General features: G+C 36.5%; 1 long non-coding RNA gene and 1 pseudogene across 2 annotated transcripts; one reads left to right on the plus strand and one right to left on the minus strand.

Moving 5' to 3' along the window:
- The first annotated feature begins 42,971 nt into the window (after positions 1-42,971).
- Positions 42,972-207,745, plus strand: LOC110196710 (uncharacterized). 2 transcript variants are annotated; one of them, XR_013483310.1, is made up of 5 exons: positions 42,972-43,118; positions 63,213-63,339; positions 98,387-98,552; positions 128,441-128,599; positions 206,284-207,745. It is a non-coding gene; the product is annotated as an uncharacterized LOC110196710 (long non-coding RNA). The 2 variants fall into 2 exon arrangements; XR_002321292.2 differs by lacking the exon at positions 206,284-207,745 and having other exon boundaries at positions 42,975-43,118; positions 128,441-128,803.
- On the minus strand, positions 163,468-164,407 carry LOC110196709 (large ribosomal subunit protein uL10 pseudogene; annotated as a pseudogene).
- Positions 207,746-288,358: the final 80,613 nt, after the last annotated feature.

Raw genomic sequence — 288,358 nt, forward strand, 5'->3', positions numbered from 1 at the left:
AAATATCACAGTAATTATGAAACACAGGATGCTGGATAGAAGAACTTTAGGAATGGCTGAGGCAAATTGTTTCCATTTTTCAGCTCATAGTGAGAAGGCAGGGAACAGAGTGAGAGGAAGGGAAAAGCAAATGAGCCTGGTGCATACAAAGTATTACATTCTCTGTGTATACATATATAAATATATTACACTCTGCCTTTTGTGCCTGAGTGAGGGAAAGGCAGCCATCAGCAATTCAGGGAAGATCAGATAGATTAAAGAGAACATCATATAAGTCTCTGGAGAACCTCTACTAACATCTTTATTCCTGCTTAGTTACCATCTACTCCACACTGTATGGGGGGGGATATATTTTATTAAAAGCTATTTTTTACCTGAATGCCCTGTCATCTAACTAATGGAATAAGAAGAAAAAGAAAAAAAAGATTGCTCTTTTTACAGCAAAAAGGAACTATTGGGGTGAGGACAGGAGTGAAATGGGGGAGAGGAAAGGGGAATACTTTTCACTTCTTTTCTCCCTATGTGCATTTGAACTGTTGTTCAGTCATTTCAGTCATGTCAAAATCTTCTTGCCCCCATTTGGAGTTTTCTTGGCAAATATACTGGAGTGGTTTGCCATTTCCCCCTCCAGATTATTTTATGGATGAGGAAACTGAGGCAACAGGGTGAAGTGACTTGCCCAGGGTCATACAACTAGTAACAATCTGAGGCCAGATTTGAACCCAGGAAGATGAGTCTTCCTGATTCCAAGCTCAGAGCCCTATCCACATTTGTACTGTGGAGACATCATATAACAAATGTTTATATACATACACACATACATACATACATACATACATACATACATACATACATACATATGTATATACACACATGCATGTAAACTAAAATGTCTCTTCTTGCTTTAATTATCTATTGTATATAGTGGTACTTTTTAGTAGCCCTTCTCTCAAGTTCAAAATTAATCTGCTTTAAAAATTAGTAGATAGACCCACTTTGGTATAGTGAATGTATTTAAAAAAACAAAACAAAACAAAAACTACTGAAAACAGCAAGAGCTGTTGATCTGAATGCTTGCTTGTCTACTTTGAACAAGGGTAGCTTGATCTCTTTAAGCAGACAGTATGATATTATGCATGCATTCTGTTATGGTAGAAGTTTATGACATGTTGCAATGTATAATGTAGAATAATCCAATTTGAACCAATAAATTGTGATGTGTGCACTACAACCAACATCAGCTACCATATGTCAAAAGTTGAAAGTATTCTCTGAAAATTCTTTGGAGTGCATTTTTAGAAAATGAATAAACCTCTATCTCTATGAACTAAAAACTAGTTTAAATAGCTTCTTCCAGATTGGAATATATTTGTTAGGAATTAGGGAAAACTACTTTTATTTAGACTTTTTTTTTGAATGAAGTATTTCTTGAGGCCACTATGCATTAGAGTACAGAAATGAACCAGAATTGGGAATTTGTACACTGACCCTTGCTTTTGACCCTCATTTTTCAATAGAATCAGAATAAATATAGATGTGGGAATCTATCCTCTGAAGACTTTAAGTGTTTGCAAAAGGAAAGTTTAATTTCATGGTTTTTGTATCCTTTTTAAAGAAGTTTGTCCTTCACAATTACAATGAAAATTCAAACCTATGTCAAAATATTGAAAACAAAATGATATCATAAACTTCACCTTCAAAGGAGTTTTGATGTCATTAGTATGTTTATTCTTTCTGTCAGCAGGGATTGCAACTCATTAATACTTCCTATTCTCATATAATTGTTGTAAATATCTTTCTGTAAGATTTCCATAAAAGGCTGTACGTAATTCATTGGAGTCCTTTAAAAATGTGTGTGTATATATATATATATATATATTATATATATATATATATATATATATATATATATATAATATGTATATACATACATTCATACATACATACACACACACACACACACACACACACACATATATATATATATATATATACACACACATGTATATAGTGGCTATATATGCAGAGGTCAGGATGAAGTGAGGACCTTTTCAATGCTTCAGAGTATAGTTAAAGATTAATTAAAGAAAATTTTGTTCAATAAATATGTTTTGAACTTGATCTGTTAGATCAAGACTTATGAAACATAATGTTCACTTTTGCCAGCTAAGGATACAGGTTGAGATACAGGTTGAGATATGTCACTGAAGCACATAGAGATTAGATTAAGATTGAACACAGATTATTGATAATTTCCTGCTAAGAGACACCAAAGCAGCTATTTGTTGATCTGATATTAAAAATAAAGAGATAAATATGACCTGAGGCAAAGTGAAGTAGGAAAACAATATGCACACTTATTACAATAATATAAACAGAAAGAATAATAAAATAATAATTTTAAAAATTGAGACTATGTCAAATTATAATGATTAATCTTAGCACCAAAGAAAGGATATGACAACATACCTTACTCTACTTTTTTACAGAAGTGAGGCATATGGTGTAGAAATCTGCTTTCATTGTCAGACTTTTTCAATATGTTGGTCAATTTTGCTGAAACATTTTTCACTCTTTTTTATTCTTTGTTATAAGGGAGTGTTCTTTGTTATAAGTGTCTCCCTACGATGGGGAAGAGGAGAACAATAGCAAATGTAGGTGATGTAAAAAGAAATGACTCCTTTCTTTAAAAAAATTAATAATAAAACTTTAATTTTATTTTAATTAAGCTTTTAAAAAATTATTTATTGTTTATCTGAATTGTATTTAAAATGAAATGAAACAACAAAGAGGTCAGCTACTTTCCTACAGCCCATTTTGGACATGTGAGCAAGAATCTCCTAAGACCTACTTTTGGTAATTCACATTGAGACAAATAAGAAGTGGAATGGATGGATTTTTCAGGAGGTAATGGGTTCCTGCATTCTGAAGATCTTTAAACCACCAGTGATTTGCTACAGAAGTATATGCCTGCATGGAACCTGCTATTCTGAAACCCCAATATCCTGTATAGAAGAGGAGAAATTCTTGGGCAAAAAAGGGTGCTTTCCAAGGCAGCAACAATTTTGGGAGTTACCTCTTGGTAATCCCCAAGAAACTGAAGACCTTCTTGTTGGTATTAACCGTTTTTTATGTCATGGACCCTTTTGGCAGTCTGGTTAGACCTAACTATTCTTCAGAATAATATTTTTTAAATTTGTAATTGAAGGAAATTAAATGTTTCAGTTAAATATTAGTGAAAAGAAAGATCTATTTTTTTCCCATCCAAGTTTATGGATCCCCTGAAATCCATCAATTGACTCCTTGGTTAAGAAACTTTGCTGTAGTGGCACAGGTTTTTCATCACTGATGTTTATTGAAGAAGGGACAGCAACAGTTTGTTAGGGAGTTGTAATAATAAAATAAGATAATATACATAAAGTCTTTTGCAAGCCTTAAAGCTCTATCTTCATACCAGCTATTATTATTACCTGCTGGACAGCTCTATAAAAAGCGGAGCAGCTAACAAATCTTCACCTTGCCTTAATGATAATTTCATTCTCCAAAATGTGAATGAAGAAACTAATGAATGAAATTAATTATTATGATACAGCTAAATATTCTGAGAATAAAATAAAAGATTGGGGATACAAACTATTTAAAACAACAACAACAACAACAATGGAGATGGCCCCATTATCAAGGAGCTTACATTTCATAGGGGAATGGAAAGATATGGAGTCAATTTCATAACTAGCTAAATGAATAGATTCTAATAATTATTATTAGGGTCAACATTTGTATCAATAAGTTAGATTAAAGCATAGATGACATGTTTAACAAATTTGCAGAGCATGTGAATCTGTGAGGGAAAACTAATACCTTTGATGGGATGGTCTGGATCCAAGAAGAGGATAAAGCAATAGGCTTTATTCCAATACAATGAAATTCAAGAAATAAATTTAAGGCACCACGTCTAAGTTTTAAAAAATCAACTTCACAAGTATAAGATTGGGGAAATTTGGCTATATAACAATTCATGTGAAAAAAAATCTTAATGGACTGCAAGATCAATGTGAGTCAGCATTGTGGTGTGGCAGCCAAGAAGGCTAATTCAATCAAACTCTACTAAGAGTCTTATTATTCAGAAAAAGGGAGGAGATAGTTAATCAATCTCTCAGTATTCATTAAGCACCCATTATTTGCCATGTCCTCGGCTGTGCACTCAAAGCCAAAACCCCCCAACAAAACAAAGCTCCTAAACTCCAAAACAAACAAACAAAAAATCAACCAGTCTCTATCTTAAAGATGCTTACATTGCATTGTGGAAGATAACATTTACATATATAAGAATATACAAAACACGTGTGTGTATGCAAATATGTATATGTGTGCATGTGTGTATATGTATATGTGTATATGTATTTATATATACATATGCACACACATATATATGTATATATAGACATGAAACTATACAGACTGCATCTGAAGTACTGTGTGAAATTCGAGGGAGTCACATTTTAGAAAATGTATTGGCAATTGAGGGAGTTCCCAGGAAAGGATGATAAGGTCAGTGAAAAGCCTCAAGGTCATGCAACATAGGAGGACTGGTTGAAAGAACTAGAGATGTTTGCCCTGGAGAAGAGGAGAATGGTGTGATAGCTGTCTTCAATAATTGAAGGGCTATTACATGAAAGAGAGATTAGACTTTATACTTAGTGCAGGGGGAAGAACTAGGAGCACAGGATGGAAGTCTCAGGAAGGCAGACAGGCTCAATGCAAAGAGAAATTTCATAATAATTAGAGGTATCCAAGAAGTGCAATAGATGGACTTCTTAGGAGGTAGTGGGTTCCTGCATACTGAAGATCTTTAAACCACCACCTAAGAATAGTAATGGTGATTTGCAACAGAAGTATATGCCAATGGAAAATGTGTGCCTGCATGGAACCTGCTATTCTGAAACCCCAATATCCTGTATAGAAGAGGAGAAATTCTTGGGCAAAAAAGGGTGCTTTCCAAGGCAGCAATAATTTTGGGCGTTACCTGTTGGTAATCCCCAAGTTTGAGAATTTCTGAACCCAAGCTAAAGCACTTGAGCATCTAGAGAGACATTTCCTGATGCAACATTATCCTTAGGGAAGGAAGATGACAGAGGCTGTGGGAGGGAAACTCTGGTACAGTTATAAGTCAATAAGATGGTGCAGGTATGAGGTAATTGGGAAGTTTTTGTGCTACAGGCTCCCAAAAGTGTTTTTTGACTTTCCAAGGGGGGGTCTAATGGGTTATTTAACTGTTTTACATTTCCACATTGGCTCATAGACTCCTGTCTTATGTATTTTCTGTGATAACTAAAATAAAGTTTGTCACATACTCTGATACCTATCTTTTACAGTTAGTCTGGGATGTGGGAAATCCTATTACTTACATTCAGAGAAACCTATACGTGGGTCACTCTTAAATTTTGTTTTAGCGATTTTCCTAGATTAATTCCTGGTGGAGACAAAGAAACTAATAGAGTCTTTGGGTCATTATCCTTTAGCTCCTTGTATTTCTATTGACTAGTTTATGACTAGAGTCATAAATTATAATTTATAATTATAATGTGTATATAATTATACATTATATAATAATATATCCAGCATTTATATAGTGCTTTAAAATTTGTAAAGAGCTTTACAAATATTATCTCCGCTTACCTTCAACAGCTCTGGGAGACAAATTATTCCCATTTTATAGATGACTTGCCCAAGATCACACAGTTATTGAATGTCTAAGACTGAGTTTGCACTCAAATATTCCTAATTCCCTATCTAACATTCTCTCTGATGCTCTGCTTAGATGCCTGTGTGGACCAAAAGAATTTGGGGGAACTCAGGACCATAGTCCAGCTAAGAAATTAAGATTCACAGCAACCAGATAAGAGGGGTATCTCACTCATGGTTATACATGTTGTGAGTAGTAGTTTGATAATTCATGAATCTGTGATCTTATCAGTGGTAGTATTCTCTCTATTGGTATGTGTAAACCATGTAGAATACCTTAAGTTGTTTTTCCCATTCCTCCCCAACGAATCATCTGTAGAAGATCTACTCAAAGAATTAGATCTTTCTAACACTTAATAGTTTGCTAATATTAGTACAGATTTTAGACTTTCCATCTGTCATCCCTCATTCTCATTATGTTAGCTGCCATTCTTCCCTCCTTTCATGGCATATATGTACTTGATCATGCTTTTATGTGGCTTGGACAAATAAATGAATAAAAAAGCATTTGTTAATGTCCTTTGACTATATACTCAGTGCTGGGTATAAAATATAAAAACAGAGACAATCCTTGCTTTAAGAAACTTACGTTCTGGGACAGCTAGGTGGTGCAGTGGATAGAGCACTGGCCCTGAAGTCAGGAGGACCTGAGTTCAAATGTGACCTTAAACCAAACACTTGACACTTACTAGCTGTGTGACCCTGGGCAAGTCACTTAACCCCAATTGCCTGAAAGAAAGAAACTTATATTCTAAAGAGGGTAGATATGGGAGTTTAGGGGCCAGGATTGTATGCTTTGTTCTAGAAAGTTACAGGGCTGTTAAGTGTGGCCATAGGGGAACATGTTGACTTATTCCTTCTAGGAACAATGACAGAGTTGATTAGGTCATAGTTCTAGGTCTGTGGGGTCAATACTGGTTAGGTTATTGAGAAGATGCTGGGAAAATAGGGCGAAGAGAATCATTTCTAGAGCCAGTCTAAAACAGTGAGTCAGCTAAGGTAGGACATTGTGTCCTGAGCACAAGGGTTTCTGAAATAAAAGAGTTAAAACCTCCAGGGCGTGACCTCTGATCTGGCCAACAAAGTGGTTGGTAAGATTGATGGCCTGGGAATAAGAAATATACTTTTTGTATGTAATCTATTGATGTTGACATGCTCTGGCCATATTGAGGTAACGTTAAATGACATGAATTTCATATCCTTATATCAACAATTCTAGATAGGCAAGACTTTTTTTTCCTTAAGTTTTGGGGGAGCATTTTATTTTTATAAATTGCTTTTCATAGAAACAAAATCAGTCCCTGCCTTCAAGGAGCTTACATTCTAGTGGGAGATGGGAAAATGATACATGAATAAACAAATACAAAATAGATATATAGTAAAAAAAAAAGTAGCATTTCAACTCTAATTTTTCCCTAAATGTTTCAATACTCTGAGTAATAGGTATTTTTTTCAATGTTCTCTTCCTTTGTCTCTCCACTAGCAGAGGTCACTGGTTACCTTTCTTTGGGGAGCACTGCTCCAGAGACAGGCTGTGCCCTAATGATCCTACTGTAATGGACTGTTATGATCCATAGAAAGGTTTTCCTAATTGGACCAAAGTGTTAGTACTCTCTCTTTGCTTGAACCATCTTTTCTTTATTTATCTCTGTGCCTGTTGAATACATTTCCTCCTCTTTAATCACCTCCTCCATAGCTTCCTGACCAACTACCCGACCCTGGGGGCCCCATCTCCTGTGATGAGAGGCAAGACTTTTCAACTGAAACAATCTGTCTGAGATATGATCTAAATGTGAACAAAGTCCATACCCTTCTATTAAATCAATCAACGAAGGTCATTTTTTATTTATCTATATTATAACTACTTGAAAGCTATTGGATTAAGTGAAATGTTGCAACACAAGTAATGGTTTCTGGGTTTTGTATAAAATAACAAGCTAATTCAGAATCTAAGGATTTAAGTATCTGGCAGCAAAGGAAAGAAGTGATGACCTTAGAAACTGAACCAAAAAGAATTGATGGCCCACCAGCAACTGGTGAAAGGAGAAACAAAAAGATGAACTGAACTATGGCAAAAAAAAAAAAAGGAATAGATATAGAAAGATAATCAACCCTATAGGAGTCCTGAAGTAGAGAACTCTGGATGAAGCCATCAGTTATACCTATATCTTCAAGGACTGAGAGAGGTTCAAAGAAAAGGTCTATTTCTTCCCTAGCTATCTCTCCTGGTATCTTATCTACTAACAAATGCTGTTACATACTTGGATTGCTTTTTCACCCAAATGTTTTCAGTAACTTAAATTTTGTCTCAACCACAAAGAGGCCAGGGCTTATCTGGAAATCAATATAAATTTAAATTAAGGCAGAGAAACAGCCTTTGCCTAAATGTTAGGAATTTTCTTAACTGGGGGCTTTGGATGATTGTGGTTATATTCCTTAATATAAACTCCCTAAAACAGCATAGGTGGTAACCACATGGACCCGAGGGGTCATTATATTCCCCCTAGGCTTTAAAAAGAACTAATTATTGTAACAGAATATGATTGATTACAGCTTTAGAAACAAAAGGAGTAGAGAGGAAAGGCCAATGACCATTATCACTGGTCACCTGCATCCTTCAAAGATACACTCCCATCCGTTGGTGTTGCATGAGCACACACATATGCATGCACATTATGTAGGATACATGTTCTTATAGCATAGTGAATAAAGACTTGGTCTTGAAGCCAGTAAGTCTTATATTCAAATGTGACCCTGGGTAAGTCACTTAAGTTCTCAGAACTCTAAGTAACTAAGTCTAGAAATTTCAGAGATGGTACAGATCTGTATTTATTTGGTAGAGGGAATTTCCTCACCCAGGAGTTCTCTATACTAATAAAATTACTGGTCCGATATATTATGCATACACACAAAAGCATACATACTGATGGAAGATTTCAGTGTGTTATATATATGAAATTACCTGGCATAATCTGGGATTTTTTTTTCATCTGCTTGATTTTACCAGTGAAGATACTCAGCAGATCTTGATGGAAAAAACAAACACACAAACAAAAAAAACCCAACTGTATGTCAAAGGCATGCTTATCTTGAGAGTATCTTATAAAGACTTTTATTTCCTTTTACAGAAATACATCTTGGTGTTTGTTTTTAGGTTATTCCTCTCACCTCTCTGGATGTGGGTTTCTTAACCTCTAGAATCAGGGTTTTAGACTAGGAAAAAACAAAACAAAAGCAAAACTAAGGTACTTTCCAACTCTAAAATTTTATTATTATCAACTCTTTTTTTTTTTGTATTGAGATGAACTCAAATATTAAGAATTTAAATAAATAATATCTATATAGCACATTTTTAAAAAAAATGGTAAATGCGATTTAGTGCCTCCTTTAATTACTTTTAACTGTAAATTACAACCTAATCTAAACCTACTCTCATTAAGAAATTTATTCTAATTTTTAAAAAAATCATCCTGAATACATTTTTGTTATATCTTCTTGGGCTAGTGAATAATTTTGGACGTAAGGACAGCTTAAAATCTAAAACACTTGTTTAGTGATTCGTTATTGTTCTTCCAGCTCTGTGGCATCAATGTGCCCTTGTAGCTTCTAAATGGTTGCTGGCCACTGGTTTTTCAACTTGAGGAGTAATCCTTGTGACTTTCTACTCTCATAGTTTACAATTCAATTAATCTACTATTCCCCTTCCTTTCCCTTTCATGAAGTAGAAAATTGAGAATTTGAGAAACTGAGAGAATAAGAGAGACCAAAAGAAAAAAAAGCCTGTGACTATTTTTTAGCCAATCAGGATGCATTAACTATGTTCTACTCAAAGAAAAAATATTCCCCTCCTCAACAGCTTTTCAGCCATAAATACTTGTATAAGGTATTAATTCAAATTTAAATAAAATGTCATACTCATAATGCCCACATAATGACTGTGCAGGCATACCTCAGAAATATTGTGGGTTCCATTCTAGACCACCTCAATAAAGCGAGTATCATAATAAAGCAAGTTACACTTTTTTTTTGTTTCCCTGTGCATATAAAAGTTGTGTTTCCACTCTGCTATAGCCTATTAAGTGTTCAATAGTATTATGCCTAAAAAATAATGTATATACCTTAATTAAAAAATACTTTATTGCAAAAAAATGATAACCATCATCCGAGTCTTTGGGGAGTCATTGATGGTACCTCAGAATTGTTTTAATTTGCATCTCTCTAATCAATAGTGATTTAGAACATTTTTTCATATGACTGTAGATAGCTTTATTTCTTCATCTGAAAACTGCTTGTTTATGTTCTGTGATCATTTATCAACTGGGGAATGACTTGCATTTTTATAAATTTGGCTTAGTTCTTTATATATCATAGAAATGAGGCCTTTATGAGAGACACTGGCTATTTCCCAGCTTTCTGCTTCCCTTCTAATCTTGTTTGTGTTGGCTTTGTTTGTGCAAAGACTTTTTAATTTAATGTAATCAAAATTATCCATTTTGCATTTAGTAATGTTCTCTATCTCTTGTTTGGTCATAAATTCTTCCAATCTCCATAGATCTGACAGGTAAGCTCTTCTTTATTCTCTTAATTTGCTTATCATTTTACCCTTTATGCCTAAATCATGCACCCATTTTGATGTTACCTTCGTATACGTACACCAACATATTCTTTAAAAATTTGTTCATTAACCTTCTTTGTTTCTCAAAGAGACGCAGACTACTCTATTTTAGTATCCTGTTAAGTCGTATCAACAAGCATTTATGTCTGTTTTGTGCTGGGTACTGTGCTAGTACGTGCAAAGTACTAAATATCTTTAAAATATTTCTTTATTAAATATTAGAAAACTTCAGGAGAGAAAAAAGTGAATAGGAAACCTGTAAGTATTCAATACGATGTATTATTTATCAAGAATGCTATTATATATGTAATATGTTATGGTCTATTATATATAAAATGATTTATTATGCAATAATATATTGATAGTATATTATATACATATACATATATTATATTTTAGAATTTAAGGTGGTTAAAGACAATAATTTTCTGTTTGAACTCATAGGGTATAGTTCTGCTGTTACTAGGCTAAGGTACAATGTGAGCTCTTCCTGAATCCAAATAAAGCTTGGTAAACAATTTATGTTGTGGCAGCAGGTAAGATTTAGGTTTCTGAATTAAGCAACAAAGAACCATGTTCCTTACCTGAAAGCTTGCATTAACCTTCTAACAGAGAACATTTAATTTGGGAAGGAGGATGGGAGAAAAGGCAAAGAACAGTCTTCTCTCCATTTGTGATAGTGTACAATTCCAAAGGAGTCCCAAGGTATTACATTTTGTTTTCTATTCTTTCCCCAAACTGTATCACCAAAATGATTTGATGTAGCAATAGAAAAATTTTACCTTTTATTTAATATAGATAGATAGATAGATATAGATATATTAGGTATATAGATAGATAAAGATTTTTTTTTACATACTCTCCACATACCTCTCTCCACAGCCAAAACATGAACATTTGGTATCCTGATCATAAATGATGTGTGAAACTGTTTCTAATAGCATAGCAGCTGGATATTTGGTCAGGTTTGGTTTCTCTGGCTATAATGCATCATGTTGAAAATTTCTGAGGGAATGAAGGTTGTGAAACAGAGGTGCTGGCATCTAAAAGTCAGGTCAACAGGAATTTATTAAGAACCTAGTATGTGTAGTAAGCAGTAAAAAGGTGGAATCAGAAAGGAACACAATTTTAAAATTCCAATGGTACCCACCATTTCTAAGTCTAAATCTACTTTTAGTCTTGTAGCTGTACCTTTTACCTCTCAATCATTTGATTTCTTTGTAAGAGGAGATCTAAATCATTCTGAAATGTTTATGGTTTCAGACTATATTTCTAGTGTATTTAAAAGTCTGAACTGTTGACTCAAAAACGTTAGTTGGCCTTGAGCATAACATTTATTAATTTGCCTTCTTCCAAACCAACTAACTCCTTGAGCTCTTGCTACATGTAGTTTATTAGCCTTGCACAACTTAGAAAACGCTCTAGTTGAGGTCTTTCTACATATGCCCAGCCCTGTTTGCAACAATGGTTAGGAACAGGCTGGTCACCAAGTAATGAGCAAAAATATGGAAATGAGTACAAAGAACAGTTTATTCAGGAATGAGGAATGATATTAAAATGCAGGTGGCTGCTTTCCCAGTATGTATCAGATACCCCATGAGCCCTTTCACATGGCTACTTTACTAAGGTAACTTTTTTTTTTTAAATTTGGCAGCCTCACAAGAATGGATAATCCTTGCACAGTTTTTTGCATTTGTGTATATTGGCACAAGTGTCATATCTGTCAACAAAAGACATTCCTTACATTTTTTCCCATCTATATTTCGCTTTTTTTGGGGGGTAGTAGGAAATCATGCTATTATTCCAATGCACAAAAAGTGTTCTCTTCTGTATCTTCAGTTAAAATAATAACTTGTTTATACTATTGAGATCAATTGGTATTATACAATTACATTAATAACTAATTATTAATTTGTGATCTATCCTTTTCCTACTATTTTTGTTAAGAACTCAGTCCTAAAAAGGCCAGTCAATCTCAGAAGGGAATGACTGAGTGATATAATTATTCCTAGTCCCCAAGGGCACCTGCTCCTTATTAACTAGGTTGGGCTGGTGTGCAAACGGGAGCCTGGCTTTTGTTTATTCCAAAGGCAAAAGTTAGACTGGGTTGGTTCTTGCTAACAAGAGTTACCAAGAGCCACTCATGTGACCTTGGTCTCTTTATTAGAGTTTAGGAGTAACTTGGCTCATGAAGAAGAAAACTAGCCACAGAGGTCTGTGTGGAAAAGGCTTCCTTTGCCCAGATTTCTGGAGGTTGCTGAGCCTCGTGATCAAGCCATGTTCTCAGCAATTAGGGTGGCCTTCTCCTGGTCTGGAGAAGGCCCTATAATGTGCTGTCAGGAAGATAAGGGGACATTTAAGATGATGCAGGACCCTTCATTTTTGTCTTTGCTTACTGGGAGAAACTACTGACCATCAATTTATTGATTATTGACTAGCCTAGATAATAAATTGATTATTAATACCCAGAAACTTTATCTCTCATAATTTTATTTGTACCGTTGTGCTATCCTCACTGCGCACATGTAGATGGTATAAGTTTTATTAGCACCATTTTCAGATTAGAAAACTATGCCACAGTTACCTATTTTTATAATCTCTTATACTAGGCAACTAGGTGGTTCAGTGGATAAAGTGCTGGGCTTGGAATCAGTATGATTTGAGTCCAAATCCAGTCTGAGGCACTCAGCTGTGTAAACCTGAGCAAGTCACTTAACTTCAGTTTGCCTCAGTTTCCTCAACTGTAAAATGAGGATAATAATAGTACCTACCTCACAGAATAAAATGAGATGATATTCATAAATCACTTGGCACAAAGTAGCTGCTATATAAATGCTTATTCTCTTCCCCTTCCCTTCCCCCACATTACTGTAACACCGTGATATCTCCAGGTGCTTTATTTATACTAATCTTAAAATAGGTAAGTCTCTGTGGACTAATGGGTAGACGACACCTAACTTGGATTCCTTGAACAGAATAGCAGTTTAATAAATGTCTATTGAACTGTATTTAATGACTATTTATTACTTAAATAAAATTACCTCCTTTCATTTCTGACATTATGATTTCTCTAGCCTATTTCCTAAATAGGCAGATACAATATCAAGAATTTTGATCAGTCTAATTATTCTCACTTGGTGTAAACTCTTATTAAAAAGGGTATTTTTTTTTATTCATTGGGCCAGATATTATAGATTGGGAAGAGACCTTAGACACCATCAAGTCCCATGCCTCCCACCTTTTTTTTTTTCATGGAGGGAACTGAGTCTGAGAAAGGATGGGTGACTTACTCATCTTCGAACAACTACCAAGTATTATCAGTGATTGTTGTTCAATCATTTTTTATTGATGTCCAATTCTTCATGACCCATTTGGGGTTTTCTTGGCACTGGAATGATTTGTCATTTCCTTCTCCAGCTTATTTTATAGATGAGGAAACTGAGGCAAACAAGGTTAAGAGACTTGTCACACAGCTAGTAAGTGTCTGAGATCAGATTTCGACTCAGGAGGATGAATCTTCCTGACTCCAGGCTCAGGACTCTATCCACTGTGCTACCTAGATTCCCATTATTGGTGGTATATGAACTTAAGTTTTCTTGACTCCGTCATCACTCTATCCACTATATGATGTTGGAAAATGTAGCTCTACTAAAAGTGATGAAAACTTGATCATACAATTCCCCAAGTGGCTGTGGTAAAAAAAAAAAAGTCAGTATAAGATGATAAGATCACAGATCTAGAGGTGGCCACAAAGTCCAGTCCTAACATTTTGCAGAGGAGAAAACTGAGGCCCAGAGAGATTAAGTAACTAGACTTGGTCACACAAATAGTAAGTGATAGTAGTATTGCACGTAGAGCCAGTGACAGGAGACTAGAAATTTTACTGGTTCATTCATACTGTAAGGCAATGTGATACACCTGTGTTCAAATACTTAATTACTTGTTAGGGGCCATCTCCAGTTGTCTTGATCTACATCTTGCCCTGGACCCAGATGGTTCCAGAGGGGAAAGTGAAGACTTTACATAGCCCTCCCTCCCTTAAATCCAATTCACTTGCAAGTCATGGCATCACCTTCCTAATGTCATGGTCCTCTTCGAGAATGAAAGACAAACAACAGCAAAGACAGCTACTTGTTTGATCTAGGCCACAGTACTGAACTCCTCTGGGCCTTGGTTTCTTCAACTATAAAATGAGGAAATTGGTCTAGATGACCTTGAAGGCCCCTTCAAGCTCCAGATCTAGGATAATAGGATGCCTCTGGCTGGGTTTTTTTTTTTTTGGTGGAGGAGTTAATTTTAGAAATCTTAAAAGCTCATTTTTGGTGGCCATAGACACCACCATTCAAGAGAGTCCCAATTTGAATCAGGTGTTAGGATTCAGAATTGGGATGGAAGGGTAATTTTTATCCTTTCATGCTCAGGCAACTACTTTGCATAGAAATCAAGTTCATCCCTTCCTAAGGCCCATGCTGAAGACTTGAAACAGGCACTCTTTTTAGTTAATGCTACTGACAATCAGGAGTGGATGTGTCGATACCAGCAAATCGACGTAAAAAAGTCTGAAAATCTTGTGGGCCAATCATGTCAATTATTTAGGAGGCATAGCTAGTTTTTGTTTTTGTTAATTTTTTGAGCCATGCTTTGGAGTATAATTTACTAACATAAAGAACAAATTCAGTGGATTGCTGCTCAACCCTCTGTATTGCTTCATATGGAACCAAGAGGACACCTACTCCACGAGTGAGGTTCAAAATATCATCCCCATTGCCTAATGTGGTGGTTAGCTAGCCTATGATCTCTCCCTTCTTGTACATTAAAGACACATTCTATTCAAATGCTGCTACACAAATTCATACACATTAGCTTCTGGACCCTGCCATAATTAAGACACCATCTGTCTCTGCCTGAACACTCTGCAGTTTATACACATAAACTCCTCATATAGTCAGAGGCTTTCTTTTAAATAAGATAGAGGGTAGGGCATCCATGCCAAAGCAAAACAGTCTCTGCATTCAAAGTGAACAAGCAGATTAGATAAAATGAGAAACAACCTAAGCTCCAATTTCATTTGAACACATACCAAGAGTACTTCTCTAAGGTTGGGGGAAAAAAGTGGGATATATTTCATCTTGCAGTCCTCTAAGCTTCAGGTTTCTGGCAGATACACAGGCAGTGAAATGTTCAGTGGAAGCGGAGAAATGTGAGGGAAAAGAGTTCTGCTTGTCAGCAATTTTTTTTAGCCAAGGGTCTCAAGCCAATATTGAAATCCTGATAGAAAAAAACACCTGCTCAAGTGGAAGGTTTGGAATGTTTTACTCCAAGAAAAACCTCTGTCACAAAAGCAATCTATCCAAGGAAGAATTTTTATTCCCTTTCACATCCCCCTCTCTCAACCCCTACCATAGCTCTGGAAATCAGTCTACCCAAAAAGCTTTCCACTAGAAGGCTTGGGTGAGACCCGAAAAGCTAGGAGAAATTGGTTATTTTAGTCTGTGCTCTTTTGAATAGGGTCTCCAGCCCAATTCTGTTGCCTTGAGAGAGCTGGAGCACTTGGAGAGGGCCCCTGGAAACATCTAAACCTCAGATCACTTATTCTGCACCCCCCCATACCCCTTCCCACCTCCAATTTCCCAGCCACTAAAGGTTCTACCCATCCCTAATCAGAGCAAGGGTTCCTTTTTGTCTCACAATCTCTCCATTGCAGACTAACCAATTAAAAGTGAAAAATTGTACTTCCACTGCGAAAAGGTTCCAGCTTCTAAAAGAAGATAAACTGGAACGAAAGGGCCCTTTTGTTCCTTTCTCTTTTCTATGGGAATGCTACCTTTTAGTGTTGAAAGAATACAGCATGCAATTATTCTAAAAGGATATGCTTTGAGATTTTAAATTCATTTTAATCTTCCTTGCATTATGAAAACTACACTTCTTTTTAGGGCTTTCAGACAACTAGCTTAATTTTCATATTGATTCATTCAGGGACAAAACAAAACTTTGTATAAACTGAATGGAAAATGACTCTTTTGTGAGGAAGAATCTGTGCTTGCATTTAATTATAATGAGTGGAAGTGTTCTTTCCTAATTAAACATTTAAATGAAGAGGGGGTATAAATAGAAACTTAAGAGATGGGTGAGGATGAAATAGTTCATCTCTCCTTGGATGAAGGTCTTGGTGCCTTCTTTATCACTATCACAGGAACTGATGGTGTTTTCACAGTGTTTTGGAGGGTGCCTCTGTATTTCAACAATTAAAAAAGTGCAGTTAAGGAAATTATCAGGGTCTATGATTCTAAATCCTCCTTCACAATGTTCTAATTTACATAGATTATCATGGAGAGGCCTCAGATTGCCACCTAAGAGAATCTTACAAAACGTGGTAACACACAAATTGAAGTTGGAACAGATTTAAGTGATTGGCTCCATTTTTGAAAATGAAAGGAGAAAGAGATGTCCAGAGCTGGAAGAGATCTCAGAGCACATCTAGAAGAGTGGTAGCAATTCAACTAGGAACTGGACTAGTAAACCATACTTAAGGGATCATTATTGACTTAGAAAACTACAAATTAATGTTACTTATGTTATAACAGCTAAGTGGCATAATGCGTAGAGCCCAGGGCCTTCCTGAGTTCAGATCTAGCCTCTGACACTTACTCGCTGTGCGACCCTGAGAAATTCACTTAACCCTGTTTGCCTCAGTTTCCTTATCTGTAAAATGAGCTAGAGAAGGAAATGGCAAACCACTGAAGTATCTTTGCCAAGAAAATTCCAAATGGCATCACAAAGAGTTGGACATGACTGAAAATGACTGAATAACAACAGTGTGATAACACATATTTTATTTATTTTATCAAATATTTCCCAATTACATTTTAATCTTTAATACTGTAAGCACTGTATTTGACACTGCCAATCTAAATCATTACTGTGGTTTGTGAGATTCTCTTAGTAATTGTTCTCAAAGAATTTTTGGCCTTAGAACCCCTTTACACTATCAAAATTGAGGACCCCATGAAGAATTTTTGTTTAAGTGGGCTACATCTAATGATATTTGCCATATTTTCAACTAAAATATCAGTGTTATTATGAAAATAGGTTTGATCTCAACAGATCCCTTGAAAGGGTCCTAGCAGTCCCCAGACCACACTCTAAGAATTGCTGCCTTAGACCAAGCCTCTCATTTTACATATGAGCAAACAGAAGTTGTCAATGTCACATAGGTAGCTTTTTACTCTAACTCCGCCATGCTGTCCATTTTATTATATTGCAAGTTGGACTGCAGGAGTGATTCCTAAACATAAAACTGTAGACCTATTACAAAAAGAAACTTAAAAAAAACCCAAGATTCCTAATTATTTGATTCTGACAAATTGAGAAAACCCCTTTCCCTACAAAGAGGCTTAGATTTCCCATAAATAAAATGTGAATAATTGGGCTATTTTTCAAATAAACACAATTATCAACTTTGGTTCTTCATTGTCGTGTTCTCTTCTCTCATTTACTTTCCTTTCCCTCCTATTATCAGATTCAAAGAGAGTAATATGTAGAGCTTGGCTATCACTGTATTTTCCCCCTTGACCCCAGGCCCGAGCAATTCAATATGCAAGGTTTCTTCTGCAGAGTGAAGGAAACTTTAAACCCTCTTGTCAAGTGGCAAGTTCCTACCTATTGGAAGCATTGACTAGTGCCTTGTGCCATCCCACTCAAATAATCAACAAGCATTCATTAATTCCCCATCATTTCTCAGGCACTATTTTAGGTACACTGATTACCAAGACAAATGGAAGATAGTGCCTGCCTTTGAATTTATATTTTCTTGATGAGACTCATGCATACACACATGCATAAAAAAGATATACAAAATAAATACAGGTAATTGGGGGGGGACTAAGAATAGGAGAAGATCAGGGTAAACTTCATCTGGAAAGTGTCCAATGGAAAAGGGTTTTTTTCAGAAGGGGGCCCAGGAAACTTACATAAATGGCCCTTGTATATGCCTATCCTAAAGGAGTTCTCTTCAAATAGACAAGGGTGGGGCTTAACCAGGAATAACATCAAATCATTTGACACGCTACCATAGTCATCTGGCTTAAGTCAAAGTTAGAATTCAAACCAGTAGAACATCCCAAGAAAAAAAAAACCCAAAACTTTGGGGGATTGGTCTAGAAGTGATCTCCAAATCCTAGGGGAAGTGATCAACTTGGTAGCATCCTGGACCATACCCTCACAAAACTAAAGAATATGTCTGGTGGTTTGCCAATTATTATTACTTATAAACAGTGTCATTAGACCCACCACCATGGAAAAGATCTTATGAACCGTAAAATTCTTAGTAGTGTTTCTTTCTTTCTTTTGCTTTTAAACTAATATGTTGAATTTACTTACTTAAAAAAACAAACTGTGCATAATAGAAATTTGTGGTTTCATATGTAATTTGTTTTTTGTTTTTCACTATGGAAAATTTCAAATTTGTTGGCATTTATCAAATTCAGAATACCAAACAGAAGTATTTTTTAAAAACACTCAATGTATCAAAACTTTGTGGGGTATGCGGTAACTCTTTCAAACCACTAAGGTATCATTTAATGAAAAAGAATATTTGAAATGTGTATTTTCTGAGGAAAAATTACTATTCCCCCCTACACATACTAAAAATGCCGAGAGAAAATATTTACTCACCTCACATAATCTGGTTTATAGTGATTTTATTTAGTCTTACAAAAGATTACTAGCCACTTTGAACAGAGATGCACCATAGCTTAAAAATTAGCTTAAAAATATCAATCTGATACTAATGCATCATTTTGGCATTCAGATCTTTGTTATCATTTGTGTTAGTGAGATATATTCAGTGAGAAAACTCTATCAATCAGTGTATATTGACAACTGTTTTTCAGTGATTTTAGAGAAGTGTGTGGAGGACTGAGTGATTAAGACTCTCATCCATGTTCACATAGCCTATGGGGTCTGAAGGAAGATGCATTTTCAATCCCATGTCTAACTCTCCATCATACTTATGTGTCTATATCTCTGAAAGGTCCTCTTATTCTGATCTCTTCGTTTGTCATCTAAAATAAAGTCAATCACTTGACTTTAATCTACTTCATTTTCTATATTACTGTGGTTTGTCAGATGAAAAGATTGTTAGGTGGGAAAATACTCTTAGGTCTTACCATATCAGGATCTATGTAAATTAAACCATTATATGCTTTATGTATGTTAAATACATCGTAATGGCCTTACTTAATACTAAAGCTTTAATATACCACCTCATTGTGGTGTGGAGGTGATTTTTCAAAAACTGTGCTAAGAAGGATAAATTTTAAGCTTTCAAGGCTTTGATACTTATCACGTATGTTGCTTGAGAGCCAGCCACGTTAGAATTTTGAGAACTTATCACCAGAAGTTTGGCCACCAAGTGATGAATTCTCTTGGCCGCAGCTATTCATGAAGACCATCTCCTACAGTGGGACTTGGTTTTGGTGAGGCAATCAGTCAGACAACAAACATTTTTAAGTGCCTACTGTACATCAGGAAATTTAAGCACAGATTCTAAACAATTTTTTTTCCCTTTTGACCCTTTTGACCAGGATTTGATTTCAATGGTGTGCCCATTGAGGAACTTCCTCTGAGGAACAAAGTTCAGCATCTTCTCTGTAATTTATAATTATGTAATAATTGTGTAATTATAATATAATAATGTAATATAGAATGTAATAATGTGATATATAATGTAATGATTATGTAATAATAATGTAAAATATAATTTAGAAATTTAGAAAATTGCCTGAGAACATTGAGAGGTTACAGAGTCACACTGCCAATGTGAATCAAAGTGAGACTTGAATTTTGGCCTACTTGACTCAAAGGCCAGCTCTTTTTCTTTTGCTATATCATGCTGCCTTTCACTGAAAAAAAAAAGTAATTTTTTTCTTTTAAATTAAATAAACACAAAGAATAAAATGATGCTTTAGGGATTTAGAGATAATATTTGGTGTTCCAAATAACTCTTAAAGAATATGCATTGTAGACTAGGTGCAGGAAGTTTCTTCATTGGGAGTTCACACCTCCTGTTAAAAAGCAGAAATACAGCTGAATTTTAATATACATAATTCTATATAATATTAACATATTAATATTATATTAACATATAATATTAATATTACTCCATAATTTTGGCTAGTGAAAATTCTATAAAGTATTAGACAGCAGATAGAGGCAGTTTGGCTGCCTAGTGAACAGTGCAGTGGCCTGGAAACAAGGGACATCTAGGTCTTCCTCTGACACATAGTTGCTGTGTGACCCTGAGCAAATCATTTAACTTCTCAGTTCTCTAGACAACTCTCTAAAACTATAAATTGCAGAGAAACAGCCCACCAGTATTGGTAGAGGGAATTCTTTACCATGTACCGATGAAATCACATGCCCAATCCCAATGCTTATTAGGTGAGAAAAAAGTGCAATCTGATTTTGAAGAATACCAATTAACAGGGGTTCAAATCCCAAGGTTTATCAGGGTCATTTTGCTAGAATAAAATGCAGAAATAATTTTTTAAATTATCATTCAGATATTCGAATAACAAAATGATGTGAAACTATGCTCCTTAAAATACAGAATGACTTCGATTATTTCTTATCAAATTAAGGAAAGATATTTTTCTTGATAAAGGCTAAGTGTGAAACTATTACAAGTTTATCACTTCAGTGCTAGTATTGTTGAAGAGAACATAATAGCTTTCCCTGGTTCTTTCCTCTCCTTTTTATTCTATTTCTATCATCACATCCACCAAGTCAGTGTCATGAACTCTTTAGAAGATATATCTTATGATGCCAAAACACTTTCTCTTTGACACAAATTACTTGAGGAGCTCTCTCCTGTTAACATTGCAAGTAAATAATAGATGACTTCTATGAATAAATAGCTTTTTGCATTTGTAGCTTCTCTTCCTTTGGAGCTGTAGTCAAAGAACCTTCATGACTTTTCTCATTGTAAAATAAATTGAATATTTTTGGTCTTTGTAACTGTTTTAAAAAATAGAGATTTAGCTTCATATCTTTGTTTAAATGAATGTGTGATTGCCATTGAAGACTGCTGTTCAGTCACAATCATAGATAACATGATTATTTTTTCAAAGCTCAGTGTTGTATGAATATCAGGCTAGCCTGGATCTTAATCACCCAAACAAATATCCTTCCATAGACTTAGAGACAGGGAACATTGAAACATTTTCATTAGGAGGAGGGGATTCATTCATCCATAAATCTGTTTCTAGGTAGTGAAAAAAAATTGAGGAATTTGCATAAGAAAATAAGCACTAAAGAAATGTAAATGGAGGAAGTAGGATTTCATTATCATAAACCTCTCTGACTACATGAAGCACCTCAGTATGCAGGCAGCAGATCAGATTTCAAGTACCTTCTTACCTTTTTAGAGACAATTATCTACGGCATTTATGGAGAGGAAAAGAATACTGCCATGTTTCTTGGCAACGGCCTTACATTTTAACTAGCTAGTTCTTCGAAATAAAATGCATTTGAGTGACTCCTCCTGACTATTTGTATATTAAATAACTAGCTGCAAAATCCTCCTGTGTTTCTTTGTGGAAAGGGAGATTATGTGGGGCTGAGAACATTTCCTGAATGACTCCTGGAAAACCAATGATTATAACAGGAGCATTCCAATCAGGAGGTCCTCTATGCAAAAGAAAGTGTTTTGTAATCACCAACACAACAAAATTTAATTTGTTCACATCATGAGAGGGGAAACTGGATGTGGATTTAAAAAGAAGTCTGATCAGTCATGCTGGTGGCTGACTGATACAGAACACACTCCCCTAATAATTAAAATCCTTGAGTCATTCTCTTTCAGAAGTCCACACAGGCAGATGATGTTTAGCAAACACAGAATTTGCAATGGGTCGGCTTGTGAGGCTGATTAACATGCTAGCATTTCATCCATGGGGCTCTGAGATTAGGTCTGCTCATGTTTCAGGTAGTGGGGCCCAGAGCTCTCAGAGAGCTTGCTTGAGGAGATTAGTCTATTTTACAAAGAACTGGAAATACTCAGCCTATGTATGTGTGTATGAGAATGCTTAATACTGTACATATGTTATTGTATTTACCTCCTAAATTAAGCTCCTCTTGGATCAAATTTCTCAGGTTGGTTTTTTTCCCCCTCTACTTTGTTTTTTTTTTCTTCATCAATTACTTTCTCCTTCCTTCCTTCCTTCATTACCATGTTAAGGTCTGAAATAGTTCCCCAAACTTCAGTTGTTGATTTGATTACATTCTCATCTCTAAAGCTCCCTCTCCACAATAAATAGCACCAGGAAATGTGGAAAAAAATTAATAATGCAAACCAGTTAAAGTCAGGCCACAGAAGACAGCTCTACTTTGTGTCTCTCTTAAAAATTAAAAAAGGGATAGAGACTAGACCTGGGATTTCACTGGTGTAGAGCACTTCTAAGTGAATTAACTACCTTTACCAATGCAGATCTTAAACTGCCTATAACACTGAGACATTAAGTACCTTGCCCAAGGTTATATATGAGTGTGCATCAAAGATGGGACTTGAACCCCAGTCTTCCTGGCTTCAAGGTCAAACTTCTATCCAATAAACTACATTGCCTCTGAAAAGAAGATTGTGAAAGTAAATGCAAAAGCTGAAAATGTCCAATTCCCTTACATCATAAAATTCTTCAACTATCTTCAACTAAGAGTCCAATGAAAATAGTAATTCAAATATAGCTAATATTTTACAGTCTTCTTTGTATAATTTTCCCCTGATAAAATATCTACCTTTAAATGCTTTCAGAGTGGTGCATAAGAGGTTAAAAAAAGCATTTTTTTCCAATAATAATTCCATTTATCTCCAACAATCCAATGCCTCATCTCTTCATGGCCTAAATTCAGGTCATATGTGGAAGCTAGGTGGCTGAGTAGAGTAGACAGAATATTTGACTGGGAATCATGAAGGCCTGTGCTCAAATTCCCCTTCAGCACTTATAACTGGGAAAATCATCCAACCTGTCTGCCTCAGTTTCCTTGTCTGTAAAATGAGATTGTTGGACTCAGTAGCCTCTAAAGTCTTTTCTGACTTTAAATCAGTTATCCTAAGAGCATGAAAAGGGAGGATTGTATAAAACTTATACTTTAATACTTAAAGAATCCATGATTTTGTGAGTATTACCTCATCATAGGTGATACAATGGATAGATCATTGGAGCTGTAGTTAGGAAGACCTGAGTTTAAATCCAGCCTCTGACATTTACTAGCTGTATGACCTTGGATCAATCACTTAATTTTTCTCAGCCTTAGTCCCTTCTCCATAAAATGGAGGGTAATAAAACACCTACTTAATAGGGTTGTTGCAAGAATCAAATGGGATAACATATATAAAGTACTTTGGAAACCTTCAAGTGCCATATAAATGCTGCTACTATGTGGTAGTTGGTCTGTAAGAGTTGATGTGACTGAAAAATTCAATATCCTGCAGCTAAGCTAATAATAAGTCTGGATTAATAGGAAAGAGCAAAAGCCCATGGACACTCCCTTTCTGGTCATTTTCTTCAGCAAAGAAGCATTCATCTATTCAGGACTGGTTGAATAATGGTACCCTAACAGTAGTCATTAATGAGTTGACATGAACTAGAGGGAAGTTTCCAGTAGAGTGTCACACAGATACCTCCTTGACCATATGCTGTTCAACGTTAATTTTTATCAATAACGTACATGAAAGCATAGGCAGCAAGCCTGTCCAATTTGCAGGTGAAATGAAGCTGGAAGGGTTACCTAACTCACTAGAGGACAAAGATTGGATCCAAAAAGGTCTCAGTAGGCTGGAACAATGGGATGAATCTAATAAGATAAACTTGAATTAGGAAGAATGTAAAATTCTATATGTGGTTTAACAAAATCAACTTCACAGATCTAGGATAGAGAATGTAGTTCAGGTGCTAAAGACAGGCTTTAATAGACTATAATAAGCTCAGAATTAGTCAATGTGACATTGCAGGTAAAATAGTTGGTGCCATCTCAGGCTTCATAAGTAGAGGGATAGTAGAGGGAGAAGACAATCCTGTTGTACTCTGTGCCCCTGAGATGACCTAAGGAAGAACCTCCTTTAAGGAAGGAACTTGAATGAGTATATTCAGAGGAAGGCAAGTAGGATAGTAAAAGGAGTATAGAACACGTCATAGAACGTACAGTCCCCAGGAATAGATATTATTTCCTTCATTGTATTTGTATGTGTAGTACATAGTAGGTCCTTAAAAAATGTGTTGATTGATCAGTGGAAAAAATTGAGAATGTTTAGCTTAGAGAAAACCTCTACGTAGGACAAATTAGGTATCTCAAAGTATTTGAAAGGCTGTGAAGTGGAAGAGAGATTCAACTTGTATTACTTGCCAGTAAAGGCAATAAATAGATGGAGAACACATAGATGCAAATTTTCACTCAGTGTAAGGAAAAATGTTGTAGCAACCAGAGCTCCCCAAACATAGAATTCTCAGCCTATAGAGGTTCCCTTTCACTAGAGGTTTTCAAGTGGAGACTTGGTTAACACTTGTCCAGGATACTGTACGGAGGATTCCACTTCACATATGCATCAGACTTGATCTCATTTCCCTCCCAACTTTAAGTCTCTGTGATTCTTGGGACTACATCATCCAAGGCAAAACTTCCCTAGGGCTGGTCAGGAAGATTGAGTTTCCTCATGCCTAAGGATCAGTTATCCTTGCCAAAGATTCCACTTGTTTATTTGCCCCAGCTGTCTTTGGCTTCATTCCAAGCCTCAAAAGCCTAATGGTAATTCCCAAAGGCTATCACCTCTGCTACTGTTGTTGACTAATAGAGTGGTAGGACTTACCTTCCCCCACTCTCCAATTGCTTGTAACCACTGTGAGGGATTAACAGGTACATGTGAAATAGGAAGTCGTTCATGATTGTATATGTATGTTTCTGGTTGTGTGTTTAGGTATATGGTTTGTGGAATATGTAATTAGCATGTATAAAGTTGATTTCTGGGGTACATAAGTGAAACATTTAGCTAAACATCTTAGTGGAAAAAACCCCTGGCATTGCACAGGTTGATACCTGTATTTTTCAATTCAACAATAGAGATGTATGCATGGGAATGATTACCATTTTGGTTAGAGGCTTACGTTTCACTCATATTGTCACAGGAATGGGGAAAATAGAATCTTGAGGCAGGATCAGACCGTAGCTTCTAAGGATCCTTATTCGGCACTATTATGTGGCAAAATAAACTACTGATAATTCTGGTCAAAATCACTGGAGAAGCTTCTCTGAATGAGCGACAGTGATTCCTTTTGAATGAGAAAAAGAGAGAGAGTGATGATGTCAGTCCAAAAGAAAAGTCTGTCTTTCCATTGCCTCCTTGACACAAGCAAGTACCACAGAGCAAATTCAAAACTAACTTGATCTAACTGAAGTCATAAGGTGTTAAGCAACAGAGAAGCATTGCTACAAAGCAAATATAGTTGTGATTGAATTGGAACATGTGGATTCTAGTAGATTAGAAAGCTCCCTTAAGGGAAGGGCAGTTTCTCATTCCTGTATTTTTATCCCCAGACCCTAACATAGTCCCTTGAACACAGTAGGGCTTAGTAAATGTTTATTGCAAATGAATTGAATGTGCTACTCAAGATTAAGTAAAATAATGGGAAAAAGTGCAGTACCAAAAACAGCATATATGTGATACAAGCTTAACATTTATGCAAATGAGTAGAAGGGCCATGTAGCACACCAGAAAGTGCCTAATGCAGTTCTGTGGACAACAATTATCTATGTTGAAGCACACTCAGAACATATGTTTGTGGACACGCAAATCACCCTCTTATGTGCAGATGATGATGGGCTTCTGTTCCCTACGGAAGTTTGGATGAATCCCTAAAAAACTTGTAAGTAGAAATGGATAAATTTCACAAAACTTTAACACATGGCTTCAGGAAGAGTTTCACTTGAATCCCCCACCACCTGCCAACATGACAAATGTGAAGCCCAGCTGTAGTAGGGATAATTAGAGCAGTCGTCCATGAGCCAGGAGAAAGAAGTGGGAAATAGGCAGAGAGAAAAGGAGGTTAAAAACAGAGTGAGAAAAGTGACAAAGAGGGGAAAAAATTCAAGTTGACAAGAGGCAGAAGGGAGATGCTGAAAAAAGAAAGGAAAGACTAATGAAAAGAAGACATGGAAGTTTAAGTAGAAGTAAAAATGGAAAGAAAGAGACCTGGGAATCCTTCAAGGGACCAAGAGTTCCTTTGAAGCCTTCCAGCAGCCAAGAGAGAATATCCTAAATTATGTTTGTGTGATATCAGGAGGTGCCAAATTGTATTTCCAATCCCCAATGTGCTTAGGACTGGGTACCTTAATGGGACATGTCTGGCCAATTTTGTTTGCCACAGCTGCAGCAACATCACAGTCTTACACAATATGCTTTGAAAGGGTGCTATTGTTTCTCAGGTAACCTTTGTTTTAGTAAATTAGATTGTCTGAGAGGAGTGCATGAGGAAACATTCCCTGCTGTCTTGTTCTTGATGGGGATAGGGGGTCAATGGCAATGGGGAAACAGGGAGGAGCTGGAAAGGAGAGGCCCAAAGTTGTTAATTTTAAAAAGTTACAGTGGAACAACCACCCATAATTTCTGTATCTGCAAGCACACATAGCAAATTATCTCCCTCCTGAGTCTGCTAAAGAGGAAGCAAAAAAAAAGTTTACCAAACACAAATCCCTTCCATGAGGAAATACATTCTGCTAGTCACTTTTTAGAATGCTGAAGAGGACAAAAATTCCCTTAAGATTTCATATGGCTGGTGGAAGGCTACCATAATGGACTCCAATTAGACAAATCTATATCTGCCAAGTGCATTTTATTTTAGCACCATTTGGAATATATGAGAAGAAGATTACAAATTATTTATGTACATCTCATAATAGAATATTTACTGTTATTGAACATGACTCTTAGATGGTCTTGGAAAAGCTAACCCTTCTTGTCCCTGGCAGCATGAGTACAGTATTGTTCAAATCACCCTTTTAGTGCTTAGAGGATCCAGGGAAAGATAGGTCTCATCTAAACCTCATGGAAAAGGCATTTCTAAGTTGGTGGGATAAAGCAGACCAATAGAATCAGATAATATTGAAGCTGGAAGGGATCTTGAAATCAGCTACTCCATTGTCCTGTTCCATGAATGAATGGTCTTTATGACATTCTAACAGGTAATTAAGACTATCCCACTTTTAGTGATGGAGAATGAATTGGGGAACCAAGTTACCCATTTCATATTTTGTACAACTCTTAATTGTTAGAAAGCTATTGCATAAACTGAAGGTGAATCTATGTTCATTGTTCTAATCTGTTGAGATGTCTTTTGGGGATCAAATAATATTAGCTTTGTGTAATTCACAAAGTTGATAAACATGACTCTTCTTTTTTCATATAGATCACTGATAAAAATATTGAAAAGGAATAGACTGCTAAGACACATGACTTCTCCTGAGAGTGATAGCAGTGCCTTAATTAATTCTCTTGGAGTACAATCATTCAAAGAGTTCTGAACCTATCTAACTGAACTATTATATGACTGCCATTTTCCATCTAGTTTATGAGAATGTAATGAGAAACTTTCTAACATGTCATGATGAAATGTAGATATATTATGGCTACAGCATTTTGATCTCCTTTTTTCACTTCCCCACTTTCCTTCAGGTTCCAGCAATCTTTTTTGCCCTGAAGATAATTTCACTGTTGAAGTCTCCTCCTCCAATTGGTGAATTCCTTCCTAGAACTACCATTTAAGGTAATGGCCAGACCATCCGTACTCGCTTCTCTCCTGGCTCTGCTCCATACACTGCAGATTTTTCCACTTCCACTTCGAACATTCTTTTCACTGTGGAGATATTTTCATCTCTACTGTCCCCTCCTCCAGTCACTGAATCCATTTAAGTAGAATATTTAAGAACATTTAAAAACACCATTTAAGAACATGGCCAGGTCACCGATGGTCAATTCTTTCCTAGCTTTACTCCTAACTGTCTGGGCTTTTCCAATTTACTCTGCCTTGATTTCCAGTTCCTTTTAATATATTTTCTTCTCTCATTGGGATGAAACTCCTTAAGGATAAGGAGTGTTATTTTCCCCTCTTTTTGCTTGGATTTGTATTCTCAGCCCTTAGCAAAGTGCCTGGCCTATATAGCAGGTTGATAGAAATACCTTAGTTCAATTTCTTGGGTATGTTCATTCAAATAGTTCTGAACTCATCTAACTGAATTATTATCCAGTGCGCATTTTTTCATCGAGTTTATGAGGATATAATGAAAGAATCTTTCTGTCTCTTTCTCCAACTAGTAACCCTATCAAAAAAGGAAATGAGATGTTTGACATGACATTTCTGAATGAACTTATACTGGTCTACCTGTCTATTTTGGCATCCATCCCATCCCATCTCCCCATTTAGAAAAGTGGAACAATCTTTTCCCATTTCCAGGCTGCCAGTACTTCCGTCATTCTTTATTTTCCACAAAGATTATTGAGAATGGGTTTGGCAATTTTATCTCTAAATTCTCTGAATAACCTAAAATGTCATGTATCCAGGCCAGGATACTTGAACTCATTTACAGTAAAGAAATGCCTTCTTATTATCATCTCACCTGTTTTGTCCTTTAACATTTTCCCGACCATGCTTGTTCTACTCGTTAGAGGATCCAGGGTTTGGAGACCATTCTCCTTGTTAAACAAAATGGAAGTAAAATAAATGGGAAGTTCTGCTTTCTCACAATTATCTGTTAATACCACATCACCATCTTCCTCCAATCACATGCTCTTAGCCTAAATATACTTTTAAAATTAAGTTCCTTCATGAAGCCTTCCTTTATTCCTATCACTAACCTCACAACCCCTCACCATCCAAGTGGAGTGATGAGAGAAAAGAAGTGGAAATGCTTTTCTTTTCCTCTTGTAATTCTCATAAAAAAATTGGCATTCTGATATAGCATACTGTAAGAGAAAATATAATGAACTTGGAGCTGAAAAACTGGAATTTTGGAATCAGACTTGACCTTCCTGAATCTCTGGATTTTCATATCTATAAAATGGAAATAATTCTTTCACTAAGCACTTTAAAGGGCTATTGTGAATACATTTCTTATGAATTCATCATATTCTACTTTACATCATAGTAATTGATTATTCTAATTTTTCCTCTTAGAGTCTAAGCTACATGAGGACAGATACCATTGACTGGACTGTGTTTTATTTTAAAACTTCCCTTCTTTACTGGTTTCTTTGACACTGTAATATCATGGCTCTTCTCTTTATAAGATGCTCTCTGTCTTTGTCTCTGTCTCTGCCCCTCCCTGTCTCTGTCTTTTCTCTCTGTCTGCCTGTCTCTCTCACTCACCTCCTCATTTTCTTTGCTCTCCCAAATGTTTCTCGTTCTGTTCTACATTCTCTTTTCTTTACTCTCTCTGCTTCCTCCTTTGGTGATCTTATGTAGGCTCATGACTCCAGTTATCACCTTTAAGCAGATGACCCCCAAGTCTACATATCTATCATAATTTTTCCAAAGAACCTTTTAAAAAAAACCCCATGTTTCCAGCTTCACTGAAAGTTTGTATTATAGCATTTAAATATCTGTCCTCTGCTTTCAACTTGTAAGTCCTTTTGAAAAGGGCCTACGGAGCATTTATACTTGCATCTTCATCCCCTAGAGCAGGTTGTTACATATAGCAGTTGGTAGTTATTTAGTAAATGATCAATTGAACTATTTTCCTATATATCTTCCTCAGGACCAGAACTGATGCTGTGCATATATTAAGTGATTAATAAATTTTTGTTGACTGACTGGAGGAATGCATGAGTGAATGAATAGATTTCCACCATCTGGCCTGACAGTCTGTAATATACTCCTACAACATAGTAAACTCTGTTTCTCTTTCCTTTTTTATTCAACCAAATGAATTCTATTTATTTCTACCCTAGATTTTCATGCACTTACAAATTTCCTTGACACATGGTTCTATTCTATCGTGCAATCAATTAATTCTATTTCTTTTTAATCAAGTTCAACTGTCCATTGCTTCACTCACTCATCATGAGTCTCATCTCATCAAGTTTGTGTTTTCTATAAGATTATATGACTATCTCTGTGTTAAAACTTCAAGTTTACTTTTTATTACTACTATGCTTTACAACAGTACAAACACATGAAGTCATGTATTGTTCCCAGGATCTTCTTCATCATTCTGAGCTTTAGAATTCCTGACCCTGTTTCTATAAGACCATGTCAATCTCTTCATCTGATGTTACCTTGTCTTTCTTCCATCTTATGTACATCTATTTTAGAAGTTGAAGTTGACTGGTGAGTCCCTTCAGAACCTAAAGTGTTCTATTAGGAAGTATAAATGATACTTAAGAAAATGAATTGGGAAGCATGGCTAGGCTTACCTCACCAAATTCTTCCAGAAGTCTGTATTGGTAATGAAGCAACCTGGAATATATTTAGGTATTTCTTTTTCCTTGTGTATACTCTTGGTCTCTTCAGACAAATTCCATTTTCTTCCTCATTGAAACTGTTTCCCTATGTGTCTTTAGGATTTTATCTTCCCATCCTTCCAGGGCTGTTTTGTCCTGTAGCATTTTTGGCTATGGATATTACTTATATTTCTCTGAACCCTTTGTAATTTGCTTTCCCCAAATCGAGGATGTATGTCAGACTATGCCTAGATTTCCTGTTTTCTAACACAAACTTTAATATGCAGTGGTTTCTTCAGCTCTTCCCCATAAATTTCACATCATTTCCACCCCAGCTACCAGTTCTTCCCAGTTCATGAGAACCACTAACAATAAATTTTTCCTTAAGGAAAATCAAGAAGTTGGCGTAGAGAGAGAACTCCAGAAAATATCTGGATAATTGAAATCCCCAATTGTTCCTCTATCAGTTCTCTGTATGAGGCTTGTGATGTTTCCTAAAGTCCTCATCTATTTCCCCTTTCTGTCTAGATGATCTGTAGTATAGTTCAATGACAAAATTACTTGTTTCTCCCTTCTTTGATCTTCACCCAAATATACCCAAAGAGAAAGTTTTCTCCTTCCCTGATCCTTCTAAGTTGATTGCCCTTTTGCAAGACACCTGTCAAACATGCTATTACCATTATTCGTTAGGTGTGCTCCATCTATGGACAGAAATCCATCAACTTTATATTGTAAATATGATTGAAAAATCCAAATCTCACTCTCAGACATCATCTTCTTATCTAGCTATTTATTCCCCAAATTAATTTTCCTCTTCTGAATCTCCTTCAACAGGCAGTAGTGAGAAAAATACAACTTGTGCCTCTGTTATTTTCCATGATGATAGTGGTTGTGTGGTGGAAATGTGAGATTGGATGCTAAAAATGACAATGTTTGTGCCATCTGCAAACATTCATTTCACTTTACTGCATCCATATAGGTATTTTCCTTATAAATAAAGGCAGAAACAAATTGGATAAATGATTCCCCAGTTCTCCCTAGAGAAGTGAATAAAGGAGTTGGCAGAATTGGTTTCATTGTGTACTCAAAGATAAAGAAAGGTAAGTTCACAGGCTGCTTGGCAACCTTGCATCTTGAAATTCAGGATGACTGTAACCAAATGATCCACCAAGAAGATAATTGCAACTTGCAATATTTGTTTCAGAAGATGAAAGAGCAGAGGAATTCTGTGAAGCAAATGACAATATCCTTCAAAGCAAGTCAAACAAAATCTTAGGGCTCAGTGAACTCAGCACTAAGACAGAATAGAATGGTGGAAAGTGTTGAAAAAAATGGTATGGAATTAAGAAAGGAAAGAAGACAAAGGCATTCCCTTTGGCGTACCTTCTACTTATCTTAGATTCTCAGCTTTGTCTATGATGCTCTTCTCTGTCCATTGTTGACTCTTCCAGTCTATCATAAAGGATAAATAAACTAGAATCCTAGGTGTGGAGAGGGAATTAGTTGTTAACTAATTTAATCTCTCACTACATGTAGTACGCGTTGCTGTGAGAGTCTTAAACTCTCCCTCCCCAGGAATGCTAAGGCCAGTTTAGTTCCTGATACCCTGAGACGAGCAGTGAAAGGCAGGGAGACAAGATGGTGAAGCTCCGTTTATTCAAGGCACAGGACAGCGTTTTATATCTTTGACTCATGGGAACATACCCCAATATAACAGCGGACAAAGCAACAAAGTTTACATATCTTTACCAATAGGCAACACCGAGAATTTTTCTCATGCAAATACCAATCAAAGTATCAACAAGTACATTTCTTTGCAACATTATCCTGACTGTGTCCTTCTCCTGGGCTGTTCCCGTAAAAACACCATGCACTTCTTGTTCCCGGAATGTCCCAATACTTGATACGTGAGCTAGCAATACTTGATACATATTTGTGCTGGAGCTGACTGTGCTTGAGCTAGCAACATCGTTTACGGTTGAGTTTGTCTAGTATCAGAGTTCTGCTGATTGGGGGGTGCAGGGTCCATGGATGGAGAACCGAGCCAGGATATTCTGCTCATGTACTAACACCCGAGAGGGGCCTTCAACCATCAGTGAAGTCTCATGAACAGCCTGTGGTCCTCAACGTCCTACAGATCCCTAACAACGTAGGAATCCCTGTTCAACATTTCTGACAAATGATTAGGTAGTCTTGTGCCTACTATGCTCCCCCCACCACTTCCAACCCTCTCAAATGATCTTTTTGATTTTGTTCAGTTGTTTCAGTGGTGACTGATTCTTTGTGACTACATTTGGGGTTTTCTTGGCATAGATACTGGAGTGGTTTGCCATTTCGTTTTCCCGTGGATCCGTTTTGTCAGGCAATCAGAGAGTAAGTGATTTGCCCAGGGTCACACAGCTGGGAAGTGTCTGAGGCTGGATTTGAACTCAGGTCTTCCTGACTCCAGGCCCAGGGCTCTTTATCTGCTGAGCCACTGGATGCCTATATGAGGTATAAGTTACCTTGCATTATACTTAACTGTACATGTTGTATCTCCCTATATTGATTAGGATTTATCCTTTTTTGTCTTTGTATCTATTGCACCTTGTATAGTGAGGCATCTGGTAATGCAATGGATAGAGCACAAGACCTAGAATCATGAAGATCTGAGTTCAAATCTGACCTCAGACACTTAATAGCTGTGTGACCCTGGGCAAATCACTTAACCTTTGTTTGCTTCAGTTTTTTCAACTGTAAAATGGGAATAATAATAACACCTACCTCACAAGGGCTGTTGTGAGAATGAAATATATAATACTTGTAAAAAGCATTTAGCACAGTGCATGGCATACAGTAAGTGCTAATAAACACTCCCCTTATATAGTAGCATTTAATAAATGTTTTAATTGAATTGTAGATGAATAAGAAGCCTGACTTATTTATGTCATAAATACTCTGTTCAAGAAGAAACTCAAAAGGTTTTGGGTATGACAAGCACTGAGTACATCAGTCTGACCACTCAACCACCCAACCCCTCTCTTCCCTTTCCCCAAAACAGACATTGACTATATCTTAACAAGCAGGAAATACTTAGTCTGATCATTGGTTCATTATCACAAAGATCATAATCAATATCCAATTAGGAAAAAATGATAAAGATTATAAGACACTGATTGCCATTACAACAGCTCCTATCCAACCTATTTAAAGCGTTTTCTCTGAAAAATGGAAAATGTATTAAAAACATGATTCTCATTATAGACATTTCTTAGAGAGTATGTAAAACAATAACCACAATGTGCAAATCCAAAAAAACAGTCTCACTGAGCAAAGACGATCTCCTTGTTAAGTGAAGAGACATGACAGACAAGGGCAACTCTGACTTAGACTACAAACTCATTTGCAAAACATTACTGGGAAAGATAACAGAAGATTTACATCAATAACCACTCACGAAACACAAAAAAATTGTACAAAGAGAAAAAAAATAAAACTGAACCTGCAGAAAGCTGTGCAGTGAAGCCAAGTTAGATCATGCCAAGAGATTTATATAGGAGAAACTATTAGGAAGACAATAAGTAAATATGAAATGGAACAGATTTCCTAGGATTTTTGTTTGATTTTTTTTCATAGATGACAGTAGAGACACCACATTTGTACTCCAACACTTCAGAACCTAAAGTGTTCTTTGAGGAAGCATAAATGATAAGTAAGAAGATGAATTGGAAGGCATGGCTAGACCTACTTCACCAAAATCTTCCAGAAGTCTGTGTTGGAGATGATGCAATTTTTAATATACTTAGGGATTTCTTTTCAAGATATCTTAAAAAAGAGAACATTCAAAAAGAATGGTTAAGATCACAAGTGATCTAACAAGAAAAAAAGCTGGAAAATTACTAACTACTGGCTTTGCCTACTTTTACATTGTTTTGTATTTTTCACAAAAATGGTTTGTTCATATATTGAGGGCATCCTTGATGAAAACATGAAAAGGGAATAAACTGGCTTTTGTGAATAATTTTCTATAGCATATCACATTTTTAAAAAATTTTTATGTTATAACTATGCAACCTGTTTAGAGGTATGGAGAATACGAGATCTCATTGTGGCCATTGTAGGTTAGTTACAAAAGAAGCATTTGACTCCATAAAGCATAATGTAATATCAAAAGATTTCCTTCAACAAAATGCCTCCCATACATTTCTTTTTAATAAGTGCATTTCTTTATTTTTCTCTTTAGTTCCTGTAGCATTTTGATCGTACATATACATTTATGCAATGGTCAATTTTATGCTTAGTATTTTCCTTTACCTGTTCAATTTTCCAGGTTGCTGAGTACTTACATGTTTTGACTCCAGAATTGAACAGATAATTAGATGGTCTCAACTTTCAAAAGAACACAATGGGATACTTTTATTTGATTTTATATGTGTGTGTATATATATGTATATATGTATAAACCAAATGAGCAGAAATAAATGAATGGTGTAGAAATCCCGAGTCCTGTTCCTGTCTCTGGACCTGTTATTTTCAGTGGCCTTAGGCAAATACTCTACCCTCTCTGACTTGGTTGTTAGTTTGAGATTGTTAGCATTTGGTAGGTGCCAACATGTTCTTACAAAGAAATTCCTTATAAGTAAAATGGAAATAATGATACTCACAAAAGTGGAGGTCACAGGCATTAATTATATAATGTTCTAGGCTGGGGTGGAGCAAGTTGTTTGACATCCAGGACAGGATGTCATTTTGATGAAATGCTTTATTCTCTTACATAATTATACACCATTTTAAAAGAATATTTAAAACATGACTTTATCCTTTTAGTTATTCATCATGAGTTTTTAAATAATATTCAAAGAGATACTACAATTTAATCTAATAGACATGCTTTCCTTTATTTAGCATGGTCTTATAAAGTCTGGTTTAGGGGTTAACTTATCTTAATTCATTCAAACTTTATTTTTGAATTGACCTTGTGATATTTATGTAATGAGATTTAATTAGAAAGGCACAGCCTCTAGAAACATTTGTTTATCTTTTTTAAAATTATTTTTTTCAGTTAACAAAAGTCAATTTTCCTTGTCTTCTACCTCCTCCCCACCTATTCGGGGGTGGTGGTGGAAGAAAAACAAAACACTTGTAACAAACATGTGGTCAAGTAAAACAACAAGTTTCTGCATTGGCCATATTTTTAAAAAATCTCATTCTGCAACCTGGATTCATCACCTTTCTGTCAGGAAGCTGGAAGCATTATTTATATTCAGGCCTCTAGGATTATGGCTGATCATTGCATTGATTAAAGTTCGTCTTTCATAGCTGTTTGTTTTCACAATGTTGTTATTATTTTGTTTTCCTGATTCTAATTACTTCACTCTGCATCAGTTTATATGTCTTTCTAAGTTTCTCTGAAATCATCTCTTTCATCATTTCTGATGTACAATGTGCAATTGCATTGTATTACATTTCCATGCCATAATTGGTTCAGTCATTTCACAATTCATGGGCATCCCGTTAGTTTCCAGTTCTTTGTCAATACAAAAAGAAAGCCTTATTTCTGTAAATGTGGCTCTTTTTTCCTCTCTCATGTCTTTGGGGAATAGGTATAGTAGTGGTATACTGGTTCAAAAAGAATACACAGTTTATTGATATTTGAAGCATAATTCCAAATTGATTTCCCGAATGACTGAACCAATCCAAACCTTTGGAAAGCATGCATTAATGAGTCTATTTTCCAGAGCTACTTCAACATTTGTCATTTTCCTTTTTTGATGATTTTTCCAATCTCATGGGTGTGAAATACAAGCTCAGAGCTGATTTAGTTTTCATTTCTCTAATTATTAGTTATTCAGAACATTCCCTCTCTCTCCTCCCTCCCCCATTTCTTCCTTAGAAAACTAGTTGTTCGTTTGGCTATTTTTCAATTAGGGAATGGCTCTTATTCTTATAAATTGGAATCAGTTCCTTTTATAGTTTAGAAATGAGATCCTTATCACGAGGCAAAACAAAAATAAAAACAACAACAAAACTTGTTGCAAAGATATTCCCCCAGTAACCAGTTTCCTTTCTATTTATCCATATTGATCTTGTTTGTCCAAAAGTTTTACATTTCATGTAACCAGAATTGTTCATTTTATATTCTGTGATCCTTTATCATTTGTTGTATTACAAGCTTTTATCTTACCCATAGATTTGAAAAAATTATTTATTCCTTGTTCATCTAATCTGTTTAAGTTATGCTGTATATCTGTCATTTATATACTTGGCGCAGATCTTGATATACAGTGTGATATGTTCATCTGTACCTTATTTGTGCTGTTTAACTTACCTAGTATTTTTTGTCAAACAGTGAGATTTTGTCCCAGGGTCTTGAGGTTTGTCAAACATTAAAAACTGAGATTTTTTTTTTGATATTTGGTACTCCCTCTCCCCACTCTTTCTATTATTTCTTCTGAGATTCTTGACCTTTTGTTCTTTCAGATGAATTCATTATTTTTTTTCTTGCTCTACAAAGTAATCCTTTAGTAGCTTCATTGATATGGCATGAATTAAGTAAGTTAGTATTGTTGTTTTTATTGTATTGACTTGGCCTAACCATGAAAAATGAATACTTCTCAAGCTATTTATGTTTGTCTTTATTTACATAATGAGCTTTTTGTAGTTGTTTTTAGATTGTTCCTGTGTGTATCTTAGTTGGTGTACTTCCAAGTATTTTGTACTTTCTCTAATTATTTAAAATAAAATTGCCCTTTCTGTTTCTTTCTACTAAGAGTTTGTTGGTAAATACAGAAATACTTATTTTTTTTGTCTTCACAACACTCAGTATTCAAAACAGTAAAAATGATTAACAGATTTTTGCCCAATTGAATTGTGGCACATGTCCTGTTTAGATGCTCTGTGACTGAGGGTATCTGAGGCATGCTACTTTGCTTGTGAGATCGCTTTAATTGGCTACCTTAATTACGCCATGTAGAACTTTAGCAACAAAAGCTTACATTTATTTGACATTTTAAGTTTTGCCAAGCATATCTTTCTCTGAGAGATATTAAATGATTTGTCCCAGTTAATCTACACAACTAGTTTGATAGATCTAATACTTGAAATCAGGCCTTAGGACTCCAAACCCAATGCTCTATCCACTATACACATCACTTCTCTACTGGTCTCTGGGCTCAAACTAACTTTTTGTAGGGAGCGTCTCTTTTCTTCTCCATGCTTCCTTATGTAACTTATCAAATACACAGCAATTGTTCCACTTTTGAAGTTTGGTATTTACTGATGCTTAATTTTTGTTGCTGTTGTTAAAACACTTATTTTTTAAGCCTTGGAGTTTTCAGCCAACTTTCTGTTCACAGAAACTGCCTTTTGCACATTAAAAAACAATTAAAAAAAAGTCTTACTTAGAGTGTAAGGTCCAATTTCCTTGTTCCACCCACTTTCTGGAGATAAGAAGAGATCCTTCAGTTATTTTGTAAATGTGAGGTTTGATTAACTTGGGTGAAGATCAGAATGCTTTTGTCCTAAAAGCAGTATATGGAGAAAAAATATACCCATACTTTAGGAAAAGGGAGGCAATCATGCTAGGAAAAGATGACCAGTGCTTCTTTTCATGTACTATGCTGTGGGGTCTAAGAAAATTTAGCTTCAGGGAAACAGGGCTGTCACAGCTGTTGCTAGTTTCTGAATAACTAAAGGAGTAATTGTAAACATCCTGGGTCCATGACCCACGTCTGTGGCAATGCTTCAATAATGACCTTTCATTCATTCATTTGTTCGTTCATTGAAAAAACATTAATTAAGCACCCACGATGTACCAGACATTTTTCTAGATCTTGCCAACAGTGTTTAATCAGCTTTAAAACTGAACTTAAAACACCCTTCTGTGCTGGTTCTAGAATCTGGCCACTTTTCAAACTACTGGAGAGTCACATGCAGAACTGTATTCCTGAGTGATAAAGTGTTACAGATCTCATGTTTGGTTCTTTTAAAATAGGAAGCTGGACCCTCCCTCCTAATGTTTTGTGGCCAGCCCCTCTTCTGCATTGTGAGTTTGTGTGCTTCCTATGACTCACCATCTTGGGCTCTGATCCAGGGAAGATGAATCTCATCTTTCATATGTCAAAGGAGGAGAGGTTCTTTTACAGGTCAATATTTGTCTGTGAGGATCTGTGTGAGGCCAGGGAGATCTGGTGCCAGATACTTCATAGTTCAAGTTACCGGGGATTGGCAGTGATTCATGACAGGTGCTACTCCATAGATTTAATAGGTTTCAAGTTGGAAGAAAACTTAGATATCATCTCGTTCAAAACCCTCAGTTTTGTTGAGAAAGCTGATATCCAGAAAGCTTATGTGACTTGTCCAAAATCTTATAAGGAGTAAATGGAAGAGTCAGGATTTGAACTTAGGTCTTCTGATAGCAAATTCAATACTTTCTCTACTTGAGATCCCACTTGTGGAGAGAATAAATTGGGCAAGGGAGATCAAATAGTCTCACAGGTAGGAAGACTTCCTCTGTCTTACTCAGAGAGAAGGCTAAACTGGTAGTTTTGTTTAAAGAATAATAAAAAAAAAATCCAGAATTATGCCTCTATTCAAAACATTGTAGAAAAAACTTTTAGTTACAAAGCTTTAATTCCACAGAGTTTTTAATATTCACTAGGACTAGAATTCCCCTTTGGGCTATTTTCCTATCTGGCTCAAGGATTTTTCTTTTAGTGATTTTTTTTCTTTTTTCCTTTCTTATCAGCTTGGCCACCCTTACAGCTATTGTAACTAAAATGTAAAAAAAAACCCCAAAACTCAAAAACAAATAAAAAAAGCTTTTTTTTGGCATGTTGCCTTCAAAGGGGTGCAACTCAGTTTAACAAAGAGTATCACAATTCTCAAGAGTATAAGCTGCAGCAAAAATTGAAGGAGCTGTATTTATCCTTTCTGGAAAAAAACTCATAATTTTAAGATGACCTAAAACATTTTTAGTGTTATCAAAGAAAATAAATAAATTCCCTATCTTGCATATCCAGGCTTACTATGCCAATTACTTCTGTAAGTTCTATTTGAAATGTTTGCCTCAAGAGTTTTTGGGAAGGCTCCCAACTTTCCTGATCACTGAGCCTATCCACCTTTGCCTCAGTATGTCCTGCTGTTGTCATACTTCAGACAGCAGTGCTTAGTGGAAAAAGAGCTAGACTTCTAGTCAGGAGACCTGGGTTCAAATTCTAGTTACTTTATTTCCTAGTTATGTAGCCAGAGACACATGTCTCATCCTCTAAGTCTCAGTTTTGTGCTCTGCCAAATGGGTATGTTAAAATTTTTATTACCTACCCCACAATTGGGTTGTGATGAAGTTACTATGGGAACCTTAAGGTACTTTATAGATGGCAGTTAGGTGATATAGTGGATAGAGTGCTAAACATAGACAATGGAAGACCTGAGTTCAAATTCGACCACACATGCTTGCAATCTGTGTGACAGCATCCAAGTCATTAAACCTCCCTCAGCATGTTTCTGAAAAAGGAGGATGGTAAAAGCACCTATCCCACAGGGTTGTTGTGAGAATTAGATGAGAAAGTGTTTGTCAAGCAGTTTCTTCAACTTAAAGTCAAGTCAACAAATTATTATTCAACACTTATTGTGTTCCAGGCACTGTGTGAAGCTCTGACGGTTGCAAAGAAAGGCAGAAATACTGGTTCTTGCATTTAAAGAGCTCACATTATAATGAGAGAAACAAGTGTTGTATAAATGTTAGTTGTTATTTGTAATATTAATCGTACCTCATTCATAGCACCATATACACTGTTAAAAGACCAGGGGCTTAGAAATATATGAAACGCTACTACAGCTTTACACTAGGACAGAGGAATTTAGAGGGAATAAGTAGCACTGTCTCAGGGTACATTTCCTCTATCCAGTGGCTAAAACTTGGGCCCCTTGCCCTTCTGTGCTCAGGCCCTCACCCTCCAATCTATCTCTCCCTTACCTTAGACACAAATCCATAGCTATTGCTCGTTAGAATGGATGTAGCAATGTATCTGAGACTATATTGCATATTATTGCTTGTTGCCTGGACATCTGACAATGTGTTGGCTAAATGCCAGTATAAGTAGACCTCATAGCGAAATCTTTTCCAGCTATGACTGAATGTTGTTTTGAGGGTACCTCTTCCTAAATGAGTAGTAAGCCTTGTCCACACCTTGATTCGTTGGCAGTGTTTTCCCTGGAGCAAATTGTTAGAGCTGCTGTTCCCTAGGCATAGGCTTTTGTTTTTTATTTTTATTTTTTTAGACCCCACCTATAATTCTATTGGGAATTCTCAGTGGGGAAATTCTCTTTAACAATGCACACCAGTACTTCTTACATAACATACAGTCTCAGAGAATTTTCTAGGACACTAGGAGGTTAAGGGACTTAACCAGGATCACATAGCGAGAATATGTGTATGGGGGTGTGTTCTTCTTGAACCTGAGGCCAGCTGTCTATCCACTCCCATAATTACATATTAAAATAAGAGCATTATCTATCTAGAAAATTATGCCATGATATAGAACAGTGGAAACCAGAGTGAGAGCCGTGATGTGATCAACCAGTGGGAGAGGGTCACATTTGAACTTGCTGGAGATAGAATTATAAGCACATATCTGACACAACCACATCCATTCATCCCCTAAACTTCTGCAATCTGCCCATTATCCTTTACTAAGACAACACCATATATTCCTCCTTCTGAGCTAAGTGCAAGTCTCTGAGTGTAATTCTAACTTACTCTCCAAGAATCCGCAACGGCAGTTGTGCAGAAACATTTTGGGAAAATTCTTTTGCCTGAGCATTTCCTCTGGATCACTTCATAGCTTTAAAGTGGGCAGGCTTTGACCTTCAACACAGAGACTGATAAAAGACCTTCCCCCTCTACTTTTAATTATGGGTGGGACAAAGTGAAATACACAGAATGAGCATGCAAAAGTAAGTTATAATGTATATAGCAGAACTCTTTACATTATCTTTTCCTGAAAACATATCCCTTTCCCAAACTTCTGTGTTACTAGAGAGGGGGGCCCTTATCTTTGTAGTCACCATAGTTCTCAACTTCAGTATTATTTTCACCACCTTCTTCTCCCTCACCCCACACATACTGTCAATCGCCAATTCTTGTAATTTCTCTCTCCGTAATACCTCTTGCATCTGTCTTCTTTCTATTCATAGAACCACCACCCTAGTTCAGAATCTTATCACCTATCTCCTAGACTATTGGAACAGCCCCGTAGTCTTTCCTCAAGTCTTTGCTCTCTCCAACCTATTCTCCGTACAGCTCCCACTGTGATTTTTATGAAGTGCAGGTCTGACCATGTCACTTCCCTACTCAGTCAACTCTGGTGGATCCCTGCTGATCCCAGGATCATGTGTTATTTCATCCTTTTCCCATCCTTTTTTGTCATTTTTATTTTTTTGTGTTTTATGTTGTACATAATTATTATAATAGTATGTGCATATTTATATGTTTACAATAATAATTTTTATTATTCTAAAAGTAAATATAAATATATTAGGGTACATGCACCCCAAATTTTACTAATAGGGTGAAAATAAAAGAATTTTAATAACACTGATATGGGATATAGGGAATGTTTTGCAGCTTATGATCTATATTTCTGACATAGCTTATAATTATAGTTTGTAGAAAATAAGGTATTTTTCTACATTACATGGATATGAACTCACACACTAGCATCCATTGCTTTCTCACGTTGTGACTACCTTTGCAAATTTAAATATGGAAAAGAAGCAGACAATTCAGGGTCATTAAAAAGCCATTTGAAATATTTCAAGTAAAAGGATTTCTTTTTTGTGTGTTAAATTATCTTTTCAAGTGTTTTGATTTACCCTATCACTCTGTGTGTGTGTGTGTGTGTGTGTGTGTGTGCAGTTTAACTATTTTGGACAGGGTATAGCCATTTTATAAAACATGCATCCTACAAAGGACACTCAAATTATACACATGCAAATTTGTTCCAAAATATAATTGATTTTTTTCCCCTAAAAGTTAAAGTAAGTTCCCCCACCCACCCAAGAAAATGGCATATCAAGTCAGTTGAAAAAAAAATTAGATATCTTGAGTTGCTGTTTCCTCCTCCTTTTGAAATATCACGTTATCACTAAGGCAAATAAAGAAGCTGGCAGACACCTCGGCTTCCTAGAATCCTTAGTTCATTCAGAGCTTGGCTCAAATACCTTTGAGACTCAGGAAAAGCTCAACGGAATTTCCCGCTTCTTCCAGCTGCTAGTATCTGGCCTCCAAATTATCAGGTATTTCTTTTGTAGATATCTTGTAAACACACAAACATATATACAAGGTTGTATATATGCATGCGTATTTGTGTGTATATACACATAGGTTGTTTCTCCTGATAGAGTATATGTTTTCTAAGATCAGGGGCTATTTCATTTTCATTTTTGCATCCAAGATATCCAAATTACCTGACGTATAATGGATGCTTAAGAATTGTTTGTCGATTGATTGCTCTAGACCAGAAGTTTTCAAAGTTTTTGTTCTCAGGACTCTTTTACGCTCTTAAAAATTATTAAGGATTCTCCCTCCCCTCCCCCACCCCCAAGAACTTTTGTTTATCTAAGTTATGTCTATTGATATTTATTTCATTAGCTACAATGAGAGCATTTTAGTATTATTATGAAAATAGTTTTGACCTTGTGGACCCCTAGGGGTCTCCCAGTTGGAGGTGGGAACTGCTTTGAAGACTTTGAAAAAGGCTGCTCTGGGCTGTTTGTTGCTGTGTCTATGCAATGCCAAAACAACTCATCAGCAAATTAAAAATGAAATTTTAAAAAAAAACATTTAAAAAATCAAAATGCTTATTTGACACAACATAGTGAAAAATAAAGAAAGGTTGAATTCCATCTCTCTAACCTTCTTTCCTTTGCCTCTGTCTTTGGACAAACACATACACACAACCATCACCAAACTTCTTTTGGTATATGTAGACATGGGATGGCATTTATAAATGAAGAGGGAGAATCTTAGGTTTCAAATTTGCTTGGAAACTTTTGAAAATCACAAGGAAAAAGTTCAAACCCAAGCTCACAGAGAAAGTCTGTTTCCACTTTTTCAGTGCTGGAGAAAACTGATACAAACAGAATAAGATTGCCACGGTATAGATGTTAGTTAAATATCTTGACTGGTACTTTGTCCATATTCCTTCAGAGTATCATTTCATTCCTAATAATCATCATGATACTGATTGACTAGTAGTTCCTGATGGCCTACTATGTGGTAAGAGCTTTACAGTAGCTAATAAGAATGACTGCTTAACAGATATTAATCAAATTTCTTTAAACCCTCTGAGATATAATTTCTTTAACTCATATTTCTATAATCCTTTAAAGTTTCAAAATATTTTCTTCACAACAACTCTGTGTGCTAGGTAAGTCAGGTTTATTATCCCCATTTCACTGATGAAGAAACTGAGGCATAGAAAGGGTAAGTGAATTGCCCGTGGTCACACAGCTGATAAGTGCCAGTCAGGATTTAAATGGTGGCCTCTACTAGTAGTATTCATTTAAACAAAAGGAAATATAAGCTTTTCATTACAGCATGACCAAGCATACACAAGAAATAAATCAATGGCAGGTTTGGAATTGTGACGCATAGCTCCTGGCAAGCCATTTTCCCTAAAAGTCTTTAGTTAGTTTTATTCTCCCGAACTTTCAGAGTACAGGACTGCAAAACTGGTGCATGCATTTTATTTAACCCATACCAGTACTTCCTGATTTGTCTGTACTTTGTCCCCAAACCAACATAGCAATTCCAAGCAGCCCATTTGACTGAATCCTGCCAGACTTACATCAAGATAAGGGTGCCTCCTATAGCCCCACCAAGGTGCTCTCATATTGATCAGACAGAGAAACTTTGCTATGAATAGACCTGTGTTGGGTGCATCAAGCAGCTCATTGCATATTATAATGACTGCTATATAATTTCACCACACTCTATCTAGCATTCATTGAGAAATCAGTAAGGGAGCAATGATGAAATACTTCAGGGGATAGAGTCAATGTTCTGGCTGAAGGCTTTGTTCTGGCTGAAGGAAAAGTTGCAGTCAGATTTTAATGACCTAATTCAGATTTTTTTTTCTGCTTGCAAAAAGCCCGTGATGCTTGAAATGCTATCCCTTTCTTTTCCTCTTTCTAGAATTCATTTTATTAACCTTTCTTACCTATTTCATAGCCTAAGCATAGATACCTCACTGTCTTTTGTTTTACACATCTGATTGTAATTTTATAGGGAAAGGCACAACTTTGGGTTGGTGCATGAGGTTAACAGCTTGTTATCCCACAAGGGTAAATTTCATCTTTGTCTGTATCATTGAATTACATTTAGCACAGTACAATCTCTTTTGGTTGCTAAGTAGGTTAACACACATACTCACACACACACACACACACACACACACATATTGCCTTTTTCTAATGTAATGATACTTATATTAATAGTGTGGACTTCACAACAGGTGAAATTTCATAGATTGAAAGCTGGAAAGAACACCTTGCCCAACCCCATCATTTTGGGGATGAAGAAATTGAAGCTAGAGAGGTTAAGTAAGTTGCTCATGGTTACACAGGTAGTAAGTAAGGTGGGATTTGTACCTAAGTCCACTTACTCCAAATGCCATCTTTATACCAGTATAGCATGCTCAATTCCTTTTTGGTGTTGTTTTCCATTCTATTATGATGCAATTTCTCCCAAGTTCAGATGGGATTAAAATACAGAGAAGTAAGCCCAAAAATCAATTGTCTGTCTTTATTACTATTATTATTACTATTATTTTTGATGGAGCATGGAGATGTGATTATCACCAAGGCCAACTTATAGATTTCAGGTTTGCCAAGGATTTCAGAGACTTGTTAAGTATATTAGCTACTCTATGTTCATACTCTTTGAAAGTCCTTCTAGAAAAAAAAAGATTCTTTTGGATCATGACTGTCATATGAAAACTGTACTAAGTATTCCATAGAGTATTTTAAGACTATGTAAATAATCCTAAGCTTGGGAGCTGCCCAACATTACCAGCTATTTTAGGCCTTGTCCATCAGGATATCTCTATTTCTAACCCCAATGTATGCTATTTTACCTTTCAAAATGGGATAGCATTATTCTTTTGTGGGCATGGGAAGATAAAGTGCTATTTTTATAAGGCTTATCTCTTTGTGAAGGAAGGTAATGCTGTGATTACTGACAGACCAAAGACAATGTGGTCTAAATTGGGCTCACGTAAAAACCCTGGCCCAAATCCTGAGGGCCATTTGCAAACACAGCAAACCACAGCTTATGTGTATCTGCAGACTATCTAATGCGGGCTGTCTGTTTACAAAACATACTTGGTTCCTTCTTAAGACTTCCTGAAGTCTTTGCATGGGTGTTGGGTTTCCTAGCCAGTGCAGACAATGCCTAGGAATTTTAAAAGTACCAGATTATCTGTCCAGTTAAGCAAAAGGATATTGGTTACAACATAAGTAGAAGGAAAAAAATAATTTCAGGAGGTATCACTTGGGTTATCTGTATCCACTACTTCTAGGAGGGAGAGGCTCCTAGCTTTCATTTATTTTCATGGGAATGTCTATTCCAAATAGGTTCTTTAAAAAAAGATATTGAACTGAATTACCTGGAGAGGCTAAAGGTCACAGCTTCCCCTAACAAGTGCAGTTCTAAGACTAGTCATTGATAGCAATTGATCTCTTGAGAAAGTCCCTTGCTACCAGTTTCAAAACATTTTGACTTTTATTTTCAGTTTATTTGGGGTGACTAGATCACTTAGTATAGATACTACGCTGCCTAAAGTGAAATTGGTTTCATTCGAACTTTTAAAATTTATTGTTCTTAACAGGATGGTTTTATTTGATAAAACTTAAGATTTCCTTTTATAAAACTTTCTTATTTGAAATATTTGGGTTTTAGCTCTAGTATAAATATTCATAATGTTTTAATTTTTACCTAAGATTTTTCCTCATTAAGAAATTTTTAATATATGGTCTCTAGGAAAAAAAACATTTGAGATAGTGTTTTGTTGAAAAAAAGGTTTTGCTCAGAAAACAGACACATTCATGGCAACTAATTGAAAAATGAAAAGAAATAAGGAGGCAACAGAAATCAATTAAAAACTCTTACCAACTATATTCTTTCACTTGTCCCTCTTCACCAACATAGAAAGGAAATTGAAGGAAGAAAGGCTTAAAATGAGCATTTTTTTCTTTTATCAAAATCTTATTAAAGTCTTTATCACAAATCTCTTTCTGAGTCTACAAATTGCCAAATGTGCATAGAAAAAGTGAACAATTCAACATCCATCCACCCACCCATCTTAAGGGCAAGATCTATTTTCATGTTTTTGCCTTTGTATTTCCTGGGCTTTGCACAATGCCTAGCACATAGAAAGTGCTGATGGTTTATTGATTGATTCTACTAGTATTCAGTAAAATTGCCCTATGGACAAGATACTGGTCTAGGTACTGAGAATACAAACACAGATAAAATAGTACTTGCTTTCAAGGAGCTTATATTGTATTGGAGAGGAAGAACTCACAGATAAGTAAGTATAATTCTCTCTCTCTCAAGTATATACACACATATACGATATAATCTATATCATCAATCAGTATATACATATATGTAAATAACATCAATATGTCTTTTTGAACTATTGAAGTGACTACATATGATTTACCTGGAAATCGCTTTGTGTATAATACATGCATATATATTAAATTTCATGTTTATATGTGCATATATTACACACAAGATGATTTCAGGTAAGTCATATGTAGTTACTTCAAAAGTTCAAGGATCTGTCAATTTCTCAGCAATTTCATCAGTTTTTTCTATCAATATAACCTCTCCATAACATAGTAGGTGGTCTTGCAATAATACTGTGGTTAAAAAATTCGTTACCCTGTGACCAATATAGAGATGAAATTGTCCAGACTTAGCATGACTGGTCCTCAGCTAGTGGGCCTATAGTTTATCCCAAAGCCTACACTCCAAGCCTTCACAGCTCACTAGGACATGCCAGGGCAGATGCTCAGCTGGCAGAGTATTTGTGCACCTACTATTTCCTTTTGCTTTACCAGAGCTCAATCCTTCAGATGTCCTCCTTTGGTGGAGGAAACAACGTGCATGTTTTAAAATGCCTGAATTCTTTGGCAGCATATAGCTAAAACACTTGGCTCATTGATGGAATTTCTCAAACAATGCCCGAATATGTGGATGCTGTATGGGCACAGCTTAAATGCACATAGTGGAATGATACAGTAGCAGAAGCAATTTCTAGGAAGCACACATAAAAATGACCTTTATAGCAGTAACTATTTTACCAGCTTCAGAGTTTAGGCGACACTCTAGAATTAGATTCTGTGATCAAGACTGATGTATTATTAAAAACAAAATGTTATAATGAGAAATGCCAGTTTCTATAAAAAATAATAAAATCAAAAAGAGGTTTCCTACTGTCTTACAGTCTGACAAGTGGTTTTATTCACTTAAGTAGGCACATCTGGTATTTGTCCAAAAGAGATGCCCATTATTAGATTTCAAATGTAGTGCCTGAGGGTACCCTTAACTAATGGGGTAGGTCTCCCACAGAATTGCTGCCCCAGTTTCAAGGTATTCTGTGTGTCTCCATTTCCTAAAACCATAGCTCACAAGTTTCTACCAATATGTTTATGTTTAATGGTCAGAGAATGTAATTAGCTCAAAGTTAATGCATTTAATGAAATGGCATAATAAGAAAAATAACAACAAAATATTTCCCCCATAAACTTGGGGAGAGAGAAGGGAAGTGCCCACAATTACAAACAACATCAGTGGGGAGAATGGCTGCCCATGGAGAACACACATGAAGAGGCACACACAGGGAACATATGAGGCCATGGCCCACACACAGAAGAGCACATTGAATGAAAACATGTGGCTTGGGCACATATGTAGAGGGGTGTGCATGCAGGGAACACGTATGGCCAAGGCACATGCATGGAGGTAATGTTTACTCCTCTGATCCTTCAGAGGCCTTGATGTCTTCTAGTGATAACATCAAGCTGCTCCCATTAGTCTCATGGTACCAACTGAACTGACTTCACAGTCTTCATGGGATGCTGCAGGTACTGATACTCTTAAACAGGAATCTTCTGGATGCTGTACCACCAGAGTTTCTGTTGGGCCTTGCTTGGCTACAGTCTACAGAATACAATTTCTGGCCCAGTGAAAATTCATGACTATGTCTTCCTTAGGAAAGAGGGAGGTTCTGCCATGTTTAATTTTTTTTTTTAAGATTACATGCCATAGGTAGACTTTTTCTTGTTCTTCCATTAAAGGGAAAAGATCTTTGCCAGTAAATAAACAAAAACAGCTTTTCCTGAGTTCCCTAAGAGTTTCTCTGAAGAGCAAGGTCCTCCCACCTAGATAATGCCCTCAGGCTAAGTCTTTTCTTTGGATTCTTCTTCCTAGTTTGGGGGTTTGGCTTCCCAACATTAATCTCTTTAGGCTAGACTATAAACTGGGTAATGGTTATTTGCTCAGTAATTACCAAATAGTCCTGCAGTTTGGGGCTCCTCAATTTTTTAACCATAAGTCTCATTCTTCTATGGAGTTTAGTGGGCAAAGAAAAGGCACAGAGACAATGCCAACTTCAGGGATAAGTTCATTGTTTCTTCTACAGCTCCACAGTACTGGCCATTTGATATGCAGTTACATCCAGCCCTCAAAAGTTAGTTGGGCTTTGAGACACACAACCTTATGCTAATATTCTAAATTTCATATTTCAAATAGCTAGAAAAAAGATAGTATGGCATAATGGCTACAGAAGGCAGATCTTGGAGTCAGAAAGACTTGGTCCTGAATTCGATGCATAGTAGCTTTGTGATCACGGGTAAGTCACTTAACTTAGTGTTCCAGATAATTTGTAAAGCTATAAGTTGCAGGCAGATTGTCAGTATGTTTGATAGAGTGAGTTTCCATGTTGAGAATGTGGAATATAGGTCTAGGTCAAAAAAAAAAATGAAGAAGAAAAGAAAAGAAAAGAAACCCCCCCCCCAACAAATTTCAAATTTGAAGGCCTAAAATATAATCAAGTTCTCCCTCCCCTTATTCAGTTCTTCCATATCAATTCCACAGGTGGAAAAAATATTATCCCTGCAATTACAAAAAAAAAAAGATTGAGGAGAATGTAGGGAGAAAGAGAGAAGTTCTTTTTCCATGTCCTCCTCCACCAATTTTATTCAATTGGACTTATGACTCTCTCTACTTTTTCCCTGCCTGAGGTAAACCCACAGAAGAATGCTCTCCACAAAATTTATGTGAACATGTCTTCCATCTCATGGGTCAGAAAATTGGGCTCAGTATGTTATATAAAGCTTCAGTAGTATTTTTGATTACATATATATGGCTATAAAACTAAAGTATATACATGTGGTGAGGCAAAATTACAACAAGTTCAATTTTAGTATTTCCTGACTTTGGTTGTTCAGATTTACAATCTCACCACAAGTTTTCAATTAAATTTTATGCTTTTTTTTTTTAAATAGAAAACAAAGGGGACAAGAAAAATCAGGGGGAAAATCTATGAGTACTTACTAGAGGAATTATGAATCATCAGTACAAGTCTTATGCCTTCTTTAAGTACATAAAGGTACATAAGCAACATACATGAATTGCAAGAAATACATAGAAAAATAGTCGGGGACAATACATCTACAAGTGTGTCTAAAGTATTTTTAATAAACTGAATATATTTACTAAACAGTGAGACAGGTAAGACCTTACAATTTATTAAAATCACTCTAGGGGCAGATAGGTGGTACAGTGGATAGAGCATCGGCCCTGGAGTCAGGAGGACCTGAGTTCAAATCTGGCCTCATACACATAGCTGTGTGACCCTGGGCAAGTCACTTAACCCCATCGCCTAGCTTAAAAAAACCAAGAACACTGTACATGACAAAAAACATTTTCAAATCAGTCCTCATCCCCTTTTCATGTGATCACCCCCTAAAGAGTAGAAGACCACTCTAATGTATTCCCTTGGTCTTCTTTTCTCCAGTTCTTTGACACGACATGAATTCCAGACAGGGTATAATGGACCAAGCTCAAACTGGCTCAGAAGAGCAGACTGTTAAAATTTCAGTGTATTTATACTTCAGAAATTGGCAAGAGCTTCAAATCAGGGCTTGATGTATTGTTTTGTTGGTCATCCAGACTTGAGAAAATGATGGAGAAAAAGTTAATAATGGAGTTTAAACTTAAAAGTATGTTGTACACACATCTCCCCCTTCTCCCTCAAGAATTAATTGTTAAACATTTACAAGTACGACACTTTTAGACCTCTCAGCAACCTGGTTATTTGACTTCCTAGTTTGACCATCCTCCTCTCAAAATATGATGTTTAGAATATAGCACCAAGATCACATATATCTGTGTACAGTGGGTCTATTGCCTCCTATCATAGGATGCTATGCTGCCTATGATTGGATTAGCTTTTTAGGCCACTGCCCTCCCTCAAACCCTTTGCCACAGTGTTGACTCACATTGACCTCCCAGTCCAGCCCTCCCCCCCCACCTCTTTTCTCACATCAATCAGTGTCAAGCCAGATATTAGCACAACAGAGAAGTGGGAAAGTGAACTGTGGAAATTGGCAAATGGAAAAGAGCCGGATTGCTGTTGTGAGGAAGGTGTCAAGTGCTCCCCCTATAGCAGGGCAATAATCACCCTGCCTATTTAGGATGTAGGCAGAAACTTGCAATGTAGGTAAGTCTCTGTTCAGGAAATTAGCTTCCTCTCCATCTGGCAGGGCACCAGCAGGAATGACAGAAGCACATTGTTAGGGCCTGGGTGCAATGTGAGGCCTTTTTTTTTTTTTTTAGGAGGAAAGGTGACAAGGTTGATGCAGAAATTCAAGTTTCTTCTTTTTTGACTATGAAGTACCCTCCCTAGGTGTCTCTGAGAGAGTTTCTGTTTCTTCTGTTTTACTCTCTTATAGCTGCATTCCTGTTGAGAGGTAACTTTGGACCACGGGCATGAAACATGCTTTATAGACCTGACTAGAGTGAAACTTTTCAATTAGATCAGCCAAAGCCATGTCCTTTATACTTCATTCTATCGCTTTCTTTTTTATTGTTTATCCATTCATTAATTCATTATTCACTCTCCTTTGTAATGTGCTTTGTCAAATATGATAACAGCTCTCTCTCTCAACCTATATTTGTATGCATTATTTTTAATAGAAATGAAGGACTTTACATTGATCTTTTTTTTAAGATAAAAAGTTTAATTAGCAGCAGCTGACTGGCAGGTTGCCAGAAGGCTAGCAACTCCCCCACTGACCTTTATTAAATTTCACCTTGTTGGTTTTAGCCCAGGATTCTACCCTACTGAGATCATTTGGAATCTTTAGTCTCTCATTTACTTTACTAGCAATCTTTCCCAGTTTTTGGTCATCTTCAAATTGAAAAAGCATGCCTTCTAGGTCTTTAACAAAGTCACTGCTAAAAATGTGTAGAGTGACAGAAGTAAGGTGAGAACCTTGTTAGAGACCACCATAGTCTTCCCTAGAAGCTATCATTAAATTAACACACAGTCCTTGGATAGTCTTTCAACTCTCCACCTAACTGTACTGTCATCTGGTCAACACTTCTCCAACTTGTCAAACGACAAAATCTAGATAATGTTATATTTGTGACATTTCTTTGATTTACTTACCGACTCTATCGAAAACGGAAATTTGGTTAGTTCTTCACGACTTGTTCTTAGGGAACACGTACTGGTTCCTCATAATCATACAATTCTTTTCTAGATGGTCACAAATCAAGTTTTTCCACACCCTTCCCCCCTAATTTCTTAAAATTTAGTCAGTGAAACCAATCTCTCAAAAGACAACTTGGAATTCCTTGTTGCTGAGTCCAAAGGCCTTTCTGCCATCATTTTTTTTTTTTTTAGGATCTTGGGTCACCAAGCTATACTTACTTTAGAATATTAAGATGAGTAGGACTATTATTCTGACAAGCCTTGTTGAAAGGATTCCAGCCATAGATTGACTTTATCACTTGACAATTCATCTCATCAGTGACCACCTATCATTTCCTACATAGTTTCACAGTGATCTTCACCTGACTGCTTTCAGTTCTGGCTTTTTCTTTTGTCCTTTGAAATTCATCTGGTTGATTCCTTTTTCTCTGATTTGCCTTATCATGGATTCATATCTGTCTATACTGAAAATACCTTCTCTAGTTACTTCTTATCTTCCCCTCCATACATACACATATTCATACATAACATACATACATACATACATACACACACACACACACACACACACACACACACTCATCTACCTGTTTGGTCCATATTTTCCTTCAAAACCCAAATTCCAGTTCCAGATCCCTTACTGAATATTTTCCACTTGGATATGTCACTATCAACTGAAATTCAACAAGACTAGCATAGAATTTATTGCCTCCTCCTCCCCCCAAAAAAGGATTGAATCAATTACACCACTATTGGATCAATGATACCATGGTCTCCAATACTTGTTTCAAATCATCTTTGAATCTTCATCCTTTTAGATCCAGTCTGGCAGGAAATGTTGTCAATTTTCCTTGCACACACTCAACCTGAGATCTCATATCTAGGTTTCTCTTTATTCTCATTGCCACCATCCTAGATGATGTTCTTCCCTTCTCATTCCTAAATTAGTGCATCAGCCTATTCAATCCAATCTCTCCCTCCTCCAATTTATCTCGCATTTCATTGCCAAGTTAATTTTTCTTAAGTATCCCTTTTATCCAGTTACCCCTCTGTTGAAAAAAAAATTGATCACCCCTTTCCTACCACATCAAGTAGAAATTCTTCCTAGTTTTCAAAGTCTGTCATGCATATTTGTTTGGCTCTCTGTAAATCTACAATTCTAAAACCTGATGATTCTATGACACTCATCCAACTTTATATCTCATAATACTCTAATACACACTTTCTGTTTTTCAGTGATTGTTACATCTTTTGTCTGAGATGTTCTTCCCTCTCCTCTCTGCCTTATACCCATAACTTGAGAACCAGCTACAATTTCATTTCCAGAATTCCCTGATTAGTCTCCTTCATCATATGATTAGTATCCTTTTTTTAAAAAAAAAATAATTCCTATAACATTTCCAGTCTGTTTCATACAATTTGGTAATTAATTATATATTTTCTTGTAATGGCTATTATTTCATGTGTGTTTCATGTGTCTTCAATGGAATTATACATTCCCAAAGGGCAGACAGCATCTCCTATGTCTCCTGTATTTTCCACAATATCTAACACAGTATTGTATGTAGATTCTGAATAAATATTTATGAATTGTTTGATAACATGATATGCTAGCTTTTGATCATTTCAGACAGCATGAGAAAGCTTTATCATGCATTACCTTATCTCCAAATCCCACAAACAACCAGGCAACTACAATGTGACCAGCACTGAGCTGGAAACTATGGGGGATATTTAAAGAAAAACGGTAAGTCAGAGTGTCCATTCTTGCAGTATTGGCAATCTAATTGGGAAAACTAGACATGTATATGCAACTCTCTTTGTTGGGGGTGAACTCATGTATTTGTTTTGAGGAACTATGGCAGTACTGTATTTTATTATGAGTCTCCATTTGGATATAAAATTCTGGTTTAATGGGAGCCTATAATTAGGGATATCTGAGGTTGGTTCTGTGTCTCTTGGGTACCTATGTTCAAACCCCACTGAAAGTGATGGGTTTTACCCCGGAACACAGTATGAAGGAAGGCTGGTTTGGGATGTACGAAAACAAATCCTGAGACAAGAGTCAGTGAAACCTGTAGGCTTTGTCTTATTGAGGAGATAAGAGGTGTCAAGAAGCCTATAAGAACAGGTGTTAGACTAAGATATCAGCAGCAGACAATGGACTGTTTGCAGAGGTTAGAGCACAGAGAAATGACCTACTTGTACATGGAGCCAGTCCATTAGGGGCTATTCAAGAAGGGAAGAGGTGTCTAAATACCAGAAGCAATTTCATGAACCATCAGGCAGAACACAGGGTTAAGAAAAATCCAACTCTGAGGAGGCCACGTCCCACCACAATGAGTTTCCTTAGGAAGAAGTTGGTGAAGCATTTCAAATTTTCCACATGCTCATTGAAAAGTTCTCATAGATTTGATTTATAGATTTAAAAACTATTTTCAATAATATCTCTTCTTTTCCCAGTATTCATTATTTCAATGTTGTAGTAAGGAAGGGAAGAAGAGAGATATGTCTTTTTATCAGAATTATCAGTAATATGTAGAAACCACATTTAAGAAATTTCATCTCCAAAATTTTTTTTAAAAGAAATTGTTTTAAGAAAAAAAAAACCAAAGCTGTAAATGACAGAAAACAAGGACGGATCACGCAAAGCATTTTTTAAAACTCTGTACGTGTAGTATTTGATGCCACAAACACTATAATACATACTGCTCCCGGGCAGGCTGAGTCTGAGCATAGTGTTGTGGAAACACTTATCACTCAATTTTATTCTTGGTTATAGTCTTTTTTTCTTTTCTTTTCTTCTTTTTTTTTTTTTTTAAAGCATTTGAATTCAAGCTAAGCTTAGGAAAATAGAATAGTTATTTTTTTTTACAAATGCTTTCTGTAATGGTTTCTTTCTTTCTTTCCCCCCTCCCCAAGTATCTGTAGGAGGCAAATTAACTAATATATAAAAATGCTAAATTTAATGTGGAAAATTACTTTTCACTGAACAGGCATCTCTAGTCTATTTTTTAAAAACCGGCTGATTCTTCTTATCATCCCCATGAGATGGGAAATCCTTACTTGACCCCAAGTAAAGTGGAACACAGAGAGATTGCTTTAAGAATTGTACCTTGAAGGTCAGTGGCAAAAATACCAAACTTGTGTCTGGTCCCACCACAGAAATTATTTTGTATTTTAAAAATAATTATTTATGCTCAGCTGCAGGGTACAAGAGAGCAGTCCTCCTTACTTTTCAACTGGTTCTCCAAATGGTTAACTGCTCCAGCTGATAAGTCTATATCTGTTTAGATCTCACAACTACTGTGAATGAATATCAACATTTTTCTGATCCTGTACATCAAGCAAATTAAGAGAACTAAATGCAACCTGTGGTCTTAAATATTTCCCAGCTGAGAAAATGAGTGACGCAGCATGGGGCTAATGGAGTGATATGTGAACTGATGATCTGGACCAGTCAGTTCACTCCATTTATCTAAACAATCATTAGTGAGTATACATAGCAGATAATTTCACAGCAACAAAATATATCCCTCCATTTCCCCCTGTGTCATCTCTTTGTAATGTCATCCTGTATTACTTAGAGATGTGTCCACAGTAGTCTTTTCCTATGGATTTATGCTCTTATTAGTTACCTGTAATCAGTTTAGAGATTATTTACCTACTTCTTTTCTGAAGGTTCGTTTTAATATACATTATCAACAGCAACTATTATTGATATATAATGAATACTTACAGGAAATCCACTTAATTTCTAGTAAACAGTGTAAGAGAAGAAAAAGATATTCACAATATTATGACTTAATTGAAGGAACAGTTAGTCACTAAGAAAAATGCATGCATATCTTTAGGGCATTGGAATTGGGAGATCCAGATTCTAATTCCACTTCAGCCACTCATGAGCTATGTGACCTTGGGCAAATAATTTCACCTATCTGGACCTCAGCCTCCTACTCTGTAAAATGAAAGGATTAGATTAAATGATTTCATTCCTTCTAAATCAGAGTCCCCAAACCACCAAAAAACCAGAAATCCCATAACAAGAGCATCTTACCATCTGCTCTGCTGGCGGCCCTCTTCTCCTCACTAGGTACAGTTGTCCTGTGATGCTGGACCCATAATACCATTCCTTGAACTTCCAGAAAAAAGCCCACTAAGTGTGTTGATTGGTGAGTAAGAACTCATCCATCTAGTATATCTAGTTGGCTCCAAACTACACTTCACACCCTAGCTATCTAGCTACCAGAAAACTAAGCTTTTCTAAAGTAGGCATCTCTCCATCTACTCATTCCTATATGTAGCACCATCCCAAGTCCTTTTCACTTCTTGCTCTAGGAATATTAATCAAATAAATGCTATCAATCCTACTGTTCAGAATGTGATAATTGAGTGTCCTATATGGCATCACTCACAATCCCTGACACCCTAGACCAAAACTTCCTGGCCCCCAAATGCTTATATTTATTGTATTTCCATATTAAAATATCACTGCCTTGAAGACAAAGATTTTAGTATCCTCAGTGCTTAATACATTACATGAAACTTAGGAAAGACTTAATTAATGCTTGTTCATTCATTCAGTGACTAAATGGTTTCTAAGTTTAACATTTAACACTTATGATTCTAGCTATGTGTATGTTGTAATGCAAACACATAGGTAAATACTTTATGGATAATGAAGATCAAAACCCCTTCACATCCTAAACAGAAAGTCTTTGTGATTGTGAGATGCTGTGGCTGGAAAAAAAAATCATGTGGTTGCTGACATTCTGGAAATAAATCTTTCTAAATGTAGCTAGGCTACTTCTTATAAGTGTCTTATGAGAGTTGATCCATCTTGAGAGATGATGGGTCTCCCCTTCCTAGAGAACTCCAGTTTGGTCCATCTTGAAAATGGTGGGTTCCCCCTCATGGGAAGTCTTCAAGCAGAGACTGGGTGATCATTTGTCAGGTATGGTATGAAGGAAATACCTTTTGGGTTAGCCACCAAAGTTCCTTTCAACTCCCAAATTCTATGGTTCTGGTCTCCAGATCCAATCAAAGCTCTTTTAGCTTTGGTAGAACTTGACAGTGAGTGTGGTCTATGGAATATTTGCTCCCTACCAGGTCATACTTGTTACATAGTCTAGATGCAAACTTTCCCTGGTTCAGAGAGGTGGGGTTGCTAAATCTCTTAGAGAATGATATTGATTTAATGATGCTTCATGAAAGCACTGCCTTCCAACCTCCAAATGCCAACCCTGAAGCTTTTCTTGTACATTAAGCATATGATCATCAGCTTTGAAAATAGTTTTAAATATAATTAAGCTCATAAAAATTCCATCTGTTCTAAAATTTTGGCATTAGCCAACTCACATTTATTAATGCTACTCTCTTATATGGGAACCAGACCCCTTAAGTCTGCTTATTGGAACTAGTAAGATATAAGGGCCGGTAGGATGCTAAAATAACTAATTTAGTTGTGGTTTGAATTAAGCTAGTGTCTAAGTGATTCCCTTCTTTGCAGAGTATAACAACTCAATCTACTTTTATTACTCTCTGTATTATCAGGCTAAATGAGCATATGTAACTCTTTTGCAAAGACAATTAGAATTCTCTTACAAATGCAAGTTCTCAGGAAAGCCAAACAAAGTAACATAGAAAGACAAAGATTCAGTGTGTTATAGTGGAAAACACACTTGCTTATGAATCAGAAATCTTGGGACCTAAGTTCTACTGTCACCACTAACTAGCTAGATAAAGCTCTCTACGCCTCTTCATCTGTATGTGTGTGTGTGTGTATATATATATATATACACACACACACACACACACACACACATATATATACACACACACATATATGTATATATGTGTATATATATAGTTTTTTTGTTTATAAAGCACAATGCTTTGCGTGTCATCAACACTTAACAAATATATTAAAATATTTTTTCTTTTCTTTTTAATATTTTGTTGATTTTTATGTTTTAGAACCAAATACATTTTTAAGAAGATGAGTCATCTCTTAAAACAAAGAAGAAAATATAGATATCAATAAAATAGTTCAGCAAAACTAACCAAAAGCATAATCTAAGTCTGACAATATATGCAGGGTTTAATACCCATATTTCTCCAAGAATGGAATATGTATTGGCGTACTTTATTTTTTCATGGCTGTGCTTGGTTATTATAATTACACGCTGTTCAGCTTCTGTTTTTTGTTGTTTTATTTGCATTGTACTCGTAACACTTTATATTGTTTTCCTGGCCCTGCTTAATGAACTCTGAATTAGGTTATACATCCTCCTACACTTCCTTGTATTCGTCATATTCATCCTTTCTCACAGTACAGTAATATTCAATTATACTTGCATAAAACAATTTGTTTAACCGTTCTTCCATGATGGGTATCTGTTTTGTTTGCATTTCTTTGTGACCATGGAAAAGGGCTGATAATTTTTGTTGTTGTCATTCTACATGGCTCCTTTATATATTTGATCTTCTGGGGATTATGTGCAAAGGTGGGATCTCTGGGTCAAAGCTTATAAATGTTTTAGGCACTTTCTTAGCATAATTCCACAGTGCTTTTCAGAGGAGTTGGACCATGTTAAAGTTTCACCAACAGTATTGGTATGTCTGTCTTTCTAAAACCCCTCTAACACTGACTATTCTTATTTTTTTTTTTTGGTTATCATTGTCAATTTGCTAGATGTGTGGTAAAATCCAAAGTTGTTTGGATTTGCATTTCTCTTACAAGTGATTTGAAGTCATCTTTTGTGTTATTGTTTTTTATTCTTTTGAGAGCTATTTGTATTTAACACATGGTAGGCACTAAATAAGTGCTTTGTTTCCTTCCTTTCATTTAGGAATGACTTTTAGTCATATATGTGTGTATATATATATATACACATATATATACACACATATATACACATATATATACACACACACACATACACACACACACGCACACACACACACACACACACACACACACACATATATATATATATATATATATATATATATATATATATATATATATATATATCCCCCTATGTATCTCATATAGGGATAGGTATTAAACCTGTGATTTCATTGCTCTAGGGTATTCCTGGTGAGAAACTTCCTCTTTGGTAGGTCTGTAGCTTAGAGAATTGAGCATTTAGAGATTAAGTGATTTGCCTTATGTCACAGAGACAGTACAGATAAGACGCAGGGCTTGAACCTAGGGTTTTCTGTTTTCTAGGTCAGTTCTCTATCTACTATTCTCTGTTGTAGCTCTGGTATGTAGATCCTTAACAGAGATTTTTGATGCAATGTTTTTTCCCCAGTCAACTACTTTCTTTCTTAGTCTAGTTGTTTTTTTTTTCCTTGAGGTTTTAAAAAATCATGTAATTTAAATTAATTTATTTTTTGATATTACCTATATGCCTTGTTTAGTTAAGAATTCTTTCCTTAGTGATAACTGTTTGAGATGCCTAAACTGATTATATTCTATTTTTTTAAAAAATGATATGAACTTTAATAATCAGATAATGCATCCCCTTTGAATTGTAGCATATCATATAAGATGCTGTTCTAAATCTAATATTTGCAAAAACCATTTTCTAGTTTTCCTTATAATTAGGGAATTATTTACTAAGTAGTTTATATTTTGTGGTTTACTGAACACTGGGTTACTGAATTCAATTACTTCTGATTCTTCCTTATCAAGTCTGTTTCACAAGTTAACTTTTCTGTTTTTAATCAGTACTAAATAATGTTGATGATTACTGTTTTATAGTATAATTTGAAGTTTAGAAGTGCTATTCCCTGTTCAGTCTTACTTTTTTCCCATAGTGTGACTTAAGATTCTAAATCTGTTCTTCCAGATCAATTTTGTCATTATTTTATTTAACTCTATAATGGAATCTCTTGGCAGTTGGATTGATAGAACACTAAATTTGTACATTGATTTAAGTAATAACATCAACTTTTATATTGTATTGGTGAAATCCAGCCGTGAGCATTGAACATCTTGCCAGATATTCAAGTTGTTCTCTACTTTTTAAAAAAGCATTTTAAAAAATTCAGCTACACAAGCCTTGAGAGTGCCTTGTTAGATTGACTCCCAGAGATTCTGTGTATTTTAAACTTGTTTTAAATCTGACTTTATTTTTTGTAGAATTTCCTCCTGTGTTCTTCTATTGATATATGGAAATTTTTTTTTTTTACTTTTGTGGGTTTATTTTGCATCCTCCTGCTTTACTGAAGACATTGTCTCATTTTTTCCCCCTCAGACTTCTAGGATTTTCAAAGTAAAGCATTATGTTGTCAGCAAATATGGATAGTTTCGTCACCTCTTTGCCTTTAATTTCTTTCTCTTTGCATTGCTGTTGCTAGCATTCCTAGAACTATGCCAAATAACTGCAGGAAGAGTGGCCATCCTTATTTTACTCTTGTAATTACTGAGAGACTTTCTAGTGTTTTCCACTACATATATTTTTAGCTTTTAGTTTTAGATATATACTTTTTAATAATTGAAAAATATAGATTTTTCTGTGTTCTGGAAGAGTTTTAGAATAAATATACTTTTCCTACATCAATCATCATAATTATGAGGTTTAGGTGTTTTTGTTTTTAATATGACTAATTATGCTAATTATTTTCCTAATAATTCTAATATCTTTGCCATAAAGCCAACTCATATCCGTGATTTTTTTGTTGCTATAGTTTTCTTTTTTTTTTTTTGCCAGGCATTCATTTAAAATGTTTGTATCAATATTCATTACTTATATTGATCTATAGTTCTCTTCTGCTTTATTATTCCCTGGTTAGCTATATTTGTCTCATTAAAGGAGCTTGATAGTATATTTTCTTTCTTAATTTTTGCAGAAATTTATGATCTTGAAAGGTCCCCTCTAGCTATAAAAACATATGATTAAATATTTCTTTGATTCTCTTACCTGATTTCATAGAAATAAAGATCTAGAGTTAGAAAGGACCTCAGAAGCATTGGCTAACCCCTTTATTTTGCATCTGAGGAAACCCAGGAAGGTGAATTAATTTGCCCAAATTCACACTGGTAGTAAATGTCAGAAGCAGAATTAGCACTTAGATTCTCTAACTCTAGAGCTAATATGGTATGCCACTGCCTCTAGTGTTTTCCTCATAACAATCCTATGAAGTGGGTAATGCAAGTATTATCCTCTCAGTTTTATAGATGTGGAAAGTAAGGTACAGGGACTTGTCAGCAATGGGCAAAACTGACACTTTACCTTGTCTTTAACTTTAGTTCCTCATATAAAATCACCTAGATTTAGTCCCCTGGAAGGGACTTTGGAGATCATCTAAACCAGAAGAAGAAAAGAAAAGAAAAATAAAAAGACTGAGGGATTTACTCAAAGGTAGGAAATTTGTGGATTGTCACAAAGGTAGGATATGGTAGACCAAGATTTGAACCAAATTTGATTCCAAGTTTTGTGCCCTCTACTTCAAGCACTTTCTGAATTTCATAATAATACTGTGAGGTAGATACTTCTCACAGAAAGTGTTGTTATATCCCTGTTTTCCAGATGAGGAAATGAAGGCTATAAGAGATTAAATGATTTGTCCTTAGTCTTGGTTCATAGATTTAGAGCTGTAAGGGCCCCAAGAGGTCTTCTAGTCTATTTTTTTTTAAACAGATGAAGAAACTGAGGCCTAAATAACTGATGTGACTTGCTTAAGGTCACATGTAAATGGCAGACTCAAAAGCCATTCTTCTTACTCCAAATCTAGCAAGGCTTTGAATGTGTAAGCTAACACAAATATACAAAAGCTGATTTAAACTAAAGTCACATAAATTCTGAGAGATTTTACATTTCGCTGTTACTAACTCTGCTCTTCCAGGCTTCAAAGTTCCTCAGCCTATTTATTTCTTTGAGGTTGAACCAATCACATACATTTCTTAAAAAGTTGGTCAGGTCACAGTTTACATGTTAGTAAAAATATATATCTTCTTTTCAGGTAACTCAATGTGTGTGTGTGTGTGTGTGTGTGTGTGTGTGTGTGTGTGTGTGTGTGTAAGATGAGAATTCTTCTCCATCATGATGGGCTGTAATGGCTCTCCACAGAGTTACTGTTCTCTACTTCCCATACACATTTCCCATATATGCATCTATTTCTCTGACATGGAGGCATTTGCTCATCCAAATCCATGGATGATAAGGGCTCACCAAATTATTTTTTTCTGCATATTTCTGAGAGACAAATTGAGAAGTGTCAGAGATTGTAACATTATAAACAGCAAGCACCAACAGGGCAGTTCTGTCCTGAAGCTGAAAATATCTTTCATTAGTTCTCCATCAGAATATGACTGCAATCAAAGTCACCATTGGAGAACACAGCCTGGAAAAGAAAGTAAACATTATCTCTTTATAAATGACTTGGCCTGGCATTAATGTTTCACAATTTTATTTGGAAATAATCCTCATTTTGAAGCTTTTTTTCTACACTGTGTTTCTGAGCCTGAAGATGTTGAGGTAATTTTGAAAATGGAGAGCTTAACATTTAGCCTCCAAGTTCCATTTTAACTACATGCTGTAAAAAAGGTGGTTCAGTTTTTGTTTTGTTTTGTTTTGTTTTGTTTTAGAGAGAAGCTGTGGAAAAAAAGACTCATGGCAACTGAATGAGAGAACTGGTAAATGTAGTGAGAAGAATACTGAAATAAAAACATCTGTTCAGAGAACACTATGGATAATTCAATCACAAGAGCAAAGGTGAGTCTGAGGCATCCAAGACAGAATGTCAAATTTATACTAGATTTTTGGAAAAATAATAGCACAATAGTGACTTTCTTTCTTAAATACTCTATGTTCACACCTAATTTTTCTGCAATACCAAGGCTTTAGGCTAAATTTATATTTCTTTTATGGGCTTCATTCCCCACTCCCCGCCCCCCACCACAGTCAAAGCCCATGAAAAAATATAAAGCAAAGTGAGGAAAAAAAATTGTTTTTCACACAGGCTACATACAATCACCTTGATACTAGGATAGGGAAATCAAAAGAAATTTCTACCTGACTCTAGAATGCACATGTTATTAAAAAACCAGATTTACCTGCATAATTAAGGTTTTTTTTAGGCAAGTAGTTTGTATTCCCTGAGCATACACACACCAACTATGGCAGAATATAGGGAGGCAGTTAAGAAGTATGTTGAGTGTCTCAGTGAATCCAACCTGAGATTAAGCATTTGCTCTGGGTAATCTACAAAATCCACAGGAAGCCATTCCAATTGACTATACCAAACACTTGATAGTCTATTTAATTATATTAGATTGAAAAAACATTTATTAAGCATGATTACATGAGATCCTATGAGAGATGCTGAAGATACAAAGACAAAAAATATTACAGTCTCTGCCCTCAAAAATTTTGTGCCGGGATGTGGGGAAGGTTAACATTTACACAAATAAGTATGATAGAAGGGAAAATTTGATAAGGGGGAGGAAGAAAACAACAAGGCATTCTTTAAAAAAAAATAAAGGAGAGATTTATTTTAGATTGAAGCTAGGGAAGGTTTCATGGAGGGAGGTGGCACCTGAACTGGGCCTCAAAATCAGGGAAGGTTTTCAACAAGAGGCAATGGACAGAAAGTATTTTCCAGACATGAGGAATGAACTGAGTACTGAGATGAGAAAGAGTAAGGTGAAGCCAGGGTACCATTGGATGAAAACAACCATGTACATCAGTGCATGAAAGGGAACAGGATGAAAAAGACTTGAAAGGTAGGTTGTGTCCAGATTTTGTAGGCTCCTTTAAAGCTTGATTGAGGAGTATTTTATTCTATAGGCAATTGGAATTTATGAAAGTTTTTGAGTAAGGAATTGATGTGGTCAGATTTGTTCATTATAAAGATTATTTTGGCAGCTCTTCAAGGGATTTTGAGGTAGAGAAATAACTTATTAGGTTGTTTCAATAGTCTTTGTAGGTAGCAATAAGTAATGAACTAGGCTGTTGACAGTGTGGTTGAAGATGCTATATGATATAGACGCCAGAGATATGATTGTAGAACTGATAAGACTTGGTATTGAGAGATTATGATGGGAGAAGAATTGGGAAGAGTGGAGGGTGACTTTGAGGTTGTGATGAAACTGAGTGATTGGAGTAAATAGGATAATTTGGAGACGTGGTAGGTTGGAGGAAAGGGAGATAAGGAGTGTGTGTTCTATTTGGGAAGTCAATCATACCTCCAAGTGGAAATATCCAATATTATTGCTAGTTAGTAATTCAGGAATGAGTTTGAAGAGAGATATTAAAACTCGATGTATAGATTTGTATGTCATGATAATTCAAGCCATGGGAACTGAATAATTACCCAGAAAACGCATGGAGAGAGGGAAGGATCTAGAATGGTGCCCTGGAGGATAATGATACTTACTAAGTGTTTGGAAAATGGACAATTCATCAAAGGAGATTAAGAAGTAATATTTAGACAAATATGAGAATTAGTGTCTTGGAAGGCAAAAGGGAAATATCTAACAAGAGAGGATGATCAATAGCATTAAAAGCTCCAGAGAGGTCAAGTGGGATTGGGACTAAGAAAAACAAATCAGATTAAGTAAGTACTTAAGACATTATTGGCAAACTGGGAGAGAAATGTTATAGGTGAGTAATGGAGTTGAAATGTTGATGACAAGGGGTTAGGAAGTGAATAGGAACTAAGAAAACAGAAGCAATGATCAGTGGTTTTAATATCAATGAAGTACAAGGGAAAGTTAATTTGCTGAGATTTGTAGCAGGGTAGAAATTGGTTTAAGTTTTGAGAAGAGAGGCAAAAGGTTTGTAAGAACATCTGTGTGAGGAGTGTGATAGGGATAAATAGATATGGATTTCTGTTACAATAGAAACCTACACATGAAAGAACTTTCCAGCCTCAGTTTTCCTACTTAGGAAAACAATATACAGTGTTACAAAGTCCAGTATAATCCCTTGCAGTTCATTGCAATAAGATCTTACCTCTATGAATTAGATCCTTTCAATCAACATTTATTTGAGGACAGGGAGCACTCTCTCTTCTAGGTGAAGTCAGTCATCGCCCTCTTGGCCCACAAGCTGTGATTTTACGAAGTTATAAGGACTTAGTTATATTTGGCTATCATGAATTTAGATTAGAAATAGTGAGCATAGTTTTATGATGTACTCCAGCAACACTCAGCACCTCAGTAGAGGGTGGAGGCAGTATCAAAGGTGGGAAAAGCAGAGGGTCAATGGAACTCAGGGCTGGGATGGAGAATAGTGCCTGGTTCAAACACATGACTATAGGTTGCTGACTGAGAAAAGGATGACATGAAGACTGAAGAAGGGTGGTAGACTGGGAGAATAGAGAAGAATTGTAGAATGAGAGATCACCACGAGAATAAGAGCAGGTTCAGGAGGAGGTAGGTTGTTGGGGAACCCTGAAAGTAGTGTCATTTTGTACCTTTAGATGGAGATTTTTTTTCCCTAGAGACTATTTTCTTCTAGATCATAATGAATTGGATAAAGATATCATCAAGAATGCAGCTAACTTGTGAGGTTCTCCCTTGCTCTTATGGCACCTTGAATCACCTGGTCATCATCAGAAAGGCAGATTAGCAATGCAAACATGCTGTTGTCATCAAGCACATTAGAGACATGTCTGCCAGTGGGGCAACTCTGGTTATCGCGGATCATAGCTGAATGATGCCTGTCCATTCACATGGCGGTGGTAAGCATTATAATAACCAGAAGATGTATTATACTCTTATTCTCAGCAGTATAGTAAATGGGACCATATTGCCATCATACCTCAGGATACAGTATAGGGAGGAGCATATAAACAATCAATCAATAAGCCTTTATAAAGTACTGACTATGTGTTAGGAATTTTGATAAATTACAGGGACACAAAGATAAAATCATAGTTTCTTATCACAAGAAGCTTACATTCTAATGGGGGAAACAAGATACAAATATGTAGCCATGAACAAATATGAATAAAACAAAGGCAAGGTAACCTTGGAGGAGAAGGTGCTAATAGCTGTATAAACAATGGAAGTCCTCTTACAGAAGGAAGTCTCCACTTGAGCTTAGCCTTAAAGGAAATTGGGGATTGTAAGAGACAAAGGTGAAGGAAGAGAATATTCCAAGAATGGGGAAAAGTTAAAACTAAAGGTGGAAATAGGAGATGGAGTATCATGTGTAAGGACCAATGTGAAAGCCAAATATAGCTGGAGTACAGAGGGGAATAATGTGTAAGAAAGCAAGAACAGTAATGTGGCGGTAGAAGAGTTCTAAATAACAACCAGAGAAGTCTAAATAACAACCAGAGAAGTTTATGTTTGATTCTAGAGTTGATAATATGAACATGGACTCTGTAATGACTATACTAACCTGCTGAATATCATGGAGCTTCTGTTTTCCATAGTGGAGCAGGACAATGGAGTAGCACAACACTAGATAATCAGAAGGACTTCTAAAACCCAGGGTTTCTTGACATATCAATGATCCTTTGTGTGCAAACTCTGGACAAATTTGCCAGAATGCCAGAAACCACAGAATCAGCCTTGATGGCTCAAAACCAACTTTGAGCAGTAGTTGGGACCAGGGACTTTTCAAACATCTTGTTCCCTGGCTTTTTGTGTCTATAAACATCTCCTCCCCTTAACCTCTGCTCCCTGCCTGAAAGCTGCTAGAAACCATAAATCTCTTACCCTTTTTCCACTCTCCTTTGAGCAGCTGAGAACTGTCTCTCTCTCTCTTTCTCTGCTCCTTTGTAAGCTCTTCTCTCCCTTGCAAGTTCTTCTCAGACAATAAATGCTTTTGTAATCTGTTGTTGGACTCTGTCCATTCCAGGTTTTTTGGGGCTGAGGGGGGTCTTCCCATTAACAATACTGAGTCACTAGAGTTTACTGAGTAGGGAAGTGACATGATCAAACCCGAATTTTAGAAAATCACTTTGGTAGCAAGTAGAGGTTAGAATGGAGAAGAAATAGGTGCAGAGATCTGAGACACAGAGGCCAATAAAGATGTTATTACAATAGTCCAGGTGAGAGTTGATGGGCTGAGCTAAAGCTGTTGTAGAGACAGAAACAACAAGATTCAGTCACTGAGGAGAGAGACAGAGAGCAAGAGAGAGAGTTAGAGAGAGACAGAGAGACAGTGACAGACAGACAGAGAGAGAGAGAGAGAGACAGACAGACAGACACATATTCATATAGAAAACACAATGAGTTCTGTTTTGTACATATTGGGTTTGAAGAAGAATGTTGGACTCCAGTTTGAAACATCTAAGAGGCAGTTGGTAATACAGGCCTGGAGCTCAAGAAAAAGATTAATGCTGACTATAGACCTGGGACTAATCTGCACAGAGATGACAATGGAGAGATATGGAATAACTGTGAAAGTTGTTGAAGTCATTGAGTCAGAAACCATAGAGAGAAAAGAGAAGGGGGATCAGAATACAGCCCAAGGAACTTACTAGTTAGCAATTATACATTAGCCTTGTGGGGAAATTACATTTGAAGGGGTAGTAATTACACAAAGGATTTATCAAGAGATAGATATCCAGTGTCAGAAAGCTGCTGTCAGAATATAGGCCTTCTCAGCTGGTATGAAAACAAGGAAGAAAAATGGTCTGAGAACAGGGTGCAGACATAGCCCATCGGGATCAGAAAGCCCTAACTCTAATGTGAGAGTTACTGTGGCTTCCTGGGCAGCTGGCTGTTATGGACTCTCGCATTAATGTTCCTTGAGAGCAAGCTCTGGAGGTTTCACTAGTATTGTCTTTCTGAGGCATCAGGGCAGCAGAGTGGAGATAGGAGCAATATCATCACTGAAACAACATTGACCAAAAGAGTTGCCCTCCAGGGCTAGCTATTTTCCAAGAATGCGAAATTCCCTTAAGCAGATATTCCCATTTCGTAGTGTGGTAACCATAAGAGAGGAGCTTTAGTATCTGAGAAATAAGCTATTTTCATTTTTTTCTGGTTGCTTTGACTAGTTGAGATTGTTCAATATATTGGAAATGACTCTGACCTATACCATAACATAATTATGAGAGAATACTGCAAGACCTGACGGACATCTGTTCCTAGCTATAGAGAACCTCTCTCTTTTCACCTATTGTGTGACTTTTACTTACCTTGTTCTAGGTCTGAGGCTTTGATCACTGATTTTGGATAGGACTGTCCTGTTGCACAGTAGTTAAGGTGTTGGACTTGGGGCCAAACTCTGCCTTAGACACTGGCTGTGTTACCCTCTGTCAGCCTCAGTTCAACTATAAAATGACGATAATTGCTAGCAGTGGCTAGAAAGTACCTCAGACAATTGTTGCGATGACCTAATTATACCTATATCTATATATCTACATCTATATCTATATCTATATATATGTAAAGTACTTCCCAAAATTTAAAGCACCCTGTAAGTGTTAGATATTCATAATGGTAATGATGACGATGATGTTGATCATGACAGTAATTTCGATTTATGGGCTCTGCATGTCTATATGTGTATACACGGGATGTCTGAAAATGTAGGGTTTATGAGTGGAGCCATAGGTCAGTCTGTGATGAAGCCTGCCTCGTCTGAAGGGGAGAGCTCTGAAGAACCATTCTTTACTTGGCAATGGCTGGGAACAGAGCAGGAGAAACAATTACCTGTGATATAGAGTAATAGTCCCAAGAAGATCACCAAAAGATGGAAAATAGGTGGTTTCCCACCCCCCCCAAAGTTCAATATCCTAATACTTTATAATTTTAAGAAGGATCTATGGTTGGAATTGGAAAGTTTTTTTTTTATTAGTCTGGAAGTCAGGAGAAATGACTGTATCTCAGTTCTGATTAACTTAATTGTGTCTCCAGACAAGTAATTAAAACCTTTTTTTGTTCCTTAGCTCCTTGTCTGTGGAGAAAGGATAATACCGCAAGGCTAGGCAACTTATAGTTCTAGTCCAATTGAGATTGCCAACCAGAAATTAGGAAAAGGAGAAAACCAATTATCGAATTCTGAAGATGGTACTATTGTGAATTATGCTGAGGAATGAGGAAATAAATGCAAAGTTTAATTGCTTCTCAGGTCTTTGTATTTCCAAGACTACACAGTTCTAGCCACACCCTTGTAATTAGGACAAGGAAGGGAAGCCTTAGACAAGTTTTCCTTTGAGGGAGATTGTGTGTACATGGCGCTTGGGTATGCGGTGGCTTTCCCCCCATTTTCTATTGCCTCTGGGATCAGAGTTAATTCACAGATCATCCTAGAGCAGAGGGATGACCTAAATGGTCTTTCAAGGACTCCTTAAGCTCTAGGATTCCATTCCATGCTTCTTTATTTGTGAGAACTTAATTCATTATTCAAAATGAACAATACATTTCTAGAAGCATTTATAGAGCAGGATGTCATTTAAAATCACACATCCCCTTAGCCACTATGTTGGATTATCAATTACTGTGAGAGAGAAATCAGCCATAATCTTTCATTTAATGTTGTAAAATGTTTGCAAGCAATTATGTTGCTGTATAGATAATAGAATCAACAATTGGTGCTAACCCTTGTTACCAGATCAGGTTTCTAAGGCAAGCATAAATATGTAATCAGTTGGGTAAAAAGAAAAAAAGGCTGATTTTTAGATACTTGATTATAAAAAATACTATGTATAAAGTATCTTAGTTTCATTTTTTTAGCTAAAATGTCTCCACTCATAGGCAGTATTGCTGTTAATAATTAAATATATTCTTCCTTTATATTAATACATGTACAGATACAGATATAAGAATTTTATATATTTCTTCTCTCTCCATTATTGATTTCTATAGATTCATTCTTTGAAATTGTAGACATTGCTTGCATTAATATGAATATTTAATAAAAACTTGGCTAATATTATCTATTGAATGCTTTTATGCAATAATAACCTTGCATTTATAGAGCTCCTTTCTTTCAAGGACTTTTGAGTGCTTCATGAACATTAAGCCAGATTCTTGGTAGTGCCTCAGTTATTCTCTGCCTTTTAGAGGGGGCATTAACCTTTTTGGGTCAAACATCTTGCGACTTGTAGCTGAGGTAAGATGAAGGGAGCCCTAGTGGCCCAGAAGAGTTACAGTCTTCATGAAAGCCAGAATGACTACCAAGAAGAAGAATGCTCATTTATTTCCTCCACTTTCAAAAAAAGTCTTGGAGTAACTATGTCTCTGGAATCTCATTTTACCACTGAAAAATTGTTCACTGAGAAATGTGAAGTTCAGGAACTTTGGATGAATGTAAAACCTAGGTCTCCTTTAGATTGGTGTTTTTAAATAACATATGAAAACCAGGGAGTAAGGTCTGGTGATACCATACATTCCTTTATAATACATTCTAAGCTTTACAACTAGGTCAAGTCATATGCTATTCAAAAACTGCCTGTGGGAATCCAATTTTTTTTACCCTTTTTTTCACCAGATCAATAAGATTTAATCTATAGCTTTTGGACTGAGAACATTATCAGTGATAAAAGCAGTAAAAAAAGAAGAAAGACCTTTTCTTCTACTAAGCAATAAAAGACGATGCATAGTTGGAGGTTGAAGAGAGAAGGAGATTGGGATGTCAGATGGATATTGTGATCAATTGCCTCTCTCATGCACTAAAAACATCTAGGCTATATCTTAGAAAGACTCTCCTTAGGATTATCCTTTGCTTTCTCAGGTGCTAATCATCAGGTACTCAAAGCATTGAGTTCACTAGATTTGAAAGGAAAAGACCTGGATTTGAATCCCAGCTCATAGGTGAGCATAGTCATTTCACTGGACCTTTTTCTCATGACGAGGGCCAATGGAAATGCTTCTTTAGGCTCTGCTGGTGTGCCTAATTCATGCCCTTTGAATGGCTATGTACAAACTATCTTTGTAACCTAAATGAGTGACTTAAGTACTTTGATGCTCAGATTTTCCATCTGTATAATTTTGATACTAGCATTTTCTGTCCTACGGGGCTATTATGAGGAAAGTCCTTTGAAAACTATAATATAAACCATATCACCATCATCAACTTCTTCACCAGCATCAATTCAGCTAGAGCTTTTAAATAAACTTTAATGAGTTCTAAGGGACATTTTTCACATTCTTCTCACTCTGTGTGATATCACATAAGTACTGGCTGGAGTCCATGAGAATCGTGTTTTTGCACCGAAGAATGTAGTAATGGAGGTGAAATGTCCTCCAAATGTCTCTCCAGAGAGGGATAGGTGTTTCTTTTACTGAGCATAATGACAAAGGAATGACACTGATATAGGGTAGCACATAAAGAGAGATTGACATACTTCCTATGATGATGTAAATAAAAAGTGTAGGATATTATGGAGTATAGCCAGTAGTAGCCAGTAGCCATTGGGAGCAACTGCTTCTATTTCATTCTTAGCACTATTAGAAGTAGGGCTACATAAGATAACATTAGAACACTGAATGATAATATTGATGTTAGGTGGTATAGTGGTTTGTTGACTTGGAGGAAGGTAATAGTAGTAGCTGGAGCAGCAGCAGCAACAGCAGTAGTAGTATGTTTAAACTAGTCTGCTTAGTTTTTGAGAATCCAAATCAATCATACACTGTAATGATGGATTTATGTCTCAGAAGCTCGTGACAGGAAAGACCTCATGTAGGAGGTAGCTGGACCTTTGTCTGAAAGTAAAATAGTGGAAGTGAAGGAGGCTTGCATTCTATATGGAGAGGGATAGTCTTTGCAAAATTACAGAGATGGGATTAAAAGCAGTAATATGTTTAAGCTAGTCTACTTAGCTTTTGAAAATCCAAATCCAGCATACTCAATGACAATGGATTTACGGTTCAGAAGTTTGTGACAGGAAAAACCTCATGAAGGAGGTGGCTGGACCTTTATCTTAAAGGAAAATAGTAGAAGTGAATAGTGGAAGATTATATTCTATAGGGGGAGGGATAGTCTTTGCAAAGGTTCAGAGATGGGATAAAAGTAGATTGCTGTGAAAGCACTGAGAGATCTGTTTCATTTCACATCTATTTGTTCTCTTTCTTCCTATTTCATCTATAAAAACTCCTTAATCTTAAGTCAGGCACTTCATGTGTCTGTTTTTTTTTCTTACCTGCTTTTTTATATTGTATTGTGAGTAAATATTAGGTAGTTTTATGTCTTTCATAGACTGTTTTCCACCACTGGTCATACACTCAGTTGAAGAAGGATTGTGATAAAGTCACTGATGGGCAGATATACAGTTTTAGGTCACGTCTGTACCACATATTTTGGCATCCAGCAGATCGACTTCTTGATACTGTTTTTAAAGGCAATGTGGTACGGTGGAGAGAATGTTGGAATTGGAAGCTAGATGACGATGGTTCAGATGATGCTTTTGGAACTTCCTCACCACTAGGCTATGAAGAAGTCCCTTCTCTACTCTGAACTTCAGCTTCCTTAGATAATACAAGCATCTACCTCTCAAGGTTGTTGTGAGGATGAAATGAGAACTTAAAACATGAAAGTAAGCACAAGAAGAAAAGTTAAAGATTTTAAAAAGTCAGTATGCAAAGCATTTTATAAACATTATATAAAGGTCAGTTTTGTGTATTCTGCAGTTGAGCTCCAGAGGAGCACAAGATATGATTTATGATCGTCAACTGTGGGCAGCAGAGTGTACCTGCCACATGAGCTCCTGACTCTCTTTCAAACAGTCCACATCCATAGGCACATATCTGGAGCAAACAGCAAAGAAAAGCACCAGACCATTGAAGTCAAACTCTACCTGGACATTAAGCCAGTACTCACACATATATTGCAGGACAAAAGCTGTTAAAGTTGAGCGGATGTCATGACTGCAGTGTCAACTACATATCTTGTCTTTTATCTGTATAGAGCTACTGGAATTCATTCCCAGGGAGCAGGCTCACTTGTGTTCCTTCACCACCTAATACCTACTGCTAATAAGGTCATTTTGCCTTGTAGCTTTAAAAATGAGTGCATATTCTAAACCATTGTTTTCCTTACCTGATAAGGGAGGGTGACTGGCCAACAGTGCCTTTAACAAATATGTCTCTATGGCTACGATGACAAGGATTGGAGAGATACAGCTCTCCATTTCAATGCTTGCCTAGACATTCTGTAACTATCTTCTGTTCACATACTGCACAAACACAACCACAAAACAATCACAATGCCTTGATTCACCACATAGTAACCAGATAGGAAACAGTTGCCTATGCATCTGCTAAAAGTGGAGAGCTGGGCTCAGGAGTGTGCTGGTAAATTTTTGATAATCAGCATTGGGGATCCGGGAAGGAGAAGAGAAAAGGTACTTTTTAATTACACTTTTAAATTTAATTTGCATTATTAACATTTTCTCCTTCACTTTCTTAAATGTAGACAATCAACAAAACAAATAAATCAATCCTTGTTTTTGTAGGTTTGACTATTTCCAAGGTGTTAATGTTCACACTGAAAATTTAACAAACTTGGAACCAATATGAGCTGGCTCCCCCACAGCATTGGCTGGGCCCCTCCTTTCTTAGCTATAATGGATTTCCAGAAGCAATGCCATTAAATACACATGAAGCCAGGACTGGGACCCCATTGTATCTCCCCCACCCAGTCACCGACATTCTTTCTTGGCAAGAAGACAAAATATTTACAAACTAAGACAGTTCCTTAACTCTTTCAGTTTTATCACTATGATGACTCTTATCTGTTAATCTTCTCTAAGAAATGATTGTTTAACATCAATATCTTTTTGTCCAGTTCCCATTTTTGTAGCTGGCAGTTCATCTAAACAAGGTTGATTAGAGGTATAACTTTGCATAGTGTCATCTCATCTCTACCTTTTCTTCTAGTGTGCATTTACTTTGACATATGTTATAGTCAACAGGGGGTCTGATTGCAAATAGAAAGCTAATTCAGAAATAAATCCTTCATGTATCATCAAACACTTCCTTTTTGCTAACATATAGTTACTTTCATTTAAAAATTATAATAGGTGATGTCACCTTGTGACTTAATTCTTGAAGAAGATATTCTAAATGTATAGACATGATGCTTTAGGTAAGCCTTTGGTCTCTTCTATTTCTTTATGTTGAATTATATTTACTTTACATTGTACCCCCAGGGCCACTTTGGATTTGAAATATCGAAGTATGTGATAATTTAATTTGGAAAAACTTATCAAGTCCTTCATGGAACTTATTTATCCTTGAAATGAATGATGGCACCTAAGCACCAATTAGCTTCATGGTGCTCTGTTTGCTTATGAGTAAACCAGGAGCATTGCAAAGTGAGATGATCAAATTTCCTGTGAAATTATGCCTACAAAATCATAGGATCACAGGCTTTGAGCCTGAAAGTGACTTTAGAGATCATCTGGCCCAATACCCTTATTTTAGAGATAAGGAAACTAAGATCTACTGTGCCTTGTGTTAGGTCAAATAGGTAGGTAGTAAAGAGAACAGAGTGAGGATTCTAACCCAGGTCCAACATTCTTTCCACAGTTTTGTACTGCCTCATTCTGTCATATCACTGTCACCTAATATTATCACACTATCTAACCCAAGCAGCAGCTCTGTCCTTTCCTTGATTTTCCTCTTGCCCCAAACGTAAATCAACTCTCATTTTACAGATGAGGAAACTGAAGTCTCAGCAGGTTGAGTGACAGAACCATAGGTCATATAAGTGAGAGAGCTGGGATTGTTCTTTGTGCCTTTGACTGAATGAAGAAACCAATTATGCAAATTCATTTCTCTATGAAGACTGTCAAATCATGCTTCCATTTAACTGTGACTTAGATTCAGAGCTAGAAGAAACTTTAGAGGACAGCTAAAGTGTCAAGTGTCAAACATGCGAAGACTTCCCCTAGTGGAATGGGTAGATGAGAACAGTTTATTCCAACAGCCATGAAGGTGCCTGAAGTAGGCTCTGTGGAGTGCTTAGAGTGTAGTTAGACATTGAAGATGCCAAAGTCATCCATCGTATCCTGGGCCATTGCCAGTCATGTTGACTTTTGTCTTGCCACTGAACTTGGATGACTGTGGAAGATAGTGAGGCTAATGACTTCATGCAACTCTGCTTCACTTAAATCCAATTCATGCACAGATCAAGACATCACCCCATGATGTCATTAGTGCTCTTAAAATTAGGGACAAACAACAAGATTCAGAGCTAGAAGGGACTTTAGAGGACATCTAGTACAACCCCTTCATTTTACAGAGGTGGAAACTGAGACTCAGGGAGATTAAATTACTTTCCCAGGGTCACATGAATCGTAAGTGTAAGGCTTAAGGTTTTACTTGCTCTTTTTCAACGTATAAGAAAACCTAGAATATCAACATGGATATAGTTTTGTTCCTCCAATGATATGACAGCTTAGTTTTTGGGCAAAGATTTTATGTTAAGTTAAATTAATATTTGCAGCACATCTAAGAACTCTATGATCCTTAGCACTCTTTCTGACACTGTTAGAGGATTGAGGGACATTTTGTGTTTCTATCAAATTTATGAGTTACTAAGGGCCGGAAGAAATCATCACTTAGTGGCCTAACTTCTCACAATGAAGAAGTCATCACTTAGTGGCCTAACTGCTCACGATGAGCATCTCTAAACTTAAGATGGGCTGTTTCTCATGTAACAGTTATCTAGTCTTCTGGACTCATACTTAAAATCTTTCCGACTTAGTGAAACCCATCAGACCGTAGGCTCCCCTGCTATAAACTTTGAGAACTCTGGGTCATCTCTTCATTGCCCTGAGACGTCCAAGCAAGATTTGTTTTGAGGACTGTTTTAAAATGTTTTCATATTTCTCCAAGGAAAAATCTTTATATAAGTTCATTAACTTATCTGATAATTATTATGAACTTAACACCAGGGTGCTTATATCCTACATTGTGTAACTCAGAATTCATTTTCAACAAATCAGATTCTGAGTTTCATTTTTTTCTTGTGTCCTTGCATGATCTCCAATGACTATGCACATCTGTAAAGCTGCATCATTATGACTGTTTTTTTCCTATTGCTGTTGAAGCCCTCTGTGACTTTTGACACTTTTGACCATTAGCTTTAATTACAGTCTATCTTTCTTATTATTTGCTCTATATTGCTTTGAGGTCCCATATCTCCAATGTCATCTTGTGTCCCCTGGTGATATATTCTGAAACCTATTCTTTGTGTATGGAGTGTGTTCCTATTAGTCAGAATAACCTGCACTCATCACCTACACTGTCATGCAAATGGCATTCAGTTATATTTATGGCTCTTTACAGACACCACAATGGCTTCTGCTGCAATGCATGATTGTTTTTCTGATACTAATGTTTGGATGTTGGCTAATTTTCTTAAGCATAATGCTGATAAAATGGAGCCATTATAGAACAGACCTCCCCGCAGAGAGATCTATTAGATATTCTCTCATCCTGCATGGTTTCTTGATTCTTCCTCTTTGCAAACTTTCTAATCTTTGAATTATCTTTGACTTGCATTTCCTTGTAAGACTTATTTAAAACAAATTATTGTCTTCATAAGTATCTGGCAAGTAATATCTCATTTAAATGATTGCTACTGTTTGCTAGGAAAGCAGACAAGACATAACATCCACATAAATACAGTGATAACTATTCCATCGTACAGATGCCTCTGAATTAAGGGGTGATCAGTAGATTCTTACTTTGATCAGAATTTGTGAGTAATTGCTGTCCTCTCATTCTTCCACTGGTTCCCCATCATTCTCTGCATTGTTCTCTACCCACAGATTTAAACACTCCCATAGGCCACCAACGACTAACTAGCATTTCTAATCTCTTCCAACTCTAAGTCTTTGATCCTAAAATCCCTCTGCTAATATTCCACTAAGACAAATAGTATCAATTGCCCCTTTTATTGATTTCTTTTCTGCATGTGAAGCTTTCATTAAGAATAGTGGACTGGGCTTCAGAAGACCTGGGTTCCAGTTTTATTTATATTCCAAAGTAGCTTGTATGACCTTTCTCTGTCCCCATTCACTCATATATAAAACAGAGGAGTTTGACCAGGCAATTTTTAAGATGCTTTCCAACTTTATATTCAATAATTCCATGCTATACTCCTCTTCCACTTGCCTGTTGTGCCATCCCCAACAAGCAAGACAGAAATCTCATTAATTAAAATTCTACAAATTCACAATTTATAATAATTCAAAAAAGCTCCAAGTTAATTTTCACTGCTATTCTGAGGGGAGAGGGTGAAATCCTCTGAGTCAATAGCAGAAATAATATTGCGAAGAAAATGCATTTTTATCACTAGGAGTTTCTGTGTATATATGAACAATGCATATGCTGAGAGTAAATTATCTTTAAGTATTTGTTAAAGCAGGTTCCTAAGGGCTTGCCTGAGTGCTATTGGTTGAATGTAATAAAACTTCCTCTCTTTAGCAACATTCAACAATTCAGACTTTTTACCTTGCTTCAATCAATTATCCTCTTCTTTTTCAGAATAAAATGTAACAAATTGAATTTCCCAACTAGATATGTAGCAAATGAGCAAGTGTTTTTTTGAGAAGGTTTTGCTGGTCATTTGGAAACCCCCCTGCAGCTCGTTAATGAGGGCAGACTAAAAGGTTATGAGCAATTTACTTCTTTAGGTCTTTTATGTAAAACTTTTTGAAGAACTGGATTCATAAATAAGAATAAGAATTGTGAGATAATATGCTCATTATATTCAGAACCTAGCCAGACTATGCCTACTTGTCCAATTCTATGCTAAGAGATGTATGTGGAAAACTTGATCACTTCATCAGTAGACAGCAAATGAAGATGATTTAGTTGGAAAATAAGAGTATGTAGAAATATTTAAGTCACAAAAGTTGTATGTTTTCTACCGAGGAAAGCTGAGGTGTAACTTAATGGTTAAATATGTAATGCATCCTGGCAATGAAGATGGTGGCCATATTTCCATGAAAGAAAAAGAAACAGTCATTATTCTGAAGCATCAGGGGCTAGATTAGTAAGAAGGAATTGCTAGAAAGTAAGGGCATTGTTCTGTTTTAAAATGGTAACTAATGGGGAGTATGGGAATCATCTTCTTCAGAGATCTTTGAACATAAAACACAATTTCAAATCCGTTCTGATCAACCAATACTTATTAAGTGCTTATTATGGGCAAGGCACTTAAAGGCAGCAAGATTTGGTGGATAGAGTGCTGGGCTTGGAGTTAATAAGACCTGGGTTCAAATCCTATTTCTGACCCTTATTAGCTGAGTGTTCTTGGGCAAGTCATTTAAAGTTTAGGTAACTCAGACAACTCCCTAGTAATTAAAAACCAAGTTATAGCCAGGATGTTATCCTCAGTGGTAGAGTAGAAGTTCTTGCTGAAGAAATCTCATCCTTTAGGCATTCAAACATGTAGAAGGCACTGTATTTAATGTTGTAATTTTTTTTTTAAAATCCATCTTTCTAAGATGGTTTGTGTATTTCAATTAAAACTGAGATTAAAGAAGGAGCAGAGATGGTAGACCCCAGAGAGGTTGTTTGGACTTCTCATATCACATTATTCATTATTTAGTTTAGTTTTTTTCTTTTTAAAGTTATATGTGTCTATAAAAAGTGGACACAAACACAAATTCCTGTTCTAGTACCATATGTTCCTTTAAAAAGAATGAAATATCTAAACAGTTTCTTTTTAATAACATAAAATATTTTGAATGTACTGTATATCCATAAAGAATCCATTGTGTAATCATTGACCTTAGACCATTATTTTTAAAAGAAAAGTACCAAATATCCTTAGGGGAAAACCTTCAGTTGTACATGCCCATTGCCTGGGGAGTTCAGTGGGAGATGCAGCTGCTTGAGAGCAGACATTTTCTCTTTATAATACAATTAATTCAGAAAGTCTTGCCCACTCATTACTCAAATTACCAAGGGCTTACTCACCACAGATGAAATTGATTGACTGGTGCTTTTGCAGTTATATAATACTTTTCTAAGTTCTCCCACTTTGGTTCGTACACTAACATTAGTCGAAACTGTTGGATCTTTATCCTTTCTTTGAAATGCTTAGCCTATCCTTCCTTTCATTTTTTTTTTTTTGACTTGTGTTATTGTTCACATTGTTAGCAAGCTACTTTTTTTTCCTTAGGAAAATAACACATATCTAAGGTTTAAGGCCTTTGCTTTCATTGTTAAAGGAAAAGAAAAAAAATATGATAAGGACTAGGAAACAAGAGATATGAATAGGAGAGGAGAGGGGGGGCTGCAATTGGAACAGGTCACACAGAAGAATGGATTTAAAAGCTTGTGCCCAAAACACAAAGTTATGAATTTAATTCCATTTCCTATGAAATTGAAGGAAAAGGTGGCTATATTGAAAGGGGTGGGGAGAGGTAATGAAGGGAAGACCAAATAATTCCATGAAATGGACATTTTTGAACAGGAAAAGAGACCGAGAAAGCAGGGACTGAGTTCAGCCCTAAATTCTATTTTTAATTTCAATGACTATTAAAAGATGGAAGGGACCCAGAGGAGTACACTAGAGACATGAATTTATTTGGGGTTCAGGGCTTCCTCTCAGACCATTTCCTCTGGAAGGAATTCTCTGGTGAGTAAAATCTCTGCCCCCCCACTCCCCAACATCTGGTAATACTGGCGTGAGGGAGGAAGGAAAGGTAGAGGAGAGAGATGAAGGAAAGGTGGATTGTGGGAAGAGAATACTTCCTAGTCTAACACAGGGACAACCATGTAAAGTCAGGCTAAAAAGCCTCATGCAGGAAAAGCAAAACTGGGCATCTCCTTGTGAAGCACTTTGGCAGCAGGCTGCTGCTAATGCTTGTTAATATTTATTGAAAGCTAACAGCACGCTAGATTTTATACAGCACATAGACACAGACATTGTTGCTGCTCGGTGGGATCCCAGTGTAAATTAAACAGACAACTGAGATGACTAAGGGAGTCACTACTTTCATCCTATTTATGTGCAAAATGAAAAAAAAAACAAAAACCAAAAAACAAGAAACCTAACATATGAAGAAGGTAAGGGTTGGGCCTCCAGAGGTCTACCCCTAGAAGCTAGTATGCTTTCTCAGAAGCAAGTTACATTCTTCATGCCTAATTTTACAATGAACATTGCAGAAGGCATATTTGGTTTTTTGGTTAGAGACAAACAATATGGTTCTGGCTATCAGACTGAATAGTTTTTCACTCCCACTAATAGTATTTAACTTTTAAATTAACTCAAGGCTCAGAATTTATACTGTTATATGCTGCCCTCTTCTGGTCACATTGATTGCCGTTTGACTGCATTGTAAAATTATAAAGACAGCTTGGATGCTTAAGGATGCGGTTTGATTAGTCTAAACAGAAAAAAAGAAGAATCTATCATTTTTCTGCCCTTCTTTGAAACTGTATTAAATCTCTTGAAAATCACTGCATTTCCGAGAATGAGAAAAATATTCAATTATTTTCCTTCCTAACATTTAGAGAGTTATTCTCCTAAAGGATTGAGTATAAAATTGTAATTTGAAGATAAGACAAGTAGTCTGGCTCTCCCAATATATTACCTTTGACAGCATACTGGTTCCTGTGGAATAATCTTTGAACGTTAACCATTAAATAGTTCTAAGTATAAGAAAAGTGATTTTTTAAAAAAAATTTGGAAACTTGTATTTTTGAACCATAGCATTAGCACTTCCTAGTTCCCCTTTTTAAAATTTGTTCATACACAGGAATGTGGACTTCAAAATTCCTGAGTCATTTTACATGTCTTAAGGAACTTGGTGATAGTACTTTCCAAAATGTTAGAAACTATGTGAATTTGCCCATGTCTAAATAACTGCTTCACCTATCTCTACTCCCCACTGAAAGCTCTTCTAAAACAACTGAATTTTCAAGACACCAGATTCTAAAACAAATCATTCAAATCTACCCCAAGATAAAGCCAGATTCTACTGGAAATACACCCATGAACATTAATTCTAGCCTTTAAAAATCTGTTTCTTATTATCCATTTTAAGTCCCTTATGCTTTAAAATAATTTTAACTTGTTCTTTATGGCTGGGAAGTGCAGTTTTATTGAAAAGAAACTGAGGTTGTGAAAGTCAGCAGAAGATCCAGGGCTGCAAAATTTCTTATGGATTGCTTCATCCTTTGGACAATATCACTGCTCTTTTAATAAATGTAGAGAAAAACAATGCAGTTCCACATTTCATTTTGAAAACAAATTTTAGCATTTTTATAATGATTCATGGGACCTTTAAAAAGTTTTGAAAAAACAAAAAACCCCCCAAACTCCCTAAAAGAGAAGTATTTAAATTATTTAGCCTAAATATGCTCTGGAGTTATGCTTCACTGTTTATAGTTATTTGGGGACCTTGGAGGAACCTCATGTGGCTTTGTGGTATAGATCTTTAAATTAAGTAACTGAGTTTAACACATCTCCATTTGGTTCCGGTTGAATGAGTGTCTTCAGTGTATTGGGGTATCACATCACTTCCTGGACGAACAGTTGGTTTGTGAGAGCAGGTTTATTTAAAGCAAGAGATGCTTTTAAATAAGTCTTTGGTCACGCTGGAGAGGGGTCTGTGAACAACAGCCATACATGAGTGGGGAAGCTGGGGAAAAGAATCACTGATGCTCTATTAGCACAGGCGTAACAAAAGGCTGTTAATAAACCCAGTATTTTATCTGAATTTCAGTACACACAGCCCTGACTGGAACCTGGGAAGGGCAAAAAAAAAAATAATAAATAAATAAAAAGGCTCCAGGGTAGAAATAAAATTAACTTCTCTTTTAATGTCCTGTGCTTTTTGTTTTAATTTATTCACTTGTCACTCTTATGAATGCTTCATGAGCTCCAGCCATTGATTTCAGTCGCCAATGCTATTTTTCCTGTTTATTATAATATATTGTCCCATTGTTGCCTGCAGTTTGCGCTCAGTTAAATTTCCCACACAGTGCACAGGAAGCAGCTTCATGGCATCAGGCTTCCTTAAATTGATTCTCCCAGGGCTTGGGAGGGATCTGCCTGCCTCCGTGGTCTTTGTGCTGAGAGGACTGCCTGAGAGCCTGGGTACATTCGTCTTATGGAGACTTCCTTCCGAGCACCTAGCACAGACGTTAGCCTAATCATGTCTGCTCCCACTGGAGGCTCTCCCACGCAGCCCCTGGGAAAAGGCTGCCCTTATCAGTGTTTAAAATTATGTCATTGCTTTCTTACATACGATGTTTATTGTCCTTAGAGCCCGCCTCTGTGGGAATGTGCTTTTCAAGGGCGACAATGGGGAACCGCAGAACAAAACTAGGGAAATCACACAGTCTCGAGGCTTCATGCCTCCCAGTCCTGCCTCCTAACGAGAAAACAAAACACCCGGCAACAATGCAAATGATATCTCCGCACTCTTAGGGCATTGAATTATTTATTAATAAAAGCCTTACCCGCTAGCATATTTATTATCAGCCGCCCTAAATAGATATATAGGTCACACCAAACACCAAGAAGCAGAGTTGGGGAGAAAAATCTGAACAGCTGTTTTGAAAATTCCCAACTTCTTTGTTTCTATTTTGAATTTGCATAAATACTCTTAAGCTTCCCTAGTTGAGCATTCAGCACATTCCCCAGTCAGAATCCAACAAATACAGAATTTAGCTTTTGGTTTGGAACACTTTTCAACTCATGAGAGCATCATCTTATTCAAAGCATAGTCGGGCTCTCACATTAAAACGAGGTCATTTATATAGTCACTCAGTGCTTACATACAACTATCAGAATAAAGTTTTTAATTAATTTTTTTTATAAATATATGGAGAATGGAGGACATCGGGAAACATAGCAAATTAAACATGGTTAAAAATACTTTTAAAAGTCAGGCCCCAACTCTTTTTAAAAGTGATTATTAATTTTCACTCTTATGTTCTCCCCCAAGGAGATTATTATCAATTAGAATGAGGTGGCTGACAGATGAAGCCAATTTAACATCTACTTCAACAAATCCATGGAGGCATCTGCTGTATGTCTGCAGAGTGTTTCAAGTGGAGAAAATCATGGTAGCGGAGGGGAGGAAGACATGAATTCTGTGGGGTGTGTACCCAGGGAACTTGGTTGGTGTTATCAACACGGATGATCCTGCAGGGAAAAAACTTCAAATTCTATTTCAGACTTGTAATTATACAGCATGAATCTTTTCCAACTGCTGAACTTGTTGGCTAATTTATGGATCTAATGAGCAAATTAATGAATTAGATCAGTTGAAAACCAAATCTTGTTCATTTGCATTAACAATGGACAATCCCCAGGGGGTCTGACTGAGTCCTGTTAAATTACTGCCTTGTTTTGAGGCCTCTCTGAAGTATTCCCAGTCACTGCCTGTTTGTAGAGGAAAGGAGTTAGGCCTAATACACTTCCATTTCACAGATTGGCAAATTGAGAAAGAAAGGGGCTGGATATATTACCCTGATTTTCTACTGCTAGCTGTGGGGTCATAGAGGAGGAGCTCTTGCTCTTCTAGCAGACAATCCTGCCTTTGCCTCTGCTTCCATTTATTAAACTTACAGAGTTACTAGATACAGGATTACATTTCCTGTGGCTGTAGGTATGTGTTTGGGGAAACACTCTTCCCTGAAGTAATACTTCTGAGGACTTTTCTGAAAGGGCTTATGTGCTACAATAGCTATGCTTGCCACTCTTCCTTTCCTTCTTTGCTATGGAGTGTAGTATATAGTTTGTTTTTAGTGACATGGACCTGACCAGAATACTTGAAGGCAGAAACTTTCATTTTGATCTTTGTAACTGCAATGCCTAACAGAGCGTCTGATATATAGTAAGCTTTGATAAATGCTTAGTGTTTTGAATAATGCCCCTGATTCTACTTTCAATGTCCTTTCCACCAACTTTTCACAGGCAAAGAGAAGTCACGTCCCAGATGGTGGCTTTTAATTCCAACCATACATCTGTGATAATAATCTCGCTGATGAGATTCCTGGACTTTCTTGGCTCTGACTCTAAATATACCTTCAAATAAGCTTTCCCCTTGATCACCTCAGTTTCTTCCCCTATTTCATCCTCAGCATGACATGGTTTGTAAAGGTTCTCAGGGAAAAGACATTTAGAATCAGAGTCAGGTGCCCAGGTCCCTGCATCTGACAGGGATCGTCCAAATATTTGATGACCTATACTTAGTGAAATGTTCCAGGCAGTCTCTCCTCTAGAGACTGCAAAGTTCTATATAAACACAAGCTATTATTATTATCATTAATACTATATGGAATCCAAGTTGGTGAAAGATAGTTCAAAGGGCAAATCATATGCTTCACAGTTTGTAGCCAGAGCCTTTCTGCAGCATTTGACCTTTGACCATCACTTCCTTCTTGAAACTCTCTTCTCCTTCGGTTTTTGCTGTACTATCCCAGTTTTATTATCAAATCTCTTATTGTCCCTTCTTTGTCAACCTTGCCAAATCTTTTTCATTTTCTTACCCCCAAATGTGAGTGTTTTCCAAGGTTTAGTGCTGAATGTTCTACTTATCTCTCTCTAAAATACAGAATTAAACAAAATATTGAAATTAGAAGGGAGCTCAGTGGTCAACCAATAACTGCACAGATATCTATTCTATAACTTTCCTGGGAAGTGGTCATGTATTCACTTACAATGATGGCCTAGGAAGCCTGTTCCATTTTAAGATAACTCTAATATTAGTAAGTTTTTCCTGATAACAATTGGGATTCTTTTCCCTTGCAAACTTCCCCCATTACTTCTTTATACCCTACGATACCAATTCAATTCCTCTTCCACATGAAAACCTTAATTCCTTCAACCAGTGTTTTTTTGTGGAATAGTTTGAAGTCCCTTCAAGAGCCTAGAGAGGGTTCTTCTGGAAGCACTCCAGCTTGTCATGTGATGTCCAGAAAGGATATAATACTCCAAATATAATCTGACCAGAACACAATATAGGAGTTACAATCTGTCTTATTTTAAACACTATACTTCTAATAATGCAACCTAACATTATGTTGAGAGACAGCTTGACATTATAATGGATATAAAGCTACTCTGGGAGTCAAAAAGAACTGCATTATGGGCTGGCCTGAAACACGTACTGATTGGGCAAGTCAGCATGTAGACAACCATTTCACGCTATAAATTGCAGCACAGTTGACAAAGTAGATTGGAAAATAGGAGGAATTTCAATCCTGGGGGGTGGGGAGGGGGTCCCTACTCAATGAAATTCTATGTCTGGACCAAAACAAACAAGCAAGCAAACAAACAAGATTGTGTTAATTTTTTTGGCTATCACATCACCCTATTGGTACATATTGATCTAATCATCCACTTACATCTCTAGGTATTTTCTCTACAAACTGTTATCTATCCATGCCTCCCTCATCCTGTATTTAAACAGATGATTTTTTTAAATCTAAGTATGGGACTTCACATTTCTTCTATTTTTCTCCCTATTTCCCCCCAATTCTATCATTCAGTGTGATAGTTTTTGGCTTCTTGGCATCTGCAGATCTGGTAAGCAATCCATCTGGGGAAATAACTATCTTTTATATGTCTTTGCACTCCTAGTGGATGTACCACATTGCCATGTAATGTAGGTGCTAGTGATGTTTTGTTGTTGAGTGATTTCAGTCAGGTCTGACTTTCCGTGACCCCATTTGAGGTTTTTTTTTTTTTTTTGTCAAAGATACTGGAGTGGTTTGCCATTTCCTTCTCAGCTCATTTTACTTATGAGAAACTGAGGCAAACAGGGTTAAGTGACTTGCCCAGGGTCACACAGCTAATATATGTCTGAGGCTGGATTGGAACTCATGTCCTCCTGACTCCAGGGCTTGCACTTTATCCACTGAGTCACCTAGTTGCCCCTGGGTGCTAATAAGTGCTTGCAATTGTTGATGATATGCCTTAGACAATTCCTACTGCCACTGTTTTCTGGGAGTGGTTCATTTCATAACATGATGACTGGACTATTAAAAAATGACATTTACATAGAATTTTGAAGCTTGCAAAGTACTTTTACATAGATTATCTCATTTGATCCTTACAACAACCCTGTGATGGGGGTCCCACAATTTTATTAATCTCACTTTATAAAAGATAGAACTGAGGCTCAGGAATGTTAAGAGACTCACAAGATTACGCAGTAGTAAACATCAGAGGCAGAAATGAACTATAAAATAGGAACTATACTACAACATAGAGCAGTTAGGTGGTCGAGTGGATAGAGTACCAGGCCTGGAATCCGAAAGATCCAAGTTCAAGTTTAACCTCAGATACTTACTAGTCGTGTGATCCTGGGCAAGTCAGTTAACTCTGTTTGACTCAGTTTCCTCACCTTGTAAAATGAGCTAGAGAATGAAATGGCAAATCACTCTAGTATTTTTGCCAAGAATATCTCAAATGGGGTCTGTAGAGTCAGACATGACTGAAAACATACAACAGCATATTACACCATATTATCTCTCTCTATCTCCCTCCTTAAAGCCTGGATTTTATTTTCCATAAACTGGTGCTATTGTACAATTTAAATTTATCTCCCCCATTCCTTTACCCAAATCCTCTACTCCAGCCTGCCTTCCTCCAAAATATGATAAACATGTCTGTCTTTGCACTTTTTTTTAGTTAAGCAAGGGGGTTAAGTGACTTGTCCAGGGTCACACAGCTAGAAAGTGTTGTGTGTCTGAGGCCAGATATGAACTCAGGTCCTCCAAAATCCAGGGCCAGTGCTCTATCCGCTGTCCCACCTAGCTGCCCCTGTCTTTGTACTTTTGCATATAACTTTTTCCTTTCCCCTCTTAATTCTGCTTATTCCTTTTCATCCTTCAGGGCAGATTTAAATTCTACATCCTTCTTACATAATCATTTTGATAGATTTAGATGTTCCTGGAATTGATCTCCCTCCACCTCTTTTTACCTCTTGTAGTATTTATTTCTTGTACTACCCTTCTGTCATTTATCATTTGCTAGACAGAGTTGGTAGCTCGGTGGCTCAATGGATGGAGTGCTGGGCCTGGAGTCAGGAAGCCCTGAGTTCAGATCTAGCCTTATAGATACTTACTAGCTGCGTGACCCTGTACAAGTCATTTAACCTTTGTTTGCCTTAATCCATTGGAGAAGGAAATGGCAAACCACTCCAGTATCTTTGTGAAGAAATCCTCATGGATAGCACTGACATACTATGATCCGTAGGGTCATGAAGAGTCAGACACAACTGAATAACTGACCAGCGACTCATATCCTATCTCCCTGACAAAACTTTAAAACCCTTGACGGTTAGGGGCTGTGTCTTCTATGTCTCCACCTTGTTCTCTGCCATGTCTACAAAGATGATCAGATCTCCTAACCCTCTCCTTTGATAATGCTACCTTCCCTAGCTACCATCTAATATTCCCCCTTGTCTTCATGTCCAAGCTTCTTAAAATGATCATAGGATCATAGAATCTGGGCCTTAGAACTAGAAGAGACCTTTAGAGGTCCTCTAAGGCCAACCCCCTTATTTTACATATGAGGAAACTGAGGGATTAGTAACTTGTCCCTTGTCCTAAAGATAGTATTACAGACTAGATTTATCTCCACATTCTTTAACTACTAACCATCCTTCCACCCATTGAATTCTTACCCATCTATTCAAACCCAACTCAAAATGCTACTTAATTAACTTACCAGCCTAGGATCTTACATACATACTAAGTGGAACAGGGGAGTCAAAATGTATAATGTGGTATTGTGCTTTTCTGGTATAAGAGGAAATTTCAAATAGCCCACTGGTCTTTGGGACTCTGGAAGGTGAAATAATTATAATACTATCAGGCGTTTTTGTTACCTTGGCCTATTGTCTGAAAGAGCTTCTGCCTGTAGATAACTAGCATCGTTATTGCAATCAGAGGGCAGTATGCTGAGTTAGAGCTAAGGCTCTAATAGTGGTAATCAATGGAGAAGAGAAAAACTTCATCTTTCCTTTCCCTGGTGACCTATGCCAGGTTGTATTGTGAGTAATATAGATTGTAGAGGTTTCTTGGTTTAGATAAGGGCAGGTCCATTAAAAGGAAGAAAGGGAAAAAAAATAGAGGGAAACACTCTTTGTGCTTATGAAAGTGTCCTTTCTGTGTCATTTACTGTATAAATAAAATCTGTTTCTTTCTTTGGTGCCTTTTCATTCTAAGTGTTTTTAAGGGAAGTTCAAGTTTCTAATGAAGGAGATATTGAAGTTCCTGGGTTTTACCTGGGAAGGAGCAAATAGGTGAGATACACTAGAGGCCAACAAAAAATAAGTTATGTAAGAATTTTAATAGTTTCATTATATATGATTGCTTTTGAAAAATGCTCTGTTGGGTATTATAAATCACAAAATGTTAGAGAAAGGTGCCCTAGAGATGATCAAATTCAACATTCTTACTTTATGGACCAGGAAACAAAACCCAAAATAAATGAAATGACTCACTTAAGGTTATAGTGGTAGCCTGTGGCAGAGCCATGACTAGCATCCAGATCTCTTGATTTGGTATGAATTAATTAATTTAATTAATCAATTAAAAATTCTGACTCAGTGCAAGTCATTTGGTCTCACTGAGTTCATTTCCTTATTTACAAAATGAGGATAATACATATTTACCAAGGGTGGGGAACCTGTAGCCCTTTGGGTCCTTACGTGCAACCGTTTGACTGAATCCAAACTTCACAAAATAAATCCCCTTAATAAAAGGATTTGTTCTGTAAAACTTGGACTCAGTCAAAAGGCCATACCCAAGGACCTAGAAGGCCACATGTGGCCTTGAGGCTGCAAGTTCTCCACCCCTGATATATACACTCATGCATATTGATATATATGTGTATACTTATGTTTACATACTATATGTGCTTATGTTCATGTTTATGTATATGTTTATAGTTTCTGCCTAAGAATCAAGTAAGAAAGTGTATATGGACAGCTTTATAAGCTATAAAATGTTATCTAAATATAAGCCATTGAAAAATTATTGTTATCCCATTAAATAGCTGCCTCTCCACTTCACATTAACTTACTGGTATTAACCCTAAAATTAGATTGGTAGAATCATACACTATAAAATGTTTTAAGATGTCCAAGAAATTATCTATTACCTAGATGAAGCAGGAAGCTCCCCTATAACATTTCTGACAAGCAATCTTCTAGCCACTATTTGGCTATTTCCAGTGATAAGGAACTTGCTATTTCATGAGGTAACTCATTCCAATTTTGGATAGTTTTAAGTGTTAGGAAGGGCAGCTAGGTGGTGCAGTGGATGGAGTATTGGGTTGGAGTAAGGAGGAACTGAAATCAAATCAGGCCCCAGCCACTTACTAGCTGTGTGACCCTAGGCAAGTTACTTAACCCTGTTTGCCTCAGTTTCCTCATCTGTAAAATGAGTTGGAGAAGGAAATAGTAAACCACTCTGGTATCTTTGCCAAGAAAACCCTAAAATGGGGTCATGAAGATGTCTGACATGACTAATAAGCTAAACAACCAAATTGTTAGGAAGCTTTTTCTCATAATGAGCCCATTTCATTTCCTTGTTGCTCCCATTTCTGCTTTTTGGACACTCAGAACATGTCCTCTCCTTCTTCCACATAACTTCCTTTCAAATATTTAAGATAATTATTATGCCATTCCAACCTCAAAGTCCTTTCTTATTTGGCCTGAACATACCTGGTTCCTTCTTTTGATAATCTTTCATAATAAGATTTCTGGTATCTTTATCATCATATACATTCTCTTTTGGACAAAGCTTCAGCTTCTCAATGACACTTATAAAGATTCGGTCTTTGCCCTTGACATAGTTTCCCTCTATCTCTAAACAGCCATAAACATTAGGAAATTTTGGAAAACATTAAGTTGCTTTTATAAAAGAAAAAGGAGAAAATTAGCCTTATTATTTATCATGGACTTTCTGATTCCACAATCAGAGGAGTTTCAATTTGTTGTTCAACCATCTTCATCTTGATAAATGAGTTGGTGAACATGACAAGACAGAAAAAAAATGATAAATGTTGGAGGAGATGTGGGAAAATTGGAACCCTAATGCATTGTTGGTGGAGTTGTGAAATGATCCAACCATTTTGGAGAACAATTTGGAACTATGCCCAAAGGACTATAAAAATGTGCATATCCTTTTATCCAGCAATAGCACTTTAGGCCTATCTCCCAAAGAGGTCATATAAATGGGAAAAGGACCCACATATACAAAAATATTCATAGTAGCTCTTTTTGTGGTGGCAAAGAATTGGAAATTGAGAGGATGCCCATCAGTTGGGGAATGGCTGAGCAAGTTGTGGTATGTGAATGTAATGGAATACTATTGTCCTATAAGAAATGATGAGCAGGTCGACTTCAGAAAAACCTGGAAAGACTTGTATGGTCTGATGCTGAGTGAAGTGAGCAGAGCCAAGAGAACTTTATACATGATAACAGCCATGCTGTGCGATGACTGATATTGATAAACTTACCCCTTCTCAGCATTACAAGGACCTAAGACATCTCCAGAGGCCTTGTGATGGAAAATGCTATCCACATCCAAAGAAATAACTGTGGAAGTTGAATAGCTATCATTTTTTTTCTCTTCTGTTGAGTTTTGTTTCCTCTTTCTGATGGTTCCTCCTATTGGTTTTAATTTTTACTTACAACTTCACTAATGTGAAAATATGTTTAATAGGAGTATAAATGTAAAGCCTATATCAGATTGCGTACCATCTTGGGGAGGGTGGGGGGGAGGAAGGGGGAGAAAAATTTTCAACTCAAAAGAATATGGAAGTGATTGTTGATAAATCAAAATAAATTAATAAAATTTAAAAAAAAGAAGCAGTGAGGGCAAAGGGGAAGAAAAGGGAAAGGGATAACAGAAGGGAGGAGAGACTGAAGGAGGTGGTAGTCAAAAGCAAAACACTAGGGAGGGGGGGAAAGGAGAAAGGAGAAAGAGAAGCATAAACGGGGGGGGAAAGGATGGAGAAAAAGACATAGATAATAGTCATAACTGTGAAAGTTGAATCACTATCTTTTTTTTTAATTTTCTGTTGGGTTTTGTTTCCTCTTTCTGATGGTTCCTTCTATTGGTTTTAATTTTTACTTTCAACTTCACTAATGTGAAAATATGTTTAATAGGAATGTAAATGTAAAGCCTATATCAGATTGTGCGCTGTCTTGGGGAGGGTGGTGGGGAGGAAGGGGGAGAAAAATTTTAAACTCAAAAGTATATGGAAGTGATTGTTGATAAATCAAAATAAATTAATAAAATTTAAAAAAAGAGGTAAATGAGTTGGTGGTTTTACATCTACTCTTGGGCTTTGACTTGTGGTCTTCACTAGGAAGGGTGTACCAAATCAATTAGACCAAAGGCCCATAGACATATGGACATTAGTACTCTTTAGGATTGGCAGACTGGCCCTTCATTCTATGTTAACATGTGTCCAACTCTTAAAATCATGCAACACATCACAAAAGTATTTTTGAAAAGCCAGTATTATGTGCACAGATGTTCAGAAAGTGAAATAAAAGCATGCATTTCTAATATCTAAAAAAGCATAATAGAAATTTTAAATATTTTATACCTTGTTGTCTGCCATTGGGCTCAGCTTTCCAAAACTTTGAAGTAAGTTCAGTGTCAGGCTTTTTTTTTTTTTTTTTGGTTAGGCAATAGGGTTAAGCAACTTGCCCAGGGTCACACAGCTAGTAAGTGTTATGTGTCTGAGGCTGGATTTGAACTCAGGTCCTCCTGACTCCAGGGCTGGTGCTCTATCCACTGCACCACCTAGCTGCCCCAGTTAGGTTTGTTTGAAAACATGATAAATTGTAATTATAACATGTTATATTGTAAGTCACTTGAGGACAAGAACCTTGTTTTTTCATTTTTCTGTCCCTTCTCTTTCTCCCCCTCCCAACCCAAGAGCTCTGAATGTAGAAGATGCTTGATGGTGATTTGTTCAATGAATGAAAAGAATATTATAGCCATGAATAGTGAATCTTCATAACACCTTTACCTTTATTCAATACCATGGGTATAAAATTACCCACATTTTGAAATATATCATTATGGTATTCATAGTACTTTAAAACTTACTTTCTTTCTTTCTTTCTTTCTTTCTTTCTTTCTTTCTTTCTTTCTTTCTTTCTTTCTTTCTTTCTTCCTTCCTTCCTTCCTTTCTTTCTTCCTTCCTTTCTTTCTTATGCACTGATTTTTAATATAATTCAAAAAACTTATGAGTTTTATTTTTTCCCTACTTGGATTTAATGCAAAACAAGAAAAATTAATTTTTTCAGCCAAAAGAAATACTGCATTAAATCATTTTAAAAATGTACCTCATAAACAGTTTTCTTAATTGAGTTTTTAGACATTCTAAGTATCAGTATAGAGTTTGGTTAGCCCCATACCTCCTTTTCTCAGCCTGTCTTTGTTCTCAGACTATTTTCTATTACTCACCTCAACTTTACATTAAATCCTGCTCCTGGTTTTAATTCTTGGGCCCCTGTTTTAAGTATTGATTAGGTATTAATCCCTGATACCTTATACCATTCTAGATTTTTCTTTTAAAAAATGGGCTTAAACAAAATTCAGTCTTCCATGAATGGGCAATTACTCTCCCCCTCATGTACACACACACACACACACACACACACACACACACACACACACACACACACTTACTTGACCAAGATTAAATTTTCCCTGAGAGATACCTTTGCGGTTCAAGAATTTTGCCATGGGTAGATGTCCCACTGACTCAACTATAGTTTGTAGAATCCATCTTCTTGAACAATTGTGAAAATATTTTGCCCAAATTTAGTCCTTTACTACCTATCCTTTTTCTATAAATCCTCAAAAATTAGTTACCACCACTTTTGTGAATTCTTTTAGTCCTCAGGGATTGAGCTCATCCAGATAATTTTCAGTGAACTGGGTAAGGGAACTAAATGTCCTCCTGTCATCCTATTTATTTTGGATTAAAATCCTATGGCAATCATTTACATTCTGTCTTCTTTACAATTAAGTTTTTATTCCTTGACAGAGAAGAAAGAAGAAAAATTGGAAATCTGTCATTCTATGTTTTTTTGCTCTGTCATCATTGCCATTGTTTCATTTACCTCAAAGCAATGAGTCTGTCCCTTTATTGCTCCTCTTCTTGCTCCAAATATAACTAACAAATAAACCAATAAACTCTCCTTCTTTCTCCCCCCCTCCCCAAGCACTTAGCATAGTACCTTAGCCCTTAATATAGTGCTTGGCACATAGCAGGTACTTAATCAATATTGATTGATTGATTTCTCAGCATTTTGGCAGGTCTCAGCTAAATCTGAGATTTCCCTTTTCTAATACTCTTTTTACAGGATCAAACCATTTCCCCCCTGATTCTTCCTCCATTATATGTTCTTCCTTCCATTTTAAAAGAGAAAAGATCAGTAACTACATTGGTGTAAGTAACTCTTTTTTTTGTTTGTTTTGTGAGGCAATTGGGGTTAAGTGACTTGCCCAGGGTCACACAGCTATAAGTAAGTGTCTGAGTCCAGATTTGTACTCAGGTCCTCCTGACTCCAGGGCTGGTGCTCTATCCATTGTGCCACCTAGCTGTCCTTAGATTGAAGATACTATCTCTACTTATGTAAATCAATGTCTATTATGCAATGTACTGTATGTTAATTGCCTCAGGCCATTGTATGCACCTTAAAATTTGAATTTTTGAGAGTTCCTTGGGCAGCATTTCTACCCCTTTAAAATGCCTTCCTCTATCTTATTCTTCAACGTGATTGTTTATTATTGTACCATTAACATATTATTTTTGAGAATCTTCTAAACCTCTTTACATTGTTTTTTTTTTGAGTGTTAGGCCATGGAATCATGTCAATGTATTTTAATCTCTTTATTTAGTTTAACAGAACTTAAATAAGATGTACTTTACCTCTCAGCAGGCTTTAATCCTTCAATGTACTTATAGACAAATCAGACAAAGCAAAGAAACATTCACTCTGTGATTGCCATGGTGTCATATAGTTCTAGGAATGATATTTCTGTGTCCCTTGCATAAGGAACTGTAATGAATCACACAGAACAAACATTCTCATCCCTTTGGATAAAGTTATTCTCATCTACATATGGATCATATATTAAGAGGTTTCATTTTTAGCTGTAGTTCTGCTAATGACTAACTTGGCATCCTTGATAAATCATCTTTTCTTTATTAGTACTTAAAAAGATTCATTAATTGATAAGGGGTACTCCCTTTACAAATGCTTATCACAATCACTCAACCCTTTAGCAGATGGTTTAATTAGAGGTTGGGTTGTTGTTGTTGTTGTTTTTGAGTTACAAAACAAAACATAACCTGTGGGCTCCTTTTAATGTTCTTCCAGAACTTAGCTAACTTTGTCCTTGAATGAGAGTAACTTGCCAAGGCCATACTCAAGACTTGGTAGAACTCTGCAGATCTGGTCCTCCACCAGGATATCTTTTGAAAACCCAAGTTTGTCCACAACTCAGTGATTCATTGCAGTATGACTGTAGTCTGAGTTGTGCTCAACAAATATTTCATTGGGAAATGACTGTGGGTAAAAGATTATGTTAGACATTAGGAAGGATGTAAAAAAGATGAACTGGTCCCTGACTTTAAGGAACTTACAATGTAGAAATGGGGATAAGATAAGTACACAAATAACTATTCTAGAAAGCAGAGTATGTATGATAAAGGCCATAAGAAAAGTACAAATTTAGTGCTTTGGTGATTCAGAGGAGGGAGAACAACAGTTACATCTGAGATGGACTTTGAACTATGATTGATTTCATTGATGAAAATATGGAGAAAATGTATTCCAGGAAGAAAGAACTAAGAGATCTGAGTCATGGCAGCAGAATAAGCAAGGTTATGTTTGCAAACCAGTGAATAGTTTGGTTTAGCTGGAGCATAAGGTACCTTCATGTAGGGGAGTAGTAAAAGAGAAGGCCAGGGAGATAGATGGGTTCACTGTCCTGGAGGGCCTCACATGTCATTTTGCTTATGTCTCCATGGACTTAGTAATTAAATTGTTTTGTTTAATTGCGTGGTTACTTAATTGAACCAGCCCAATCAATTCATTCAAAACATCCAAAGTCCATATTATATGTAGATACTGCTTATAACATACTCTTTAAACCTGAAGGAGGGGAAGTTCCTCATTGTTTATTGTAAGAATAGAAGAAAGTATATATGAAGCACAGTGAGTTCTTTGAAATATGATTGCTCTATAAATTCAAAATGTTATTAGCATTTTTCAGCTGTGAATTGCTTCTCTCATACCTTGAGAGTGTATGGTGAGCCAAACCATGTTGCATTCTAAACGATAGGCATCTTTTCACTCTCGTCCTTTAATAACAATAGAATTCTAAATCAAGATCATTATGGGACAGAGAGACACACATGGAGACAGATGGACAAACATAGGATAGCATAGGAATAAAAGAACCGGTCCTAAAAAGAGGAAGGCATGGGTTCACATGCTGCCTCTGACACATACTAGTTATGTTATGCTGGGCAAGTTAACCTCAGTGCCTGAGCAATATACATACACGCACACATATAGCATACACAAGTGAATGTATGTTTATATGCACACAAATATGCCTATAAGGATACATATATGTGCTTATGTTTATTGATGCAAACATGCATAAATAGGCCCACATGTGATTTATCATATATAACACACATTTCACGCGTACATAGGAATGTATATGCACGTTGACATACATGTATTATATGAATGAAAATACATAAATAGACCTGTATTGTAATGCATTTATACATGCATATGCACGTGTATTTTACTAGGATGTCTTTCCCTCTGAGTTAGGAAACAAGCACTAATGAAATAATTTGTTATTTACGTTTATACCCAGTTCTGACTAATTCTTGGTTGTTCTGTTTATTTGTTTGGTGGTTTGTTTGTTTTTTTAAACAAAGCCCTTTTCACTTTTTTTTAAAACAAGGTCTTTTCTGCTACTGTTACTATTAGTAACCTTTCTGATGATTTTAGCAATGGCTACAAAAGAGACAGTAACTGCCAGACTCTCAGAGATGCCAGAAAACCTAAACCAATTGGGTTTTTCTGTTAAGTCAGGGTTATCTGAGAAATTCTTAACAGCGATGTGATGATAATATTTTCTCTTTCAAATAATGTTGTGTGCCCATATGAAAGATAAAAAATCCGGGCTCTGTCAAAACAATGAACCAACTTTTAAAAATGTGGTAGCAATATGTGACTTTGGGGATTGGTCCTTGCTAGAGGCTTAGAAAAAGAAATCATTGTCACATTGGATACTTAGAGAAGAAAAATGTGAATGCTGTCAAGAGGATTGAAATTACTGAAGCAACAGATGTACCACAATGTCATTTTAAAGACATAAGGGGTGTGTGTATGTGTGTGTGTGTGTGTGTGTGTGTGTGTGTATGTGTGAGTGTGTTTTAAATAGAAGTGGGCATTAATACTATGGAAAGAGTATCAATTTCTCCACCTTTCCTTATCTTTCACATTAATTAACTAAAATCTGTGTTCAAAGCATGTTTCTGAGTCATGCCTTCTTATTCTTGTAAAGTGAGGGAAACATTCTCTTGAAAACCATGAAAATCTGTTATTGTTCCCTTACTAGTACTTGCCTTCTAATAACCTCCTCAAAAACATCCTCAATGCATGTGAAGATTATTCTCATAAAACTGTTTATACATGTAATGGGGGACTGGCCAATGAGCCCAGTGAGTACAAACATGCACAGAGCGCTGCTGATAGAATCCTTCATGTGGAAAAGGTTAGGGAGCCAGTATGCAGGAGAGATGTGGTGGTGTTTAATGGAATTTCATTGGAGAGACTTTGGAGCATGTGTAGACATTCTGTAACAGGTTCTGGCCTACATATTGAGTCATACCTCCTTTCATCAGCAGCAGTGGTGGAAGTGGAACTGGGGGTCCTTCCAAAAGATATTAGTCAGCCTCAGCCCCTCTCTTGGTTGGGCCTCTTTTCTCAGTGAGGACGTCTTTGGATGGCTGACTTCTTCCTTCTAGGTGGCATCTAATGAGAAATAATGTTGTCAGTGGAGAGGTCTTGAACCTTCTCCCCATATTAAGATAGACATGTGGATTTGTGAATGGTGGCTTTGGCTGTTTACCTCTGCATTTGTTATTTTGCTTTGGGTGAAGGAAATTAAAGGCAATACCTTGTGGGTTTCAAGCTATCAGGACAGCGTGCTTCCTGGGATTTGATAGTCCAGGAACTGAGTTTAGGCCAAATTTTGTAGCCAGCCCAGTATCAATGCTACAGGGAGTGAAAAGCAACCTTTGGGACTTAGGTCAGTGGTAGAGGAGACAAGGAATCATCCTGTAGCAATGTCACACTTAGATATGAACTTGGTAGGACCGGTTCTACACATAAAGTGTACTAGGTCTAAGACCACTCTCTTGTTCTTGCTCTGTCTTCAAAGTTGTCAAGTGGCTAAATGGAATTGGGGTTCTTGACACTTGTGGATGACAGTGGAACACCCAGAATGGGAGCTCGGGGTGATGGCTTTAGAGAAGAGATGCCCCAAACCCTCAGACATAACCCTGGAACACTGAGGGACGATGAGACTTCCATCTCTCTGACGGAGTGAGGCCAGAGAGTTCTCACTGTGCAAAATGGGAAAACAGGCTTGGGATGATAGTTATTGATAATTCTCTCAGTCGCTCTTTTGTCAGTAGTCATGAAGTCTGAGATTTTTCTCAACTTTCGGAATCTTCCATTCCTTTATGTGCTACAGAATTGATGTCTCAACATGCTGTGAATTGTGTTGCTGCTGGAATGGATCTCCTTTTGGTATAAAGGGTTTAATGGAGCTGTTTTTCCACCTTTGTTCTTCAGTGATATTTATACTTCCTCTGGAAGCACATCTGGGACCATCACGTTAGAGTCAAAATATAATGGCTCCTCTGTCCTTGGTGGTGAAAAGAATCAAGTTTTCACAAGCAATACTCCATAATAAACCATATCTTTGCCATCACACAATTGACTAAAAGATTTAGAGAAGGTAAGATCTCACTGTGCTTGTTTGTTTTCTTTTTATATTCTAAACAAACCTAATTTAGTAGAGCAAAATTCTGTCCAAGGTGGGGGAGGGATGTCCTCCAGCAAGAAGTCTCTTATAGATATGCCAAATTTATGCAATATTACTTGAAATTGGCAGCAAGGTGTAGTAGAGAGAAAGCTGGTCCCAGAAGCAGGAAGCCCTGGGTTCAAGTTTTGCCTTTGGCATGTATTGGCTGTGTGACCATGGACATATCACTTAATCTCTCAGCCCCCAAAACAGCTCTCTAATACTGTAAGGCACAGGACAGATACTGATTTATTTGGTACTGTTACCAAATAGCAGTTTTCTGTTTTCTTTCCAGAAAATAAAACTTTCTAGAAGTTTTCTCCTCAGGAATTTATTATATCAATTAAATCATAGGCCCATTTCCATCCCCCTTTAAAACATATTACTAGAGAGATAAACTTTTTCTATAACTCTCGTAAATATAACAATGATATCTAGCATTTGCATAGCTAGCTCCTTCAGGTGTGCAAAGCATTTTATATATGTTATTTCCCCAGATCCTTACAAAACCCTATCAGGTGGGTGCTGTTGTTATCCCCATGTTACAGATAAGGAATTGAGGCTTAACTGATTTGAGAGAGGTTAACTGATTTGCCCAGGATCACATGGTTAGTAATTGTCTCAGGCAGGATTTCAATTCAGATCTTCCTGATTACAAGCCCAACACTATCTACAATACCACCTGGCTGGTTGAAATATCCATGCAAGGAATAAATAAAGCTGGGAGAAGGTGCTCACCTTTGTCATGGAGAAGATCCAAAGATGAATCAAAACGAAAACAAGGATTTCCTATCTGAATCCTTAACTTCAGATCCCTGAACTTTAACAGTATATATTTTGATAATTATATCTCAATATAATCGCTTTCTTTTATTTGATTTTCACATATGAAATATGCTAAGGAGGGGTTCCATAGGCTGCTCATAATGCTAAAGGGGGCCATGACATTAAAAAAAAGAAAGAAAATTAAGGACCCCGATATAGATGATGAATTCTTCTAGTTATTCCAGTTTGTGGATGAAGTGCTGGCTGTATCAAGCTCCAGAGCATTGTCGAGGCTCCTGAATGGGCTATTTGTATATACATGTGTAAATGTACATTATCTGATACAGACATTATAGATGGATGGTAAACTAGGCCCGGAAATGAGTAAGAGAATAAGTGCTACCTGGATTGCTTTGGAAAATTGAAGATTTCTTTATCCGACCCAAAGCTTCTCTCTGAAACAAAAACCTATCTTCTTAATCACAAAATTCATAATGTCATATGGCTGGGAGTAATGAAACCTTATAGTTTCTAAGGACTTGACATTGAAGATCACCTAAAGATCAATGGAAAGGGGCATGTTTGTCATAAGTAGATTACAACACTATAAAGAAGTAGAAAGAAATCATCAAGGAAATGTATGAACAAATGGGTTGACCATATGATGAGAGGGAGGTAAAATTACTAACCAGCTGATTTGTTCCATCGACATTTTTGTGATGTTAAGAAAACTTGTGAAGGCCTCTCACATTAGGAGGAGCTCTCTGGTGTTAATTCATGGGAGACTATAGACAGGCACAGGGTCAGCTAAGTGGCATAGTGGTTAAGAGTGGTGGGCCTGGAGTCAGGAAGACCTGAGTTAAAATCTGACCTCAGACCAGCTGTGTGACCCTTAACAAGTCACTTAACTCCTGTTTACCTCAGTTTCCTCATCTGTAAAATGAGGGCAATAATATCCCTTCTATTTAATAACAGTTCACATTTACACAGTGTTTTAAGATTTATGTAGCGCTTCTCATTCACCATCTCATTTGAGCTTCGCAACAAACTTGTAATGTATGAGTTGTTATTATTTCTATTTTATAGATGAGGAAACTGAGGCTAGAGGATATTATGTGACTTGCTTAGGATCACAGAGCTAGTAGGTATTTGAGGTAGGATTTGAATCCAATTCTGTCTGGGTCCAAATTCAGCATTCTGTATACTGTACCATGATTAATTGATCATTTTCTTTGCTTGGGACATAGGGTATATAAAGATGAACTAGACATCCCAAGTTAGATGGAACACATTAAGACCAGTTGTCAGAAAGAAAGAATGAATATATAGCCTTTCAGTATTCATATTAGGGTGAATAGTGTCTATTAAATTATATTTCAGAATGAAAAAATAAATACTATACCTCAGCAAAGAGATTACATTTTAAGATTTAGTATTTTCTGTAATTACTTTGAAAAAATGAATAACATATGCCAAGTCAAGTCAACAAACATTTTTTAAGGACATGCTATGTGCCATGTCCTGTGCCAAACGCTAGAGAGACAAAGAAAGGGAAAAAATACCCTGCTCTCAAGGAAAGGAGACAACATGTAAACATTTATGTACAAAAATGGTATATGTGCAATAAAATGTGGATAATAATAGAAGGAACTATTGGAGGTTATGGGGTAGGGGGTGACCTGGTCAGACTTTTAATTTAGGAAGATAAATTTGAAAACTGGATGGAGAATATACTGAAATGAGGACAGACTTGAAGCAGGGAGACCAACCAGAAGGTCATTGCCATAATCAAGGTGAGAGATAATAATGGCCTGCACCAGGATAGTGGCAGTGTTGGAAAAAAAGAAGAGAGTGTATATAAAACATGTTATGGAGGTAAAATGGGAAGAAAATGACAAATTATTGTTTATGATGGAATGAGAGAAAATGAGGAGTTGAGGAGTGTTTGGTGCTACAGAACTTTGCTAATAATAGGTTATAGTTGCATTAATAGTTGCAAAAAAGTTGCGCCATGTTTGAAATAATATTGAAGGAATAAGGAGTCATGAGAAAAAGTATACAGTATGAATAGAAGAAGAAAAGAGAGAAGAGTGAGATGGATAGGAGAAGGTCAATGAGTTGCTACAGTCTAATTACCAGCAAATGATTTGTGTTTAGTCAATAAAAGAAATTTATTACTGAACAAAACCATAACTTTCCATTTTCCCCTTATGATGGACCTAATTTATCTAAATGACAGTATTTTGTTCAACTTTTATCCAGAGGAATGTTGCTCAGTTTCATCTGAAAGCATCTTTGGCTCAAAAGCTAGAAATTTTCTTATGGAATGAACATTCTTTTGTGTGTCCTGCTGATTAAATGTAAGGGTAAGAACCAATAAAATGTGGATAGTCATTGAATAGGCACTTTCCCTGTTCACTTTTTGATGGAAGAACCAAAAAAAAAAATCTATCCTTACTTCCGTTCCTCACAACTAATCACAGGGGATTTATTTCATTTCTGCTGTCCCTACAGTCAAAGTAGTCTGGAACTTAGAGATTTATCTGACCAAACCTAGACTAATTAGACTCATCTTTTCTTGTTGTACTAGAAGGTATGGTTGGATGAGTCTCAGCTGCCCTGTGGTGATGGAAATGTAGTTCCAGCTGACTGCAGATGTTTTCACAGTTGTCCTTCAGTTTTAAACCCTCAAAACAAATAAAGTTTGGTCTCACAGTCTTTTTTTTTTTGTTTATCCTTTGACTACAATTCATGTTATTTGGCTTTTCTTAATGCATGTCACTGATTAATCTATTTTTTAGTTGATTTAAGAAATTTTTTTTAAATTATAGAAATGATGCCTATTTCTAAAATGTAGTCCAAATTGTATCTTATAACTCTAAATTCAATTTTTAAGTATCTACTACTATCTAATTACTACTATGTAATTTTCTAAAATTACATTTTTAGGGAAATATATTTTCTTTTTGTTGTTACTTTCCTTTCTTTTTATATATTCGACCCCAATTCTTGAAACCCATTTGAGAAAGAGAAGGGTGCTGGAAAAACAAGAAGGCATTAGAATGAGAGCATACATTTAATCTGAGCTATTATGGTTTGGTTTTGGATCCAGGAAAGCCTGAATTTGGGGCCTGCCTCTGACAAATACTAGCTATGTGAACACGGGTAAGTTAACCAACTTTCTAGCTCTCCCAAGCAACAAAGACCATAAATTACAGTTGACTTGACTATCTTCATCAGTGTTGTTTCCTTAACAGGGGTTCCCACACTGATTAAAGCACAAGTTTGGCCTGAAAAAAAAAGGAAAAGAAAAAAATCATTTGAGAAACTTTATTTATGAAAACGAGATATGCCAGAAAAGGAGCTTAGAGAGGAAGTCAGAAAGCCATAAGTCTCAACTGTAGCTTTCACTTTACTGTTAACTTTGCAGATTTCCTTTTCATGAAAGACCAGCTTCAACCAAATGTTGTCGAGAAACACGTAGTCTCTTCAATAAGATCAAAAGTTGAAATTTCTAAACAATCAGAAAAGTTAGAGAAACAAATAACATACACTCCAATAAGCTGATAAGGAGGCAAAGTTATATAAACATTTGGAGAAGGTCAGATTGTCTTTAGTATACAATTTCCATCTGATAAAACTCTTCATTAACTCAAGGTCATTTGATGTAATGTAGATGGTCATGATGCTGAGGGATATAGTGACAAGAGCCAAAGTTCTCTACTTTCAGTCAGAAAACCTAGGATTGATAGCTGTTTATACCGTTTACTATCTATGTGACCTTGACCAAGTTGATTCATTCCCTGAGACTCTGTAAAATGAGGAGGTTGGAGAATATCAGTGGTGTCAAACTCAAATTGGGAGGTTGGGGGCACAAAACTGCTGACTTACAAAATCACATGTTAATATTATCTATGTTCGGTTGTATTTTCTTTACTTTGTTAAATATTTCTCAATTACATTTTAGTCTAATTAGCCAGGCATGGTGTAGGCAGATGTTTGACATCTCTGGACTACATTATCTCAACAGTACTTTCTAAATCTAAGTCCTAATCTTTTAATTTAACAGACTGGGTTTTTATTGTGCTAGGTGAAGGATGAAATGACTGAGGAAACAAAGATTTGAGCTTCTGTCTTGTGGAAATTGAGTGAAAACCTTATTATAGCATTATTCAAAGCTATCCTTACATGACTGGGAGGCTGGACCATCTCTATCTGCTGCTTAGAGACCCTTAATTAAGGGCTGTGCTGACCAGGAACTCAGTCAGATCCAAAGACTAACGCAAAGAATTTTTTCAAAACTGTACATCTCAAGCAACTCATGTCTTATTTTAAAACTGTCCCCATGCTGATCAATCAGTTATTGTTTCCATGTACCTTTGATTATTTATAGAAACTGGAAGGAGTGGGACACCTCATTCTTAAAACTCAGGAAACTGCACCTGTTCACTCTCCCCCTTCCAAATTGGAAATTCTCTAACATTTCCTCTAGAAATCAGATTACCTAATGTATCATTTCCTTTTAATTAATTGCTTTTAATGTATAAGTCAGTTTCCCCCTGTATTTCAGGTTCAGCCCTAAGCTGAGGAAGGGCCCTTGTCCAGTTTGCTAGGAAATTTGTGTGCATTGTTTAATAAATTAATATGCTTGGAAGCTTGGACCTTTGTTTCCTCAGCACTTCCTCTATCACCTGCCACATTATTTACCTCCCATACTTCAGCTAGAGAAGCTAGGTGGCACGATAGATAGAGTACTGGCCTGGAGTGAAGAAGACTCACCTTCCCAAGTTCAGATCCAGTTTCAGATGCTTACTAGCTGTGGGACCCTGCACAAGTCACTTAACCCTGTTTGCCTCAGTTTCCTCATCTGTAAAATGAGCTGGAGAAGGGAATGGCAAAGTACTCTGGTATATTTACCAAGAAAACCCCAAATAGGGTCATGAAGAGTCAGACACAACTGGAATGACCGAAAAACAACAAATACTTCAGTCGCAAACAGTAGTGTCCAAGTTAATGTAGATAGTCACTTCCATCTTCCTTGAGGGACATCATAGGAGTAGGGAAAGTAGGACAGTCTGGTGATGTTGTTCTTACTCTTTTATTCCCTTAGGCATCTATCAGAGCTGCTTTGAGAGCCATTCAATTCTATCCAAGTCAACAAATATTCTAGTGCCTGCCAAATTACGTTTAAGAATGGAAAAAAAATACTATACCATGCCAAAAAAAGCAGCATTTTTGCACTGTAGAAAAATTTAAATTTTTATATAATCATTTGAAAAATGTCACAAAAAATCACAGAATCCAAGCATTGGAAAGGACTTCCAAAGCCATCTAGTCCAGCCCAAACCTGACCAATAATTACATTTCCAACATTATCAACAAATAGCTAGCTATTCTTTCCATGAAGACCTCTAATGAAAGGGAACCTGCTCATTCCACTATTGAATGGCTGAAATCCATAGAAAGCTTTTCCTTACATCAAGACTGAGTTAGTCCTGCTACTGCCACCTGTTGCTACTAGTTCTGCCTTTTTGGGGTTCAAGCACAGCTAGCTGAATTCTCCTCCACATGATAATCCTTCAAATGCACAAGGACAGCTAAGTCTTCTTTTTGAACAAACCCAACACAATTCTATCCATTGATCACTATATATTATACATTTCAATTCTCTCACTGTCCTCAGCTCTTTCTGCACATGCTATAGCTCAGGTGTCTTTCTGAAAATGTAGTGCTCAGAACAAAACAAAACACAGTAGACATGGACCTGACAAAGGCAGAGGATAGTGTCATTGTTACCTCCTTAATTCCTGGCACTATATTATCTCAGTTTAGCTGAGGATAGTGATGGCTTTTTGACTACCATGTCACATGCTTGGTTCATTGTCCACCCATTGAGCTCACAGTCCACTAAATGCCCCAGGTATCCTTCATGGGCTATATATAATCTAGACATAACTCTTTCATTCTGTACTTGCGAAGTTGATTTTTTAACTTAAGTGTAGACATTTACATTTACCCTTAATAAAATTCGTATTGGTGTAGTCCATTGTTCCAGCCCACAATTCAGTAACCTATGGTCCATGGACTTAATCCATCTTGGCACCTGTTTTTGTACAGTATTAAAAATGTAAAAACAATTCATAGTTCACAGTACATACAAAAACAGACTATGGGATGAATTTGGCCTGTTGGCCATTGTTTGCTGACCCTGAGTCTGGTCTATTGACATCTTCTGGGTTCCTGACACCATGATCCTAAAAGGTGAGCTATCTTTTTAAACTACATTGATTTTTAAAAATCTGACAAGCATGGTATTTATGACTTCAGCCAAATCACTGTTAAAAATGATGGACAGTACAGGGCCAAAAATAGGTGCTGGGATTGCTCCATTACTAGACTTCCCTCCATCCAAACCATTAATGACTGCTTTTTTGGGGTCCAGTTCTTTAACTATTTCAAAATCCACCTAAATATAGATAATAATTTTAAAGCTGGAAAAGGACATTCTAGACCTGGAGAGGTCATCTAGACCAATCTTCTCATTTTAATGGTGAGGAAACTGAGAGTATAAGTAATTGTACTGTCATATTTCTGTCTCATGCCTCTCTTTCTTTACCACAAATGTAGAATGAAAGATTTTTTTGTTATCAAATCCTTTGATAAAATCTTAGTACACTGTCTGCTACATTCTTCTATTCCATTAGTTGACTTATCCTCTCAAAAAAGTCAGGTAGGTGGCACAGTAGATAAAGCACAGAACTCAGAGTCAGAACACCAGAGTTTGAATTCTGTCTCAGATACTTACTTGCTAGGTGACTCTGGGCAAGTCATTTAACCTCTCTGTACCTCAGTTTCTTAATCTGTAAAATGGAAATAATAAAAAAAAACCCCACCTACCTTTCAGGGGTTGGTTGCTGTGAGGGTCAAATGAATTAACATATGCAAAATGCTTTGTAAAATTTAAAGCTTTATTAATATTCTGAAGTCATGTTGACTTTCAGTGATCACTGCTTTCCTTTTAAAGTAATGAAAAATAATTTCTTTAATAATGTATTTTAAAATTTTATTAAGAGTCAGAATCAAGCTGATGGATGTTTTGTTTAAAAATTATGAAATAGCCTCCTTCTTCTTTTTTTTTTTAGGACACTAACCTAATATTTCCTGGCACCTCTATCATTCTCCATGATCTTTCAGAAATCACTCATCCTATCTGCTAATTTTTTTTCAGTTTAGACATTTTTGTTTATTTTACAAGAAGCTAGCTAATGCAGTGGATAGAGTGCTGAATTTGATGTCAGGAAGACATGAGTTCAAATTCTGGCCCTCAGACACTAACTAGTTGTATGGCCATTGGTAAGTCATTTTATCTATGTTTATTTCAATTTCCCAGCTGTAAAATGGGAATGGTAACAACATCTACCTCGTAGGGTTGTTGTGAGGATCACCTGAAAATTTAAAATACATAAAGCACTTTGTAAACCTTAAAATTCTCTATAAATGCCAGCTACATTTCCCCCTGATAGTTTAGTACATAATTCACTTGGGCCTGATGCCTTGAAATTACCAAGGAAAATGAGATGCTATCTGATTATCTTCTTCCTTTGCCTTAGGTTTCCACTCAACTTCTAACTCTTTTTTGTTCTGTTCTTTGTAGCCTAAAGGTCATTCTCTTGCACAGGGAAAATAGAAGTCCAATATAGCTTTTTATTTTTTTTAAACCTTCTTTTGTTGCTTTAATCAGTGATCATCAGCCTCTGCTTATTTGAGACTATAGCACTCCTGACAATTCTTACAGCTCTATGCTACTCTTTGGTATTCATCCTCAGTTATTTGCCCTTTCTTCCACATGTCTTTTTAAAATTTGAGCTAGATGATGAGCTCCCAATACATCCTTGTGTCTCCCTAGGCACCGCAACCTTTTTCTTCTTCATTAGAATCATTTTTGCTGGTGTCTTCATAATTTCAATCTTGAGAATTTCCCATCCCATTAGTGCTGACTTCCCTTGCAAAGAAAAATTGGGCCATTTGATCCAACCCATATTTACTTTCAACCCTTTTGGAATCAGCTCTCCCCCAAATCCCTAGGGTGCATGTCAGACTGTGGCTGCTTTTCCTTTTCTTCTCTACCATGAACTCTGTGACAGAGTGGCAACTTGTCCCTGAGGCTCCTGTCATTTCTTCTTCAGCAACCTGTCCCTCCCTGTTTAGCTAGAATAAGGCAGAGATAATAGTTCCTCTTAATGCTTCCTCTACCCTGTGAAAGTTGAATTGATCACAAATGCAAGTCACTGATTTATCATCTTCTCTGCTTTGGGTGGGATGGGATCTCCAGCAAATACTTATAGAATTGAAAATTCCCTTCACTACAATATTAGGCTTCTGTTCTGAGCCTTTGAGCTATTTCTCTGACTCCTATCTAAGACTTTCTTCTGTCCAGAACCACAACATGGTGTCTCTTTCTCCCTCTACTGAGTTTTACCCAGTGGCTCTTCAATCATATTTTCTCCACAATATAGCTTCTTAATATAAAATGCTTCAATCTCTCCCTTTTTATCTATTCTGTTCCTTTTGAATAAGGTATAGCCTAATCACAAATCCCATTCTACCATTTTGGATCAATACCTATGAAATAAAATTTAGCCCCTTGTGTTAGAATCTCTAGTTCATGCTGTTACTTTGTGCATTTATATATATTGACAGCTGAGGCCATGGGTTTTCCTGATTGGCTCTCTTCTTAAATATACTCTCCTATGAATTTTTGATCTTCTGTTCAGCTATTCTCATGTGTTTCACCAGGCTTGTCAGACCTGTGTAAGCAATTTTCCCTTCCTTGTTGCTTTTTAGTTTAAATAAAGCCCTCTTGATTCAACTCACAAGACTCCAGGCAAATAGATTTTTTCTAGCCTTATTAGGAACATTCCTATCTGGCTAAGAGACCGTTATTTCTATATTTACAATCAAGGTCCAGAAATTCAAATCCCCTTCTCAGATGTTGTCTTTTTGGCCAGCTATTGACTTCCTACATTTGTCATATTCTTCTAAATCCTCAGTCTTCCCTCACTAGATTGTAAGCTTAAGGGCACTGATTGTTATACTTTTGCCTTGGTATCCCCAGAGTACATTACCTGGAGAACTATGTTGTTGTTGTTCAATGGTTTCAGTCATGTTTGACTCTTTGTGACCCCATTTAGGGTTAACTTGGCAAAGATACTGGAATGCTTTGCTATTTCCTTTTTCCAGCTCATTTTCCAGATAAGGAAACTGAGACAAATAGGGTTAAGCGACTTGCCCAGGATCATACAACTAGGAAGTATCTGAGACCAGATTTGAACTTAGGATGATGAGTCTTCCTGACTCCAGGCCCAGTGTTCTATCCACTGCGCCGTGTAGCTGGCATGATAGGTTCTTATTAAATGTTAGTTGATTGGTTGAATTTTTATTGATTGATAAAAGCACTGCCTCTACCACCAAGTCCCTTAGTTTTTATTGTTGCTGTTGTCTTTCCACACAACTGCATTATTATTATTATTTTTTTTAAATTGCATAATTCTTAACAATGTTTTCTAAGTTTCTCCTGGGGGTTTCATCACATTATCATCACATTAATCAAAAGAAGTGGATTGGATATTAATCATCAATTTTGATGATCCTTATAATATCTTATATCTGTTCCCTACAATGATAACACACTTTTTTGACCATACTTGTAAGACAAGGTTAGCTTATTTGTCATAAAGAAGCAAACAAGACAAAGGCATACATAACTTGAACTCTAATTACTTAATCAGAAATACTCATCTCATTTCACCTTATTCTCACCCTCCATATTCTTCCCTGGAAGCTAGTATACTTGTCAAATAGCATCTAATCATTGGGTGTCAGAGAATTACACAGGGCCTGCCCATAAGGAGTTAATAGTCTAATGCAAATATACAGACATGCATGTATGTATAAACATATGTGTAAATACATATAGGTATATACAAAGATGTCTCTTTCCTAGTCTGTATGTACATGTATACATGTGTGTCCATATACATGCATATACACATTTATATGTATATATACACATATATACTTATGTGACTTATCTTGGGAATAAGCAGATGACTATTTGATTTGGTATGTCTCATAACAGTTATTATGGGTTCAATGTCATGATTCCTTTGTATATTATACCTGAATATTTGTGACATCTATAAAAAGATGCTTAGCTTCAATTTACCTATTCTTTACCTAAGCCTTGTTTAAAAATGTAAAAGCAACAGTTGTGGGAATGATAAGACAAGTCAAATAGTCATAGGCTATAGTGCCAGAAAATACCTTAAAAGTCATCTCTTTAATCCCTTCTTATTTTGCTCATAAGGAGATTGCTTGTCTAAATTCACTTAGTAAGTGGAAGAGTTAGAATTTGAATCCAGGCCCACTGTTTTGTCATTTATCTATTCATTTATTTGTTTATTCATTTACTTATTCATTCATTCATTTGTTTGTTTATTTGTTTATTTATTTACCTATCTATCTATCTATCTATCTATTTTTTTTTTTGGTGAGGCATTTGGGGTTAAGTGACTTGCCCAGGGTCACATAGCTAATAAGTGTTATGTGTCTGAGGCTGAATTTGAACTCAGGTCCTCTTGACTTCAGGGCCAGTGCTCTATCTACTGCGCTACCTAGCTGCCCTCAGGCCCACTGTTCTCAAACGCAATGTTCTTTACATTACACCAAGTTACCTCTACATCATTTAACATCTCTGTGTCTCATCTTTAAGATGGAGATAATAATACCTACTCTATCTACCTTACAAGATTGTTCCGAGGATCAAATAAGACAATTTATATGAAAGCACTATAAAGCACTACATAAGGTCAGGCTATTATTATTACATGCATTTATTTCTTTAATTAATATTGTTTCAATGAAATCCTAATACTTTGGGTTTTTTCCAAGTATTGTTTCCCTTCATATCTCTTTGACCATAACCACTAATTTTAGAGTCACTTCCTGAAAAAGAAAAAAAACTTAAAATATGTCTACTATCTTTTTTCCTTTTATTTTTTTTAAGAAAAAGTTATTTTTTTCCACTCAGACACCCTTTTCAAAAGTCAAGTGAGTTTTAAAAATGAGCATATCTCATATAAAAGGACATTTTTTATGTTTCAGAAGTAGAAATTGGCAGAATGCCTTTTCTCATCAGTTAGGAGAAAAGTTATTTCTCATAATGGATTCAGTTTTATTCTTCACCTATGGTTAAGAACTATCCACTTTTTCACAAACGTTTTTCTTAGGCCATTGTGAAAACTCCTTATGCGGTTTTAATTTCCCTTTCGTCTTTCCTGCTAATTGACTATCACACAGTCTTTAACCAAAAGGAAGATGAAATGTACTCTTGAATAAAAAAAAGGCAAGAAGTCTGTACTTTTGATCTCTCAGAATATTGAATATCAACCTAGTCAAATTGAAATCAGTTCTTTTCTGACCTGGGCTTGGTTCTACGGCCCTCATTTAACATTTTGAACTAAGTAATTTCCTGTCTTCAAGAGTTCTTTTCCATATTTTCTGCCTTAGACCATCCCATCAGGATATATATTTCCCCAACATCTTTTGGTTCCAAATAAATGGCTCATTTTCTAGAGATGCTTTGAAAAGGTTCATAGATTTCTCCCTTTGTGTCTTTGATAAGAGAGAAGTTAGTTCACATTTCTGTTAGATATTTCATTCAGGGAAGTCCCTGGAGTACATAAATGGTATAATAGAGTCTCAGTTGTCCCATTTCTTTGTGTACCTGTACGTATGAGTTTTTATGGGTCAATCAACTTGATCAAAAGAAAAGAAAGAGGTTTTGAGGTAATGTCTCAATAGGAGAGATATCTTATTTGCTACAGAAGGTTAACGAAGAAGAGAGATTCAAACTACAGACAAAGATGAGTGAAAGTGAAAGTGAAGTATGTTTTGAAGTGGCAAATGAGTATAAAGTTAGAGAAACATAACAACAAAATGTTTATACCAAAAGAGCAAACTTTTAAAATAGAATTCAAATAGAAAGTAAATACATGCTCTAAAGTCATGTAGGTATGTCCTGCGTGAGGCCCACACTAAGGCATAGCTGATTGGCCAGCATTCTTCATAGCTGACATAACCGAATAAGCCATATGCTAATCTGAATTCATCAGTAAGACAGCAAAATGAATGGAGTAGATGTTGGATGATAGGCCTTAAAAACGCTGCTTTGAGGCAATGTTTCTCTAGATAGCGTGAGAAAAATGGAAAATATCAATATAGGCTTTAACAAAGGATAAGGATATGTTTCCCTTTTGCGTGCAATAATTAAACAAGAATCAGAGCTGATGTCTCAAAACTTGCCCATTGTAAGACAGTTCAAAATTGAAGCAAAGTAGAGCTTATAGCAAATACAAACTTATAAATGTGAAAAATATATAATACATATATATATGTATGAAGCATTCTTTAATCATCAAAAAAACCACACAAGCACTTAAAAAGAAAAGCAATGTTATCAATGAGCCAAAAAGAATACAGAAAAATAATTTAGAAATTCTTTATCAGGATTTCAGTGAGGTATTTGACAGTCTCCCATCATATCTTCATGAACAAGATGAAAAAATATGAGTTATTTCAGTATTTCCTAACCTAAACTTGACTGTGAACTAGTAAAATATCTAAATTAGCTACTCCTTGGTAGATAAAATATCTAGGTATACAGTGAAACTGGCCTCCTTGCCAGTCCTCACACAAGACATTCCATCTCTGGCTCTGTGTATTTTCACTGACTATTCCCCATGCCAGGGCTTCTTACCATCTTCACTTTTGCTTCATGAGTTTCTTTTAATTCTCAGCAAAAATCCAGTCATCTACAACAAACTTAATCCCCTCTTAGTGCTAGTACCTTCCTCCTGAGATTTTCTGCGATTTATCCTATATGTTTCTTATTTGTACATAGATGTTTGCATGTTGTCTCCCTCATCAGACTGTGATGTCATTGAGAGCAAGGGCTGTTTTTGCCTTTCTTTGTAGCCCCAGCACTTAGCATAATGTCTGACACATAGTAAATGCTTAAATGTTTATTGACTCACCAACTGTATATGTATATATATATGTATATATGTATAAATATACACACATACACATATATTTGTATGCATTTACTCTGTGTATAATCATATTTAAATTTTTGATAAAGAGTAAAAAACATTAAACATTTTTGGTTATATCTTTTATATCTCATATAAAATACAAATTCATTCTAGGAGATTATATTTCAAAGTATGATGGTAAATATGCAAAATATGCATAATAAAATATAGAATTGTATGGTAATCAGTGTGACTTGCTGGTCTCTCTTTAATAATTAGTCACTAATACTTGGAATTAAACATGTGACTTTCAGATTTAGAGTCAGGTTAGGCACCAGCTGTTTGCTTTTTTTTTTTTTTAATTGGTTTCTGGCTGTTACTCACGAGTTTCTTTTATTTTCCTGCGGGATTCTCTTCAGGACTTAGTCTATCTCAGCATTGACCTAGAATTGTCATGTAGCAATAAAATCCAGTCACTCTTTTGTTATGAACATTATTCCCACATTCCCTACTATTTATTACAAAAAAATTAGACAACAATATTGATGAAACATGCCTTGGGAAAAGGTTTTAGGCTTCATTAGACCCCACTTTACAGCCTGCACCTTTCAAATTCTCTTACTAAGGGGCCAGTACTGAATAGTGCTAGGCTCACTGATTCTCACTCAATATAACAGCCACAACTACTGTTGGTTAAGCATACTCTTCAAGGAGGAGTCAGTATTTCATGAGGGCTTGCAAGTATGTGGAATTGGGGGAAATTTATAATACCACCATGAAAGCCTATCGAAAATGATTATCTTAATTTAGAATATCATTCTAAACAATAGACCTAAAGTTATACATATACAATTATTCATGTATGTACATTAAGAATAGCTTAGATTTAGAAAAGGATTTCAAATATCTTCCTTTCCTCCCAAGGGTCTATTGGGTAGCTATAGGAAGCAGCAAGAATTGTCTCTGGCACGAGCATAGAGAGAAAATGGTGATAGGACCTCTGACCTGCCACTAAATGAAAAAAAAGGGCTCTTGAAAGAGACACCTCCCTCAAGGAGAGTAAAAGTCTTATGTACTTTTCCCCCTATGTCCTTCCCATTATTGTTGTTCAATCATTTCAGTTGTCTATGACTCTTTGTGACCCCATTTGGGGTTTTCTTGGCAAAGATAACAGAGTGGTTTACCATTTCCTTCTCCAGCTCATTTTACAAATTGGAAAACTGAGGCAAATAAGGTTAAGTGATTTGCTCAGGGTCACCCAACTAAAGTGTCTGAGGTCAGATTTCAACTCAGGTTTTCCTAACTCCAGGCCTGACACTCTATTCACTGCAGCACCTAGCTTCCCTGTCCTTCCTGTTACACTTGGCCAAATTAGATTATAAGTAATTACCTTTCTTTGAGTCTAAATAGCAATTGTTTCTATCCTGGCCGGAAACTGAGGGTCTTCACCTCCCAGACTGATTATTTTATGGAGGCAAACTAGGCCATCTTTTGCCTCAATTCTTACCTAGCCTGTAATTACTGCAAGGGCTTTGCCTCAAACTGAGACCTTGGAAAGACCTTAGCTTAAAAAGGCCCAGGTCTCCCATTGTACCCTGGGTCATTGCCAGTAGTCTTGGAGACCAATGGCTGGGGAGGAGAGAATGAGGCTGATGACTCTGCATAGCTCTGCTTCACTTGAATCCAAGTCACTCTCAAATAAAAGACATCACCCTCCTGATGTCATAGACCCTCTTCAAGAATGAAGAATTAAATGACAACAATATCCCCCTTCACTCCCCTGAGAGTAGAGGCAAAACTCAAAAATGTTTTACATTTGATAGTACAGTTGATAATTTTACAATCTTTCAGGATAATGCTTCTTTTTAGACAACAAATCAACTCTCACCAAAAGAAACTAGCCTCCTCTAGCCTGGCCTCTTACTGTTTTTGTTCACAATGTCGAATATTCTGAGTGGAATCTGAATAGTGTGGTGGCGGAGGCACATTGTTGCGTCTCTCTTCCAAACAGTCACAACAGTAACAGCAGCAACAATAACAACAACAAAAACACAGTTTGAAAAGCATTTTTTCAGATTGGTGATTTGTGATCCTCACAAATGACCCTCTGAGGTAGTTCTTGTTATTATCTGCATTCTGCAGATGGGATCACTGAGGCTGAGAGAGGTCAAGTAACTTCTCTACAGTCAGTCAATCACTCAGTCAACAAACATTTAATTAAGTTTCTATCATGTATCAGGCACTGTGCTAAGCACAGGGAGAAAGGCAGAAAACATTCTTGTTTTCAAGAGGCTCACAGACTAAGGACAGAGGTGACCTGCAAATAACTATTTATGAACAGATTATCAACTGGAAGTAATTGATAGTGGGAAGGTGTTACATTAAATTTAGAATTTTAATTTGATTTAATTTAAAATTAAATAGAATTAGTGATAAGGAAGAGCTACAGAAGATGACATTTTAGCTGGGACTTAATGGAAGCCAGTACAACCAGATGAGGAGGAGGATGAGCATTCCAGTCATGAGGGAAAGCCAATGAAAATGCCTGGAACCAAGAGACAGAAGGTCTTGTGAAAGGAACAGCAAAGCAGCCAGTATCAATGGATAGCAGAGTATAGGGAAGGAGGAGAGTGGGTTGTAAGGTGAAAGAAGATGTCCATTGATAGCAACAGAGACTGAAGAGTAAATCAGTCCATAAGTATTTAATAATTGCCTTCCCAAGTCCTGTGTGCTAGCCACGACACCAAGTATTAGGAATACAAGTACAAGGAGAGAGAGAGAAGAGTTGTAACAATCAGGGCAGAGGAGAAGGCCTCTCTAGAGGTTTTGTTTTTCCTTCATTTGACTATGGGAAAATGCCATTACAAAACTGGAGGGCCACAGATTTTGATCAGGAAGGGACATTAAAAGTCATTGAGTCCCAACTCCATCATTTTACATATGAAGAGATTGAGGCCCAGCGAGGTTAAGTGACTTACTTAAGGTCATACAGGGAGTAAATGTCTGAGGCAGGACTCAAACCTAGGTCTTCCTTACTCCAAGTTCAACATTCCATCCACTTTGCTAGGTTGCCCACATAAAGACTAGCCTTACTACGGTCTGTGAAACTAGGGGACTAGATTCAAGTGCTACAGTACCGTTTTAGAGCAATAGAGGGGAGAAAGAGAGAGAAAGAGAGAGAGAGAGACAGAGACAGAGATATAGACAGACAGATAGAGAGACAGAGAGACAGAGAAAGAGAGAGACAGAGAGACAGACAGAGACAGAGACAGACAGAGAGAGATAGAGACAGACAGAGAAGCAGAGACAGAAACATAGAGAAAGACAGAAGGACAGAGAGAATGAGACAGAGAGAGGGAGGGAAGGGAGAGAGACAGTGACAGAGATAGAGACATAGAAAAAGAGACAAAGAGAGGGAGGGAAGGAAAGAGATGCCATTGCTTTTTTCTGCAGGCTTCAAGTTGGAACAAGCCAAGAAAAGATTTGAGGAGAGAAGCCCTTATATTCAGAGAAAGTAAGTAACTGGGTATTTACTGAAAAATTTGGGACTAATGACTCTTTGTTAAGGTATTTTGGTTATTTTCCACATTTTTTTGAATTGCATATTTTTGAGTGCAAAGTCAAACTTTTGCTGTTGCTCTTCTTATAAAAATTGATATCTTATTTTTTCCACATTCTTTTCATTTGCTAATCTATGTCTCTCCTTGGCCCCTACCAGAGAGCCATGCACATCAACAGTGAATAAAAAAAGAGAATAAAAGATGAATTTAGCATAACTAGATAATACATCAGCTTAGTTCTGACAGTATATGCCATGTTCAACACCCATAGTCCTCCACCTCTGCAAAGAAGGGAGGGAGGTGTATCTCATTCAGGCTCTGGGTCTTGACCAACACTTCGAATGCAGCACTGAATGCACCTGTGGCTTCTCCTGCCTCCTCAATCTATTATTGACACAACAAGCAGTTCTCCACCCCCACCCTAACACTGACAGCAGAACCTGTAAAACTTCTCTCTCTTTGTGGTGACCTTTTACCTCTCCTTTCCATTTACTTCTCTTTCCCTTTCCTGATAGAGAAGGTGCTCCACTTGCATTCCCTCCCTACAACTTAATTGGCAGTAATGTTGAATGGGAAACATATCATAGCATATTTATTGAATGAAATGTCATGCTTCTTGTTCCTAATTTTAAAATCAGGTGAATTTAATCTCTTGTGTTTCCCTGTTGAAACAAACACTAAAAACTTTATAACTTAGATTAATCTAATCCTGTGCCAGAGACTTTTGTATGATATGAAGGGCCAAAGTACGTTCTGAGAATTTTTTTTCTCTCTTGGCCACCTTGCAACAAAATATCTGTGATACTTCCTTAATATAAGGGTTATACTGGAGCCAATTTGAACTAGCCTGTAAGAGCTTACTATTAAATTTTCAATGTGAGCATTTACGCCTCAGAAATCCGTCGTGCCTACAAATCAGAGCTTGCCTTAGTCTTTTGTTGATTTCTAGATTTAAGAAAGCATTAATAATGTAGATTAAACTTAAAAGTTTGTGCATATGTGTACATGTATGTATGTGTGCATGTATGTATGTATGTATGCATGTGTATATATATGTATGTGTGTGTGTGTATGTATATGGTTTTTTTTCCCTTGAGACCCTGGTTGTTAAACATTTCCAAGTATACCTTTATATTGCTCTATAAACATTGTTTGAACTCATCAGGAATGAAGTAGAAGGCTCAGGGAATGAAGTTGGTGAATGTAAGAGAATAATAACAACAAGAAAACAACTGACATTTATATAGCTCTTCAAGGTTTGCAAAACGCTTTACATCAATTATTTTATTTAAGCATCCCAGGGGTTAATGAAAGCCCAAAGGCCAGGTAAGGATTAGAGGAGTGATGTAACATCTTGAGTGTTTGAGCTACTGGGTTTTTTCTCCTTTTTAATCTTCTTTCTGATGTATGCGGTATTTCAAGTGGGATGGCATGGGGGAAGTTGCTGTTTGAGAGCTTCGATACTACATATGCTAGAATTACAGGCATTGGTGAAGTGTGATCCAGATTCATCCCAGAGCTACCTATCTTGGGGTCCTACTTTCCTCATCCGTCCCAAGAGAGCAGTGGAAAGCAGTGGGAGCCAGTCACACCTCCGTACTCTGGCGCTGGGATTCAGAGTAGTATCAGTCTGAAACTCAAATTAACTGAATAATCACTGCTCACCCCTTCTTCAAGTGTGTTTTTTTAACTTCTAAAAAAGCTTTGTTTATAAACTCGACTTGAAATGAGATCACCACAACAGCCTACAGCCTATCAGAAAAAAAATATTTTCTCTGGGATGTAACAATAATAACCAGAGCTTACTCTGAAAGTGAAATTAAATCCAAGTGAAGGTTGAAATTAAATGTGAAAATGGAGATGTCTTTACTCTATTTACTTGGGCCAATACATGTTTTTAAAGATCGAGGAATGGTCTAAACATAGACTATATTCCTGGATTTACAACTTATCTTTACTACATATTTTGAACATATTGGTCAGAGGCTAATTAAAAATCAGTATTTTTTTACAAAGACAAAAATTTATAACAAAGAAGAATATGAAACACGATTAAATTTGAATTCTAATCTTTAGTTATAGCATCCAGATGCTTAGAAATCAACAAACACTACCAATTAGAGCTTGGTTTATTATTTTGTTGATTATCTACGCTTAAGAAAGTGATAGAAAGGGGCAGCTAGGTGGCACAGTGGATAGAGCACTGGCCCTGAAGTTAGGAGGATGTGAGTTCCAATCTGACCTCAGACACTTTACACTTAGTAGCTGTGTGACCCTGGGCAAGTCACTTAACCTCATTGCCTAGCAAAAAACAAAAAGAGAAAGTGATAGAAAAATGTTAATACTGCAAATTATGTATACTTTTTTTTTCCTTCTAGGGAGAGGATTATTAAACATTTTCCAGCATTGGAATAACCATTGACTTTTTCCTTTCTAGCTTTCATCATATTCAATCAGTCTCTAAGTCTTGTTTCTATCTCCATAATATCTATAGTATCTATCTCCTTCTTTCTTACTGACATGGAAGACAATTATCCTTGTTTAGTTCATTATTGCTTCTCCTTTGGACTCATCTCAGCTTGGCCTCATGGTTCCAGTTGCTGTTCAGTTGTTTCAGTCATGTCCAACTCGTTGTGACCCCATTTTGGAATTTTCTTGGCAAAGGGACTGGAGTCGTTTGACATTTTCTTCTCTAGTTTGTTCTTCAGTACTTCTCCAGTACTGGTTACAGTATTTCCCTTCTTTTTACTTTATCCTCCAAACGTAGCGATGTAATCTTTCTAAGACATAGTTTGAATCATGACATTGCCTTTCTTAAAAGCAATGTCTCCCTATTGTCTCTAGCTTAAAATACAAACTCCTCAGCCTAAAATTTAAGTACCATCACGATGTACTGCAACCTACCTTTCTAGTACTATTTCATACTACTCTTGCTTTTTTTTTTTTTTTTTGGTGAGGCAGTGAGGTTAACTGACTTGCCTAGAGTCACACAGCTAGTGAGTGTTATGTGTCTGAGGCTGTATTTGAGCTCAGGTCCTCCTGACTCCAAGGCTGGTGCTCTATCAACTGCACCACCTAGATGCCCCTACTCTGCTTTTATATCATTTGTTCAAGCCAAACTAGATTTTTAGCTGTTAGGTACACTCAACATTCCAAATGCACCCATAAAGCCTGGAACAGACTTCCTTTTTACCTTATCTTCTTCCGCTCAGGTGCTATCTCTTCCATGGAACATTCCTTGATTTCCTTTCTTCCCATAAAGTGTTAGTGCTGTCTCTCTTATCCTTAAATTACCATGTATGTATTTATTTGAGTGCATATTGTATTTTCTATTAGAATATAAACTTCTTGTATCCAATCACTATTTCATTTTTTGTCGTCCTAACCCCAAAATGTAGCATAATGCCTTGTACAGCAGGTGCTTAATAAATGCTTTTTGTATTGAATATCAGAGCCAGGTTATACTTCTTATCTATACATTTGATCATATTACTGCGTTTTCAGTGTCAACTGGATGTTACTGGCTTCTAACCTATGGGTGGCCAAAGCAGAACAAAGCAGTCTAGAGAAAGGAGAGTCAGGGATCAAACAGAAGCTTAATTTCAAAGTGAGAGAAATGGCTTGCAAGCAAGGACACACATGCTGGAGCCCCACCCCTAGTGAGTGAGACCCAAGGCAATGTGGGGAGATCTCAATACTTATACCTATGGCTATGAGGTGAACTGTAGCCCTGACAATGAAGGGTAACAGCAACAGTGTGACAAATTAGAGTCTTAGCAGGGCTTCATGACCAGAAATAATTCTGGGATTTTGCTGTGGCTGAGAGAGTGAGAGCAAAGGATTGTTGTTATGCCAAGGTCAGGGCACAGCTTGCTTGCTGGACCTTAGCTCTGGAATGCATCCTAATATCTTGCCATTAGCAAATCACTTGTTACAAGATAAATTTAATAAAACTCTTCTCAAGGTCCTCAAAATCTGGTGTTAGCCTACCTTTCCAAACCTATCTCAGATTAGTCCCCATCTTCACATTCTAACATCCCATGATCCTCAGAACTTCTCTATGTTCTTTAAACATGCATTAATTGTATGCTCAGGCCTCTTCACTTTTGTTCACTCTGCTCCCTATGTCTATATCTAGTCTCTCTTCTGATTTTTAAATTCCTATCTATCTTTTAAAGCCTTGTAACTTTTTTAAATTAAAAATTATTGATGCTTTTCATCATTAGATCATATTCATTTCCAAATACATCTTTCTCATCTCCCCTACCAATAGAGAATCCTATGTGAGAAAGATCTTTTTTACAAAGAAAAAAAGTCCAATAAAACTAATCATTATAATAACCATGTTTTACATGACATGCAATATTCCAAACCAATTGCTTCTTATCTTTGTACAGAAGAAAAGAAGATGCATGTTTAAAAACTCATCTCTGGAGAAAAGATTGATAATTATTATTAAATATCATTTAATGTAATTTTCATAGGATTGTAAATTTAGATCAAGAATGAACTTTATAATGTAGCAGATGAATTAGACCAGACAGAGAGCAGATGTGGAAAAATCAGATCTCAGACATCAGTCATAACTTTGAGTCATTCCCCCAATCCCCATCTCCCCCTGGGGCAAAAGTCTAGATTTTCAAAGTCTTAAGAAGTAAGTTTGAATGAGCAGAGAAGCAATGGATTTAGTGAGCCTGAAGATTACTACCTATCCGCATGTAGTCTTTAAACCCCAAGCACAGATGGATTTCTGGGATGTCCTTTATGGCCCACAAAAGACATAAAGAACAAAATGAAATATTATCATTGTTAGTTGAAGGCAAGAATTTTAGGAAATTTCATCAACTCTTTCTTTACTTAGATTATTTCCCTTTTAAAATTTTTTTTTAGCTATGTTCGTACTGCACTCTAGAAATCTGTGTTCTGACCAGTCTTATTGCTTTTCTTAAAATTCTGCTTATGAAGTTAGCTTAGAGGTTCTTTTCTCTACTTCTCAGTTTCAGAGATTTCCTCTGATGCAGACAGGAAACAATTGGTCGCTGATGTGGGAACCAGTTCAGAGTCACTAAATTAATCAAGAAGCACTTTTCAAGAGCCTATTATATATTGGTCCCTGTTTGGGAGATGCAAAGAAAAAGTGTAACAGTTCCTGGTCCTAAGGAATTTACCCACTAGCCCAAGGAGATAACATATACATGTAAAAATAGATATAATAATAGAAACAAGGTTGACTCTAAGAAGAAAGCACTAGCATCTAGGGGCATCAGGAAATACCTCATGTAGAAGGTGGCACTAGAGTTGAGCCTTGAAGAAAACAAGACAGAAAGCAAGCGAGCATTTAAAGGACATACTGTCACCAGGCCCTGTCCTAGGTGCTGGGGATACAATGACAAAAGTGTTGCCTCAAAGACTTGACATTCTAACAGTGGAGACAACATGCACATACATATATATAATAATTATAATATATCTCTACCTATCTATGCAATTTGTACAAAATAAACATAAGAGGGATGGTATTAATGGAGGCTTTATGTAGAGTGTGCAGGTTGAGCTGAGTCTTAAAGGAAACCAGGGCTTTTAAGAAGCAGAGGTGAGGAGGTAGTGCCAGGCATGGGGGACAGCCAATGCAAAAGCTTAGACATGAAAGATGTGACATTAGGTATGAAGAATAGCAAGAAGGCCAATTGGCTAGACCAAGAGGTAAATAGAAGAACAAGGATGGAATGCTGGTGGAAGCCAGGCTGTGAAACAGAAATAGGTTGTCAAACATAAGGGTTTCCCTAGGATTCTTGAGAAAATTGTAGAATGGATCATTAAAGAGATGTTTGGAAGATGGAAGCAGTAATAAAAATGAATAAGTATGACTTCATCAAGATTAAGTCATACCAGACTACCCTCATTTCTTTTTTGGCAGTGTTATTAATGTAGTAGATAAGTGAAACACTGTGGGTATATTTACATAGATTTTAGCAAAGCTAAAGGATACCATTGTGGGAAAGGTGACATGATATGCATTGGGCAATAATATAGCTGGATGGATTCAGAATTGGTTGGATAACTAACCCTGAAAAAATAGTTGTTAATGATACCATGTCAATGTGGCAGGAAGTCTTCAGTGGAATACTCCAGGGATCTGTGCTTGGCCTTGTGTTGTTTATCAATGTTTTAGAAAAGTACAAAGATGGCATGCTCATCAAAATTTCAAATAATGAGAAATGAAGAAGGTAAGATAACATGTTGATGTCAGAGTCAGTATCCAAACAGTATCCAACAGTAACTTTTAGAGCATTGGGCTGATTTATTAAGATTAAATTCAATAGCAACGACTGTAAAGTTTTACACTTTGGTGCAAAATAAATCATTTTTTACCAGTCCAAGATGAAGGAGTCATGGTTATTCAGTAATTCTGGGAAAAACACTCTGTGGATTTTTAGCAGATTTCAAGCTCAAAATGAATTGAGAGTGTGACACAACAGTAAAAAAGATTAATGCTGCAATCATATATGGCATTAAGAGAATCATAACTTCTAGGAATAAGGAAGGAGGCGCTAATCCTACATTTCTCTCTCCCCAACTGGTCAGTTCTGGGCACCACAAGAGCACTGATGAGCTGGAGAGTGCCCAGAGAAAGGTAACCAAGATGGTAAAGGGCTTTGCATTCACGCCATATGATGATATGGAACTAGGCATGTTGACCCCAGGAAAGTGAACATGTAGGGGAGACATAATAACTTTCTTCAAACATTTAAAGAGCTATCCTGTGGAAGAAGAATTAGATTGTTCTTTTTTATTTCCAAAGGGCAGAACTAGAAGTAATGAGTAGAAGCTGAAAAAAGGCTAATTTAGGTTTGCTGAAAGGGAAAAAAAACCCAACTACCTCCAACAGATAAAGTTGTCCCAAAGTGGAAATTGTTTACCTTGAGAGGCACTTTTTTAGAAACGTTCAAGAAAAGGCTGGACAACCAGTTTTGGGGAAAGTTACAATAATGCAGTAGTTCCTAGTTAGTGGTTAGTCAACCCCTTGAGGGTTAATGATGATGGTCCGGGGTTTAAGCTAATTGCCCAATTATGTTGCAAATTATATATTTTATTTTCTTCTGTGACAATAAGAATGTTCATGGTCGAATCAATGTAGATTTGTTTCTGCTGGGATTCAAAACTGTCAAGATTATGCACCCAATGATTTTGGTATTCATTCATTGATTACATAAAACTTTGACTGTTTCTGACTAAGTACAACATGTCCTTGCAGAGTCTCAACGTTGCATCAAATTATTTTCAAACCAACGGTTCAACGTTGGTCAGATGTTTACACATACCCATAATTTGCATTCTGTATAATGCGCCAGAGTAGCTCTGTCATTCTTTGGTGTTACTGCATATGTCATAAGCTGTGTAATCACATGATCAACATGTTACAAATGTTTGTATTCTTTCAGCACAAATGTCAGATGTCACAAATGTCAGGAAACCATGATTCCTGGACTTTAGAATTATAAGCCATTTTGAAACCATCATGAACCATCATGAACATTCTGCAGAAATAAACCTTATATTGCCTCTCATCACAGTAATAAGGTTGTTTTCAATTTAAGTTTATCCTCCACTTATGTTAGTATTTTTCTATTTGGCAAATTTCCAAATGAACTAGTTGGCAACACTGGTCTTTCATCCAGTAGAGTTTCTATGAGAGTGTAGTTGGTATGCTAGTGATAGAAGAGAAGAAAGGAAGAAAGAAAGAAAGAAAGAAAGAAAGAAAGAAAGAAAGAAAGAAAGAAAGAAAGAAAGAAAGAAAGAAAGAAAGAAATACTTTTCCTTACATATATACAATTGAACTTTAAGTACATTTAATAAAATGCTTGTCACTTGCCAGTGGAAAAGCAAATGCTTTATATATTGCTAGCTATTCTTTTTTATTGTTCAGGTGGCTATTTTTTTAAATTAATTTCCATCTCAGCAAAAGTGCTTGTAAATTTCTCCTACAATTTTCTACCACATATTTGTGAAGGTGAGCATTTTTGCTTTATTATTGTTTTAAATCAAAGTAAACTTCACATAGAACCAAATTGAAGGCTGTTTGTCTGGTGTTGAATAAAATGTTGCAAACTTTTGTATAAGTAAAGATAAATTTAATATAAAAATAAAGTTTATGTGTGATAATTATACTATTAAACATCTTCTAAATTGTGACTTATTTTGTTAAAAATGTTATTTAAGACTCCATTAGATATCTCAAAACAATAAAACACAGTCAAAAGAATGAAAAAAAAGGAGGAAAATGTGTAATATCTCATTAGAAAAATAAGGGACCTGGAAAATAGACTGAAGAGAGATAACTAAAGAATTATTGGATTACCTGAAAGCCATGATAAAAAAAAAACAGCTGATATAAGAAATTACCAAGGAAAACTGCCTTGATATCTTAGATCCCGAGGGTAAAGTAGAAATTGAAAGAATCTTCTAACAACCTCCTGAAAGAGATTTCAAAATGATAACTCCTAGCAATATTATAGTCAAATTTCAGAACTCTCAGGTCAAGTAGAAAATGCTGCAATCAGAAAGAAATAATTCAAATATTGTGGAGCCATACATCACACAAGATTTAGCAGCTTCGATGTTAAATGATCAGAGGGCTTAAAATAGAATATTCCAGAAGGCAAAGGAGCTAGGATTACAACTAAGAATAACGTACCCAGCAAAACTGGGTATAATCCTTCAGGAGGAAAATGGATATTTAACGAAATGGAGGTCTTTTAAACATTCCTGATGAAAAGATCAGAGCTGACCAGAGAATCTAAGATTCAAACAGAAGACCCAAAGAAAGCATAAAAAGGTATAAATGAGAGAGCAATCATAGGGGACTCAATAAAACTAATCTCTCTGTTTGGAAAGATGATACATGTGATTCCTAAGAACATCATCATTAGTAGGGCAGTTGGAAGGAGTCTACATAGATAGGGAGTATAAGTGTGAGTCAATCATGTTGGGTTAATCTTCAAAAAAATAAGGGGAGAGAAAGAGGGATGTACTGAAAGAAGCGGGAAAGGCGAGGTGGAATGGGGAAGATTTTTTCATATAAAAGTGGCACACAAGCCATAGCCTTCATAGTGGAGGGGAAAATGGGGGGGAGGAGAAGCATGTAATGCTGGAGCCTCACTCTCATCAGAGTTTATTCAGAGAGGAAAGCATAGATACACACACACACACACACACACACACACACACACACACAGACACACAGAGTCAGTTGTATTTAAAAAAATCTATTTTACCCAATAGGGAAATAGGAGGGGAAGGAGATAAGAGATATAATAGGAGGGGGAAATAAAAAAGGAGGGCAGATTAAGGGAGGCAGTGGTCAGAAGCAAAGTAGACTTTTAAGGAGGTACATGATTGAAAGAGAGAGAAGGATAAACAAAAGAAAACAGGATGGAGAGAAATGCACAGTAACCATAATTGTCAACGTGAATGGAATGAGCTCACCCATAAAACAAAAGTGAATAGCAGAATGAACTAGAAACCAGAATCCAACAATATGTTACTCATAAGAGACACACTTGAAACAAACAGAGTTAAAATAAAGAGATAGAGCAGAATCTATTATGCTTCAGTTGAAGCAAAAACCAAAACCAAAACCACAGGGATAGCAATCATGATCTTAGACAAAGCAAAAGCAAAAAATAAACTTAATTAAAAGGGATAAGCAGGGAAACTACATTTTGCTTACTATATATAGACAATGAAGTAATATAAAATTTTTTACAAGTTTCTTTGATAAAGACCTTATTTCTCAAATATGTGATGAGTATAGAATGAAGTCAAATTTATAGAAATAAGAACCATTCCTCAATAGACAAATAGTCAAAAGACATGAACAGGCAATTTTCAGAAGAAGAACTCAAAGCTATCTATAGTCACATGAAAAAATGCTCTAAAGCACTATTGATTAGAAAGATGCAAATTAAAGCAGCTTTGAGGTACTACCTCACATCTATTGGAAATGACAACTGCTGGAGAGGATGAGGGAAAATAGGTGCACTAATAAACTGTTGGTGGAGTTGTGAATTGGTCCAACCATTCTGGGAACAATTTGGGACTCTGCCCAAAGGGCTATAAAATCATGCATACCATTTGACTGAGTAATACCACTACTAGGTTTGTACCCCAAAGGGATCAAAGAAAAAGAAAAAGGACCTATAGGTACAAAAGTATTTATGTCAGCTCATTTTTGTGATGGAAAAGAATTGGAAATTGAGGAGATGCTCACCAATTGGGGAATAGCTGAAAAAAGTTGTGGCATGATTGTGATGGAGTACTATTGTGCTATATGAAATGATGAGGGAAGTGATTTCAGGAAGAAAAAAAAATGCTTGAAGATCTATATGAACTGATGCAGAAAGGTGAGAAGATCCAGGAGATCATTGTGCGCAGTGGAAGCAATGTTGTGGTGATGTAAATTAACTATGAAAGACTTGATTGCCCTTCTTAATACAAGGGCCCAGGACAGTTCCAAAGTACTCATAATGAGAGGGTGCTGTCCACCAAGAGGGAGAGAGACAGAGAGAGAGAGAGACAGACAGACAGACAGACAGAGCATTAGTATACTCAGAGTGCAGAAGTGTGGTTTTCCCACTTTCTTTTTTTTCCTTTATGGATGATATGGAAATGTGTCTTGCATGATTTCACATGTATGGTTAATGTTAGTGAGTGGAGGAGTGCCATGGGGAGGAGAAGAGGAAGAAAATTTGGAACTAAAAATTTAAAAAGAAGAGTATGTTAAAAATAAATAAATAATAAATAAAAAGACGTGAAATAAAAAAGTAATTTATATTCAACAAAATTCGTAAAAATGTGAAGAAATTTAATGTTAAATCTTGCAGATAATAGTAAGCATATGAGGTTTTGTTGGATTATTGTAACTATATAATGCAAATTTTAATTTGGAGCTTTTGAGGCCAAAAGTTACCATTGTATCATCATAGTCATTGTAAGTACTTAATGAGTAAATCTAAAAAGAGTATTATAAATGGTATATTAAATTGCGTTGGGTTTTCACAACACATTTTATTGTTGTTGAAAGGGCTTTTGGGAACAAAAAATGTTGGGAACCTTTACAGTAGGGATTCCTGTCACACGTAGATTAGACTTGGTAGCCAACTGAGGTCCCTTTCAACTTTCAAATTCTGTAATTTTCTGAGATTATATTTGGACTTGAAGCTAATAGGAGCCTTTGAAATTAATTGAGTAAAGGGGTAACGTGGTCAAATTTGTACTTTAGGAAACTCAGCATAGCATCAGCATGTATATAGTCAGATCAAAAAAAATTATAAAAAAGATAATAATCAACACCAAATCAAAAGAAAGGTTAAGTATCAGAAGGCACATTGAATGTATTTGCAACAATACTAACTCTACATGTTCCAAAGAAGCTATTGATAGTGAAAAATTGGAACTGCACGAAGAAAAAAAATATCGACAATAACTATCACCATTTCCCACAGAAATTTAATTAATATAAAGCAGTAACCATTGTGAAGAAGTCCATGGTGTCCTCAACTGTGTCCTTGAGGAAATACTTTGTCTCCTTGACAAGATGAGAAGCAAGGTAGGCCAAGGGCAATATTGCTTTAGAACATAATCTCATTTCCAAATGTTATGAAGAAGGATGGTTGAAGATTGCAAGCAATATTGTCTCACAAGACAGCAAAGAGTAGGGAAAAGGCAAGTGAGTCTACAGAAAATTTGGCATAAGATTCAACCTAGCCAGACAATTGCAAGAGCATTTATAGAAGAAACTGGAAGGAGGTTATAAATGGAACAGATTTCTGTAATAAGGATTTCTATAGTGAATTATTTACATTATTGATGACTGTGGAATCACTGTATTTGGATTCTAACATTTCAGGAATAAAAAAATATTTATTGAGATGCTGTGTTTGGTGCTGATCTCAAAGTTTCTATAAGAAATGAAATTACATCTATAAAGAAGTCAAAATTGCCCCAAATGACAGGGAAAACAGCTGGATCAGAACAAACTGAGGGAAGAAATCCATGCTGAAGCAATACAAACAAATTTGAAAAAGAATTAGGTATTGATTTTCAAGATAATTATACTGGTAGAGTTAGAAAACATCCTATTTGTGTTAGCCTTAATAGCTTAACTAAGTACAAACATGACTCAATCAATCACTCATAAACCTTCAAAGTAGAATGGTAATTCAACAATACTTTCTTTTTGACACAAAATTCCATTTTTTTACTCCATTATTGATGTATTGTGATTAGGCTGTGAATAGCATAACAAAATATTTTTCAAAGTACCAAAAGTCTGGATCCATTTCTTACATACAATAAAAAGGTTTCTGGTGGTTGTAAATAGGATGCATTTTATTCCCAACAGGAAAATATGGACTTGACCACAAGGAGGGCATAAGGACACCATCAATAAAACGTATAATCAGAAAAGGAGGTTTCCTGATCATGTATTGAGAGGGATAACAAGATGGACACTCCAGTGTTGATCCTCCATAGACAATTTAAGTACTTCACAAGGTAAAAGGTATGGATAAATTTTGATGTGAATTGTTGGAGGGAATACCTGTATGATGAGATCACAGATCTATTAATGTATCACCTCACTGGAATTTAAATTCCTTAAGAGCAGGATCCATGAATTAGCTAAACTTTGTACTTCACCTAGACCTAAGATGGAATTTTGTAGACAGCAGGCACTTATCAACTACATTATATCTTAACATGTAATTAATAAAAATAATGACTTTTTTAATGCTTTCAGTTTTGCAATGTATCTTATGTGTATTATTAGATTTGATTTAACGATCCTGTATTGTATCTAGCTAGAAAGGCATAATAACAACCGTGAGCTCCATAGGGATCAATCTCCAAATCAGTAAAGAAGCAATGAGACTGAACTCTCCCATCTTATCCTTTTCCCCGAGGCCAAAAGACCCGTAATCCCCAAATTTGAAACTTGTAAAAAAAAAAAAAAGGAAATCATTAATCACTTAGAAATCCAAAAGTGTTTTTCACTTTCTTTTTGTCCTTTTTCTTCCTTTCCCCAAGTTTAATAGCATAACTGACTCTGCACAGAATAAAGCCAATGTTTAAACTCTTTTCTTGCTCTAATCTGAGGGAAATGGCAGTGTAAAACCCATTAAATTTCATAGTTGTCATCCAATGTAAAATTTGCTAACCTAACCACCTGTATTTTATCGAGAAAATATTAAGAGAAAGAGAGGAAATTATGTAAACGAATAGGATATGAATGGGAATGTAGACAACAAAATGTGCATATATTGACCTCCTATAACAATAGAAATGTGATTTCATATTTTTAACCAGTTTTTTTTCTTTCCTAGGGCAGTTTGGTTTATGCTTGTCTATGCTGGGAGATATAAAACTAGAATGGCAAAATGTTCTTTCCTATATGCAGATCCTCCTGAGTTATAGATTATATAACTGATTTCGTAAGTTATAAAAAGATAGCACTTCCTTTCTCCATTCGCCTGTGCCTAAAATCTTACTTAGTTTATTACCTAGGTGTGACTAGGATATGAATAGGTTTTCCTGGTTCCTGAAACTGTGAAGAATGGGCAGATCCGAGTTGTATGGGGCAGATTAAAGGTTAATTCTAATGAATGGTTACATTACCTGCTAGAAGTCTGGGCTATTGGAGGCCTCCAAGAGACACAGAAATGCTAGTACTAAAATGGACCAGTAGCAAGAGACTGTTCAATTTTATTAACTTTGGTTGAATACTTAAAGATACAGTTTTTATAAGTAGAACCTTACTGAGAAAACATCCAAATAAGTTATTTTTATTCTTTTATGTGTGTAAACTTGTGTATTTTTTGTTTATGAACATGAATGTAACTTTAACGACCATTACTTCAGCTCCTACTACATGAAAAACAATGTACTAGGTGTTGGGAACAAGAAAGCAAAAATGAAAGCAGTTTTTTCCCTGAATTGGCAGTCTATAATCTAGTACGGAGATAGGACATGTACTCAAAAATCTATTATGTGATGAGTGCAAAGGTCAAACAAAGTGTTATGAATGATTTGAAAGAGAGATCTCTCCCATCTGCAGAGACACGGGAAAGCTTCATGAAAGATGATTTCTGAATTGGGCCTTAAAGGAAGGCAAGCATTTTGATAGGCAACATGAGGAAAAATCCATTCAAGACTTAGGGGAACAGAAGTTATTAAAAGGCCAATGATATTTATACATTTTAGTCTCTGAGAACCCTAAGGACAGTGTAGTACCAAAATTCTAGATGAGAAAGGCAAGATTACTTTTTGACTTTAAGGTTATTAAGCTTTTTAAAAGCTCCCTATGTTTTAAGTATGGGAATATAAATTAATTAAATGAAGTATATATGTGGTTTTTAAGAGGGATTTAAAAGAGAGTAGGTTTTCAGTGAAGTAAATGCCAGTCAAGTGGAATGATAGGACATAAGGGCCTTCTCAAAGTTCTCCTACCAGACCAACTTGGATATATTTTGTGAAAGATTCATAGGACAAATAGATAAGGAAGAAAAAATTAATATAATCCATATGGATTTAAAGCCTTTAAAGAAAGATAACAACATTAAAGTAGTTATCAATGACTTAAACAAGGGTTCTTAATCTGGTCTATGAATTTGTTTTAAAGTATCTTGATTAACCTGGTATCGGTGAACTTAAAAAAACACCCCCAAACTTTATAACTATATTTCAACATAATTATTTTAAAGTCAACAAGCATTTATTAGGAGTTTATTATGTTCCAGGCCCTGTGCTAAGCACTGGGGATACAAAGAAAGGGCACACACACACACACACACACACACACACACACACACACACAACAATAATAACCATGCTCCCTTCTCTCAAGGAGCTCACAATCTTCTGGGGAAGATAACAGACAAATAGCTCTCTGCAAACAAGATATGTACAGGAGGAACTGAAGATAAACAATAGAGGAAAGGCATTAGTGTTAAAGAGAATCAGGAATGATTTCTTATAGACAGTGAGATGTTACTGGGGACTTGAAAGAAGTCAGGTAAACTAGGAGTCAGAAATGAAAAAGGAGAGAATTCTAGGCATTTGGGACAGCTAGTAAAAAAGTTCAGGGTTTGGAAATGGAACGTTTTGTTGGAGAAATAGCAAAGTCCAGTGATACTGGATGGCAGGGTATGTGGAGGGAAGTAATGTATAAGAAGGCACGAGAGGGACCAAGGTATTAAGGACTTTAAATCCAAAGAGAGGATTTTATATTTGATCCTGGAGGGAATATGGGGTTTACTGAGTCGTGAGTGTCAGGGTCAGATGTGCGCTTTAAGAAGATTAATTTGACAGATAATTAGAAGATGTTCTAGAGTGGGGAAAGACTTGAGGCAAGGAAACCAACCTTTGTAATCCTATGTATTTAATTTTATGCATTTAAAAACATTATTCTGAGAGTCTATAGGTGTCACTAGCCAACCAAAGATGTCCATGACATGAAAAAGGTTAAGAACCTTAGTACTAATCCAGAGATACCAAGGCCTTTTCTAGGACCAATTTATTGAATAGTTTTATCACTCATCTAAGAGAAGGACATTAGCTCTATCTATGATTCTAAATTGAATAGGGTTACCATCACCTTACAAGATGGGCATTAAATTCAATGTGACCTTGTTAGGTTGGAAAAATGATTCCTTGCAAATAGGATGAAATTTAGTAGAGATAATTTCCTATTAATATATTTAGAGACAAAATATCCTTTTGGAATTTGCTGATTGATATTATTTTCCAATATTTTATTTTATTTTTAACTTATGGAATAAAACAAGTATTTCCATAACGGTACAATAAAGTAGATGAAAACTTGAAACTGCATATCTACTATGCACAGCTTCCTTTCAAATATAAAACAAAATTATGATGTAAATTCCTTTTTTTTCTTCCCTATCCCCTCCATCCCCACCCTAGAGATAGCTATAATTAGACAAAAATAGGTATATATGTATGTGTGTGTGTGTGTGTATAAACGTATTCTAAACATACTTCTATCAGTTCTTTTTCTGGATGTGTCATATAGATATTTTAGTCATATTCATTACTGTATTGTGAACCTTCTTCAGGTTCTTAATATTTCTTTCATATATGTAATATCTATTCTGGATATAGTTTCTAATAAGCCAGACGAATGTTAATACAATGAAAGCACCTTCCCTTCCCCATAATTTTCTATCTGGTATACATTTCAACCATTTTCTATATATTATTAATATAATATGTGTGTTATTATATCATATTATAACATATGATATAAATAACACATATAATAAATAATGATGATCACAATGATGATCTTGCACTGGAAATAGCAGCATAGTAAAAGTAAAAAACAAAAACAAAAAATCTGATTTCCATTACTAACTAGCTCTGTGACCTTAGGCAAATCTCTTAATTCTTCTGGACTTGTTCATTTTCTAAATTAAGGGGTTGGGCAAATGATTTCTAGAATACCTTGCAGTATTAAAATTCTGTCAGACTAATACAGAGATACGTTTCACGTGATTATGTATACATAACCTATATCAAATTGCTTACGGTCTTAGGGAGCAGGGAGGAGAAGGAGGGAAAGAGAAAATTTGGAACTCAACATTTTATTAATACTTAATGTCAAAAATTGTTTTACATGTAATTAGGAAAAATAAAATACTATAAAAAGAAAAAATAAAACTAAAATTCTGTCAGTATCAGAAATTTGGTCTTTAATAGCTATACTCTATTGTGGTCTCACATTCCAGATATATTCCACTAAGAATTTTTGTCTTTCTGCTTGGTGTGGAAGTGAGATCTGCTAGGTGCTGAGGGAGATACTAAGCTAGGTACTGTACTTAGGGAGAGCATAGACTCTGCCCTCACAGAACTTATTGTCTAATAGCTATGCATGAATATGAAAGAAAAAGAACCATAGTAGAACATATCTGAAATGTGAGACCTTGGTTGTTGAAATAAACATAATGTATATACCATCATCAATGGAAAGAAAAAAAATGAAATGAAATGCTATGTCATTATAATGAAGGAGTTTGATCCCAGAAGAATGATGAAAAAATATACCTCTCTCCTTTCTTTGAAGAGGTAGCTGTGGAACAGTAAATGTACATCATGGGTTCATTAGTTTTGCTGTACTGCTTTTTTTCCCCCTTCTTTTTAATTCTTAATTCATAGGATGGATTAATAAGTAGGGGAAAATGAAAGCATTTATTCCAAAATGATATTGAAATAAAAATAAAAGATATCAACGTTTTTTAAACTGTTGAAAGAATCACTCACAATTTCTACTTTGTCTCTTGTTCTTCCGTAAGTGAGGTAAACAGGTAGCTGTCTCAGTCCACCTTTATTCTGATTCCTTTGTGAAAATTCTTTTGAATTCTAACAATATTCCAAATATTCAATAATGTCCAGAAGGGTGTCAGATTGATCTGACTTAATGGGTGCTTATGCTACTCCTTTGCGTTAAGTTAAATTTTAAGCTATTAAAGTAAAAGTTTTAGCAGTATCTGATTCCTGCAGAAAACTTCACAGTAGGTCCTACCTGGCTGAGCTTAAATCCTTCATTGATCACTGTTGGACTAAAACTCTACAACCATTTGGAACCTTCATGACTATAGGATGACCTAGGGCTCTAGGGCATATTTACTCAGATTATATGAGCATGTTATATGGAGGCAATAAACTTTATTAGTCAAGAAATATGATGCTATTTTTTCCCTCCAATTTACCAGACTATCACTGTTGTAGAAGGAAATTATATAACTTTGACAGGAGTTTTCTTCACAATGCCTGGTGAATTATTATTTAGACAGTTCTCTCTCCTTGCTGTTTGCAAATTGATTTTTGGATGATTTGTTCCAGTTTTTCCAAGTAAGGAAAATAAGCTGACTAGTCTGTATTTCCAGGGTCATCACATCCCATTTTAAATGTGGACACTACATTTGCCCTTTTCAAGTCCTCTGGCATGTCACCAGGGTCCTCAGTAAAATTCTTTATCATAAAAGCCAACAGCTTTATGAACATTTCAGCAAACCTTTCAAAATCTCAGATAGAAACCTTGGGGCATGTAGTATTTTTTTTTTTTGAAACAAATTCAACCTTCTAAATTAGAAGGTTCCCAAAGAAGGTAGAAAAATGTAAGGATAAAAATGAAAAAAGTAAACTAGGGAATAAAACAAAACTATTTAATTTTGTTAAGAGAATACCAACTCACTCACTTAAATCCAAGTCACTTAGGAGTCATGGCATTACCTTCCAAGGACCTCTTTGAGAATGAAGGACAAGCAACAACAACAATAACAACAACAACAACAACATTTGTGTATACACAGAGGGAATCATAGAATGTTAGCACTGAAAAGAACCCTAGATATCTAGCTGCCCCACCCCACCTCCATTTTATAAATGAAGAAAGAAAAGCTTGGAGAAATTAAGTGGTTTGACTAGTCACTCAGCTAGTAAAAGGAAAACACAGCACTTTTATCTAGGCCCCCTACCCAATTCTTTCTACTCCACTATGGAATCTCCATGTGTATTTCCTACCAGGGTGCTTCCCTATACTGATGAAATCACAGACTCTTCTCATATTGTTGTGTATTTGCACTAGAGATATTTATGTAGATATAGATGTCATCTGTATATGTATATATATTATGTGTATATATGTATATATCTACATAATTCATGTAAATTAGAGAGGGAGAGGCAGAGGGAGGTTATGGAATGACAGAGGGAGGAAATGACAGATACAGGCTCAGAAACAGGAGAGACAGAGACAGAAATAGAGACAGAGACAAATAGAGACAGATAACCAGACAGACAGACTGTGACTTCATAGCAAACTCTCCAGTTGAGAAAATCCCTTCTTATCAAGGCAGGCCAGCTCCTTCTCCCTAACCTGCACTCTTAGAACTCTATCTAGAATACTGAAAATGTAAGGGGTTTGTTTGAATGTAATGAGGATTCCGAGATGGGTACTGGTACTAATGCTCACCTCACATATTCAGATTCACGTTTGGGGACAGGTCTCCTCAGATGATGTGGTCCACCTGGGAACAGATTCAACATGTTGGAATCACTTTGTGGGCTGGAAATTTGCCTCCACAGTAATCCTAGGACCAGCCCAATTTATATGTCTATGTACCAGGGCACCTGAAGATCCTGTGTGAAGTTTCTTGATTATCCATTTTTGTGTTCTTCAGTCTCCTAATGATGGATTATTATTTAAAAATAAACTAGCCAGAATCTCCAATGGATATATTGATTCAATCATAATTTTTTTAAGTAAAAATAAGATACTCATATGTCTGATTCAGTCATTCAGCTGCCTAAGGGCAGTTCCTTGGACCAAATGAGTGTTTTTTTTTTTTTGGATCCAGTTTAGTTCTATGGTGCTATAACATATGGAGAATAATGAAGAAGTGGGATTGCTAAAAGACAGACCTTTCTAGGCTTTAAAAATAAAGTGAAACTAAGGTGTAGGGTGATTGATTCATGTCTTTTCCAAAATGTTAGTTTAATTTATTACTATTCTTAGAAAAGGGAATTGGGAATTGGTGGGAAGAGTATGCACCTGACAAGATGGCATGGAGATAGCCAGGAAGTGGTTTGGTGAATCTACATCTGGGCAAGATAAAGTGACAGCTGACCAATTAGAGTGCAGGATCCTCTACAGGTGAGATTTAAGTGGAGGAGGATGCTAGAATGCAGGAGAAATAACATGGAGATGAACTGCAGGTAACTCTCTAATACTAATTTACCAAGTTTGAGAGGATAATGTCCATATTAGTGGAAAAAATTCCTACCAGGGGACTTCCCTATACTGATGAAATCAAAGACTCTTCTCATATTGTAAAATGGAAATGTAGTTAAATTGTTCCATGTTTTGTAATACTTCAGGTGAAATCCCATGTTTATCCTTAGAAGCCCTTCTTTGAATCAAAGGAACAGCATAAGGATAATTTAGTTCCAATTTCTTGCTGTATTCAAAATTTTTTTGTGAATTCCTTGAAAATAGATACTGTCTTTTACCTTTCTTTGGATTGCTCGAGCTTAGCACAGTATTTCTCACATAGTAGACACTTAATAAATGTTTATTGACTAACAGACAGATAACCCCAGAATGGGACCATATATTTGTAAAACTTGCACATAGTAAAAAGTTTGCAACTAAAATATCTACTTCCATATGGACAAAATACTCTTGCCGAAATGTTTTTTTTTTGTTGCCAGAACTTGGTTGAAACTCTGTAGGTATCTCCTCATATTAATTTTCTCATTCTGTTATCTGCAGGGTTTTAACCTCAAGTTGATACTGTAAGAAGTGGGGGTCATTAAGGACAGAAAGGGGAAGATTGTGGCTTTGTATTCTACTCAACTGTGTTTTAAAAAAAGGGAGTACTTGACATAGTTTGAACTGAAGGTGACCTGGCAATGCCAATCAGTAAGCAGAATTCTGTTGGAAAATTTAATGACCCTTACATTTTTCTATCTAGGTGTCTGAGGCAGGTTTCCTCTTTCTTAAAAATCTCATGGTGCCCTTTGCCCCTCAGTGACTTAAATCACATTCTTAAGGGATTAAACTGTTACGACAAAAGGGGAATGTTTAGATATTGTGCTTTGCAGCTCAAAATTTTTCAGATTAGAAACTGTGTATTTTATAATCTTTAGATCAAAGAAGCTTTCCATCAAAGCTTATGTCTACTACAATATTTTCCCAACCTTTGTTGAACCTGAGTTGTTTCGGATTATCTCACATTGGGTTCGCTGAATAAGCCTAGCCAAATGAGTGGGGGGAGGGACCAGGGATGGCGCAGGGGTGACTTCCTTCCAAATATTTTAAATATTTCACATGTTCAGGGCACAGGAGGTAAGCTGCAGGTATTAGTTTACTGGAATGATGAAGCTTGCCTTGATCATCTTTTTAACTTCAGTTTTGTGTGAAATGCTTTTTGAGATTAGTATGACAGATAAAACCCTATAGGGCACCCGTTTATCTTCCATTAAGAAGACTGCTCACTTTCTTTAACTGGCTGACCTAAGTGCTCCTGTAAAGAGGTCTTTTTGTAGTTTTTACATCTCGATGGATTAGGTATCATTACCCCTCTGGAAAAAGAATGGTTCAATTTTCTCAGAAGAATGGTTTGTCAGAGTAGGGCAGTTTTTGTCTTTATCCATCTCTAAATCCAGCATTCATGTTTCCCAAACAGTCACAAAGCACTGATCATTCAAAGTTCAAGTTGCCAATTAATACAGAGTTTTCTCACTGAATTCCTTGATTATTGTATTGCCATAAATTCAGAAAGCAAACACAGGATTAAATGGATGATATCTGTTCTAAATGTCTCCCTAATGTTATGGGGGGGAAAGTTATTGTATTTGGGTTCTCTGTTCTGCTAAGAGTTTTTTAAAAAAAACTGATTTGTTGGTGACTGGAGAAAACTTATGGGGAAAATTAAATGAGATTTTTAAGCCTTCCGATAAAATGAAATGTGCATTTTTTTATATTGGAAAAGAGCATAGGAAAACACAGTATGTTGACCAAAATGCAATTTATTTTAATTAATACTTGTGGGGACTAGATCTGTGATTTCATTGATATAGGGAACTCCAGCTTGGAAACTATCTACCAATGCAGATGACCACATGATCTGCAATTTATAGTCTTAGAATAAGGATTTTTAATTATTTCTGTATCATGTATCCCTTTGTCAATATGGTATAGCTTAAGGACTCCTTTTTCAGAATGTTCATATGTAAATAAAATAAAATGACAATGGAAATCAAAGGTTATTGAAAATAAGAATGTAATTTTTCCCCGTACAAGTTTATAGATCCCCTGAAATCTATTCACAGACCAAGGTCCCCAGATTAACAACTCCTGCCTGAGAAAGTTACCTGTGGCATTGAGAGTTTAAAGATTTCCCCAGAAAGCAGATCTTCCTGACTCCAAGCCAGTTTTCTATTCACTGTGCCATGCTGTCCTTTGAATTAATACTTACATTAATAAAACACTTTCTATTCAAAGATCATAGAGAACATATCAAATAAAATACTCTGAAAAAAAGAGGTCAATATTTTATCATAGGATCATAGAATTAGAGCTGAGAGATACCTTAGAGGTCACCTAATCCAATCTCATTTTAGATAAGGGTACTGAACTGCAAAAAGGTTTAATGACTGCCTCCAAGTTCACCCAAGTAGTAAGTAACTGGCCAAAACCCAAACCTAGGTAATTTCAATTGAATCCAATTCAATGAGCATTTATTAAGTACTCAGTTTGTACCAGGGACTATGCTAAGTATTGGGGATACAAAGACAAAATGGACCTTGCTTTGAAGAGGCTTATGTTCGAATGTGACTCCACATCCAGAGTTCTTTTCTATTGGGTCAATCTTCCTTTATGCCACAACATTCCAGAAAAAAAAATTCTTATTAGTTTTAAGCAATGTTTAAAAATGATTTGTTCTTGGAGGCAGGTAGGTGGTGCAGTGGGATAGAGCACTGGCCCTGGATTCAGGAGGACCTGAGTTCAAATCCGGCTTCAGACACACAACACTTACTAGCTGTGTGACCTTGGACAAGACATTTAACCCCCATTGCCTAATCAACAAAAACAAAGCAAAAGAAAAATGATTTGTTCTTTTTTTTTTTTAGCCAAAGATGAGGTTTATTAGAATATCCATCATATTGAGCAGACTCTTAAGGAGTCTAGGAGTCTGCAAGCATTGGCTAGATTCTAAGAATCTGAGCAGTGGCTAGATTTTAAGAATCTAAGCCAAATGATTTGTTCTTAAGTTATATTCATGTTGATATATGTGATTTTCCTCCATCTATGTGATATTGCTAAAGAGCTCTGAGAAATGGCTATACTGTGAATTTATATATGAAGTCAAAGATCTTGAATTCTGAGGATGCACTTGTGGAAGGAAGAAAATCTAATATTTTGCCAGTATGGTAGAGTCACCATGGCTTCTGTAACCATAAGTGAAGTTCAAAAGGGTGACATCATGGAGCTGAGGGTTCAATGAATTTGGAATCATTAAGGCCCACGTTTAAATCCCACTTCAGGCACTTAAGTGTCAATTAACCTTTGTGGATTTCACTTTCCTCATCAGTCAAATAAAGGATATGGATTAGATGACCTTTAAATTTCCTGAAAATTCAGGGGCAGAGACAAGATGATGGAGGAGAGGAAGTAACCCAAGCGATCTCTCCCAACTTTAAAATAACACTTCCACTCAAATTTTGGAGCAGCAGAGTCAATAAAAGGTCAGGGTGAGACATTTTTTTAGTCTAAGACAACTTAGGAGATGGGCAAGAGAGGTCTGTGACACTAGGGTAGGAACCAGTCCAGAACACATGTGGTAATAGGCCTTGGAGGATGCAGTGACAGCAGTAGCAATAGCAGCTTTGGGAGCTCTCAACCCAGAAATGGTAAAGGGGTCAGACTACTGCTCAGAGAGAGATTAGAGGAGATCCTTTCTTAGTACTGCCTGAAGCTGGTGGGACTGGCAACTCTATTGATTATACTCAGTTATGGGTTCCAGGGTGGAGAGAAGCACTAGGGCCTAGGGTCTTAGGAAAGTGGAAGAACTTGGTCACGGTCCCAGGGCCAAAAGGAACACTAGCAGTTGCAGCTGCAGGGGAGCAGAGGCCTTTCCTGAGTGAAGACCAGGAGAGCTTAAAAAACAGAATCAAACAAATGGAAAAAGAAATCCAAAAGCTCACGGAAGAAAACGTTCCTTAAAAATTAGAATTGGGCAAGATAGTGCTAATGACTCCATGAGACATCAAGAAATAATAAAACAAAGTCAAAAGAATGAAAAAAAAGTAGAAGAAAATGTGAAATAGCTCATCAGAAAAAAAAATCTTACCTGGAAAATGGATTGCGAAGAGATAATTTTAGTTTATTGGACTCCATGAAAGTCATGACCAAAGAAAGAGCCTAGACATCATATTTCAAGAACTTATAAAGGAAAACTGTCCTGAAATCTTAGATCCAGATAATAAAATAGAAATTGAAAGATCCATCAACTATCTCCTGAAAGATATCCCAAAATGAAAACTTGTAGGCATATTGAAGCCAAATTCCAGAGCTTCCAGGTCAAAGAGAAAATATTGGAAGCGTGAATAAAGAAACAATTCCAGTATCATAGAGCCACAGTTAGGATCACATGAGATTTAGCAACTTTCACATTAAAGAATCAGAGGACTTTGAATATAACATTCCAGAAGGTAAAGATGCTAAGATTACAACCAAGAATAATCTGACCAGAAAAAACTGAGTATAGTCCTTTGGGGGAAAAAATAGATATTTAATGAAATAGAGGTCTTTCAAGCACTCCTGGAGAAAAGGCCAGAGCTGACCAGAAAATCTGAGATTCAAACAAAAGACTCAAGACAGGCATAAAAAGTTAAGCATGAAAGAGAAATCATAAGGGTCTCAATAAGGTTAAACTGTTTACATTGCTGTAGGGGAAGATGATAGCATGCAACTCAAGATCTTTATAAACATTATTAGGGCAGTTAGAAGGAGTCTACGTAGAAAGAGAACATAGTTGCAAGCTGATTATGTTGGGATAATTGCCAAAAAAAATTAATTGATGAAAAATAAGAATGCAATGGGAAAAGGGAGGAGAGGTAGAATGAGGAAAATTTTCTTATACAAAAGAGGCACATCCCCAATTGATAAATGGTCAAAGGAAATGAACAAGCAGTTTTCAGAAGAAGAAACTAAAGCTATCTATAATCACATCAAAAAATGTTCTAAATCACTATTGATTAGACAAATGCACATCACACCTATCAGATTGGCTAACATGACAAAATAGGACAATGATAAATGTTGGAGAAGATGTGGGAAAATTGGAACACTAATGTATTGTTGGTGGAGTTGTGAAATGATCCAACCATTTTGGAGAGCAATTTGGAACTATGCCCAAAAGGCTATAAAAGTGTACATGACCTTTGACCCAGCAATACTACTTCTAGGTCTGTGTCCCAAAGAGATCATAAAGGGAAAAGGACCTGCATGTACAAAAATATTTATAGAAGCTCTTTGTGTGGTGGCAAAGAACTGGAAATTGAGGAGATGTCCATCAATTGGGGAGTGGCTGAACAAGTTGTGGTGTATGAATGTAAGGAATACTATTGTACTATAAGAAATGATGAGCAGGCAGACCTCAAAAAAACCTGGAAAGACTTACATGAACTGATGCAGAGTGAAATGAGCAGAACCAGGAGAACATTGTACACAGTTAACAGCCACATTGTGGGATGACTGACTTTGATAGACTTGGCTTTTCACAGCAATGCAAAAATCTAAGACAACTCCAAAAGACTGACAATGGAAATTGCTATCCACATCTAGAGAAAGAGCTGTGGAGTCTGAATGCATATGGAAGCATACTATTTGCTCTCCTTTTGTTGTTGTTGTTGTTTTGTTTTGTTTTATTGCTTCATTCTCCTGATTCCTCCCATTAATTCTAATTGTTCTTTACATCATGACTAATGGGAAAATATGCTTAATATGAATGTATAAGTATAGTCGATATCAGATAGCATGCCATCTTGGGGTGGGGGAGAAGAGTGAGAGAGGAAGAAAATTTAAAACTCAAAATCTTATGGAAGTGAATGTTGACAACTAAAGATAAATAAATAAATAAAAATTATCAAGAAAAAGAAAGAGGCAAAAAGGGGAAAATTTTATGGTGGAGGAGAAAATGGGGGAGGGGTGGCAGGCAATGCTTCAATCTCATTGTCATTGGAATTGGTTCAAAGAAGTAAGAATGCATATGCATACACTCGGTTGGGTATAGAAATCTATTTTACCTAACAGGGAAATAGGAGGGGAAGGAGATAATTTTAAAAAATGAGGGGGAGGAGGTAAAGGGAGACAGTGGTCAGAAGCAAAAGAGACTTTTGATGAGAGAGAGGATAAAAAGAGAGAGAAAAATATAAACAGAAGAAAATGGCATAGAAGGAAATGCACAGTTAGTGATCATAACTGTGAACGTGAATGGGATGAATTCACCCATAAAATGGAAGTGGATATAATGTATTAGAAACTAAAATCCAATAACACGTTGTTTAAAAGAGAAACACTTGAAATAGAAAGACATGCAGAGAGTTAAATGAGGGATTACAGCAGAATCTATTATGCTTCAGCTGAAGTGGGAAAAAAAGGCAAGGGTAGCAATGATGATCTAAAAGCAAAAACAGACCTAATTAAAAGAGATCATTGGAGAAATTATATTTTGCTTAAAGGTACCACAGACAAAGGAGGGCAGCTACGTGGCTCAGTGAATAGAGTGTTGAGCCTTGACCTGATTTCAAATCCTGCCTCAGACAATTATTAACTGTATGACCCTGGGCAAGTCACTTAACCTCTGTTTGCCTCAATCCACTGGAGAAGGAAATGGCAAACCACTCCAGTATGTTTGCCGAGAAAACTGCATGGATAGTATGGTACCTGGGGTTATGAAGAGATAGACACAACTGAACAACCACAACCACAGACAATGAGGTAACATCATAAGTTTTTACAGGAATTTTTTCTGATAAAGAACTCATCTCTCGAACATGTAGAAAATTAAGTCAACTTTATAAAGTAAATAAAAGCCATTCCCCAATTGATAAATAATCAAGAGATATGAACAGGATATTTTCAGAAGAAGAAATCAAGCTATCTATATTCATATGAAAAAAATACTCTAAATCACAAATAATTAGAGAAATGCAAATTGAAACAACTCTGAGGCACCACCTCATTCCTATCAGAGATGACAAACGCTGGAGGGGATAAGGGAAAATAGGTACACTAATGAACAGTTCGTGAAGTTGTGAACTGGTCCAACCATTCTGGAGAACAATGTGGAACTAGACCCAAATGGCTATAAAACTATGCATGCCCTTTTGACCCAGAAATATCACTATTATGTTTGTATCCCAAAGAGATCAAAGAAAAAGGAAAAGGACTATATGTATAAAAATGTCTGTAGCAATTCTTTTCATAGTGGCAAATAACTGGAAATTGAGGTCATGCTCATCAATTGGGGAATAGCTAAACAAAAATGGCATAGGATTGTGATGGAGTACTATTGTGTTATAAGAAATGATGGAAGGGATAGTTTCAGAAGAATGGAAAGACCTATATAAACTGATGCAAAGTGAAGTGAGTAGAATCTACAGATCATTGTGCACAGTAACAGCTATATTGAAATGATGATCCACTGTGAAACACTTAGCTACTCTGATCAATATAATGATTCAAGAAAATTCCAAAGGACTTATGATGAAAAAATGGTTTCAATCTCCAGAAAAGTGCAAATTGAAGTATAATTTTTTACTCTACTTTCTTGCTTTTTTTGATATGTCTAATACAGAAATATGTTTTACATGATTTCAGCTTATAATTGATATTATATTTCTTATTTTCTCAGTGGATGGGGGAGGGACAGAAGAGAGGAAGAGAATTTGGAACTCAAAATTAAAAAAAAAGAATTTTAAATTAAGTAGTAAGCTTATTTTTAAAAAATTAAGTACAAAGAATAATAATAAAAAATAAATCTCCTGAAAATTCTGTAGCTATATTGCTGCTCACTACCTTCTAACAGGTAATGAAACATAATGGCTATGGTCTTTAAATACAGTCAATAATAAAACTTCACACTTCTATATCACTTTAAGAGTTGAGAAGCTTTCCTCACAACAATCTTGTTAGTTATTTGGTAGACTCTTGCTATCCTCATTGCAATGATGCTAGAGGCTAGATGATTTGCCCAAGTTGCATTATTAGGAAACAACTGAAGTGGAGTTTGAATTCAGATCTTTATTTCTTTTTAACCATAACTGCTTGTGTACGAGAAGACACCAGAACCAAAGAAGTTTGATTAATCTTTGGAGTTCATACAGTATGTATCTTCCTGCTAATCTCTTTGCCTAAGAAGGTAGGAAAGAACTTGAGGAACATCTGCTTATGCTACGACTTATTAGAGAAGATAGCAAGGTCCTAAACAATGGAAAATAGTTCAAGGGGGAAGAAAGGAAGAAAAAAATCCTATCTTTTGACAAGATAGGAACTAGTCAAAGTCAGTTTTAAGAAGCTAGGAAGTAAAAGAATGAGACAGAGGAGAAAGAGAAGAGACATAATCAACGGAGCAGTCATTAAATATGAGTATATTTTCATAAAAAGTAATTCATGGAATCATACAAGTACAGGTGTGAGGGACCTCAGAACACCTTCTTTCACAATCCCCTCACTTAACAGTGGAGGAAACTGAGATGAGGCCAAGGGAGGTTGATCTTATTCACACGACCAATAAGGATCAGAGGCAGTATTTGACACAAAGTCTTGTGACTCTAAAGCCTAGGCTTTTTCCAAAGTACCATGAAATCTTGACCTTCCGAGGAAGAAATACCATTCAACTGCTGTGGAATGCACTTGGAAGAGGAGATACACAACAGAGATCACAGACACAAAGGCAAGATGTGTATGCAACTTGTGGCCATTCAGGAGCTGCACTGTTTTGTTGGAAGCTGTAGAGAGGATGCCCTTTACCTCATCTTCCCTTTTCTAAACCTCCAAACATGTCTACATTTTCACCCCATTCTCTTCTTCTCTACTCTAACCTTAAAGGATGGATCCTTTTGCTTTGGTCATCAATGTCAAATGCTGATGAAAGATCAAATAAGATGAGAACTTAGGCGAAGTCATCAGATCGAGCAATTAGCAAGTCAGTGGTGACCTACAGTATGATGATAGATTACATAGGCTGGTGGAATAAGAAGCCATGTTGCAGAACGTCAACAAGGTGGAGGAAGCAAGTAGAGAATCCTCTTAGGAGTTTAGCAGGAAATGAGAGGAGAGATGGAGAGTGATACTGAATGTCAAAGTCAAAGGAAGGTTTTTTTGTTTATTTTTGTTTTGTTAAAAACTGAACATGTGGAGAAAGAGAAAGAGTGATTCATGGAATAAGTTCTCCTTCAAGACAGAAAGAAATATTATCAAATCTCATAATCAACTAGAATTGGGGAATGATTACAATCTGTAAATGGAACATTTTAATACAATAGAGATAGTGATGGGGACAAAGGAGAGATCCAGGCAAAGGCTTTTAAGGGAATCTGAGGAAAGAGAAATCACTTTTATATTGGGGCAATCACATAAGGTTTCATGGAGAAGGTGGTACCTGACCTTGGTCTTAACATCAGGGGAAAATCATCACAGATAATGATGAAGAGAGAGTGTATTGTAGATCTAGTTCACATGTATGACTACATGGAGGAGGGTGATTATAGAATAAGATCAGGGAAGGGACTTATCCAGCTTGACACTGTCAGTCATCCATTCCTTCTGGAATTCTCAACTCCCATGTGGCAGTGTTGTTTCCTATTACTTAGGTGCTATTTTTTCTTCCATTTTCTATGTCTAATGTTCAGACCAGAAAGGGTAGAATAAATATGACTAAGAGATGTCAGAATAGGGTTAGAGAAAAAAATAATAGAGCTACTCCAATCTAAATAATTTCAGATCTTCAGACCTGGAGGAATTGTATCTTAGGACACTGGAAGATAAAGATATGACCATTATAAATAAATGAATAATAATTACTTTTATAAATAATAATTAATTACTCAAATGATATTTGAGTAATCATGGACAATGGGAGAGGTGATGGAAGACAAAATATGAAGAGCTGAAGATAGTCAATAAACATTTATTTAGAACCTACTATGTGGTAAGCACTGGAAATACAATGAAAAGGAAAAGACATTCCTTGATCTCAAGAAACCCACAGTTGAATGGGGTAAATAACATGAAAACAACCACATACAAACAAGATACATACAAGATAAACTGGAGATCATCAACAAAAGAAAAACACTAGCATTAAGGGGGACCAGGAAAGGCTTTTTGCAAATGGTGGGATTTTAGTTGGGACTTGAAGGAAGCCAGGGAAACCAGGAAGAAGAGATGAGGAGGAAGAGAATTCTAGGCACTGGGGCCAGCCACTGAAAATACTCATAGTTGGGAGATGGAAGGTCTTGTGTGAGAAATAGCAAAAAGGCTAGCATCATGGACTTCATATAGGACTTTGTTTTGTAAATTTCTACCATTTACCATGTAATATTTTGTTATATGTGTTTATGTCACCGCTGTACCAACTCCATGAGAACAGGACACCTGTATTATCTAAACTAATTCCCCACAGTGGTTAATATAGTGTTCTGCACACAGTAGATGTTTAATAAAATTGTCTTTTATGAAAAGTTTACTTTATTAGAAAAAATGACTATGCCTGCAGGGGTGGGGAACCTGCAGCTTTGAGGCCAGATGTGGCCCTCTAAGTCCTCAAGTGTGGCCCTTTGACTGAATCCAAACTGCACAGAGCAAATTCTTTTATTAAGGGGATTTGTTCTGTAAAACTTGGACCCAGTCAAAAGGCACCACCAGAGGACCTAGAAGGCTACAGGTTCCCCACCTCTGGATGGGAAAGCTGTAGGTTGCATTTCCTGATTTTTATAAGGATTTTGGTGAAGTTCCTTGAATATCCTTATGGACAAAATGGAGAAATGTGGGCTTGATGATAGTACTATTAGGTGCATTTTGATTGAGTCCATAGTTATGCTTAGTTGATTGATGTTAATCTAGTGGTAGCTGTCTGGCTGTAGGGCATATATTCCAAATGATTCTGTCATTGGTCTTGCACTGTTTAATAGTATTTCAATGATTTTATTTCAAAAAGTTGCCTTTGAATTTTTTAAATCATAAAAAATAGGAAGGAAGAGTTAATCACCTACATGAGAAAAGCTTTATCCCAAAGATGTTGGTGGTCTAAAATGATTGGTCAAACCTAAAAAGATTGAGTTTAACAAATAATGAATAACTCTCCACAAAGTTCAATTCCATTTTATCATTGTGGTGTGAAGGCGAACGTGGTTTCTCAAAGTTTATGTGTTTTGGTTGAGATTAGTTAGGATACCTTTATTTACTTGTTGAGTATGAGTATCCAAGAGATTGTATAAACTAAAAGCACGTACTTGAAAGAAAGGAAAGACACACAATAATTTAATCAACCAATTTGCTTTTATTTACTTCAATTTACTGTTAGTTTCTTTAGTCCTTATTAATCAATTAATAGTAAAAAACATCAATGAAATTTTTTTTAATTTACAGAGGATGATGAAAAATATACAGATGGGGAAACATGTATATATATATGTATATGTGTATATATGTATATATATATAGATATATATAGATATATATCTATATATATATATATATAAATTTTGTAATTACCTTGTTAAAGTTACTATATCTTTATTAGAAAAAAGAAGCCCTGTGTAATAGACTCACAGTTTTTTACCCAAACTTTCTTTTGCATGGTGAAATGTATGTTAATCATTTAAAGTTTGTAATCAAAATTTATTTTTTAAAGGGCCTTCCATGACTGTATCACTTGAGGATGAACTTTGGAAGGATGTGCTATGCTGGAAAAGCTTTGAGTATGGTGCAGGCAACATTTTGCATCACTTTTCCAGGGACCAGACTAGTTAAATATAGAGCAGCTTATCACCAATGGACTGACCAGTGGGGGATTAATTCTTTGGCAATGGCAAGCAGGGAAATAAAGAAAAACACAACATGATTCTCAGTTATGAACAGCCTGCTTCCAATTCTGCATGGCAGTGGGAAGATGGCCGAAAAAAGCCTGCAAGGAGTGCTAAGATATGTAGTTTTTGAATAATTATAAACATTAACTTTACTGTTTGTATTCTACATATGACATCCTTGCTCAATGACCATCAAGTGGACATACTATCCTAGGAGCAGCATTGTATCATTTTTCATATTCTCATTTTAAATGAAACCAGGACACAAAAGAAGGCTGCAACCAAATCAAGGTGGTGGCTCCCTGGTTCTCTTGGAGAGGTAAAAGCTTTCTAACAATTAGAGCTCTTCAAATGTGAAATGAGATGCCTTGGGAAGTAATGTGTTCCCCCTTGCTAGGTACCCATTGGAACTCTATCGTAATCACTAATTGTCAAGAGATTGAGAGGAATGCTCTGAGCATACTGGGTAGACCCCTGTAGAGAATGTATAGGACAACATGGATAATCAGAGGATAAGGAGGTTTGTATTGTACTATGTTGTTGTTCTACATAGTTGGAAGGAGTCTCTGCTTTACCGAAACCACACATTAATTGCTATAACAAGTGAAATAAAATCTTGCATTTATGTTCAGAAATCAGTTGCATAGGAACAGGGATTTGAATTAAAAGAAGGAAGTAGTAAGAGAGACTGTAGCTTGCATGATCAGCCAGAGAAAATATATCACAGGCTCTGAAAGGAAAAAAAATGTGATAGCTGAACAATTAATGGTATTAGACCATGGTCACCTGGAGAGAAGCTGCTGACCTGAAGAAGGGTAAATGTCAAGACTTTGGAAAGGGGTGAGAATTCCAACTATAGACTCTGAGCTAGACTTGGATTCTCAGCAAAATTCTGTTATGTACTTTGCTAGGTCTCATTGAAAGGGCTAGTGAGCACTTAGTGAAATGGTGATTGCTAAAAATCATGAACAAGTGATATCAGACTTACCTTGTTTCCTTTACTTTTCAGGATTTCTACACCAATAAAGTATAAAAAACCTGAAAGTATTTGCCCAGATTTTATATTATTTTTTAGAAATGGGTATTTACTTTAAGTATATAGCAAAATCAGAAATACAAACATTTCATCTCAGCGCTTCACAGACACACTCTTACCTATCCCAATTCAGTCTCGGAGTATATAAGCTCAGACTTCACACAGTTTCTACATAGCACTAGTCCCACCAAGTTCACTTGCAAAAGTGACATCATTGTAGGATGAATCTTTATTCCAGGTACTACTGGACTAGTTTTGAAGGTCTTTTTTTCCTCCAGACATTGATGATAGGTGCCATGCAAAACCACGTAGGCACTTGACTCCTAGACTCCTAGAGGTTGTTTTCCTGACCTTTTGAAATTCACAAGGTCAGAGCTTATAGATTAATCTCTTTGACCAAAACACAACACCAAATGCTGAGACAGAAAAGGACTGAAGCTCATTTTCACAGGGCTGCAAAGGGGAGAAGGCTGAAGCATTTTCTCTCACCAGATACTGAAATCCAAGAAGTCAAACTAAGAAAAAGCAGTCAAAGAGAATGCCTTGCTTGAATTCTAGCAAGGCATCTGACAAATCCTTTTGCTCTCTTTGTGGACAAGATGAAGAGATGTGTGTTAGATGATAATTTATTTAGTTGGGCTTGAAACTGCTTGAAAAAGCATATGGAAATTGAATTCATTAATGGGTTGATGCCCATTTGGAAAGATGTCTCTAGTGGAGTGTTCAGGGCATCTTTTATTTGTCCCATTCTGTTCAATATTTTTAGCAAAGACTTGAATGAAGGCATAAGTCACATGCTTATCAGATTTGCAGATGATACAAAATTAGGAGGAGCATCTATCATGCTGGAGGAGAGAGTCAAGATAGCTTTCTTCAAACATCTGAAGGGCTGTCATGTAGAAGAATGATTATACTTATTCCTTACAGCTCCAGCAGGAAGAACTAGGTCAATGAGAGGAATTGACAGAGAAATAAATTTAAGTTCACCATAAGTAAAAACCTCCTGGTAATTTGAATTTTTCAAAAGAAAAAAAAAAGAATGAATTGCCTGATGAGGTAGAGAGTATCTAGTCAGTAAATACTTCCAAGCCAAGGCTAGTTGACTGCTTATTGGGAATTTTGTAGGAGTTCTTGCACAGAGTAGGACTTGAACAACCCCCTTACAAATCTAAGATTTTATTGACTTATGATTTCAGCTTATCAGAGCATTTGTAGGAGCCAAAATAAAAAGGCCTTGCTCAAGTCAGGATAGATTGCATCTCTTGCTTCCTTTTTTTCCACTTGGTGGGCTGTCACTCTATCATAAAAAGGATATTAATCATCTACCATGATTTGTTCTTTACAAAGCCAGTTTGATTGCCTCATGGCGTCTTATGCTCTCCGAGTACTTACAAACTGATTGATGATTTCTCTTAGTAGCATTATAGGTATGCTAACAAGTTACTGGGTTGATTGCTGAGGAGGATGCTGCTAGGGCAATGTTAACCTGACCAGCCTGTCCTTATCAGTCACCTTCTTTCGCCCTCCACTCCTTTTGGGGATGGGCACACACGTGCCCCTTTCTAACATGGTTTTATCTTCCTCGTGTTAAAATATTTATGACATTTATTTTTATGAAATTCATTATTCATGAAATAATGAAAAATACATTGGAAATTCACCAAGTGATTTTATACACAGCATCAACTTTCATTCTGCATTCCTAGTTGATATTTTTATTTATTCTTGGCAACTTTTAAAAACCGTTTCTTCAATTAATGTTTAACTGGCTTTGAATTTCCTCTCATAGGGAAATGAGAGCTGATAATTATTACTTTTGCTCCTTTGCATTTTAAGTACCCTAAGAGTGGTTTCTATGCCAGTCACATGCTTAGAACTCTTACTGTTACTCATCAGAGCAGTGCCAAAAGCAAGTGAAAATTCAGTGGAACCTAGAACTTCCTGACCAGCAGATATCTTTGTCTCAGCGTTTCTGTGAAAGTCTTGTCTCTGCTACTAGGTGAGCAGTAGGCTCCAAAAGGAAAGGCACTGTGTCTTACTCGTATTCCTCTCTCCAACAGGATTTAGTACAATATCTTCAAATAATAACTGCTTAGTAAATGTATATTTCCCGGTGATGCATTACTTGTTATATAGAAATACTTTCAGCTCGCACTTAAAGAAATAGTATGTCATGGATTATAGTCATTTGTCACTCTGGATCCACCACAAATTTCCAAGTATGAGCAACTGTGTCTAGACATAAGAGTTTCTTCACTAGTCCGGGATACACAAAGTTCTGTACATCTACCTTTCATACTGCCTCTCCCATTTTTAGTTTGGCAGTGCTGGCTTAAGCAGGCACTATTCTCAATAGAATCCAAAGGAAGGAATTTAGGGTCAATATTCAACTTTGTTCACTAGTAAATGGATTTGCTCCACTCATTATTATTATTATTTCTATCACAAGCAAAAAAGAGACCTGCTTGTAATGCGCAAGGGAAGATAGTATTATGGAGACCTTTTTGTGGGACTTACAGACATAGCAAAGGACAGCAAAGTGGCGCAGTGGATAGAATCACTCCAGAGTCAAGAAGACCTGAGTTCAAATCCAGCCTCAGACACTTTCTAGCTGTGTGAACCTGCGCAAGTCACTTAAGCCTGTTTGCCTCAGCTCCTTATCTATTAAATGAGCTGAAGAAGGAAATGGCAAAGTATTCTAGTATCTTTGCCAAGAAAACCCCAAACGGGATCACAAAAAGTCAAATGTGACTAAAAGTGGCATAACAACAGCAACAAAAATGGACATGGGAAATACAGTACAAGTGAAGGCAACTAAGTGGCGCAGTGAATAGAGTCAGGATTCAAGAAGACTCATCTCTCTGAGTTCAAATCTGGTCTCAGATACTTACTAGTTGAGTGACCCTGCGCAAGTCACTTAACTCTGCCTTAGTTTTCATATCTACAAAATGAGCTGGAGAAGAAAATGGCAAACCACTCTAGTATATCTACCAAGAAAACCCCAAATGGGGTCACAAAGAGTTGAGCACAATAGAAAAATGACTGAACAATAAAGTCTTTTATGAAATGGAAGTGCCTTTATCTGGACTTGTGATCTATTGTGATGTGTTGTGACCTATTAATGTTTAATTAACTGATCAATTAATTGATTAATATGTAGGATTAATTGATTTATTAATATGTTTTCAAGCTAGAGACTGGGTCTTCTAGACCTTTTCATACTCCCTGGGAAAGAGAACGATCAATGTCATCTTCTGGGAACTGAAGTAGAAGGCTCTATAGAAGATGTCTGGTGGCAAGTAGGTAGCAGGTAAAAAGGTCAGGAATGCCGGATGGTGAATGAGATCCTCAAGGAGGCGTGAAAATAAACAGAATATGCTAGCACTTGGAGCTTTTTCAGGTTTGTGTTGAATTAGATGGCGGCTGAAGTCTCTTTCACAACTCTGGAATTCTGTGATTCTCATTCTGAGAAATGCAGTAAAAGTAATGATATGCAGACTATCATGGAAGAGAAATTTACCCAGGGCAGAATTGTAAGACTATGCTGGCCTTTGTGGAAGAAGGGCTGACAGATACAGAAATCCCCAGATTTTCTGGATGGGAAAAATGGGCCAAAGAAGAAAGAAGACTCTCCAAGTGGAACCAGATTCCTTTGTATCAAAACCAAGCATCTGACAGAAGGGTCATTCACCTTTTTCTGTGACAGGTCATACAAGTATTGTGGCTGAAGTACCCAGCAAAAATTTCTGGCAGCACTTATCATTTTCTCTTCAATATGGTATTATGGAAAGAGTAATTGACTAAAAGGCAGGGGAACTGGATCCTAATCCCAGATGTGTCATTGACAAGCTGTATGACTTTAGACACTACAGATGGATATTAAACTAATTCCAATAATAACAGATCTGGCTGGATTGCGTGTGGGGTACTGCATAACACTTTTCATGATCACAATCTGCTCCATGACACAAAACCCCACCTTTTAGCATTAATATTCTCCCACTGATAATAAATGGGCTAAACATAGTAGAAAACCAAAATCTCTAATGAATCAAAATTGCAGGTAACATAAAGGGTAATGGTAGACATAAGCAGTCCATAGACCATTACCAACAATAATTAAAGAATAAGAAGTGAGATAAAAGATATACAGGAATTGGACAATTAGAAGAGGAAGTAGGATGCTGATATAGCAAGAAAAAGGGCAATTTAGGTACCCAAATGGGGTCAAAAGAATTTTAAAGTAATAGAGAAAGATATATAGCATTGTGAACAGATTCTCTGGGGAGGATTTATGAGAGGACAAGAGTCACATAGGAAAAGAAGTTATAGAGAAATTACAGTCCCTCACTGCTGGAACAAGTGTCCAAATTGATTTGATCATGGATCTATTGAGTTTTGAAGTAAATGATTGAAACAAATCATTATTCCGTCATGTCTCTGTGATCATATTAGCTCCAAAGGATTCAATGATCATCTCTATATAAATGATTACCAGATCTGACCTCCAGTCTAGTATCATCAAATGTCCATTAGACATATGCAACTCAATGTCCTTTAGGTATCTCAAGCTCAACATGTCAAAATCAAAAATAATTACCTTTAATCCCAAACCCATCCCTATTACTAACTTCCCTATTTCTTTTTTCCCCTACTTAGTAGTATTTTTTCCAATTACATGAAAAGATAGTTTTCAAAATTCACTTTTATAAGATTTTGAATTTCAAAATTTTTTTCTCCCTCCCTCCCCTCTCCTTTCCCTTCACTCCCCTCTCCCCAAAACAGCAAGCAATTTGATGTAGGCTATACATGTACAATCATATTAAACATATTTCCATATTAGTCATGTTATGAAAGAAGAATCAGAACAAAAGGGGAAAACCAGGAAGAAGAAAAACAGTATGTTTCAATTTGCATTCAGTCTCCATAATTCTTTCTCTGCATGTGGATAGCATTTTCCATCATGAGTCTTTTAGAATTGTCTTAGATCATTGTATTGCTGAGAAGAGCTAAGTTCATCATAGCTGATCATCCCACAATGTTGTTGTTACCTTGTAAAATGTTCTCCTGGTTCTGCTCATTTCACTCAGCATCAATTCATGTAAGTCTTTCCAGGTTTTTTTCTGAAATCTGCCTGCTCATCATTTCTTATAGCATAATAGTATTCCATTACATTCATATACCACAACTTGTTCAGTCATTCCCCAATTGATGGGAATTCTCTCAATTTCCAATTCTTTGCCACCACAAAAAGAGCTACTATAAATATCTTTGTACATGTGGGTCCTTTTCCATTTTTTATGATCTCTTTGGGATACAGATTGTATGCAGTGATGGTATTGTTGGATCAAAGGTTATGCACAGTTTTATAGACCTTTGGGCATAGTTCCAAATTGCTCTCCAGAATGGTTGGATAACTTCCCTATTTCTACCAAGAGCACCAGCTTCTTTCCACTCACTCAGGCTATCAACTTCAGAGTCATTCTTTATTCTACAATGCACCTATTCCTTTGCTGTTGTTTAATCAGCTGCAAAATCTTGTTAATTCTAATTCCCCATCTCTCCTATTCATTCCTCTTTCTTCATTTAATTCCCTTTTTAGACCTTGATTGCCTCTTGCCCAAATATTGAAATAACTTCTTAATTGAGCTTCCTTCTTCAAGTCTCTCACCTCTCCATTTCATCCTCAAACCAGATGCCAAATTGATATTACCAGAGATCAGGACTGAGCATAACTACCCTCTTGTGGGTGGGTCCAGGTCAGTCTAATTATGGACAACTCTATAATGTGAAAAGGCTTCATTTTTTAAGTGATGGCCTAAAATCTTTCCTAATTTCAAAATTGAGATTCTTTGATTTTATGTACTACCTTCTTTCCTTCTATATATTTCTGCTAAAGAATATGAGTCAATAATAGCGGGCAAGTGGGAATGGAAAGAAAAGATAAATACCAAGAAATAACAAACATATATGCCATGATATGTTATTTTTGACAATGAAAATTTAAGATAGTATAGGTTCATCCATATGTAAGATATTATGCTAGTCACTGTGAGTATGTGGGCAGTACAAACATGTGACATACTCCTTGCCTTTGACCACTGATATCTATTTGGGGATTTGAGATGATCATGAAAATTACAGTAACCATATAAAAGTTCTACCATGTAAGACAACAGTGAGAGAAACAATATGTCTGTAAGTAATGTCAAATAACTGATATAGAGTTGACAATAAGTTCTCAGAGTTTAAAGATGTCATTGTGAACTGGACTAGGCTAGGTAGGCTTTCATGGATGAAGTAGAACTTGAGATGTGCCTTGAAGGAAGAGTAGAATTTGGGTAGATGGAGAAAGAAATACAAGAATTAATGACATGAATATGTAAAATATTACCAGTGACAGATTATGAATAAAATTGGAGTAAAGGATATCATCAGAAAGCTATATGACCAGAAAAACAGGTAGGTTTATCATATGATGAGAGTGAAAAATAGTAAATGGATGACTCCCATGGTTTATTGCCATACACACGTTATTAAGAGAACATGCAGAAGGTTCCAACATATTGGGTGAACCAATTGTGATGAACTTTTGATAGCATTGCTTGAAGACATGTCCATATCAGTGGGATCACAGATACATTAGACTGTAGGTACAGACCATGAAAGAGCTGTTTCATTTGTATGTAATGGGACCATCTTATTGAATATGCACAGAGCTGCCCTTCCTTCTTCTGACTGACTGTAGAGCTAGCTCCGAGCTTAGACATCTTGGAGGTGATGGAACCTTTAGCTGCTTCTGGCTGGTAACAGTGGTGACAGTCATAATTAAATAATCCCTCAGATGCTGAGCCAGAGGAGCTGAGACTCAGTGGACCTTTAAAGAGGGAATGACTCCACCCCTGGCTCTCTTTCCTTCTTTTCTCTTCCAGGTTGTAGATCATATTAACTCTGTTTCCAGTCACCTCCTTCGAGGGGTGGAGGAGGGACAGCTTCTCCCACCCCCATCCTAGTCCAAGCCCTGGGATCACTTTCTAGAAGACATCTACTGTGAGGGTGACAGTCCAGCACTGAAGTAAAATCTAAAATATATAACCAGCAGTATGACAAAGTGCCTTATATTTAGATGAATATTAATAAAGGAAGGAAATGAGTATTTATTAAGTATGCCTATGTGCTAAGTAATTTACAAATAGCTCACTTGATCCTTACTACAGCCCTGACAGGTAGGTGAAATTATCTCCATTTTGCAGATAAGAAAATTGAGGCAGAGTCACCCAGCTAGTAAGTATCTTTGGCCAGATTTGAATTCAGGTCCTGACTCCAAGCCTAGAACTCTATCTGCTGCATTACATAGTTATTTAAGAATCAACCTTCGAAGAAAGTTTGACTCTGCTAAATGCATGCTTGTGAGTGTTTTGTGTTTAGCAGTTCTTTTGAGTGTAGGAAATACATACTCCATACATGATTATATTACATGTTAAGTACCTTCCTGATCTTCTCCCTCCCCCTCAGAGATCTCCTAGGCATGAGCCAAAACTTGAGTCTTAAGAAATTTTTTCCCCTTGATAGGTAGAGTGAGGGAAATAATGAGTCAAAGGAAGCCCAACTCTCATCTCATTAGAAATCTGATCTCCCAGGTCTAAATCCAAACCATGCATATGGATCTAAAACAGAAAAAGGTCTTTAATTCACAGGGTTGCAGGGAGTAGGCACAGTGCCTAGCTCCTGTGGGTCCAGCAGCAATATTGAGAGAGAGAAAGAGAGAGAGAGAAAGGAGAGAGAAATGTGTATACGTATTTGTGTACATGCACATGGTTATATACATATGTTTGCTATCTATCTATCTCTGTCTGTTATCTATACGTGATAGTACAGATGAACTGGAATTAGAATTTAGCATGAGAAAGAGTATACTAGATTGCATTTGGAAAATTGCATGGCATTTTCATTGGCCCCAAACTTCTTTCTGAATCATAAAACCATATCTTCAATAACAAAATTCTTCTCATGCTACTAAATGATTATAAATCTCCAATAAGTCAATATATCAGGTCACCCAAAGGCCAATGGATAGATGCATAGATGTAAATAGATGATGGTAAATTCAATTCAACCCAACATGCATTTATTAGGCACCTATTATGTTGAAAGCATTATGCTAGACACTGACAAATACAAAAAAAAAAAATTAAAAGAACAGTACATGACCTTGAGGGGTTTATATACTACTGAAGGATAGATGAGGATATGCCTGATAATTTGAGAAGGGAGAAAGAAGCAACAAGTATGGGGGACAGGAACGACTGATTTTATGAACTGAGACTTGAAGGAAGCTAAGAATCCTGTTAAAGAGTGGTGAGGAGGTAGTGCATTCTACGCATGCAAAAGCACGGAGGTGGGAGATAAATGCTGAGTTCAGGAAACAAGAAGTAGACTAGTTTGGCTGAAACATATGAGTGTGTGAAGGTGAGTCATGGGAAATAAACTTGCAACTGAGAGGTTCTGCCATTGTTTTCCAAAACTGAGTCCAGGGACTCAGGGGCCTTTTGATACTTTCCCACTCTTCCCAAATGCTTCTATTTCTCGGACTGGTTCATCCTTATTGCCATTGCTGGTGATAGAAGCAATGATAACGGTATACAGAGGCTCTGGGGGAGGCATACCTGTGCAAATAAACATCCAGGCTTTTATCTACAGGGGCCAAACCAAATTACCCGCTCAGGTCTCTGTTATCCAGCTTGTGCTCAGACATCTCTGAATCTGTTTTATAGGATCAGTACGAGAGGGTATCCCTGAACTTCAATAATGTGAGCCAACAAAGCCATATCACCTGCTGAGACTTAATCAATCCTCTTCAATGAGGTGTGAATTGGTTTGTCCTGCTTCTTACTACCTACTCAATCAATCCACAGGGATGTGAAACCATCTCACCATGAGGATCTTCAAACCTAACTAGGGGACATAATCAATAGCCCAATTAATTGGCTTATCTCTTTATCTATATCAAGTTGATCAGACTCCTTTGATTACTCTTCTAAACTCCTCCCACATCAGGTTCAAAATTTGCAGTCCCTTTAAGTCACACCAGGCTGCCTTTCAGAACATTGATCTCTATCTCCATTTATGTATACCTCTCTGGGGACCTGAGGAGGCACTATGGTTAGGAGCTGTCTCAGCGAAGGAGTTGACTTTCCCCCTGACCCCTAACTGCCTTCTTTAATGCCTTATTTTCTTCTCTGAGTAAACAATGGTGTCATATGATACTTTCATCCCAATTTTTGGGTTTTTCCAAAATTAAAAATTCTTTGCAAGGACCCAGACTTCTTATATTTAGATAGGTGTGCTATTTATAGAGACTAAGGTACCTAATTGTACAAATTCCTCTAGTTTCACATCTGCTTTCATGTGTAAGAAGGTCTAGGGAAGCCCTATTAGTGGATATATTCTAGAAATAGTCTTCATTTAGATGATGTTGTATTGGTTGAATTGAGCCTTGGAACAGCACAGGGCCCTCTCAATGAGATGAACATTAATCAAAGTACATTGCCTTAGATTCCCCAACAAAGAAAACAAAGGGCTATGGAACACATCCTCCTCAGATTCTTATGTGCATTTGGAGAGAAATATCCCAAGTATGTCTAGAAATGGACAAAAGGAATAGATTAGGATGTATCATGTTTGGCCAATGGGCCAATTATTATTCTCACTGATTCCAATAGTGTTACATAGCCACAAATAATGATGATGATGATGATGATGATGATGACGATGATGATGACGATGATGATAAATAGCTACCATGATCATGGCCTGGTGCCTAGGCTAGCCATCTTTTCATTTCCCACCAGGTTGCACTTCTTCATAATTTTCCATTATGTCACAGAAAGGTCATTATCCTGGAACATTACTTTTACCTTGTAACTCAACATTTCATGCATCCAAAGTGCCCTCTGTGGGGCCTATTTCTCTGATTGAAGGGTGGAAGGCTCTTCCCCAAACCTCCTTTTAAGGAGGGTGCCCAGGCCAATAATCTTATCATTTCTCACCAGGCTCTCTTCCCCTGGACTTCTCCATCATGCCCCTGGCGGGGTACCTTTTTCCTCCTTCCCTCTTTTTAGCTTCCTTTTATGTATTGTCTTTCCTATTAGAATGTAAACTCCTTGAGATCATCGGCTATCTTTCTTTTGCATATTTGTATTCACTTAGCTCAGTCCCTGGTATGTAGGAAGTGCTTAACAATGTTCCTTGACTAAACAACTACACATCATTTTAAGGTTTGATCCTCCCAACAACTCTCTGAGATTGATGCCATTATTATTGCCACTTTACAGACGACAAAATCAAGACTGAAAGACTTGATGGGACTTTTCCAGAGTCATTGAAATAGGAAGTATCTGACTCAGATCTTTCTGACTCCAAATCCAGTGAATCATTCACCATTAGAGCTGCAGAAAAGTCCCAATGGTAGTTGGCCTAAATTACAATGGAAAGATGCATGGTGAATACAAGTAGGCTCATTGCCAACACTGACTTAGTGCTTGAAAAGTTATGGTAAAGATATCGCCAGGGTCACATATTTGGTAAGAAGGAGAAATAACAAATGGATAGGAAAAGCATGGCATTTGTATCCAAGAAATAGTAAAGGAAACAGAGGAAGGCCTCCAGCGTGTCATGTACATTTTTATGAATGGAAATCACACAGGATGAGAGTGCATGGATGGATTTTGACCTGGAACAGTGAAAGGAGAATACATTCTGCTGAGAGCTTGAAACCTGGATCCACTGAAGTAGTATCATGGTAATGATGTGGATTAATTTTTTCATATGCTGATATACTTAGCATAAAAATGTTTAGATATATTTGGATACGGTTCTAGTTTCATAAGCAGAAGAAACATCTAAGTGTGTATAAATGTAACCAGGCAAATTGAATAGTAGAAGGATGCTGCAGGGAAAAATGCCCAAGATAATGAATTACAAGATAGGAATTCAAGTCCCACTTTTACCACTAACTAGCCTTGTGCTCTTGGACAAACTCCTCTCTGTTCCTGTTTCCTCATCTGGAAAATGAGGACAATAATACTTACACTACTATATCACAGGGCTGCTATAACGTATGAGCTATTATTGTTATTGCTATAGTATGGATAGCTATAATATGAATTGCTATAATACGAATAGTGTAGATTTGACTTTTATATCTATTGAACCCGATTCTATCCATTTTCTAAATTGCTCCCTGCAAGTGAGGCATGAAAGATCACAGTAATGCTTATAGCCCATTACATACACCCCAACTGACCAAAGTATCCTTTCTAAGTCCATCAGGAGCAAAGTATGACTTAAGGACTATGGAAGATTGGAGCTTATTATCTTTAAATCAGTAATATTCTTGGTAAAAAAAAAAAAGGGCATTTGAGTATATCCATTATTTTATTGGTTACTAACTACCAAGAGATGAATCACAACATTAACCTACAGTACCTTTTTTTTTTAAAAAAATGTTTTATTTATGTCATTAAATATTTCCCAATTACATGCAAAAAAATAATAATCCTTTATTAAAATTTTGAATTCCAAATTCTTTCCTTTCCTCTTGTTTCTCCCCTCCTTAAAAAGCAAGCAGTTTGATTTCACAGTTATGCATGTGAGATCATATAAAACATTTCCACATTATCCAAGTTACAAAAAACAAACAAAATAAAACAATAAAAATAAAGTTCTTTAAAAGTATGCTTCAATCTGCATTCAGAGTTTATCAGTTCTCTCTCTGGAAGTGTATAGCATATTTCATCATGAGCCCTTTGGAACTGTCTTGGATAATTGTTTTAATTGGAGTAGCTAAGTTTCACAGTTGATCATCCTTAAAACCTTGCTGTTACTGTGTGTTCTTCTGGTTCTGCTAACTTGACTTTGTAAGAATTCATATAAATCTTCCCAGAATTTAAAAATCATCCTGCTAGTCATTTCTAATAGTTCAATAGTATTTTATCACAATTATATGTAGCACAACTTGTTCACCCATTCTCCAATTGATGGGCATCCCCTCAATTTCCAATTCTTTGCCATCATAAAAAAGAACTGATATATGCACATACATATGTGTATATATATACATATATACATATACACATATATATATACATATATATACACACATACACACACACATATATGTATATATATATACATATATATGTGTATATATATATATACACACACATATATGTTGTATATATATATATATATATATATATATATATATATATATACACACACACACATATATGTTGTAAATAGGACCTTTTCACTTTTCTTTGATTTCTACAGGTTACAGACCTAGCAGTGATATTACTAGGTTAAAGGGTGTGAACAGTTTTGTAGTCCTTTGGGCATAGTTTCAAATTGTTCTTCAGAATGGTTGGACTAATTACCACTACACCAATAGTGCCTTAGTGTCCCAATTTTTTTCCACATCCCTTCCAGCATTTCTTATTTTTATTTTCTGTTATATTAGCCAGTCTAATGAATGTGAGGCGGTATCTCAGAAATGGTTCAATTTTCATTTCTCTACTCCACAGGGATTTAGAGCATTTTTATATGACTATTGATAGTTTTGATTCCGTCTTCTGAAAACCAACTGTCCATATTACTTTGACCATTTATCAACTGGGAAATGGCTCTTATTTTTATAAATTTGGCTCAGTTTCTTATATATTTGAGAAATGAGACCTTTATCAAAGAAACTTGATGCAAAATTTTTTCTAGTTTCCTGTTTTCCTTCTAGTTTTGGCTGTATTGGTTTTGTTTGTTCAAAAGCTTTTTAATTTCATGTAATCAAAATTATTTATTTTGTTTCTTGTTATTCCCTCTATCTCTTGTTTGGTCATAAGTTCTTCTGTCATCCATAAATCTTACAGACACATTCTTCTATGTTCTCTAATTTACTTGCGATATCACCCTTTATGTCTAAATAATTTATCCATTTTGCCCTTATCTTGATATATCATGTGAGATGTTGGTCTATGCCTATTTCTTGCCAAATTGCTTTCCAATTGTCTCAGCAATTTCTGTCAAATGTTGAGTTCTTTTTTTAAAAAATTCTTTTAACTTTTTTTTTAATTTTGAGTTTCAAATTCTATCCCTCTCTCCTTCCCTTGTCTCAGAGTTGTTTTAATTTGCATTTCTCTAAGCAACAGCTATTTAGGGCATTTTTTCATAGATAACTTTGATTTCTTTGCCTGAAAACTGTCCATGTTATATCCTTTGACCATTTATCAATTGGAGAATGACTTGTATTTTTATAAATTTGACTCAGTTCTCTATATATTTGAGAAATGAAGCCTATATTCCAAATACTTGTTGCAAAAATTTTCCCCAGTTTTCTGTTTTCCTTTTTTTCTGCTTCTTCTTTTTTTTTTTTTGGTGGGATGCTTTATAATTTTTGTTGCATTGGTTTTATTTGTACAAAAACTTTTTAGTTTTGTATAATCAAAGCTATCTATTTTAAAATGTTGGTATTTTACTAGCATGCATTATATTTCTCTAATTGCTTGTATCTGTCTTTATTTGTATGAAAAGTGTTTTGAAATTGTGTCCATATAATTCTTGGGTTTGTCTTGGCAGATAGACTCCCAAGTCCTTTGTGTCTGCATCTTTTTAAGATGAAATTTCTTTATCTCTTCCCTACTAGGTTTTCTTGTTTGTTTTTGTTTTTATTTTTTTTTCTATAGTATATAGAAATACTGCTGATGAATAGGGTTTATTTTGCATCTTTCAAGTTTACTAAAGTTGTTAATTGTTTCAACTTTTCTAAGGCTCTCTATACCATTATATCATCTGCAAATAATGACAGTTTTGTTTCCTCATTGCCTGATCTAATTCCTTCAATTTCTTTTTTTTTCTCTCATTACTATAGCTAACATTTCTAGCACAATATTAAATAAGCAAGAATGCCCATTATCACCACTAATACTGAATAATAGTGGTGATAATGGGCATCCTTGCTTCATCCCTGATCTTATTGGGAAGGCTTCTAGTTTATCAACATTACAGATAATGCTCATTGATGGTTTTAGATAGATATTACTTATCATTTTAAGAAAAGTTCCATTTATTCCTATGTTCTCTGATTTTTTTTAATATGAATGGGTATATTATATTTTATCAAAAGCTTTTTCTTCATCTATGGATATAATCATATGATTTTCATTGTTGCTGTTATTGGTATGGTCAATCATGCTAATAGTTTTCTTAATACTAAAATATTACTGCATTCCTGGTATGAATACCTGGTCATAATGTATGATCTTTTTGATATATTACTATAATCTCTTGCTAGTATTTTGTTTAAAAAATTGGCTCTATTATTCATATAGTAAATTGGGCATAGTTTTCTTTATCTGTTTTTTTTAACCTATTTTTTTTCAAATGGTTTTTACAGTATTGGGATTAATGGTTCCTTAAATGTTTGATAGAATTCACTTGTGAGTTCATATAGTCCTGGGGATTTTTTTTTCTTTCTTCTCTTCTCTTCTTTTCTTTTCTTTTCTTTTCTTTTCTTTTCTTTTCTTTTCTTTTCTTTTCTTTTCTTCTTTCTTTTCTTTTCTTTTCTTTTCTCTTCTCTTCTTTCCTTTTCTTTTTCTTTTTTTTAATGAGCACTTTCATTTCTTTGTTTCACAAATAAACTGACTGAAATAAGTGTTTCCTGTGGGCTAATCAAATAGACTAAATCCCATATCTTCATCAGACTCCTTGGTTTCCACCTTGGCAGGAGCAGCGGCACCAGGTGCAGCAGCAGCTGGAGCAGCAGCCTCAGGGAGGGCCACTGCAAATGCTGAAGGGTTGGCCAGGAAAGCCTTCAACTTTTCAGCAAGTGGGAAAGTGTACTCAGTCTCCACAGCTACAGTCAAGACCCACTTGTACCCATTGATGATCGAGTGGGGTACTGATGCAACAGTCAGGTAGCCAATCTACAGACAGACGCTGGCAACATTTCAGACACCTTCTAAGAACAGAAGGTGCAAAGTCTCCTCTGTGATGTCCAGAACTTCAGGGTTATAGATGCTGCCATTGTCAAACATTTGCTGAATGATCAGCCCAAAGGAGAAAGGGGAGATGTTCAGCATGTTCAACAAGGTGGCCTTGCTGGTGCCCACTTTGTCTCCACTCTTAATTAGCTGCACATCACTCAAGATTTCAATGGTGTCCCTGGAAATCTTGATGGTGATGTCCAGAGCCTGGAAGAAGGAAGTCTTCTCAGGACCCAGGCCAGTGTTCTGGGCTGGCATGGTGACATCACATGGTGCGATGGCATTGGCACGGGCAGCAGCTGGCACCTTATTGGCCAGATCCCTAATCTCTGTCAGATCTTCCTTGGTGAACACAAAGCCCACATTTCGCCGAATGTGAAGCAGCAGTTTTTCCAGGGCAGGGTTGTTCGTTCTCCAGATATCCACGAATGGCTTTGAGCATCATGGTGTTTTTTCCCATCAATACTATGGCCTTCCCACGGAGGGACATCCGGATCTGCTGCATCTGTTTGGAGCCCACATTGTCTGCTCCGACAACGAAGCATTTTGGATAATCGTCCAAAAGTTGGATGATCTTGACGAAGTGATTGGATTTCCAGGTAGCTCTGTCTTCCCTGGGCATCTCAAAAGTGCTTCAGGGATTGCCACGCAGGGTTTAAAGACAATGTCACTCACACAAGGACACTTAGGGAGAGGGGATTTTTTTCTTAGTGAAGCCATTGAGGGCTTGTTCAATTTATTTTTCTAAGACAGAGTTATTTAAGTATTCTATTTCTTCTTTTGTTAATTTGGGTAGTTTATATATATTTGTATTTTTTTCATAAAACCAGCTCCTAATTTTCTATATTAGTTCAATAGTTTTCTTGCTTTCAATTTTGTTAATCTATCTTTTGGTTTTCAGGATTTCCATTTTGATATCTAATTGGGAATTTTAAAATTTATTCTTTTTCTAGTTTTTTAGTTGTCTGCCCAATTCATTGCTCTTTCTCTCTTTTATTGATGTATGTATGTATGTATGTATGTATGTATATATGTATATATGTATGTATGTATACACACACATATATGTATATATATATTTCACCTAAGTCTTGCTCTGGCTGTATCCCCAAAATTTTCAAATGTTCTCATTATTGTCATTCTCTTCAATGAAATCATTGATTGTTTGTATGATTTCTTGGTTTTTTGTTTTTTTTTTACCCAATCATTCTTTAGGATTTGATTACTCAGTTCCAATTAGTTTTAATCTATGCTTCCAGAGACCTTTATTAAAGGTCATTTTTATTGCATTATGGTTTGAAATGGGTCTATGTAATATTTATGCTTTTCTTCATTTGGTTGTGAGGTTTTTATACCCTAATACAAGGTCAATTTTTGTGAAGATGTCATGTACAGCTCAGAAAAAAAGTATACTTGGGGAAGCTAGGTGGCACAATCGATAGAGCACCAGCCCTGACGTCAGAAGAATCTGAGTTCAAATATGGCCTCAGACCAAACACTTGACACTTACTAGCTGTGTGACCTTGGGCAAGTCACTTAACCCCAATTGCCAAAAAAAAAAAGATAGAAAAAGAAAAAAGGATACTCCTTTCTATTCCCACTCAGTTTTCTCCAGTGTTCTATCATAATAACTTTTCTAACTTTTTCTATTTATCCTCTGTGCTTCTTTTCTTTATCTATTTTTATGGTTAGCTTTATCTAGCTCTTATGGGGGAAAGTTGAGGTCCCCCACTAGTATAGTTTTACTGGTTATTTCCTTCTGAAATTCATTTAACTTTTCTTTTTAAGAATTGGCATGACATGACATTTGGTGCGTCTATGTTTAGTACTGCTGTTACTTCAGTGTGTGTGTGTGTGTGTGTGTGTGTGTGTGTGTGTGTGTGTGGTGTTTAGCAAGTTACAAGTGTCTGCTAATCCCTTTTAATTAGGTCAATTTTTGCTTTTGCTTTGTCTGAAATCATGATTGGTATGCCTGCCTTTTTAAAATTTCAGTTGAAGCATAATAGATTCTGCTTCAGCCCCTTCTTTTAACCCTCAGTGTGTCTCTCTCTGCTTCAAGTATGTTTTTTGTAAACAATATATTGTTGGATTTTGGTTTTTAATCCATTCTGCTTTTGCTTCCATTTTATGGGTAAGTTCATTCCATTCACATTCACAGCTATAATGACTAACTGCATTTCCCTACATCATATTTTTTTCTGTTTATCCTCTCTCTTTTTATCCTTTCCTACCTATAACGTCTGTTTTATTTCTTTGTTTCTTTGCTTTCATTTCTTTACCAACTTTTCCCTCTACTACTTTTATTGATTTTAAATTAATGTTCTATTTCTTCTAGGAATTCTTGTTCAGCTGTGTCCCGTTCACATTTTTCTTTGAGGCTTTGCTTGTAGCTATGTTGACTTCAGGGTCTTCTTCTGAGTTTGTGTCTTTATCTTCCCTGTCACCACAGTAGCTTTGTATGATCAGATTCTTTTTTTTTTTTTTGTCTGTTTGTTCTTTTGCCACCCTATTTGTAGATTTGGAACTTCATATTAATGTTAGTCTCTATTTCTGGTGTTGAAGTGGATGGGCTCCGATTCAAACTTCAGGCTTTTTCCTCACTGCTGTTTTCAGAGCTAGTTCTTGGGGTTTGGGTGTTTTTAGTGCTTCTGGGGAGTGTGATCAAGGGAGAGGTGTGGTCACTGCTGTCTTGGTCTGCACTTCGATCATTACGCAGGAAGGGCCCCTGATCCCTTGGGACCAGAAATGATACTCTTTCTCATAGTCCCTGGATCCTTGGATCTGGAACTATCCACTCCTTCTTGACTAAGAGTACTCCTTTCTGCCCTTGAATTATGACCCAGAAGTAGATACAGGCAATAAAGTTGCCACACAGTGTCTGATCCTTTGTCTAGTGCCAGCACTGGGGTTCCCTGTAATCTCTTTCTGACCAGTTACCTTCTCTGACTTGAGAGTTCCCAACGCTGCTGCTGCTTCGGCCTCCATCTCTTAGTTCCTCCACTGATGTCTTATCCACATGGGTTCTCTGCTAACCTCTGCTTCCCTCACAGATCTCTCTTCTTGACCTCCTAAGTTGTCTTGGGCTGGAATGACTCACTCTGACCTTTTGTTTGCTCTGACACTCCAGAATTAGATTTGAGGCATTATTTTAAAGTTATTTTTGGAGGGTAATTTTAGGAGAGCTTAGCTGAGTGCTTTCTTACTCCACTATCTTGACTCCACCCCTTAAAGTCTGCACTACTTCTTAATTCTGAAGTATTATTTTCTAGTTCTATTTTTAGTTAACATTTATGTTTAAAAGTTTTAGTGGCGTGTTTTGTTTTTGCATCACAAACTTTTGCAGATTATTCCACTTCCTGAAAGCTCTCTTACAACAAAGTAAAACATTTAAGTAAAACTAGTGATATAGTGACTTTGTCTATAAGTACATGCAACATTTCATATCTGCAACATGCCCTCCTCATCTCTTTTAAAAAACAAACAAAATCCCAGAAATCTATTTTCTCTCTCTCCTACCCTCCCATTAAAAAGAAAAAGAAAAAAAATACATTTCTTGTAACAAATATGCATAATCAAGCAAAATAAATTCCCTAAGTGTCTGTGTATGTGTTTATGTATGTATGTGTGTATATGTGTATTCTATCCCCTAATTCTGTAATGTCTCAGTAATGGATAGTGAGTTTCTTCAATGGTTCTGCGGAATCATGAATGGCTAGTATATTGATTGTAGTTTTTAAAATGGGGTGCTTGGGTGCTTGTGTTTGGGTGCTTGTGCTTATACTTGGACCCCAATTTCTCCCTAGTCTCAGAACCACTGTCTCTGACAATTTCTCCCCAGCCCAAGGATACTGTGCCTAGCAACTACTCATGAGTGGGCCCCAGCAAGACCCTTACCTTTCTCCCTGGTGCAGCTGCACAAAGCCCTAAGATCATGTCTCTGGAAGCCTCTCAATTACTTAGTAAGCTCCTGTCTTGTGAGAAAACTTTCTCTTGTTGCAGAGCACTCTCTAATCAGGACAGGGAGAGAGGTGTGTCTTCTCTGGCCTAAGGAATTTTGTCCCTAGCTGTCCCAGGGACTCTTCCTCCTGCCAGATTCCCAAGATCCATACCTCTGACATCTCCCTCCCTGTCTGGTATACTCCCTACGCTTTCCCATCCATAGCTCCCAAAGACACCTGGACCTTTAGATTACCTAATCGGTATCCCTGGCATTCCTGTTCCAAACCCTCTTCCATATAAACCCTAGCTCCATCCTCAGTCTTTCACAGGTTTCTTAAGAATCCTTGCCCGCTGAAAAGCATAACAATAAATTTTTTGCCAACTTGACTTGAATGCTTGAGTCTGTGAATTCATTCCAGACCACCCTGTCCTGTACTCCAGTCTTTGAGGAGTCTCAATCTCTCAGACTGCAACATTTATAGCTTTCAAAATTGCTTATTTTTTCAATATTGTGGCTATTGGATAAATTGTTCTGTTCCTGCTTATTTTATTCTTCATCAATTTATAATTATAAAGTTACCAGGATTGTTTCTTTTTATAATATTGATATTACAAGTATAAATTATTCTTCTGATTCTTTTTATTTCACTCTTCACCAGTTCATATAAATTTTCCCAAATATCATTGAAATCATCTATTTCCTTATTTCTTAAAGCATAATAGAATAAATTGTGACATGTAAACATAATAGAGTACTATTTTGATGTAATAACTCTACAATGCTATAAGAACTCAGACTTGTTATTTCCTCCCTTTCACTTGCCCATTGTATGCCACACCATAGTTCTGTTCCCTTCACACATTTATATACTTTACATCCACACACACACACACACACACACACACACACACACACACACACACACACACTTATACACACATTTACTCTTTCTCTTCCTCACTAGCTAGCTTCCTCACTGATTAGGCAGCAAGGTGATACAAGGATGGAGTTCTGAACCTAAAGTCAAGAAGATCTGAGTTCAAGGCATTAAGTGGCTGTGTGACCCTATGCAAATTTTTTGACCTCTCTTAGCCTCAATTTTCTTACCTGGGGATGAGAAATGGAATAACAATAGCATCTAAATCTGATATTTTTAAATAAGATAATATTTTAAAAGTGCTTTGTAAACCTTAAAGAACTATATAAGTACTATCTATTAATAATAACAATGCTATTCAGTATTACTAAATTGAAATATTGTCAAATCATAAGTAATAATTTAGTTCCTTGGACAAGTAACAGGAAACAACCAGTATTTCACAATGTGGAAAGAACACAATAAGAAATTAAAATAAATTCAGTTTAGTAGGAGATGAAATCATTTATTAGAGTAGCTAGCATGGGTGATGTCCTTTGATTCCTGTGTAAATTGGATTTAAGTGAGACAGAGTTGCACGAAGTTGTCAGCTTCACTCTCTCCTCCAGAGTCATCACAGTCCAGTGGCAGGACAGAATCAAGATGATTGGTGATGGCTCAAGATGCAGTGGATCATCTTGGCATCTTTGATATCTAATCAAGCTCTAAGCACTCCACAGCACCTATTTCAGCTACCTTCATGGGTGTTGGAACAAATTGTTCTCATCCAACCATTCCGCCAGAGGAAGTCTTCACATGCTTAAGGTAGACCCCTTGCTTACCCTCAACCTAGTTTATCTCATCTGCCAAAACATTTTACCAAGGGTGGGGCCGCTATGCATGCTACAACTCCTTGGAGTCATGGGTGAGAGTTAAATGGAACAGGTAGACACAAAGGTTGGAAAGCCTCCCTGAAAAAGATTTGGCAGCCTTCACAACAGAGATACTAATCTTCCCTGAACATACCCTACACCCCAGCTAGTATATTCCTATTTTAAATAATTATTCCTGTGAAGGGGATGCTACGCTTGTATGGTTTTATATTGCCTAGTTGTCAATGCACTGGGAAAGCCATAGTTATTGATACGAGGAGAAGACTTGAAGGAGACAAGGGCTAGGTATATATTTTAGGAGTTTTTTTTTCTTTTCCCTTAAAGTAGTTACAAAACATTGAGAAAACTTACATCATACGTGTGTATGTATGTTTAGCAGAACCAAGACAGACAAAATTCATTTAACATTTTAAGTGAAAGATTTACTTATTTCCTAGATACCAATCAAACGTTGGTGTCAGTACAAGAAAGATTCTGTTTGCCATCTTTCTTTCCTTCTTCTGTATTTGGTTTGGTGTCTGCCCGACGGCAGCATCTTCAGATGCTTAAACGTGATTTGCATGAAGTAAAGGAGGCACTTGATCCAGTAACAACAAATGCATGCCTTGTCTTGCTGGGCTATGACAATGCTAATGAATTTGTGATTTGTTAAGCAGATGAAATCTTGAAGACATGAAAAAATGAATTGTGAGAAGCAAATCAGACTTTGCCTCCTGGGATACTTTCTCAAACTCCTCTTTAGGAAATTGAGAAATGTGCAGGTAGTTGTTGATAATCAGGGGCTTCAGAGACACTACTTGAGGTTCAATGGAATTAGATTTCAAGCAATGTTGGGCATTGCATGGATGAATGGAATAAAAACAATTATTTTCAGAGTCTTTGATGCCTTTGGACATGATAAAATTAGGGGATTGTGTTCTTCATAAAAATGTTATTTTTTACTTTTAACATTTTTCAAACTGAAGTCCTTATAAATAAATTAAAAAAGCATATTCAACCTGAATATGTTTTCTCTAAGAGTGTAAGAATTCAAGTTTCATGCTGAAACAAGATCACTCAAACACTTATAATTTAATTTTCAACTACCTTCACCTCTTCTTTTGGGCCAGACCTAAATCAGGCCAGTGATTTAGGTTTATGAAGAGAATGTAAGGAGAGAACATAAAATTCAATACAAATGACTGCATTAATAACAAAAGGACAAAATTCCTAAAGTTAAAAAGGATACTAACTCAGACTGAATGCTACCCTCCTCTACCTCCACATCCACCATGGCCATTAGCAACCTAAGTCAGAAAATCTAGCAGTATGAGCTCTCCTTAATCCATCCAGTACCAGCTTCCCATGGGTTGCAACTTCAGTGACTCATGGGAAAAAGAAACAACTAATATTTCAAGCCCTGGTCCCTGGGCTAAACAAGATGCAATGATAGCCTCTACCAGCTCAACCTGCATAAAACAGATAGTTCTACCATGCCACTGAATGACCATTATTACCAATAAAATAATGCCCAAAATGTCAACAAAAATAATGTTGGTGAACTCTATTAAAAGATGAGACAATAGATATGAACAAGAAGAGCAGGAATAATTTATATAGTCCTTTAAGGTTTGTAAAAAAAACCCCAGCACTTTATATACACTGTCTCATGGGGTCCTCTAAACAACCATGTGAGAGAGGCGTTATTATTGTGAAATTGTACAGTTGAGGGCACTGATTTTCTAAGAAGTCAAGCAGATTGCCCAGCATGACCCAGCTAACAAGTGACTGAGAATTTGGACCCAACTTGTCCTGTTCCCATTGTGCTAAGCATGGTGAAATTTAGTCTTCTTGAATTAGAACAGTTTCAATTCTCAAAGATTTATAATATGGAGAGAAAGGATTATTTTCCAGTTGATGCATTTCCTTATTCTATCAAGGAAGAATGACATTCTTTCAGATTCTCATTTCACTTGTTTTGGATGTAGTGGAATTTTTTTTTGTGTTGCTGGTGTTCTTTGAATATAATTAATAGCATTCTATCATCCCATATCTTAGAAGATTCTTTAGTCACTTTCTTCCATTTTTTGCTTTATTTCCATTAAAGAATTCACACTATTGTTATCTAAGGGATCTTGCAAGCATAGTATCTAACTCTTCTACTTCCTTGAATCATTCTGCATTGGACTAAAAAGATAAAAACAAGACAAGACCTGCCCCAAGGGGATAATATTCTTCAGGGTAGGTAAAACATCTATCTTAATAAGAAAATAGTAATTTGAGGCAGTACAAAAGTATTATCAACTTTGGGATCAGGAAGCTTTTTTGGAGAAGTGGATATGTGAGCTGGGCTTGGAAGGATTTTAAAAGGCAAAGATGAGGAAAGAATAGATTGCAGGCATGGGGCATGGAGTATACATATGAATAGAGATAGGAGATGGCAAGTGTCATATCCAGTTTAGCTAGACTGCAGAATGGGTAAAAAGGAACAATAATACGAAAAGAAGCAAGAAAGGTAGTCTGAGTTTAGAGTGATATAAATGCCAGACAATGGTGTTTGTATTTTCTCTCAGATAAATAGAAATAGACTTTTTTTTTTAAACCATGAAAATGGCTTGTTACCACTAGACCCTTAGAAAGATCACATGGATCAGAGAGAGAAAGATTAGAAGTAGGGAGACCCATTAGGAGGTCCAAGTGATATTAATCTGAATTAGGGTTGTACTGAAGGGCCTTGAGAGGAGATGCATAGTAGAGATGTACAAAAAGATTTGGGGACTCATCCACATATCAGATCCATGGGAAGGGATGAAAAGACCAAGGGAGGAAGTACAGAAAAAGAGGAGAGTTCAAAATAAAGCATTAATGTAGATTGATGATGGGCTGGCAAAGCAGATTTAGAAATGGTGAAACAGGTATTAGGAGAGATTTGGTTTCACCAAAGCCAAGGGAAGAGGGAGGATCCAGAAGGAAATGTCCAGTGACGGAAAATGGAAACATTATAGAAGTAGTGACAGGACTTTTGGAATTAGGTGATAATGGAGAACTGCATTGTTGTTGTAGTGTTAGGACAGAGTAACCACAGACGCTAGGTCAGGAGATATGGAGGAGTCCGTGAGATAGTTGGTAGCATCCACATTCATGACAGGTAATGCTATGAGGCAGCTAAATGGCATAGTAGATAGAGTGCTGGACTTGGTAGATGCTTACTGGTTGAAATGTGGGGCAATTAATCAATTGACAAAGAGTTTATATTCTAATGTGTCCTATACCCTCTCTGTACCTCAGTTTCCTCATTTGTAAAGTGAAAAGGTTGATACCTGATGACCTCTAAGGTTCATTCTAGCTGTAAATCTACAATTCTTTGATTCTTTTGGTTGCACCCTGGATTCTGGAGGTTCCAGAAAGCAGACTCAGTCTTTTACCTCACTTGTACTCTCCAGGGTATGGGGATACCAGAATTTCTTGTTCCTTTTTCTTTTAATTAAATTTATTTTATTTTTAATTTATGAAATAAAACAAGCATTTCTATAACATAGCACAATTTTTAAAAAAGATAATTGCATACGAAACTTTGAATCTATTATGTACGATTTGCTATTCCTTTTAAATATATAATAAAGTTACCATGTAAATTTCTTTTTTCCCCTTTCTTCCTTTGTGTGCATATATATATATATATATATATATATATATATATATATATATACATATATATATACACATATATATATATACACACACATATATATATATACATATATATATATACACACACATATATATATATACATATATATATATACACATATATATTCATATTTATATATACACACATATATGTGTAAAATTATTCTATGTATACTTTTATTTATCAGTTCTTTCTCTGGATACAGATAGTGTCTCTCTTCATATGCCCTTTATTTTTAATTTGTGTATTTATAATAGTCAAAATGACTTAGTTGCTCAAAAATTTCTGGTTTCCTAAAATTCAATTACTAACCTGGGCCTTTACTCATTGTTCCTATATAATGTATATACAGTTTGAGCCTTGAGCTTGTGAAAGCTCCTACTTCAGGTATAATGTTTAGAAACTTTGGGTCACAGATCTAGAGGAGACTTGAAAGGCCATTTAGTCAATTCCTCATGGTTATGGGAATTCCAATTACAGATGGAGAAACTGAGGCCCAGGGAGGTTAAATAACTTGGCCAATGTCACACAGATGATAATCATTAAAAGGAGGACTTGCACTTTACTCATCTATGTGATGTAGTGAATAGACCACCAGGCCTAGAGTCAGGAAGACCTGAGTTCAAATCTATCCCCAGACACTTACTAGCTGGGTGACTCTGGGCAAGTCATTTAATGCTGTTTGCCTCAGTTTCCTCATCTGTAAAATGAGCTGGAGAAGGAAATGGCAAACCATTCCCATGTCTTTGGCAAGCAAACCCCCAAATGGGGTTAAGAAGAGTTGGACACCACTGAAAAATGACTAAACATCAACACTACCTCTGGCTTCAGAGATGCTGCTCTTTTCTCTGTACCACACTGCCATGCTAGTAGAAGGTATACAGTAGAACAGACAGAAAATGAAGACTAGTCTATCTCATGAACAATGAATCTCCACATCTGGAATTTGACAGTTCTTTTCACAGCCTTTTGTGTTTGTTTGTTGAATCCAAAGCAAGACATGATCCCTGAGGACAGTAAATACAAATGTGATAGGGTTTAGTTTATGTTTACTCCTCCAATAAAAAGTGGTGGAGAAAAAAACACTAAGACTGAGCTCTTCTAATGGAAATTCCTAAACCTGGCCTGAACAAAGGATAAAACACAAGTAGTTTAGATATGAAAAAATGCCATTGCCACCTGGGTAATAGTGTTCCAGTATTAGTTAATGTAATCTTAATTTAATATCATTAGGATGCATACAATATGTTCTGTGTGCCTGTGGATAATGGATGCATTGTTTACATAATTAAGGGAAAATGGATACCAACCAATACCTTCCAAGAGGATGTTTGCAAGTATAGAGCTACAAGCCATAGCTCACTTGGAGCTTTAGAAATTTTCTATTGTAACTCATGTCAGCAGAAATTTTGGATCCAGACGGCTATGTAAAAGAAAGAAGTGTGGGTGAGCATTCACTGTGGTTGCTATAAGATGTTCATTAGCTGATAGTACTTTAGAAAGCATTGTAGGGCAGGTTTTTAGATAAGGCAGGCCCCTTTATCTACAACATTGTAGGTGATTTGATTAAGTAGTTTAGAGTTTTAGTCAATAATCTTGCTGCTAGGGGAACCATCTTGACTCTGGTAAAGAACTGTAAAGAATCAAATGCTGGAATTCTCCTTCTTGCCTCTCCACCCCCAATTCCAATGTTCTCAAAACAAATCTGCAGTGTTTGCACTGAGTAGAGTTCATTGGATCATATCTAGCCTTTTGTTTCAACTCATGTCTGGGGCTCATGAAGGCAAAGAATTCTTTACTGTTTTCTTTGGAAGTTAGTGAAGACAAAACAAGATTTAGATTGATTCTGTCTCTTGGTTTCTGATATGTAGCATTCTGACAACAGGCTTTGAGAACAATAGTGCACCCCAAGGAGGTTGATTCTCCCATTTTCTATCTAAAGAATGTGTAAAGATGCCTTTGGGCAGTTAAGTGGCACAGATGATAGAGCACCTGGCTTGGAATCAGGAGCTCATCTTCATGAGTTCAAATCTGGCTTCAGACACATACTACCTGTGTGACCCTGGGTAAGTCACTTAACCTTGTTTGACTCAGTTTCCTCATCTGTAAAATGAGCTGGAGAAGGCTATGGTAAAGCAACTCAGTACCTTTGCCAAGAAAACCCCAGACGGGGTCATGAAGAGTCATCCATAACTAAAATGACTCAACAATAAGAACAAAGATGCTTTGAGACTGGGAAGCTTCAAGTGCCATAGAAGCAGGAGTTGCTTTTATCATTATGATTTTTATTGTTACCTCATTCTTATCTTTGTCAACACAGTTCAGACAGAAACAGTCAAGAGATAAGCAGCTATCCTGCCATTATTCCTTCGTATTCAGGGGTATGTGGACTATTGCCCAGCTAGATAAAATAACTGCTCTTTGTAGTTGAATAAAAGTAATTAGAATATAAGTTGTTTTTTTGTAGGTTCACAGCAAGTACGCTCAGTACAACTCTAGTAATGGACAAGACAAGGATAATATGCACCTCTTTCTGTTCCAATTGATTCTGATCTCTTCAGCAAAGTCTCTACATCTAAAAAAATTTGATGCAATACAGGGCAAAGACTGAATATTTGGGATAATGATACATTAGTGGTATTATTAGTAATAATGCATTCACTTTTAAAATAAGCCTCTATTAAATAGAGGTGAAAAGCTTGCTCATTTAATTTTTTTTTTTGGTCATAAGCATGATCCCTTCAGGCAAATGAAGTAATGAAGTATTATTTTTGGGTAAGATCTATAAAAGTCTAAATGCAGCCCACACATTTTTACATAGTTCTCAAGAAACTTTTCGGCTAATCCATGATATATGCACAGTGGTGTTACGGATTCAATCCCATGGCTTTGGCGAGGAGTTAATTATAGGGCATAGCTCTTTTACATCTTTATGAGAAAGACTTCCTGAGAGTTAAGGCAAATGTTGTAGGTGGCACTATGAATCATATTTAATGCATTCAGTAAAACAATTTAATTCAGTTTCAAGCGATACAGCACACTATATGGCTTACTGGGCAAAGAAAAACAATGGCCAGCTGGAGGAATTAAAGTTATAATAGCTGGTCTAATCCTGAGTCATTGTGTGACCTTGGGTAAACCATCTAGTCTCAGTCAATAGTCTCCATTTCCTAATTTGTAAAAGAAGATTGCTAAGAAAGCTAGGCTGAACATTTGGTAAATATTAGACTTCAGAAAGTAAATGTTGAATCGGACTCCTTGATCACAATTGATCTGAAGGGTGACAATTCAAGTTACAAAGGTGTTGCCCACGTGGATTTCAAATTATGATTGAATAGAGGACCCAATTTTGTACTGATGTATTACTTCTATTAAGTTTGTTGAAGTTACAAGAGAGGTGTATGTGACAGAAGTAGGTCTATCATTTTTAAATGAATCCAAATTGTACTTCAATTTTCATGCTTTCTCTTTCCTTCCCAACCAAAAAAGCCCTTTTATTTTGTTCGTACAAAGAAGTTGCAATATTCTTCGTAACCATTATTTTGTTCTTACATTTTTTTGGCAAGTAAAATGTCATCAGTAGAGGACTCAGTGGTGGCTGCTATTAATAATATTTAATATATTTTAGCTTACTATGACTTTGCCATCACCAAGATATTCTTCCTGTATTTATCATCATTACTGTCATCTATACAACGCTTTAAGGTGTGCAAAGGCACTTTACATATAAAGTTTATCGTATTAGTTTCTCCCAATAGTACCTTTGAGGTAGGGGCTGCCAGTGTCATTGTGCCCATTTTATAGATGATGAAACTGAGGCTCATTAAGGCGAAGTCCATGGTCACATAGCTAGTAAATACCAGAGATGGGATGCAAATACAATAGGATACAGTACATTAAGTGTAACGTGTGTCACAAGAACAAAAATCATTTAGCTCAAAATCTATTTGTTGCATTATAATTAGATTATTATCCTGACTCTCTGTCTCCAAAGAATATAATATCATAAAGTCAGGCTACAAAGTATCTGTCATTTAGAGTACTGCTTAGAACAAAAATTTGGGCATTATTACAATGAGATGAAGAAATATTTTTCCATCAAGTATTGTTTACCTGGAAGAAAAATGACTGGAACTTTGGTGTTATGGGACAGATGACAAAAAAAAATCACACACACACACACAAAAAGCTTTTAGGGGCCTCAAAGTAAAAGCAGCTATCCTTTCAGGATTTCTATGTAAATACCTATCTTGCAGTCTACCACCTCACTGAAAGTGTATAGTCCATTCTGGGAATTTAGGTTAGAGCTAAGTCGAGGGTCCTGTTTTGGCACGTTGCTACTGAGGATACTCTAGCTGCTGCTGCTGCTACTGTGTGTGCTTTCCATCTGTCTTTCAAACACCCCTTTGGAAAAGAAACAAGACCTTTGCTTGCTCTAAAAATTTCCAGCTATTATTGGCCTGCAACTCCATAGTGAAATGAATGAAAAAAAAAAAACAAGGGAAAAGATCAAAGTGAATAGTATGAAATCCATTGAAACCTAGGGCTTTGGGAGAAGTGATAAATGTGATATATGAGGATCCCTGTGACCCACACATAGATTCTTCAGAAGGTACTTGCTAACATTGACAAATGAAAGGGAAGTTTGAGGAATGTTACAACATTCCATCTCTAGCATTCTTACATGTTTCATTTAGAAAAAATATATATATATATGCGTGCGTGCATGTGTGCATGCATGTGTGTGTGTGTGTGTGTGTGTGTGTGTGTGTGTGTGTGTGTGTTTCCTTTGGCATCCTATGTATTTAACTTTATGCTTTTCAAAACTTTTATTCTGAGAAAGGGTCCAGAGACTTCACCAGGTTTCTAAGGGGGTACATCACACACACACACACACACACACACACACACACACACACACACACACACAAAGAAGTCCTAATTTAGGGGGTACCTAGGTGGTGCAGTGGATAGAGCACCAGCCCTGGATTCAGGAGGATCTGAGTTCAAATCCGGCCTCAGACATATAGCGCTTACTAGCTGTGTGACCCTGGACAAGTCACTTAACCCCAATTGCCTCACCAAAAAAAAAAAAGTCCTAATTTAGAAGATTGAATTGCGTTAGAGAAGAAAATGACTCTTCATGGTTCACTTTCCAGTACCAAACCATACCATCTTGATTCCAGCCTAAATACCCACCAGAAAGTCAGAGTCTGCCCCTATCCATCCTGGGCTCTGATAAGTGAGCTTTTGCCTTATCTTTCCTGAGATGAAACTTCTACTTCACCTTCCAGCTACCAGCTTCAAAGCATGTGTTGGATTTTCCGTTAAAATGTGAGCTCCTTGAGGAGAGTGGACTGATTTGCCTGCATGTTTTCATGGCCTCAGCACTTAGTACAATGCCTGGCACATAGTGAATGTCTAATAAATGTTTCATCTAGCTAACTAGATAGACAGTTAGTTAGATAGATAGATAAATGGATGGATGGATAGATAGATAGCTATTAAACTCTTCTTCCTCAGTTTCCTTTTTTAGTATCTACCTCCTCCCCATATATAAGTGTACTTTATGATACTGTCCCAAGCCATCCTTCCTTTTCTCTACATTCTCTCTATATTCTCTGTCATGGTGAGCTCATAAACTTCCATTGGTTCAACTCTAACTTCTATGTAAATGTGTACCTCGTCCCCCTCTTACTCCTGAGCTGCTCCCTGCATCTCTAATTGACAACTTGACATATCCAACTGGTTATCTTAGAGGCAAATTAAACTCTGAATTCATCTTCCTGTCTGAATATATCCCCCCTCCTAACCTCCTTATTTCTGTCAAGGGCAACATCATTCTTCTAGTCACTCAACCTAGGAGCCATCCTTGACTTGTCACTCTTTCTCATCTCCTCTATATCTGATCAGTTGGTAAGCTCTGTCAACTCTACCTCCTCAAGATCTCCCACCCATCTACTTCTCTCTATTTATTCTGCAGTTACCCTAATCTAGGTCCTCGGCACCTCATACCTAGATTATTGTAATCAATTCCTCTTTGGTCCTCCTATATCTAGTCTCCCTATTCTCTCCAATCCATTCTCCATAAAGCTATTAAATAGATATTCTTCAAGCATGGATCCTATCATGGGACTCCATTACTCAAGAAGCTTCAGTGGTTCCCTATTATATTAGGATAAAATGCAATTTCCTCTGTTTGGCGTTGAAAACCATTCACAAACTGGCTCCGTTTTATCTTTCCAAACTAATTAACCATTACTCTCACCTTCACTCCAGCCAAATCAGTCTACTAGTCGCTCCTGGTACATATATTTCACCTTCCTCCTCCATGCCTTTGTATTGGCTGGCCCCCATGCCTAGGATATTCTTGCCTCTGCCTAGCTTCCTTCAAGTCTTAACTCAAGAACAAAAGCCTTCAAGAGGACTTTCTTGGATTCTGCCAGTATTCAGTTCCTCCCCTTCCCTTGTATATATCTATTTTGTAACTGTATTTACTTATCTGTGCACCCATTATACCACCATTATAGAATGGAAGCGTCTTGAGGATAGGGACTAGCTCACTTTTGCCTTTGTATCCAGTGCCTATTACATAGCAGATCCTTAATACATGCTTAATTTTAGCTTGGGAATCAAATAAGATAATATGTATAAAGGGTTTCCTAGGAGTAAATCCCTACGTAAATATAAGTTATGGCTATTGTTATTATTGTTATTATAATTGCTTTTATTATACCCCAGCAGCGATTCATCTTAGGGACACATGCCCAGAGGCACAATTATTGTTGGTTATTGATGCTCCTTTTATCACTTTGGCCAACAGAAGCCTTCATTATTGCCTAGCCTGTAGCATAAGAATTCATGTGTGGGAGGTATTTGCGATGGAGGAACCTAGGCAAAGTACATTTATTAGGGAAAAGAGGGATAGACTTGGAGCCAAGAGAGGTTTGATTTTAATCTCATCTCTGGAGAACATCATGATTTCTGTGACTGTGGGTAAAGCACTTACTTTATCTCTCTGAGTCTTCACTTTTTCATCAGTAAAATAAGGATAGTAATGTCTGTAGCAGCTACCTCTTGGTATTGTTGTGAAGATAAAAAGCTTCTCAAGTGCTCTGTATACCTAAAAGTGCTTTGTAAATGCAATCAATCAGTATCATTCATTTAAAAATTCACTTATTTAATAGCCAACATTTAGATTGTGCTTTAAAATTTACAAAGTGCTTTACACATATCTCATTTGATCAACAGAGAACTCTGTGCCTAACATTATTATAGGAGGCATTAAAGTCTATGTGGTGTAATGGCTCTGTTCTTGTAGTCAGAAGACCTGGGTTCAAATTCAGCTGCTATACATAGAAACTGTAAGACCCTAGGCATTCTATGTGTCAGAGTTTCCTCATCTGTAAAAAAAAAGACATTGGATTGGGACTTACTAGTTGTGCAAGTTGGGCAAGACATTTAACCCTGTTTGCCTCACACAGACAAAACAAGGCATTGGACTCTGACTCTTAAAGTCCTTTTTGGATCTAAATCTATGATCCTAAAGCCCTCTGACAGGAAATAGAGTATACAAAAATTAAGAAGGTATGTTGCCAGCCTTTAAGGATTTTGTAATCTAGCAGGAGAGGTCACCCACACAAACTTTCAATACCATACAAAAATACACAATAACTGTAGGGCATAACTCAGGTTGGGGCAAAATTGTAAAGGATTTTGAAAGTCAAATAGGGGAGTTTATCTTTTATCCTTGAGGAAATTGAGAATTTGCTAAAAAGGAGAATGATATGGTCAATTTTGTACCTAAGGAAAATCATTTTAACAGCCATGTGAAAGATTGATTTATTTGAGGAGAGACTTGAAGTAAGGGGATCAATAAGAAAGGCATAGCAATAGTCTAAGTAAGAAGTGATAAGTGCCTGAAGTAGTGGGTTGGCTAGGTGAAGAGAGGGAAGAGGTCAGAAACAAGAAATCTTTTAGACATAGAAATGGTGATTGGAAGTAAGGATAATGCTGAGATTATGAGCCTGGGAGACTAGAAGAATGGTAATACCTTTAAGAGAAAGTGGGAAGTTTGGAGGATGGGAGGATTTGGTGAAAAAATCTGTCCTGAACATGTTGAGTTTGAAGGGTCAAACTTCCAATTTGAAATGCCCAAGAGACAGTTGGTAATGGGAGACTGGCACTCAGGAGAGAGCCTAGGATTACATTTGTAGATAATGGAGTCATTTACATGAAGATCATAATTAAATTTGTTGGGAGCAGATGAGACCACTCAAGAAGAGTTTAGAGAAAAGAGAGTAGTGGGTTTGGGCCAGATCCTCAGGATTTACCTGTAGTTAGATTGCAAGATAGAAATGTTGAGCTAACAAAGGAAACTGAGAAGGATCTGCCAGGGTTAAGAAGAAAAAAGATGGTTGGTGAATAGTTAGGAAAAGAAACAATGATGGCAAAGAGCCAACCTGGCTTCATCAAGAACAGGTCGTGTCTAACTAACCTCTTTTGCTCTTTTGATGGGATTATTAAGCTAATAAATAACGGGAATCCTGTAGCTATAAGTCACCTAGCTTTTGTCAAAGCTTTTAATGTATAAACTATTTTTTTGAAGTGAGATGTATAGGATAGGAAATAATACATTAATTGGGTTATGACCTTATCGGATTGGTGGGCTCAAAGAGTAATTCCTAAAAATTTGTTGTCAAAACGGCAAGAGGATGTCAATGAATTATCCCTGTTGGCCCTGTGCTATTAACGATTTTTATCCACCAACTTGGAAAAAGACATAGAAGCATTCTCATTACATTTTCAGATGATGCCAAGCTTGGAGTGATAACACTGGATGACAGAGTCAGGATCTAGCAGGATTTTGACAGGCTAGGATAGGGGCTGCATCTAATAAGATGAAATTCACTAGGGATAAATGTAAAGTCTTAGCCTTAGGTACAAAACAGAAACTTCACAACTACAAGATAGGGAGGCATGGTTAGAATGTTGTTTGTTTGAAAAACATTCTGGATATTAGTGGACCTCAAGTCTGATATGAGTTAGCAGTATGATGTGGCAACCAAAAAAGCTTAATGAGATCTTGGGATACATTATACAAGGGCGGGGAACCTGTAGCCTCAAGGCCACATGTGGCCCTCTAGGTCCTCAAGTGTGTCCCTTTGACTGAATCCAGAGTACACAGAACAAATCCCTTTAATAAAAGGATTTGTTCAGGAAAACTTGGACTCAATCAAAAGGCTGTACCCAAGGACCTAGAAAGCTACAAGTAGCCTTGAGGTCTCATGTTTCTCACCCCTGCAAGAGAGTCATAGCTCTCAGGAATCAGAAGAGGTTGTCTTTCTGTACTCTGCTCCCGTCATACATCATATGGAGTAGTATATTCAGTTTTGAGTTCCCCAATTAAAGATGGAAATTTATAAGTTGGACTGCCCAGAAGATGGTCACCGGATTGATGAAGGGCCTTGACTCCATATTGTATGAGGATCAGATGAAAGAACTAGAGATGCTTGCCCTGGAGAAGAGAAGACTTGAGAGGATGTGATAGATTTCTTCAAATATTTGCCCAGGGAAACTTTCCTGACAATTAGAAGTCCATTCCCTTAGTGGAATGGGCTGCCCAACAAGGTGGCAGTTTCACTCCTTGGAGATCTTGAAGCAGAGACTAGATGATCACTTCTCCAGGATCTTATCGTGGGAATTTTTTCCTAGTCTAGGGTTGAATTAGATAGCAGCTGAGGTCCCTTGAACTCACAAATTCTGTATTATTGTGAGGTAAAAAAGGCTTTGGGAGATTGAAAGAAATAAAGATAAAACTCAAGTAGTGGGAAGATCAGGGAAGATTTGGAAGAGGAAGTCTTGGGTCTTGAGTATTTGTATTCATAGGACCTACCACAATGCCAGGAACATACTAGGAACTTAATAAATGACAGTTGATTGGTTATTTCTTCTCAATTTTTATTATTATAATGATTTTTTTAAAAAAAAGCTAACTGGAAATTTTCTAGGCTGTTAATTTATACCAACCACTATCTCCCTTTGGATAACACTTGGCTTCTTGGCCTTAATTATACATTTTAGTCAACTACCTCTAAGCTGACTTATCCAGTATCTTTTATTCACTCATAGCCTTGACGTCTTCCAGACCCATCCCTCCTTTTCTGTTCCCAGCTTTGTACAAGGTTCAACCATCCTGGACACCCAGGTTTACAAACTAAATACCATCAATGACTCATCACTCTCTGTCTCTGTTTCTCTGTCTCTGTTTCTCTTTCTGTCTTTGTTTGTCTCTGTCTCTCTCTTTAACACACACACACATATGTGCACATACACATATACACACATCCCAATATTCAATCAGTTGGCAAGTCCTGTCAGTTTTCATTCCATAAAATCTCTCCTATCTGTTCCCTTCTCTTCATTCACAGAGCTTTTGCCCTAATTCATACTTTTATTATCTGTTGCCTGAATTTTTGCAATAGCCTTTTTACTGACTTTCCTGCCTTAAATCTGCCTTTTTCATTTCATTCTCTTGATTCCCACCATCTGCAAAATCAGTATTCCTAAAGCTTCTGTTTGACAGTGTTTTTCCCCTACTCAAAATAGTTTATTGACTCCTTATTGGGAGGGCTGGGCAATGAGAAGCACTACCATCATGGTGGGGTAAAGGGGGAAGCAAAAAGATCTGATCCTCCTTGTGTTTTCCTCTTATTCCCTTCCCCACTTCAGCCTGTCTTAGAATCCATTTGGGACTGTGAGGCAGCAGAAGATTAGCTATAAATCCCCTTTGCTTTTCCCCTTCACTTGGTTTTTATACACACACACACACACACACACACACACACACACACACACACACTCACATACATATATACATACATATGTGTGTATGTGTATATGTGTAAATGTATATATGTATGCATATGTGTGTGTATGTATACACGTATGTGTGTGTATATACACATTATATATACATATATCCATATATATCCATATACATACACACACACACACACACACATATATACATATATCCATATATATCCATATACATACACACACACACACACACACACACACACATATATATATATATATATATATATATATATATATATATATATTATATACATATATGTTCTTTCTTAGCCCAACAGGGACTCAAAACTTTAATTTGCACAGGCTATGTAGTCTGCTTCGATGGTGGGGGAGGGAATCCCACCTTCAAGTCTAGGATACTGTTGGCATACCAAAGACACTAGGCAAACACTGATTGACCTTGAAGGAATGATGGTGTATAACTACCAGTTATCTCTATATTCTCTTTCACTCATCCATTCAGCAAATAGTTCTTGAACTCTTGCGCCAGAAGGCAGGTTAAACAGTAGGTCAAGCAAATCTCAGAAGCTGTTAACAAAAAAGTTGGGGCTGTGTCAAACAATCTAGAGTAAAGGCAGGCAGGGAGAGGATCTTGGTTGAGTAACCATGGGGCATTGGAAGCTGAACTAGAGCCCCAATGAGAAATACCATTTTAGAAGAGAAGCAGAGGAACCATAATTTCACTGTCCCCTAGTGCACTAATTGTGCTGTCCATTAGTGCAGATAATCCGTATTTGATGAGCCTGCGGCCAGCTTATTCTATATTTGTAATTCAGTCACCTTTACAGAATTCATAAATTCTTTCAAACCACTGGAGTGCAGAAATTTAGTGTTCCTGATGATCCTTGTATTTGGGATTTTACCAGTACGATACTGGGAATGCCAAACACCTCATCTCTATTGCCTGCTTTGCATTATCTTCTCCATGGTCATATGACCTAGAGCTGGAAAAGACCTGAGGCTATCTGTGCTGGCCCACTCATTTTAAAGACCAAGAATCTCACCAGCAGAGAAATGAAATGATTTGCCCAAGGTCATAACAAGGAGTTTAGGCTCTGAGGAAAAAAAAAAAGTAGCTCAATTAAAATAGCGGGAAGAGATTATTAGCTCCTTTGGGGTTTTTATCTTTTCATTATTATGTATCATCTTCCTCTTCTGCCCCCCTATACCCCTCTCCCTCCACAGAACTCTGCACTCAGTAGATATATGCAGTAAATGCTTACTACTCAGAATTAGTAGTGCTAATAGTTATTGTTGATAGCATTATCACTACAGACTGAGAAAAGTAAATTTTTATACAAACATGGTGATGTTGCAAAGCTCATAGATAAATTTTCCCGTCGAAATATCTCTAAATTTATGTGTGACACTTCGCTGGATATCACTTGAACAAGGCTATAACTTCTGAAGGAAATAAATCACTGAATCAGACAGTGTTTATTGGCCGGTGTGCTGTTATTTCCTAAAGCAGTACTTCCACTTGTGATAAAATTGGCAGCCGCAGGAGATAAAGAGAATGTTTGGAAAAGCTATATCCATGGGTCCCAAGATGAATTGCATATTTATAGCATGTTTTATGCACCAATTTTGGTTCCTGCAATTTACTTTAGTGCATTAAGAAATATTAATTTTTCTTTAATACTGGTCATTTATCTTTGCCCAAACTCTATTTTATTTAACAAAGTCATCTTCTTTGTAATAAGGATAATAGTAAGAGAACAAATCAGTATTCATTCATACCTGAGCTCTTCTAAAATATCTGTCTCCTAGCACTGGTGCACTATGAAGAGATTTCTTATTTGTTTCACACTGAAGGGTTTACAGCTATCATAACCTGGTAACACTGCCTTCCCCCTAATCATGTGGGAAATAACCCAGGCCTGTAACTATCCTAAAGAAGATAGACCTTGATCCTTGAGGTCTTGGAAAAGACAGTCCCTATCAGACCACATAAGATTCCGTGAGGTTTAATGAATCAAAATAGACATGAATCAGTCTGTGAATAATGAAAACAAGTATGTTACTTGAAGCTAGTAATGCATTCTACATATAAGAATGTACCAGCATGACATAGTGGAATAGGAATTGGATTTGGAGTTAAGAAAGAACTTAGCTTGAAATCTGCATCGGATACTTTTAAGATATATGATCACAGGCAAGTCTCTTAGCCAGTTTCCTTATCTGTAAAATGGGAATGATAATAATACATACATAATATCTTTCACATCCATTCCCTTCTCTCCATTCACATGCCATCACCCTAGTTCAGGCTCCTATTATCTCTCATCTGGACTCTTTGCAATTCAGAGGCCTCCCTTATCAAGCATATACTCCCAAAGGTGGGGAACTTACAGCCTCAAGGTCATATGTGGCCCTCTAGGTCCCCTTTGACTGAATCCTTTCTGTCTTTCAATCTTTTCAGTCTGAAAGGATTCAGTCAAACGGCTGCCCTTGAGGACCTAGAGGGCCACATATGTCCTCAAGGCTGCAGGTTCCCCACCCCTGCATCTATTCCATCCCCACACAGCTGCCAAAATGATTTTATAGAAGCAATGTCTCTTCTTCATTCGTTAAATTCCAGAGGTTCCCTATTACCTCTCTAATCAAATATTAATTACTCTTGTCATTTAAAACCCTCCAAAATCTAGCACAACTCTGCCTCTCTAGCTTTATTATAACTTATAATCCTTCATACACTCTGCAATCCAACCAACCTGGCTTTACTGTTCTCCATCCATGACATTTCAGCTCCTATTTCCATGCTTTCGAAAGCTATCCCTCATGTCTGGAATGCTGTCCCTCCTCCCTCACCTCTGCTTCTTAGAAATCCCTAGTTTCCTTCAAAGTTCAGTTCCAATGCCACCCTCAATGCCTGTTCTCCTTGCTGTCAGAAGTCTTCTCAAATTACCTTTTATTTATTGTATAATATATTGTATATAAACTTACATGTGTACGTTGTTTTTCCTAGGAGGATGTGAACACCTCGAGAGAAGAAATTATTTCCTTTTCATATCTTCAGTACCTAGCTGAATGTCTGATATCTACTAGGCATTTAATAAATACCTATTGATTGATTTTTGTTGTTAGTTATGTCTGACTCATCATGACCCCATTTGGGGTTTTCTTGGCAAAGATGCTAGAGTGGTTTCCCATTTCCTTCTCCAGCTCATTTTACAGATGAGGAAACTGAGGCAACAGGGTTAAGTGACTTACCCTGGGTCACACAGCTAGTAAGTGTCTGAGGCTGGATTTGAACTCATGAAAATGAGTCTTCTTGATTCTAAGCTCAGTGGTCTATCTACTGTGCCACCTACCTGCCCCAAATTGATGAACTAATGATAACCATTGGTCTCCAAGGAAAAAGACAAACAAACAAGTACTCATTAAGTACCTATTATATGCCAGACATTGGGCTAAGGACTTTACACATATTTTCTCGTTTGATCTTCACAACAGCTCTGGGAGGCAGGTGCTATTATTATCCACATTTTACAGTTGAGTGAACTGGGACAGACAGAAGTCAGAAAATTTGCCCAGAGTTACACAGGTAGGGTGTGTCTGAGGCCAGATTTGAATTTGGGCCTTCCTGACTCCAGGCCCAGAACTCTATCCACCATGCCAGATAGTGGTAAATCAAGTGAATTTACATAAAGTACTTTTCAAACCCTGAGTGTTTTTTTTTTTCCATATGCTTTTGAGTTGAAAATTTTTCTCCCCCTTCCTTCCCCCCACCCTCTCCAAGATGGCACATAATATGATATAGGCTTTACATTTACATACCCATTAAACATTTTTTCACATTAGTGAAGTTGTAAGTAAAAATTACAACCAACAGGAGGAACCATCAGAAAGATGAAACAAAACTCAACAGAAGGTAAAAATATGTGATAACGATTCGACTTCCATAGTTCTTTCTTTGCATGTGGACAGCATTTTCCATCCCGAGGCTTCTGGAGATGTCTTAGGTCCTCGTAATGCTGAGAAGGGTTCATTTTAACAATCTTAGTCATTGCATAAAGTGGCTGTTATTGTGTACAAAGTCCTCTTGGTTCTGCTCACTTCACTCAGCATCAGACCATACAAGTCTTTCCAGGTTTTTCTGAAGTCAGCCTGTTCATCATTTCTTATAGCACAATAGTATTCCATTACATTCATATACCACAACTTGCTCAGCCATTCCCCAATTGATGGGCATCCTCTCAATTTCCAATTCTTTGCCACCACAAAAAGAGCTGCTATGAATGTTTTTGTACATGTGGGTCCTTTTCCCATTTGTTTGATCTCTTTGGGATATAGCCCTAGAAGTGCTATTGCTGGATCAAAGGGTATGCACATTTTTGCAGCCCTTTGGGCATAGTTCCAAATTGTTCTCCAAAATGGTTGGATCATTTCACAACTCCACCAACAATGTGTTAGCATTCCAATTTTCCCACATCCTCTCCAATATTTATCATTTTCCTGTTTTGTCATGTTGGCCAATCTGATAGGTGTGATGTAACCATTTAGAGCATTTTTTCATATGACTATAGATGGCTTTAATTTCTTCATCTGAGAACTGTCTGTTCATATCCTTTGACCATTTATCAATCGGGGAATGGCTTGTGTTTTTATAAATTTGTCTTAAAAACCTTGAGTGTTTCAATCCTAAGTGTCAGTTATTATTATTATTCCTTATTCCCTCCAATAATCTGAGATATGCCTGTAGAATGAACAAGAGGTAAAATGTCTGTATTTTTGAGTTATGCTTTCTAGCATCCTCTGTTTCAGGAGCCAGGTTGAACATGCCTACTTTATGCCCTGCACTAGGCACAGGGCTGGCACATTGTAGCTGCTTAATAATGTTTATTGTTTGATAGCAAATAGAGTAAACAAACCACTCCAGGTTGGCACCTTCTCTGTAATTTATAGTATTAGAGCTGCTTATTTGTATTCAGAGGCTGAAGGACTTTCCCAGGGTCACACAGTCAGTTTGTGTCAGAGACAAGACTCGAACCAAAGTCTTCTGGCTTTAAGATCAGCTCTTGATGTATCACACCACTCCATCCCTCATGCTTATGCATACTTTTACAAAACCCTTGGTGACTGTTTTTATGACTCAGTCTATCAAGTGCACATGTGGTCCTGTGTCTTTTCCTGCCCCAGAAGCCACGTCTACTTAACCAATACCTGCAAGTTGCACTTTGGGGAATGTTGTAGCCTCCTCATGCCCCTTCACATCTACCCACCCAACCTTGGTTTTTCAATCACTTGTCCTGACTTCCACAGCTAGCCAGGCTCGTAAACCAACAATTCTTCTCAGTGACTTGGCTTTGGAGGTGAGCAGAGTTTGCTTGACTCCTGGACAGGATGGAAGGTGGATTATGCATTAAGCTCCCTTCTTTTCTCCTTCCAGGAAATATTTATTGTTTAGTGAATAAGTGAGAACTAGGATTTTCCCATGGCAAATAAAAAGTCACCATTTTAATCAGAAATGTAAAAGTCTGAAAGTATAAAAAGGTTCCATCCTGTGTCTTTACAGATTGGAAAAATATAAAAAAGAATTAGTAGCATTTTTGACTTTTGCTCTTTTTGATGGGACAAACTGATGGTTTTTCTGAAAATCTTTACGATATAATCATTTCTATCCATGCACCAGTAGACTTCCAGATAGAGATCATCCATGTGACATCTTCAGTCTTTTGAAAGTACACAGAATCCTTCTGATCTATCACATCTCTGCTTTCATTTCAAAATTGGAGTCCTTTTTACTATTACTATAAATATTCTCTGCTAACATCTCTTGTCAAAAACAAGTGAGGTAGAGCATCCTCTCCGTGAGCCATCAAGGGATTCAGGCTGATGAGATTTTCTGGCTGCCAGTCACTTTGGGCTCAACATTGGGTGCCGATGGCATCCAGACAGCAAAAGAACCTGTCTTCCATATTTGCCATGCATTGGACTGGGCTTTTTCATTTCATACATTATTCACAGCTTGCTGTAAGAGCAATTCCAGAAACCCGTTTAACCTTGTCCAAATGTAACCTTAAATTCCCATTTACACAGAATTTGGATGAAGAGGGCCATGCGGTAGGGAAGTTGCTGTCTGGGGAAGTTGTTATTGTTGTTGGGCCCAAATTCAAGCTCAGATAGTCTGGAAGGAGAACTGGTGGACGACAGCATTTCCCCCCCTCCCTCTTGCCTTTTTTTTTTTTTTGCATAACAGCTGGGAAGAATCAGATAGTTCTACAAACCTAGCTGCTGCTGGCCAGCTGGCAATCCACATATGAGGCCATGAGTGCCAGATACTTAACAGCTGTATCACTGCTTATCCATCTGCAGCACACACCATATGCCAGAACCTAAAGAAAATGGGGAGGGGATCCCTTTAAAAAGAGATTTTCAAAGCCAAAGAGAAAATGTATTTTATTCTATAGTGTACTAGCTTTGATCTCATCATCTCACGCTCTTCCCCTCCCCCAGTCTGTGACATCCTGCATCCTTTAGAAGTGATGCAAAGTATTAATGGAGTAGTTTATTTGCTGAACTTCAGGAAATCATTTTTAGGTGACTTGTAAGGTACCTAGCACCTGTCTCCCATTTATTTAGGTTCTTGTAGTTATTTAAGTTGGAGAGGTCTCTCAGGTTAAAAAAGATCATTATGTGGTTTGAGTTTCATCCTAGCCACAAAAGAAAAAAAAAACTACCAAGGTAGATTTTTCATAAGCACAGAAAAGTATTAAAAACTGAGAAATTGCTCCAATTTTTCCTCATCTTTGTCATTTGAGAAATTAGTGAGCTATATAATTGAGGAAGAACATTTTCCAATAATGCCCTATGATCTGGTGCTTTCCAAGGTCACTGAAGACCATGAGAACTGGCAATGCAGAAGAAAGACAGTCTAAACAGCTAAAAGAGAGTCCATTAAAAAAAAATTGTGCCCATTTAAGTAAATGTGCATTCTAGAATGAGAATTGTTTTAAAAATTCAATCATTTACAGGAATTATTTCCTGCTGGAAAAGAAAATACTTTCCCACTATTTTGTGAACATCTCAAAATATAGATGGCAGGGAGCCAGTGGGCATATAAATGTGAAATGGCATTTAATGGTTGCATAGAAATGTCAGAAAGATTCCTTTGCACCTAGGAGGTCTAGTCTCCATCTGAGTCTGAGGGCTGAGTTATGCATTTATTTTATGAGAAAGGAGAAACCATTCTGGTGTGTTCCTTCCATGCAAACAGCATAGATGCATTGAAAAATGAAGGCAATGTCATTATTGCTCTCTGGTTTTTTCATCTGTCTTTGCTTTTTCTCAAATATTTTTCTCTTCCAATTGATGAGATTTCTTTAATAATGATATTCCCGAGGTGGAAAACAATAATGGATGTATAACTTTGTCTCTTCCCCAAAGTAATGTAAGGATCAGAACAGCTGGATGAGAACACGTTGGCTTTCTCCCAAATGAAGGAGGGTGGAATAGCAGCTCTTGTTTTGAGCCCCAAGATTCCTTCTAAGGAAGCTGCAGAAAAAACCCAATCTCTTTAACTCCAGGTATTTTTTAAGCATCCCAATTCTCCATACCTTTCTAACCACCAAGAGGCTTTTCTGGATTACTAAGGGCAATAAAGTTTACCAGCTTCTACAGAGATCCTCGAATTTCTATTTCAAGATCTCTCTACCTTTAAAATGTAGTTTCATAGGGTTGTCAGAAGACATAATTTTGTTTTGTTCAACTACTAAGAAAGCTTCCTTTCAAGGGGTAAAGTGATCTATACATAGGTGGCCTGGAAGTCCCTTTGGTGTCCCGTGGGATGAAAGGTAATATTATAGCTACAATGGTAAAGATCACTTTATCCCAAGATGTTATTTTCAATTCAGCCCAGATGATAGGAAAAGGATGCATATACACAAATTAAAAGGAAAACAAATTCAAAACAGATGTCAGGAAATACTTTGTTACCCAGAGGGGGAAAAATAGATGTGAAGAATTTTCTAACAAGTCAGTTCACTGAGTTTAGAAAAAATCAGGATCATTATTTTTAAATAGTGAATTAGGGTGTGGGGAATGGAGAGATGAGTTCACTAAGTTTAGAATGAGGGACATGACCTCCCATAGATGGAAAATAAACCTGATAGTACATTGCTATTAATTCATCCAGATTCTCTCCAAAGGCTTAGCTTCACCCTGGTAGTAAGTGAAATTCTTCAAAAGGGACACTCTAGTTGTGTTTGCCGAACAGGAAATGAATGTTTTAGCAGGAAATGAGTCTGTGTATACAGTTGTGGGTGCCTGCGTATAGAATGAAGTTGGGAACCAATACTAATCTCACTCACCTTTTTTTTTCTTCTTCTGTGTTAATGGAGCTTTCTAGACAAAAGCCATCCAACAGACTTTCAGACAGTCACTCCAGATTGGGTCTAGAGATTATTATTAACAATAACAACAACAACAGCATCTACATAGTACTTTAAGGTTTGTAAAACATTTTACATATACATCCCATTTGAGCCTCATAACAAGCCTAGCGAGTAGGTGCTATTATTCTCATCCAGTAAGCATCTGAGGTAGTATTTGAGTTTAGATCTTCCTAACTCTTAAGTCTAGTGCTCTGAACACTGAACCACATACCATTTAGACACCACTACTGCCTAAATTAGTATCCTGATTATCAATTGGTCAAGCATCTCTTCTGTCTTTTCTCTTATATTGTCTCTAGTTCCAAATGCGTAAGAGCTTAGATTTAGAGTTGGAAGAGACCTTAGCAGTCATCTAATCTAGACATGAAAACAAAAGGCCAAAAAGATTAAGTGGTTTCCTTTTTTTTTTTTAACCAAGGTAGCAAGTGGCAAAACCAAGATCTGAACCCAGGTCCTTTGGCTCACTAAAATCTTGTGGTAAGGTGGACAGTACAAATGGCCTCCCTCCTTCCCTTCCTTCTTTATTTCCTTCCTTCCTTCCTTCTTTATCACTCCTATCACTCTATCTTTCCTTCCTTTTTTCCTTCCTTTTTCTTGCTCTTCTTTCCTTCCAATTTTCTTTCATTCTTTCTTTAATTCTTTCTAACTTTCTTTCTTTCTCCATATCTATGATTTATTTGGTGTGAGAAACTCTCAGTGAGGAAATTACCTCTACTCTTGCAGAATAGTAACTGTTCTGAAATGTAGAGTATTGGAGACTTACTTGAGGGTGGGGGTGGGGATGGGTATTGAGAAGTTAAGTGACTTGCCCAGGTTCACATGGCCAGTTAGTGTCAGAGGTTGTGCTTGAAGACAGGTATTCTTGACACAGAGGTCAGCTCTTTATCTTAGGACCTTAAGACCTCTGAGACCATTTAGTCCACTACCTTCACTTTAGATTTGACAAAACTGACAACCATCGAGGTTAAGTAAGTGACTTGCCCAAAATCAGATAGGTAGTAAGTATCAGAGTTAGGATGTGAACCCATTTCCTCTGAACTCTTTTCACTATACCCAGATACTTCACCTCCTAAATCATGCTGCTTCTCTCTACAAGTCTCATTACTGTTTTACAAAGGTGGAAACAGGGTCTGGAAAGTTAAGCAACTTGCATATAATTATGTGATCATCAATGTAGAACTGCCAAGGGACCTCTGAGGTCTTCTAGTAAGCCTCCTCATTTACTACATAAGTAAACCGAGATACATAGAGGTCATGCTGCTAGTGGCCGGGCAGGGGAAGGGGGGGAGGGCAGACTTTAAAACCATATACCCTTACTCTAAATGTAGCATTCTACTCCACCTCACCTCCTAATGACCCTGTTGAAAAGTGACCGTATCTAAGTGAAGACCTATATATAAGGGAAGATGGACAGGGGTATAAGGGAGGTTGCGAGTGAAGAGTGTCTAACAGTACATAGCACAATTTGGACATACTAATTATCTGAGTTTCATTCATATTAAATGAAGGAATAAGAAACATTGTAAGCATATACTTTGTCCCAAGCACTGTGATTTGAGTAAAAGAGAAACATATTGCCCAAACTCAGTTAACTTCTCAGACTATTATTATCAAAGGAGAGCAGTAGTGAAAGGATATATAGCCTGGCTACATCAGCAGTTTGGACATCTCTGGTTCCCAGTCTGTATGTCCTGAACCTGAGATATACTGAAAAATATATCGATATAGTGTTATTCTAGACTTCAGACTCATTCAAGTAGCATAGAAACCCAGAGGCTTACATTTTTTTATTCTCAGAATTGTACAAGTTACTTATCCAAAGGGGTAGGTACTGCTCTTGTGATTTTATTGATATGAGGATGAGGATAAGCATGAGAAAATTCTTCTAGCAATGCCAATTAGCACCTTATCTATAACTTATACTCAGAGGGTTGCTTAGAATAGAGTTGTCCCAGAATGTGACAGGAATCAGATTGAAATGTAATTGGGAAATATTAAACAAAATAAAAATACAGTGGAATATGGATAATGTTAATCCCTGGATTTCTAAGTTAGTAAGTGACACACAGCAATCTTTATGTATGTTTTAGTAACCCCTATTTGTTCTTTTAAAAAATGAATAAATTTCTATTGATTTTTTTTTGTTTATTACATCACCATAGTATTCCATGTGTCCCTCCATATTTTCCTCCTAGAGAGCCAACCCATATGACAAATAGTATTTTGGAAAAAGAAAAAAAATAAGTCAGTATAACTGATCTATATATTGAAAAAAGTCCTAAAACATAAGGATAGTATAATACCTGTGAATCTCCCATCTCCATGAAAGGGTAGGCAGGGAACATCTCACATCTCTTCATTTGCATCTTGCTGATCTTTACAATTCTGTTACATTTGCTTTTGACTTTTTAGTGTGTCATTCCTTCCATTTAAATTGTTTTAGTTATCTTGTATATTGTTTTCTTGGCTCTTATTACTTCACTCTGCAATAGTTCATATAGATCTTTCCTATTTCTATGTATTTATCACACATATCATTTCTTATAGCACAGTAATATTCTTTTACATTCTTGTACCGCAATTTATTTAGCCATTTTCCCAATTGATGGACATCTACTTTGTTTCCAATTTTTAGCTATCACTCAAAGTACTACAATGAATGTTTTGGAGTATATGGGGACTTTAAAAAAATCAAAAGCTTCCTTGGTATATAAGCTCAGTAGGAGTCCCAGCTTCAAAGCATATAGACATTGTAGTCACTTTATTTGCATAATTCTAAATTGTCTTCCAAAATGGTTATACCATTTTACAACTCCACCAACAATGTATTAGTGTGCATATTGTTCTCCAACACTCCGACATTGATTGTTATCTGTGTGTGTGTGTGTGTGTGTGTGAGAGAGAGAGAGAGAGAGAGAGAGAGAGAGAGAGAGACAGAGAGACAGAGAGACAGAGAGAGACAGAGAGAGAGAGAGAAATCTGCCAACATTTAGGCTGTGAGATGTTATGATTTGTATTTCTCTAATCATTAGTGATTTAGAGCATCGTTTTCATGTGGTTGTGAATACTTTGTAGTTCTGTTGAAAACTTTTTGTTCATATCCTCTGACCATTTATCTATTGGAAAATGGCTATAAGCCTTACATATAATTAGTAGTTGTTTATTTACCTTGGATACCAAGCCTTTATCAGAGAAGTCTAATACAAAAATATTTTTTTCCATATGACTACTCTTCTTATTCTAGATACATTAATGTTGTCTGTGCAGAAACGTTTCAGTTTCAAGTTCCCTCTTCTGCAATAATCACAGGATTATTTTCCTTTAGTTCCTTTATTCTTTTTTTTTAGGTGGTCCTATTCCCACCAGCTTTCTTCCCCTCACTCCTGATCTCTTCTTCTCATTTGTATTTCCCCCTTCTTGCCTTTCTCTTCAGCTAGTCCTATTATGTAAGCTTTTAAATTTCTTTTTTGTGCCCCTTTCCAAAAAGAGTTTCCCTCATTCTCTTCATTAGCCATCTTCTCTCTATGTTTATTAGAACCTCATTCTCTGACTTATGGTTCCTATAATTATCTGGTTTCTCTTTTTTTTCTCTGTATCTATTCTAGAATCTCCCTTCTAGTCACTTTCTGCCACTGTATTGTATGGCTCACTCCATGGATTCCCCTTTTCCATGAGACCTCATTTCCAGAATAATGCCAAGTAATATCAGTTATCATAACTTTTATATGGTGCTTACTATGTACAAATGTTATCTCAGCTGATCCTCAGATCAAACCTTAGAAGGTAGGTGCTATTATTACCCCCACTTTACAGATGAAGAAACTGAGACAAACAGAGATTAAATGACTTACCCAGGGTCACATGCTCTCCCACTCCCCTGGGTGTCGGTTGTCCCCAGGGGATCCAAATCCACCCCCACCCCACACACAAGCAGACTTTTCAAGCACTAAATTCAATGGATGAAAATCCAGTTTAAGGTCCTTTTCTCCCTTCACCGCCCATCTCTCTTCACTAATGGGAACAGTAGTCACCGCAATCCTCTCCCACCTCCAGAGGAAGGCCACTTTCCTTTCCCCCTCCTTTTCAGTTTTTTCCCTGTCCCTGTTCACTCCCCTGTAGGCTTTTTTCTTTCTGAAACCACAGAGGATACCTCAGGCTTGAGACAGTGCTACACAGCTCCCCACAGGCACAGTGTCCTGTCCTGAGGACACATCCCTTTCTCTCTGTTGCTCTGGAACCAGCAGCTCAGAGCTTTCTTTCCTTGGGTGCTTTCCCCACCAATAGTGCTTCCAGGTTATATTTCCTGGTTAGCTTTTGCTCCTAAAAGACTATGGCCAAGCCAGCTATTGAGGCCTAAGACAACTTACACAGCCTAAAGCTAGATTTTCTGTGGCACTGGAAAGTGATAGATGGTGCCAGGTTATAGGGATGGTTTTGATGTAAGCCTGAGCCGGGTCCTTAAATCTGCTAGTGTAGACTCACTGTCAGCAGTGTGGAAGTTGGGAGAGGGATATTATGTGAGCTAAGGGCCAGTGAACATCACTGTGTTCCTCTTGGTTTCAAAACCTCTCAGCAAGTGGATTAACCCCCAACAATGAGCAATTATGTCTCGAAGCAGAAGAGTTCAGATGCAGAGTTGAGTCAAATGAGCAAGAATTAAGAGTCTGTGTAATCCTTAACTACTGGCCCTTGAACTTTCCAAAAATGCATAGCAATAATTGTAGCATCTAGGTAGTGAAGTGAATAGAGCATCAGGACCAGAATCAGGAAGACCTGAGTTAAAATCTGGCCTCAGACACTAACCAGATATGTGACTCTGGGTAAGTCACTTAACCCATTTACCTCAGTTGTGAAGATCAAATGGGACAATGTTTATAAAGCATTTAGCACAGTGCCTGACATATACACTCTATATAAATGCTAGCTATTTTTATCGTCATCATCATTGTTGTTGTTGTTATTATTATTATTATTACTATCTCAGGCTAGGATACCAGCTTATCTCAAACATGAAGGTGGTAGAGATTTTGACCTTTGCCTTTTGGCATCCTCAGGACCCAGTAGAATTACCGTGCCCAGAGTCAGCTAGGTGATGCAGTGGATAGAACACCAGCCCTGGATTCAGGAGGACCTAAATTCAAATCCAACCTCAGACACACAACACTTACTAGCTGTGTGACCCTGGGCAAGTCACTTAACCTCATTGTCGAGCCAAAAAAATAAATAAATAAAGAATTACCATGTCCAGCAAAAAAAAAAAAAGTAGATGCAGAACATCAGAAGACAAGTGATTAATAAAATGTTTTGTTTTGACTCCCTCTTTAATTGGAAAAACATAGTTAATCCTATTTAGGAGAAATGATGATGTATTTAAAGCCAGACAGAGCCATTATGTTCTTAAATTGTGATCTGAAAAATATGTTTTATATCACTTATTCTTAATATTATTGTGTTGGTGCCATATTTAAAATAGAAAACAATATTCTGCATGGACATTAAATATTCTAATATTCTTACTATACATGGATCTCTTTTGTATATTTATAATGTATAAACAAGCAATGAATGCGGAAAATAGTCAAAGGCTTTGTGATAAAGGCCATGTACATGTGATATCAATTTAGAGTGATATGCTCAGCAATTACCTAATTGATAATAAATTTCTTTTTACACTTTTAGGATTTTTATTTGAGACAATGAGAGTTAAATGAATTGCCCAGAGTCACACAGCTAGTAAGTGTCCCAGGCTGTATTTGAACTCGGGTCCTCCTGACTCCAGGGCTGGTGCTATATCCACTGCCACCATTCTGGCCACTTTTTGCCCTATCCTTTTTGCTCCTCAGGCAAATGAGTTTTGTGAGCATTTATAGTTGTTGTTATGATGGAATCTGTGAATGCTTTGTGTAAAGTACAGAAAACCTAACTGACCTGTGTTTGATGGAATCACTTGTTTTCTCATCTTTTAGTAGTAGATACCTGATGCCTTCTGTTAAGAAAAATGGAATCAGGCTTGTGAGAGGAAAATGCTTTACTAGCAATCATATGTCACTAGGAAGCATCTAAGCTAACAACTTTGAAACTTATGTGGCCTCACCACCTTTCAGTTTTGCCAAGAAGCTAGAGTTTCAATCACTTGCTTTGATGAACTGTTCTACTGTTCGTTGTATAAGGAGTGTGCAAGCTTTCTGTTTCCTGTTTAATCTAATTTTTCTTTTAAATTGTGCTGCACTATATCATATCATCAGAAACTTTCCACATGTCCTTCTTTGGGGGTTCTCAGTCTTCTAGTTTCTTTGTTTCTTGACATTCTATATTAGATTTTTTTCAATTAATGTTGAATTATTTGTCTATAAAAGATAAGTTCTATTGTCAATTTTATTTTAATGCATTAGTAGATAATGAAAATATTCGTGTCACCAGTCCATGAACACATTTAGTTTACCCCCTTAAGTAGTCAGTGTCTTCTGACCTGAAGTATCTTCAATAGATTTGCTGCTGTTCAGTCATTTCAATTGTGTTCAGTGTTTTGTGCCCCCATTTAAGGTTTTCTTGGCAAAAATACCAGAGTGGTTTGCCATTTTTTTCCTCCAGCTCATTTGACAGATGAGGAAGCTGAGGCAAACAAGATAAAGTGCTTTGCCCAGGTCACATAGCTAGTTAGCACATAGCTAATAAGTAGCTGAAGCCAGATTTGAACCCAGGTCTTCCTGACTCCAGGCCTGGTGCTCTATCCATTGTGCCATCTAGCTGCCCATTTTCAGCAGATAGTATGTTGATATTTCTGATTGGTTCCAGTTTATCTTGACTACTTGTATAATAGAAAAAAAAACATTCTGCTATTCTCCCTGTCATTCTGATCATAAAAAAATTGCTTAAATAGGGCCACCTGCTCCCCTATGCTACCATACTTTTTTTTTTATTTGGGAGCAACATATCACATAAGATTGACTGGGGTGCTAACTCAATCAATGGACTAGCCAGAGCCCAATTTGTCAGCATTTCAAGGTTCCTGTCTTGTCTTCAAAGCTGCCATAACAGTCCCTGGGTGTATAGTATGGCTAATTGGTTAGACTTTGAAGGAGTTATTGTTGTTATTATTATTGCTATCATTATTACTGATGTTGTTGTTGTTATTTTGGTATTGACCTGTGATTTTAACAATATAGAGTTCACTGGTAAGAAAATCCCTACTACATTTGCAGATAACAACTGTCCAGCAACTTAATTGTAGAGAATTTCTGGGGCAGCTAAGTGGCGCAGTGGATAAAGCACTGGCCCTGAAGTCAGGAAGACCTGAGTTCAAATCTGGCCTCAGACCAAATGTTTGATACTTACTAGCTGTGTGACCCTGTGCAAGTCACTTAACCCCAATTGCCTTAAAAAAAAGTTCTGGGGTTGCTGGGAGATTAAGTGCTATGGGAAGGGGTGGGGCCTGATTTCAGCTTTTTGTGTCCAAGGCTAGCTCTCTATGCTAGCTTCCATATGACTTTGTTATAATAATAGTAATAATAATAATACCAGCATAATATATATATGGTACAGTGGACAGAGTACTGGGCTTAGAATCAGGAAGACTCATTTTCCTGAATTCAAATCTGACCTCAGACACTTATTAGCTGTGTGACCCTGGGCAAGTCACAATGCTTTTTGCCTCGGTTTCCTCCTCTTTAAAATGAGCTGGAGAAGGAAATGGCAAACCACTTCAGTATTTTTGCCATGAAAACCCCCAAATAGGTCACGAAGAGTTGGACATGACTGAAATGACCAAACAACACATGTATATACCTAACATATATTATGAACATATATGTGTATATGCCAATAAGCATATGTATATACATATGTGTTTATGTGTGTGTGGGAGGTATATGTGTGGGTATATATGTTTGTGTATCACTTTTTTTTCCCCTGAAGACAGAGGTAGGAAAAGGTGAATGCCCTCTTACTACACAGCATGTCTCCACAAGAGTTTTCAAGTGTTCTAGGATGAAGGTGCTTTGGGTTTTTTTTACCCATTATCTAAAGATATGGAACTTTAAATTTAAGATTAGGCAACTGGGGTTACGTGACTTACCCAGCTGGGGTCATGCAGCTAGTAAGTGCCAAATGTTTGGTCTGAGGCCAGATTTGAACTCGGGTCCTCCTGGCTTTAAGACTGGTGCTCTATCCACTGTGCCACCTAGCTGCCCCAGTTTAAGATTAATCTTAACAAGACCTTTACAACCACTGAATCTTATTTTTAAACTTACTATCTGTATCTTTATGTATAGCAGCAGAGGAAAATACTCAAAGTATTCTGGAATGTATAGATGGACACATCAATGAAGCATAACTGTGATCCTTCAAAAAACATAACGGATATTCTTTAACTGATGGCATAATGCCTGCTGATATGCATCTTTTTTCTTTGCTGTAACCTATCTTAGGTGGCATAGTATATAGAGCACTGGGCCTGAAGTCAGGAAAACCTGAGTTCCTGGGCAAGTTGCTTAACCTTGTTTGCCTCAGTTTACTCATGTATAAAATGAGAATAATAATAGCACCTATCTCTCAGGGGTGTTGTAAAGATCAAATAAGATGATTGTAAAGCACTTAGCACAGTATCTGGTACACATTAAACACTATATAGATGTTATTATTATTATTTCCTTATGACCCCTTTATAAAATATGTGTTCAATAAAATGCAAAAATGTAAAGACAAGTCATAACTGTTTACAACTGTGCCTTTGAGGTAAGAGAAGGGAATTCCCGTTGACTAAAAAAATACATCTTCATATATTTTTATATTGTCCTCCTTCCCCCACCCCAGTTTCTAAGAACAGCAGTCTCCTGTCGCCTAATATGAAGATCTAGGAATAATCAAAATATATTAAACACCTTTCAAAGTTTTTTTTTCTGATAGATATTCTTTTATTTATTCATTTACCTCTTCATTCAGCAAACATATATTAAAGTCCTACTGAGTGTAGATCACTGTACTAGAGCCTAAGGTAGATACAAACTTAGATAATAAAAGCCCAGTCCTCATTGAGTACAATGTCTGGTTGAAAGGTGAGACTCTCACACAGATAATAATAATATACATTATCACATGAAAAATGCATGAGAAGTGAAAAACAAAGTGTCCTGTGTGAGGTCCAAGGGGAAAGCTTCAAACAGATTTAATAATCCTAATAATATATTCCTGGTGTACTATGCTCCCTTTTAGGTCAGAAAAGCCAGACAAATAAATGAAATCCTTTGCAAGTGGAATGTGGAGATGAGTATGGAAGTTAAGCTGCAGGACTCCATGTCTAACCAATAAACACATTTATCTCATACCTAGAGCAACAGAAGAAAGTGAAAATTTTGGAAATAGAATAGTCCTTTCAATATGTGAGAAAGAAAAATCTTCTTGAAAAAAGAACTAATGAAAATAATAGTGATGATAGCAATGCAGAGATTAAGCACATCACCTCTCTGAGAAGGAATACTCTATAATGGTTATGAATTCATATATTCTGTCTGGTAGACTTTATTTAAAATAATTTCCCCTTCTGTAGATTTTTTTTTTTATTCTCAAATTACGTTTCAAATTTGGTTGAGAGGAGGCTTAACAGAAAGTTGATGTAAGTTAAGATTTAAAGGTTGGGGCAAATGCAAAGTATCTAAGATAACATTTTGGCAAATGGCAAGGATTAAAAGATTCAGAATGCAGCTAATTAAAGAAATACTACACATGCTATGAAGTATAAGCTATGTCTTGTTCATGATAATGCTAGAGTAAAATATACCAAAAATGGTTTTAATTTTAAACAGAAACTGGGTCATTGGTACATCCACACCAATATTATTTAAAATGAATCAGTAAACAATATGGTCTAGTAGCAGTAGAACAGGGCAGTGAATCAGCAAAATTATGGCAAGGATTCAGACTTATTTAGACCTTAACTTACTTTGTGACCTCAGATGGATCATTTGACCACTGTTTATTTCCATTTACAACCCTATGAGTAAGTTAAACAGTACATACTATTTTGACCCATTTTCCTTAAGAAATAGACAGTAAATATATCAGAATTTAAATGCTGAAGTTTGTATCCAAAGCTGTCACAATATGTCAGTAATAGCCCAGTTGACCCAAAACATAGATTTCATTCATGGGCAATTTTAAATCTCTCTAGTCGTATTTTCAGTGCTGACCCTCCCGTGGATAAACACAAGCTGTCTAAATGATGATATACTAGGTAACAACGATAACAGCTATTTAAAGAAGATAAATTCTGTGTCATTAGAGTGGACTAGTCAATAATTACTTTGGTTTACAACCTTCATGTGTCTCTGTATAGGCAAGGTGGGGTAAGCGTTGAAGTGGATTAGAGTTCATTATAATATCCTTTCCGTGGATAGGTTGTGTTTTTGAAGAGACCGTTTGGCCTTATTTACTATGCCTCGTAAGAATGTTATTAGGATTTCTTGGCTTTGTTCCCAAAGGGCATTAAGATCTTTGCAGAATGATAAAGGAGGAGGAAAAGGAGGAGAAGGAGGAGAAGTAGTAGTAGCAGCTGCAGTGACAACCATAGCAGCGGTGGCTGGGTGCCATAGTTGATGAAATGCTGGGCCTGGATTCAGGAAGACTTGGAATCGTGTAGATTATCTTCCAGAGTTCAAATCTGGCCTCAGACACTTATTAGCTGTGTGACCCTGGGCAAGTCGCTTAACCCTGTTTGCCTCAGTTTCCTCATCTGTAAAATTAGCTGGAGAAGGAAATGGCAAACCGTTCCAGTATCTTTGCCATGAAAAGCCCAAATGGGGTCATGATTGAACAGCAGCAACAACTCCTGCTTACTTACTAAACTTACTTACTTACTTACTTACTGTGAGACACTGGGCCAGTCACTTAACTTCTGTCTTTCTCAATGTCCTCAACTATAAAATAGGAGTACAGGGCCTGAGTTCAAATCTGGTCTCAGACACACAATACTCACTAGCTGTGTGACCCTGGGCAAGTACCTTCACCCCATTGCCTATCCAAAAGAATTTAAAAAAAGTTTAAAAAAGCAGAAAAAAATAATAATAGCACCTACCTGACAAGGTTGTGGTGAGGGTATGGCACATGGTAGCACGATAGATAGATAGATATCTTTATATAGTTTTACATAGGTTTGAAAGCACTTTATATACATGATCTCATTTAATCCTCACAACTACCCTGTAAGGTATGTTTTATCATTATCCCCATTTTGTATATGAGGAAACTGAGGCTGAGATGTTAAGTGACTGCCCGAAGTTACCCAGACAGTAAGTATCTGAGGTAGGATTTGAATTCTTGACTCTAAGTCCAATACTCTATTCATTTCACTACTTTGCTATTAAAAATATTATCATTTGGCATAATTCCCCTCTCCACGTATAAGAGATTGCCAACAGAATATACTCTGGAGGATATAGGATTCACCAGATATCTGAGTCTTGCCTGAATAAGCTTTCACAGAGAGCAATAAAATATTTGTCTTTTCCTTATGATTAGGGATTTCAAGACTCCCTAGCAAGTCCATATGGCTAAATAATCACACCAATAATTAGTAGTTTTGAACTATCAGCTTCTGCCTTGTGAAGAGCAAGAACTTGTAAGAGTAGCCATTTTAACTTTTTTAAATATGTCTAAAACTCATATGGTTAGCATCTTAGAATGGATGACTCCTCTCTCACTTGCTTCCTCAGCGAAAGCAAAGGTAATTTTTCAGACTGGACCAGGTAATGGATTGCGAGCCGGTGAAAACCGGTTTGATTGATATGGCTCCAATTTTTTTCCTAGATAGATATATGCCAAGGCTGATAAACCCAGACATTGGGCATTAATCTCCTTCAGCCTCTTGCTAGACTGGGATTGTTCAAGTTAACTTCCCTACATCCCTGTCCCTAATTCATCACCCTTTATTTAGAAAATACTTTCACTTTACAGGTTCTAGAGTTAATGATACAGTCTCCCATTGGTATCATGCTGGCTCTTCTTTTAAAAAATATCTATATATGTGTATGTATCTACACCTACATCTACATCTATATCTATATCTATATCTATATCTATATCTATATCTATATCTATATCTATATCTATATCTATATCTATATCTATGTCTATGTCTATGTCTATGTCTATGTCTATGTCTATGTCTATGTCTATGTCTATGTCCACATCTATGTTTATGTATCTATCTATATACATGCATATACATATAAGATTAACATAGATAGATATAGACATATACACACATTGGCCATATATATACACACACACACACACACACACACATACATAGATACACACATACATGTATGGGTATATAATATATATGTTATACATACATACATACACAAACACATGGGTATCTGTGTGTGCATAAAGCTCTGAAGGCCTCTGGGCCTTCTTCTGGAACATAGATACCCCTCCCACCAATTGTGTGCTGCCCACTGTGGGCATGTAGGCTGCACACCAAGATTATTCCCACTACCAGCTGTTCTCTTCCCTTTCTTTGTAAGTATCAATAAAGGTTGTTAAAAGCTCTCTCAGTGTGGGCTTTTACTCTTCATCTCAACTCCCCCAAACTACCATAACAGCTTCAAATTTTAAAAACATTGTATAATTTCTCAAATCCAAACCAGCCTACGCTCTTCCTCTGTTCAGTCATGGTCCCAATTGATTGTTCTTCAGCCATGTCTGTCCCAGAAATGTGTACTAATATAATTACTCGGTGGACTCACCTTCCAACTGCACATTGTAGTCTGGACAATAAACTGTTTTTCACCTGTTTAATTTATCCCATATGTATTAGGCTTATCTCTTTTGAGAAAGCATGGATGTCATTGAACTGAGGATGAAGAATGCTACTAACCTTCTAACAGAGGTAATAGATACAAGATGCAGAATAAACATATATTTTTGACATGGTCAATGTGGGAATTTGTTTTGCTTAACTATGAATATTTGTTTAAAAGGCTTTGTTTTCCTCCCCTTTCCTTTTTTTTTCAGTTTGTTGAGAAGAGGGCAGAGTGGGAGTGGCACATGGATAGGACAGCAAAGAAAAAGAATGAAAAAGAAAAAGAGACAATGAAGCTTAAAAACAAAACAAAAGCAAAAACAGAAGTGAAAAGAAGGAAGGCTAGAAAGAATTATGGACTAGCAGGGCAGCTTTGAAAGAAACATTTTGAGTTTGTTATTTATTATATTACACATGTATATAAATATTTGTATGTACTTAAAGAAAACAAGCTGTATATGATAGAGCTTTACAGGGTCATGTACAATCTAAGTATACGGACATGCGTATTTTATTTGGTGTTTGTTATGTTCATGATAAAAAATGTAAAAAAAAATAAAATGAATGGGTTTGGCTAGATGATCGCTAAGGTCTTTTCCAACTTTAATTTCTGTGGTTTAAGGAAATTTGGCAAAGTCTGTTGTGGCTTAGGAGGGAAAGGAATTAAGGGTGAGGGAAGTTTCTGGATAAATTGCCACAAGGTAGTTACACAGCTTTTTCCATTACTTGAAGAAAGTAGCATTGTCAACCTTATAGCACTATACAAATGCAAAACATCAGTATGATTGTATTCTGGTTTTCAGTGACAAACTTTGTGTGGAATTCAAATTTAACATTTTTTAAAGAAAATAAAAACTTGCCATCAAATACAAGCAACAACCAAAGTCACTGAGCTCTTTGAAAAGGCCTGTGAGAATGTGAGGCTTCATAGCACAATATCACAGATATACAGATGTTATTGTTTGTCCTTTGTTTTCAAAGAAGGCTAATGACATCGCAGGGTGATGTGGATTTAAGTGACGCAGAGGTGCACAAAGTAATCAGCCTTACTCTTTTTCAGAGTCATTCAATTCCAGTGGCAAGACAAAAATCAAGACAACCAGCAGTGGATGGCCCAGGATGCAATGGCTGGACAAAAGTTAGGACAAGGGGAGGAGTGGTGTGGTCCAAGATGCAATGGATGACCTTGGTGTCTCCAAGAACTCCACAACACCTGTTTTAGCCTTATTCATGGCTATTGGAATAAATTGTTCTCTTCCACCCATTTCATTAGAGAAAGTCTTCACATGCTTTGGGTAAACATTCCCCTAACCCACAGTCAAGTTTGAAGCCTGTGAGGTACTCTCAACCTGGTTTAGTCCATCTGCAGAGACAGTTTACCAGGGTCTGACTGCTGTACATGCTACAGATTCTTGGATCCACAGGTGAGATTTGGATGAATCAAGCAGACATCAAAGGTGTAGATCTAAATAGATATAGGTAGACAGATTAAGATATGTACATATACACACATACAAATACACACACATATACATAGATGTATAGATGAAGCTTTTATTAAATACTTCCTATAGGCCAGGAATAGCATCCACAAACAGGAAGCCCTCACCATCTATAGGGGATTCCTCTTCCATTTGGTCTATGGATCATGAATATGCTGAATACTTTTGGTAAGTAACATACTCTCTGGTTTATTCCTTTCATGATTGTAATATCCAGAGGATCACTGAATACAGTTATCTCTATGATTTATCAAGGAGTCTTATATGATTTTAATATATGCATGAAAAATAGTTTTTTAGAACAGAGTCTTTAAGACTATTTTACTGTACTGGATCAAAAGGTTTGAATTTTCTGTAGCTTTTGGTAACTTGTAATATTACACAGATCTAGTTTGCTTTGGAAAGTAATTGGCAAAAGTCTACTTGATGCTTCTTATATTTTCATCAAGGATGCCTGAGATATTTGTTTAGACCTTTTTCATAATGATTTTATTAAGAAAATAGTCATCTGTATATATAGTTACTGATATTCTCTTATCCACTATTTTGGAAATAATAATATAGATTATCTCTTTTTCCTTGTTTTTAAGGCATCTTCTCCTTTAAGAGATATAAAATGATTTCTCAATAGATTCAAGATTGTGCTTTTAGCACAGCTTTACCCAGTGTGCAGTTGGGTATAGCCACTCCTTCAGACTTCATCTTCCTAAACACTTTCTTATCAAATACACTGGTGCCTTAGGTATTAGACTTCAAAGGTCGTAATTCCTCTGTCATTGGCAATAGAAATAGAGTGATATAAAAATATTGACAACTCTGAGTACAGATTGAAGCATACTCTTTATTTTTCATGAGGTTTTTTTGGGTGTACATTTTCTTTTGCTATATGTATAATATGGAAATGTGTTTTGCATGACCTCACATGTATAATCAAAATCATTGCTTGCTTTCTCAAGTGCTGGGGGAGGGATGGGAGAGAGAGAATTTGGAACTCAATTTTTAATGAATGTTTTTTACATGTAATTGGGAAATATTTAATGAAATAAAATGTATTAAAAATAAATATTGCTAAGTCTGTTCCAGCTTTAAAACCTCATTGCTTCTCCAAGGATAATTGTGACCCATCTTTCCCTTTAGTTGTGACTTCTTTACGCTTTCTAGTTTTTAATACTGTGAGAAAGCCAATATTGATGTAGTTCAGTTCTTCCACTCATATATCAATGTTTTAGTATGTGGATAGAGATGGCATTTATTAACCACTTAACCATGTGCCAGGCACTGTACTAAGCATTAGAAATACAAATGCAAGAAAAAAAGATAGTCTCTACACTTATATTCTAATGGAATAAAACAATAAATAAAAGGTAGGTGGAAAATGGGTGAGAATGGGGGTGGGGAACACTCAAAGGGTCAAAGCAGCTATTGAGGAGGTGTCCAGATACCCAAGTGAGGAGTTAGGAGTGAAAAGATCATGGCATGGGCATCTCATGAAATGGTGGTCCAGGTCCAGGTCCAATCAGAAGACAGGTCATCAGGACAGCAGTATCTTCTACAAGGTAGGAAAGCTGCTGGTGGGGAGGTGAATTTTTTTTAGGAAAAAAATCTCAAATTTAGTTAAGTAAATATTATAGCTTCTTTATAATCAGAATCATTTTTATGACCAGTAACCCCATTTTCTATCTCTCTACGATCATTATTGCAAAAAAGGAAGGATATATGGGACCAAAGACCATTTTGTATTATCCTTTCTTTCATGAGTTGCCATGGCCAAGAATTCATTGCACAGTGGTCACCCTCTCTGTACTTGGCTTTAAGATAGACAGTCTGTCACCAGGCCAATCTTTAAAGACATTTTAGCCTGGTAGAAACTTTCAGAGCTCATGCTCCACTAATTTAGTCTTTGAGAGGAAGTCGTTAGAGGAAGATTATATAGAGAATCTTTTGAGAATATCAACTACTACACAAATGTTTAGGTTTAAATATTCATCAAAGTATTCTGATTGATTTGTAAGTTAATGCAATGTAATATCACTTTGCTCAGAGGTATTGATTTACATTGAGATATTCCTTACTCAAAATTTTCATTTTCATGGTAAATAACTTTTAAACAAAATATAATTAGTCTCTACTACAAAATCCTTTTCACTGTACTTTGATGGCCAAAAACTGTTGATTCTTCAAGGCTGATATTTAAACAAAGCAAAGCTTCTTTTTTTGATTATTGGCCAATATTTTAGTCCTGATGAAATTTATTTCATCATAATTAGTGGTCTACCAGGCAGAGCTCTGGATTTGGAGTGGTGAGGAGGCCTGAGCTTAAGTCCTGGCTCTGCCCTCTTACTATATATATATATGGTCTTTGTTTATTCATTTCCTCTTATCAACCCTCATCTGTAAAATGAGGGAATTATAGATTTCTGCTATCACAGAATTTGAGAGCCAGAAAGGACTTTAGTAGTCAAACCCATAAACTAAAGGAATTCTTGCCATAACATACCAACAAGTGGCCATCCAGCTTTTTGAACACCTGGAAGGAAGGGAAATTCATTAGATCTCAAGTGAATCCATTCCAGCTGGGACCAACTTTGATAGTTGAAAGCTTTTCCTGATATCACACCCAAATTTGACCATTTGTAACTTTCACCCATTGCTCCTAAATTTGCCCTTTGGAGACAAACAGAACGAGCCTAATCCCTCTTCTCCTTGACAGCTCTTCAAATACTTGAACATTGATGTCATGTCCTTTGTCTGATCTTGTCTTCTCTTCTCCAGGCTACCTATCCACAGTTTCTTCAACCAATCCTCATATGACATGGGCTCAAGGTCCTTCATCATCTTAATGGCCTTCCTCTGGGATAGTCTGCAGTGTATCAATATCTTTTTTAAACCATGGTGTTCCGAATTGAACACAACACTCCAGATGGGGTTTGATGATGGCAGAGTACAGAGGGACTAGTACCTGTTTATTCCTGGAAACTACCTCTCAATCTAGCCCAAGATCAAATTACCTTTTTTTGGCTACCACAATCGTACTGTTGACTCATATCAAGCTTATAATTCATTAAACACACTAGATCTTTTTTTCAGAGAAACTACTGCCTATCCTGGCCTGCCCTGTCTTGTACTTGTCACACCACACACACACACACACATATTTAACCAAGTATAACATTCTATATTTATCCCAACTGAATTTCTTTTTATTGGATTCAGCCTAATTCAGCCTATTAAGTTCTTTTTCGATCCTGACTCTTGTGCAGTAGATTCACTACCCCCCTGATTTGTTGTCATTTAAAACTTGATAAAAATATCATCAGTGCTTTTATCCAAGTTATTGATAAAATTATTAAACAGTATAAGAACCAGAATAGATCTTCGAGGTATCTCCAGGTTGGACTAGATGATCTTTTGAAGCCCCCTCTAACTCTGAAATTTATGAGGTTATGATACTAATTTAATGACCCTAATTACTTACATTATGTACCTTACAAGGCTACTTCGAGAATCAAGTGAAATAACAGCTGTGAAATGCTTTGTAAACTCTACAGAACTGTATAAATGTCAAGACTTTTTTTTTTAAATTTAAGCTAAATGTTTAAAGCCACAACATTCCAGGCTAGCTGGATAAAGGAATGACGTATGCTTCCTACAACCACACTTGAAATTTAATCCTCAGAGTTACATGGTCATTGATCAGAATACCAACAGGAAAAGTCTTGTGGACAGTGAGATATGGCCGTCTAACAAAATGATCTCAGAGTCCAAATCACAGTGCACAGGACAAGATGTGGTCCAACCATTTCAGGCCATTCTGAATAATGATTCTGGCAAAACCTTATTATTTTCTCTTTACCAAGAAGGGAAGGCAGATGAAAGTTTGGTTTTTTTCCTTCTCATTGGCCCTCATCACTTCTTGTTCTTATAAGTTCTTGCGCAAACATACTCCACGGTTTTGAATGAGTAAGTATACCAGTGAAGTGTAAACAAAACTAATTACTCTCCCAGCTTCCTAAGCACTCTGCATCTGAGATCAGCATGTGCACCATTTCAGCTGACACATATACCAGTGCTAACAGTTAAGGAGGAAAAAGAGGTGGTACAGCAGATAAGGCGTGTAGGAGGCAGGGCAGAGAGATAAGCATTGGGATGGGGGGGGAGAGAGGAAGGGAAAGAAGTCCGGGAGAGGGAGAGAGGAGAAATGGAGAGAGAGAGAGAGAGAGAGAGAGAGAGAGAGAGAGAGAGAGGTGGATTTTTGCATTGGTTGCCTTCCATCCATGAGAGCACATTTTCATGTTTTATTTGAAAACATAATTTCATTCTCCTGATTTCCTTTTTCTCTCTCTGGCTTTCAGTTTTTAGAAATAGCTCAAGAAAGTTAAGCTGGTATGGGCATCAATGAATTTCGGTTAGTGGACAGCTTTGTTGTTTTTCCTTAAGGTGAAATGATCAGTGGCAATGTGGCTTTTGGCAGTTCTTCATCCATAAATTCATGAATTTGTAGCTTTCTATTTTTAATTTAAGGGGAAAACTTAAATGCAGAAAATTAAATATTAATCAAGCAGATTTTTTTAATTTAAAAGATGAAAGTTTATGGGACAAAAAAGAATACAACAGGATGTTTAAAAATGAAGGGATGTATTGTTTATGTAGGAGTTCTTGTATTTGTCTAATATAACCAGACTTGAAGTAATTTTTGAGAAAGGTAATAATTGTTACTACAAAGCCTGGAAACCAAAATTTGAAATTATGATTTTTAGTTTGGTCCGAAAAATAGATGTGTGCTTTCAGTTGTAATTACTCTTATTATTGATATCTGGCTATACATTTACACATAATATATATACATATAAACATGCACACACACACACACACACACACACACACACCCATATATATATATGTATATATATCTATATATTCAGCCCTGTTTAATGTAATATATTTGCATATCCAATTAACATACCAATTATTTGCTACTTGGTGTGGCATTTTATTGGCATGAGCATAAAAGAACACTAGATCAAAACATATTAATGTAAAACAAACCAAGGTGATGCCTGCAGGTTTTTTTTGGTGAGCTAATGTCAGGGAATTTTTTTTTCTTATTCTTGTGCATTTGGCAGGCATTCTCCTTTGAGGGAGCTGCCTGTGTCATGGTAATCAAGTAATATGTAATGCATCATACTGATGAATTAAAGGACCCACATTTATGTTTCTTCTTGGCTTACCCTAAATCCATTTCTAGATCTTTATGAACACAAGTAATAACCCTCTGTGATCTCTCTGGCTTGTATTCTCACCCCTCCATTGAGACAACTGTCTCCAAGAGTGCTAATGTTTGACCTTAAATCTAGTGTCTCTATTTTGTTGCTCTTGTCCTCCTTAGTGTTTCTGTGGGTGAATCCCAAATCTGTATCTTAGATCTCTTCCCAGAGTTCTAGTCCCACTTTCCCAATTGCCTTTTGGTTTGCTTCTGTAGGCTTGGCATGCTAGCATTTCAAATTCAACATGTCCCCAACTGAATTCAGAGTCTTCAACCCCCAAACTTGTTCCTCTCCCTAACTTCACTCTTCCATGATAGTACCCTTATTTCCCCAGTTGCTTATGCTTCATAATCTGAGAGTTATCTGTGGCTCTACCCTCTCTTTCACTGCACAAGCATGATCAGTTGCCAAATCTTTTCTAATTTAATTTCTAAATTAAATCTTTACATATCCCTCTGTCTTCTCAATTGTTGTTTTGTTTTGTTGTTTGTTTTTTGTCCTTCATTCTCAAAGAGGACCATCACATCAAGAAGATGATGCCATGACTTCAAAGTGAATTGGATTTAAGTGAGAGAGGAGGACTGTGCAAGGTCACCAGCCTTATTTTTTCCTCTGGAGCCACCTGGGTCCAGTGGCAAGCTATAGATTAGGATGACTGGATGCAGTGGGAGACCTTGGCCTTTTTAAGTTAAGGTCTTTCCCAGATTTTAGTTTATCTAAGCAATGTCCATTCAGTGATTAAGGCTAGGTAAGAAGAAATGAGGCAGAGAATGGCCTCTTTTACTTAGTCAAAAAAAATCAATCTGGGAGGTGAAAACACTCAGGGTTTCTGGCTGAAAAAAGAAACAATTGCTGTTTACTCTAGCTCAGATCCATCTGAGCCAAAACAATGACTCTCTCCAACAATGCCTGGTTAGGGCCTCCTTTTGTCTTGGCCAGACTATTGTAATTGCCTCTTAAGTGGTCTTCATTCTAGCCTCTCTCCAGATCATCCCCTACACTCTCATCTGATAATTCACTATTCTGATCACATCACACTTTTAATCAGAAACTTTAGTGGCTTACTAAACAAACTTTCAACTGACGAAACTGGCTTTCAAGGCTCCCTACAACCTAGTTCCGACCTATCTTTCAACTCCTATCTCATATTACTCCCTTCCTTGTGTCTACTACATGACAATCAAGGACTTGTTCTCATTATATTCTTTTCAATTTCCGTGTTTTTGTTCAAAGACTCTTCTTCGGACTCTGCCTGCTGAAGTCCCTCCCTTTCTTTACGACCCAGCTTAGGTACCATGTCTCCATGAAGCCTTTCCTAAAACACTCCTCCCCTCAGATGAAGGAGAATTCTCAAATTTCTCACAGACTGTACATTAATCACAACCTCTCTTGTTTCATAGTTATTTGGGTACAAGTCTTTCTACTAGTTAGGGAGAAAATGACTTAGTTCTCTAAGGATGAGGTCTCCATTGAATCTCTCTGTCTAATGTCTAAAACGGGGGTTGTCAACTATAGACTTGAGGGTCAAATCTGGCCCTCTGCCTGTTTTTGTATAGTGCTTGAACTAAGAATGATTTTTTTTTACATTTTAAAATAAAGTTTTATTGTATTTAAAAATGTAAAAAACTTGTTTAACTAGGGATGTACAGAAACAGGTGGTAGATTGGGTTTGGCTCTAAAGCCTAGAGTTTGCCAACCATGCTTTAGAACAATACTTTACTTGCAGCAGAAATTTAATAAATATCGATTAAATTGAAAAAAAATCACTGAAGAAAAATTAGTAGACTATTTTAAGAAATCTTTTAGCTATTGCCATGACTGGGTCCTGTGATAAGCAGAAGTTGTTGACAGACCCATTTTGGCTATAATTCAGAAGGGAAACCACTTAATAGTTTTAACGACCCAAAAGTGGAATAAATTGCCTCAATAGTTCCTCAGTGAGGAACTCAATGAGTTCTGCAACCTTCACAGTCATCAAACACAGACCTGAAGACCATTTATTTGGAATATTGTATGGGATTCCATTTTAGGTATTGGTTGAATTAGATGTTGTTTGAGGTCCCTTGCATATTTGGGATTTTGTGAGTTTGATAATTTCCTGAACATCATGGGAATTTGCACCAGGTATGATAGAGAGGATAAGTAGACAATAGATTGGTAGAGACACAGGTAGGTGGACAAACAGATAGATAGATGATAGATAGATAGATAGATAGGTAGATAGATAGATAGATAGATAGATAGATAGATAGATAGATAGATAGTTGAGAAGTATGAATAATTTTTGGAAATTATGTGGTGTTTTTAATGATGTCAATCTTTCACTCAGTCCAAAAGCCCATCTTTTGATACCAGTATTTTAACAGTTTGGAATTCATAGAACCCTATGATCACAGAAGAGCCATGATTACAGGTAAACCAGATGGCGATAGAAATATTCATAGTGGGTGTAAGTCAGTCAAAGTATATTACCAGTAATGACTTGTATACCAAATGCAACATTATAAGGTATCAATGAGGAAATGTATGACAGGAAAAGGAGGATGACTAGTTATGTCCTATTGCTATTGTAGAAAAGAAAAAGAAGAAAACAAGAAGAAGAAGAAGAAGAAGAAGAAGAAGAAGAAGAAGAAGAGGAAGAAGAAGAAGAAGAAGAAGAAGAAGAAGAGGAAGAAGAAGAAAGAATTCCCCAACCTCTGCTTGAATTGGCAGGTTGGGTCCCCAGAGGTCAGCTTCTACTATTCTCAGGGTTCTAGAGATAACTCTCAGAGACTGTGCTTCTATTCCTGTAGGTCCTGAGTGCCAAATGCAATAGTTTCTATTGACATTCATCCAGTAATCTTAGTTATTTTTTACCAAAGGTATTTGTTCATATAACATGGTAAAGACAGTTAGACACACTGTTATCCTAAAAACCTAGTTCACTCTTTCCCACAAATATAGCATCCTTGGGAGGAATAAGCTTAAACTAGGCCATAATAATAGTGAGGCACAGGGGTAAGAAATGTGTATTACCAAGGTTCAAATTAACAACACCTGCTCTTGAAGTCCTTCTCTCTGTGTAGAGGCCTCATGAGGTATATGACAGAAATGCTTCACCATCGTCCCTGAAATTTTAAAAGGCCTAGAGGAAGACCCCCAACACATTGGATAGATCTTCTGTGGAGGCTTTGTAGAAAGACACAGCTAAAAACCACACAGAATGAGAAGACATGGATATGTAGTAATTTCTACCAGTATAAAGAATTCCCATATTTATGAAATAAAAATTTATCTAAGTTTTGGCTTGATTTTGTATTAGACTTACATAGGCTAAAGAAGTAAAAATGTCATTTAACTCGTCATAGTCAAGAATTACCCCTGTAACAAATACATGGCTGCGCACATTTTTTTTATAGGAATATATACACACATGCTTAGTGTATGTACTTATCCAATTAATGTACTGATAATTTAATAATTGGTGTATTGTTTATTGACATGAAGATGAGAAAACTTTAAAACAAATTATTTTAATATAAAATGAATCCAAGTGATACATAAAATCTTTTCACATAATGCTAAGTATATTTTGTATTTCTGTGTATTTAGCAGGTAGAATCCTCTAGGTTGCATTGGGAGTTTAGGGATTGATTTTAATTTTGTGCATGTTGAGCATGGCAGTCCTCCCCTTTTCAAGCACCTGTGTCTCCCTTCCCAAGTCTTATCTTCTCTAATATCCTTTTTTTTTTCATAGCTATAATTTCAAGGATCCTTGATTTTGTCATAGTAGGGTATCTCTCCACTGATAACAGATTGCAATTCCTCTGTGGATAAGTTGCTGTAGGTGAAAAAAAAATTATAATTATTTATAATTTACCTTCTGGTAATTGTCCTCTCCAAGCTTAATTAGACTAATCTGCAGGTAATTGATATATAGTCCATCTATGCTGCCATACTCAATACTTTTCCACCTTGGTAGAACCTGCTAGAGCTTCTGTGCCATTGGCATAATTTTCTAGTAACCTTCCTGCTACAATGATGCGATGAAGTACTGTAGAATTTTCTTCTTAATAAAGCTTCAAAATCCCTCACTCATTCTGAGTGTCATTTCCTGGATCTGGGCCATTTTATAAATGTCCCTCTTAAAATATGGCCTATAGAATATAATACTCCAGATGTGGTCTGACCAGTGCAGAGTTTAGTGGGACTATCACTTCCTTTATTCTGGACACTATCCCTCCATTAATATAGTCTGTGATTGCCTTTGATGTTTTAGCTGCAGTTAAATAAAACCCAGGTGTTTGGATTTTTTACACGTGAAGTGCTGTTAAGTCATAACTTCACCATTCTGTATTTGTGCAACTGATTTTTTTTAAACCTAAGTGCAGGACTTTACATTTTTCCCTATTAAATTTCACCTTGTTATTTTCAAACCATCCTTCCAACCTGTCAAGACCTTTTTGAATCTTGTTTCTTTCATGTAACATATTAGCTATCTCTGCCAACTTTATGTCAGTTGTAAATTTGATAAGCGAACAAATTTGATAAGCATGCTTTCTCTATCTTTATCCAAGCCATGGATAAAAATATTGAAGAGGACATGGCCTAGGACAGACAGTCCTGTGGTTGCCACAAGAGACCTCCATCCTGATTAATATAAATACATGGATTTTGCCTGAGAGGAAGTATGGAATAATGACTAGAGTACTGGCTTTGGAAGCAGAATGACTTGCTTTCAGGTCTCACCTCTGCTGTGTATTGGCAGTGGGTCCCAGCAACCCCAACATCAGTCCGTGATGCATGACACCAGACTGTAGCCTGTCTTCAACTCATGGTCTTCTCCAAGTTTCAGAGGCCATTTCAAGAGCAGATATACCTTGAACTGCCAGCTCCTGCCTCCTGTCTGGAATCTATAAATTTATACTACCTTACTGCAGCAAAGCAATCCCTAATTGATATACTACCCCCACTCACCATAGCAGCTTTCCCAAACCTTACATCCCTCCTCAAGTCTCTATGACACTACCTCTCTTCAGCCTCTTATTTGTAGACTATCATTGCGAAAAGGCAGGCCATTAGCTGAGGGTTCCCTCATCTTCCATCTTCATCTCAAATCACTCAGATATCTTCTCCTATTATCTCCTCCTTTACCCTTGTCTTACATATACATATGGCCTTTCTTCTTGGCAAGGCAAACCCCTCCACACTCACTCTTGATCTCATCCCATCTCATAGATTGTCTCCTCTCTCATCCTTGATCTCACTAATCTTCAGGGTCTCCTTGTTTATGACCTTTATGCGTCTCCTTCAAAGTCAGTCACTAAGCATTTATTAAGTGTCTACTATGTGCCAGGTGGGACAGCTAGATGACTCAGTGGATAGAGCACCAGGCATCCCTCACTTTTCTCAAAGTGGTGTTGCCTCTGGTATCAAGTTATTCTTTGGAAACCTGTCTTTCTTTTCTTTGAAGCAGTTTATGCTTCTTAAAGTAGCTTCAGGCACTCTGAAGTTAAATTTCAAATATAACTTAAAGGACATTGATGAAGAAAACAGTGTTTGTTTCAGTTCAACAAGCTTATCAATTGTTTACAACAGTTTTTATGTGCCAAGCTTAGAAATAGGTGCTAGGGATAAAAACTCAAAAATGAATGTAATCTTTGACCTCATTGAATGCTCATTGTAGTTCTTCTGGAGGGAAAGAAAGAAATAAGCATTAATTAAGTGCCTACTATATGCCAGGCATTGTACTAAGCATTTTACAAATTTTATTTCATTTGATCCTCATAGCAACTCTGGAAGGTAGGTATATTATTATCCTCATTTTACAGTTAAGGAAACTGAGGAATATAGAATAAGTGACTTGCCCAGGGTGGCACAGCTAATAAGTGTCTGAGGCCAGATTTGAGCTCAGGTCTTCCTGGCTTCACTTCCAGTGCTCTATCCACTGAGCCACATAAAAGGATTTCCACATTTTTTTTTCTCTTCAGTACATAGGTATTTCTGAGGAGAATTGGTGGCTCCTTGTCTCCCACTTCCTTCTAAATGTTTTTGTTAGCAGCAGCTTCAATAGCCCATCCAATGATCTAGTGGAAGAGCAGACAATAAGAGATAGTGTGGGAGAGACTGTGGAGTTCCCAAGTGCCTCTACCTGACAAGAAAAATTGACATGGGAAGGGGGCAAACCACCCCAAGGTTAGAGAAGAGAAAATTCAAATTGAAATTAACTGCTATGAGCCTATATGGAATTGGGAAGAGATACTTTCCTGTGGTGTACAAAGGAAGATTTTTTTTTTGTGCTTTGAGTTCTTGGGCAATCATTCTTAAAGGAATCTTAGTGCTATTCTAATCTCCTTACAAAAGGTTTCAGAAACAGACAAACCTAGCTCTGGAGGTGGCTCTTTGTGCGGCAAACTCATCCTGGCTAGGCCCCCATATCTAGTGCCACCTGAGGAGAACCACATAGAGAGAAGTTTCAGAGAATTGCAATGGAGAACAGCTATAGACAGCATCGCCTCATCATGTCTTCTGAGAGCAGCTGGTGACAAGAGCTGTTGGATAGCAACACTTTTTTCTTTTTCTTGTTTTATTCTAAGTTAAAAATAAAATAAATTTAAAATGATAAAATGAAATAATGTAATGCAATTTAAAAAAAGAAAGAAACTAGCAACACTAGCCATAGAGTACATAGGGGAGCGTGGTCACAGACAAACAATGCCTAAATACTCTTACGCATGATACTATTGTAAGGGATTGAAATAGTAAAGCTTCCAGAGGGACTGTTGATCACAATTAAACATATTTTCCCTTTTAAAATATTTTTTATTGTTACCTCTTGTTTTAACACCACTTTAATTTCCCAATGTATTTTTCTCCTCCTCCATCCAGACAACCATATCTTAATAAAAAAGAGTGAAAAAAAAGTAGTTCACCAAAATTAATCAACACACTTATTATTACTATTATTATTACTACTATTACTCTAGTTTTTTGGTATTAGAAAAAGTGCTGAAACAAATATTTCATTCTGTTTAATAGTAGTATTCTAGACCCTTAGTTCCCCCACCTCTGTGAAGAAGGGAGGGAAGTGCATTATCTATTTCTTCTTCAGAGTATAGCTTGGTCCTTATAATTACACAAGCACTGAATTTTTATTTTTGGTTTTTTCTTACCATTTGCATAGTTGTATATTATTTTCTTGGTTCTGCTTTCTTAGTTTTATATCAGTTACAACATGTGCATACGCATGTGTACATGTATACATACATACACACAGGTACATATATATAGGTATGTGTGTATATGTGTGTGTATGTGTATATGTAATACACATACGCACACATATACACACATATACATATTCATATACATATACATACACACACATAGTTAGATGGCATAATGAAAAGAACTTTAAGCCAGGTGTCAGGAAAACCTGAGTTCAAATCCAACCTCAGACAGTTACTAGCTGCATGACCCTATGCAAGTGACTTAACCTCTATTTGCCTTAATCTACTGAAGAATGAAATGGCAAACCATTCTAGTATATTTGCTTAGAAAACCCCATGGACAGTATGGTCCACAGGGTCATGAAGAGTTGGACATGACTGAACAATAACATGTATAAGCACACATATGCATATGCATATACACACATACACATACAAACTTCGTATGTATATATACATACATATATATAGACACATCTTCCTGCTCTCATCTGAAGTTTTCATATTACATCTTATGGCAAAGTAGTAATATTCTATTATATTAATGTGCCCCAACTTATTTAGCCCCTTCTTGAATTGATGGGAATCAGGTAGTGCAGTGGATAGAGTACCAAGCCTGGAGTTAGGAGGATTTGATCGAATCCACCCTCAGACACTTACTAGCTGTATGACCCTGTTGTTTGCCTTAGTGCCTCAACTATAAAATAAGGATGATAATAATAACACCTACCTCCTAAGATTGTTATAAGAATCAAATAAGATAATAAATATAAAATGCTTAGAACAATACCTGGTATGTCACTATACAATTACCATATAAATGTTAGCTATTAATTATTTTTATCATTATAATTATTCATTTGTGACCAGTTCTTTACTATTACAAAAAGCACTGATACAAATATTTTCATCCACCTATAACTTTTCATTCTATCTTCAATCTACTTGAGAATATATTCCTAGCAATGGAATTTTTGGGTGAAAGGGTATGGACCCTTTTAGTTACTTTCTTAGCATAATTCTAAATTTTTTTCTGTGATAGTTGGACCACTTCACAGCTCCCCCAATGATGTATAAATATTCTTGTCTTTTCACAACACTCCAACATTGACTGGCTAGTTATTTTATTGCTTTTATTTGTGTCCATTAATTTGTCAAAATAACTATTTTTGTTTTGTGACTTGTGAGCCTGTGTGTTGTAGGAAGAATTAGTTATAACCTCTGGATGGGTGACAGAGAATGGGAAGGTAACAAACTAAAGTTTCCAGATCATCTGGATGGGGCCAATGAGCCAAGGAAGTGAAAAGTCTCCTAAAATGAACCTGGGACTTTCATATCAGGAATGACCCTCAGACATATGCTATATATGTAGTAAAGTGAAATCCATAGCAATGTGGAAAAAGACCAGCCTTAATACCCACATCACAGTAACAAAGCAGATGAAAACCACATTTTGTCCAGACTAGGACATGCACCTGAATAGACAGTTGAATTAATCCATCAATATGACTTTCTTACACAGCTGTTGTTACTGATGGATGGACAATGAATCTGGCCCAGGATTTAGTAGAAGATTGGGTGGATTCACATTTTAGAAACTGCACCATGATTGTAGTGATGCCAAATTGTTCTCTTACACAGTCCATCACTTTAACACCAGTGTTCTCCTGTTAATACCGCATGTCTACAAAACAAAATTACAAATAACCTAAAGGATGATACAGGGCATGTTAGATGTTATTAGGCTATAGCATGGTACTAATCATGTGTGTGAAAATAAAATATATGACTGGAAGAGGAAAAGAGATAATGATTTAGTGAGAATAAGGGACAGACAAAATATGAATGGTCCAACTGTTACATTGGTTCTCCTAAGATATTAAAAAAGAAAACAAGAGGGAAGCCCTTGGTGCCTTGGATGGATTGTCTATGGAGGATTAATTTTGAAGGGTGGCAAAGGAAGAGATAAGAAGACATGAAGAGGCAATGGGTCTAGTACATCAGAAGAACAAGGTTTCAAGTCCTTCCACTGACAAAACACTGACTGTGTGACCATGGACAAACTCTTCATCAACTTGTCAACCAAGATTTTAAGGTGTCAGAAGTTATTGATCTGTATTGGGGAAGCAGTTTCCACACTAATGAAATCTAGGGAAGAGGAAGAAGAAGGAACAAAAGGAGGAGGAAGAGAATCAGGAAGGGGAGGAGGAAACATGGAAGGCTTGTGATGTTCATTGTAGAAAGGCTGAACCATGCCAATCAAATTATAGATACATCAAAGTACAAAGGAGAGTGCTAGAGACAGCTCAAACCACCTCTTGCAAGTTGATTGTTAAAACTTCAGAATGAGGGGCAGCTAGGTGGCACAGTGGATAGAGCTCTGGTGTTGGAGTCAGGAGGACCTGAGTTCAAATGTGACCTCAGACTCTTGACACTTAGTAGCTGTGTGACCCTGGGCAAGTCACTTAACCCCAATTGCCTAAGAAAAAGGAAAAACAAAACAAAATGAGTATTTGCATTTTAGAAATCAGGAAAGGCTTTATAAAAATCAGAAATTGATTTATTGTTTTGTTGAATTCTAGACTTGAGAAAGTTATTGGAGAAAGTGTTAATAATGCAGATTAAACTTTTAAAGTGTTTTTGCATACTTTTTTATTTTTTGGAGATCCGGTTGTTAGATGTTAGACATTTACCAGCACCCTGTCAAAGGTACTTCCATCTATGACATTTCCCTGATCTAACAGTCCAAGTTTTTAATGGGTGAGATTTTTGTTTTAAGTTAAAAATTGTGATTTCACTGGTTCAGGGAACTCCCCCTTCCAAAGTAAATCAGCAACTATAATTCAACTCATCTTCTTAGATAGTGTTCCTTAGAATAGTGGTGTCAATCTTAAACAGAAAAAAGGGCCATTAATTCATACATAAAGATCCCAATGGGCCTCATATTGACTCAGATAACCACATGTTATTGTCTATGTTTTATTATATTTTTATTTCTTTTGTTAAATAGTTCTCAATTGCATTTTAATCTGGTTCAGCTACACTCGGAAGGGTTGTGGATCTCCTATACCTTAGCATTAAGGTGAAGTGACTTGGCCAGGATTACAGAGGGGCAGTAAATGTAAGAGGTAGAGCTTGAACTTTCTAATGATGGGACCAGTCTCTATCCACTTCTTAGAAGCAACCTCTCCAGTGTAGGTAGCTTGTCCCCTCACTGTCCTTCCCCCCAAAAAAAAGAATTGGTTTGTATTATAATTTATTTCCAGAGCTTGAGTTGACTAACTTCAGATTCTTTCTCTGTTTCCTTTATTATTATTATTTATTATTATTATTATTATTATTATTATTATTATTATTATTTGGTGGGGGGAAGCAATTGGGGTTAAGTGGCTTGCCCAGGGTCATAAAGCTAGTGAGTATCTGAGGCTGGATTTGAATTCAGGTCCTCCTGATTCCAGGGTGGAGCCAGTGCTCTATCCACTTTGCACCTACCTGCCCTTATTTCCTTTATAATTTAATTTTATGATTAACTTGTCAGCTGCTGAACCATAAAATCAATAAATTCATTACCTTACTGCCACATAAATGTTTTTGGTGGAGCACCTGTCGTTTGTTGTCTTCTGTTTTTGAAGAGGACCAATGACATCACAGGGTGATGTCTTGATTTGTGGATGAATTGGATTTAAGTGAGGCAGAGTTGCACAGAGTTATCAGCCTCCCTCTCTCTTCCTCTGATTTGAAGTCCAGTGGCTGGACAAAAGTCAAGACAACTGGCTATGGCCTGGGATTTAGTGGATGGTCGTGGCATCTTCAATATCTGACCAAGCTCTAAGCACTCCACAGCATTTGCTTCAGCTGCCTTCATGGCCCATTCTACCAGGGGAAGTCTTCACATGCTTCAAGTAGACATCTGCCTAATTCACTGATAAGTTTGAGGCCTGTTGGTTACCCTCAACCTAGTTTTAGCCCATCCACCAAGAAGATTTTACCTGGTATAGCCATTCAAAATGCTACAGCTTCTTGGAGATGCAGGTAAGAGTTGGAGGACAGTTGGAGAATGTAGTATGTGCTAGGTAATAGAATTTGCAATGATCTGCTTGCTTCACATTTTTCATTTAAAAAAAATAACTAAAAGTATTTCAAAAAAGATATTGACCTAACTATGCTGATACTCTTCATACATAATTTTCCAATGGCTTTGGATAAAAAAAAAATGACCTGAATAGCATTCTAGATAATTTTAACAGCTGTAAATGCATATATTATATATGAAAAGTATTTTTAGGGAAATGACGTTGTGCCAATTCTTGGAACAAATCTTTGTAAAATGGAAGAATTTTAGAACTAAACCCAGGTGGCATTAGCTATGAAATCCCTCCATTCCCCTACATGCAGGAGACCACATGCTACATGCTATTATCTTCACTTCCCCACCTAGAAAGAGAGGAAAAAGATCACTCTACAAACCTAGAAAGGGGACAGAACCTATTACATAGTTAGGTGAAGAAAAAGCTATTACAATGGAGAAACTTTAGTCATCTGAAAGTGACTATGATTTTATCTTCTCTGAGCAACTCCCATAACAGTTGATATACTAGTTAGCATGTTCTAAGTGGAAATTCCTTGGAATGTACTCCCTCCTCCCCCCGACTCTTAGAATCCTTCAAGCCTCAGATTAGGAGACACTTTCTATGGGCTGTCTTCCATGATTTCCCTTGTTGCTGGCATTTCCTCCCATCTCAGATTAACCTTGCCTTGACTTCTGCTGTTTACACATGATTCCCCACCCCCAAGCAAAATGTAAATTCCTTCAGGGTAGTGACTGTTTTTCAATTTTGTTTTTGGTAGTGGGCATTTAATAAATGCATATTGAATTGCATTGCATTGGATATTTCTGGATCTTAAAGACTTGTTCTGCTGTGCCACTCCACAATAACAAGAATAGTTATTCTTCTCTAATGAATTAAGATGCCTTGAAAGAAGCCCAGATTCTCAGGGCTAAAAGAACCCATGGTGGAGCTAATAAAAATCAATAGCTACATCTTAGCCTTTTTCTCTATTTCCCACAGTACCCAACTGTTAGCGATACTGCCATTTTCTTGGTCTTCTGTTTTCAAAATTTTGATGTCCCCTTTGATTCTCCCTCCTCCTCCCCCCACCCCCAGACAATTAATTATCAAGTCCTTTTGATTCGACTTTTGCAGTAATGTTCAAATCTGTTTTCTTCTTTCTATTCCCATTTTCCCCACAGTAATATAGGCCCTTCTTACCACCTGACAAGATTGTTGCAATGGTCTCCTAGAAGGTCTTGCCAAACCTACTTTCTACATGGTAATTCATTCTTTGTATCATTGCTGGAAGGCTATAAGTGTGAAGTAAGCAGATTCCTTATAGGACCTTGCTATTTCTTGGTTCCAAAAAAGGTGAATGACTACCTATTACCTATGGAATAATTTAAAAAAAAACACCAAAAACTTTGCTCGGCTTCAAGGGGTCATCAGTCAGGAGCCACATTCCCTTATTTATTTTATGTGTTTGTTGTTGTTGTTGATCATTTTAGTCATATCCAACTCTTTGTGACCCCTTTTTGGGTTTTCTTGGCAGAGATAACAGAATGGTTTATCATTTCCTTCCCCAGCTCATTTACAGATGAAGAACTGAGGCAAACTGGGTTAAGTGACTTGCCCAGGGTCACACAGTTGTGTCAGTATCTGAGCCAAATTTGAACTGAAGAAGGTGAATCTTCTTGACTCCAGGAAGCACTCTATCCACTGTGCCACCTACGTGCTTTATTTTGTGCAGCTCATCTCCCTATATTCTATGCTCCAGCCAAGATAGATGGCCATTCCCCATCCCCCAAATATCCTGCACTTTATCACTATGCTTCTGCTCATACTTTGTCTCAGGTGCAAAATTTTTCTTTTTCTATGATGTCTTCTCTGAAAATTCCATGGCTAGAGATCATTCAAAGATCACTTAAAGGAAAAAGGAGGAGATATTTTGTCAGGAGAAAAGAAGATTTAGATGTGGTACAGGATAACTGTCTTCAAGTACTGAGACACAGCATGGCACTATAGAAGCCAGGAGATTTGTTGTTTGCATCCCAGCTCTGGCATTTCTTCATTTTGTCACCATGGGCAAATCCTTCAAACTTTCTGAGTCTTGATTTCCTTATCTGTAAAATGAGAGTAATAATACTTTGAAAACAGTCCAGAATAGCTAAAAACAGTAAACCTTAAACAAATCATGAATGTTATTGTTGTTGTTGTTGTTGTTGTTGTTTGTTAGAATTTGGAAGATCGCCTTATGGAAGAGTGATTAGACTTAGTCTGATTGGCCCCAAAAAGGGATCAAAGGGTTGAAGTTTCAGAGAGAGAGAGATTTTAACTTAATATAAGGGAAAACTTCCTAAGAATCAGAGCTATATCAAAGTGAAATATACTGTCTTAAGAAAATTGGGTTTCTATCAATTGGAGGTCTCTAAGTAGAGGCTGCATGATCACTCACTGGGGTCATTGAAGAAGGCATTCTTGTTCAGATGCAGGTTGGTGTAGATGACCTCTGAGTTCCTGTTCTATTCTTTTGTGGCTTTCTCATGAACTTATGTATTATTAGATGCTAAAGTTTTTAGAATAGCTTTAAAGAATTACGTATAAATGTAAGTTATTGTTATTACAATTCAAAATAGTATAAGCTATTGGTGCATATGCCTATTCTCCTGATACGTTGTATACTCTATGGGGCTCAGGCACCATCTTCTTCATAAAGCCTTTCCTGATTTTGCCCAAATGCTAGTACCTTTCCTCTCAAACTACCAAGTATTTTATACCACATATACTAAGACATATATACATATGCATATGTGTATAGGTATACATGTATATACCATGTATGTGTATACTTATTAACTCTATATTTATGCTGTATATACATATATCTGTATTTGTAGATGTATATACATATATGCATATATATCAGGAAGATATCTCTATCTATCTATGCCTAATGAGAATATAATCTCACTAAGAAAAATAACTATTTCATTCTTCATATTTCTGACCTCATAGGGTTGAGCCTAGCACCTGGAACATAGTAGGTACCAAAAAATCTGAGTTAATTGATTGAGTGCACAGACCAACTATTAATCTAAACTGGTATTTCCCAAGTATCTACTACAGAGCTTTGCACTCAGTCGTCAGTAGGTATCAAATGAATTTATTTTATTAGACTGAAATTAATGGATATGTATAGAAATACTGTGTCGAACATAGGATATCCAAAAAGCTTGCAGTCACAAAAATAGAAATTAATTAACTGATCTGAGTTCTAAGGACCAACTGAATAATGGCTGCTACTTCATCTAAATTAATTTAGCCATTTGGGGATCTTCAAGCTAAAGGGATTATAATATCATGTGATATTTGCCATTATTATAAGTATCATTTAATATAAATATCCTCTGATTTTCATCATATTGTCTCAAACTCTGAATCAACAGAACAACATAGGATCACCTATTTGTTAGTTTAAAACACCTTAGAACAGCCCACAATGAGTGATGCTTTCTAACGAGCTCATGTTAAGTCACAGAGAGTCCATGCAGTTCTTTTTCTAACCTCCCCCTGATCCTGCAATCCATTTTCCCCAAGCTCAGATCTTAAGTATGAATAAACTCTGAGCTCTAGCTTGCATAAGGAATTCCATTGTAGTTAGAACATCCGTTTTAGTGAATGTTAATATAAATAAACCCCAGGTAAATCATACTTTGTATTCTAATATAAGAAATACTATGTCCAGAAGCAATTCTATTGCTGCACTGATTCCTGCAGTAAATTGTAATTTAAATTTTTTGTTTTTACTACAGAAGCCCAGAAAGGAGACACACATAGTTCAAACAAATATGATCATCCCAGTTATTTAATTTAGGTGCACAAGTGGAAGTCCGTCCAACACAAAAACCTCGTTACATCAACTTTGGCAAAATATGTGCTCTATCATTCCAATAAATCTATGGAAACAGCTTAAAAAAATAAAGTATACTTCAAAAAGACCTATAGAACTTCATATAAGAAATACACAAAATCAGAGGGAGAAAGAAATAAGACAAAAGAATGTTTTGAGACAAGACATGAAACCCTGTCACAAGAGTTTTGAAACCATATTTTCTGCAAACATATGATATATCAGATCTAAGCTCATTGTGAATAGGGATTGTTTCATTCTTTGCTTGAATTTAGAGTGCTTATCATAGTGCTTGGCACATAATAGATGACTAATAAATACTTGCTTATTGACTGATATATCAATTCGCACATAAGAATTTGGAAAGCCATTTGTTTGAATTCAGTCAAGTCACTGTTCAAAAATATATTAATAACTTTTTTAAATAACCAATTATCTGACTGAAATGAATGATTTTATTTACTTAACTGGCTTGTGCCTTTTAGACAAAAATCATAAGTCACCAAAATTTTGCCTTCTTTACAGCCCTCAAAGTGTTTTGGGTTTTTTTTTTGCTTGTCTAGAAATATCCATAAAATCACTGAATTAGTAATAATACTCCCGGTGATAGATGTCTCGCAGTAATATTCCTAGATTAATGCTTGAAATATTATATCTTAAGCATCAAAGGGTGATTCTGAAAGATTTCCTGATATTTGGCAAGTCACATAGATTAATAAGAGTAAATTCAATGAACTAGACACTTTTTTGTCATTATGACCAATTCTGACACAGACCAAGCCACTGCTCACAAAAGTCTTTTTCATCTGAAAACATGGGCAGCAGGTGGCACCTGAACTTAGAACATTGGAGAAATGCCATGTAATGGTTTGGAATTCTACTCACATCTTCAGCTCCTGGGAAACAACACTAAATTTACTAATAAGTCTGATTTAGAATGCAAATAATCCCTACCCTTCTGGAAGTGGGAGGAATTGTTAACATATATTGACAACCACAAAGGGCTGCAGTCTCTAATTGTTCTTTGCCAAACCTGGGAATGGGATGATGTGTAAAAACAAAAACACAAAATAACAGTTCTTATGGCTTTTGACATTCTGTGAATTCTTAACTTTTAGACAAACCTCAACATAAAGATTTTTGTGAAACCACTTTTTTTCCTTTTAAAACTTCTTTGTTCCTGCTACCCTCCCCCCAAAAAACACTTATAACAGCGTTTTGTGTGTGTGTGTATGTGTGTGTGTGTGTGTGTGGTGTGCGTGCCATTTGGAGTACACTGGCCAGAAGCTACAGGTCACTAGTCTTACTTGGCATGTAGCATTTTGCAGAGCATAAGCAACATGAAACATGTGGCATGTCCAAAAGGAAACATTGTTCATTCAGGATATTGAAGTCTGATGTGCCTCCTTGGTGCAAGACCTTCCTAGCCTCTAATCTAAAGTCAACACTGTCTCAATATCCTCAGGTAGATAGTTCACATTCTTGCAATCTTTTTCAGGGCAAGGAAAAGGTCAGCAACAATAACCAGAACCAAAAGGCAAACCAGATATGACTCTCAGATAACAGACGCACAGGTTGTTCGGTAGTAATGGTCAACTTATGTGGGCAGTGTTCCATCGCCAAGCAAGCTATAAAAGAAGCCAGGTGTTGTACATGAGTTTGCTGGTTTCATAGAAACAGAATATCGATTAGGCAAATCATTTCTCTTGATAAACTTCAAACGCTTGGTAAACAATAAGTTACTGATTATGGTAAATACAGGAGAACATTATGTACAATTGTTCCTGCTCTTTAGAAAAAAATCACTATTTCAATATACAAAAGGCTTTGGAGAATGTACTTATCCTAAAGTGCTAATTCCAAGTTATTTATTCTATTATGAGGGGAAGAGTGAGGGTTATGGTGTCAGTTTCCTGATAGATAGGGATCCCCGTCGGGAAGGTATTCAGGGCAGTGCAGTTCAGAGATAAATATTTGTCTCTCGAAACTATTCAAGCAGATGGTCATCCAGGGAAAATATGAATAGAGTAATGTTTGCTATTATCATTGACCACAATCACACTGACCTGAGTTCAAATTTTGAGTCAGATACAACATTTAAAACCACTCAGCATCAGTTTCTTCATCTACAAAATTAGGACAATAATAATAGTACCTACCTCACAGCATTGTGTAGCACAGTGAGGTGGTATAGTGGGTAGAATGTTGGGCCTGATGTCAGGAAGACTTATCTTCCAGAGTTCGAATCTGGCCTTAGACACTTCCTAGCTATGTGACCTTGGGCAAGTCACTTACCCCTGTTTGCCTCAGTTTCCTCATCTGTAAAATGAGCTAGAGAAGGAAATGGAAAACCACTCCAGTATATTTGCCAAGAAAACTCGAAATGGTGTCACATAGAGTCTGTCGTGACCGAATAGTAACAACATAGCATTATTGTGAAGATCGAATGAGATAATTTATGTAAAGCACTTTGTAAGCCTTAAAATTCTATGCGAATATTAGCTATTATTACTGGTAGGAAGACAAAAGTCCTGAATTACAAAGACCAGCTAGCCATTTTGTTCCCTAGGGCTTAAGTTCAGAAAACGCTTTTTTCTTGAACTGCTCATACATTCAGCCCCGTCTGAAAAAGGAACTCACTGGAGTCATAGAATAAAATGAGAACTTGGTTGCTGAATTTTTATTTTTAACTGGTTTCCTAATTGGGTGGGATGAATGATATTTGATATTAAAAAATTTCAAAATATGATGATGGATCTGCTTCCTTTAACTGGTATTTTCTAATAAAATGAATAACAGCTTGTATTTTACACTATGCCAATACTGTCACTTTTACTATTAAGTCCAATAGGAATAACAGTGAGTACATACTATTGAATTAGCAAGTATTTTCCCTATTTTGGTATCAGTTGGTTGCCACTAAAATATTTTAGCACCCGCTTCTTGCCTCATTGCAGCTTCTATGGTGTTTGGAAGCAGAGCAACATTGTCTTAAGGTATAAATGGTGAAAAGGAGTTTGTTTTTGCTGTTTTGGTTTAAATTAACATCTGCCATTTCCCTGACCTGAATTCTGACAACACAATTGCTATGAAATATTGGTTTGAATTCAAAACCAGAAATCCTGAGTGTAAGTTTCTGCCAAATAGGTGCTAGTTGGAACCAGCTGTGTGGAACGGAACTCCTGAGTGTTTCAAGGTTGCATATAATCTGTGCAGATTGTAGGCAGGACTTTTTCAAAGCAAAAACTGCCACTTTGGATATTTCTCCAGGACATAGCCATAGATGGCCTGATTCCTCTGTAACAGCTATGGGGAGGGGGGAGAAATCCACATTTTTTTTTTCATTTTCTCATTTGGTAAATTTGGAACTGACACAGGAGGAACAAAAACTATCTATATTCATCAAATGAAACACTTGCTTGGACTTAGGTGTAGGTTCTGGGGAAGAGGTGGTAGCAGCATGAAACTTTTTTAAAAGTCTGCAGAATAAAATTATGACATTTTAAAGAAAATTTAAGGGGAGGTCCTGGCCTTGCATGACTAATGAATTACAAGTCAAGAAAAGCAGAAAATTCCATTTCCACTCATTCAGAAGGGGTATCTTATACAATGGCCATTTTTTTGTGTGTATTTCATGTCTCTCCTCCCACACCCCCTCCACAGCAGAGTAAGCAACTTGAGGGTAATATCTGTACTGGCTTTTCTCTTTGTTTCCTTGGCAGTAATCCCAGTAGTAGGGTCTTAATTTATTTTTTTTGGTCTAATTAAATTGAATTGTCATTCAGTGAATAAGAAACAATTCTGAATTTAAATAACTAAGAAATAATACCTCTGCCATCAAGATTGGGTATGGACATCTGTTCAAGCATACCATTCCATTTTTGACATAATTAGTCATTGAATTACTCATCCAAAATCAGTTAGTGCATTCACACTCCTAATTAATTTTGTTTTACCCAAAATATTCTGCTGGTAATACCTTTATACTCTCTTCCCTAAAAGTCAAATTACTAAGGAACAGATTTGATTTGTAAATTGGTTTGGATCTATTCCTATCCCATTGTACTTATTTTACGGTGTCACTAATGTGATCTCATTGGTTTCAGCATTACCTTCACTAGGAAATATTGTAAGAGTTGCTTGTCTTCTCTTTGTAATTCTCGCCCATATCTTTCCATAAATTTTCCATAAAGGACCCATTTAATGAGTTGGTCTTCCTCTGGTTCTTTTAATATTGGAAGGGACATCTAGGACAGTGGTCTGACTATCCTCTCACTGCATGGTGGTCTAACTTCTTTCCGGTCACCCATATGCTTGATGTTGATTTGCTACTTTTCCCATGCAAGTGATCATTGGTGATGCTCTGCAGCCTACTTTAACCCACCACAGACCTCTTTTTTGCTTCTTGGGTCATCATCTGTTTTGATCTTTCTATGATCATGGTGTTCCATTACTCACACCCACATAGAATCATAGGAGGAACGTGATGTTAAAAAAAAAGTGAACTCTGGGAGGTAACAGGCAACTTAACACCCTCAAAAATGCTGCAGAATTTTCCAAATTCATTGTAGTCCAAGTCCTTCTCCTTGCCAATTCCGGTTAATCAATTAATTAATCTATGAACATTTATTAAGCATCTACTACATGGCAGGTACTAAGTTTAATTCTGGGGATACAAATACAAAAGTGATGCAATCATACTTGTCTGCCTACGATGTTCTTTTTAAAAAAATCACTGAAAGGCAACATGATGTCATGTATAGAGTGCTTTATTTGTCATTAAGTAGATCTGAATTAGAATCCTCCCTTAGACAAGTACATGACCCTATAGCTCTCAGCCTCAGTTTCCTCACCTCTAAAATGATCATAAAATAGCACAGCAACTACATCATTGGATTGCTGTCAGGATAAAATTGTATCACCTATGAAAAAGTTTTTTAAACCTTAAAATATTTTTCCTTTTCTGGTAAAAAGTCTTATCTTGGGATCCTTTCCACTTTTTAGAACCTATCTATATTTGAGATTTCATAAAAATATATTTACATGTATCTTTCAGAATGTGTTGCCCCCAGTATAGATTTCTTCTTTTTGTATTCAGTCAGAACCAATTATTCTTCCTGACTTTATATTAAGTACCAGTGACACTTTTTCACATGGTACATTGGGTCTAAATGTGGTCGTTCCTCTTCTGCCACTGATGAGAACATATGGCACTTTAGAAATGCCAGCCAATCAGTTCCATTTCATTATTTGCTGTTGTTGTTTTTCCAAATTTTATCTACAATGCTCTGAAGATGATTCTATTACCTGGTTCTCATGCCAGTTGTTTTTCAGATGATCTAAAATCGAATTATCAGCCCTCCTATTTACTACCTTGTTAAGTCACCACTTTCCTGGGTCTCAGAGTTCTCCTACATAAAATGAGGAGCTTCTCCTATAGGACCACCAAGGTCTGGCCTCAAAGAAAAGGAATGAAAAGGCACTCCTACTCTGCTCCTACAGGTGTCAGGTTCATGGGTAAATAACACTGTATATATTTTAATGCATCAATGAGTTTTGCTGTGTTTTTCCCTCTTCTTCCTCTTTTTATTTTTTTTTCCTTAAAAATATTATTTGATATATAGGATGGTTATCTGGAAGGAGAAAGAGGAGAGATAATGGATGAAACTGTGCTGGTTAAAAAAAATTAACAAAATTTTATTAAAAAGACATAAGGTCACTTTCAGCTATAAACCTATGATTCTAGTTACCTCCCCCAGCCTGTTTTTGAGTTGGAACTGCTTATAATCCTCCCTTCCACTTCTATACTATTTTGCAAATGAGCTTATACTTTCAACTTATGTTGCCTTTCACTGATATGCCTCTCCTCTTAGTAAGGAGATGGAATTTTTTGCTAACTTTTTCCTGTCTCCTTACTGGAGCAACTGTTTTATTAAACTTCTGTAAAAAATATAGTAAAATTCAATGTCCTGATTTTGTCCATTTTGCAGTTTTCCCAGTTGATATTTTGTTTAAAAAGGTCAGATAGAATTCCTTTAATCGATTGCAATATCATCTTCTCATTTTTAGCCTTTGAATTTGGTTTTCATTTTGACCTTGGCTCTAAAAAGTTGATCTGACTGCACATAGAGAGCTGATTCTGAAATGACTGCTACAAGAATAACTAGTCTTTTATTGTCCAGTAAATTTCATTGTTTAGGTCATTTGGTATTTGTCCCATCCAGCACTTCTGAGTCTTTTGATGAAAATATTCTTAACATATGGATATGAGGTTTCTGAGTCTGAAAGCCACTAGCCTCTCTTGATTCTGAATTATATTTCTCAACATTGTTTTCAATTATGCCTACTAGTAGATATAGACTTAATTTGGAGATTATATCAAATATCTAAATTTCTATACTTTTTTAACCTGCATAAAAGACAATAGGAAATAAATTGAAATGTTTTGTTTGCTTTTGTTTATCCTGAGACTTAGGTGAGATGACCAGATGTTCCATGAGATTTTTAAAAATTTCCTTTTGGTGAAGGAAACCAATTCTACCAATTTTTGTTATCTCTGCAAGAAAAACCTACAAACCATATTTTTTTTTGTTATGACTAACATCATGCCTGATATAAAACTAAAGTATGGTATGTCACATTATAAAATCAGTCAGTATGGTACAACAGCATGAGAGATTGTTACAACACGATACAAATGGAAAATAGCTGGCTTCAAAGTCAGGAAGATAAGTCCTAATTATGACACATATTGTCAGTGTGACTCTGGGCAAGTCACAACTTCTTAATGTGCTAGGAAACCCTCTAAGACTCAAAGTTGCAGAGAATTTGCTGGCCTGAGTTGGCAGAGAAAGTTTCCTCAAGTGGAAATTCACTTTACCTAATGAAATCATAGACCAAGCTCCTATTCCCATAATGTGCTATGGAAATCCCTAATGAGCAAGACAGATAGTTTAACATTTCTGCGTTGCAATATAATGCTAATATATGATTGGAGTGCTCTATTTTGATGGCCAGTAGGTTACTAATATTTCAAAAGCATTAGATGGTTGCTCAGAGGCTTATTGTGTCAACTACAGCTTTAGAACTCTTCCAGGGAAGAGAAAGGGCATGAGACACAGCCTAAGCTCTTAGGAACTTTATGGCTAGGTATCATCATTTGCCTGGCTGTTTTATGGAATTGTTAATTGTTAAGATAGACTACAATGAGTGGTCATCACAGTTCTGCTTTTGCAGATTTTCTTTTGTTGTCCATATATAGATATAATATGATTTTGAAAATCACTGTAGCCTCTCTATTATATTTCTCATCTATGAAAGAGGCAAAAACATATTATTACTGTTTACCTCAAATAGACTTGACATTTACCAGAACAGCACTAATAACAGAATGAAGGATGATTATGAAGGCATAATTCCAGGAGTGCAATGTTAAATTTTGATTGTCATATATGTGGCCATTGCTCTCTAGCATGATTTGTGTCTGCCTATTAAAATGTTAGCTTCTTAAATGCCATATGATAAAATGGACTTCAATGGGTTCAAATGCCACCTCTTCTGTTTACTATTTTTGTTACTTTGTGCTCCTTGGGCCTCAGTTTCTTCATCTGTAAAACGAAGGATTTGATTTGATGATCCCCACAGTCCTTTAAAGTTCTAGAGCTATAATCCTACAAAATAAATTAAATGTTATCTTCACTTTTGTCCTTTTTGTCCCCAGCCCTTTGTGCAGGTCTTGGTTGGGGGCATGAGTGGGACCTCTGAGGGTATTTATCAACATGGTGTAGATGATATGAAAATGGGAATCATGGAAATTTTTCCAATTTTCATTTTACAGATTTATTGATTTTGATGATTGTTGTTTTGCAGTTCTCTTAGTCATTCAGTGTGTTGGGGCTATTACATCAATGCCTAGTATCCCCCACCATGACGCCTCTAGGTCATTTAACTTTGTAACTGGAATCTACTTGGGCATTGCTACATTATGCAATCACCTTAAGTAAGGTGATAAGGATGCCTCTCTATCTCAAATTCCTGTTTTAAAAACCTTAGCTATGTGTTGATTCAATATTTTTTAGTTATGGCTTATTCACTGATATGCTGAATTGGAGACTGTGTTGGGATGGAAAAAGCAAAGGAGAAGGAGGAATCAGGAGACCATAGTTCTAACCCTGCCTCTGCTTCTACTACTACTACTACTACTACTACTACTACTACTACTACTTCTTGACTTACTGACCTTTGTGACTTTGGGCAAGTCATTTCAAGTCAGCTCTTTGGGCCTTAGTTTTTTCATAAGTAAAACAAAGACTTTGGCAGAGTTTTATAAGGTTCCATTCAGACTTAGAACTTAAATGTTTAAAAAAAAAGACCAGTTTCTGTAACTTGAGCTTGTTCATCTGTAAGAAAAACAACATAAGCAGCCTCTTAATCCTACCTCCCTCCCATCACACACAAGTGTACCCCTATACACACACAATTGCAGAAATAGGGTGAGGAATAACCAAAGTGATTGGTTTTATAAAATACTTTATTTTTTGAAGGAAAAAAAAGTAAAACCAAAGATACCTGCTAAAGATTATGTTTTGTCAGTTTAAAAAAAATAAAAGAGCAGTTTAAAATGCACTTCTAGAATGCTATATGCCCAGAATAAGGCCATGGTATGAGCTGATGGAGTTTCAGTGCTAACTACGTCATAAACTGCATTATAAAAATCTACTTTAAAAAAAAACAACTAGGCCACTGACTCCTCTTACCATTATAGTCATAAAAAGAAAAATTTTAAACTCCTCAAGGGAGAAAGAGCACAGAAAGAACTCAATTACCTTGCTGAAACTGTGCAAATATCAGCTTGCATACCCATCTCAGAACAATAGGTATTGTAATGAATTACCTTTTATCATGAATACCTTCTGTTTCTATCTCCTAGTTTGCTTTTTTCTCCTTAGGTTGCCATCTCCTTCTAGCTATAAAAAATAATAATAAAATAGATGCATTATTCTCCCTTTCCTCCAACTCCACCTCTTGAATCTAGTGTGAGAATGAAGACATTCATATTTATTCTTCTCAAGAGTTTTCTTGTCTTAATAAATTTTTTTCTCTGTGATTACTAAAATGCTTCAAAAAGACAAGGACAGTAGAGTGATGATGAAGAGCTGAAAAAAACAAGAGAGAAGCTCAAAGAAAAAAAGGAATTTGAAAGGATAAGACTCTGAAGAGGGAATAAAAATAAAGAGAAAAAGAAAATTGCAAGTGGGGGTGGGGTGGGGAGAGGTAAAAGGCAGGGTTTCATGACCATCTTTCTTCATTTATTAGTTGTCCACTTACCTTCCTTTCTTCTCTTTCATCTTCAGTTCCTCCCCTGTTTCTGATTGTTCCTTTCACATCTGAACTACAGTAGAAAGACTACTTGTCTTTCCTCCCATATCCACTTTGACTGATGAAATAATATGAGGCCTTTGCATAATTGCACTGGAAAGCATTTGCTTTCCTGGAGCTCCACACTTGATACATTTGAGCTAGTAATGTGAGTATCATATGCCTTCATTCCCAATTATTTTGTCACCATTTTGTTAAATATCCAGGCTCTGCATTTGAACTAAGGCAGTTTAATTATCAAATTAACACAATTTCATGGTTGATTTGTTAGATTTCTCACCATTGGACTTTGTATTTACTGGCCTTTCCTGAGTCATTTTTCCCTGGCACAAAGAAGAGACTAACACCCTTGCTTGATACTCATGCATATGGTCTGCAAATATCCTGAAATTAAGGGTCACAAGAGCAGTTTCTTCTTGCAACAAAGCATTTCCTTTTTTCTTTATCAATTTTCCTCCACCAAGATGACTTCTATTTATTCATAGGTTAAGATTTTCAGCTAAGATTTTTTTTATTCTTTGTAGATTTTCATATAACTAATGGTTTGAACTCTGTGGTTTTACACATGAAATTGAATGAACTTAGTGCCTAAAAAGGGGTTTCTGAAGCACTGAAAGGCTTTAAACCTTAGACAGCAAAAAAGAGAAGGAAGAAAAAGAAAAAAAGTAAAATAGAAGAAGATGAAAGGAAGAAGGAAAGACTGGAAAATGAGACAAGACTTAAAAGAGGGAAAATCATTTGTAAATATCACATAGCTTATTCAGGGCACGTCCAGTACTTCGAAGTGTCTGACAAGTAGTAGGTGCTTAATAAATGCTTCTTGGCTTGGCTTTGATCCTATATGGCAATATGCTTCTCACTCAGTTCATTGCTGCCTTTTCTGGGGAATTATAGCCGTGCTGACCTGCTCAGATGCAAAAGACTAAAGGTTAGAGCCCATTTAGTTCAACCCCTCATTTTAGAAATGAGAAATTTTAGACTAGAGTCTAAAAAGGTAAGTGCTTTGCCCAAGGTAGTGTGGCAGAGATGAAGCTGGCTTGGGGGAAATAGGAGAGAGAGAAAGAGAGGAAGGTTGTGTCAAGGAAACCAAGGTCAAACACATAGGTAAATCAGGTTACAGGGGAAGATTTCTAAAGTGTCCCTGTTTTATGGGTGGGCATTGATTCTATTTTAGAAAAGATATCAAGGGAAGGGTGAAAAGACTGAAGGTGAAGGTGGTCTTTCGCTCATAGACCTTAAAACATTTTATAAAATGTTTATCACCAAAACTATCTAGTTCTGAGCAAAAAATAGAGAAAAGGAATAGAATAGATACAGAAGATATATAATTAAATATATTCAAAAAATTAGTTCTTGAAAAACTGATAGCAAATAAAAACTGGAGAAAAGATTCATTATTTAATAAATGTAGTAGGGAAAAAAATGTTAGCAATTTGGTGGGAAATTCACATCTCTGACTACATACCTCAGGGAATTCCAGCTAGATGATATATTTTAAAGAACCAAAGAAAAGAGGAGGTATTAAAGTATGGAAGAAAATGGAATTATTTACTTGTCTCAGTTTGTAGAGGGTTGATTACTTCTTTTTTAGTTCAACAAAAAGAAGGACTCATTAGGGGCACAAGACAGATATTCTCGATTACATTAAAATAATGCATGTGTAACAAAAATAATTAAAAAGATAAATATTTGGTTGGGAAATTTTGTAATAATATTATATCATAATATAATAAGATGATAACTTAGTAATAGATAAATAACACATTGTATAAATGTGAAATATAACATTGATATTTAAACTATATAATAAGCTACTAAAAATTTACAAATGTAACTCAGGTCTCAATGGATAAATGGTCAAAGAGGATGAAATAACTTTTTAAAAAAGTTTCATTGGTTCTTCTTTTATTTATGCCATTGTCATTTCCGTTATATCAACCACTTTATTGAACTTTTCCCCTAAGAGAAAAAAACAAAAACAAAAACAACTAAGGGAAACCAATTTTTTGTTCCTTCTTTCCAAAAAGAAAGTATAGATGTCTTTTGTTTTTGCCTCAGATTCATTTTCAGATATATCCTGTCCAACTCCCTGAACAGCAATCCACCCCTTTATATTAGAAATTTTAAAAGAAAAGGAAAAAACACGTTAGCAAAGCTAACTGTATCTTACAGTATGGACAAGATTCCACAACCAGGCTCTGTCACCTTTTCCAAGAAGATCATTTCTTTAATGAATGGATTAAGGTGCATTTTTGCAACACATCTCGGAGACCAAGCTTTGTTACTGTAATTAAACTTTTTTTCTTTTCCATTTGCATTGTTGTAATCATTGTGTATATCATTTTCCTAGTTCTGTTTTTGTTACTACACTAATCAATGTTTGTTGTGGTTGTTGAGTTGTTTTTCAGTTGTGTCCAACTCTTCATGACCCCATTTGGGGTTTTCTTGGCAAATATACTTGAGTAGTTTGCCATTTCCTTCTCCACTCATTTTACAGATGAGGAAACTGAGGAAAACAGGGTTAAGTGTTTTTCCCAGGTCACATAACTAGGATTTGAACTCACAACGTAAAGTCTTCATGACTTGAGGCCTGGCACTCTATCCACTGTGGCACCTCGTTGCCCCACTGATTAATATAAAGGTTTCCAATGCTTCTTTGGGTTCTTCATGCTTATCTGTGCTCTTGTTGCAATAATATTCTGTTACATTAATCTACTACAATTTGTTTAACCATTCTGCAATTGATAGGCATCTATTTTGTTTCTAATTATTTCATGTCACAAAAAGTGCTACTATGAATTTTTTGGTGACCATGGGTCCTTTTTGTATCTTGGTGTATGGACCTCATAGTGGGAACTCTGCATCAAAGGCTATGAACACTTTAGTCACTTTTTTTTAGCATGATTCCAAAATATTTTACAGAATAGTTGATCCAATTCACACTGCTATCAACAGTGTGAATTGGTGTGCATGTCTTCCCACGGGGCCCCAAACATTTCTTTCCATTATAAAAGAGTTGTTTATTAGTTTTTCTAAATAAGTTGACAAAAGAATATAAGGGAGCTACCAAAAGAACCTAAGAACAAAGTGTGAAGAAGTTCCTTAATCAACTGATAGAATTATAGGGCATTGGCCATTGGTTGAATGCAACTGATGGGGCACAGGGCCTTCCAGCTACTGGCTGGCTAAATGGTAAGCCAATCCCTGGTGCCCTGGGTCACAAAAGCAAGCTAGCAGCAGTACAGCAGAAATTAGATTTAGACCAACATCTCACACTTCATTTCAAGATAATCTCTAAATGGATATGTGATCCATAAAAGGTCACATCATAAACAAATTAGAGGAACAAAGAAGAAATTAACTTTCAAGTCTATGGGTAGGGGAAGAGTTCATGACTAAAGAAGAGATAGAGAAAATCACTGAAGACAAAGTGGACAGCTTTGATTGCATGCAATTAAAAAGTTTTTGCACAAAAAAAGCCAATATAGCTAAGATTTAAAGGGAAATGGTTAACTAGGGGAAAAATCTTTTATCAGCAAATTTCTCTGGTAAGGGTCTCATTTCCCAAGATATTTAATGAACTAATTCAAATTTATAGGAATAAGAACCATTCCCCAATTGATAAATTGAGGATATGAATAGGCAATTCTCAAGGGAAGAAAACCAAGCTGTTCATGGCCATATGAAAAAAAATGCTCCAGATAACTAATAGACAAATGTAAACTAAGGCAACTCTGAGGTTCCATTTCAAACTAATGGTGGGGAGGGTAAGGAAACAAGCATTTATTAAGAACTTACTGAGTGCCAGGCACTATATCAAAGGTAGGGAACCTGCGGCCTCGAAGTCTTCAAGGGCAGTCCTTTGCCTGAATCCTCACATGTGGCCCTGTAGGTCCTCAAGTGAAGCCCTTTGACAGAATCCTTCATTCAGTCAAAGTGTCTCACTTGAGGACCTAGCGGCCATATGTGGGTGGGCTTGAGGTTGTAGGTCCCCCCCCCCCCGCACTATACCAAGAACTTTACAAATATCATCTATTTAATTTGCAAAGCTGATGTTCACCCCTCCCCCCAAATGATAAATGTTCCAGGGGCTTTGGGAAAATAAATACATCGTTGCACTTTTGGTGGAGCCGTGAATTGGTCTGACTATCCTGAAAAGCCATTTGGAATATAACCAAAAAGTTGCTAAACTTTATGCTATTCAAATGAATGCCTTTTGACCCAGTAATGTCATTACTGGACCTATATTTCAAAGAGTTCAAAGAAAGAGGAAAAGGTCCTAAATTTATTTAGAAAATATTTATTTACAAAACAATATAAAATATACCAGCTATTTTTGTGGTAGCAAAGAACTGAAAAGTAAAGAAATGATCATGAATTGGGGAAATGGTTGAATAAATTGTGGTATATGAATGTAATGGAATACTATTGAATTCATACAGTCTCCCAGGCTTGGGAAAGATTAATGTGAAATGATGCAGAGTAAAGTGAGTAGAAATAATATATCCATATATATCTATCTAATCACATATCACTCTAAAATCAATATTGTAAAAATGAAGAGTTCTGAAAGACTTAAAAACTCTGATCAACTATATAATCAACCATGATTCCAAGAGAGTGAGAATGAAGAATATTGCCCACCTCATCACAGAGAGATGATTGGCTAATATACAGAGTAAAAAAACATTTTTTAAAAATATAGCCAACATAGGCATTTTGCTCATATCATACAAGAATCTTTTCTTCATTCATTCCTTTTTTCTTCCTTTCTTCCCTTTTTCCACTTGATGGGCAAAAATGAGAGAGAGAGAGAGAGAAAAATAAGTACTTGAAAATTGAAAAAAATCGTTAAACAAAACAAAACAACCCAGCTGAACCCACTCTAAGTCAGTTAGCTCTGGAGGAAGGACTTACCTGTTGGGCTAATGCTTTACCTTTTCCTTTGCCCTTCTTGCAGAGTACATTAAACTTGGGGAAAGGATTTTTCTCACTCTATTTTTGCTCATGGTAATATGTTCATCTAATGTATAATATGTTCATCTAAGCCTACTTTCTATCAAATTATCTTTCAGTTTCCCAAGTAGTACTTTGAATATATGGAATATTTTCCTCACGTATTTGATTTATTTGGGTTTATTAGGCCCTAAGTTATGGTTCAATTATTTCTTATGCTTGTCAATCTATTCTAAATAGATCATCTTTGAAAGATCACATTAATCACTTGAAAAATGCTAAATTTCATTAACAATCCAAGGATGCTAAATAAAAAACAATTTTGTTTTCTACCTCATACCTAGTAAATTGCCAAAATTCATGAGAAACAATGAAACTCACTGCCTGTTGGGTTCTGGATAAACAGGTACATTCAGTCAACACTGGTGGAATTTCAAACAGATGGAGTTCCTTTATAGAGCAATTTGGCAGTACACAATAAAAGTTATAAAAAAAATAATCTTGCCATTTGGCCCAATAATTCCACTGAAATTATCAAAAAAACAACAAAAAAGTTATTATCTGTTCAAAACAAAAACAAAAGTAGAAGCAAACTAAATGTTCAGCAAAGGTGATGCAGTGGATAGAATGCTGTACTTAGAATAAGTTAGTTTAAATTCATCCTCAGACACTTCCAACCTATGGATTCTGGACAAATCACTTAACCTTTGTGCCTCTGTCTCAGTATCCTCATCTGTAAAATAAAGATAAAATTCACACCTAGCTCACAAGCTTATATGTAAGGATAAAAAGGAATGATATTTGTGAATTGCTTTGCAAACCCTAAAGTGCTATATAAATGCTTGTTACTATTATAACTACTACTATGCTCATCTAACTATGCTATAGTGTAATCAAGACTAGTCAGTATGACAAATACAAAGAAACTGGACAGACTTTTTTTTTAAATATAAATTTATTTCTTTTTGGTTTGGACAGACTTTTGTGAGAAAATTCAAAGCACTAATTGCAACTATATGAGAGAAGAGGATAAATGAATGAGAACAAATGGACAAGGAAATGACCAAAAAGTTTTTAAGATATATTAAGTGTTGAGATTGATTCACTTAAGTATTACTATTGAGCAAAAAAGCTCTTTAATTGTGTTATTGTTGTTTACTATTAAGTTGATTATTTATATATTTGTATGTACATATACAAATATGTACACTGTGTGTGGCTTACATCTTTGTGCTATGTATTTGTTGTGTATAACATTTATTTTGTATATAATACATATTTAAGACTGTGTAAGATGGAAAAGACATTGGGGGAATTCTAAGGATTGACTTTTAGAACCTGAGCTCAGAGAAGTATTATGAAGAAAAGTTGGATTATTGCATAACTGGTAAGTAATAAATAGTGGCAAAAATAAAAGAAATGTGTTGGGTGTTATATTCAAGTTAAGAAAAAAATATTCAATTTACAACAGACATTACTTGAAGAGTTTTCCTAGTATTTTAAGTAGAATTATACCTGAACTCTTAAGTGGACAGGTGAACTCATCTATTTAGTTACCTCCAACTATGTTGATCACAGTTGATTTATTCACATAAAGCCTACATATTTTTTATCCATCTTCTTCCATAAGTTCTCCAAACCAGCTCTATCCAACATCTTTCCTTGCTTTCCTCAGACTTTGAAAGGATATCAGTAGAGCAATCAGGCTGTCCACTTGATATTTCTTACCTAGTACATGACTAGCACATTTTCTTGTACAAGCATACATTTCTTTGATACCATTATTTACTCCAGTCTTTGAAGTTTCTTGTTTGTTGTGTGTTTCAACTTCCTCATATTCACCCCACAGCTCCCCATTGGCCTCTCTGTGATCACCATTTTTCACTTCTCTGAAGGCTACTGCGTCTCATGTTATGTCTTACAACCATATAACAACTGGTGGTATGTAGGTATTTTAAAAATTGGCCTTTATTTCTGGGAGAAGTTTAGTGTCATTAAAGGAGTTTTGTGATTTCTAGAAGGCAATCTACATAATATATATGGACAACTGATGGACAAGTTCTGTGGGTTGTTCCTCCAACTGCATGTCATAATTTAGGCTATAGACATTCCATATCCACTTTTTTCCCTGCATGGTTGGTTAGGCCAAATTCTTTTGAGTGATTATATATCTCATCTAGAAACCTCTGCAGTGTTCTAGAGATTTATGCAGCAATCAAGATGTCATCTGCAAACAGGACCATCTGGAAGACATCACTGTCCATCCATAACGACTCAATGCTGTATCTCTTCTATCACAGGACAACATATTTAATAAGCATATATGTGTATATATACATATTATATATATGTATACATATACACACATACATGTATATGCATACATATATATGTACATTTATATTACACCTGCTCTCTGGATGTTAATAATCCAGAAGGTCTTTGAAAAAAATTATCTCTAGTATTATATCTTTTAATAATATTTGAATGATTTTGATATATGGATTAGAGACAATCAGTTGACAATTAGTCCTTTTAAAGCAGAGTTTTGTTTTATCAAATCAAATGCTCTTTATGATCAAAGTAAAAATACAGGTCAAAAGCACCCCATCTAAATTTGCTGGTATAGAAAATATTTAACTGGGTGGGAGGAGTCTAACAGGGATGATCGGTAGAACCTTGATTAATTTGAGGAGTCTCCCAATCAGCTTGATGTGATTACAGGTGGCCATATTTTCAAAAAAATGGAACCTTTCATGAAACTGGATATAATCCATAGCCCCTTGCTAGAGAGGACACAGTGAATTCTTTTGTTGTGTTCTTAGTACCCGAGGATGGTGATTCTCATCAGCCCCCTAATAAATTGGTGACTGAGAATCAATGAGGATGGTTCTTGTCAGAGCAACTTGACTCCTCCGTAGAGTAGAGAATGAATCTCCACTATCTTTTAGATCCTCCTTTGTTCTTTAAGAATATTTTCCCATACTTTGTCTCCCTTCCTTTGACTTTCAACTGGAGAATGGACTTCTCTCCTTGCCCCAAGGGCAATGCTGTTTTACAGCTGAAGCACATAGCGGTTGGAGAAATGAGCTCACCTAAGAAAGGCTGGGCTCAGACTTTGAATTACTAGCTAGCTTCTTCTGGCTTTTAGTTCCTTTTTTGGGTACAGGTCAGTCAGCCAGCACTTATGAAGCCCCTATTGTGTACCAGGCACTGGACTAAGCTCTGGGGTCAGCAGAAATGGATATTTTCAGCTTTGGCAGCTATTTCCTCATGGGCTGATACTGAGTCAGGCACCAGCTGTCCAACACGAAATGATTTCTTTAGCAACAAGCTTCTTGGAAGAGAAAAGATTATCATTCCTTTTGCTGATGGACAAAAGGAAGCCATGCCATGGCTAACCAGGAGATTTGGACTTAGCCAACCCTGAAAATTGCTATGAATTACTTAGACAGTGAAGGTTCAAAGTGGATAGAAAATATCTGTTCAGCAGTTCTATAAAGAGTCTTTGGGTTCCAGGATAATTATAATTAATCTATTGGCCCTTTGGGCTGTATCATATTTCCTGTATTTGGTCATGTGTACCTCTCAGTCCTTGCCTTCTTATAGTTTCTATGGTAAAGAAAAGAAACATTTATCATACTCTAGACCCACAATCAACATTGAGTATCTTTGTAGGAGGAGACCCTGTTACCTACGTTTCAGAGAGAACTCAGACCTAAGCAAACCTAAGCTTTGTCTTAAAGATTTCTTCAGGGTAGGGGAAGAGCCAGAGGGAAAAAAAATTGAATCCCTAATGTTAAAAACCTCAGGGTTAAACCTAAGTTTGAGTGAACCCAGTAACCCTTGTGGGCTCCCAGGGTCATGTGGATACATTTATTTTCTTTGTTTCATAGGTTACCATGACCAAAAATTCATCATTGATAATGATCCTCTTCATGCTTAGCTAGGCTAGTCCTCCAAAAGAAGACTAGTCCTCCAAAAGAGACTTTGCCTGGCCCATAGTCAAAGTTTCTCCTGAACCTTAGAAAGAACAAGCTTACAGAGCTAGTGCTCCATTTGGGTAAACTCTGAAAACCCAGGTTCAACATCATGCCATGAATCAGAGGAAGACTTTGTGGTGAAAATACATAGAAACAAATGCATAAAAATTTAACTTTCAAAGTCTCAGTAGCATATATATTGTGCAAATGGAAAAGCATGTGTACTATAAGATTATGCAGTGGGTGAATGGTTCTGAATTAGCAACTCTGAATCACTTGGACTATATTACTGAATCTCATTTTTCTACTTTATTTTTATTTCTCTTCATTTAAGTTTTCTCATTTAATAAGTACTTGTTTACCAGTGAGAAGAGTTTGCTTGAATCAATTTTTTTTTCAAATACTCTTCAGAAGTTAGGTCAGCCCACAGTCCCTCCTCAGTGAAAACCCCTTAGCTCTGTTAATCACCGTCTTTGTTATACTCTACACACCCTAAGGAGAAATAACCTCCTTACTAGTTCAGGCCTTCATCTCCTCAGCAGGTATTGTAAGTGGATGAGGAGAAATTTTAGGTTTTCCTTAATTAATTCCCTAATCTGCTACTGTTTGTGCTAAAAAAAATCAATCACAAGTTAGCTACAAAGATAAAAACATGTTTCAGTTGTGAAACTTCTATGTGTTAGAGAGCTAAGCTATTTCAAGAAAGTGAAAAAATCTTTATTCAAGGGATGCAAAACAATTTATAGATAATTTCTCAATTATCCTGACAAATACTGCTCTCTCTTGGTGATTTATATGAGGATAAATGACACCACAAGGGGAAAAAAAAGACTTAGAAAGCATTGCTAGTGATTATTCAGCCTTCCTGGAATTCTTTCCTTCTTGGATTTTTGTGATACTAATACCTCTTGGTTCCCACCCTACCCTGTCTGACCACTCCTTTTGTCTTCCTTATACCCCTTTCCTGTAAGTATGGCCTGGAGCTGACTGCTGGGTCTCTTCTCTTCTCTCTCTATACTTTCAGTGATCTCATCAACTCCCATAGACTCAGTTTTTATGTTTATGCCATGACTCTCAAATGTACGTATCCAGATTTTAATTCTCTCTTGAGTTGAAGTCTCACGTCTTGAGTTGAAGAGTGCTAGACATCTCTGCCTAGACATCCAATAATCTTTGCAAATTAAACATGTCCAAAATGGAATATTATATTCCTCTTGAAATCCATACTTATCCCTTTTTTCCATATTTCTATCAAGGGCTGTACCATCCTTCTGTACCATCCTTCCACACATTCAGATTTTTTACTTTGGAATCATCCTTATGTCTTTTTGGTCACTCATTCCCCAAATCTCATGAATTACCGTGTCTTGGCAATTCTCCTTGCACAGAATTTCTTATATTTCTCTCCTTTCCTCTATTTGTATTGCCACTATCCATATTCAGGTCCTCATCGCCCTTCAAATGGAGTCTTACAATAGCTTCCTATTTTATCTCCCTTTCCACCTCTATCTCTAATCCATCTTATACACAGCTACCAAAAAGATATTGCTAAAGGACAGTCCTGACCATGTCATTTCTCTGCTCAAAAAACTTTAGTTGTTTACCATTGCCTCTAAGACAAAACAAAAAATCCTTTTTGGCATTTAAAGCCTTTCTCATTCTGGCCCTAATTAATCTTTTTAATTTTTTTTTTACAATGGTCTCCTTACATACTCTACATTCCAGCCAACCTGGTCTACTTTCTGTAGGTCACCAACATTCTACCTTCTGCCCCTGTTTCTTTGCACAGCTTGTCCCATGTGCAAAGCAACATGCATTTTATTAAGTACTTACTATGTGTCAGGCACTGTGCTAAGCACTGGGGATACAAAAACAAGCAAAAAGAACGTCTTTGTGAAGTTTACATTTTTATTTTATTTTATTTTATTTTTTTGTGAGGCAATTAGGGTTAAGTGACTTGCCCAGAGTCACACAGCTATTATGTGTTGTGTATCTGAGGCCAGATTTAAACTCAGGTCCTCCTGACTCCAAGGCCAGTGCTCTATCTACTAGGCTACCTAGCTGCCCCTGGAGCTCACATTCTAATGAAGGATGAAAGAAGCTGAAAATCAGGGATGGAGGAGAAAGGTGCCCATGGGGACATGGCATCAAAGTCAGGAATGTTAAAAGCAGAGTCAGGAAAGGAATGAAGATTGGTTAGCCCCCCAAAATGGAGACCTCAGGAATTCATGAATGGGAAAAAGTGGCCAGCATAGTGGAAGAATTCCCTAAGGAAGAAGATCACAGGGACCAATTCATATCCCAGGATGAGAAGGCTCCAGCTCTGAAGGAAGTTCCAGGGCAAAATGCCATGGTGACATGGAGGAAAAGTCTATAAAGTCAGAAATAGAGCCAGGATGGCAATGTCTGTGATGCTTTAGCTCCTTCCTTTCATTTCTTAGAATCAATGAAGGCTTAGGTTAGGTGTCACCTCCTAACTGATGCCTTTTTTAATTCCTCTATTTGTTAGTGCTCTCCCTACTCTACCACTCTAATAAAATTATTTTGCATTTCATTTTTATATATTTTGTGTTTATTTTTCTTTGCCCATGTTGTTTTCCAGCTATGACAATGCAAACTGCTTAAAGGCAGGGATTCTCTTGCTTTTGTCTTTATATGCTCAGCACCTAGCATGGTCCCTGCCTCACAGCTGGCACTTAATAAATATCTATTAAACTAAAAAAGAAAAAAAAAGAAACTGAAGACTTATGTGCTCAGATGGCATTTTCATCACTCCTGACAATTAAAGGTTAGAATTTTAGGGAAAAAGGCCAACTTACAAAGTGCATGACTGGTTTGAGAAGATAGTGTCTGAGAATGCAATTTAGATTTCTGCAATGTGATTTGGGGCGGGGTTTGGAACCAGCATTTTTAAAGTTCCTGCTATGTACCAGACACTGTGATAAGCACTTTGCAAATTTTATCTCATTTAAGATTAGGTACTATAATAATTTCCATATTATACTTAAAGAAACAAGGACAGAAGTTAAATGTTTTGCCTAGAGTCACAGCTAATCGTATTTGAGGCTGAATTTAAACTCAGCTCTTCCTGACTCCCAGTCCAACACCTTATCTATCCACTGTGTCACTTAGTCGTCCGTGAAGGAGCAATGGGGTTTTGACCAAAAAAGGAATGCAATGAATGAGATCCAATAATGTGTGTATGTTGCCTAAAATCCTAAGAATTTATCTATTTAGACCTTTAAACTGAAAATGACTAGGGAAGGAAAAAACCTACTTGCAGAATTTCACTAAGCTAGAAAATGCAGTGTATATAGCACAGGAAGTAGAAAATCAGTAGACAGAAAAGGCAGTTTTTTAAGAGGAAATACACAAAAGGAGAGCCAGCAATAAAAAAAAATCATGAGTTCAGATGTCTGTTCACAAAGTGAATGAGAAATCTTAGTGCAAGGATACACATTTAACCTGATAGGCATCACTGAAGCCATCTGGATTCATGTTTGAATTACAGTACTGAAAACATATTATTCAGAAGGAACAATAAATGAAAAGGGGTTTTGGAGTGATTATGAAAATTTTTTAAATGTTTTATTAATGTCTTCTGTTTTTACGTCATAATCATTTATAGATATTACTCAGCGCCACCACTATAAACTCTCATTTTTAACTGGGGGAGAGGGAAACAAGCGACATTGACTGATTAACTGATGCAAGGATATAATGCAGTTATCCATCATTTTAATCAGTTCAGAAACTGATTATGACTTAAAAAGTGAAAGAGAAAACTAGAATTCCAAATATGAGATACACATTTTTAAAATTTGTAATATACAAATATAGGGATATTTTTATCTGCTACCTCTCATTTTTATATCACAGTTTCCAAATTGTATCAACCTCAATAAAGACAATGTCATGATCTAAATTGTTGTGCTATAAAAGTTCATGGAAGTCCAGCAAATAATAATTGAATCTCCCTAAATGTTTTCACCCCACTTTAGCCTCTTATTTTCATTATGACAATTAATGGAAAACATAAATCTTATTCTTCATACTCTATTCTCATGAGAGAGAAGGAGAGAAGCAGGATGTTATACTCTGTGATTTAGTTATATGTAGCATAACTTCTGGACCACTACCCAACTCCCACTTTAAAGTTTGTACATTGGGTTGCAATCTAGGTAACTACACTGGGTTCTAGGAGGAGGGGTGTCTACATTTCAAAGCTATAATTAATGAGTTTCCCCCTCCCCCATATGTGTGCTTCTCATTAACAGTCAGTCAGTAGACACAATCAGGTCTTAGCAAGATCATTTACTGTATCATTCATGGTATAGTAAGAATAGTTGCTACAAATAGTTGCTATAAAACATTCCTTCCATAGACCTAGGGTATACTATCCTACAAATATACGTAACATCCTTTGGAAGAATGGTCTCAAATTCAGAGTACAATGATAGGTAAGGCACACATGTAAGATATACATGTATCAAAATCAACTCAAAACTTCTAAGCATAGAAGGTCTTTTTTCAGAGAGCTGGAAGAAGTCTGTGACCCTGGGGTAGGGGCAGTCCATGTCTCAGCAACAGCAACTGTGGGCCTTGGAGGCAGCAATAGCAGCAGCAGCAGCAGATTCAGGAGCTCTCAAGTCAGAGATGATAAGGGGATAAGACAACCGGTCTGAAACAGATTACAACGGACCCTTGTGCTAGCTATGGGCGCAAGACTAGGCACTGTTTGGGAACTCCATTACCCACACCAACTTCCAGCTTGTGCTTTTGATCCCAAGGGAACTGGGGCCTTAAGGAGCAGTATCAATTTCAATCCTGACAAAGCAGGAGCCCTGAGGAGCTTATGGCTCTAAGGGGTCAGACACTAGGGCAGACTTGCACAAGTTGGCAGTAGGCAGGGGCCAAAATTAAAATAGGCCTCAGATAGGTTAGACTAGAGATAGACTGATGATGGTTGGTTTCTGTGGGTTACGTGATAAACAGGAGAGGGAGCAATGGCAACCCTACATTTTTCGCAGGCCTCCTGAAATCCTTTGGCAGGCCACAAGCAGACTGCAGGCCGTAAGTTGTGCAGGCCTGGACTAGAGAATAGATCAGGAGAATAGTGACTACATCTGTTCCAGTATCACACCACTTTGGAAGCACTGAAAACTCTCAAACTCCCAGGAAGCTCTGAAAACAGCAGTGCTGAAAAAGTCTGAGACTGGGGTCAATGCCCTTTTCCAGCCCCAGGGCAAAGCTTAACTTTAACATAAAGTTCAAAGTCAAGAAATAGGCTGGAAATTTGAGCAACAACAAAGAAAGAACCTGACCCTAAAATGCTACTGCGAGGACAGGGAAGATCGAGACACAAAATCAGAAGAAGATGATGACTTGAAGACAGCATAAAAATATTGAAAAAAATAGCACTCTAAAACACCAGAATTGGCTAAATAGAAAAAGAAACACAAAAGCTCACTGAAGAAAATAATTCCTTAATAATTAGAAATCAGGCAAGTGGAAAACAATGAATCCATAAGATATCAATAAACAACAAAACAATGTCAAAAGAATGAAAGAAAAGAAGATAATGTGAAGTATCTCAAAGGAAAAACAACTCACCTGGAAAATAGAGCAAGGGAAAATAATTTTTTTTACTTAATTAATTTATTTTTAGTTTTCAGTATTCACTTCCACAAGATTTTGAGGTCCAAATTTTCTCCCCATCGCATCCCTCTCCCCACCCCAAGATGGCATGCATTCTGAATACACCTTCTCCTAATCTGCCCTCCCTTCTATCTTCTCCCCCCCTTCTCTTATCCCCTTCCCCTTCTATTTTTCTGTGAGGCAGGATAGATTTCTGTACCCCATTGCCTGTATATTTTATTTCTCAGTTGCATGTGAAAACAATTTTTAACATTTGTTTTTAAAACTTTGGGTTTTAAATTTTCTCCCTCCCTCCCCACCTACCCTTATTGAGAGGGAAAGCAACTTGATACAGGTTATACATGTGTAGTCATGCAAAACACTTCCACAGTAGTTATGTTGTGAAAAACTAACTATATTTCCCTTCATCCTATCCTGCCACTTGTTTATTCTATTTTCTCTTTCGACCCTGTCCTTCCTCAGAAGTGTTTATTTCTGATTACTCCTTCCCCCAATCGGCCCTCCCTTCTATCATCCCTCTGCTCTCTTATCCCCTTCTCCCCTATTTTCCTGTAGGTAAGATAGATTTCCATACCCAACTGAGTGTGTATGTTATTCCCTCCTTAAGCCAAATCTGATCAGAATAAGATTCATTCATCCCTCTTACCTTCCCCCATTTCCACTCTGCTATCAAAGCCTTTTCTTGTCTGTTTTATGTGAGATAATTTACCCCATTCTACCTCTTCCTTTCTCCTTCTTCCAGTATAATATTCTATTACATTTTAATTTTTTTAAATCACCTCTTCATCTTCAACTCATCCTGTGCCCTCTATCTGTCTATCAATCTATCTATCTATACATACATATAATTTTTTTCCCTCCAATTGCCCTAATACTGACAAAGGTCTCATGAGTTACAAGTATCATCTTTCCATGCAGAATGTAATAGTCTCTTATGTAAATGTAAATTGTCTCTTATGATTTCTCTTTCCTGTTTACCTTTCCATGCTTCTCTTGAGTCTTGTATTTGAAAGTCAAATTTTCTATTCAGCTCTGGTCTTTTCATCAAGAATGCTGGAAAGTCCTCTATTTCACTGAATATCCATTTTTTTCCCCTGAAGGATTATACTCACTTTTGCTGCGTAGGTGATTCTTGGTTGTAATCCTGTCTCCTTTGACCTCCTGAATAATATATTCCAAGCCCTCTGGTCCCTTAATGTAGAGACTGCTAAATCTTGAGTTATCCTGATGTGTTTCCACAATACTTGAATTCTTTCTTCCTGACTGCTTGCAATATTTTCTCCCTGACCTCGGAACTCTGGAATTTGGCTATAATATTCCTAGAAGTTTTCCTTTGGGGATCTCTTTCAGGAGGTGATCAGTGGATTCTTTCAATTTCTATTTTACCCTCTGGTTGTAGAATATCAGGGCAGTTTTCCTTGATAACTTCTTGAAAGATTATGTCTAAGCTTTTTTTTTAATCATGGCTTTCAGGTAGTCCAATAATTTTTAAATTATCTCTCCTGGATCTATTTTCCAGGTCAGTTGCTTTTCCAATGAGATATTTCACTTTGTCTTCTATTTTTTCATTCTTTTGAATTTGTTTTACAATGTCTTTATTTCTCATAAAGTCACTAGCTTCCATTTGCTCCATTCTTAAGGAAGTATTTTCTCTCTTTTTCTTTTTTTTGACTAGGCAATGGAGTTGAGCAACTTGCCCAACTAGTAAGTATTACGTGTCTGAAGCCGGATTTGAACTCAGGTCCTCCTGAATCCAAGGCCGTTACTCTATCCACTGCACCACCTAGCTGCCCCAGGAAGTATTTTCTTTAGGGAGCTTTTGGACTTATTTTTCCATTTGGCCAATTCTGCTTTTGAAGGCATTCTTCTTCTCATTGGCTTTTTGGACCTCTTTTGTCATTTGGGTTATTATTTGGGTCATTAAGGTATTATTTTCTTCAGTATTTTTTTGGGTCTCCTTTAGGAAGCTGTTGACTTGTTTTTCCTGATTTTCTTGCATCAATCTCATTTCTCTTCCCAGTTTTTCCTCTACTTCTTTTACTTGCTTCTCAAAATTCTTTTTGAGCCCTTCCATGGCCTAGGACCAACTCATATTTTTCTTGGAGGCTTTGGATGTAGGAGCCTTGACTTTGTTTTCTTCTAGTTGCATGTTTTGATCTTCTTTGTTACCAAAGTCAGATTCTGTGGTCTGACATTTTTTTTTTTTGGTGCTGTTTGCTCATCATCCCAGCCACTTACTTGAGTTTTAAACTCTTTGTTAAGGTAGGGGTCTGTTTCCAGTGTGGAGAATGTACTGTCCCAAGCTTTGGGGGTTTTGTGCAGCTGTTTTCAGAGGTACTTCTAGGGAACTGTATATTTTCAGTTCTTCCAAGGTGGTTCAATGAAGGGTGAGGTGTTTACTCTTTTCCTGGCCTGGGCTCTGTATATGAGTGACCATAAGCATTCTTTTATGCCTTAGAACTGTGAGGAGGATTCTCTTTCCACTGCTACCACAAGCTCCGCCATGCCAGCACTCCTCCTTGCTCCAGGACCACCACTCAGAATTGTGACCCAGATCCAAGCACAGGCAAAGCAAGAGAATCCTGCCTCAGCACCAGCAGGTGCTATTCTATTCCCTGTCTGTCTGTGGGCCTAGAGCTCCAGAAGCAGCCATTGCCCTGGGTTGCAGCTGGGACTAGGGCTAGACTGAGCTCCTCTCACCATGGTCACAGACCTTTCCTACTGACCTTCTAAGTTGTCTTTGGTGTTTGTGGGTTGAGAAGTCTAGAAACTGCCACAGCTGACTGTGATTCAATCCGCCAAGGACTGCTCTGGATTCACTGAGGCTGGGTCTTACCTCATGGCGCACGTTGAAGTGGGCATTTATCCCAGCCTGGAGCAATAGACCTTTCCAATCAACCATCATGATTTCTTGGGCTGGACATTTGTTTCACTCTGTCTTTTTGTAGGTTCTGCTTCTCTAGAATTTGTTTAGAGCCATTTTTACAGGTATTTGGAAGGGTTTGGGAGAGAGCTCAAGCAAATCACTGCTTTTACTCCACTATCTAGGTTCTGCCCCCCCTTTTTTTTGCAACATGGCTAATATGGAAATATATTTTTCATGATATCACATGTATAATTGATGTATTGCTTGCCTACTCAATGAATAGGGAAGTGGTGAGAGGAAGGGAAAACATTTGAGACTCAAATTTTTAGAAATGAATTTTTAAAGTAATTTTAAAAAATTGTTCATTTGAAAGACACTTTTGTGTATTTTGCCTCTCAGTGTTTTGTTTTGTTTTGTTGTTGTTCAGTTTGCCCTGAGAAACAAACATGCTAGTTACAGTTCTGACTGCAGAGTCCTTTTGCTCAACTTTATTGTTTCCATTTTTGTGTGGTATAGCTTTTGAAGGAGTAATAAAAAGGAACATATTCCATTTTATATCTTTTACAAATATATTTTTGAAGTCTGTGTGAAAAGCATCATGGTCTTACACTTTTTCATTTTTGAACTGTTGTGTCTGTACTAGTGACTAGATACTAAATGTCCAATTCAGTTAAAAATAGTAAGACTTGCAATAAGCATGCACCCAGCCCTATTACAAAAAGACACTGCATTCAGTGGCATTTTTGCAAATACAGTAAAACTTCACTAATTGGGGGGAAGGTCAATCTGATTCTGTCCTATCTTTGAAACAGCTCTTATATACCATTTAAAAAGAAAAGCATTTTTATTACTTCCAAATATCTATTTTTACACAGTTGACAGGGAAAGAAAGGAGATGTCTCCTAATCTTGTAAATGCTTTAATAAAAGATAAGATCCAATTATAATAAACATTCATTGTATGCATACAAAGTATTGGTAAGAATGGGCTTCAACTTGATCCCTTAGCCTTTGCTTACAAGTGGAATAAACAGATCCATTATTCATTTGCTTGTAAAACCCATTTGCCCATAGATATTGCAAATGTAAACTTCAGACCACTGTGTCCAAATTATCACAAGACCCCACCGAGAGCACTTTGGCTTACTGAGGTTTTATTCTCATACATTTCTCTGAGCAAATGTAGAAAGAGTCAAGTTCTTATGATGGATTAAACAATTCCATTTTCATTCCCACACATATTTAACCATGCTACTTTTATTTAGCTGACTGTCAAATAATTTCTGTATTTGTCATCATTGTTTGGCTGAACTGATCTTGCTAATTAGTTTGGGAGCAGGAGTATCACTTCATAAATGTGTTAAGGACTAGTTCTACTGTGTTCCACCATGCTCAGACCACATCTGGTGTGCTACATTTCATTCTCAGCAGCACAATTTAGGAAGGACGTTACTGAGTTGGAGAACATCCCAAGGAGGGCAAACATAGTGGTAAAGTACCCAAACTCCATGATACATGAGTATTTGTTGAAGGAGCTGGGGATATTCAGCCTGGAGAAGAGAACTATGAGCAACTTACTACTAGTCCCATGCCCCAAAAGATGAAAGAAAGAGGAAAAGAATGTATATACATAAAACATACTCATATCTTTTGACTGAATTATCCAGTTAAAAGTATAGATATAATAAATCAAAGAAGGTAAGACATGAAACCATGTTGCTTTTGTGAACCCCAGATCCCATGAAACCCACAAACCTCAATTTGAAACAGAGTCTGCTCTAAGAAAGAGACAAATGAAATTGAGGTACTTGTATCCATGGTTTAATTTCTCAAGTTGTGTTGACATGCCTTGCATTGCATTGCATTGCATTGCATTGGAGTTCAGTCCAATGGCCCCTAATGGGGCCAGTTCAAAACTGGCTCAGTTTCGGATTTTGGAGTACAGCCTCATATGCCTTTGAAGAGTAGCTGTTCCCAAGGGTTGCCAATCAACTGTGATTGGTTGACATACCAGGAAGTGGGTTCCTTAGATCAATCAGTCCACAGGGGCTGATATTGCCTGCCATCAAAGGAAATACCACCCCTAGTCTTGGAAGTCTGTCTCCACCCAAACCTGAGTAAGATAAAATCAATTCAGGCCCGAACTGGAGTTTGACCAAGATAAGAAGATTCAATGCAATCTCATCATCAGAGATGTCTTTCTGAAGAATTTTGGTCAGAAGGCTAGCAGGAGGGAGCTCTTAGTCTCCAAGACACAGATTACCAAGAGAAATCATTTTTAACACTTCTCACTCATACTTTGTGAACATCTTCATGCTAAATAGGTGTGTGTATTCTTTTTGTGGTGGCAAAGAACTGGAAATTAAGCAGGTGCCCACTTCTGCTGAACGAATAGAATACTATTGTGCTGAAGAAATGATGAAAGTGACAATTTCAGTTGATTTGTATCAACTAATACAGAGCGAAGTTATCAGAACCTAGAGAACTAGCTATGCCACATCAACATTATCGAGACTAATAACTTTGAGCATCTTAAGAACTCTAATCAACTCAATGTCCAACCACAATTCCTGGCATGTGACTAACGGGACTTTGCATTAGGAAGCTAACATCTGGTGGGGACTAATGTTTATTTCAACAAACCTATGAGCTTTCTCCTGAAATTTCTACAGTTCTGAATACTCACCAGACTGACTGCAGCTTATAACACACCTCTTCATGCATAAGGCCGGGAGGAAGAGTTGATACAAACCAAACCCTGCCATTGTCACTTTCAGCCCATCCTTTGGCCACCAAGACCTAAAAACCACCTCTTCTCCTTTAAAGTGACTCCATCCTGTTAAGATCCTTGTTCTTGTTATGTTTGGTACACCAAGTTACTCCTCTTCCCCAATAAGTTCAGTACCTGGCTAACAGTCTTCTTCATCCTGACCTCTTTTCCCCTTCATCACCCTGTCTTCTGTATTCTTAACTTCCAGAATTTCATTTTCTCATCTTCCTCAAACATGACCAGGAGTTGTCATGCATTAAATACTCTCTTACCTTCATCAACTGATTTACCCCATATGCACAGTGAGAATTTAGAGATCATTTTTGGGGAATATATTCTTTTAGTTTTTCATGGGAGCTACAAAATCTTTTTTGTTTTATCTATGATAACTAATTGAAATGTTAGTGTCAAATTTCCCTTCTTACTCCAAACTTAGGAAAAAAAACTGCTGAGACAGCTCTCATGAATGCACAGACAAATAAGCCTCAAGTGACAGAAAGAACAAAACCCAACAAATTAAAATGCCTAGCAAACTTCAGCCAAAGTAAAGATAATTTAGTTTCTGAATACTCATTATAACTGTAACAGAAACAGTATCAAACTGATTGCTCAGGGTCAACCTAGGAAGTGAGCTTCTCATCCAATGGGTCTGTATCTTTATCCTGATAGAGAGAACTCTCCCACAGCATTGCCCCAAAAGTAAACTAGCTCACTAGTGTAGATAAATCAGAAAAAAACCCAAAAATAAAAACAAACTTCAAGCCTGCTTGAAAAAAAAGGAATAATACTTACACTAAAAAAAAGTTATGAAACAGGAAGCAGATGAAATGGATAAAAGCTAAAGTTGAGTAAACTTTTCAGTGAATAGCAGATATTAAAGAATAATACATGTAAAACTCATCAGGAGAGTGATTCAAATAATCTGTGACTAGCAATTCAGTGATGTCATTTGGATAGATTGCTGGTAAAACTTTTCCCAGAAGAATTCCTCTTGAGAAATGGATAAGCTAGCTAAATGTGTGTATGTGTGTGTTTTAGCAATGTGAACATTCTTTTTGTTTTCCAAAGAAAATACTATTCAAGTTTACCAAATGTATGTGCTGCCCTTTCTCTTCTCTCTGCACATTCCAGACAAGCTCTTGATGAACCTGCTGTGGTTGGTCTTTGGACGGCAGCCAAACACCCTGCCACCAGCTGCTGCTTTAAAAATAAAAATGGGGGAGACCAACATCCATGTGGGAGACCTTTGCGTTTGTCTGGTTACCCAGACTGATACATGGCAAAATCACCTTTGACTAACTGCTGAAGGAAGAACATCCTGTAAAGTTAGTGCCCTGCACATAAAATGTTAATAACATATTTGTCAATGGATCATTTCAATGATTTGTTTTAAAATATACTTTTTGCTAACTTTTGTGTTTAATTCATTTGCATTTCTCAATCTATCCCTCTCTTCTTGTCCCTTTTCAGAGAGCCGTTCTTCATAACAAAGAAGGGAAAAAAATAACTAGGTCAGAAAAACAAGCCAACATATATAAAAAAAACCAAACCCTTATTTTATATGCATAGTTCTTTAGTTTTATAAACTAAAGAGGAATGTACCTTCTCAGATCTCTCCTTTGGGGTTATGCATGTTCATTATAATTTTGCATCATTGAATTTTGACTGTTTTGTTGTATTGTTTTTATTTACATTGTTGCAAATATCGTATATGTTGTTTTCCTGGTACTACTTATTTGACTTTGCATCAATTCATATAAGTTTTCTCATGCTTCTCTATATTCCTAAATAAAGGACACTTACTGTTTCCAGTATTTTTGTTGCTACAAAAAGTGCTGCTATAAATATTTTAGTGTATATAGGGTTTTCTTATTGTCTTTAACCTTGTTGTTGTTTATGTCTAACATTGAAATCATCAGGTCAAATGGTGTGGACATTTTATTCACTTTTCACATTATTATAAGCTGCATTCTAAAATGGTTAGACCAGTACACAGTTCCATTAATAATGTATGAGTATGCTTATCTTTCCACAGTCTCTCCAATATTAACTATCTCCATATTTTGCCGTCTTTGCAATTAGTTGTGTATAAGCTAAAACTTCAGAGTTGTTTTGATTTACATTTAACTTACTATAGTTTTAAACAGTATTTCAGATGGTTTTTAGTCTGTAATTCTCCTTTTGAGAATTGAGAATTGCTTATTTTCTTTGACTATCTAGTTGGAAAAAACTTTTGTCTCATATTTCTCTGTGTGTGTGTGTGTGTGTGTGTGTGTGTGTGTGTGTGTGTGTGTGTGTAATCTACCTCTATATCTTGGATATGAAACCTTTATCAGAAAAATTTGATGCAAAGATTCTTCCCCCAATCAACCATTTCAATTTTTATCTTAGTTACATTTATTTTGTTCATGCAAAAGTTTGTCACTTTTATATAATCAAACTTACATTTTCTTTTTAAGTTCATTTAACCCTTATTTGTTTAAAAATTTACTCCATAGCCATAGCTGTGAAAGGTACCTGATTTGCTTCTCTTTCATTAAAAAAATTAAACTGTATGATCTATATTATTTGTTTTATATATCCATTTTGAGTTTAAAGCAATGTTTAATATAAGATGTTGGTCTAAATCTATTCTGTCAGACTACTTTCTATTTTCCCCAGCAATTCCCCTCTAAGATAGAGTTCTCTTCTAGGTAATTTATGTTTTCAGGTTCATCAAATACTAGGTTACTGAGTTCAACATGTTCTGATTCTTCCTTATATAGGCTGTTTCCATTGATCTAGTATCCTATATTTTAACCAGTATCAAATACATTTTATGATTACTTCTTTGTCATACATTTGAAGTTCTGAAAGTGCTATTCATCATTCATTCCTACTTTTCCCCATCATATTCCTTGATATCTTTTATACCAAATGAATTTTGTTTTTATTTTGTCATGCCTTGTGAAATTAATAATTTCTTTTTATCAAGCCTGCATGCATATGGCTTGATGAGTAACTGTTGTAGTCATAAACTGACCTAGTCAATATCTTTTAGCATTTATCTGCTTAGTGGGGCATTCATAAATATAGAATAAAACAAAGTAAAAGGTGTCAGAAGAGGGGCAGTATAATACTATGAGGCAGTATGATGGAAATGGAGAAAATGACCTTCCATGGAAATAGAGCAGGATTTCTCTGGTGACTACTGGTCCTATCCCTTGAGAAGGACAATATATTCTAGAAACCTTGATGGCTGTGGACATGGCTAAAGGAAACATGAAGTACAAACAAAGAATACAACCTTGTCCTACATCCTCATGGAGTAAATAGAAGTAATAAAAAGAAAGTAATAAGTGAAAAGTAATAAGAAGTAATAAGAAGAAAAAGTTGAGATATCTTGCCTACATTTTCTCATGTATTACTTTTTCCTCTTCTGTAGTGCCATCAAAAGATACTGAAGAATAGCATGCTTTCAAAAAAAAGTTTGGGATTTGGTAACTTTTGGGAAATGTTTAGGATTGAATCTTTTGGACTACAGATTTAAACATAGGAGTGATGGTCAGAGATAGCATATACCTAACAATAGCCAGAAAGCATAAACTTGACTGCAGTTTTGTAGATTTGAGAAGAGACAAATTAAAAATAGAGGGAGTCATAGGCAAATGTTCCCATATATCCACTAAGCCAGATACCACAGATCATATCAAGAAATATATAAGAAGGATAAGAACAGTGAAATGGCCCAATAATTCACAAGAAACAAACATCAAGAAAAGAGGCAGTAAAAATACTCATAATCTCCAATGTGATATGAAATATGCAGACTATAATTAATAAACAATGACCTAGAGATAAAAATGCAAAGCAAATTCACAGAATCACAAAATTAGAGAGATAGAACTTTGGGAACTATCCAGTTTAAGGGTTCTTAACTTGAGTTATATGAAATTATCTTTTAAAAAATTTAAAATACTTTTGATAAGTATATTTCAATATAATTGATTTTTTGTAATCTTACATATTTTATTTTATAAATTTAAAAACATTATTCTGAGAAGAAGTCCATAGGCTTCACCAGACTGCCAAAGGTATCCATGATACACACATACACACACACACATGTTAAAGACCTCTTATCCAGTCTAAACCATCCTCCAAAAATAGTCCATTTGTGTCTGATTTCCAGCTTTTGCTTGACCTCATACATATCTCTAAGCTTGGCAACAAATAATCCAGGACTAAAATATGGCAAGGGAAGAGATTAGATAAAAGGGTGGTGGAATAGCATTCTGTGCAAGAGGATATAGTTGTAAATGAGCAAGGAAACTGACCAATCAGAGAGGCCAGTGTTCCACCAGAGATGGTGAAAAGAAAAATGATGAGGGAGCTCACTGTGCACTTTTATTCAGATCCTGAAGTTTGTTTGCAAGCTGAGGGGGTGGAGGTGGGAGAGTAAACTGCCCATCCCCCACATAATTTCTGTGGGGTTTTGTTGGCTGGGATTTCTAAAATAGGTTTTGGGAATTCAGACTGGCTAATGATCTGAGATGTGAAAAGAGGTGAGACAATTTTTAACCCAAAGACAAATAGGTGGCAAATGTGAGGGATTTAAAGTCAGCACCCAGAGAAAGGTATTCAAAAAAGTAAACTGAGCTAAAATAATCTTAAGCCAGAGATTTTGCTGACTTTTGTTGAGTGAGTTGTTTATAGTCTTAGGGAATTAACTTTTGACCTCCCTTACCAGGATGAGGCTTACTAATCATTGCACTTCACCAAATGGTAGCAGAGAGCCAGAGATGGTCCTAAAGAGGTTAAATAAAAGCCAGTATAAAATAGCAAAGAACAGTTTAGCAACCTAAGACCAGTAGAGATGCCCAGCAGAGTTAACACAACAGAAGGATGAAGAAAAATACCAAGGAGACATAAAGTCATGACCAGCAGAAGACACAGAACAATTATGGCGCAATCACCAGAGGATCTTGACAGTTTTGCACATGACAATAATGTGTCCTCTAGCCTTATTTTCACATACTCATCAGCCATGACTTGAGAGCTGAATTTATGCTGATCCACAGCATACCTCAAATCTTTGGTAGTTTTCTGGGTGCACTAGCTATTACAGTTTTCCTCTCATATGATCTTACATTCACTTTGTATGTGATTTGTAACTGCTTTTCTATCCATATGTTGTCTCCCCCATAGAAAGTAAGCTATTTGAGAATAGGAGCTGTGCCTTTCTTTGTATCCATAGTACTTGGCACATATTAAGAGCTTAATAAATGCTTGTTCATTGACTGAGTGACTAATGAAGGCAAAGGGGACCAGATTGCTATATAAAGTGAAAATGTTTTATTTTTAATTGTATCTGTGTAGAAACCTAGCCTAACCTTGAACCAGAGGTACCAATGTGTTCTATCAAACAGGGGAAAAAATACAGCATGTCCATTTCATGTTCCTTTCAAATTCAAATCTTTCTTAACTTACCATGTGTTGAATTATAGCATATGATACTGAGGCACTTTTGAAGGGACCTTCATGGATATTTAGAGGAAAAAAGAATACTTGAATTGCTGGTATTTATGGAGGGTGAATAAGTAAAAGAAATTTCCAGGTTCATAGGTGCACATACAGAAATACACCACACAGAGAGTACATTAAAGAGTCCCAACTGGATTTTTTCAGGGCAGCTTAGTTCAGCGGGCTAAGCAGATGTCTGGCCAGTCTGGATCTCTGCATTCTTGGGTCAGTCAGTTATGATCCTCCTCTGACTCCCACTACATTTAACCTGCAACAGAGAATCAGTCCCCTGAGACCAGACTTCCTTCATTGCCTCAGAGAAACCCTGCAGCAAACTCAGTTCTGGAGGTTTAGCCCTCCAGCCAGGAAAGCTCCATTTACAATTGAAGATAATCTTTACACAGGGAATAGAAAATTTCTTGTCCAAACTAATCCTCCCTAGGTAAGGGCAGTCTAGGTATCAGTTAGTTATTGAAATTATTCCCTACTTAATTTTCTTCAAGTTCATTCTGCCTAACTTCCTTATCCAGACCAATTGCAGGCATTTGCTCAGTGAGCTTCTTTCCTAATCCCCATTCTTGAGCACAGGTGATTGGCCAGAGTGCAGGATAAGGGAATGAAAAATCCTGGGAAGTAAAATATTTTTATTATTTTTTTTATTTGCTAAAGTTTTATTATAGTTTTGTTATAGCCAGACTGAATCCTATGACCTGAAAACTTCCTTGCTATTCCTTATTTCCTAATCTACTTCAGTGGTCTCTAAACGTTGTTGAATGGACACCCCATCAGCAAACATTTCCATTGTGCACTCCCAATCTATATTTATTTATTTTTACAGCTGTGTGCATGTAATGTTTTTATTGTTACATAAATAGTAAAATATATGCAAAATAGACATTTAAATGAATTAGATAAAGATAAAATGAATACTATTTTAAATATATAATTATATGTTTTTACTTTATGAATGTTACAAAACCATTTTTGGATTCACTGAAATATAATATTTTAAGTGAGAGCAATGTGATTAAATATGCTTCATTAATTAGAACATCTTAGTTTATTTGATACAGCACTCAGTTTAAACTCAGTCTATTCTGATTCTTGTTTTTGCTGATTGTCATTGTTGAAAACTATAGCTCACAAATTTGTAGATCCAAATGGAAGATATGCACCATTGACTTTGCTTACTAATATCTATTTTTCAATACTATCCACCTAACCCGTCCTTTTTACAGGGTTTTTTGTTTTGTTTTGCTTGGAAATTTGGCTCATGCAGCCCCTCCAAGGTGGTCTCTTGAAGGTCAGTGCTGCCATGCTGGGCTGACATATGGGGTAGGGAGACATGATTCCTGATTGGATGAGAGAATTTTAGGAGAGAGAAGCAGAGGGAGGAAAGAGAGAAGAGACAAAAAGAGGCTAAGTGTGGACTTTGAATCAGGGATCCTTCTGGAACTGTGGGCAGGTGAGGAAAAGTCGGCATCCCAATATATCCCTCGTCCCCAGCACTTGCAACTCTAAAGATTGCTATGGGTGGATTAGCTATGTGAAATAGTTCCCTCCTTGGTTAAATTGAGACTTTTTCACTGTCCTAGGTCATAGAGCTCCTAATTCTTCTGCATTCGATTGCCTAGTTTTATCTATATGGCTTTCTAGATGTCTACCTGTTTGTGATTGTCATTTATATAACAAGCATACAGTGGGAAGGGAAACTTGATTAAAACTAATTGTTACCCTGCAGGTCTGGAGCAGACCTGCTTCACTCTAGTATCCTAACTGGCAGAGGCAGGCATGAGGAAAAACAACTTAGAATGACTAGGCCGGGAAAGTGTCTTTTATCCTAAACCACAAAGAAATCATGTCTCTAGGATTTCAGATATCTGATGTATAATAGATATAATTGTAAGCCTATTATCCTTCCTGAAGATAAGAAAATGAGGGAATAATCATCTAGCTATGGCCATCCTACTATCTACAAAGGGGAAACCAGGCTTTGTAGCTATTATGGCATCGGTGAGAGTGGGAAGACGGGAACGCTCCGGGTCTCAGCAGGGAAGGAATATCTGCCTACCAGCTGGCCAGTTGGAGAATGGCTCCTGCTTACCTGTCTGGGAAGGAGCTCTTGCAACTGGCCATCCAGCTATAGCCTAAACTGGGTAGTAAGTGGGAGGAAGAATTGCCTCCCCATCTATTGCTTCTTTCTCTGCTCTCAGGGGAATTTAGCAAATGCCTTTTTTGCCTCTTAAAAAAAAAGGGTTTTTTTTACATTACAAATATTTTCAGATTACCTTCATTCCATGAGAGTTCTTTTGTAACAGAATAAAACAATTGAGCAAAATTAAAATTAATAGTTACCTCATGATGGTACATATAGCATTCCACATCTGTATCACCCTCCATCTCTCTATTTTTAATGTTTTTTTATTAACATACTCCTACTCTCTCCCCATCATATTAAAAAAAGGAAAAAGAGAAGATAAATTCTTTGTAACAAATAAACAGTCAAACAAAACAAGTTACTGCATTGACTGTATACAAATATAAATATATCTACATAATCTAATATAGTGCACTACAATATATAACATATGATATAATATAATATAGTATATGTTATATTACATCATAGTATTATTTATATGTGTATGTATGTATATACATACGTATGTACCTACATGCACACATATACTCACACTCACATATTTATGAGAGAGACAGAGAGAGAGTTTTTTACTCATTTTCATTCCTGTTCAACTCTTCATGACCCCCACTTGGGGTTTTCTTGGCAGAGATGCTAGAAAGGTTTGCCATTTCCTCTCCAGCTTATTTTATATATATGTATATCTATCTATCTACTATCTATCTATCTACTATATACATACACACATACATATTAGATATACATATACATACATATATACACAAACATATATATTTTTTATACATCTTTATGACCTCATTCTGCATGTTCTTCAAAAATACATTTCAAAATCCCTGCAGTAGGCTGGCTGGCTTACAGAACTTTCTTGGATAAATTTATTTCTCTTCTAGTGGCCTCGGTAGGTCTTTGGATAACAGAAACATGGTTAAGCATGGTTAAGTGACTTGCCCAAAGTTACACAGCTAGGAAATGGAAAGGACAAGCTTTGAACTCAGGTCTTCCTGGTTCCATGTCCAACAACATAAAATGATTCCTCTGTTCTAACATTTTCTTTGCTCGCCCCAATGGATTGTTTTGTACTTCCCCTGGGGTGTGAACATCTCACTTTGGAGACCACTCTTCCCCATGCCAGTCACTGTTCTAGATTATAGGTACAGGGTTTTTTATACTAGTATGCTGGTTTAAAAGACATAGGAATTAGTGAGGTAAGTCTGGCAAATACAGATCAACATCTACTCTGCAATTTACAGTCTTATAGCTTCCTAGTGTACTGAGAGATTATTTGACTTCCTGGAGTCACACAACCAGAATGCATTAGGAATGAGACTTGAACCCAAATCTTCCTGGTCTCATGGCTGCCTTTTTATCTTCTATACTATATTACTTCTTCTGTGGAATGTTTAAAAAGTAAGCAGGGCTGTCATTATAAAAGTTGAACAAAGGCTTCTTTTTCATTTCAAATAAGCTTATCTTACTTGTAGGACTGTCCAGGTCAGGGTCATAAATAGTGTAGTAGAAAAAAGCCTACTAGACTTGGTCAGAAAACTGGAATTGAATCCTGGCTGTATCACTTTTTTTAATTCACTTTTTTAGCTGTGATTGGAAACAAGTTCATTATTCTCCCCAGTTTTTCTTTTTTGTTTTTGTTTTCATTTTATCCCTTTTCAAGTGAGAATAATGAGATCTTCATTACTAAGTTCACACAACTACTGAAAGGAGCATCTTCATTTTATATTGAAACCCTATAGAAACATGCATTATCATTATGAAATGCTTCCTGCAAAATAATGCACCACTCAGAATCATAAACTCAAAAATATGTGGACAAATATCACTATATCAGGATTTTGTAACATTAAAAAAATAATCATCTACTGGAAATTAAAGCATTCAACTGAAAGTAAATCAATCCTCAGAACCTCAGCATTTCTAATGATAAATATTTAAAAAACAACAACCCCAAACTCAGTTGCTGCAAGTCCCTATGCAGAGAATTCACACCTGCAGATCATCTTGGAAATGTGCAAAATGCAGACACATTCTTTACAAATATAGAAATAACCACCACACACTGAAATAGAAGCTGAAGAAGGATAATCTTCCAGACTTGTAATAAACCTTAGAAATAAATAGATAAATAACTCCCATAAGAACAGATTAGTGACCTTTTAATCATTTCTAATGCTAAAACTGGGAGACATTTACTATGCTTCCTTCTGATTTATGGTGTTAGATTTTTTTTTAATGTAAAGACATTTTCAAAAATTTTTTGACTGCATGTATAAATTTAAAAAAAAACATTAAAGATCTTTCTTAGGAGAAATGTAGAGGTTTCTTTCTACGCCATGGTGAATTATTAGAAAAATTTTCTCAATCTATCAACAATTCTTTACCCCTCCCACTTTCACAATAGCTCTACACTGTAGTAGGCATTGTGGGCTATGTAAAAGGAGATGAAGACTTGGTTTCTGTCCTGAAGAATGCTACAGTTTTGTTGGTGAGACAAAACTCTCCTATTAAACAATTATTTGTTCACTGAACAGGTTTTTATTAATTATTTATTATGTGCAAAGCACTGCCCTAAGTCTTTGGAAAGATGCCAAAATAATTGACTTAATTTCTGTCTTCACTGAATTTACAATTTGGCAAGGGGCCTATGACAGATATGCAAATATGGTATACTATAAAATAACTAATTCAGAACAATATAATGGAATGAAAGTGATAAAGAGTGTTAATTTTTTTTTTAATTGAGGAAGTGACAATTTCAAACTACTTTACATCTACAGATTTCACACTATCCAGCAACTTAATAGCTGCTTTAAAAAAAATTATTGGTCTGGACAGCCATTTTTGTTTTTAGTGACCTATGCCATCTCTTAGTGATCACAAATTATCTCTTTGACACTCTGTTCTAGATTTTTGCTGAGCAATGACATCCCTTGATAGTTTTTAGAATATATATTTTCTCTCCTTTTTTGAAATTTGAGATGCCATTAGATTGTTTCCAACCTCCTGGAACTTCTGTGATTCTTTAGGATTCTCAGAGATTGCAGAAATTATTTCTCAGATCACATCTATATATTTCTCTAGTGCCACCTTGGGATATAATACAAATGAATCCAGAGACCTAATTTAAAAGAGTTAGATGTTCTCTAAAAGAGCTCATTTCCCCACCTATCTGGGTCTCAATTTTCTCATTACATCATTTATGGGGTTTATGGGGTATTCAGGGAGGATTAGCCCCTCTGGTGGGAGGGGTTGCTGAGACCTTTTCAGGACTGCTCATCCACCTTTAGTATTCACCTGTCACCAGCTTTCACCTGTGGCTCCAAGAAGCTGTAGCATGCTCAGAGGCCACACCCCAGGAAAACTGTCTCAGCAGACAGGCTAAACCGGTTGAGAATAACTGACAGGCCTCAGACTACTTGGTGAGTCAGAGGGATGTCTGCCTCAAGCATGTGAAGACTTCTCCATTTGGAATGGGTGGACGAGAATGATTTTTTCCAAAAGCCATGAGGGAGGCTGAAGCAGGCACAACTTGCTGCTATTTCTCCTTCATTATCAAAGAGGACCAAAGACATCAGGAAGGTGATGTCAAGTGAATTTGGATTTAAGCAAGGCAGGGATAGGAAAGATGGAAAGGAAGAAGAAGGAAGGAAGAAAGGAAGGAAGGAAGGAAGGGAGGAAGGAAGGAAGGATGAAAGGAAGAAGCATTGCTCAACTGGAATGGTCAAGCATTAAAGATGCCAAGGTCATCCATTGCATCCCAGGCCATTGCCAGTCATCCTAACTTTTGTCTTGCCACTAGACTTTGATGACTGTGGAAGAGAGAGTGGGGCTGATAACTTTTTGTGTCTCTGCCTCACTCAAATCTAATTCACACTGGTCATTTTCAAAATGAAGGATGAACAGTAAGAATAACTTCATTTGCTCTCCTCTCTTAAGTTTAAAGGTCATTTACTGTAACAAAGAAGATGGAGGCAAAATGGAAACCAAATATTTCTGTCTTCTGAGAACATTATATCACCATCATCCCCAAATGGTGGACTGATCTCTATCTTGTTTCCTTCCTGATACAACTGTGCTTTAAGTTATTTTTGTGGTTTGTAGAATTTTTCACATTTGCTTTCCTGACAGTATTCTTACACTTTTGTGAGCCATTCAGTTCTCATTTTAGCACCTTATTTGGCATGAGTATGAAATTAACTACAGAGGATTAAAGTGTTCTAAGTGGTTAGTCAAAGGTGTAGCAATGAATAATGTGTAATAACCTGAATAAAGCACAGACACAAAATTCAAGTCTTTGTTATAAGGGAGGTCTACCCAGAGTATAGAGGCTGAGAGGTGGATTAGTGATAAATGAAAGAGTAATAAACACAGAGGATAAGAACATCAATACAATATTTTAAAAGAAAAAGAAAAAAGTGGAGAAGTAGATGCTAAATTTGTTGCTATCTTGTTAAGCAGTATGAAAGGATAATGTTAATAATAGCTCATATTTATATAGGCATTACTATGTGTCAGGCACTGTGCTTAAATATTATCTCATTTTTTTTCTCATAACAATCTTGGGATGTAGATACTGTTGTTATCCCTATTTTGTAGCTGAGGAAATTGAGACAAATAGAGGTTATGTGACTTGCCCAGGATCCCACAGCTAGTAAATTCTCAGGCAAGATTTGAACTCAGATCCTCCTGACTCTAAGCACATGCTTTATCCACTGCAACGCCTGACTGCCAAATATAAAAATGTGTATCCCCTCTCTCTATTTGCCTTTCCCCAAAAGCTTATAGACTGCTTGGTAGCATACATATATGTCATGCACGTGCTTTTTTTTTTTTTAAAGGTTTATTATGTGTATTTTCTTAATTAACAAGTATTTTAAATACTAATCTGTCACTGAAACTATAACCCCTCCCCCACTGAGCAAGTTTTTGAAAGAAGAAAGGAAAAGAAAAAGAAAGCTTTTAAAACAGCTTCACACACTGGCAAAACTTTTTCCCACATTAGTCATGTCTGCAAATGTATGTCTCCTGTGTTTTAAGTGCATAACCTCTCTGTGAGGAGGTGAGTAGAATGTTTCACCTTCATTCTTTTGGAGTCATGGTTTATTATTGCATTAGTTAGAGTTCTAAAGTCTTTCAAGATTATTTTCCTCTATAATACTGTTATTAATAATGTATACATTATTCTCTTACTTCTGCTCACTTTGCATCAGTTCATATAAGTCTTCCTAGTTTCCTCTGGGGGTCAGGTAGGTGGCGCAGTGGCCAGCCTGGAGCCAGGAAGACTCATTTTCTTGACTTCAAATCTGGCCTCAGACACTTAGTAGTTGTGTGATCCTGGGCAAGTCACTTAACTCTGCCTCCATTTTCTCATCTGTAGAATGAGCTGGAGAAGGAAATGGTAAACCACTCTAGTGTCTTTGCCAAGAAATCCCAAATGGGGTCATAAAGATTTGGACATGACTGAAATGACTGAACAACAAAAATTCAAATTGAAACTGTCCATTTCATTATTTCTTATGGAAAAATAGTATTCCATCATATCAATGTTCCACAATTTGTTTAGTCAGACCCTTATAGGGAAAAGAGCAAGGGGGCAATAACAAGCATTGATTAGGCCCCTATTGCATGCCAAACACTATGCTATGTTCTTTATAAATATTCTGTCTTTTGATTCTCACAACAACCCTGGCATGTAAATGCTATTATCATCTACATTTTAGAGCTAAGGAAACTGAGGCAGATAGCGATTAAGTGATTTGCCCAGGGTTATGCAGCTAGAAAGTGTCTGAAGATTTGAATTCAGGTCAGTTTGCCATTGCCGTTCTGTCATTTCAGTTGCGTCAGACTCTTCATGGCCCCCATCTGGGATTTTCTTGGCAGAGATACTGGAGTAGTTTGCCTTTTCTTTCTCCAGCTTATTTTACAAATGAGGAAACTGAGGCAAACAGGGTCACACAGCTGAGTGTCTGAGGCCAGATTTGAACTTGGGAAGATGAGTCTTCTTGTCTCTGTGCCTTGCACTCTATCCACTGCCCCAAAGAGCTGCCTCCAGGTCAGTTTAGCCAACTGCAGCTCAGTTTATGGGATCAAGCTGGTCTCAGCCTCCTCAGTAGAATGCTTGATTTATATGGTCATTTTTCAAAAACTACATAACAGATGTTAAGCTTCTGATACAATCCTTTTTTGTTCTTGCATTTGGCAATGTTTGTTGGTGACTAAATTCACAATAAGAAAGAAAACTCATTCAATTAATCAATAAACGTTTATTAAGGGACCACTGTGTGCCAGGTACTGTGCTAATTGCTGGAAAAAATAAAATCTAATGCTAATTAATGGTAGGAGAAGCATCGGAATATCATTTCTCTATCAGGATCAATAGCAATCAGGGCCTCTGTTTTCATCATGTAATCATCTTTTTCCTCTTACAGGAGTAGTTCTTTTGTACAAAGATAGGGCAGGGAGACATATTTTAGTCTTACTAGTACCCTTAGCTTTTATCTCCCCAACAAATGTAAGCACCTTGAGGGTGAGGTCTAATTGGGTTGTGTTTCTATATCCTAGGTGCTTAGCACTGGACTCTTTATTTTATTTGTCTGTTGGGGAACTGTAAAAGAAAGTAGAAAGAACACTTAGAATCATCAGAGACAAGTTCAAAATCCCCTAAGAGATAGAGGTTATGTGATCTAGAAAAGTTATTTAATCTCTGTGAGCCTCAGTTTCCTCAGCTGTTAAACCGGTACTGCCTCTCCTTAAACCTAGCTTATTTTATCATTTTTAGCTCATTTTATAGTTTTTTACTCGTGTTATTGAATAGTAAAATAGCCTTCTGGTGGGTCTATTTGCCCCTCCCCAATCAGTCACTAAAGTGATTTTCCTAAAATGAAAATCTGATCATGCCACCCTCCTACCCAATAAACTCCAGTGGCTTCCTATTGCCTCCAGGAGCAAATACAAAATGCTCTCTTTGGTATTCAAAGCCCTTCATAACCTAGCCCCATCCTTACCTTTGCAGTCTTCTTACACCTTATTCCCCAACAAGTATTTCTTGATCCAGTAACACTGACCTCCTGGCTGTGCCATGAACAAGACCCTCCATCTCTTGGCTCTGGGCATTTTATCTGGCTGTCTCCAGTGCCTGGGATGCTTTTTCTCTATTCCAACTACTGACTTCTTTGGCTTCTTTTAAGTCCCAAATGAAATTCCATCTTCTAGAGAAAGCCTGCCCCAAGTTCTCTTAATTCTAGTGCCTTTCCTATCTTAATTTTTCCTATTTATCCTATATATGGCTCTCTTTGTATATATTTATTTGCATGTTATCTCCCCCATTAGGCTGTAAACTCCTTGAAGGCAGGGACTATCTTTTGCCTCTTTTTATATCCCCAGTACTTAGCACAGTGCCTGGCACATGGTCGATGCTTAATAAATGTTTGTTGAATTGAATTAAATGAAATTATAGGGAGGGAAGGTGAAAGAAAAGAATATTAAGTATCTGCTATGTGTCAGGCACTATGGTAAGCACTTAAATATTATCTCATTTGATCATCATTTTACAGTTCAGGAAACTGAGGCAGATAGTAGATAAGTGACTTGCCCAGAATCCCATAGATAGTAAGCATCTAGGATTGTATTTGCACTCAGATTTTCCTGACTCCCGGCCCTGTGCTCACCTGGCTGTTTAGTTAGAAAAAATCGGGGGCCCACAGCCCGCAGAGGGGAAGTAATTTTCCCACGTTAGAACTGGGAATAGAATCCAGGTCCTTTAACTTTCAATCCAGTGTTCTTTTTACTGCATCACTCTGCCTTTCACTACATACATGAAAGTTTAGAACTGGAAAGACAGGAGGGAGCGGAGGTGGGTGGGAAATTCGCTTCTTCAGATCACAGATTCCACACATTTTTCTTCCTTTTTACATCTCTTTCTAGAATAGTTCAAGTGAAGCCAAAGCAGACATTTCAGGTTTAACTAACGCGGCAATACCCATACCAGAAAGTTCAGAGAGAGGCTAATATCAATAGATGTGACTTTAAAGTAAACTTAGAAACAGACTATTTAAACTCTTCCCTTTCAGGATGTATTATCTTATTTTATTTTATCCAAGAGAAAGAATATTAAAGCTTTTGAGGGAGGTCAGAAGTGATGTTCTTCTCTAGTCTAACCTTGATCTACTCTAACAGAAAAAAATTTTCTCAACAGTGTCAATGGTTTTTTGCCAGCACATTCTCCAAGATTCAGTCCCCTCTGCTTAGAATGTGCAGGATGATTGAATACACATGTTAATGATGCATGGTGACCACCAAGGCAGCTGCAGAAAGAAAAGCACTGAAGGGCCTGATATGCCTATAACATAGCTAGGGAAAACTCCAGACAAAATTGTGAAGTGGGTGAACTCCTCTGAGACAGTGGAAAGAGGCCTGGCTCTGAAGTCAAAGTTCACATTTGAACCTGGATACAAATTCCGCCTCTGATGCTTACCACCTGTGTGACCTTTGGCGAGTCATCTCACTTCCCTGCAGATCCAAACAGATCCAAGTCTGTTGGGCTCATGTGACTCTTGTCATATATACTTCATAAGTACTCCACAGAGAATTTACCCATAATGGAGGTTTTCCTAGCAATGAGGACACCAGTGGAGCTCTTCATATATCTATCATCAGTTGCCATACTCAAGTGGCTGTCTCATCTTCTCTTAGCATAAATGTCCCTGATGACACTTTCTACTCCTGTTCTTCCTCACTGGTTCTGTGCTGCAGCCAGCTCATATACGTGGTGATAAACGAAAACCTAATAGAGTTTCTGGGTAATTTAGAATCAATTCATTAATTAGGCTAGCTAATAATCAATAAATTGATGGTCGGTGGTTTCTCTCAGTAACCAAAACCAAAACCATGGAGAAACTGAAAATCTTAATATTCTTTTGGAAAAGGAATGTCCCTGACAAGTAAAAATCAAGCCTAATTGGTGGACATTTTAATGAAGAGGAAGGCTTGAAGTCTTCAGCTCCTCCAACTGAGAAGATGGCTTGATCATGAGACTTAGCCTTCTCCAGGAATCTAGACAAATGGATTCATCTCCACCCAGACCACTCTGGTTGGTTTTCTACTTCATGAGCTGGGTTACCCTAAACTCCAATAAAGGGGTAAAAGGACTTGGGCTCATTACTCTGGGGTAAGAAATCGCCTAGCTTAGATTCTATTTACACTCTAAGCAGAAGTAAAGTCTCCTAGTTGAGTAGGATCCTGCCTAAAATCTAGGAGCATGTTCACTGAGGGTTACGGGCCATCTCATCAATCAGTGATGTCCTTCAGAGACTGGCTGACTTACCTACAGGGACTGGTCCCTAAATGAAGAAATAAAGGAGAAAAGGCCTTAATCCTAATTTAATAATTGGTTGTTAATAGTACAGCAAAATTATAATTTCTCTCAGCATCATGTTCCCCTAACTGTTGTCTACCCTGTGATACTCATTTTTTTTATTCTTAGGAGACATTGCCTTCAAAATGTATTTATAAATTTTACCACATGACTTTTAGTGATATGATACCTTAAGCTGAAGGAATTGAATTTGGTGGACTGGCAGGCTAGTTGAACAGATATTTCAGGGACAGGAAGGCCTTTTCAGTATCTCTCAAATCTCCAAACTGCACTTAGGGACCTACCTAAATAGTCACCTTTCTTTAAGACCAGTCCTCACTGTGGTAAAAAGTTTTAAAAAAAATTCATTGGAATAGGAAAAAATGACACCATAAATATTAAACTATACCCAGAACTTTATACACTAATTTGTAGCAAAAAAGTAAACTTATGTCAAGGAGCTAAATGCTAATCTTGCCCCTCAAACAGCAAAGTTTCTTAACCCCCATTGTACATAGAGGAGGACAGAGATGTGTTGTTGATACTTCTGTCCTCTCTGGTGGTTCCAGGTGGTTTGGCAGTTGGGAACTTGGCTTTAGATTTTACCTCATGGAAAACTAAGGAGTAAATGGTATCACTGATTAGTGGATATGGAGACATGTTGTAAATTAAATGTACCATGTTTCTCAAATTTTACTCTTTATTCCACTTCATCCCACAATTTTACTCTTATAAAGCCATTCCAGTCTATTTTTTTTAGATTTCTAATATTTAATTTTTTCCAGTTACATATAAAAAAAATTTTAACATTTGTTTTTTAAAATTTTGAGTTCCAAATTCTCTCCCTCTGTTCCCTCCCCTCCCCACTCACTGAGAAGGCAAGCAATTTGACACAGGACATACATGTGCAGTCATGGAAGACATATATTATATGCTGTGAAAGAAAACATAAACCCCCAAAATCCCGAGAAAAATAAAGACAGTCAAGTGTGATTCAGTCTGCATTCAGACTCCATTAGTTCTTTCTCTAGAGGTGGATATCATTCTTTCATTATAAATCCTTGAGGAATTGTACTATATTATTGTATTGCTGAGAAAAGCTAAACCATTCACATCATTGTATAGTATTGCTGTTAACTGTGTACAATGTTCTCCTGGTTCTGCTTACTTCACTTTGCATCAGTTCATGTAAGCTTTTCAGGTTTTTCTGAAAGCATCCTGCTCTTCATTTCTTACAGCACAATAGTATTTCATCACAACCATATGCCACAAATTGTTTATCCATTCCCTGATTGATGGGTATCCCCTCAATTTTCAATTATTTGTCATCATAAAAAGTGCTACTTCAAATATTTTTGTACATATAGGTCTTTTTTCCTTTCTTCTTCTTTGTCATCATCATCTTCTTCTCCTTCTCCTTCTCCTTCTTCTTCTTCTTCTTCTCCTTCGTCTCCTTCGTCTCCTTCTCCTTCTCCTTCTCCTTCTCCTTCTCCTTCTCCTTCTCCTTCTCCTTCTCCTTCTCCTTCTCCTTCTCCTTCTCCTTCTTCTCCTTCTCCTTCTCTTCTCCTTCTCCTTCTCCTTCTCCTTCTTCTTCTTCCTACCATTGAGATACAAACCCAGTAGTGGTATTGCTGAGTGAAAGTGTATACACAGTTTTATAGCCATTTGGGCATAGTTCCAAATTGCTCTACAGAATGGTTGGATCAGTTCACAGTTCTAGTGTCCCAATTTTCCCACATTCCCTCCAGCATTTGTCATTTTCCTTTTCTGTCATATTGGCCAATCTAATAGGTATGAAGTGGTACCTCAGAGTTGTTTTGATTTGCATTTCTCTAATCAACAGTGATTTAGAACATTTTTCTTATGACTTTATATAGCTTAGATTTCATCGTTTGGAAACTGCTGCCTGTTCATAATCTTGCTCAATTGTGGAATGATTTATATTCTTATAAATTTAACTCAGTCCTCTATATAGTTGATAACTGAGGCCTTTCTCAGAGAAATTTGCTGTAAATATTTCTTCCCACTTTTCTGCTTGCCTTCTAATCCAGTCTGTTTTCAAGTGACTGAATTTTCCCATTCTTTGGTCTTCATCTGGTTGCCAAGTTTTAAGCTGGGAAGGCAGAGAGGCTGCACCTGCAAGCCTTCTTTCAAACATGCTCCTATCTAACTGTTGAATTCTTATAGAGATCCAGAGTAGAAATAATACAGTGACTGTTACAAATAAACAAAATACAAAATACTACCTATCCTCAAGTTTTGACTTTACTTTGCAGGGAGAAGAGATGTTCAATATGTGACATGAAGAGTAGACAAGTCAAAATATTTTTTCAATTCAATTATATGCAGTGGTGCAGCGGAATAAGCACTAGCTCTCGAGCCAAAGGATCTGAGTTCAAATACCACCTCTTCTACTTATATATGGACACTGGGAAATTACTTAACCTTAGCTGATGGGCTTGGACTAGATTCCTATTAAGGAACCTTCAAGCTCTACATCCAAGATCATCTGACAGTCATGAGCAAGGCACTGTGAAAAGGACTGGGGATACAAAGGAAAAAAAGTGGCCAACTTCTTGGCCTCACGGAACTGTCGTTCTACTAAAGGATTTGTTGTTGTTGTTCAGTGGTATCTGACTCTTGGTGACCTTATTTGGTGTTTTCTTGGCAAAGATACTGGAGTGAACCAAGAGAACATTGTATACAGTACCAGCAATATTGTACAATGAACAACTGTGAATGACTTAGCTATTTTTAGCAACATTGATCTAAGACAATCCCCAAGGACTCCTGATGAAAAATTCTATCTATCCCCAGAGAAGGAACTGATGGATCTGAATACAGACCAAAGTATACTACTTTTCTCTCTCTCCCTGCCTTCCTTCCTTCCTTCCTTCCTTTTTTCTTTCCTTCCTTCCTTCCTTCTTTGCTTCTTTTCTTCTTTCTTCCTTTCTTTTTGTTTGAATTTTCTTCCACAAAATGACTAATATGGAAATATGTTTTAAATGATTGCACATGTATAACCTGTATCAGATTGTTTACCATCTCAAGAAGGGGGGAAGGGAAGGAGGGATAGAATTTAAAACTCAAAACTTTTAAAAAAGAATGTTTAAATTGTTTTTACATATAATTGGAGGGAAAGATAAAATATTATTTAAAAAAAGATACTCAAGTGGTTTACTATTTCCTTTCTAGCTCATTTTATAGAAGAGAAAATTGAGGCATTCAGGGTTAAGTGACTTGCCCAGGGTCACACAGCTAATAAATGTCTGAGGTTAGATTTGTACTCAGATCTTCCTGACTCCAGGCCCAGCCACCGTAGTACATAGCTGCCTTTACTAATAAATTCAATGTTAATTGATAATAGGATCTTTTATTGTTATTTGGAACTGTGATTTTATTAGCATTTGGTTCTCCTTGGTAAGGAAACTCCCTTTAATCATGCAGATTGGCAACTATTCTGTAACTGATACTCATAGAGAGTTGTCAGCAGCCCTGAGAAATAGAGACTTACTCAGCAAATATGTGTCAGAGGCAGGAAGTGAACCTGAATCATTTTTACTTCAAAGATAGCTCTGTGTCTTTTATCCCCCGGTGTCACAGGATGCTGTGATTGTAGAATCATAGATACTTAACAGCGGTGTGATCCTGGCAAAGTCACTTAACTTCTATCTCAGTTTCTTCAACCCTGAAATGAATAATAATAATAATGATAAGAACAATAACAATAATTTGAGAAGGAAGAAATCCTTAACAATTAGATGATTGGAAAGGACTTCCTGTAGGAGGAAAACCTGGAGGAACTTGGAGATTCTAAAATGTTCCCACAAGGAGAGAGTGAATTACAGCTACAGAGGACAGCCTCTTAAGAAGTAGGCACAAAGCGAATAGAATGCCCAGACTGGGGAGAAGTATGTAGACAAATTTGGGCTAGAGCATGAAATACATGGGAAGAGAAAATGTGAAATGAGTCTGGGAAGGTAGGCTAGATCCAGATTGCACAAGACTTTAAATGCCAAGCTGAGGAGTTTATAGTTTAGTATAAAAGAAATAGGGAGCCGTTAAAAAAGTCTTCAGTAAGGGAGTGATATAATCAGACCCAAGCCTTAGGAAAATTATTGAAGAAACATAATGGGGTAGTAGAAAGAGGACTAAATTTGACTTAGGTTAGAATCTGGCCTTTGCCAGTTACTGGCAGCTAAGTGATACAGTAGACAGAGTTTGGGTCTTGGAATCAGGAAGACTTGAGTTCAAACTACCTAGCTCTGTGCCCTGAGCAAGTCACTTAATCTCTGTTATGCCATCATTTCCTCATCTGTAAAATGGAGATAATAATATTCCAGAGTTGTTGTGAGGTTTAAATTAAATATTTGCAAAGCACTTTGCAAACCTTAACATGCTACATAAATGCTAGCTATTGTTACTGCTCAGATGACATCTAGCAAAGTCATTAAACTCTCTGGGTTCAGTTTCCTCATCTGAAAAATGAGGGGGTTGTTATATGGCCTCCGAGATCCAATCCAGTTCTAAACCTATGATTTACAATCACAGCATCTTGTGACACCAGGGAATAAAAGACACAGAGTATCTTCGAAGTAAAAGTGATTCAGGTTCACTTCCTGCCTCTGACACATATTTGTTGAGTAAGTCTCTATTTCTCAGGGCTGCTGACAACTCTCTATGAGTATCAGTTACAGAATAGTTGCCAATCTGTGTGGGTAAAGTGAGTTTCCTTACCAAGGAGAACCAAATGCCAGTAAAATCACAGTTCCAAATAACACTAAAAGATCCTATTACCTATGCTGTGTTGGTACTTATGTGGAGATTGGATTGAAGGGGAAGTAAATGAAAACAGGAAGAATATGTATGAGCCTATTGCAAAAGGTTATGGGGACAACAAGGGTGACATCAGTGTCAGGAAGCTGTTGTTCAGTTGCATCCAGCTCTTCATGACCTTATTTGAAGTTTTCTTGGCAAAGATACTGGAGTGGTTTGCCATTTCTTTCGCCAGCTCATTTTACAGATGAGGAAACTAAGGTGAAGAGGGGTAAGTGACTTGCCCAGGGCCACAAAGCTAGTGAGTGTCTAAGGCTGGATTTGAACTTATTAGCCCCACAGAACCATGTAGCTGCCTTGAAGACAGGAAGATTTGAGTTCAAATCTTGCCTCAGATACTTAGCAGTTGTATAATCTGGGACAAGCCACTTAACTTCTATCTCAGTTTCTTCAACTCTGAAATGAATGATAATAACAATGATAACAACAACAACAATAACAACAACTAACCTCACAGGGTTGTTATGAAGATCAAATGAAATAATATTTGTAAAGTGATTATCTCAAAGTCCTAGTACATAGCTTAATAAATGCATGTTCCCATTTCTTTCCCGTAGACTATGATGGCAACTGTGTTCATTGGGACGGATAGGAAAGATGTTTATTTTACCTCCACAGCATGTTTTTCATCTATCCTTCTCTCTATTCCCATACCAAACACTCCAGTTCAGGAGTGTTTTCACTGGACTTTTCATTTTTCACCTGGACAGGTGTTATAGCCTCCTGATTGGTCTCCTAGCCTCAGTTCTTCCCTTTGACATCCATCCTCAATACACTCCTAAAGCACAGGCTTGTTGAACACCCACAATAAATTCCAGCGTTCCCTCTTACCTTTAGAATCAAATACAAAGTCATCCATTTGGCATTTAAAAACAGGCTTATACTATAGTATTCCCCCTAAAACACTCTTTAATCTAGCCAAGCTGGCCTCTCTGCTCTTTCTCACACTTGACCTTGACTTTTTTTCTCCTTTCTCTAAATGTCTTTTGCATAGGCAATTCCCCCACACCTAAAATTTACTCCCCCCCACCATTGCCCAATTTTCTTTAAAGCTGGACTCAAAACACCACCAGCTACAAAAGGTATTTCCTGATCACCTAGCTATAGTATTCTCAAGCCAGAATTGACTTTGTATTTTTCTGTAAAAAGTTTGTTTATATTTATTTTGCATAAATTACTCAGTACTCATTTTGGCCTCCTCTTATAAAATGTAAATGCCTTGAGGGAGGAATTTAAATACTCTTTCTTATCATCAGTGACCAACATTTAGTTGTTCCGTTGTTTTTTTAGTCATGTCCTACTCTTTGTGACTCCATTTGGGTTTTCTTAGCAAAGATAGGAGACTGGTTTTCCATTTCTTTCTCCAGCTTATTTTACAGATGAGGAGCTGAGGCAAATGTGAGCTAAATGACTTGCCCAAAGTCACACAGCTAGTAAGTGTCTGAGGCCAGATTTGAACTCAGAAACAGAAGTCTTCCTGATTCCAGGTCCAACACTCTTTATCCACTGTTCTACCTGGCTGCCCTAACGTAGTGTCTGACATAGTACCTGGCATATAGAGAGCAGGGGCTTAATAAATGTTTGCTGATCAATTAATTAATTGATATTGAGGAGTAGAATCAATAGGACTTGGTAATCAATTTGATATGAGTAGGAAAAATGATATGAACAGGAAAAATTCAAGGATGACTTCAAGGTTATTAACTTGAGTGAATGAAAAGATGGTGCCCTCAACAAAAACAGAGGAAAGTTTGATGAAGGGCAGATTTAAGGGAGAAAATATTTAGTTTTTTACAATTTTCTGGTCTTTTCTTTTAAGCATAGTGAAAAACGAATTTAAATCTTTTCCATATAGCTGTATTTATGAATCTGTAGTTCAGAAGAAGGGAAGATTATATGAATATTGGCCTTGTCCGACTTTTGAATTGCAAGCTTGGTACTAAAGAAGGTGATTTTTACCCTTCTGTTATTGACTCTAGAGTACATTATTGCTGCCTCCAAGAGGCTATGATCACAGTTTGATCTGCAAGCTCTATGCTTTAAATATGATATACAAAGTTATCTACTTGAGCTCATCCCCAATATTCACAACAGTGAAATTCTACTTTTTTACAGAAAAATGTCTTTGTATGAAAATACTTATATTTAATCAAACTTTAAACTAGCATTAAGATTCATAGATACCATATTAGAATCAACTTTAAAAGAAGTAGATTCCTAGGATACATAGGCAATCTTTTCTTATCCCAACTATTATTCCTAGTCATTTACTTCTCTTATTCTTTTTTGTCCTCATACTTGGCTTCTAAGAGAGAATATCAGTTGTTTCTACTTACCTATTTAGATTTATACCAAAGGCATCTCATGATAATTTGCCCTCAAATCTCAGAGCTTTGGGTTTGCTTGGCCTCAAAGCTTCTCCCATAATTCCCCTAATCAAGAGGGCTCCTGTCTCCTCCATCTCTCAGATACTATTAGTTAAAAAAAAAAAAAAGAGCCTGCCTGGAAGAAAGAGAACCGTCAGAATTAGGTTAAAACAATTTTATTTTTCAATGAACTCTAGCAATCTTCCAGCAAAACTCCCTCATTTTATAGATGAGGAAACAGAATCCAAGAAAGTAACTTGCCCAAAATCACAAAATTACTTAGTGACAGAGTTGAAACTAGGAAACCAAGTCTTAGCAGACCATTTCTCATACAGTATCCAGAGTATCTGTCTCTCCCATCCCTACTATAACATGTCTTTTTTTTTCTTCAAAAAGAAGATTCTTGGAAGGCATAAAATCTGATTGCTCTTATTCCTCAATCTCATTTTTTTAGAAGAGGGGCAGAGAAGCCCCCAAGGAGCTAGGTGGCAGAGTGGCCAGAGTTCCTAGCCTGGGGTCGGGAAGATTTAAGTTCAAATTTGGCTTCAGGTACTAGCTGTCACCCTGGGCAAGTCCCTTAATTTTGTTTGCCCCAGTTTCCTTATCTATAAAATGAATGGGAGAAGGAAATGGCAAACCACTCCAGTATCTTTGCCAAAAATACCCAAAGTGGGGACACAAAGAGTTGGACGTGACTGAACAACAACAAAAGAAGTCCCCCCCCAATCTTTCTTTTTTAACTTGTATTCATAAAATATTGACATTACTTAACAAAGTTCTCAAATAGATTTTCCCTTAACAATATTAGCAAGTTTTTTTTTCTTATAGGCTCTCTCCAAAATGCTTCAGTGACCATACCTCTTATAATAGGATGGAACCTTCTGAACAGAACAGCGAGGATGTTCCATTACAATTCTGATTACATTATTGTAGAAAATAAAGATGCAGCAGATTGTATTGCTCTTTCTGAGTATTGTTAGGTTACTCTGTGTTAGCTTCCTTTGGAAACAAAAAAATGCAGAGGCAAGCTCAGCAGTGCCCACAATTCACATATGCTGTACTCAACAGAATTTGATCTTACAGCTCTCATCATTGTTCATACCATAATGATACATGTCGTCTAGATTGTCTTAGCCATAATGTACACACACACACACACACACACACACACACACACACACACACACACACACATATTGATTAAAATGTACATTATCACCAAAATGTATATATAGACCCCCCCCAGGTATTAAGAGTCCCCAGGTTCTCTGGCACTCCCTCTATGCTCTTGAACCAATGCTTATCAGAAAACCACAACTGGTATAATCACTGCCTCCCCATTCTCATTCATACTCATTCATAATTATTCACTCCCATTTATTCTCATAGTACTATTCCCAACTACCCCCAGGATACATATAACAGCTGTCTGACTAAGGCCCCTAAACGGACACTGTAGAACTGCAATCAGTCACTGATTTTTACACACTCCACCTCCCCCTTTGCAATGTTGAAAGGGGAAGACAATATTTCTATGCAAATAGAAACATCTACATCTTGTTTCCCCTCTTGACCACACAACGTTCCAGCCTCCTGATATTGTCCATATCCCTGCTTAGCTTTAAAAAAAAGTCTGCTACAAATGTCATTTCTTCCTCAAATGAAGTTGTGTGGGGAGGCTATATTGGGATATATGCAAGCTGAAGATAAGGGCTACATGTCATGTGACAAGTACACCTGAACTTTAAGCTTCATTGTTCAGGCAAGAAATCACTCTATTTCCCCACATTTTACATTTTCTTGCTTTCAAATTATGCTTGAAGTGTATTTTTATAAACTGGTATCACACAATCTCAGTTGCCTTCAGAGATGACAAAGACCTTGGGGAAGTTAATGTTATGCTATTATTAACTTAGCTGGGTACCGTAGTTCTAAGGCATTCTTTCAGGCAAGAAACCTTATTCCTTTTGTTGTTGGTTAATCCTTTATTTTTATGGTTCATTAGCCAGTGTTGAATTAAAGTTAAATTGACCAATGATATAACACCCATATACATTGTATATCAACATATTTATTAATCAGAACCCAAGGACAGAGCAGTACCAAGATAAGACTTAGGAATCCAACAAAAGCATAGATTTTAAATGACTGATGCTCAGAGAATAGTCATATTAAAAAAAAAAAAGCTGTTAAGCGAAATAGGAAAGAAAAAAGTAAAAAATTGTCCAAAGGATTTTGAATAATCTTCAACAATATTTATTGTACATGTAAACTGGGAACTTTTGACTGAATGAACAGTTTCCCTTGTTCTATATTTTTTCCTCCTTATTTGTTTTTTTGGTTTATTTTATGACAATTTTTGAAGAAGTTCACTGCTTTTGACTCAGTTTGCTCCATTGCTGAAGACTATGAGAACATACTTATGAGTGGGTTTACCATTATGAAACAGAATTGCACCATAAAAGTTTGAAAATGGACATATCTTCTGTGATTACACTAGGCTCTTCTTCAGTTCAGAGGGCCACTAGGTACAATATAAATTATCATCTTCTTGTTAAATAATAAGCCAGGTTCTCTTCCTTGAACTTTTGAGATCATTTATTGAGTCCCATATGGCTAAGGAAGAGAGAGAGAGACTTTTGTGAACCTTGCTCCACCAGAGAGAAGACCACTTAGCTACTCTGTGACTGCGTGACATTTGGATATAATAGGCAAGGCAGAAACACTGATTTTTAAATATGAATATGTTAGTCACATGTTAAAACAAGTACATTGAGAAATCACAGAATTTTAGAGCTGGAAGCATCTTAAGAGCTTGTGAATCCTTTCCTCTTTTCTTCTTGTATAATAAACAAATAGAACTTTCTAGCAGTCATTTCTAGTTTAACCAGTTACGGTTTTTTCAAATATAATTTGTTTTCCCACATGTTTCATGTAAGGCTAGAATTACCCTTCTATGGACTAGGCAGTTGCCTACAAAAGGTAAGTTAGAAGTGATAGGGAGACCTTATATTCTAAAAACTGAAACTCTTCATTTTTTAAACTGTCTAAAATTATATGATAATAGATTTCTTTGGAGGAAATAATTTTTCTTTTAAACTGTAAATAGTATTGAGAGAATCAGTCTTATAAATGACAACCAGAGGTGTTCCTTTTACAGTGTTGCCTAAAAGTTATATCGCTACTTTTCTGAAGAGTCAATAGGGTTGGCCAGCATATTTTCTTTAATAGCTTTGCCATGGTTCAGTTTGTTTGTGCTTTTTGATTATTGCAATATGGCTTCCATGAGGCATAAATTCTCATTTTAAAGGTAAGGAAACTGAGGATTGGTTAAATGACTTGCCTAAAGTCACATATTAAATGGCAGAGGTGAGATTATGATTTTATTCTCCTATTTCTCAATCACAGACTTCATCCAGTAGATTTTACTGTCTTCCTAACAAAGTGTTGGAAAGATATTTGGGAGGAATGTGAATTTTGTAATGATGGATTTGCCAATAGAGTCCTCCTGGTGCTTCATAATAGCATAGAGTTTATTCTCTAAGGCAAGTTCTACCAAGCTAGAAAAACTTCAGGTGTAAGAATAGAATATATGTGTGTTGCTTGGGGACTAATATAAAGGCAACCAGGTAGTCTGTAGGGAGATGAACCTTTTTTTTTTCCAAGCAATCTTAGAAGACCAGCAACTAAATTGTAGAGGAGTTGTGCTGTAAGTTGTTGCAAAGATTGACCACTGATGAAATCATAGATCTACAAAATATTGAAGTATTGGAGTAAGTTTTTATGTGTAAAGCCCTACTTTGTGCTTCATTATGATATAGAATCAACCAATTCTTTAAAGGCAGGCCAGTGGGATGCAACTGCTCATAGAGTTATCTCAATGGAAAGACTTTCAGGGTATGCTTTGTTATAGGGGTCCTTCTGTTAATCAAAGACAATTCTAGTTAAGTTTAGATAAGATCATTGAAAGAATATGGCCACCAGTACTGGCCATGGAAAGTCCTGAACACAGTCTCCTAAGAGGGCTATCATCTGTGCTAGTGGAGATCCTACTGATGAAATCAATCACAATTGAAATTTTCACATGTTATGTCTATTTGCCAGAACATCTTACAATGGTTATATTCTAAAATACACTTAAGTCAACACAAACAATACTGTGGTGATGCCTTGATTGACTTGAAAGCCATGCCTCAACTGCTTATCTCATCCTGAAAATTCTCTCAGTGTTTGGGGCCTCTGCCCCTTGGAATATCCAACCATTTTTCAGACCTTCTCTTCCTGGATTACCCTTTTATCAAGCTGGCACCTGTCTCACATTGGTGAGTTCCTTCTAAGACCTTCACTTTGTGGAGGAGCCCAGCCTGGCCAGTTTTCATTCCCTTCTCAGATCTTATGTTGACTTCAAGACTTCAGTACTATGCCCTTATACCATAACCATCCCTCCTCCACACTTTTTAGCTTCCTTTTATTCATTGTATTTTCCTATTAGAATGTAAGCTCTTTGAGAACAGAAACTGTCTATCTTTTTGCTTGTATTTGTAACCCCAGAGCTGCACAGTGCCTGATACCTAGTAAGCACTTAATAAATACTGTTTCCTTCCTTCCAATTCAAGATATAATCTTTAAAACACTTCTATTCTTGTGGATATAATCCAGAATAGTGACTCCAGATGCTTTCCCTAGTCAAAATATAAATTCATCACCGGATATGCTCAAATTGTATTTTTATTGGTTTCACAAATATCTTCTGTGTTTGCTATCAAACAAGTTTTCATCATCTTATTTTGTTGTGTTAAAATATACTACATTGTATTATAATGCTATGTTTTATATTATATCATAATATTATATTACATTATATCAAACAATATGGAGTATCATGTCACATCATGTCAGGTTAGGTTAGATTGCATTATATTTTGTATGTGGAGGAACATAGCATAATAGGTGGAGAATGGATCTTGCAGGAAGAATTGAATTTAAGCCTTGCCTTTAACGATTATGCTATGTGCCCCTGGGAAAATTACTTAACTTCTCAACACACCTTCATAACTCTCTGAGGTCATGTGTTACAGAAAAGTGGATGATTTTGTTTTATATCTCGTTGGGAGATTCCCAAACTATGAAATCACAAGTACAGACTGTACATGCACACACACACACACACACGCGCGTGTGCATGCACAAATGTTAGTTTAATGTACAAGTTTTCATCATTATTCCATATTTTATCCATAATATCATATTAAGTTGTCATATTCTATCATACTTTATGATGTTACATGATGCCATGCTATCTCATACATGTGCATACATGCAGGCATATTTGTGTGTGCAAATATACAGGTGTGAATTGGAAACATTATGCATGTTACTATATGTGCATCACATATGATATATTAGAAATACTCTAAAATATCATAAATATATGATATATGTAATAGCATCTTATTATGCAATCTTATGACATAATATTTTATCACATTATCATATTATATTAATGTTCTAATATTAAACAATATCCTATATGGCATATATGTACACTTATAATTATACTACAATATAATGTGACATAATGTAACATAAAATAATGAATATAATAATATGATACAATGTAATAAAATGGACAGTGAAATAGAATATTGCACTTCAATGTATTAGTTATAATGTATAATATATACTCTAATATAATGCATATTATAATGTGTTATAGTATATTATTATATCATATTCAGTTGTATCATATTGTTATATCACACATTATATTATATCCCCTCACTACTGCATTATAATAAAAAACCATAAAGGAAGCAAAAGGGACCATTGAAGAAGTATTCAAAAGAAGTCGTAATAACCATAAACTTTAAAACTCATGTATTTTACTTTCAAGAGAGGCCTTCAGTTCCTTACTCATAGTCTATTTACTTTTATTTTGCACATACTCTTATAAGCCTGATAAGCTAGTTTCCCAGCCCAGGTTCCACAAGCTGAAAATTAGAATTGGGACACTAGGGGGTGAAAAAAAAAGAGACTAATAGACAGTATCATAGCCATCTAGGAAGATTGTAAGCAAAGTTGCAAATCAATCCTGAGTTACTAATTGTAAATAAGTAGACAAGCCAGGAAACAAGGTTATAATTTCAATCTAACACAAAGACAAGAAGTAGATATTAAGCCAAGATCATGGATCTAAGTCAGGTCCTAGGAGAGGAAATCTGTGGACATCAAGATGGGGTTCAGTAGAGTTAACAGTTGTGTTGCATAGGGATTTGCTTGCTCAAGGGTTTCCAGCTCCCACAACTATTTTAGGCTTGCCTGCCCATGCCTGTTGGAGCCACAGTGGGAGCTTCTGCACTTACACAACACCTCAGCAAGGAATAATAATTCATAGCCTGACAACAGAGGATGAAAACAACTATAAAAAGCAGATGTCAGTTCCAAAAGCACAGCAGCTAAGTTAGATGTATACTATGGACAGTGAGGATCCAATGAAGCTTTTTGAGCAGAAGAGGGACATGATGAAAGCCCATTCTCTGCTTTAAGCATAAATGTGCAATTTCACCTTAGCTGACACAGGTAGATACTATTGAAGTTGCTTTTACTTCTAGATTTTCTGGATAGTGTGAAGTTTTTTTCTGCTGGCTTATATACCCTCTTTGCATAGTTTAATAGTTATCTGTATCTGTCTGTCTATCTATACATATACATATATACATATGCATACACACATACACACACATGAGATGGTTCAAAGCAGTAGCCATTTTTATTGACAAGCTTACATAGAATGAAATCAGATTTTTTTTGTAGAAGAAACTGCTGATGTTTGCTGTCAATGAAATAAATCATGGTTGCGAATTATATCCCCACTGCTTCCTTCAGGCATGAGAATGACCCTTTCCATTTTAGCTTTCAGTCAGTGCATATGATAATTAGTTATTTTCTCTTATTCCTCTGAGGCCTGCCATCAGACCATTTTATAACATCTAGTAAATATGCTCAATCCAAGCAGGATGATCCCAAGAAGCAAAATAACAAAACCAATGCACATTCTTTCCTTAATCATGAAACCTTCATGAAGAAATTATTTTACTTTTAAAAATCTCTACATATAAATTGGATGTTTTCACCAGCTTTCCCTTAATTTCTATATGTTTCATATCTCAACTGTAGAGTGCCAATAAAGCATGCCTGGTTCTGTTGTTTCAGCTCTTTAATAACTTGAATTTAACAGGCAGTACGTCAATTGACCAAAGATTATTGTTAACCTTCATCATTTGTAAAGTCTTCCATTATCACCACCAAACTGTTCTACACCATCATGTAAATAAGTAATTGTCTGCAAAAACCTAGGAAA

This window comes from Phascolarctos cinereus, unplaced genomic scaffold (assembly GCF_003287225.1).
Source record: "Phascolarctos cinereus isolate Bilbo 61053 unplaced genomic scaffold, phaCin_HiC Scaffold_7;HRSCAF=346, whole genome shotgun sequence".
In the NCBI taxonomy this organism is placed as follows: Eukaryota; Metazoa; Chordata; class Mammalia; order Diprotodontia; family Phascolarctidae; genus Phascolarctos; species Phascolarctos cinereus.